This window comes from Rhineura floridana, chromosome 4, assembly GCF_030035675.1.
Source record: "Rhineura floridana isolate rRhiFlo1 chromosome 4, rRhiFlo1.hap2, whole genome shotgun sequence".
Lineage (NCBI taxonomy): Eukaryota > Metazoa > Chordata > Lepidosauria > Squamata > Rhineuridae > Rhineura > Rhineura floridana.
In genome coordinates, this window is record NC_084483.1 from 61,882,824 (window position 1) to 62,171,181 (window position 288,358).

The 288,358-nt window shown below is 41.8% G+C and overlaps 4 protein-coding genes across 9 annotated transcripts in view; 1 reads left to right on the forward strand and 3 right to left on the reverse strand.

The window, feature by feature from the left end:
• Positions 1–45,593: 45,593 nt before the first annotated feature.
• On the reverse strand, positions 45,594–57,340 carry LOC133383103 (cytochrome c oxidase subunit 7A2, mitochondrial). The gene is made up of 4 exons (XM_061623146.1): positions 57,217–57,340; positions 50,160–50,249; positions 47,513–47,597; positions 45,594–45,854 (listed from the first exon to the last, which is right to left on the reverse strand). Exons 1-4 carry the CDS (start codon positions 57,232–57,234, stop codon positions 45,796–45,798), a joined length of 252 nt encoding a protein of 83 aa, XP_061479130.1. The 5' UTR covers positions 57,235–57,340; the 3' UTR covers positions 45,594–45,795.
• Positions 57,341–67,412: 10,072 nt separating this feature from the next.
• On the reverse strand, positions 67,413–91,192 carry TMEM30A (transmembrane protein 30A). Its single transcript, XM_061623152.1, has 7 exons — positions 90,656–91,192; positions 78,934–79,047; positions 75,701–75,808; positions 73,615–73,702; positions 72,645–72,788; positions 70,456–70,662; positions 67,413–68,689 (listed from the first exon to the last, which is right to left on the reverse strand). Exons 1-7 carry the CDS (start codon positions 90,914–90,916, stop codon positions 68,496–68,498), a joined length of 1,116 nt encoding a protein of 371 aa, XP_061479136.1. The 5' UTR covers positions 90,917–91,192; the 3' UTR covers positions 67,413–68,495.
• A 3,266-nt stretch (positions 91,193–94,458) lies between these two features.
• FILIP1 (filamin A interacting protein 1) lies at positions 94,459–219,051 on the reverse strand. Of its 4 annotated transcripts, none has more exons than XM_061623147.1 (7): positions 218,632–219,051; positions 171,807–172,085; positions 150,820–150,993; positions 143,781–143,959; positions 113,892–116,697; positions 110,079–110,302; positions 94,459–97,073 (listed from the first exon to the last, which is right to left on the reverse strand). In XM_061623147.1, exons 2-6 carry the CDS (start codon positions 172,077–172,079, stop codon positions 110,096–110,098), a joined length of 3,639 nt encoding a protein of 1,212 aa, XP_061479131.1. In that variant the 5' UTR covers positions 172,080–172,085; positions 218,632–219,051; the 3' UTR covers positions 94,459–97,073; positions 110,079–110,095. The 4 variants fall into 4 exon arrangements, with proteins under 4 accessions (XP_061479131.1, XP_061479132.1, XP_061479133.1 ...); XM_061623148.1 differs by having other exon boundaries at positions 110,245–110,302; positions 218,632–219,049; XM_061623149.1 differs by lacking the exons at positions 143,781–143,959; positions 150,820–150,993; positions 171,807–172,085; positions 218,632–219,051 and adding an exon at positions 128,412–128,554.
• A 54,457-nt stretch (positions 219,052–273,508) lies between these two features.
• Positions 273,509–288,358, forward strand: part of SENP6 (SUMO specific peptidase 6) — a 106,216-nt gene continuing 91,366 nt past the window's right edge. For 2 of the 3 annotated variants that reach the window (XM_061623153.1, XM_061623155.1), the window contains exons 1-2: positions 273,509–274,469; positions 286,965–287,058. In XM_061623153.1, the coding sequence (XP_061479137.1) occupies positions 274,385–274,469; positions 286,965–287,058 (179 nt within the window). In that variant the 5' untranslated portion in view covers positions 273,509–274,384. The remainder of the gene's footprint in view (positions 274,470–286,964; positions 287,059–288,358) is intronic. The other variant, XM_061623154.1, reaches the window with a different exon arrangement.

Here is a 288,358-nt window from a genome sequence, read left to right on the forward strand (position 1 = left end):
GTTGCCAGATGGAAGCAGTGGACTCCTGGACGGAGATCAAGTGGGGGTCTCCAGTGTTTAGCTGGTACCCAGTTGGCATGTGCTGGGAATGCACCCTTGGAAAAGTGACGTTGGTTTCTGCTCTAATTTACCGAGTCATTGAGGAAAGCTTAAAATTTTGTTAATGTTGGAAGGGTCTGAGGAGGAAATATCCCTCCACTTATGGAAAACTGAAGTGATACTGAACTCTCCTGCGGGAATATTTTAGCGAAAAATCTATTTCAGGAAAACATTTTCTCTCACATTTAGGGGGCCCAGAGAGAGAGAGAACGAGAGAGAGAGAGAGAGAGAGAGAGAGAGAGAGAGACTTTCTGGACATTCCAAGGTTTTCTTGAGCATTCAGAAGTACTAAAAACTGGAAGGTGCGACATTTGGTGAAAATTCATTTTTAAAACGGTAATCCATAGTTGGTGACAATGCATTCCTGGCTGCTCCGGTGTACAAGTTCACATTCAACTAGTGCTGGAAAACCTCTCACTCGGGGGAAAATTGGTAGGAAAATTTTATTTATTTATTTATTTAATTACACTTTTAAACCACCCTATAGCAACGAGCTCTCAGGGTGGTGTACAGCAAGATAAAACCACATTTAAAAACGAACAAGTGTGGAATACAGCATACAATATAAAACATATTTAAAAACAAAATTAGAATACAAATTAAAATAAAAATACAATTACAGTTAAAATTTAAAATTAAATTAAATTTAAGCTTAAAATGCCTGGGCGAAGAGGTAGGTTTTTACCTGGCACCGAAAAGATAACAAAGAAGGCGCCAGGCGTATCTCATCTGGGAGGGCATTCCATAATGCTGTTCTCACGGGGAAAATTAAACATTTCAGGCTGCCTAAGGAGACCCTATAAACGCTCAACCTGCTCTTGTTTTAACACCTTCCTTCACGGTTTGCCCCCCTCGCATTTTAAACAATATACCCAGCTTCTTCCTCCGCAAGCCAGCTCCTTACACAGACAACCACTCTTGAACTCATAGTCAATATAAATAAATAAGAAGCAGGAAGCGGCTGCGCAGTGCGTTTCTTTGTGCTGGAACTACTTGGATCTCCCCCCCCCAACTTGCAAGTCCTACAGGGAAGTGAGCGGAACTCCAACCAGCTTAAATCCTTAACTAGTTTAGTTGGAGGAGAAGGAGAAGTCGTAGCAAGAATGCAGTGTCAAATTATTACCAATCATAATTTCCTCAGTCAGTCCCTGGAATGTGGCTGGTCGCTAGACGCCTCGCTCATGCGCCTTCCTTCTGAGCGAGCTGTTCTACTTGTCGGCACATGGGCCAATCCTGCCCAACAGGATTTTAAGCGGGAACGGCAGAACGGTGCCTGACAAGTGCTGGAAGGTTCTTTGACTACAGCTCACTGCAAGTCAGGCTGGAATTGCATTAATGGAAGGCTGCGAGGAAGCCTTCTGCAACAGCTACTATTAAATCACCAGCTCCCCACTTTTCAGGCCAGCCGTTGGTTTTTATCAGCCGCCCACACCCACAGGCACTAGTATAGTGGCAAATTCAGAAGTGCAGGGTCCCTTCATGATAGTCACAGCCACCTGCCCTTTTTTTGCTGTGGGATCCTTGTTAACGCCTTCTCCCGCAACAACAGACTTCCCAAGGAACCCATAAGTATGAAAGAGGAGACTGTTAGCTACTGAGAAGAGGCTTCTTCATGGCTGACTCACCTCCTTTCACTATGATTGGTTCCAATCAGCAGAAAAGGCCAAAGCAGCATGTTAGAAGATTTTTCTCAGTGGCTAACACACTCCTCTTTCATGCTGATTGGCTTGTGGGATGCTGGAGACATAGGGACCCTGCTGGGACCCAGCTCCCAAAAAAGTAAGGGGTCTAAGACACACACACCCCAGACTCTGGACCAGGCACCCCTGGCCACAGGGGAGCCATTCAGTCCATAGGAAACCATTGGAAGACCAAAAAGTCTCATCCAGTTAGGAACATAAAGAACTGCTTTATACCAAGTCAGATTATTTATTGGTCCATCTAGTTCCATGTTGTCTATGCTGACTGACAAGGTCTCTCCAGGGTTTCAGACAGGGGACATTCCCGGCCCTACCTGAAGATGCCGGGGATTGAACCTGAAACCTTCCGTATGCAACGCAGATACTCTGCCACTGAGCTATGGCCCTTCCCTATTGATTGTGAAGATGCATCCAGGAACTCGCTCAAAACAGTAACTAAAATGATGATAGGTTGCTCAACCAAACAGTCACGCTGCTAGAGGAGAATTCACTTGGAAGCAAAGAGATGGCTCAAGGAATGAAAATGCAAAACTAATGTAGGCTGTGGTCTCAAAGCTCTTCCATATCCAACCCGTGTGCAAAAGACAGGGGGGAGTCTTTCCCCCCAAATTATCTCCAAACCATATACAGTTTGTAATTAAAATGAAAGATTGAAGAGAAACTATTTCTGAGCGTGGGAGAGAAAGTAGAGGTTGCTGCTCTATCAGTTGGCCCGCCTAGGCAACTGAGCTGTCACTATCTGATGGGAGAACCGTGATGATAAAGAAGGACCCGGAGGAATTCAAGACTCAAACCAAAATCAGGATTTGGAAACTGCATTGGCTTTCACTCGGCACTGCCTCTGGGATTTTGCAGAGGCAGTGCTAAAGGGAGGAGGGGGCAAGAGGGCAAGCCCCCCACAACAAGGAACTTGCCACCCACCTAGTATATTTCTTCCATCTAGAAATATGCTTTGCCCCTTCTGTGCCCCTCCCCAGAATTATTTTCTAGTGTCTGTGTCCTCCCCTGAAATTTGTTTCTGGTGCCGTTGCTGGGTTTTTGTCTTCATAAAGGAAATCGGACAAGTGAACAGCATCAACCACCTACTACTTCCACCATGGACATCTAGGCAGGAGTCAGTTATCTACAGCTATCAGACTAGTAGTCCGTTTACGTAGCCATGGTTAGTTTTCGAGGCAGGAAGAACGAGATCATTACGACCATAATGGAAAGAGGGTACTGCAGTTGTTGAATTGTGGGCCCCTGAAAGAACGAAATGAAGAGCAGTGCTTTTAAAAACCTCAGCAAAATACACTCCACACAGAACAGACAGTAGGCTACAACACTCTGGCATAGACTGAGCCCAGTCTTCTCGAGGCTTAGGCCTAGTTATCACTGAGGTGGTAAAGCTGAGCCTGGCTTTTCAAACTGCAAGCTGAGGTCTCAGCCTGCTTGAATGATGCTTCAAGCTCACAAAAAAAGAGTGTGGCTGGGAGTTGGCAAGGCTAAAACCATTCTCCTTGCCATCTAGCTTTCTACGTGCAGGGATTCATTTAATTACTTTATGGAGCAGCATTCCATTGCCTTTGCCTCCCTCTGCAGTCTGGTTTACCACCGTAGCCCTGGAAATGTGGAAAACCACACGTCATCTCCCTCACACTTCTTTCTCCAAACACAGAAGGGCAAGAGTTCAGCAAAAGACAGGCGCGACTAAGTCCCAGTGAACGCAAAGGGATGGTATTTAATCCTGGCAAAATCCCAATCAATGGGTTTTAGGCTCAACTAATCTTTGTCAATCTTACGTCCAGATTCCATCTAAAGCGGGAAAGAAGGTAACCTGACAGGCTCCTATCTCGTGACGCAGCACACACCTCAGAATGAGTACCCCCACTTACATTTTATACACGCGCACACACGTAAAGTCCGCAAACACAATGTTCATCCAGCTACAGAAAAGGGTCAAAGGGAAATGTATTCTACAACAAAAGAATAGAGAGGAAACAAAAACTAACTGCCCTTCAAAGGCCTAAAAGATTCTGTCGCGGAGGTTTGCGCGCGCTCAATCGCGAGGTATAGAATCACCGGTAGCAGCTCACATGCCTCACCTCGTTGTGCTACGCATATAAAGGCCCTGCCATACGTACAGTCTGTCACGCAGCAGCGTCGATATATGCGTCTCCTTTCCCCCGCCGCAGCCGCCTTCCCTCCCTCCCTGCGCTTCGCGGGCTCCCAACGACGCGTAGCAAACGCTCCTCTTCCCCAGAAAGCGTTTTGTAAACGAAATGTGCCGAGGCAGGCTATTCTATTCAGTAAGCAGTCCAAAGACTGTGGGCTCCAACCTTACCTGCTTGGGAAGAAGATTGGAACTGGAGGGCGCGCGGTAAAAGTTGGCTTAAAAGCTCCACTGCGCTTCTCCCTTAACACCCAAGCAAGTGTATCTATCTATTATCAGACCGTCACCAAAATGCTCGGGCGAGGCTGTGTTTCATTCCAATAGGCAGCGCGACGGAAATGAGACGCTGTGTCGAAACGGCGCATTTCTTTTCACCCATACCAAGGTGATATTTACTATCTACTTGGAAACGTGTGTAGCGAGACTCAGAGATAGGGTGCAGAGCTGCAGACTTAGAGTGAGTCTTGGAACGGGGAATGAGAAAAAGAGAGTGGGAGAAGAAAAGGAAAGAAAGAGACCCTAGCCAAACAAGCCTAGTCTCTTCACCGACTCCCTGATTCTTCAGTCTCCCGCCTTGACATTCAAAAGCGATCACGTACACACTCCTGAATGGCGTATATCCTTTGCTCTGCGCTGATTATTTCTCACTGCTGTTGCACCTGAAGATTTGCATTGCCTGTGCGAATCGGTCTTTGTTGGTCGAAGGAGAGACAAACCGCCCTTAAAAAAGCCAGGTTCCCAGCGCTGCTACATCCAAAAAGGTCCCAGAAATCAGATGTGGGGTTTTTTCCTTGCAAGAGTTCGTTTAGAAGGTCTTCTTTTTAACCCTCCTCTGCACAGATGTACAGGAAGGGAACGCTAGGAAGGACCATTTATTGTCCAACAGCCCTACCTAGTGGTCATTGTTGTTACTACTACTAAATCGTTTCTATAGTATCACAACAGGAAATCTCTTTACCATCTTCATCACGTTTTCCTTCACAATAATGTGTCACTAATAGGTTTCTCAGTGAAAAATGAAATGGACTGCCTTCAAGTTGATCCCGACTTTTGGCGACCCTATGAATAGGGTTTTCATGGTAAGCGGTATTCAAAGGGGGTTTACCATTGCCTCCCTCTGAGGCTAGTCCTCCCCAGCTGGCTAGGGCCTGCTCAGTTTGCCACAGCTGCACAACCCAGCCCCGTCCTTGTCCACAACTGCCAACTGGGGGGCAACTGGGCTCCTTGGGACTATGCAGCTTGCCCACAGCTTGCATGTAACCCCTGAATCACTCACTGTGGGGGTGATCTTTAGCTGGTCCTTGACACCCAGGAGACATGAGCAGGGATTTGAACTCACAGACTCTGGACTCCCAGCCAGGCTCTCCTCCCCACTGTGCTATACCAGTGAAGGAGGTATAAAAATTGGAGGGAGAAATATCAATAATTTAAGATATGCAGACAATACCATACTACTAGCAGAAACCAGTAATCATTTGAAACTAATGTTGTTGACAGTTAAAGAGGAAAGCACAAAAGCAGGACTACAGCTGAATATCAAGAAGACTGAAGTAATGACAACAGATTTATGTAACTTTAAAGTTGACAATGAGGACATTGAACTTGTCAAGGATTATCAATACCTTGGCACAGTCATTAACCAAAATGGAGACAATAGTCAAGAAATCAGAAGAAGGCTAGGACTGGGGAAGGCAGCTATGGCAGAACTAGAAAAGGTTCTCAAATGCAAATCACTGAACACTAACATCAGGAGCATTCAGACTATGGTATTTCCAATCTCTATGTATGGATGTGAAAGGTCGACAGAACTTGCAAAACAGCAAGGAATACATGAGACCAAGCCTATTTATTTAATTTCAGCATCCTCCCCCAGTGCACTGGGATTAGAGCTAGTCATGGCTAACTTAAGTGTCTAGATTTGATTTAGAAACAACTGACTGATTCATTCTTATGTAGTTGAATTTTACTTAAGAAGCTACAGAGAAATGAAATAATACAACCTTTGAGCGACAGGCTTGCTAATCAGACACTTTCATTTAAAAAAAGTTTTTGGGGGGTCATATTCTTCAGTCTTTCAAAAGAGACTTGAGATAGGCCTAGAATGTTTTAGAAAAGAATAATAAAGCATTGTCCAGAGAATATGTGCTGTAAGATTTCCAGACACCTTGGGGAAATTGGTTGTACTGTCAGCCAGCCATCAGATCTCCAGGTGCTGCTCTTAAATGCAAGATCGGTTGCTAATAAAAAAACCCTTATCCACGATTTGATCGTGGAGAAAGGGGCCGATCTTGCGTGTATTACCGAAACCTGGGTGGGCGAGCAGGGAGGAGTTGCTCTCTCCCAGCTTTGCCCACCTGGGTACTCGGTGCAGCACTGTGGTAGATCTGAGGGCCGGGGAGGTGGGGTTGCTGTGGTCTATAGGAGTTCTTTCTCCCTCACCAAGCACCCTGTCCAGACGGCGACTGGTCTGGAATGTCTTCATCTTGTGCTGGGCCAAGGAGACAGACTGGGAATACTGTTGGTGTACCGCCCACCTTGCTGCCCAACAGCTTCCCTAGCTGAGCTGACAGAGATAGTCTCGGAGGTGTTGTTGGGGTCCCCCAGACTCGTGGTACTGGGGGATTTCAACATCCATGCCGAGGCTGTCTTGTTCGGGGCAGCTCAGGACTTCATGGCCTCCATGACAACCATGGGGCTGTCTCAAATTGTTACTGGCCCGACACATGTATCGGGACATACTCTTGATCTGATCTTCGCCACTGGTCATGGAGATGGTGATCTGAAGGTGGGGTATTTTTCATCTACTCCATTGTCATGGACAGATCATCGCTTGCTGAGTTTTAGACTCACGACAGCCCTTTTCCTCTGCAGAGGTGGGAGACCTATTAAGTTGGTCCGCTCCCGGAGGCTTATGGATCCTGAAGCTTTCCAGAGGGCTCTGGGAGTTTTTCCGGCTGATAGTACTGGTGCTCCTGTCGAGGCCATGGTTGATCTGTGGAATACGGAGATGACCCGGGCCATTGACATGATCGCTCCCGCGCGCCCCCTTCAGTGCCGAACTCATACAGCACCGTGGTATACCCCGGAGCTGAGAGTGATGAAGCAAGAGAGAAGGAGGCTAGAGTGCAGGTGGAGGTGAACTCCTGACGGATGTAATCATTCCTTGGTAAGTGCTTCCACTAAGTTGTACATAAAAGCAGTTAGGGCGGCAAAAAAGTCTTATTCTGCTACCACCATTAGATCATCCCTTTGCCGCCCAGCGGAGCTTTTTAGGGTGGTACGAGGGCTTCTACATTCTGGCTCTCATGATACTAAGGAAACATCGGAAGCCCGCTGCAACAAACTTGCGGAGCACTTCCAGAATAAGATTGCATGCATCCGTCGGGACTTAGACTCTGATGTTATGACAGATGAATCCATTGAAGTGTCCAGAGCGCGGTCTTGTCCTTTATTATTGGATGAATTTCAGTTGGTGCAGCTCAAGGAAGTGGACAAGGTGCTTGGAATGGTGCGGGCGACCACGTCTGCTCTGGACCCTTGCCCATCTTGGCTAGTGAAGACTAGCAGGGCTGTAACCGCCGGCTGGGCCAGGGAGGTAATAAATGCCTTCTTGAGAGAGGGAGTAGTCCCTGGTAGTCTCAAGGAGGCAATAATAAGACCTCTTTTAAAGAAACCTTCTCTGGACCCAGATGTTTTGAACAACTACAGACCGGTGGCGAATGTCCCTTTTTTGGGCAAGGTTCTGGAACGGGTGGTTGCCGGCCAGCTCCAGGCGCTCTTGGATGAAACCGATTATCTGGATCCGTTTCAATCCGGTTTTAGGTCCGGTTTTGGCACTGAAACAGCCTTGGTCGCCCTGTATGATGACCTTTGTCGGGAGAGGGACAGGGGGAGTGTGACTCTGTTGATTCTCCTTGATCTCTCAGTGGCGTTTGATACCATCGACCATGGTATCCTTCTGGGGAGGCTCGCGGAGTTGGGAGTTGGGGGCACTGCTTGGCAGTGGCTCTGCTCCTACTTAGCGGATCGTCGCCAGAAGGTAGTGCTTGGGGAACATTGCTCGACACCCTGGACTCTCCATTGTGGAGTCCCTCAGGGGTCGGTTTTGTCCCCCATGCTTTTCAACATCTACATGCAGCCTCTGGGTGCGGTCATCAGGAGTTTTGGAGTGCGTTGCCATCAGTACGCTGATGACACGCAGCTCTACTTCTCCTTTTCACCTTCAACAGGTGAGACTGTTGATGTGCTGAACCGTTGCCTGACCGCGATAATGGACTGGATGAGAGCTAATAAACTGAAACTCAATCCAGACAAGACTGAGACACTGTTGGTGAGCTCTTTCCCTGCTCAGATGGTGGATGCTTATCCTGTTCTAGATGGGGTTACACTCCCCTTGAAGGAACAGGTTTGTAGTTTGGGGGTCCTTTTTGACCCTTCCTTGTCGCTCGAGGCTCAAGTGGCCTCGGTGGCACGGAATGCGTTTTACCACCTGTGCTTAGTAGCCCAACTACCCCTATCTGGACAGTGATGATCTCGCCTCCGTTGTTCACGCTCTGGTAACTTCTAGACTGGATTACTGTAACGCGCTCTACGTAGGGCTGCCCTTGAAGACTGTTCGGAAACTTCAGCTAGTGCAAACTGCGGCAGCCAGGCTGTTGACGAGGACCAATCGGTCTGCACATATAACACCTGTCCTGGCTCGCTTGCACTGGCTACCTATTTGTTTCTGAGCTAGATTCAAGGTGCTGGTGTTGACCTATAAAGCCTTACACGGTGTGGGACCGCAATACCTTGTGGAACGCCTCTCCCGCTATGAACCTACCCGTTCACTTCGTTCAGTATCTAAGGCCCTCCTCCGGGTACCAACTCACCAGGATGCCCGGAGGACTGTTACTAGATCTAGGGCCTTTTCTGTGGTGGCCCCCAAATTATGGAACAGCTTACCGGAGGAAATACGCCTGGCGCCTACGGTTCTTTCTTTTAGGCGCCAGGTTAAGACCTGGCTATACTCCCAGGCATTTTAATGTTTAATGCTTTATGTTTATGTTTTTAGTTTAATGTGTTCCTTTGTTACTGATTTTATTCTATATTGTATTTTAATCTCATTTTGTACACCGCCCAGAGAGCTATTAGCTATGGGCGGTCTAGAAATGAAAATAAATAAATAAATAAATAAATAAAATGAGTCAGGCGTTTATAGGAACATACCACAAATTCAGCTGTCTGGTAGTATACACTTTCCAGAACCTGCATTTCCTTCAATAATAAATTACTAAATACTCTTGAACTGCTATAGCCCCACTAAGATTTTTCATCCTCTTTCTTTTTATCAGTGTAAATAGTACATTATTAAGCAGCAATAGATTCTATTTTTCCCACTGAGACGTGTACATGAGGTAAGTGCTACATCAAAGCAAAACAGAGAAAACAAATCTCTCACCTCTCTTGCTTTAAGACATTGAACCCTAAGTCATGAAGGTGGCCTTCTAGTAAATGTTTTATGTGACTTTTTCAAACCATCACACTAAATATATTCATAACTATTATACTGAGGGCACCGACTTAATAGAATGTTGTCTTCCTTTGGAACTTATCTACTGATTCAAGGTTCTGAGCTCCAGAAAAAACACCATTTATATCTTTTACCTCATTGTTCCAAACCACCTGGATGTCTATTTGCAAGGCAACCTGAATTAATTCATTGTCCTGGAATTTGGGATAATATGTCACTCATGAGGACTTAGATTGGCCCAACTCTGGAACCTTCTAAGCTTGCTCCAACACTTCTGAGCTTACCCCAAGACCTTATACAACAGGGGTGGGGAATCTTTGACCCACAGGCCTAAATAGGTCTGCCAAGGCTCCCCATTTGACCATCAATGGAATGGTAATACCTGCAAAGTCCTGTACAAAGGGCTTTACAATATCCAACTATCAGCTGATTGTCAGCTCTTGTGAAGCACTTTGCAATGGGCTTTGCAAGATCTGACAATCAGCTGATAATAGAGTCTTGTGCAGCCCCTTGCAAAGCACTCTGCAGGCTACCTTGATGCTCAGCAGACTTTCCTATACATGTGATTGTTATTGCTATGGTTTATCTACACCATGCCCTAGGGTGGCTTCATACAACTAATAATAATGATAATGATAAAAATTTATATCCTGCCCTTCCTCCCAGTAGGAGCCCAGGGTGGCAAACAGAAACACTAAAAGCACTAGAAAACATCATAAAAACAGACATTAAAATATATTAAAAGAAAACATCTTGTAAAAAATATTAAAACAAACCAACTTTAAAAACATCTTTAAAAAAAAAAAGCTTTAAAAAATCTTAAAAAGCAATTCCAACACAGATGCAGACTGGAATAAGGTCTCTACTTAAAAGGCTTATTGAAAGAGGAAGACCTTCAGTAGGCTCCGAAAAGATAATAGAGTTGGCTCCTGTCTAATATTTAAGGGGAGGGAATTCCAAAGGGTAGGTGCCACAACACTGAAAGGTCCACTTGCTGTGTTGGGCAGAATGGACCTCCTGATAAGATGGTACCTGCAGGAGGTCCTCACCTGCAGAGCATAGTGATCAACTGGGTATATAAGGGGTAATACAGTATTTCAGGTATCCTGGTCCCAAGCTGTACAGGGCTTTATACACCAAACCAGAACCTTGAACTTAGTGGTAGCTAATGGGCAGCCATTGTTAAAATACCTTGTTTAGATCACTGTACAACAATGTGTCACAATCTGAAGATGCATTGAACTATTCATAATTATGAATAGATCACGTAGATCTGCATCCCACAATGAATTCATAGGACTTTATCCTGAAATACACAGGTACTGTATATGAATCCACCTATACACAGTACTGATGAATGCTTTTGAGTTATCAGTTGGGAGAAGGAAGCAGTACTCTGCCTGAGGAAAACACTCTAGAAAGGAGGCAAAGTCTGGGAGCTTCTCCCCCTATTTCTGAAGTCTTAAAAGTGCAGGAATCTGGGTACCTTCTCAAGGCTGTTTTTATGATATGCAATGTGTGAGTAGATTTTCTTGGGATATTAACACAGCAAGCATGAATGAACTGGCTTGTCATGCTTTGCCTAAGAAAGCAGACCTACACCATTCTATTCCACAAGAGGCATATTCAGAGTTAGCTATTCAACATATGAAAGTGTCTTAGAGGTTAAGATACTGGATGATTTACAAATGACTCACAAGCAATGCAAACTTGTAATGCTACTCACTTTCATGATAAAGAAAAATCATTACTTTTTAGCTGCTTATATTCCTCACCTTACTATGGGCTCATCCAAACGGAGTGGGATAATCCACATTTTCCATATCCGGTTCGTCATCTGACAGTCCTCACTTTGCCTGTTTGTTCGCTCTTTCCCAATAAAAAAACCCGCTTTTTTTGCACCCACACATGCAGCGAGAGGACCCGTACTTCTTCTCGCTTTTTCCCAGCTCCGCCCATAACACTCCCCCCTATGAGCCAATTGGTCCGCAAAAATATGACGTATGCTCCTCTCCCCCTTTGCAACAAAGCACAACAAGGCGCATGCGCTTGAACGTACGAGTGTGAAAGTTTGAATTTCCTGATGGTTTGGTAGTAGTGGCTGTAATGGAGTTCCTTGTCGCTCACCACTCTGAAGCAGCGCCGGCCAGGGGGGGTGTCTCCAGGTGCTCCTGACCATCCAGGGGGATTGTGGGCAGTGCAAGGGATCAGCGCTTGTAATCGCTGGGCAAATCCCCCCGTAACCCTTGGGCTCATTCACTGCAGAGTTCAGCCCCGGACCGTTATGCGGCTCGGTGGCAGGAATGCTGCCCCTGAGGGAAGCAAACAGCCCCCCCCACAGGTGGCCACTCTTGGCTCAGGCAGGGAATGCGGGCAAACAGCCCCACGTGCTGCTGTGTCAATCTGCGCTGAAGCGACCAGCACAGGCTTTGCGGTGTTCCCTCTGATAAAAGAAACATGCAAACCATTTATATGCCTATTATTCCTGTATTTTTGTTTGTTTGTATTTGCGATATTTCACAAAACCAACTGTACGCGTTTCTACCTTTACGCATATTAATGTTTCTGGAGATACACATGATTGCAATTCCACTTATTTCTCCAGAACAGCAAGTAACGATGTGTCATGTCTAGGAAGGTAGACCACCAGTTTCTATGGTTGCGGGTGGATGAGACGCTCTAGCAAACCATTTATATGCCACTAATTCCTGTGGGTTTTTTGCTTGTATTTGCGATATTTCGCAAAAGTGACTGTATGCTTTTGAGCTCAGCTGGGCTGTGGAGAACCTGCAGGCTGTGGTTGAAATTGACAAGACTCAAAGAGAGTAGCCTTGCAGGCAGGAAAGCGAAATTGACTAAGGGTGCGTGAGTGTCTGTAATCCAAGAGGAAAGCCTCTATTTCTCTTCTCCCCGCCCCCTCTCCCTCAACTCTGGATGCATGGAAGCAAAGACCAATACGTTCAAGAAGGGCATTTGATGCGGGGTGGGGGATGAGGGGTGGGAGGGGGAGGTTAGGCAAAGATAAATATTTTCTCCCTTGAAAAAGTTTACAAGCAACCACAATTGCAGATCTCACTCTGAGCGGCTGCCCAGTTTGCAGGCTGGCTAAAAATTAACCACTGTTGCTGCTTCTGCGCAAATACGCTTTTTTGCATCTGCGCAGCAGAAGTTGCAGGGCCCCCCCAACACCACACCATTGCTCTGATAGGTTCCTTTTTCCCAGGCTTTCCCCAGACATTCGCGCACATGCACAACAGTGGAAATACATGATTGGCTGAGAATGAGGGAAGATATGGGGAACCGCCCAAGAACCGCCCATCAAACGCCCACAGCTGTAAAGTCCGCTGTATTGCATCCGAGCGCCTGAAGGTACAGCGGATGATTCCCAGTTTAAAAAAGCAAATCGCATGATTTGCAGTATTGCAGGAGCGGATTTAACCACGTGAAAGCGCAAAAGCGCGTGGCGTCATATGGACGACCGAAAAATAATGAAAACACAAAGCGATTATGTCACACATTTTACAGTCGTCTGGATGAGCCCTATGTCAAACTTGTTGCATGAATTAAAGTGGGGAATGGAATAAAGAATTTCAAATGTGTGATGTCTTTATACCAGGTTGTGATCCTCAGTTAGCAACCTCTGTTTCTGCAGATAAATCCCAGGCCATTTTAGCACCCCTCATTTTCACATCATTCTCAGGCTATTGTGTTTGTACTGTGAATCTCAAATTCAACCTTTCTGTCTCCGGCTAAAATAATCATACTATTTTTATAAAGCCATAGGAATAACAAGGACCCATGGCTTCATTTCCCATATGCTTTAGCCACTAAGAGCACCCAGGTGAAACAACTGGGATTATTTTAGCATAATCAATTGTGTAATCAAGGATTATTTGTAGCAAAACTTGGGGTTTTGCAGTGAATAGATTGAGACTGTAGCTTAACAAAACATATTTGACTTTACTGAAATCTATTATGTTCTGTTTACTGTGTGCCTACGTGTTGAGTACACAATGTGCTATTCAGAAGGCATTCCTGAAATGCACAAACATATACCAGCAAGCTCTAGTCTGCTTGAATCTTGGATAAGGATATTAGTTTGCAATATTCCACCACATGTGGAAGTAAATTGCTTAAACTCAATGGGTCTTATTTCCAAATAAATTTGTTTAAATAGTTCAGCTGACTGTAGGATGTTCTAGGAGGGAGCAAAGTAGTTCCAACCTTTTTTCTTACTATTCAGTAAACATAACTATCAGAGAAAATTTCTTCCTATATAATATTTCCATAAGCATCACGCTACCCACTTCTGTGTGATGCTGCAAGGTGGGGCAATGGTGGCGATGGCACCACCACTTGCTCAAGTGGCCCGGCGGCAGTGGTGGCAGTAGCAATGGTGGCACCCAAGTCACCCAGTGGTTGTGGCGGTACCCACTGCAAGCAGGTGAGTCATCAAGTGCTGTGGCAGCATAGGTGAGAGAGGCGTCCAGCGCTGGCTGGCCCTGGTCCTTGGTGGGTCAGTTGGTTAGCCAGTTGGTGGGGGCGGGGGGAGGGAAACCCATGTGGAGGGAGGACTGGCCAGTGACCCATGTGAGGGAGGGAGGGACAGCGCTGGTGGACTGTGTGAAGGGAGGGAGGGGAGAGCACTGGTGACCCATGGGGGGGAGAGCACTGGCAATCCATGAGGGAGTGCTGGCAATAGTAGATGAGGTTGGCGAGTGAAGTGAGCAGGGGCAGAGCCCCCAGTATTGAGATGTAAAATCTAATGTGCTTAATTTTGTATTTTGATAAATTTAAAATAATGTTTTTGTAGTGAGTAAACAAGTTTGGAATTGAAATCAGCGAAGGATAGTTACTCTCATATTTTCAATGTCTCTTAGATTCTGTTTTTTAAGATAATCATGTGCAACTTTTGGGTATGCAGTTACTTGGAACCATTGGTGTTTTCTCATACATCAGGCCTAAAACAATGTGTGATCTCCCCTACAAAGTTGAATGTAACCACAGGCAATGGGCAGTACCTGATTAGGGGCTTGATAAGCCTTCTGTTTGTGATTCCTGTCTGGAACTACAAAAATAGGGGTAGGAGGAGGTTGTTGCTGCCAGGCCACCAAAGACAACTAGTGGACTGTTTGGCTTGGCAGGTCGCAAGCTATACGGCATGCTGCATGGAAATATTCACAGTGACACAAATTCAGTACCCTATCATAGTGGAATATCTGGGGGCATTGGAGGCTGGTGTATTAGGGCAAATGGGCACTGCCCCACCAACTTCAGTGTTAAGGTTGCCAGGTGTCTGGTTTTTGTCTGGATTTTTGGGGTCATCTCTGGATGAGTCATCTCAATCTCTGGACTATCAGCTTTCATATTTTAAAAAATTAAGCTTCTAGGTGGTCTGGTTCAAGAGATATACACCAAAACATCAGCCGCCGCCACCCTACAGCTTCTGTTAAATGAGCTCATCGCTGGCTGCTCTAACCCCACCCTTTTAGATTTGCAGCCAGTAAATGAAGTTAGGGTCGTGATTGTCAAGGGATTTGTTGACCTTGAGGCAATGGCTAGAACCCATAGCAAGGCCAGAAAACTGTTGTTTTTTCCTGCTTGTCTGATATCTCTTAAACTGAGTGAGCTAAGTCTCTTTCTCTCTTGTGTGCAGGAGATCTAAGTGCCATTACAATGTGTTGTGCTTTTCTAATTATGAGGGCTCAAACAAGTTTACATTTTCCTGGGCTGTTGAAGAGGGCAGTGATGTTAAAAGCTTGCCAATGTGAAGCTTTCATCCTGTGCTCTGTTTTCTGAGAGTAAATGTGCAATGCTAATCCCACATACCAGGAGTAAACCCCATTGAATTCAATAGGACTTACTTTTGAGTAGACATGGTTAGGATTGTGCTGTAAATTAATGGGACTTTTGAGTGAACGTAGCAAAGAATTGTCTTTGTGTTGTAAATGTTTCTCTCCCCCTCCAATCCTATTTTTAAAGACGTTAGGCAGGGCTTACTTGGGTATCGCTGCTTTTATCATGTAGGAAAATAATACTAATTTTGTTTTTTTTTAAAAAAAATGCTATGCAATGTCCAACTAGTTTTGACAATAAACTATTATATGGGGTGTATGTATTCTACATCTCCAGTGTGTGTGTGTATGGAGTCTTTCTAACATCCTTGTGTGGTAAGCAGCTCACAAAAAGGAATAAATCTCTTTTTTAAAATCCAATAACCATAAAACAAGTATAAAACAGTTGCAAAACAGCTTAAAGTGGCATGATTATGAATTTTGGATTGGGAGAATGAAATTCTTTATCACTTGAGGTTGCAGTTCTGTACAAGCTTCCCTGTTTGAGTAAGCACCATTGAATACGTTGGGATTTGCTTTGAGTAAACATGCATAGGATTGCACTATAAATATCTTTACAGGTTGTGTAAATAATAATCATCTTTGACATTCATGCTTATATAAATATTTCTTCATGCTATGTCTTGATAAGTATCTACCTTCACACTATGGCTGTACATTATTTCCTCTACATTTTAAATGTGATCTTCTTCCTTGGGGTGATCATGGTTCTCTTCTGTTGTTTTCATCCTGAGGGGCAGACTAGGCTGAGAGATGGTGAGCAGCCCATGGTCCCCAGTAAACTCTATAGCTCATTTCCATTTTAAAAAATTAATTAAAACAATTTACATGCAGAGAATGTTTATGAGGTCCACACAATACATTTAAATGTGTTGTGTTTACATATGTAAATCCACATAATACATTTAAAGCACATCAAACTCACATTTAAAGTGCATGACATCCCCCAAAGAATCGTGGGATGTGTAGTTTCCCCCTCACAGTTATAGTTCCCACCACCCTTAACAAACTACAGTTGCCATGATTCTGTGGTGTGATTCATGTGCTTCAAATGTGTGTTGAATGTGCTTTAAATGAATGGTGTGGATCTGCCCTAGGTATGCTGTGCATTCATTAGTAAATTGAAAAGGACAATTTTAAAAGATACTTTTTTAAATAGGGGAAGGGTTGTAGCACAGTGGTAGGGCATATGCTTTGCATGCAAAGGTCCAAAATTCAATCTCTGGAAAAGGCTATTGCCTGGAATCTTGGAGAGCCAATGCTAGTCCATGTCATCGCTACTGAGTTAGATGGTACCAAATGGCCTGAGTTGGTATAAGGCAGATTCCTTTGTTCCTAAAAGTGGAAAGAAACCCAAGGGCCACAGTGACTCCAAAATGTATTTATGTATTTTATTTACAACATTTATATACCACTTTATTATAAAAAACCTCAAAGCAGTTTACAGAAGGAATTAAAACAATAAAATTATTGGCAAAGATAGTTAGACAGGTATTTAAATACATTCAAAATATTAAAACCATCAATGAATTAGAAACAGATACAAAACACGAAAGCTTCTACATGCCTGGGTAGGCTGCTGAAAAGAGTACAATGAAGGTGTCTGCCTAATGTCAATAGGCAGGGTGTTCCAAAGTGTAGGTACTGCCACACTAAATGACTGATTTCTTACAAGAGCAGAGCAAGTAATATGTGGCATCTGTAACATGGAAAGCACACCTTGAACTTGGCCTGGTAGCAAATGGGCAACCAGTGCAGATTTCAGAGCAGAGGTATTATGTGCTGACAGGGTCTCACTCATGTCAGCAATTGTGCCACAGCATTCTGCACTAACTGCAGCCAGCTGGTTAGGTTGTGCTGCATGGGGATTTGTGTGACCTTGGCTGACTGGCTGCCAGAAATTTCTTTTGTTCTGGTTTTTTGTTGGGAATTTTGACTGGTTGTGGAATGCTGAGTGTTCTGCCTTACTCATAGGAATTTTGTTGTGGTTGGTATGGTATTGCATTTAGGAAATCATCATTGTCTTTTGTTTTTCTATATGCATTTCATTTACCTTTAACCTCACTCGCTTATATCCTTAGAAGCAACAACAATGGTTTCATGCGCTCAGCTCTTAAACCCACTGGTGATGCACCTTGTTTGTTGCATGATGGTTTATTTCTTGCCCAATAGTGGTAAAAGAGAATTCATGTACTGAGAAGTGTGGCTGCAATTGTTGTTGTTCCCAAGCTACTGCCTGTGAAGGTAGACCAAACCATGTGTGTGTTTTCTCTGTCAATTATTACTCACTGGAATTGGGTTGGCTGTCAAAGTGAGTTTATAGCAGCCCACAGGGTAGGCAGAAAAGGGTAGACAATCTTGTTACTCTTACTCGTTTCTCAAACCTCTTGCTGAAATGAAAGCTCAAATCTGTAAAGAAGTTTGGAGCAGCCATATTAAAAGGTAGGGGCAGGGCATTCCAGCCAGGCGGTTGTCAATCCTGCTTGGATATGCATGTCTTTAGAGAGGATCCCTAGTCAAGCTTTACCAACAACACTATCCAAACCATATCTACTCAGAAGTAAGTCCTAGTGAGTTCTATGGGGCTTAGTAAGTGTGCTTAGAATTGCAGCCTTCAGGGGCAGCCATCTTTACTCCTGAGTGCTCCCATCTAACATCTCTACAACACTAGGCTCCTTTCTTCCTACAATGGCCTACTGGTGTCTGGCCTGGCCTGAGGGCACTTAAACCTTTCTTGCCAGAAACAAGTAGACTAGATTAAATGTTCCCTACCCAGATTCCTAAGCAAGTGAGAAGGAAGGATCCTGTCACTTCAGCTGGACTTGGGAACACCATCTTTTAGCTAAGATTTGTATCTTAATTTCCAATCAGAGAAATGTTTTTGTTTGAATTGTATGCTCCAAGCAATTATGGTGCTTAATGTATCATGGTTAATGACATCACTAGGGCCTGCCCCTGAAATCTCAGGGTTTGGGATGTTTCTGAACTGGCAACCCTACTCAGTTTTCCCATATCCAGCCCCCACTTGACTGTCTTACTTGCAGACTACCCAGGAGGTGGCACTAGCTGTCAGGAGGCAGGAGGCGACACCTCCTTAGACTCAGTGTTGTCTGTGTTAGGAATAATTTTAATTCCAGGCCCCAAGAGTTGTTCAGAGATGCTAAACTGAAGCCAGAACAGAAGCCTCTGAGCTTCGTTTCTCCTCTTGTGAGAAGGAACATTCAGAGGCGCCTTACAGACTACAGCATATTGAAAAAGAGATAAAATGTATCCCATTCTGGATTGTTGATATTTCCCTTATCTTGCCTCACTTTACCCATCCTGTGCATATTAACAAACTCAGCTCAAGAGAACAAGTGTTCCCAAATACTTTGCCAGAATGTATCCACAGTTTTACGTCATACAGCTGACACAAGCACACTAAAGCCTCATGTTTATCTTTCACCAAGTGTCAATCTAACTCAAAATACTCGCTTTCCTCAGTTCTTATTTCACATTACGCCTTTTTAGATGGGCAGGTGTACAAATTCTTTTATCAATCTCTTGTTTTTTATGAATTATGAGTAATATAACAAAAGATATGAAGATGCGCTTGCTTTATCTAAGTAATATTGTATTCCCTTCTTGTTATGATTTTTGCAATAATACCTTGTTTTGCTTATGAAACCCTATATAAGGATGCTTCAACTTAATAAACTTGTTCTCTTCCTGTCAGACTCCTGTCTGTGCAGTTAGAGATCCCGTCTTGATCAAGATGTTGTGTGTGTGTGTCTATTTTATGTTTATTTTATGTTTATTGGTATCTGGCTGAACCACTGAAACAGGTAAATTAAATTGCTAAAGCTCGCACTCCTATTTTAAGGCTGAGGGGTGCGCTAACTCTCCCTTTCTTGGGGAGGGGGCTTAAATTTGAACCCTACATCTGGATAGAACTCAACAGGGAGGAGGATGGGGACAAAAGTAGAATTAGTTGGTTCTGCCTGTCATTGGCTCTGCCTTCATGTCCTGTTTGCCTCCCTGCCGTCCACCCTATTAGTCCCAAAGTGCAACAGCCACCACTGCCAGGAGGGGGGGGGGATCCTGATCACGATTTTCCCCCCAGATCCAAGTTTACTATGATTTCATAGGTAATAATATGAAAAGATGCAGCATGTTACACAATTGCAATTATAAACTTTTTATTATTCTATGTATCCTCCTAGTACAAACGGGAGGAAAGAAACCACCGTTTCTATTGCTACCATGTTGTTGTATTTTTAATTCCCACTGATACATGTTCTTTCCAGTAACTTTTGTGTGATTAAAAATAAAAGGAATGAAACAAACTATGCTTTTTGGTGCCCTACCTTTTTTGGCAGCTTAAAAAGAATAGACAAGACAACCGTATCATAGAATGAACATTTGAACCATTTTACAGCATAATCAAATGATGGGGAGCCAGCAGGAGGAGGAGCCGGTGAAGGAAGAGTCAGCAGAAAGCTCCGCGGCATCCACTCCCCATTCAGAAGTCGCCACCCTGGCTGAGTGTCGGCTCTGTTGGGAGCTGCACATGTGAGCCAGCAGGGAAGAGCTGGCTCCCATGAACGGGTCTACCAGGAAGTAAGTGTACCCTGTAGACCACCATGGAAATATTTTTACTGTGCCGGTCTGTTAGCCAGCGGAATTCTTGTGGGGATTGGGACTTGTGGGAATGCTCCAAGGGGGACTTGGATGTTGTATAAGTCCTGCCCCACAGCTCCTCCCCCACCATGCCCCCAGAACACCCTGTGTTTGGGCAGAGCTTGGAAAAGTTACTTTTTTGAACTACAACTCCCATCAGCCCAATCTAGTGGCCATGCTGGCTGGGGCTGATGGGAGTTGTAGTTCAAAAAAGTAACTTTTCCAAGCTCTGTGTTTGGGGCTACCGCTGGCTCTCCATCTGCCTAGCTGGCTGTCCCTGGAGGACCCCCAATGGCAGCAGCAGGGTCCTAGCAGTGCTATGGCTCAACCAGGATGAGGAGCTTCTGCTGGTGGTGCCTGGAAGTGCCTGGCAGTGCCAGAAGTCTGTCAGCTCAGCCGGAGGGCCATCACATCCACCTCTCCCCAGCCTGGTGCAAATAGAACTTGGATTGCACTCTCAGATCCTTTCATTCTGTTCCTATAATTTAAAAGTGTCAACTCCCCTTACTCTATTTCCATAAAATAACAAATTCAAATAACTAAGCTCAAACTTTCAACACTAGCTTAATCTTTACATATTACCTAATTCATTAATAGGCAAAAAAATATTGTGGTTAAATGATATTTCTATCAAACTTTAAAAAGCAGAGAAATTGGACAGCTATAGTGAATGACCGCCTCTAGGATGCACACCTTAACATGGTGAGGGAGAGGGTTGAGAGTATTGAAGAAGCTAAGAGCAATGCTGTCAGGAGTCTAGACCAAGGGCTGATTCCCATGGAGGTTAGTGTGTGTGTGTGGTGCTACTCACAGCCCCTTTTAATTCTTACAGTTCACATGACGTTACTAGCAAACAGAAGCTAGAATGCAGTTTCCCCCCTGTAAATCTGGACTAGCCCAATCCTCTTAAACTTTAAAAAGGAAAGGAAAACACATCTCCACTTTGTATGTCTAGTGCTTGCAGACACTTTGCTCCAATGCTTTTAGGTGGGTGTGTCAATTGTTCCTCTCTCCACACCCACTCCCTCCTCCTCCTTTCTTTCATTTAATATGCTGTGGGCTCAAGAGAAACGATTGGCTGGCTGCTCTTTCCCATTCTGCAAGCCTGCTGCAAACAGTGCTTTATTTTTCTATTCCCCTTTACTTGTGCAAAAAAGCATAACACTGTTCAAACAAATATATGTATTTCAGCTAGATTGTGAAAATACAAATAATCACACTTCAGGGTTTTTTCTTTTTTTATGGAACTTATTCAGGAACAAACTGAGCATGCTCGGTTGTGAAGGTAACCAGAGAAAGTGAAATTTTGTCCTTAAGAGGGCATGGTCATTAGGAAGCTGTGTGATTGATCCTTTCCCTTCAGTGTGAACGGAAAACAGCAGATTGAAAGGTAAGAAGTGTGACCCTTGCAAATCTATTGTGATGGCAAAAGCTTCATCTTTAATCCAATGTTTAGCTCCCGTGTGAATGAGCCCCGAAAAGGCTAGACTCCTAGCAGGGTCACCCAAGGCAGAATGGTCAAACCTGAGACACCAGACTAAGATGCATCCATACTCAAAGGAAGGCAATGGTAAACCACCTTGGAATACCTCTTACCACAAAAGCCCTATGAATAAACTATGCAAAATGAAACATGAGATAGTGCTGGAAGATGAGACCCCCCAGGTCAGATGGCACTCAGCAAGCTACTGGGAAAGAACAATGGACAAGTACGAGTAGTGCTGTGACTAATGACGCCACTGCATCAAAGCCAAATGGAAGTCCAGAGGCTGATGTGCACAAATGTGAAAGGAGTGTCCAGAGTTGTACAACGTACTCAATAGGAACATGGAATATGAGAAGCATGAACCAGGGAAAGTTAGAAATAGTCAAGCAAAAAATGGAATGTATCAATATTACAATACTTGGTGTAAGTGAATTAAAGTGGATGGGAATGGGACATTTTCAATCAGGCAACTACAAAATATTTTATGCAGGAAATGAGAAAAAGAAGAAATGGAGTTGCTCTAATAGTGAGAAGAGATGTAGTAAAAGCAATTAGGAGCTATAATGCACATTCTGAGCAGGTGATATTAGTGAGACTTAATGGGAAACCTATCAACATAACCATCATCCAAGTCTATGCTCTAATGGCAAACACAGAAGAAGAGGAAATTGAGAGATTTTATGCAGAAGTACAGCAAGACATTGATCACACACCAAAACAGGATGCTCTGACAGTCATGGGGAACTAGAATGCAAAAGTAGGGAACAGAGGAGAACTAGAAATTGTGGGAAAGTGGGGTTCAGGAGATAGAAATGAAGCAGGAGAAAGACTGAATATTGTGGAGCCAATAATTTGTTTCTTGCAAACACATTTTTTGAGCAACCAAAAAGATGACTGTACACATGGACATCACCAAATGGTCAATATAGAAATCAAATCGATTATATAATTGGAAGCAGAAGATGGAGAAGTTCATACTTTCTGCAAAAACAAGACCAGGAGAGGTACAGATCATGAACTGGTAATATTGAAAATCAGAGAAAAGCTAAGGAAGAACAACAAAGCAATCATAATGCCAAAATACAATTTAAATAACATTCCAGAAGAATATAAAGATCAAATAAGGAACAGATTTGAGGTTTTAAACCTATCTAATAGAGAACCAGAAGAACTATGGAGTGAAGTCAGAAACATTATCAGGGAAGAATGCAAAAAGACAATAACTCCAATTAAAAAGAGAGAAAGACCTCAATGGATAACTGAAGAAACTCTTAAAATGGTTAAAGAGAGAAGGAAAGCAAAAGGAAACAGAAACACAGTTAGAACCCTAAATGCAACAATACAGCGACTAGTACATAGGGACCAAGAGAACTACTACAATAACTATTGTTCTAAAATAGAAGAGGATAATAAAAAAGGGAGAACAACAGCCCTATTCCAAAAGATTAGAGAAATCAAAGGGAAATTCAAACCGAGAGTAGGGATGTTGAATAATCAAAGGGGAACACACTGACTGACCGAGATGAAATTACATAAAAGAAATGCAAGGATGACAGATTTATTTATGAACCATATGATGAAGAACCGGAATTTTTAGAACGTGAGGTGAAAACTGCACTTAAAATGCTTGGGAGAAACAAATCACCAGGAACAGATGGCATACCAATACAGCTACTACAAGTTACTGAGACTAACCTGTCCAAATTTTGACAAAAAATTGTCAACAAATATGGAAAAGAAAACAATGGCCTACAGACTGGAAGCGTTCCATATACATCCCAATTCCAAAGAAAGGGGATCCCAGGGAATACAGTAATTACCAAACTATTGCCTTAATATCCTATGCAAGTAAAGTAAAGCTTTTCTACAACAAAGGGTCTTACCATATATGGAGCAAGAAATGCCAGATGTCCAAGCTGGATTTAGAAAGGGAAGAGGCACCAGAAATCATATTGCAAACATATATTGGATAATGGAATGGACCAAGGAATTTCAGAAGTAAATCGCCATGTGTTTTACAGATTACAGCAAAGACTTTGATTGCCTAGATCACGAAAAATTATGGAATGCTTTAAAAGAAATGGGGATGCCACAGCATCTGATTGTTCTGATGCACAACCTATACTCTGGACAAGAGGCTAGAACAGAACATAGGGCAGAATATGGAGAAACCGATTGGTTCCCCATTGGAAAGGAGGTGAGATGGGTGTATTTTATCACTTTACTTGGTTAATCTATATGTAGAACATATATCGAAAGTGGGATTGGACCAAGACAAAGGAAGTGTGAAAATTGGAGGGAGAGATATCAATAATTTAAGATATGCAGACGATACCATACTACTACCACAAACCAGTAATGATCTGAAACGAATGCTGATGAAAGTTAAAGAGGAAAGCATAAAAGCAGGACTACAGCTGAACGTCAAAAAGACTAAAGTAATGACAACAGAAGATTTATGTAACTTTAAAGTTGACAATGAGGACATTGAACTTGTCAAGGATTATCAATACCTTGGCACAGTCATTAACCAAAATGGAGACCATAGTCAAGAAATTAGAAGGCTTGGACTTGGGAGGGCAGCTATGACAGAACTAGAAAAGGTGCTCAGATGCAAAGATGTATCACTGAACACTAAAATCAGGATCATTCAGACATGGTATTCCCAATCTTTATGTATGGATGTGAAAGTTTGACAGTGAAAAAAAGTGGATAAGAGAAAAATCAACTCATTCGAAATGTGGTGTTGGAGGAGAGCTTTGCAGATACCATGGACCTCAAAAAAGACAAATTGGGTGTTGGAACAAATTAAACCAGAACTATCACTAGAAGCTAAAATGATGAAACTGAGGTTATCATACTTTGAACACATAATGAAAAGATATGATTCAATAGAAAAGACAATAATGCTGGGAAAAACAGAAGAGGAAGACCAAACAATAGATGGATTGATTCCATAAAGGAAGCCACAGACCTGAACTTACAAGATCTGAACAGGGTGGTTTACAACAGATGCTATTGCAGGTCGCTGATTCATAAGGTTGCCATAAGTCATAATCAACTTGAAGGCACATAACACACACATAGTGAATGTACCAGGGAAACAGGAGACGTGGCCTCCTCTCTGAGATATTGTACCACCATACAAATTTGTAAAAATGTAAACACCATTTGGGTGGTCTTTCACAGTCCAATCCACTTCCTGTGTAGCTTGGAAGAATTTGGTAACATGCTTCTGAGCATATGGTGAGTGGTGGCAACACCTGTAACCAGGACTACATCTCCAAAGATGGAGAATTACATTTTTATATGTTTGTTGGTGTTCTTTTTACTTTGCTTCTTTTCTGTGTTACTACTGTTGCTACAGAGAATCTAACCTAGAAAATTATATTTCTCTCATTTTTCATCCTAAAAATATATGTCAAATTTATTTTCATTAATTTCAAGGCTTTTTTATTGGTCAGTGTCATATGATGGTGAAGTCACCCTTTTCAGTTTCAAATTGGAGGTTATCTTCTATTTCTGTTTTGGTTGAATTAACAGTTGAATCTGAAAATACAGTTTGATGTAAAATCAGACTGATCATAAAATGTTGCTACTTCAGCAATGACTCTAGCTGTTTGAAAAAAGAGGATGCATGTGTTCAGCCTGCTATGCTTAAACCACTCCACTTAAAGAAAGGTGGGCATGGTCAATTAAAAACATAGAGCACACCTAGAAATTTGCTAAAATATATTTCACCTCCAACTGTTTTATCTTGTGTAAACTGAGACATTCCTCATGTCCATTGGAGACTATTCTATAGAATAGTCAGTGCCAACATTCCACAATTTCTTTGGGTTTTTTTAGTGTAAATTATGCAAAGTGCTGCTGTGCTACACATACTCACAGAAACAGAAGCAAAACAAAATGATTTACTATAGAAACTTCACTAAAATTGCAAAGTAAATCAAACATATTTAAAGTGACTATCTGAACTATGTCAGCAGTCTTAATATAATTGCTTCTTCCCTGCTAAAATAAGATGAGCACAGTGCATGTCTTGTTGCTGTTATTTGGGCTGATTGCAGGTGTTGCCACCACTCACCACATGCTCAGAAGCACATTACCAAAGTCTGCCGAGCTACACAGGAAGTGGATGGACTGTGAAGCACCAACAGAAATCGGTAGGGCAGTAAAATATCTCAGAGAGAAGGTCAGGTCTCCTGCTCCCCTGGTGTATTCACTATAACTGCCAAATTTTCCTGCTTTTTAATAGAATACCTGTTGGCTATAGATATCTTTTGAAACCACAAGGAGTTTTTTTTTGCTTATTAGTGAATTTCTCTGCTTTTTAGTGTGGGAGGTAAGAAACGGGATCCTGTGTAAGTTTGCTAAGAATGGATTGAGTTCAGTGGGATTTACTCCTCTGTAATCATGCTTAGGATAGGTGAAACTGACCACGAGGGAAGGAGGGCTGGAGTGAGCAGAGGAGGAGGAAGAAGGAATAGGAGAGGAGAAGGAGGGGAGGGGAAGGGGAGGAGAAGAGACGCGGAGGGTTAAGCAGGTGTTATTATTTGCATGCTTATTGAGTTCAGTGGAATTTACTCCTGTGCAGTCATGCTTAGGATAAGTAAAATTGACCATGGGAGAGGAGAAGGGGGGAGGGGGAGGAGAGGGAAAGAGAAAGGGAGAGGAGAGAGGAGGGGCAAGGAGGGGGAGGGGGAAGGGAGGGCAGGTTTGATAATTTGCATGTTTTTTTAGTTAAATGGGATTTACTCCTGTACAATCATACTTAGGATAGGTGAAACTGACCTTGGGGAGGGGCCGGGAGGGGGAGGGGGAGAGAAGGAGAGGAGAATGGGTAGGTGGGCACTGGGCAGAGGGAAAGCTGCTTTTCTTTCCAAAGGAAAACATTGTGAACAGGATCATTGTTTTTCAGGGTTTCCCCCACCTTTTTCCTCTACAGCAGGCACATGCAGTCTCTCATCCAAAGTTAAACAGAGCTGTCCCTGGCCACATTCACACCAGACTTTTATTTCACTTTAGACCATCATAGCTTCCCCCAAAGAATCCTGGGAAGTGCAGTTTGTGAAGGGTACTGAGAGTTGCTAGGATGCACCCTATTCCCCTCTCAGAGCTACAATCTCCAGAATAGGGGCTGACTGTTAAACCACTCTGGCCACTGGAGCTCTGTCAGTGGAAAAAGAGTTTCCTAACAACTCTCAGCACCCTTCACAAACTACAATGCCCAGGATGCTTTGGGGGAAGCCATGTTTAAAGTAAAATAAATGTCTGGCATACATGTGGCCCCCTGATTAGTCAAGCTAAACAACTGTGAGTCTGGCTCTTAGAATACTGACTATTGGTTCTTACTGAGCATGCCCACACTTATCATTGGCTCCAGTACTAAATCAATTAAAAATCAGCCAGGCATTTTTAAAAACTTTTAAACTGCAGAAGATGAAGGTCAGAGAATGGGGTAAGGTCAGTAATAGGATTACAGGTGCTCTATGAACATGGCTGATTTTTAATTAATTTCAATAAATTATGAGTACAAACAGGTGTCTGTTTTCTTCTCATTTTACACTTTCAACTCTAGGTTCTCTCTGACTGTTTTGTGTATCGCCATGAAAACTTAGAGGGTTGTTAAGCAAGCATTTATGAATTCAGGACTATATGTTTTCTAAGGTTTTGTTTTGAAATGTGCTTATGGGAAGCAACAGAATGGCATGGGGGGTATTTTCAATTTAACATTGCAGAATGTGAAAAATCCATGCTGGCTATACTATACAGCCACTCTTGTTGCTGTATAAACAGGATGCTGAAATACTAATGGGTTACAGTCATGTGAGTGATAGATTTTCTTTTAAGTGGAAAATTATTTCCCTTAGTGACAATTTATTACACCATTCTGGTTTTTTTATCTGATCTTTCCTTTACATAATGCTTTGAAAGCAATACATCAACCTACTAATAAATTAAAACTCTGGGAAACAAAATATGGTAAAACTGTTCCATTAATAGAAAAGGCAATGTGAACATTTGTCTGTAGCTGCATTCTTGTTTCATGTAATTGAATAACTTTTATGAGCTGTAAAGAGAGAGGTGGCAAATTTTGTCCACCTTCCTTATTTTTCTGAAATGATCACAACAGTTTCAGAAAATAAGTTCAAAACTGGATGAGTGAGTCAATGTAACATGCCCTTTACACTTAATTAGTCTTTCAGTATGCACAGAATGTAAAATGTGTGAAATCTATGTTCAACCATTTTATAAAATAAGTCTGCCGGGAAGTTTTGCCAATTACTTCATGTGTTTTTAAGTCTTTGCTGAAATCCTATGTTCACTTAGCTGGAGCAAGTCCAATTGAACTCAGTGAGACTTACTTCTGAGCAGACATGCATAGACATGCATAGGATTGCACTATTTTTTTTTTGCTTAGTACACTTCAGTAAAGCCTGAATGACATCTTTCAATAGTCAAAATAATATTTCAGATTATTCAGTACAGTCACATTAGGAAAGCATTATCTTTCATTTAACTACCTAGATCTATTTATATGTGGAAAGTCACTATGGATTAGTACATGGGGTTGTATCTGACAAAGTAATTGTGGGAGTACAACAACTTCTGCAAATGTAACAGAACCTCCCCTCCCACTTCTCCCCACATGTGTGGCCCACAGACTCCCCACCCCATATGCTTTGAGGATTCTCCCACTCCCAAGCCTCCAACACAGATTGGAGGGAGACACATGGGGGGAAAAGAAGGGAAAAATTCATTGTGCAAGTAGACATTCTACTGACAAAGTGACTTCATTGAATTCAACACATGCTGTTTTTCCACTGGGGTCAAACTAAACACAATGAATGTAGTATTTGGTTTACTGCCAGTTCAGGAAGATCAGCAATCTACTGTACATTAGTTATACAACCATGAGAGTGGCTGTATACTATAGTCAGCATGGATTTTTTGCATTCCGCTATGTTAAATTGAAAATACCCTCCATGCTATTCTGATGCTTCCCATAAGCCCATTTCAAAACAAAACCTTACAAAATGTATAGTCCTAAACTCAGAAATGCTTGCTTAACAACCCTTTAAATTTTCACAGGGATACACAAAACAGTCAGAGAGAAGTGAGAGTTCCAAAGAAAAACCAGACCCTTTTTGACTTTTTTCTGTCAGAGTTCTCATAATCTGTTGAAATTAATTAAAAATCAGCCATGTTCACAGAGTACCCATAATCCTATAACTGACCTTGCCCCATACTCTGACCTTCATCTTCTGCAGTTTGAAAGTTAAAAAATTAATTTATGAAATTTTGCATTGAACTCAATGATAATGTCAGGCATGCTCAGTGTCAGTGTTCTAAAAGCCAGACTCACCGCTGCTTGGCTTGACTAATCAGGGGGCCACACACATGCCAGACATTTATTTCACTTCAAATAGTCATGGCTTCTCCCAAAGCATCCTGGGCATTGTAGTTTGTGAAGGGTGCTGAGAGTTGTTAGGAGACTCCTTTACCCCTGACAGAGCTCCAGTTGCCAGCTGCTGGGCTTGCCTAATCAGGGGTCCACACCCACACCACACTTTGATTTCACTTAAGACAATCATGGCTTCCCACAAAGAATCCTGGGAAGTGTAATTTATGAAGGGTGCTGAGAGGAGACTCCTATTCCCCTGAGAGAGCTCCAGTGGCCAGAATGGTTTAATAGTCAGCTGCTCTGACTGAAGCTATGTGAGGGAAACAGGGCATCTCCTAGCAACTCAGCACCGTTCACTAACTACACTTCCCAGCATTCTTTGAGAGAAGCCATGACTGTCTAAAGTGAAATAAAGGTCTGGTGTGGATGTGGCCAGGGACAGTTTTGGTTTAAATTTGGGTGGGAGGCTACATGTGCCTGCTGTAGAATAAAAAAGTGAGGGAAACACTGAAAAGCAATTATACTGTTCACAATATTTTCCTTTTGGAAAGGAAAGGAGTTTCCCCTCTGCCCAGCGCCCATCCACCCAATCTCTTCCCCTCCCCCTCCCTGCCCCTCCCCCAGGATAGTTTCACCTATCCTGATTGCACAGGAATAAACCCCACTGAACTCAAAAAGCATACAAATGATCAAACCTGCCCTCCCTTCCTCCTCCCTCTTGCCCCTTCTCTCCCTTCCCTTTCCCCTCCACTCCATCCTCCTCTTCCTCCCCCCATGGTCAGTTTTACCTGTCCTAGGACCAGGGTTCAAATCCCCACACAGCCATGAAGCTCACAGGGTGACCTTGGGCCAGTCACTGCCTCTCAGCCTCAGAGGAAGGCAATGGTAAACCACCTCTGAATACTGGTTACCATGAAAACCCTATTCATAGGGTCTCAAAAAGTCAGAATCTACTTGAAGGCAGTCCATTATCAAGCATGATTGCACAGGAGTAAATCCCACTGAACTCAATAAGCATGCAAATGATCAAACCTGTCCTCCCCTCATCCTCCCTTCCATCACCTCCCTTTTGCCCCTTCCCTCCCCTTCCTTCACCCCTCCCCTCCCCTTCCAATCCCTTCCCCTCCCACTCCTTCTGCTCTCCTCTCCCCTTCTTTCTTCCCTCTACTCTCCCCTCCCCTTCTCCTCACTGATGGTCAGTTTTTCCTATCCTAGCCATGATTGCACAGGAGTAAATCCCATTGAACTCAATAAGCATGCAAATGATCAGACCTGCCTTTCCCCTCCTTCCCCTCTCCTCTCCCTTCCTCCTCCCTTCTTCCTCTCCTCCCATCTTCCTTCTTCCTCCTCCCCTGCCCACTCCAGGCTTCCCTAACCATGGTCACTTTTACTTATCCTAAGCATGATTGCATGGGATTAAATCCCACTGAACTCAATAAACATGCACATGATCAAACCTGCCCTCCTCCCCGTCCTGCCTGCTCCCCTCCCCCTCCTCCCCTCCCCATCCCTTGTGGTCTGTTTCACCTATCCTAAGCATGATTGCAGGGGAGTAAATCCCACTGAACTCAATAAGCATGCAAATGATCAATCCATTCTCAGCAAACTTGCACAGGATCCCATTTCTTACCTCCCAGATTAAAAAGTAGATAAATTCACTAATAGCCAAAAAAAACCCTTGTGGTTTAAGAATGTACAAATAGCCAACAGATATTTCTATCAAACTTTAAAAAGCAGGGAAATTGAGCAGCTATAGTGAATGCACCAGGGGAGCAGGAGACCTGACCTCCTCTCTGAGATATTGCACTGCCCTACAAATGTGTAAAAATGCAAACACTAGTAGGGTTGGTCTTTCACAATCCAATCCACTTCCTGTATAGCTTGGCAGACTTTTGTAATGTGCCTCTGAGCATATGGTGAGTGGTGACAACACCTGCAATCAGCCCAGACAACAGAACACATGTATTGTGCTGATCTTGTTCAGGGAGGAAGCAACAATATTAAAACAGTTGATATAGTTCAGATAGTCACTTTAAATATCTTTGATTTACTTTGCAACGTTAGTGTGGTTTCCTATAGTAAATCATTCTCTTGTGCTTCTGTGTCAGATATGTGAATTACAGGAACACTTTGCAAGACGGGGAAAAAAAGCTCCAAAAACAATTTTGGAATAATGGCATTGACTATTCTGCACAACAGTTTCCAATGGACATGAGGAGTGTCTCTGTTTGCACAAGATAAAACAGTTGGAGGTGAAATATATTCTAGAAAAATTCTAGGTGTGCTCTATGTTTTTAATTGACCATGCCCACCTTTCCTTAAGTGGAGTGGTTTAAGCATAGCAGGCTGAACACATGCATTTTGGGCAGGCCAAGTTTGTTTTCCCCCCACAGCTGGAGTCATTGCTTAAGTAGCAACATATTGTAATCAGTCTGATTTTACATCAAACTGCAGTTTCAGATTCAACTGTTAATGCACCCAAAATAGAAAGAGAACATAACCTCCAGTTTGAAACACGAAAGGCTGTCTTCACCATCATATGACATTGACCAATTAAAAGTGTTTGAAATTAATAAAAATAAATTTGACAGATTTCTAGGATGAATAATGAGAGAAATATAATTTTCTAAGTTAGATTATCTGTAGAAACAGTAGTAACACAGAAAAGAAGCAAAATAAGAACACCAACAAACATACAAAAATGTAATTCTCCATCTTTGAAGGTGTTGCCACCACTCACCATATGCTCAGAGGCACATGTTACCAAATTCTTCCAAGCTACACAGCAAGTGGATTGGACTGTGAAAGACTAACCCAAATGGTGTTTGCATTTTTACAAATTTGTAGGGCAGTACAATATCTCAGAGAGGAGGTCGGGTCTCCTGCTCCCATGGTGCATTTACTATAGGTGCCCAATTTCCCTGTTTTTTAAAGTTTGATAGAAATATTGGTTGGCTGTAGGTACGTTCTTAAACTGCAAGGTGTTTTTTTTTTTTGCCTATTAGTGAATTATATTTAGGTTTGTACCCCATTGGAGAATGAATTTATCAACATGATGCACTCCCTACAGAACATCCATTACAACGGTGTCACCATTCACAGACATTCTCTACCTAACATGACTTCAATTTTCCAAAATATTTCCAGTCAATATTGCAGGAGTGCTACTGCTCCCACCAACACTGTGGGGACATTAAGTGGGTGTCTCTGGGTGGATTGTGGCCTATAGCCACCAAGAAACATAGTGGAGAGATCTAGGCTAGGTAGAGGTCTTAAGCAGAGGTTTGGGGCCAAATAATGTCTCCCAAATATCTTCTAAAACTAGCTGGGGGGGTCATGTCACGAAAGGTAACAGGGTCAGAGACTGTGACTCCTGAAATTACAGGGGATTTTTAACTGCTACTTTTTTTCTCTCTCCCCCCCTTTTTTTGATGAGCACTTACTTGAAAAGGCTGGAGGACAAGACATATCATTGAAGGAGTTTTACAGCTTGTACCAAAACTTCAGACCAGGCAATCCTGTGGTTCTGTCCCGCTGACGGCCAGTTATGCCAGCACAATGCTGACATTTCTCTGACATTACACCAGCATGTTTTATTGGCAGGGATGTATCTCAAGATATGCTGGCATTGGTGGCTTCTGCCAAATCCCAAAGCTCTCTAGGCAGCATATCTGGACTGTAGGATTGCATTCTCAGGATGGCACTGTGAAAGCCTACTGACAGTGAATGATGCACATGAGGGGAACAGAGGTTCTATTTATTTATATACCCAAAAATGGAATTAGAGTCCAAATTTACACTCTGACTGCTGAAATCCTAGTTTCCAAACATGATTTCAGCACCACGTAAATTTATGTCGTCACATTTTGAAAGCCACAAGGGACCCATAGAATCAGCCAGTGGGATGAACTATGCAGCACGCTATGAAAAGTCATCCAGCAATTTCTTAATCAAAAGTATAACTTCTCATTGGGCGAGATTGTATCTTTTATAGAGATAAGTACATCCGCATTACAGAAGTCCCAATGAAATGAGTTCAAACAGTATTTTGCAGCATGTCCTATTCATGGTATTTAAGAGAGCACTGAGAAAATGATAGCAGTTGGTGTGGGTCCTGCAATACTCAATTTTTCCATTGAGCACAGATCAGTAAAATATTTTAGTCATGTATTTCCATTTATAAACAAACAGCTATAGATAAGATGAGATATGGGGTTAATATTTCCATTAAAAAATGTTTCCAATGCTTAAATTATCCATGACAGGAAGGGCAAAACTCACAGCATGAATCAATTTGACAAGGAAACAGGACATTTTAAGCATGGTTAATAATTTTGAAAAACCACTTAAATTGGGTGGGATCAAGAATGTCCCTTCCCTGAACGGGAGGGCTCCTTCCATTTGTAGAAGGGACAGAGACACATTGGGTGCTCCTGCTGCACAAAGGGGCTGATGGGGGAGGTGATTTTCTTGTATTCCTTTATACAACATCTTTCAACATTCATGACCAGCCTTTGGGGATGCACAGGGGACTGCAGGAGAAAGGGTGAACAGGCAAGAATCTGGTTCCCCCTTTTCCTTCACCTCCAGGTGGAGCATACCATAAGCAGAGTTCCACTACAGAACATCTGTTGTATCTTAGCCATCGTTCTAGACTTTAAAAGCACTTGACTTCTATGCGACTAGAATATAATTAACCTCCCAAGGCTATGTTTTGTAAACAGACATTGCTGTCATTTCTTCAGAAATAATCCTTTAACTATTCATTTTAGGAAATTATATTGTTATAGGACTGTGGGGTTGGGATGAATGATGTCTGTGGGTCTACTTTAACCCTGTATCTGGAAGTTGGGATCTGTAGTAGAAGAAAGCAGCTGTAATGACCAAGCCAGTGTCTTTGTTTGGCTAATGGATCTACTAAGTGCCCCCATTAACATGTATAAGGATTTCACCAAGAAAAGATGTGTTACTATAGGAATGAGGGTAGCCCTCACCCACCTCACATGGTTGGGACAGGATGTAGATTTTTAGTTAGTCTGCTGTGGAGCTGGAAGCTGAAAAGACACAGAGAGGCTTGCTCTGTGTGCAGAACCCCAAGCTATGGCTTTGGGGACTCCCCTATAAACCGAATGGGGAAGCAAGATCTGTCAAAATGTCAATGCTGTGAGCACCTCCATCTTATGCTCTGGTTGTATATGTATGTAATTAAGCCATATATCCTAAGACACTACTTTCTCTGCTGTACTTCATTCCAAGGAAACTAAACCCCTAGAAGTCTCTCACTGCTTGGAGATTGGGGTGCACACAACAATATTTATTGTGTAAGTGATGAGCCTGGCCTATATTTGTCTGCCTGCTAAGGCAGCGTGACACTGTACTTTTAAAAGAAAGCTGACAAGACTCCATTTGATTTATTTTATTTTATTTGCCCAAACGAGTTTGTCTCCACAAGCTGAGGGACTTGTTTGAAGTGAAACTGGAAGACACTAGTGGTTGCAGCAACTGTTGAAAAATAGCTTTTGTAAACAGCCCTACACCCACTTACCTGGATGTAAGTCCCAATGAACCCACTGGGACTTACCTCTGAGGAGGCATATAGGACTACAGTGTAAATTCCTGAATGGGGTTGAGATCTGAATGTTTTTCTCCGATACATATGCAACTAAGATTTTAAAGGCAGTAAAATAGAAGGGGGAAAGGAAATACTGTCAAGAGTATTTCTGAACATTCTATGCATGAATGAACTTTTGTAAACAGGAGAGGATTTAAAATTGTGCTTGTCATACCGTGCCTTTTGAGTCACTCATACCTGGAGTAGAGAATTAATATGTGCAGTAGTTTTTCCAAACAGCACTATAATCACTTGCACGATGAACGAATTATGAAAAACACACTTTACCCTCACATGGAGATTATGCATGACAAAAGCAACATAAAATTACCCTAAGAACTCATCTTTGACCTTTCCAAATGACAATTTGGTACTAAACACACAATATGGTTTTTAAAATATATGGAAATATAATCCATTTCCATTTGTAACTTGCATTGCTATACTCTTTATAGAGCATTGCTTTATTACTGAGCTGGCTTGGCTACTTCTGAGTTTATCTTCTCTTGAAAATCCATAATGATGTTATCTGCTGGACCATCGAGAAGGATTTTACATTTCCTGTAAAAGTGATTAATTTTGGACACAGGAGGAGAACTATTGTTGCCTACAAACCAAGTTATGGAGGTTATATATGCAAACTTTTGTGAGCTCACAAATCTCACCCATGGCAACTATAGCAAAGCTTAAGGCATTTTTGAGTTTTGAAGACTGCAGTAATGAGTGTTGCTGAAATCTTTCAACTCGATCTACATGAGTGAAAAAAGTGGTCCGCCTTTATGTAATTGTTGAGATAATTGTTGAGAACATGTAACTTACCTGGGGTTTGACACTCCAGTTTCTCCCCAAAATAACCAAGTCCTGTGGGTATTTTTTAGTATCATTTTTAGAAAAATAATGATTACATGTATATCTCACCTTTCCTCCAAAGAGCTCAAGTTTAAGGTGCTCCCCATTTTATCCTTACAACAACCCTGTGAGGGTGGCCTATCATGGCCATATAAGGATTTGAACCCTAGTCTCCCAAGTCCTAGTCCAACATGCTGATCACTACACCACACTGGGAAAAAAACCCAGGGCATGCCAAAAAATCACAAGCCTTAACTGTTCTTTCTCCATTTTATACCCTATACGAAGTTTGGACTATCTGAGGCAAGATATGGAAATAAATACTGCTGCAACGGGTCCAGTGTAAATTTTTTATACATAAAAAATCCAAATGAATCTATACTTTTCAGCTTTTAGATTGCAGATTTCAATTCCAAACTGGATTTATAGAGCTTTAGACTTGCTTTCCTCAAATATTACCCCCCTCCTCCTACCACATGGCAAACAAAGTTTTGACACTGAAGGGAGTTTCAAAAACAGACCATAATATGGCATTGGGGAAGGCCCTCAGTTGTTCAAAAAGGAAAACACTTTACTGGGCCTTTGTGTAACCCTAAACAGTTCTTTGGTTACCATCCACAAAATTCCGAAATTACATATAGCTTTCATTACATCTGCCTTTTGAGTCGCACCAATCTGGATTAGTTGTGGTTATGCAGCTCATGCTTTATTTTCTAATGTGCTCCTAATTCTTAGGCTTTTCTTTTTAAAAAAATGTTGTTCACTGTACCTACAGTGACAAGAGACTGATCAGCTGCTTTGAACATGCTAATCTATGGATTATGTCAGCAGGGATGGGGAACCTGTGGCCCTCCAGATGCTGTTGAATTCCAACTCCCATCAGCCCCAACCAGCATGACCAATGGCCAGTGATAGTAGCCCAACAGCACCTCTGGAGAGCCACAAGTCCCCATCCCTGATATAATGCTCACTAGATGAAAGCAATCCCTGAAGGAAAACACAGTACATAACAGGTATATAAGGAGCTAGGAATTGCTGTAAGCTTCAGCTTTACAGATCCTTCTAGCAAAAGCACTTTTCAGAAAAATTGTACATACCTGTTCAAGTTGGCCTTTGGGGGAAAGTCTTTGAATCAGATGAAGCTTGTTCTTTCACTGAATTTGGCCTTTGTTACCCACCCTGAGCTTTGGGATGGGACAGACTACACATCTAAATCAAATCAAATCCAGAAGAACTGTGCTAGTGATGCCAAGAATACTTTTATGCAGCCTACATTACACCTTGAGAATATTTTGTCAAGGTAGTGCTGGTGACATTTTCCACTTAATTTTTCTCTCTTTTTCCATCACACTTAAACTAATGCTAGATAATTATATCCTTCACAATAAAGAGTTCTTAAGTATTAGTGTAAGAGAATGGTCTATTTATACAAGTGAAACTGAAAGTACATACTGTACTTTATAACTACTTGACAACTACAGGCCCGTTCACATGGTGACTTAATGTGGGATTGGTGCTACTTGCATCCCTGTTTAATTCATATGGTTCACATGACATTGCAGGCAAGGCGAAGGTATGTCGCTGCTTTCCCTGTTAAACCCATCTTAAACCAATCCCCTGAAAATGAGAATAGTGAAGGAGAAACTGTCTCCACTTTGTTGTGTTCCTGCATGTAGGTGGTTTGTTCTGATGTTTTTGTTGGGTACTCCCCTTTCTCCACTCACTAAACTCTCCATGAATTCCATTTTGTTGCCGTTGGCTTGAACTTCCGGTCACTATAGCCTTCCTTTTCCCCTGATGTGACAGAAGGCACACGCACACACACACTGTCTCCTTAAAAATTGATTTCATATGTACTTGATAAAAAAGGGGTTACTATAAATATTGCTGCAAGTACTTGTCCTGCCTTTCCACCTCAGCCAGGTTCAGCCCCAGTTTCTCGCTGCGCTCCATCAGGCAGACCTAGCAGGGGCTTTCCTCCTCATCAACTTCCAGCTCAGCCTCTTGGCGGCAACTGTCAAGGAGCCAGCGGAAGGTGCCTGGCAGGCAGACTAAGGCTCAACGGTGATGCCGGGGTAAGTGCTGGCAGCAGCTGTCACCGCCATCCGCATGGCCTGGCAGTGCTCACTGAAGTGGAGGCCATGGTTGCTGGGCTCCTGCTGAAAGCTAGGCTAGGTAGTCACAGCAGCGGTGCCTCCATTGCTCTCCAGGAGTAACAGGGGGTTTACTATGAATATTGCAAGAGGAAATGAAACTGACAGAAAAAATTTCCATGTCTATTGCACTCCCCACCCTGTCCTGGCTTCAGCATGAAATTGACAAGAAACAATGAAACTGAGAAAAAAACCCTCTTCATTAGCAATGTGGATACTCTGGAGGGACTAAACATGCAAATTTAGGGGTGGGGGCACAAGGAAACAGCGATACTAAACCTTACCAGATGAACATGAACTAGTGTGAATGCAAAAGAGTGGACTGGAGGGTAGGAAGGTAACAAGTGTGTGAACCTTGCAAATCTATCACAAAGGAAAAAGCTGCATCTTTAATCCGAAGTTCAGTTTCCATGTGAACCAGCCCTAAGTACCTCAGTGGTATAATTTGGATGACCAAAACTTTTGTTTTTGTTTTGTTCCTATACCCATGGATGTCCCTCTCCATAATTCTTTATTCATATTTCCAACTTCAAACACCTGTGTTTTCCTGAAGATACTTTTTCTCTGATGACCTTAAGACATATATGCTGAAAAACATTGATCTAATTTCACACAAAGAACATGTTCTTACCTGATTGTTTCTTTTCAGCTGGTCCTTGTGTCTTCCAAACATGTTGAGGTTTAACACACACATGGAAATTTGATCTGACTTGACACACAATGTGCTGGCAGTTTTGCTCCATCAGCAAAAAAAAAGCCCTCCCAAAAAACCCCAGTGGAATTCCAAAGCTGTGAATATTCAAAACTATACTGCAAGGCAAATTTTTTTAAAACCAAAACCAAAATTCCATGCATCGTAGAGACAAGACAGCACAGTATCTTGTAATGAAACACTTAAGACATCTCTTTTCTGAAAAATCAAGCAGACTTTTGAACTTGAAGAAAGGGAAAACTCAGGTCAGTTCAAGCTTTTCCTTATATTTAGTTTCCTATTTAAGCAGATTATACCCTGATTAACAATAATAAATATTTGTGCCAGCAGATTGGCCTGCAATGTCTTTCTAGCATTGCTCCATCATCTAAATTTTACAAGGTGCAGATGTGTTGTTGTTTTTTAAGTTAGCTATGATGTTTGGTCCAATTGCATTGCTTTCAATGAAATGTGCAGTACAGTCCTATGAATATCTCCCCAGAAGGAAATCCCACTGTGTCCAATGGAGCTTATTCCCAGGTAAGTGCAGAAGAATGCAGCCTTAGTCATGATTGTTTTTGCAATTGTTTTTGAGATGTATTTTTGTTCCCCTTGCTGTAAGCTGCCTTGAGCACAATTTTATGTAGAAAGGCGGCATACAAATAAAATGATGAAATGATGATGAAATGACTAAGTTGTACCATGTTGTATCCTATGGGTGCAGCAATTTCTACTCTCCATATCAATTCATTAAATTTATATCCTGCCCTTCCTCTATAGATTTCAGAGCATCACACATGGAATATCCTGGTTAATCTCACAACATCCCTGTGGAATATTAATTTATTTATTTAAAATATTTTTGTTTTGCCTTTCCTCAGAATAACAAATGAAAACTGAAATACTATAAAAACTTCAAAAACGTGTCAGAGATTAAAATAATAAAATTAAACCAACACCTTCTAACTCTCTAACAGGTAGGCAATGTGTGAACCTTGGCCTCATTTGTGCAGCCCCCAAGGCCTTCTGAAACTGCCCTATTCTTCCATCCCATGCCACTATTGGAAGCTGGAGGACTAGATCATCTCCTGATCCAGTAGGGCTCTCTGTATATACTTAAAGCAAATAATGAATCTGGTTGGATCTGTACTTAATCATCCAAATCTAGAGTAGATCTACTGAAATTGATGGGACTTAAGTTTCAACATAATCCTAACCATGTCTATTTAGAAATAAGTACCACTGAAAGCAGGGGAGCTTGCTGTCAGGTAAGCGATGCAGCCTTAGTCCCAAATAAGTCCCATTTATTTCAGTGATTTGCTCTAAGCATGAACAAGGCTGCAATCTAATACACACTTACCTTGGAGTAAGTACTACTGGACCCAATAGAGATTATTTCTGAGTAGACATGTATTGGATTGCGTTGTAAGGCTACAGTCCTACCCCTATTTAGCTGGGCGTAAGCCACACTAAATTCCATAGGACTTACTTCTGAAAAGACATGATTAGGACTGTTGTTAGTCTGGATCTGACACAATATTCACCACGCCCCCAGCATGTACATTTTGAAGAGCTCACGTATTAGGCACTCTCCACCACTCCCACAAAAAAATAACTTACCAAAACAATTCTCTCAAGAGACTTTCTAGAAAACAGTACGACAGTACAAGCATACACATGAAAGGATGTGTAACACGGGGAGGGGGAGAAAGATATTTTGGACTGAGTCACAAAGGAGTCCTACCACAACAGTTATTTATGTACTGTCTGATTTCACTGCCAACGATGTGCCTGTGCCTAATTCCAAGTATCTGACTCAGTAGCAGTTATGCAGGTTGAAATCCATTGAAGGGAAATAATAACAACACTATTAAAAGAGCTGGAACATAATAGAATACAGAACACATTTTCTCAATTATTTTTCATAACAAATTATCCAGTTTTTAGAGTTTATTAGAAAACCTTATTTGGCACAGTCCCATTGCAGATGGCTAAATCCTTTAAACAGGACTGTGTCATTCTGCCAGGGCTGGCACCAGGCATGATTGGGTCCTTGGGCACCAGCCTGCCCTGGGCCCATGGTGCCTTAGCCCAACACCTTCCCATATAGGCAGCACGGAGCTAATAAGCCCACCTGCATGTGCCACCCACCTCTCGTGAATGATGTGCATACATAGTGCTCATTCCTGCCATCAACCAAGATGGTGGCGGGGATGTCAGCTCCTTAGAGAAGCCCCTGCCACCATCTTGGGTAATGGCAGGCACATGCACACAGCATTCAAACTGATGGGAGAGGTAGGTGGGGCGTGCATGCAACTTATTGAAGCCTACGCTGTCTGTATTGGGGGTGGTGCCTGGGAGCTCCCTCTCTGACCCTGCTGCAGATCATGGACAGGAACACCCCCTTCCACCTAAGGAGGGGCTCTTCAGGGGCACCCTGGGCCGCAGGGGCCCTCAGCCAGGGCCCAACCTGGCCGCCCTCTGGCTCCAGCCCTGCATTCTGCTTTCATAACCTTCCCTAAATGGTTTCAGTTCAAAATGAGTATTACTGAAACAAAAATTCAACAGTGACACCCAGTGGTGATATTTCAGTTGATTGTGACACAGGGAACATGGCTGATTAGCTCTCTAACTTCCATGCTCTCATAAAGTTTATAATCATAGCCTAGTTAGTACTGAGCCTGAGAGTAAGGCCTATTGAACATAGTAAGACTTACTTCTGAGTGCATACACATAGGATTGTGCTGTAACTTGTCTCAGAATTGGCTCACAGTATTTTCTTATTTAAAATAATGTATAGGCCATCTTTCATTATAAAATTAACCAGATGGTTTACAAAATAAAAACTAATACAATAAAATATCAATGTCTATCGCTATATACATCCAAAATTTAATAGAGCCAATACTAAGGATCTGTGCCTGCACATACTTGTATGAAGAACTCTTCACCCACTGAAGGAACACCTGCACCATAGGTACCCATCGTTATCTCTAAAAAGATATTCCACAATGTGGGGGCCACTGCAGAGAAGGCCCTCTTTTGGGATCACCATTAATATGTGCCTTCTCCAACATCAGTAAGCAGCCTGTTCTATACTAGAGCTGTGCCAAAACCTATCCCTCTATTCAAAATGTTTAATCCCCTGGGAAATGGCCTTCAATTTTTCTGCCTTTCTCAGAGCACTTAAGAATTTCTTTAGAATCTCATTTGTTTAGGTTTTTGAGCTTACTTTATTGTTGTGAGGTGACTGTGGGTGGCGCATGTGTTTTCCTTTCCAGCAAACATTTCTCCAGCATTGTTAAAGCTCCCTGGCTGCCTGAGGGAGGAGTTATCTCATGATGTCTTCTGCTGGACTTTAAATAAAGTATGAGCACCCAGAAAGGCTGCAGAGTGCAGAACATTGGTCAGATTAATTGTATAATGAGCAAATGGACACTCACAGCAATCCAGCCCCTGAAAAGGTTAGCACAATAGGCAGCCAGTGCAATACCTTCAGCACATATATAATCTGTGCAGGCAGGATGCTCTGTTACGCAGCTTGGCATTCTGTTTTACACCAGTTGTAGCTTCTGAACCACCCTAAAGGGAAGCATCACACAAAGCACTTTTCAATAATCCAATCTAGAGGTTACTAGTGCATGAGGCATTGTGGCCAAGCTATTTTCATCCAAGAATACGAGTAGGTGATGTCCCACTGAAAGCTGGTGGAAGGCACTCTTAGCCAAGGTCACCTAAGCAGCCATCTAAGCTATGTCAAGTTTTCAGTATAACCCTGAATAGCAAAACTGTAGGAAGACCCCTACAGAATCCTAGTGCTTAAAATTTGGGCATTATTTTATGCAAGTCACATCATGGTGTGAATTTTATTTATTTATTTGTTTCATTTGTATACCACCCCATAGCCGAAGCTCTCTGGGCAGTTTACAATTAAAAACATTAAAAACAAATATACAAATTTAAAAACACATTTTTAAAAAGCAATTTAAAAACACATGCTAAAATGCCAGGCAGAAGAGGGAAGTCTTGACCTGGAGCCAAAAAGATAACAGTGTTGGCGCCAGGCAAACCTCATCAGGGGGATCATTCCATAATTTGGGGGCCACCACTGAGAAGGGCCTCTACCTTGCTGCCAGACTCCGAGTAGGCACCCGGAGGAGGGCCTTCGATGTTGAGCACAGTGTACAGGTGGGTTTGTGTCGGGAGAGGCGTTCCATCAGGTATTGAGGTCCTAAGCCATGTAAGGCTTTATAGGTTAAAACCAGCACCTTGAATCAAGCTTGGAAACATACAGGCAGCCAATGCAAATGGGCCAGAATCGGTTTTATATGTTTGAACCGTCTGCTCCCTGTTACCAATCTGGCTGCTGCATTTTGCACAAGCTGCAGTTTCCAAACCATCTTCAAAGGCAGCCCCACGTAGAGCGCATTGCAGTAATCTAACATGACAACTGAAGCCAGGTTATCCCTGTCCAGATAAGGGCGTAGCTGGGCCACCAACTGAAGTTGGTAGAAGGCACTCCATGCCACCGAGGCTACCTGAGCCTCAAGTGACAGAGATGGTTCTAGGAAAAACCCCAAGCTATGAACCTGCTTCTTCAGGAGGAGTGCAACCCCATCCAGGACATGTTGGACATCCACCATCTGGTCAGAAGAACCACCCACTAGCAGCATCTCAGTCTTGTCTGGATTGAGCCTCAGTTTATTAGCCCTCATCCAGTCCATTGTCGCAGCCAGGCACTGGTTCAGCACATTGAGGGCCACTGAAGCACATCAATTTTGAGGGCCACCTTCAAGTTTATTCCATCCCTGCAAAAAAAAAAATTAGACAGCAAGCTCCATCTTAAAAGAAGCCCTCCACTTTTTCTCTCAAAAGGAGGAAGAGAGTATGCCTACTACAACTCATATATGCATCAAACTCACAAAGCTTGCTTAGCATCTATTTTTATTCACCTGCAAATTTAATCAATTGATTGACTGTATGCTTGATTAATCTCTGAATGGCCTATTTAGATGGCATCTTCAAGCCAGTCTAGTTCACCAGATAGCAAAGCAAAGGGCACCACTACCATTTATGGGTTGGGGGAAGAGAGACAACACAGCACATCCAAAATCAGTCCAGACATGTAAAGTTTAACACACAGGCCTCAGTAATGCAATCGATTTTATATACAATGGCTAACTTCAGGGATGTCATTCCTATCTGCATGTACAGCAGTGGTTCTCAAATGTTTTTGGTTCGTGGCACACTGTAAAGCATACAAAAATTTTCTAGTGCACTTAGTGTACAAAATTTAAAATAATGTATTTTAAACTATGAATAAAAATAACTTAAACTATAGAAAACTATTACTTACCCTATACAAATGGGCTTCTTCTCATTTTTAAAATATACTTTCAAAATATTTGAGGCACACCTAGCCACCTCTTAGGGCGCACCAGTGTGCCTGGGCGCACCATTTGAGAATCACTGATGTACAGGGATGGCATGCCAATTGACTTCAGTGTGTCTACTCTATATATGACTTAACTTAGATACAAGCAACCCACTCTATTTAGAACATCAAAACAGCCACTCATAGCTCCTGGCAATGTACCTGCGGAGTAATGATAACTGAATTAATTTACAAATGTTATTGTATATATGAAAAAAGTCCAATACCATCACCTTATGACATCCTGCATATGATACTTTAAGAATCCAAACATTGTGTCTTATATAGTTAAAGGGATAAGGAACCTATTTGGTCCACGTTACTAAGAATTGTTCCAAGCTGTATATTGTGCTGCTGTTTTCACTGTAGGGTACTTGTAGCTAGCTGCTTTGTTGGGTATTTGAAAGACAAATGATGTTTATCAATTTACCAATTAACCACTAGTTACAGAAATTAATATTACATAACATAAATTGAGCATAAATACATCCAATTAAACCTAATTATTTTCAGCTAGTGCTGTATTACTCTAGCATGGGGTAGCCAAAGTGGTACCCTCCAGCTGTTTTGGACTACAACTCCATTGGCTAGTATGGCCAACAGTTAAGGATGATGGGAGTTGGGAGTCCAGCAACACATGGAAGGCACTTCATCAGCTACGCATGATCTAGCAATTCAGAATTATGCACTATTACCAGCTGCCCCATGAGAACAAGAGTGTGCCAGATTCAAATCAACAGTAGCCGTGATGGCTGTGCTCTGCCACCCTAGTCAGAGGCAGCATGCTTCTGAAAACCAGTCGCCGGAAGCCTCAGGAGGGGAGAGTGTTCTTGCACTTGGGTCCTGCTTGCGGGCTTCCCCCAGGCACCTGGTTGGCCACTGTGAGAACAGGATGCTGGACTAGATGGGCCACTGGCCTGATCCAGCAGGCTCTTCTTATGTTCTTATAAAATGATAGTAAGATCTCCCATATTGGAGATCAGCTCTGAGGTCATGCTTGACTAAAAGCTACATGAGGACTTATAACACTTAATATAGAAACATCACTCTGAGCTTCCATGTCAGACATTAAGGCAGGGGTGGGGAACCTCCAGGGAGTCCCATTTAGCCCCCAAGGCCTTTTCTCCAAATCATGTCCACCCATCCACCAGATGACATCTTTAGCTATGACAGCTCATGAGCAGGAGGATAGGGTTTAATCCTGCATTGGCTGTACACTCCTGTCCCCAGCAGGGCAGGATTTAATCCCTGCTCGCTAGCTGAGAAGAGATTAAAGCCCTGTGCAAAGCACCGTCAAGCAGCTCACACATGTGAGCTACTTCAAAGGGTCTTTTGCAAAGGCTTTAAGACAGCTCCTTCACTGTTGTCTGCTCCAACGTAAGAGGGTTGTCTTAAAGCTTTCCCCAAGTTTCCCCATGCATTGCTTTTAAGTCCACCAAGAAAACTGACAGATAGGCAGCCCTATATAAGGATCTGGCCAGTGGAACCACAAAGTTTCCTGACCCCTGCATTAAGGGATGGATCCAGAACTCTGCTGGTGCAAGGGACTTCTGTATACATAATGGAAATTCCTCTTCCTCTCCTGTTGCCTCCAGCCCCTCCCTTTACAGCCTCAAAGTCAGTTCAAGAGGGTTAGAGTATCCGTTGGAGCAGATTTGGGGGCATGGGGGGGGGGGAGAAAACAGAAGTCCTGTTGCAGCAGCAGAACCCTGCTGGCGCAGTACTGGATACAACCCAATATCTACAAAGTTATTGTTGGAATAAATTTCTACTTGCTAAACTGTGAAGAACTAGAAGAGATGAAATAGATTAAGATAGTGTGCTTCTCTTTAGTGTTAGGACATTTACCTATTCCATTTTTAGCTGTTTTTGACTCTCAAGACAAACAGGATGGCAAATTAACAAGCGCTGCAAGTTCATACAGGAGTGTAGTGTACTAGTCACGTTTGGAATGAAACTACAGGCTTCACAATAAACAGTTACATTAAGTTCAGCAAATAATCTTTTAATAGATGCAAGCAGAATGTAAAACTACTTTATTGATTACAGTGTACAACGTTTCAACTCAATAAATATTGATCCCAAACACGTAAGCTATTTATGACAAGGACAAGAGTTGGTCCCTGAAGAGTGTATTGGAATGTAATGGACAGATGTTACTCCAAGATGGATCCTGTAAACTGGAGTCATTTGTTTTTCTTGGGCATAGCAGCGTCGTAGAATAAATAAAGGAGATAGCATGTTCCTGAAGACAAAACACACAATATTAGGTCAGATTCATAGAAAAAGAGTTTGAAGGGGCCTATAAGGCTATTGAGTCCAACCCTCTGCTCAATGGAAGAATCCAAATTAAAGCATACCCGAAAGGTGGCTGTCCTGCTGCCTCTTGAATGCCTCCAGATTAAGCACACATGCTTTGATTGTCTTCTATGAGAGGTTATGCTCATAAATTGCAAAGTATCTATGCAGCGCTTTTGCTCCAATCTTATGAGTATGTCAGAAGGTGTGTTAAGTCTCTTCAAGTTAAAAGGAGTCAGAGAGGAGCCCTTAACCCAACCATTTTCCCATCCTTTGATATCAGATCAACTAAACACAGCACAGGAAAATTCATAAAGGGAAGCTTGTGAATTCATATGGCAAAACTCTAAAAAATGCAGTTTTCTTGCAAAAATTGCCATCTTAAATCTTTCACCTTTCAAAACTGTGGGCAAGTTAAAATGCTTCAAGCACACTGGTCCTAATATAGTGACAGGGAACCTGTGGATCTTCAGGTGTTATTGGAGTCCAAGTCTCATCAGCCCTGGCCAGTATTCCCAATGGACGATGATTGGTGTTGTAGTCCAACACCACCTGGAGGGACACAGGCTCCCAATCCCTCTCCTAGCAGCTACATTTTAACTTCAGCTTCCATTCAGGAGTTTCTGCCTGATGTTTTAAAACTACATTCTCAAAGCTGTGAGGGATCCAGTCCAATAGCTAAATTAAGTAGATACTATGAAGAAATGGCAAAGGATAGCCAACAACTTTGAATGGAACGCTAAGAATGTAAACTCTTACTCAAATTGGCTGCTGAATAGAGTGAAGATTTGGGTTCCTTTGAGATAGAGCTCTTATAGACCCAAAGGATGTCCACAAGACAAACAGGAGAAAATTAGTATAAGGCATCTCCACAAACAGAAGCCCAGTCCACCTGGTTTTATATAGGTTTTCTAAGGGCAATTTTAAGAACAGATTGGGAAGATGATACAATGTAAGTATCCAAAGGATAGCATACAGCAGAAGGTATGGAAGGTTTCATAGATTGATAAAAGCTTCCATGCACAAGCACAATGTCAGTTGGGAGTTTTAAGGGACAAAAACAGTTGATCTGAAATATTAAGCCAAGTAAACCTTTATCTGCACAGCCAAACAAAAGATAGCAGAGAATTTTTCAAGTTCCTGTTTTAGAAATAGAGGAGGGGTACTGTAGAGCCTGGCTCGGAGTCCAGAGTCTGTGAGTTCAAATCCCCACTCGTGTCTCCTGGGTGTAAACGGCCAGCTAAAGATCACCCGCACAGTGAGTGGCTCAGGGGTTATGTGCCCTCCCACCTGTGCAGCCCTCGGCAAGCTGCATAGACCCAAGGAGCCCAGTTGCCCCCCAGCTGGCAGTTGTGGACAAGGAAGGGGCTGGCTTGTGCAGCTGTGGCAAGCTGCGCAGGCCCTAGCCAGCTGGGGAGGACTAGCCTCAGAGGGAGGCAATGGTAAACTCCCTCTGAATACCGCTTACCATGAAAACCCTATTCATAGGGTCACCATAAGTAGGGATCAACTTGAAGGCAGTCCCAACCAACTGTCTCTTAGAAAGATGAACATGTAATCAGAGAAAACTATGACAGCTCTGCTGCTTCTTTGTTAAAATCTTACCAGAAATAGCAAGGACCATGGACGTTCGATACAGCAGTGCATCCATCAATCCACCTTTTAGGTACACTGGAAGGCCATTATCTTCCTAACATCAGGGACACAGACATAGAATTCATGTGTTAAGACTAATATCCTTGTAAAGCCCCCCCTCACTAGATAAAGAATTGAAACCTATTCAACTATAGTTACAATACTAGAAAGCTGCATTCTAACCTGTTTGCTCAAGTCCAGGCCAAAAAGTATAGAAAAGTTATTTCCTGCTTTGCTGCCAGTTAATCAAGCTAAATATTGTCAATCAGAACATTTACCTGAAATGGAAAGTTTACCAATACTGAAATATTGTGGTAAGCATTTACCACATATTGTAAAACCAAACTCTCCAGTTCAACTATAGTGTCCTATAGGCAGGCTATTTGCAACCAAATCCTAGGCATGTTTACCTAAAAATCCCTCCAAGTTCAATGAAACTTACTCCCAAGCATTCATATCATACAAAGGATCATAGGCCAAATTTGGAGTGCATCACTAGGACTGGGACACCATTCAATAGTTAAAATATCCTCTATTGGCTCTTGTCAAATTTTCAATGGTCGAAAATGCCCTTGCATAAGTGACAATTTACCTTGACTGTAGGACTGTCTAATCCACCAGCAGCAGCAGAAATGGGAGACCCTTCCTCCTCAGCCCTGCCTGTGTTTGGGGTCACTCTCAGAAATTTCAGTTAGATAACATCAGGGCCTGTTTCAGCCAGTCTGTCCCTTCCCCACCTTATGGCCAATGGACACCATCTGTCCCACGGAAAGGAACATCTAATGCAGGCTCATGCTCAGTGGGGCTGGCTCTTTTGTGAGCATGTGGTGTTGGGTGTATTTGTTTTATAAATGCTGTTAACTATTTTGAAAACTAATGGAAAAGCAAGATATAAATCTACTAAATAAATAAAATTTAGGAGGAGGTATCACCTGCATTCTCTCTAGAAAACTTCTGTTTTCTTCCCTGTCAATCAAGTAACACATCTTAGCTCTCTGGCCACTTGCTTAACTGCTGGCATCTCTTAACAGGAACACAAAGAGGAAACACAGAGCATGTGCATAACAATTATGGTAGCATAGGAGTGGGGTAAGCAATCAGCTAGAATTTATGTGTGGCAGCAGTTACCCTTATAGCACAAGGCATGTGAACACAGTAGCATGAAGCAGCAGTGTTGTAGTGCATGTGAGCACTATGAATGAAGGTAAATATGCACATATTGTGATGCACCACACAGCTCCTTAGACAATCACAGAAGATATAATTTTGTAGGATAAGAGCAATGTTGTCTTTTTGGTTTCCCAGATGCCAAGCAGATCAGTCTGTAGGGCTAGAGTACAGACAAAGTTTCTCCATCTCAGTAACACTACCTGCCATCTTGCCCCAGGCCACTTCTCAGGCAGAACAATGTCTGTGGGGCCACTGCCACCCTCAGTGGGCAAATTAAGGCTCCAGCCACCAGATTCCACAATCTCCACACAGGAAAGGATGTATCTATTTTACCAAGAAAAAGAAATCTTCACCTAGCTACTTTTGTGAAAAGTTAGCATGCCAAGGAAGAAGACCCTCCATGTGATCTTGGCAAGTGTTTTGTAAAGAGAGAGAGTAGAATAGAATAATATACAAGATAACACACTTGCTTTTCTAATTAACATAGTGCCTTGTTAGGGTTTTCTATTACTGGAGAGGGGGAGATGCTCACATACCTTAACGCTTTAAAGTACCTGATCAATTTTTGATTAGTCAAATACCAACCCTATATATCAGGCCCACCACTTTTGAAAAGATGCAGCATTTTAAACTACTCAACTTAGATCCCCCTCATGGGCAATACTGCTTTAATTGATAGGCTCGGGGGGGGGTGAGAAGTGGCAAAAAACCCTATTTGATTAATCTAAAATCAGTCCTGTTAGTTAAAATTACAATTTTGGATTAACCAGGTCATGGGTCAGGCTAACTAGATGTTGAAACAAACTATTTTACTGTGCATCATCAGGGATGGAAAACTGTGGAGATAGCAGAGAATATCGTTGGACTACAAGTCCCATCATCCGTGACCACTGGCCATGCTGGCTGGAGCTGATGGGAGTTGGAAGTCCAACATCTGAAGGGTTGCAGGTTCCCCATCCCTACCCTGTACTGATGAGCACGACAACTGAGAATGATCAAAGACTGGTAGAACACCTAACACGAAAGCCCATTAAAAAGTTCAGGCTTGAATTCTACCTTGTGATAATCAGCAACACATAGCATATTTATTAATCAGTTAAAATATTACCTACTTTTCCAGATCCGTTAGAAGCTAAAACACTGATTTATCCTCAACATTTATTGCTATATTTTTCACTTGTTTGCATTCATAAGCATACGATCATTCATACAACTATGCGGTAAGATTTCAGATTATTTAGCGCTGCTGAGAAAATAAGCAGCTATCACATAGCAATCAGACTGTGTGGTCTTGAAAGATGGCGTGAATGCTAAATTATATTAGGAGCGCTAAACATCTTCAATCAGCTCATTCTTTTTAAAAAGGAAGCTTAAAGCACACAAACACAATAACAAGACATTCCATTACATTCTCATTTGCATTTAGAGTAGACATGTAATGAAATACCTGGAAAAGTTTCTGGTTCTCTGGAACCTTGTTTGCCAGCTGCCTACGGGGGGCAGTGCTTAGGGTCTTCTGGGAAATTTGCCGAAGAGCCTGCAACAGAAACACAGATCAGTGGGATGGCGAGGATGATTCTGCATTGGCTGTAGGTGCCTGTTCCCAGGAGGGAACAGGCACCCGCAGCCAACGCAGAAGGATTTAACATCTGCTCATCAGCTGTCAGGGGGGAATTCTGTTCAGGGAACGGGTGAAGGCAGCCAAAGAAAACCTGTATAATGCACATGTCTTTCTTGCACTTCCCACAGCAGTGGTAGTAGGGAGGGACGAAGGGAAGAAAGAAGCTTCTTTCTCCCCTTTGTTCCCACTGCCACTACCTGCAAAATGCACGTTTCTTTTTCCTCCAGGGAAGGGGAGAAAGAACCTCTTTGCCAGACCTGCGTTTGGTACTACCCAAAGCTGAGCACAGGGCTAGCAATGTCCCTTGTGCTGGGTTCCGAAGCACCTGCCAGCCACCTTTGCTGTTGGGCACTTGGGAATCCTGTACAAGGGGGTTTATCAGGTTGGCAAGGTCAACTCACCTGTAAATTTGGTCCACGAGACCAATCCTGATAAAGATCTGGCCCATGAAGCCAAGAAGTTTCCCCACTCCTGCCTGGTTCGGATATAACAAACTATGGTTAGTTAAGAATGGAAGCTGGTGCTTTTGATCTTGTGCCTATACTGAAGGAGGAGACCACATTATCTCAGGGCTTATATATATTCACTAATATGCAAAAAACGTTGCCGTTTAAGAACATACCTATAGCCCCCAGCCATTCTATCAAACTTTAAAAAGCAGGGAAATTGGGCAGCTATAGTGAATGCACCACGGGAGCAGGAGATCTGAACTCCTCTCTGATATATTGTACTGCCCTACAAATTGGTCAAAATGCAAACACCACTTGGGTTGGTCTTTCACAGTCCAATCCACTTCCTGTGTAGCTTGGAAGAATTTGGTAACGTGCCTCTGAGCATATGGTGAGTGGTGGCAACACTTGCCATCTCCAAAGATAGAGAATTATATTTTTGTATGTTTGCTGGTGTTCTTCTTACTTTGCTTCTTTCCTCTGTTATTAATGTTTCTACAGAGAATCTACACTAGAAAATTTTATTTCCCTCATTATTTATCAAAGAAATCTGTGTCAAATTTATTTTTATTAATTTCAAAGCCTTTTTATTGGTCAGTATCATATGATGGTGAAGACAGCCTTTTGTGTTTCAAATTGGAGGTTATGCTCTATTTCTATTTTGGGTGCATTAACAGTGGAATTTGGACCTGCAGTTTGATGAAAGATCAGACTGATTCCAATATGTTGCTACTTCAGCAATAACTCTAGCTGTTGGAAAAAAAGAGGATGCATATTTTCAGCCTGCTATGTTTAAACCACTTCATTTAAGGCAAGGTGGGCACAGTCAATTAAAAACATAGAGCACACCTAGCATTTTGCTAGAATATATTTCACCTCCCACTGTTTTATCTTGTGCAAGTTGAGACACTTCTGAGGTCCACTGGAGACTATTCTACAGAAGTCAGTGCCATTACTCCACAATTATGTTTGGAGCTTTTTTAGTATAAATTCTGCAAAGAGTTGCTGTACTTCACATATTCACAGAAATAGAAACGAAAGAAAATGATTTCCTATAGGAAATGTCACTAAAATTGCAAAGGAAATCAGACATATTTAAAGTGACTATCTGAACTATATCAACTGTCTTAATAATGTTACTTCCTCCCGGCTAAAAAAAGATCAGCACATCACATGTCTTCTTTCTATTATTTGGGCTGATTGCAGGTGTTGCCACCACTCACCATATGCTCAGAGGCACATGTTACCAAATTCTTCCTTCTTAGCTACACAGGAAGTGGATTGGACTGTAAAAGACCAACCCAAATGGTGTTTGCATTTTGACCAATTTGTAGGGCAGTATAATATCTCAGACGGGAGTTCAGGTCTCCTGCTCCCCTGGTGCATTCACTATAGCTGCCCAATTTCCCTGCTTTTTAAAGTTTGATAGAATAGCTGTGGGCTATAGGTATGTTCTTAAACCGCAAGGTTTTTTGCCTATTTGTGAATTTCCCTGCTTTTTAATCCAGGAGATAAGAAATGGGATCCTGTCCAAGTTTGCTGTGAATGGATGGACCATTTGCATGCTTATTGAGTTCAATGGGATTTACTCCCCTGCAATCATGTTTAGGATAGGTGAAACTGACCACAGAGGATGGGGAGGGGAGGAGGAGGAGGAAAGGAAATGCAGAGGAGAGGACTGGGAGGGGAGCAGGCAGGATGGGGAGGGGAGGAGAAGGACAGGTTTGATAATTTGCATGTTTATTAAATTCAGTGTGATTTACTCCCGTGCAATCATGCTTAGGATAGGTAAAACTGACCGGGAGGAGGGAGGGAGGGCTGGAGTGGGCAGGGGAGGAGGAAGGGAGAGGAGAGGAGAGGAGAGGGGAAAAGCAGGTCTGATCATTTGCATGCTTATTTTTAATGGGATTTACTCCTATGCAATCTTGGTTAGGACAGGAAACACTGACCATGGGGGAGAAGGAAGGGGAGTGGGAAGGAGCGTATAGGAGGGGGGCAAAGGAAGGTGGAGGGTTTGATCATTTGCATGCTTATAGAGTTCAATGGTATTTACTTCCATGCAATCATGTTTAAGATAGGTAAAACTGACCATGGGGAGGAGGAGGGGGAAGAGGGGATTGGAAGGGGATGGGGAGTAAGGGGCGAGGGAAGGGGCAAGAGGAGGTGACAGGAGGAAGGAGAAGGGAGGGTGGGTTTGATCATTTGCATATTTTTTGAGTTCAGTGGGATTTATTTCTATGCAATCATGTTTGAAAATGGAAATGGACTGCCTTCAAGTCAATCCCCACCTATTGCGACCCTTTGAATGACCCTTTGATCATTTGCATGCTTATTGAGTTCAATGGGATTTACTCCCCTGCAATCATGCTTAGGATAGGTGAAACTGACCACAGAGGATGGGGAGGGGGGAGGAGGGGAGGGGGGGAGGAGGAGGGGGGAGGGGAGGAAATGCAGAGGGGAGGACTGGGAGGGGAGGAGGCAGGATGGAGAGGAGAGGGGAAAAGCAGGTCTGATCATTTGCATGCTTATTTTTAATGGGATTTACTCCTATGCAATCTTGGTTAGGACAGGAAACACTGACCATGGGGGAGAAGGAAGGGGAGTAGGAAGGAGCGTATAGGAGGGGGGCAAAGGAAGGTGGAGGGTTTGATCATTTGCATGCTTATAGAGTTCAATGGTATTTACTTCCGTGCAATCATGTTTAAGATAGGTAAAACTGACCATGGGGAGGAGGAGGGGGAAGAGGGGATTGGAAGGGGATGGGGAGTAAGGGGCAAAGGAAGGGGAGGGAAGGGGCAAGAGGAGGGGATAGGACGAAGGAGAAGGGAGGGTGGGTTTGATCATTTGCATATTTTTTGAGTTCAGTGGGATTTATTTCTATGCAATCATGTTTGAAAATGGAAATGGACTGCCTTCAAGTCAATCCCCACCTATTGCGACCCTTTGAATGACCCTTTGATCATTTGCATGCTTATTGAGTTCAATGGGATTTACTCCCCTGCAATCATGCTTAGGATAGGTGAAACTGACCACAGAGGATGGGGAGGGGGGAGGGGGGAGGAGGGGAGGAGGATGGGGGAGGGGAGGAAATGCAGAGGGGAGGACTGGGAGGGGAGGAGGCAGGATGGAGAGGAGAGGAGAAGAACAGGTTTGATCATTTGCATGTTTATTAAATTCAGTGCGATTTACTCCCGTGCAATCATGCTTAGGATAGGTAAAACGGGCAGGGGAGGAGGAAGGGACAGGAGAGGGGAAAACCAGGTCTGATCATTTGCATGCTTATTTTCAATGGGATTTACTCCTATGCAATCTTGGTTAGGATAGGAAACACTGACCATGGGGGAGGAGGAGTGGGAATGGGAAGGAGCGTATTGGAGGGGGGCAAAGGAAGGTGGAGGGGAGAGCAGGTTTGATCATTTGCATGCTTATAGAGTTCAATGGTATTTACTTCCGTGCAATCATGTTTAAGATAGGTAAAACTGACCATGGGGAGGAGGAAGGGGAGGAGGGGGAAGTGGAAGGGGAAAGAGGGGATTGGAAGAGGATGGGGGGGGATGGGCAAAGGAAGGGGGACGGAAGGGGCAAGAGTTCTCCCTTCCTCCTGCACAACTTTTAAAGATACAACAGACCTCCTGGTTGCCAGGCCCAGCCTCCAAGAGGTCTTTTGTATCTTTAAAAGTTGTGCAGGGGGGAGGGAGAATTCCACCTTGTGGTTTTTCTCATTACAGCATTGCAAGAACACCTGCATTTGGGTGACTTTCTCTTCTCCTAAAGATACAGGATCAGTCGCAGGCCAAGAACCTGGCAACCCTAATCCCCACCTATTGCGACCCTTTGAATAGGGTTTCATGGTAAACGGTATTCAGAGGTGATTTCATCATTGCCTTCCTCTGAGGCTAAGAGGCGTGACTGGCCCAAGGTCACCCAGTCAGCTTCATGGCTGTGTGGGGATTCGAACCCTGGTCTCCCAGGTCGTAGTCCAACACTGACCCAGGAAAGGGGCAGGGAATGGGAGAGAGGAGATTGGGTGGGTGGGCACTGGGCAGAAGAGAAGCCCCTTTCCTTTCCAAAAGGAAAACATTGTAAACAGAATTATTCTTTTTCAGGCTTTCCCCCACCTTTTTATTATACAGCAGACACATGTAGGCTCCCACCCAAATTTAAGCCAAAGCTTTCCCTGGCCACATCCACACCAGGCCTTTATTTCACTTTGGACAGTCATGGCTTCTCTCAAAGAATCCTGGGAAGTGTAGTTAGTGAAGGGTGCTGAGAGTTGCTAGGAGACGCCCTGTTCCTCTCACAGACCTTCAATCAGAGTGGCTGACTGTTAACCATTCTCTCAGGGGAATAGGAGTCTCTTAGCACCCTTCACAAACTACACTTCCCAGGATTCTTTGAGGGAAGCCATGACTGTCCCACATGAAATCAAAGTCTGGTGTGAGTGTGGCCCCCTGATTAGGTAAGCCCAGCAGCTGTGAGGCTTTTAGAGCTCTGACGGTTGTTACTGAGCATGCTCCGCATTATCATTGGGTTCCAGCCAAAATTTATTAAATTAATTAAAAATCAGCCAGGCATTTTTTAAACTTTTAAACTGCAGCAGATGAAGGTCAGAGTATGGGGCAACGTCAGTATTAGGATTACAGGTACTCTGTGAACATGGCTGATTTTTAATGAATTTCAACAATTATACTCTCAGAGAAAAAAGTCCAAAAGGGCTCTGAGGTTTTTCTCTCTCTTTTTACACTTTGAACTCTCTATTCTCTGACTGTTTTGTGTATCGCCATGAAAATTGACAGTGTTGTTAAGCAAGCGTTTCTGAGTTCAGGACTATAAGTTATGTAAGGTTTTGTTTTGAAATGAGCTTATGGGAAGCATCAGAATGGCATGGGGGGTATTTTCAATTTAACATTGCGGAATGTGAAAAATCCCCGCAGGCTATACTATACAGCCACTTTCGTGGCTGTATAATAATGCTAAACCCTGTTTTGCTGTCATGTGTGGAAAAGGTCATTACGTTTCCTCTAAGTCTCAGCATGAAGTAGGTTCTACACTGATGCAGTCTGCAGCCACCATTTGTTGACCATGACATTTTTCAAACCACCCCTATCACATAGTATTGTTAGGCTACTGTGAGCTGCATCCATGGACAACCTAGTTTATGCAGAGGATTCTCCAAATCAGCACAAGACAGCTAAAATAAACCACACAATCAAGTGTGCTGTGAATGGTCATTCTTGTATACATGTGACCTCTGCCAGCCTACTGCTGCCTCTTACATTGCATAACCATTAGGTCCACAGTTTACATTTTTCTCCTGCATGTGCGTGGAGAAATTGTTGTTTTTGCCAAAGGCTAAGAACTATTGTTGAATTTTTGCTTTTTCAAACCTTTTCCCCTTCTTTACTTGCTCCAATAAAAAAAGTTTATGCACCAAATGAATAACAGTAGTAACACCAAACAGGGAAACCACAGGTGAATTGTAAAACTACCCTCATCTGTGAAGAGTAATGAACACTGATGCTGCAAACATTAGCGACTGACGAAGATTTAATGTAAAACACAGTGACTTAGATCCAAAAGTAAGTTAACTTAAGGAAGTCCTTGGAAGGAAAATGTCCCATCCCCTCCTTGCAGCCCCCCCCAACATCCCAAAACACCTCTCGAGATAGTCCTCCTAATCAATGTGCAATAAAGCACAGAAGGCTGTGATGGGAGAAATGAATTGACCCAAATTGGACAGACCATCAGGTCTTGGGAAATTTCCTTTTTCAACCCATTTCACATTGGTCAGGAAGCTCTTCCCCAACATCCTGAAGTGGTTTTCTCCACCCCCCACTCACACATAAAGGTCCAAACCAGACACCCTTAGGACCGCCACAATTTCCAAACCTTGCCTCCACTAAACTGTACCGTTCTTAAAGGCTTAGTTAGCTTTAAGTTGTATTTTTGGCTGTTTGTTTACGTAGATATTTTATTATGGCTGGTTTCATAGGAACTTTGGGGGGAGTACAGTATGCTTTTGTAGTACGCCTGTTATCTAATTGTTATATTTTTGTAATATTGCATGGAAATTACTACCTTTAAAAAGGCAGTTTATAAGTCCAGTAAGAGCCGGTGTAGTGGTTAGAATGTTGGGACTACGAGGGTTCAAATCCCCACAGAGCCATGAAGCTCACTGGGTGACCTTGGGCCAGTCACTGCCTCTCAGCCTCAGAGGAAGGTAACGGTAAACCACCTCTGAATACCGCTTACCATGAAAACCCTATTCGTCGCCATAAGTCGGGATCGAAGGCAGTCTTTTCCATTTCAAATACAACAAAACGGCTCCCATCACTAAATACTCCACAGCGTTCCCACCGTCTGCTGCTGCTAACCCAGCAATAAAAGGCCACACAAAAACAATTCAGACCTCCGTATCACCCCCCGTCCCGTACCAAAAGATTTCGAAGCATCTTGGCGGTTCTCCGTTCACCTCGTCGTCGTCTTCAACGTAAGAGCAAGGGCACCGGAAAAAGGAAGAGACACCCAGCTCGCTGCCACGTGACGTCACAATCCCGACCTATAGAGACATTTGGACAGAAAGGCACGAGAGGTCGCACTTCCGATTAAAAAATGAAAGCGGCAATGGTGGAAGGGGAGGAGGAGAGGCGCAGGTTGTCTCTCTGGACTTTGGCATCTCCATGGTAAAATCTCCACCATGTTCTGCGTGGGAAATTAAGAGTGGAAAGGCAGTTCAATCTGAGATCAGAAATATCAGATAGAACTGCTACGGGTGTTGCCCGATGTTTTTTAATATCTATGACCCCGTCTGTCATAGAGAACACTCCGTCTCTAAGCTATAGAGTTTCGGGCCTGAAGGCAATCTAGAGCAGCAAGATCGGCCGGCGGGTGAACTGCAATCTCCGGCCGCCTTTCAAGCCTAATAGGTGTTACCCCTTTCCTGGTCTCGCTCGCCGGACTGTGCAACCGCACAGCCAAAGTCCAAAGTGCAGAGCTGACTTGCATGGAGAAATCGCCTCGCCGACGGAGCTATTTTGAGATCTAAGGCTGCAGCCTGCAAGACCCCGCTAATATGGGGCCTTAGTCATGCATACTTTGTTATTAGAAATTAAGCCCCACTAACACAATCGGGACTTAATCTTGCAATTAATGCTGCAGTCCTAAAGCACATCCCTAGCTAGACGGCCTGCCCTCCTGGAGCCGGTGGTACCTACTGAAGAAACGTGCTTAGAGTTTGGAAGCTGTTTCGGGGGGGGCATCATGTTGAGGGGAAGAGGAAGCAGAGTATATAGATCGAGCGTAAGGCGGCTGTCTTGCATTGACTGGTTTTAACCGCCAAAAAGAAGCCGCCTCGCCTCCCCTCCCCTGCTAGAACTTCCAACTCAAGACTAGGAAGCAGAACGGCCATGTCGTATTCTTCTCTGGGTATAGTTTCTATTTGAGTAACTATTTTATTATGGCTGTTTTTATAGTCACTTTTATGTTGTTGTTGCTGTTATGTGGCTTCAAGTCGATTACGACTTATGGCGACCCTATGAATCAACGACCTCCAAGACCTCTGTCATGAACCACCCTGCTCAGATCTTGTAAATTCAGGTCTGTGGCTTCCTTTATGGAATCAATCCATCTCTTGTTTGTAGGGTAGTACAATATCTCAGAGAGGAGGCCACGTCTCCTGTTTCCCTGGTACATTCACTATGTGTGTGTTATGTGCCTTCAAGTTGATTACGACTTATGGCAACCTTATGAATCAGCGACCTGCAATAGTATCTGTTGTAAACCACCCTGTTCAGATCTGTGGCTTCCTTTATGGAATCAATCCATCTATTGTTTGGTCTTCCTCTTCTGTTTTTCCCAGCATTATTGTCTTTTCTAGTGAATCATGTCTTCTCATGATGTGTCCAAAGTATGATAACCTCAGTTTCATCATTTTAGCTTCTAGTGACAGTTCTGGTTTAATTTGTTCTAACATCCAATTATTTGTCTTTTTCGCAGTCCATGGTATGCGCAAAGCTCTCCTCTTAACCGCCTTTTTCACTGTCCAGCTTTCACATCCATACATAGATCGGGAATACCATGGTCTGAATGATCCTGACTTTGGTGTTCAGTGATCCATCTTTGCATTTGAGGACCTTTTCTAGTTCTCTCACAGCTGCCCTACACAGTCCTAGCCTTCTTCTGATTTCTTGGCTATTGTCTCCATTTTGGTTAATGACTGTGCCGAGGTATTGATAATCCTTGACAAGTTCAATGTCCTCATTGTCAACTGTAAAGTTACATAAATCTTCTGTTGTCATTACTTTAGTCTTCTTGACGTTCAGCTGTAGTCCTGCTTTTGTGCTTTCCTCTTTAACTTTCGTCAGCATTCGTTTCAAATCATTACTGGTTTCTGCTAAGAGTATGGTATCGTCTGCATATCTTAAATTATTGATGTTTCTCCCTCCAGTTTTCACACCCCCTTCATCTTGGTCCAATCCCGCTTTCCGTATGATATGTTCTGTGTACAGATTAAACAAACAGGGTGATAAAATACAGCCCTGTCTCACACCCTTTCCGATGGGGAACCAATCGGTTTCTCCATATTCTGTCCAGCCTCTTGTCCAGAGTATCGGTTGCGCATCAGGACAATCAGATGCTGTGGCACCCACATTTCTTTTAAAGCATTCCATAGTTTTTCATGATCTACACAGTCAAAGGCTTTGCTGTAGTCTATAAAGCACAGGGTGATTTTCTTCTGAAATTCTTTGCTCCGTTCCATTATCCAACGTATGTTTGCGATATGATCTCTGGTGCCTCTTCCCTTTCTATATCCAGCTTGGATGTCTGGCATTTCTCGCTCCATATATGGTAAGAGCCTTTGTTGTAGAATCTTGAGCATTACTTTACTTGCAAGTCACTTTTATAGGAGGGAACTATAGTAGACTTCCATAGCATGTTATATAGATGTATAGGTTGCAACCCTTGTATAGATTACAGCCTCTAAAAGGCAGTTTATAAATACAGTAAAACGGGCCCCCATCACCAAATATTCCGCAGCATTCCCAAGATCCACTGCGTGACCAGTAGAACTCGACTAAGTGAAGGTTTTAAGAACATAAGAAGAGCCTACTGGATCAGGCCAGTGGCCCATCTAGTCCACCATCCTGTTCTCACAGTGGCCAACCAGGTGCCTGGGGGAAGCACGCAAGCAGGACTTGAGTGCAAGAACACTCTCCCCTCCTGAGGCTTCCAGCAACTGGTTTTCAGAAACATACTGCCTCTGACTAGGGTGGCAGAGCACAGCCATCATGACTAGTATCCATTGATAGCCCTATCCTCAATGAATTTGTCTAATCTTTTAAAGCCATCCAAGCTGGTGGCCATTACTGTCTTGTGGGAGCAAATTCCATAGTTTAACTATGCGGTGAGTAAAGAAGTACTTCCTTTTGTCTGTCCTGAATCTTCTGACATTCAGCTTCTTTGAATGTCCATGAGTTCTAGTATTATTGTTTTGTTTTGGCACCATTCGCTGTTGCTTGACCTGCTGAATATTTCCCTGCCAAGCAACTTTTAAAGATGCAACAAACACTTTGCCAGAAAGGGATTGAAGGAAGGTGACAATCGTATTAAGGGATCTTAATACGATTTTGAACTAATGAATTCATTTAGCAATACTAGTCTTCCCCCCACTTCTGCAAGGAGGAGTCTTTGGTGGCAAGCCGCAACCTATAGTTCATTTTAGGTCAAGAGCTGGATGTTTCATGGGTAACAGATTATATAGAAACTTCCAGGGAGGCAGTCCTGTTAAACTATCGAAGCACAAAGACCCCAAATAGCACCTGAAATTCAAATACATTTGTTATGGCTTGCACAGACTATAGTCCACTTCATCAGATGCATGAAGCATTATTCTCAGGTGACCAGTATAGATGCACCCATGGTAGAGGGAAGGAGGAGTCAACAGTAGGGTCCACTGTCCTGAAACATAGAAAGTTGCAGTGTCAATTTAACTTAAGATTAGATGTTTGCACAATAAGCACAACGGTGTGATAATCAGCTTAGCAACGGTAACATGATGGTATTAAACACAGCTTGTAGGACAGGAAATCAATCCTAGCTCATCAGAAATTTATTCGTGCAAACATGTAATTTTAGTCTGGGCTTCATGATCACGAGAGCCCCACTTCTAGATAGTGCTCTGTGTGCACGTGTATCTATACAGTATCTGTATAATTTTTACCTTTGTATAGTAAGCTAATTTCTACACAGACTCGCACACCCCTTTCTATCCTCCAGTCAGGTAAGCATTATCAGAGGTCAAGGAAATGTTTCAGCGAAGCAAAATTGCTCAAGGAGGAGGTGTAGCCTGGGGAGAGTCCTGAGGGCCAGACTGAGAGGCCTAGAAGGCTGCATTTGGCTCCCAGACCTGAGATTCCCCAATCTCTGTGACAAGCAAACAGGTCCTCTAAGCACTTTGGTACAGCCTATAAAAGTATAGAGCAGGGACAGTGGTGAGTAGATTGCCATCTAATATTCACAAGATGCAGGACTTACAGCAGACAACTTTGGAGCCTCTCTGAAGTCCAGAGCTAATTTATACATTAGAAGTCAGATGTTCAGGGTACAATAAAGGAAGTTTTCAAGGTGATTGATACCACACTGTCAGCTGTTATTACAACAAATTTAGGAGGAGGATGTCAAGATAAATGAGTTGTAGGATAGTTTTCTTTATTCAGATACCTGTTGAATTTATTCATTTGGCAGCCAAAGCAGAAGTTGAGAGGAACCAGACTAGTTCTGTACTGCTAGTTGAGACATTCTGGTAAGTGAGGCAATGGCATGGCAAAATCGACATACACCCCAAAATGTCCAGATTAGGGTTGTCAGGTCAGAAGCATCCCCAAACCCTGAGATTTTGGGGGCGTGCCTGAGTGATGTCATGGGGCGGGTCCAAGTGACATCACAGGGTGGGTCTAAGTGATGTCATTAAGCATGACACATTAAGCATCACAGTTGCTTGACAAAAACATTTGTGTGATTGGAAATTAAGATAGAAATCTTAGCTAAAAGATGGGAGCCTGGGTAGGGAACATTTCAACTAGCCAAATCGTTTCTGGCAAAAAGGGTTCAAGTGCCCACAGGCCAGGCCAACCACCAGAAGGCCATTGTAGGAAGAAAGGAGCCTAGTGTTGTGGAGATGTTAGATGGGAGCACTCAGGAGTAAAGATGGATGCCCCCGAAGAGCTGCAATTATAAACACACTAGGGACTAAGCCACATAGAACTCAATAGGACTTACTTCTCAGTAGCTACAGTTTGGATAGTGTTGTTGGTAAAGCTTGACTAGGGATCCTCTGCAAAGATATCCATATCCAAGTAGGGTTGGTAACCCCCTACCTGGAATGCCCTGCCCCTACCTTTTAACATCTAAATTTCTTTACAGATTTATTATTTTTTTATTTATATCTTGCTCTTCCTCCCAGCAGGAGCCTAGGGTGGCAAATTTGACCCTTTACTTCAGAAAGAGGTCTGAGTAATGAGTAAGAAAATTCTCTACCCTTTTCTGTCTCTGCTGTGGGCTGCTATAAACTCACTTCATCAGCCAACCCAATTCCAGTGAATATAACTGATAGAGAGAAAGCACACATGATTTAGTTTACCTTCATAGGCAGCAGCTTGGGAACAACAACAATTGCAGCCACACTGCCCAGTATGTGAATTCTCTTTTACCACTATTGGACAAGAAACAAACAACGTTGCATCATCAGTGGGTTTAAGAAGGTTGAACGGAGCGCATGGAACCACTCTTGTTGCTTCTATGAATGAAAGGGAGTGAGGATAAAGGTAAATAAAATGCAAAAAGAAAAAGAAAGTGATGATTTCTTAAATGCAATACCATACCAACCACAAGATTCCTACGAGTAAGGTAGAAAACTAAGCATCCCACAACCAGTCAGGATTCCTAACCAAAAACCAAAAATATGAAAAATGAAGAAATATTTGTATAAGCATGACTATCAAATATGTTTATTATTTACATAACCTGTAAAGATATTTATAGTGCAATCCTACATTTATTTATTCAGAAGCAAGTCCCAGTGTATTCAGTGGGGCTTACTCAAACAGGGACAGAACCGCAACCTCAAGTGATAAGCAACTTCATTCATGCAACCCAAAATTCAGAATCATGCCAGTTTAAGCTGTTTTGCAACTGTTGGTACTTGTTTTCATGGTTATTGGATTTTAAAGGCATTTATTTCTCATTGTGAGCTACCTTGGTTTCCAGACTGCAGCCCTACCTCACAGGGTTGTTGGAAAGATTCCCATATACACACACACTGGAGAAGTAAAAATACATACACCCCATATAATAGTTTATTGTCAAAACCAGTTGATCATTGGAGAACACTAAAAAAAATCAGTATTAGTTTCCCACATAATAAAAACAATGATACCTCAGTAAGACCTGCCTAATTGCTTTAAAAATAGGATTGGAGCGGGAGAGAAAGATATACAACACAAACACAATTCTTTCCTATGTTCACTCAAAAGTCCCATCTATTTACAGCACAATCTTAACCATGTCTACACAAAAGGAAGTCCTATTGAATTCAATGGGGTTTATATGTTTACTGTGGAAAAGCAAGTACTGGATTAAAGCTTGCTTTTGGGAAGTTTGCAAAACACTGCCCTCTTCAAAATTTAAACTTGTCTGACTCCTACACACAAGAGAGAAAAAGACTGAAAGCTTACTTATTCAATCTGAGATGTTCAGAAAAGTAGGAAAAAGCACGTTTCTGAGCCTTGGGCCAGTCACTGCCTCTCAGAGAATACCGCTTACCATGAAAACCCTGTTCATAGGGTCGCCATAAGTCGGAATTGACTTGAAGGCAGACAATTCAATTTGGCTCTATAATTCCTTATTAATCACAACCCTGACTTCTTATTGGCTAAAAACCTGAAAGGGCAGGGATTGGGGGGCTGACATTTTGGTGTATATCTCTGGAACCAGACCACCTAGAAACTTAATTTTTTTGAAAAAATGAAAGCTGAAAGTCCAGAGATTAAAGTGAGTCACCCGGAGACCCAGAGGGGGCCTCCAAAAACCAGAGTCTCTGGCTGAAAAACAAATCTGGTAACCTTTGGTCAGATTGCATTAAAGTTTGACCATACTAAACCCAAAAGCCACTCATACATTCTTATGGGCCATCAGAAATCAAATCCTCCACCTGAGACACTTGTACTTAAGGAAAGGCTCACCAGGAATCTGATTCAGATATATGGAGATTGCTCCAAGGAAAAACCAACCAGGAAACTGACTGGCTCAGATGCAGGAAATTGCTCCCAAGAAAAAGCCCTTGAACACTCAGAGCCACACAATGCTTCAGATTACTGAGAATGAACCATCACTCGAAAATACCTAAATTTAGAGTGTTTCTCATCAGAGGGGGCATTTGTACTTTGAGGCACTTCACATTATCTCAGCAATCTTTTCAAGCCCTTCTTTCTTCTACTATTGCACTTACAACCTCTGCCCAGACTGGAGTCACATTAATTTCCATCCTTATTTAATTGCTGGAATCTTGGACTTTTCTACCACCTAGGGCAGGGGATTAGGGAATTTGTGACCCTCCAGATGCTGGAGGACTATTTTCTATTTGCATCATTTGAAACCACCCAAACAATATGCTCTGGGCTACTAACAATAAGTTAATCAGAACAGACAACAGCAAAATTAGAGGAAAATAACCACAGGACAAAACTAAAGCCAGCAACAGCAAAATGTAGATTTAACATAGCAGATCTTAATACAAAGAAGACTCCAACACCCACCATAAATGATCATTTGTGTGGATTTGATGGGGGCTGAAGTCCAACAACATCTGGAGGGTCACGTTCTCTTCTGGCCTGGGGGAATGCCCTTATATTGCAGGGTATAATTTCTTGTTTGGAACTTTAGATCAGAATGTTTCGTTATTCTACCCTCTTGCTACTGGTTATTACATTTTGAAATAGCCTTCCATAGAAGCCATTTCTGAACAACTCTCAATCTTTGGAAAATACTTCTTTTGCACCTGGCCTGGTGCAAGTAGTTGGCCTGGTAAGGCCCTGGTGACTTATCAAGCTTAGCTCCCATCTGCAGTGGCCACCTGCCATTTTAATTAATCCAAAGTGCAATACTCTAGCCCATATAGCTGAAATTAAAATAAATAAATTGAAATGGTAGATGGGAGCCAATTCAAAAGTGGCACTGCCACCTACCCATTATTAACACGCCTCTCTGCAAGAAGGGCAGTAAGTGGTGTTGTCACCACCACTATGGCAGAATGGAAGCATGGCCATGATGGGAGGGTGGTGTATGTTGGAGTGGGGCCCATCAGCAGCACCATGCCAAAGCACCCCTGGAATCTGGCACCCTCTGTTTTGCACTGAGGTCCTTCATTCATCCCATCCAGCAAGAATCTCAAATGGAAGTGTAAAGAAGTATGCATAGTTGGGTAACTTACCAATTTAAGCAGTTGCTTCTCTTTCAGATGAACAGAAATCATCCTACTTTATCCTCAGCTTCTATTAGAGAAGGCAACTATTCATCTTTTTTACAGAAAGTATAGCCAGTTAGAATTACAGAAGCGTTTATGTAATTTGCAACTCAAAGCCATATCACTTTCAGGCTGAAGGTTCATCCAAGCCAATAAGCTGCAACCGAGCTACTGAAAGTTGCTTTTTGGATTGTCTTCTGGGTTTTTCACCCCATATATGAAGCAAACACATGACTTGGGAAAAAGTCAACATGATTCTGCAGCTCCCTGTCATGAACAGCCAATGCTTTGCTTTCTAATACAGCAATTTCAAATAATGGATAGCTGGGCATTTGGGCCAGAAATCATTTTACTGTAACTAGACAAGCACGATACCCTGCCCATGCAACGTACAATAATTATAAACACGGTAAATGGGTAATCCAAGCTAAACCTGTTTTAACAATGGCATGTGGTTAAACAGGAAGCAGGTGACAAAGGATATTAGTCATGGAGAAACAGAAGTCAGCTCACTGTCCTTGTTTAGCCAAGCCCTGTTCTTGCTGGACAGGCAACAGATCAGAATCCATCCTTCCCAGCTTTTCCTAGGAATAGCTTGCAATTGGTGGCTGTAGCTAGTCAGGTAACAGCCATAAGAGGAAAGTCAGCTGATGGCAAATTTGTTCCAATGTGTTTCTTTGCCAAATTTAGAAATTTGTAGTTATAATAGCTCAGTCTTGTTCTAGAGTGAAAAAATTATTGATCAAGATAAGTTACAAAATTAAATGGAACAGAGTATATATTCCATGAGCCCATTATTCTGTGTCCTGCACTCTGGGACTATCAAGAAGAGGTCCTGGCCTTCCTCTTTGTGGCAACCTTTCAAGTACTTGAAGAGTGCTATCTTATCTCCCCTCAGTCTTCTCTTCTCCAAGCTAAACATGCCCAGTTCTTCCAGTCCCCTGATCATCCTTGTTGCCCTCCTCTGAACCTGTTCCAGTTTGTCTGCATCCTCCTTAAAGTGTGGTGTCCAGAACTGGACACAGTACTCAGGATGAAGCCTAACTAATGTTGAATAGAGGGAAGCCAATACTTCATGCAATTTGGAAACTACACTTCTGTTAATGCAACCTAAAATAGCATTTGCCTTTTTTGCAGTGACATCACACTGTCGGCTCATATTCAGCTTGTGATCAACAATGATCCCAAGATCCTTCTCACATGTAGTATTGCTGAGCCAAGTATCCCCCATTTTATAACTCTGCATTTGGTTTCTTTTTCCTAGGTGTAGAACTTTGCACTTATTCCTGTTAAATTTCATTCTGTTGTTTTCAGAGCAATGCTCCAGCCTATCAAGATCCCTTTGAATTTGGTTTCTGTCTTCCAAGGTATTAGCTATCCCTCCCAATTTTGCATCATCTGCCAAGGACATGGTTGATGGACAATTAACAAATATCTAAATAAATAAAATTATATCTAGTCAGGTGGTATTGATTCCAGAGGTTGGAACAGGGCTAACCAATCTAGTTAAAATATATATAGTTTCAGACAGATAGTATTTTATAAAGTGATTTAAATCAGCCGAACCAGGCTGTTTGAATTCAAGGGAGTTTTAGTTCCATTGTTTTGGATGGAACCAATTCATATTAAATTGGTATGCATGTCCTGGACAACTCATAAGCAGTCACTGCTAAATATTCACAGAGAACTCTTAACATGGGAGTATTGGCCTTCAATTTGCACATGATGGCACACATGCAAGTCAGCTGTATGTAAGATTTAATTTGGTAAAGGGAGAGAGTGTGTGCATGTGTTTGAGGAAAATAGTGCTTGTTACAGGCCACCACAACTCACTGTATACTCGTTCTTGAGTTAAAACACTTTCCTTAGAAAATCATGTCATTTTGTGCCTCCACTGTAAGCAATCTCAATGTTAAAAATCCTTCCATAGAATTGTTTCCATTCTAATTTTTGCAGTATTTTTCTGGTTCCCAGAAGGTTTTAAGTGGATTGTGTTGTAAAGACTCCCTAGGATCTGTGCCATTGGATCAGTTTTTGCATTATCACTTTTTCAGTCCTCTTGATTGCTAACAAAATTGAGCTGCTTTGTAAGAAACTTCTGCTAAATTATAGTTTCATAAAACAAACGACAGCATTTATTCAATACCCAATATTTAGACTGACAAACCAGTTTCACATAAAATAACATCCATATACATAGCAATTTAATAATTTAAAATCACTGAGCTGGGTTCTTACAATTTGGACAGCCTTGAATGAAAATCTACAAGAGGGGGTATTCCCCACATCCCACCACAGCACCCTGTAGCTGGCTTTCATGACACATTTTAAATTACATCTGGGGACCTCAAGTATTTGAATGCGTTAAGAACCTGGAAAACCTTCTGAAGTAAATTTAATGCTTCTTCTCAATTAGGAATGTTAAAAGGGTCATTAAAGCATTGCTTTCAATATGAGGAGATGGACATTTCTGTACCAATACAGACAGCTTAGGAACAGAACCTCTTCTTCATTTCTGTAGGAAAAATCTGTAGGAGATTTTGACATCTGGGCTGGGTATAAAACAGAAGTGCACACTGAAGAATTTAAAGCAAGAGTTGTATATGTAGCAGTTGTTTCCATATGGAAAGGTTTTTTAAATCACAAGAAAGCTTTTTGTTGCACACGGTCACATGCCAGGCACACCTGTTGGAACATACTGTGAACTTTGAGCACGTCGCTGGGCTCAACAGAGAGTAAGTTGCACAAGTTTAATATAGGCAAATATTTCAGCAGGGAACATAAAAGCCTGTGCGTACAATGCCTTATGTGGCAAAACAGGAGATAGGCCTCTTTTCCTTCCGACAGCACCAGCACACCTTACATCCTTGAAATATGAAGCCACTCTATCCTAAATACATTCTCGCCACACAGTCTATACACAGCATTGACATGTTACAAAGCACACAACCAGCAGATGCATTAGGTGAGGAAAGACTATATGCACATCATGGCACCTGTCCAGCAAGAGGCAAGCCTCAAAAATCCTCTAGGCAGCATTGTTTTACACAGGTAACTTTTATAGCCATTATCTTCAAGTTAATCCACTGAAAGGGAAACAAAAGGCTTCAGATATATTTATGCATTCTGTGTCAGACGCAACATTTTACCAAGGAGAGAGCTTTCATGCAGTACATGTGTTTTGAAGAGATGGGATTAATTGGGAATATCTGCACTGTTGTTCCGATTTCCGTACTTGTGATGAATGATTAGCAGCATTACTCCAAGAAAAAAGCAAATGGATCCAACAGTAATGTAGGCAATTCCCAGAAATGGATTTTTGCCTCCCATCCACGAAATGGTGCTCAAAATCATCCGTTTTCGCCCATGAAAGCTATGCACAGGATAATCTGATTCAGATATAGGAAAAACATTCACCAACAATTAGTTAGCAAAATAACGCTAATGATAACCCCCATGTCAGCCCAAAGGAAGGAGAATGCATTATAAAAAACAGCAAGTATGTTGAGGTACACACAACATTGCAGTCAAGGTTTCAGAGCCAAAGGCCATTTTGGTACTCAGAATATCATGGGCAAACAAAGAATTTGGGAAGAGGGGAAGAGAACTACTTGGAACTAAGTCTACTGGCTGCAGAAGTTACAAGGCAAGGAAAATGACAGAGGAGGCTACTAGAGATGTAACTATTATCTGAATCATGACTATTATCACAGATCTTAAAGTGATAATGAAGCTGTGTGTTTTTACTTGGGAGGCATTTTTTTTTTGGCAGATGTGGAGGGCCAAATTTCCTATCCAAAAGCCACATGCAGAATTTTAAAAAGAAAATACCCATGTGCTTTGACATGGGAGGGAGCTGATAAATACAAGCTCTTTGCCATACAATCCAGGTCTTTTACCTGGTTTATCTGTGCTTCATGGTTTTAAACTTTGTATGGTTTTTTAAATTGTATATTTGTTTTTAATGTTCAATGTTTTTAATTTTTGTAAACCACCCAGAGAGCTTTGGCTATGGGGCGGTATATAAATGTAATTAATTAATTAATACAATCCCTCCCAAAATCACTTCACCAGCATAACTGGCTGACCATACCCTTAAGGCCTCCCGCTCCTCACAATGCTACTGCATTCCCTCCAAAAACCCTCAAATGCAGAAAAAGCTGCCCCTCCCCATCCTGTAAGCCTAAACAATAGGTGTCCCTTTCCCACTAACCAATAAGGCCACCACCCTCCAATCCACGTCCTTCTCTGTTGGTTGCAAATGCTGGGGAAATGGCAAGTTTCACTAGTTTGGGACACCTGCATTGCAAATTTCAGCAAATGTGCGAGGAAGAGGCTGAAGCTGAGACAAAGAGTAGCAAGCTAAGTATGTTAACCCCTTTACCCTACGAAGGACATTATTTCCTAACCCAAGAAAGATTTGTGCAGAAGGTGTAGGCTGCCATGGGGATCAAAGAAAGGACATTATGTTTGATCCAAGATTGAGAATGAGGATATTATTATAATTATTACTAATTAATTTATATAGCACCAATGCGCATGACACTGTACAAAAATTAAAAAGCAATAAAAACACATGCCTAACACAAAGGCATACAATCTAAAAAGAATCAGGGAACATGGGGGGGAGACAAAAAGGGCTAGCACAGGTAAGGAACAAGACAGAAATTCTTGGAAAAGATTACAATATGTGAGAAATACACACAGGGACTGCATTCTCTTGGGGTTATATAGAAGGCTACATTCCTTTGGGGGGAATCCTCAGCAGCAGGAGAGGCCAGAACTAAGGAAGTGAGTGGGGGCATCCCTTCTCTCCCCTTCCCTAGTGGGATGCTGGAGGAACAGATGACTCTTGCCAGAGGTCTTAAACTGATCACTTGCAAAGGGCTTTTGAAATTAGGGCAACAGGCACAGATCTCCCACCCTTGCAATCAACACAACCTTTAAAAAGTAATATCTGGACTAAGACAATTTTGTGCATGCTGCTGTGGTGACATTGGTAGGCTTTTTGTTCAGCCCTAAGTGTTTGAAAGGCAGTAGACTGGATTTTATTAGCTTGCAGATCCTGCTATATTATGAACGGTTGCCTATTTAATGACTTAAAGGTTTACAAGACATTATGATTGCAATTTTAGAACTTTCAATAAAAGGATACTGTATGTTATTTCCAAGGAATAATTTCCAGCTGGTAGAGTAGGCCGTAAATTATCCTGCCTCTCTATAAGACGATATAGCTTACGAAATGTAGGCAGTGCTGCAGTACGCATCCACACAATAAAGTCCTCATTGATGAAACCATTGTTTTCCGGATCCGAATCTAGCATATACACTGGTTTGGGCCAGTTGACAGGTCTTGCTGTGCCTTAAACATACAAATACAAACACCAATATGAGATTATGATTTTTCTGATGAAGTAAGTATCTTAGGAAAAAGTTCTCAAACGCCAATAAAGATTATAACTACTCTTCCGTGATCCCACATTAACCCCTATGACATGTCTTATTTCCTCCACAATGCAGCATTATCAGAATAAAAATACAAAGAATTCAGTGGAAACACTAATATTTGCATAATTTATTCATCCAACAGTATTCAGAGGTTCTGACGGGTAGCAAAAGGCTATGGTCAGTCTTGCTTAGTGCTTGCTTCTATAATTTTAGACAGCAAAGATTTCTGCCCTAGTCCAATTTTAATTTCTTCCAATAGAAAATGTTGCAATAAATCTGTCAAAATAGATGAGCAAAGAAACACAATGCATAGTTGCCTTGAAATAACGGGGGGGGGAGAAGGAATGAATATGAATTCCCACCCCCGCTGTCTCCCGCAGCCTGCTCTTTCTGCTGGCTCAATCACCCTGCCACCCCCCCACCCCCACCCCCTGTCCTTAAATGGGTTTATAAATGACAAAAGCTCAAATACTTTTTGTTTGCAGTGTGTGTGGCTGTTTGACCTGTGCTCATAACATTGTTGTAGTTATTTTGAGATTTGATGCGATTCTTTGTTTTTAACACTTTAATCTTGAATTTAGCTCTTGGTTGTTTAATCTTAAATCTGACTCTCTGACTCTCTGACTCACTCACTCACTCACTCACTATCTGAAATTAGTCCTGTGTTGAAGCCCCCATCTGAAATTAGTACTGTGTTGGTCGCTGCCTCCCACTTTTGTGAAAGCCTTTGCTGTATAGGAAAGAAGCATTTTCCTCTTCATCTTTTGCAGATAACAGAAGGTCTTCATCAAACATTTGCAGGGGCATCAAACATTTCAGTTAGTGTAATACCATATTACACTAATGAGGTGGCCAAGTGGTTTTTCTTTTTGTGATCAGTAGTGCAGTAGCAAATTAAAAATCAGGTTTAAGAATCTCAGAACACACAGTTGCCTCTTAAGTGTATAATCTGTCACAGTGAGCCCTATGACTGGCATTCAGAGATTAAAGCAGAAGAGGTAGTAACTGCTGATACTTTGCAAAGCAATATAGATTGCAAGATGCACAATGTTTAAAGAAAGGGTCTCAAGCATATTTCTTTGTGTATCCCCTGTAGAGTATAGGAAACATAGGAAGCTGCTTTATACCAAGTCAGGCCATTAGTCCATCTAGCTCAGTACTGACTGACAAGGTTTCAGATAAGGATCTCTCCCAGCCCTAATTGGAGATGCTCGGTATTGAATGTGGGGACTTTTGCATGCAAAGCATGTTCTCTGCCACTAAGGCATGACCCTCTTGTAAAAGTAAAGGCATTCTTGATGGTAATATAACATTTAAAATACACTGCTGAACTATTTCTGTCACTGCTGGTGCTATCTTGCACAGGATCCCATCTCTTACCTCCCGGATTAAAAAGCAGGGAAATTCACTAATAGTCAAAAAACCTATAGGCACATGTTACCAAATTCTTCCAAGCTACACAGGAAGTGGATTGGACTGTGAAAGACCAACCCAAATAGTGTTTGCATTTTGACCAATTTGTAGGGCAGTACAATATCTCAGAAAGGAGTTCAGGTCTCTCCTGGTGCATTCACTATAGCTGCCCAATTTCCCTGCTTTTTAATGTTTGATAGAAATAGCTGTGGGCTATAGGTACATTCTTAAACCGCAAGGTTTTTTGCCTATTAGTGAATATACATCTAGTTTCAAACACAATTTCCCCACTAACTTGTACTGTTCAAGACGGTGCATTTCCCTTCAAAAATGTACTGAGATTATTCTTTTTTCTTCAAGTGCAAAAATGTTCAATACCTACTTCAGCTGCCACAATGATATCTTCCCATGAAGGTACTGATCAAAGATGGGCGGCTTTAAATTATCTTATACAAAGGCCAATGCATTATTTTATCATTTTACCTTGAAAAAGTATTGTCAAGTTATTTGTATCTCCAGCAGGATTCCTGAATTTCACATTTTTGTCTGTCCACCAAGCAATACCTTTTTTAGTCAAAGGAATAGGCTTAGTTTCATCACGTTCAATACGAAACAGTGATAACGTATCTAGAAGGAAAAACAAATGGAAGTGAGTCACTTTCAAGGTTCCTTTTCATGCTCTGTGAACTCAGTTGTATCCAAAAGCTTAATTACATCATACACAAAAGGTTTGTCCATTTTGATAAATCATCCTATTCTCAAATAGGGTGTAGATGCTGTTCCATGGTGCTTTAACACAAAGTGTCAACGTGCACAATGTACAACTTTCTCAAAAAACTTCACACTGCTATAAGTATGCTGTATACATGCACATTAACTCACAAGACAGAACTTGAAAGTCAATATAGATTGTTAGCCCGGTCCATACGTTCTCCCTAGCCATGGACTGGGCTGCTGAGATGCCACAGAAGCCTAGATGTGACAGATACCAAAGCTGACTGGCTGACTGAAATTCACCCAGCAGCCATTTTTAGGAAGCTGCCTTATACCAAGTCAGGCCACTGGCCTATCAAGCTCAGTATTGTCTGCACTGACTGGCAGTGGTTCTCCACTGTTTCAGGCAAGAGTCTTACCCGGCCCTACCTGGAGATGCCAGGGATTGGACCTGGGACCTTCTGCATGCAAAGCATGTGCTCTGCCACAGAGCTACGACCCTTCCCCGTTATGAAGTGCAAGGTGATAAAAGCTTAAATAATCCAGCTGCTCAGAAGAAAGAGTCAAGGCCTCTACCAGCATTAGCAGGTGAAAACTGAACAGAGATCTCTTTAAGGAAGTGCCTCGAACTATGTGCATGTGCTGCTGGTGAGGAAACATGCAAGTTAAATAGATTGCCACTTGTTTTTTGTTTAAAATCCAACACAATGTTTATATGATAACATTTACAAAGTCATACCATTGAACATGCTGTTGGCAATGGCGCCACAAGGAGCAATAGGTTTTTCCTCACTTGTGCGGTAAGGCTCACATTCCTTACTGGGGTTCTGATTGGGGGGAAAAGGAGACGTCAATTTTTATCTCATACTAGTCAGAAATCTAAACACATCAGACTGCCTAACTGATACTGCAACAACTCTTCCTTCTATCTAGACGATTATAAAAAAATTCAAGTTACAGGATGGAATTCTTTGGCAAACATGAACAACTCTGAAGCATTGTCCGCAATTAACTCTACATGTCCAAATTCTGTGATGTAACTCAAGTTACAAAATAGAAGCTTATGCGCTATACTATATGTCGTTTTGAATTAGGGGTCTATCTGGAAGAAACACTGGGGAGAATAGCACAATTGGGAAGGCAAGTTTTCATATTCCTGAATGTAACCACAAGTTACACAGCAAACATTTAAACACACTACTCATATGTCAGCTACTGGATATGCTGAGCATTGTTTAGATTCTCTCAACAAATTCACATCTTGTTGTTTAATAGCCAGACAAACTAATGATTACATAGGTAGATGACTGATTTTAATTCAAGCTATTTGCTTCTAGTAAATAAGGCAAGACAGAAGTTTGCCTAATCCAAAGGAGAGTCACTATACAGCCATAATTTAGATATGGCATCTTAGAAGAGGGTGTCCCACTTCTGAGCACACCCAAAACACATACACAGAATTCAGAAAGTATTCTGTTTGGCAGTTGAAGTCATGCAAGTGCATAGTTTCTCTCTATTGCTGTTACTAATCTTTTGATAGATAACTAATCCCACTTAATTCTTGCTCATTCTGAGGGACATATTGAGTAGCCTACAATCACATCCCAGTAAAACAAATAAAACAAAAAAGAGAGAATCTTCTCACCCCCTCTCTCAAGTTTCTACTGCTGTAGCAACTCACCACTATGAAAAAGAAATCATATCTGCACACCATCTCATCAGAAATCACACAATTTCCAGCCCACACCAAACCAGCATTTTTTATTTATTTATTTGGACATTTAGAACTTTTTTTTGTGATAAAAAAACTCAAGACATCGGACAATAAAAATATATAAATAAAAATGCTTTAAAAAACCTAACAATAAACAAACTACTCAGAGTATCTTTAAAATAGACATAAACCTCTTATATCGAAGTGCTTCTATAAATCTATCATCAGCTTATTAACATACAGTGTGGACATTCATCTAGGCTTAGAATGTTCCAATGTCTTTCCATCAGATGCCAAAGGAAACAACCACTTATAGTAGCAGCCAACCTCAGCGCACAGTGGTAAAAAGGACTTTTGAGCACTCAGAGAAAAGTGGAGAGAAATACTTTCAAATATTCATAAGGGAAAGCTTACCCAACAGGATATAGTTTAAAATAGAGGAAGACCTGATTGCTCTAATCAATGTGCAAGGAAGTTCTTTTGAAGCAGTTCCTCCCTATCAAGTATAGCACAATGGATAACCTGGTGGCAGGAAGATACTGTTCCTCACAGTAACCAAACTGGTTTCTTAAGACTGACTGAAGAGGCATTTTTTAACTTAAGTAGTTAAGTGAACACAGGGTTGAATTCCAGTGTCTGGATCCTCAGTGGAAAGGGACTTTCCATCACCTTCTCCCCACTGCAGTTCCCCTGCCACCGCTGTAAAGCATTGCCAAAGGACCGGGAAAGGCTGAAAAGGTGCCTCCACCCAACTTTGGACAATTCCCCCCTCCTCTGGAAGCCCCCAATGCTACTGTCCATGTGCTGTTCAAGAGGGTTCACCAATTCTCTGGAGAGAATAAGGGTGGACAACAGTAAAATCCCCTTCCATAAGCTTTTTTCCACTTGCAGTTCTCAAGTTTCCTCAGTGCTATATGCTGTACCCTATGTGAACTTATTCAAAACACATAGGGAGACAGAGTGGGCAGGAGACATACAGGGAAACCTATGCAATATCCAATTATGACAACATAACAAAGGTGCTATACTACAATCTACACCTTAATGTTTAAAAAGCTATCTTGTTTTATGTACTAGAAGCTATATCATAGACACAAAGAATTTCACTTACAAACAAAGAAATATTATCTCCATTTAGCTGGCTATCGTCCCGAGACTTCACATAGCGGCGGTGGTTTTGATAAAAGTTGGACAGTCCATAGTACATAAACACGTTGCTCTGCAATACACAAATTAAGATGTTTCACCAACGTACACAATTATTCATATACTGGGTGGCTTCAGATAAAAGAATAAGCCATGTTCATATGATACACTGAACCTCTAGTCAGCAAGCAGGGGACGAAGTGAATGGGTCAGGATTACACTTGTTATCTCCATAGCAGACAATCTGAATGTTCAATGTAATGTTTGACTAAGGCTACAGGCATGCAGAAACAGAAATCCAATGAGGAATAGGCTTCAACACATCCGCTTGTCATAGTTAGCATAACACCACCCTCTGGTGAGTGCAATGCGTGCCCAGCCTTCCTCCCAAAGTTGAATCTACAGAGGTAGGTGAAGATCTGCCAACAATCCTGCCACCTCCCCAGCTCCAAAGTTAAGGAGGAACCTTACATATCTGCATTCAGTAATACATGCATTAACATAACAAATATCACTTTCCTCTAAAACCCATACTGGCTTAAGCTTTAGGATTCTAGGATTTTTTGTGTGTGCATAATAAACAAGGTATCACTTGTATCTTCCTTTCCTGGGCTCCTGCTGGGAGGAAGGGTGGGATATAAATCAAATAATAAATGAATTAAATAAATTAATAAATAATATATTCAACTACATGCAGAAGAATAGGCCACTATATAGATGAGACATAAAATGATCCTGTTATTACTAAAATAATAAATAATAAAATAATAATAATTTAATTTTTAGGCTGCCTATCTGGCCGAAGCCACTCTAGGCAGCGTACATATTAAATTCAATAAAATACAAAATACAGTAAATACAATAAATACAATAAAATACAAATAATCATCAGTGACAGAATAGCAGCAATTGTAATTGTAGCAGCGGGGATTGAGTATATAATTAGCCCATCCCGATAGTCTCAAAGGCCTGACCAAACAGCCAAGTTTGCTATAGATGCTTTACTAGACCATCGTCAAGAATAGACTCACTGCATTATTTTTAACCAGTTAATTTAAAGAGTTCTCTTTTTCTTAAAACTGTAAGAATTTGTCCATCCTCTCTATTTGCCCCAAGTATTTAATTTCTACTTTCCCCCTAACCAATAAGAAATAACTACAACTTGGAAGGCACAAGGTTTTCTTGCAACTGAAATGCCTAAACTAGTGTTCATATATTTCATTCCTTTAAACAAACGCCCTAAACAGACTTTATTTTTTAACTCTTTGTTAGGAGAGCCAAATTTGTCAGGAGAGACGTTTCAATGTGCCTCTCATTTCTACCATGGTCCTTCAAACCACAAGAGGGTATCATCCTTTGCGGCTGAAAAGGCCCTAGGTGGTGGGGGAATTGAAGTTGGAGAACACGTATGTAAGGAAAATGGTCTCAGAGGCCAATTCTTCTCCATCACAAGAGGATGTCCCTTTGTAGTTAGTCTAAGGGATCCTTTGAGGTCCACCTGAAAGCATGCCTTACTAGTGTTTCCCTGTCAAGTCCCTTTGCAGAGTAATGGATCCTTTGGGAGGGATAGGATTGGGTTTGGACAACAAGCATGTTCTCAGAACCCAATTCCTCCCTACGCTCCACTAGGCACTTTAGGCTTGCAACTCATTTCCCTTCAGCCAAACTTAACATTGTGGCTTGCTGAGGGTTCATACCTACATGTTGATCTCTGCTGCCAACATTTGCTGGGAGCATGAGAGCAGGAAGCAGTAGCAGCCCTACCAGCTTGGGTGTGTGTGTGTGAAGAGGAGGATTCATAAATGCCGAAAGCAGGATTTTCTTGGAGGTTCTTCTGTCTAGAACTGCACCTTCCCCAATGTTGATACCCAGTATATTCATATACACTTTACAAATAAAAGGAGTGATAATCACAAAGATGTACTGTTACAAATGGGTGCAATGTCATCCCCGAGTCCTACTGACAGGAACATGACTGTATTTAGTATCCACCTTTCACCCTCTCTCCTCCCATGTGAGTCAGGCAGCAACACTCTAAATGGTTTAGTTGTACTATGTCCAAGTTGCTGTAATAATTCAGCAAGCATATAGTCTCTCTTACCTATAATTCTGGCTTGAACACAGACCATTATGAGGCTGCTCAGTATAACAGCAATTTGAGTTACAGATTCTAATTTTACACTTCAGTTTATCATCAACTCTTTGTCATGTAAAAATGAAAATCTTATTCACCATTTTCATTTAACCACCCCCGCTCCAACTCTCTGCCAATTCTTATTAAAATTTCCATTCTGGAGACATAAGAGCAATGCTTTCAGATACATACACAAGTAATTAAGTTTTAAAAAGCATTGTTTGTCAGTTATTTGATATCCTTAGTTACTATTTTATAAGCAGAATGTCAGATAATATAAGCAAAAGTAACACTGGGTTGGTCTTTTTCTTGAATTTTCAAGTTCCAATAACTAACAGAAGACTTCATTTTTCAATAAATTTGTTTGGTGAACATCCTTCAATATCATATATAATCCTTTCAATATTATCGTAAGTTTTGTTAATAATGCCCATATGTTCTTATACCACTGCAGCATGTCTAGTAGTTTGATTTCCAATTTCTTGTTATAATCTGGCTGCATGGATCACTGCTGTTGCAAATTTCCAAATTGTCCTCATTTATTATGCCTTTTGGATATCCTAGTGAAAACCATTTTGGTGTGAAGAATATATTGCTATCCAGAATTTCTGATTAACACCTCTTGCCAAAATTTTAGTCTAGGGCAAGTCCAAAATATATGTAAAATGTCTGCTGCTCTATTTTTGCATCGCCAATCATTATCCACATGCAGGATTATACATTTTCATTAAGCAGTTTGGTGTAAGATACCATCTGTATACAATTTCATATAAGCTTTCCTTCAGTCCTTTAACTTAATGACAGCAGTTACATTATGTAAATTGGGGCCTCCATTCAATAACAGAATTTGCTCCAAACCTCATTCTTTGTACCTGAAGACATATGTATAATAAATCAGTTCATATATTAGATGAATTAACTATGAGCCCCAAAATAAGCTCATTCAGAAAAACAGTTGAAGAGTGCAATGTGGAAAGAGGAGAGACACCAATAAGAAAGTTCCAATTAAGAGTTGTACATGAGCACAAATATTCTGCCATATACACACACGTAAGATAACATACCTCAAAAGGCTGATCCAGTGTAAAGTTAATGGTACAGTGACAAGGTGTACTGTTCCAGGACACATTTAAACAGTTATTGCAGGGACTACCTGGCTCTGCTCCTGTATAATCAATCTGCAAAAAAAGGGCAGATAAAAATAAGGATGGGGAGGAAGAGAACGATTATAAAATTCAACAGCATCAAACCACAAATACAAAGATTCACTGCTTAAGGGCTAGGTAAGTAAACATTTTATAGTTTGACCACATCTAGGCAATATTGCACTTCAAGGAGCTATCTTTAAGGTTCTACATGACCAAACTACAAAGAGATGCCTGCTTGAAGCCAACCCCACTCTATTAAGATTTTGAGAAAGCAAGATTTATACTTGTAAAATGCATAAGAAAACATAGCCCTAATTTTTTATTGGCCTCAAGTATACTACGAAATTATTAGTGAGCACTTTCATTTAGAATACATTTTAGACTAATTTACAACAGCCTTCCCCAATCAGGTGCCCTCAAGATGTTGCAAGACTACAGCTCCCATAGTTCCTGCCTATTAGCCATACTGGCTGGGTCTGATGGGAAGCGTTGCCAAAAACACCAGGAAGGCACCAGGCTGGAGAAGCTACCTTAAAGCTTGGTGGCCACATCACAGCTAGATGATCTTTTGCAAGTGGAAGAATCTCCAGTTCTCATGATTTTCTCATGACATCTGAACATGAGGGCAAAGATGCTGAACGGAATCCTGAATGCCACTCCCGGCTTAAAGTCACATTATCATGCTTATCCCAATATGGTTTTCTCTGGGAAGTTACTTTAGACCAACAACTACAACTGTTCTCACACACACAGTCTCAGAAATACTGGCAAAATCTCACTGCTTCATAATTTAGAATGAAATATTTACTTTTATTTTATTATGTGAACACCACCAGGATTAAAATATTATTGGAAACGAAGGAGCGACACAAGCAAGCTTTACCAAAAGAGGGCAACATAAAACAGCATGACAATTATACTTCCAGCTTTGTCCCTAATAGTTTGAACTCTTATAATGTTCACTGTAGGTTTTTAATATTTTCAGAAATATTGACTGCAGCCATAATACTTTGCTTAAGCACTGCATCTGTCACAAGATTGTGGTCTGTTACATTTTTGTCCGAAAGAAACAAGTTCTCCTTTTAGTAACAGCACTGGACCTAACATCTCAGCATTGACAGATTTTCTTTGTGTCCTTAAACAAGGAAACAAAGGTGCTTATTTTTAGAAAGCTATTAACAGTACATAGTGTATAAGAGAGGGCATAAAGTACATGTTAACCTTGTCTTTGGTTTTAAAGCAGTTCAGAATTTAAAAATGAGAATCAGAAACCAATATAAAGTATTTGTTCAGTATCACAGTTATTTTTACTTGTGTCTCCATTCTATACCCTATCAAAAAAGCAGCAGTGAACTTTTTCACCGGAATTGACATCATATTAGATCAGTCTACTTTTTTTTCCTATGTATGTATGAAGTTTGAGGCAAAGCTGCTGCATATTTAGTCCTTGATAATGATACATTATTTGCAGAAACTCTGGATAAAACCTTTGATATGGTAATTCCATAGCCTCTCTTAACTTGCAAAGTATTATTTGTGTGTTCACATGGATCATTAGTGTAAACCATAGCAATGCTCCCTGTTTAAAGGTATCCTTGTCATAGCAATAATGTACATTCACCTCAGCAACAGAAGATAGCTGAGATATTTAACAACTTATTCAGGTTTTGGTCCAAGCTATAAAGAATGGATTGATTAATTACAATACTTGACATCTGACCCCACTAAAAGGTGATTACTACTACATTTGTGTCCATTTTACTTCTGCCTTGCCATATTCATTATTAGTTGTATCCAACACTGCATGAACAATTTCCCCTTCCTCTCCGCACATCCCCCCCCCAACTGAGGGACAGTCTGGAGCAGATTTTGAGGGGGGCATATAGGAAAAAGTTCCACTGTGCATGCAGAACAGCAACAATGAATACAACCCTATAATTCAGAAGCATGGAGAGAAGCTGAATCTGGCAATAACTAATGCAGTACAGGAAGAAACCAATATTTTTATTATGCCCTTAAACCCAAACAATTCTCAAGTGCTTTAGTGAAAATATTTCCAAATCAACTTCATGCTTGTCTGAAAGTGTTGTGTATAGTTGTTTATAAAAAGACAACGGTCACACAAAACACACCTGCCCATATAAGTGTTCCATGGATCCAGAATCACACATAAAAGACTACTGCACTTGCCCAACATCTGCAAAGCAGCATCTAGGCTGTACAATGAATGCTGGCAAATGCTGAATGCACATGAGCCAATTCAACCATAAGCATGATACAAGCCATATGAAGTGTTACATGAGTAAGACCTGGGTGGAATCGCACCTAAACTGACAGCAGAGGAACTTGGTTTAAATCCAGATTCCTATCTTATAGCAAAGTATTACTTTTTTTTCAAGATCCACTTGAAAGCAAGCCTGCTACCTTATGCCAAAATCTAATGGAAAATAGAACCAAGAAGTACTTCTATCCCATCCTCCTCTGGTTCATGTACTTCTAGCTCATAGGGTAAAGAAGTCACTCCCCATCATCCATTTTTTCTAGTGATATGCCAATTTTGGTTTTAAGTGTCTTGCTTCCCTTTCTAGAACATTTCTTGCATTTCAAGTCACCTTCACAATTCTAAAAATAGAAGGCTTAGTGCCTGTTTTGCAGCAAAGCCACTTCCCCTATGCTTTGCAAATGCTCATGACTTGCTACAGGCAGGAGATAGTGGAGATGGTATGAAATGCATCAAAACCAGGAAGCAATGGAAAATACAAAGCAAGCCACCGGAGGGGAGGGTAGTACGCCCACAGGTTAATTTCTCAACATGCTGCTGTCCATTTGATGCCTACAAGACTCTCAGATCAGAGAAGTAATTAATATCATTGTATGCAGTCAGAAAAGCATGTACCTGGCAATGCCATTATGCAGTTGCAGCTACCTCAGTGTGGGTACATACTGGGTTCCTGCATAGCAGCTTACCTATTTAATAGTTGTACCCACCTACATAGGAACACACCCAGAAAATAAGGGGTGAGGGGAACTCTAAGCTCTTCATATGATCAAATAGAATGCTAAAGCTTTCATCTGAATACTATTATACAGTGATCAGATATATATCCAAGACAAAAGTTAGCCTCCTATACAACTTTGTGAGAACTTCTATGCATACTGTCCACCCTGCTGCACTACAACCTCCCTAACCTAGCTGGCAGAAGTACTCTTGGATGTGGTGTTGAAGAACCCTTTCAAGGTTGTGTTTGGGGGGGAGCTTCAATATTCATGTTGAGGCTGCCTCAAATGGGCTAGTTCAGAACCTCATGGTCCTCCATAGGACTGTCTCAGTATATCAGTGGCACAAAACATGTGGCCAGACATATTCTCAACCTAGTCTTCACCACAGAGCAGACTGGTAATACTCCATTGACTAGGGGACTTGCTGTGAGTCCATTGTCATGTACAGACCATTCCCTGGTAAAGTTTGGGTTGAATGTAGCTACTCTGCAAGGGTGAGGGGCGCGTTGAGATGGTCCATCCTTGGAGACTTATGGAATCTGATGGATTCCTGCATGCTCTGGGGAATTTTCCAGCTGACATGGCTGATACTCCTGTCAAGGCTCTTGTCTCACTGTGGAATGGTGAGGTGAATAGAGTCATCAACACAATTGTCTCCGAGTGCCCTCACCATTGCTATGAAGTATATATGTCACCTTGGTACTCCCATGATCTGCATGCTATGAAACAGGAGGGTCGGCACCTGGAGTTCAGGTGGTATAGATCTCAGTCCGAATGTGACCAAACACAGGTAAGGTTGCACCGTTGTGCACCACATGGCAATGGTGATGGTGAAAAAAGCATACTTCTCTGCCACCATTGCATCCATAAGCAGCCATCTGGTAGAGCTTTTCCAAGTGGTGAATGGGCTTTTGTTATATGGCCAAGATAGCATTGCTCTGATACTCTCAAAGGCCTACTGTAACAACTTTGCAGGACATATTAGGGACAAAAATCACTCAGATTCAGACAGAATTGGATGCCACAGTTAAAGCAACTCCAATGGAGGCATCCAGAGCATTGTCTGTTCCATCTGTACTGGATCAGTTTCACTTACTGTGACCTGAGGATGTGGACAAGCAACGTGAAGAACTTTGGCCAACCACCTGCCCCCTTGCCCATCTTGACTTCTTAAGAGTTAGCCAGAGGGGATTGACTGGGTGGGCCCAGGGAATGATTAATGCTTCAATGGAGGAGGGGGGAGGTACCACCTGCTTTAAAGGAGGTGGTGATGCCTCTTCTCCTTAAGAGGACCTCCCTGGACCCAAGAAGTGTTAAAAAAACTATCGCCCAGTGGCAAATATCCCCTTTTTGGGCAAGGTGCTCAAGAAGGTGGTGGCAGTACAGATTCAAACATGCTTGGAGGAAGCTGACTAGATCCATTCAAATCTGGCTTCAGGCCTGGCCATGGCACTGAAACTGCCTTGATCGCCCTAGTTGATGACATCTGTCAGGAAAGAGAGGGGGAGTGCAACCCTGCTCGTTGTCCTCAGCGGCTTTTGATACTGTTGACCACAATATCCTTCTGGAGTGTCTCAGGGAGATGCTTCAGTGGTTCCACTCATACCTCCAGAGCCACTTCCACAAAGTAGTTATGGGATGCTGTTGTTCAGCACCATGAGAATTATCCTGTGGTATTCTGCAGGGTTCCGTCATGTCCCTCATTTTATTTATATGAAGCCACTTGGAGCTGTCATCAAGAGATTTGGGATGAGGTGACATCAATATGCAGATGACTCCCAGCTCTACCTCTCTATTCCATCTGAATCAGGAGAGGTGGTTGAAATGTTAGACCAGTGAGGGGACTTCCGGGAAGGGTGACTTAGCCTGTGCCTGCTTTTGAGACGGGCTCCTGCCTCAAAAGAAGCTTATTCAGATATATCAGTCAGTTTTTTCTTTTTTTTTTGACTGATTAAACTTCTCCCGGGTAGGGAGAAACGAAGAGATTAACCTCAAAGCCTATTTTTGTTGGGACGACCAGATCTCATTAATTTATGGGACGAGGTCCAGCCGACGAAGGTGGGACGGATTTTCAACAGCAAGCTCTATCTGTTAAAGCGAACGTTCATCTTATCTTCTAAGAGAGAACGCACTAACAGGCAAGCACCCTTCTTTCTATATTTTTCTTTTACTTGACTTAAATTGTTGCTGTTTAAAAGAGATTTGCCAGATTGATCGGTTTTTGACATCTCACTGGGGAGCCGTAACTTCTCTCTGCTACGCACTAATTAATAGCTTATCTCTGTTTTTGTTGCAAAAAGCTGTCCTGGATTTGCATTCTAAAGATATACACAGAAGAGGGATTTCTATTCCAGATTTTTATTTTGAAAAATATTATACTGTTTTGAGACTACTCTCTTTTTGGTCTATTTTATTTTGACGAATCTGTTTCTTGACGATTGCCATTAATTGTTTCGATCCTGGGAACTGCATTTTGTTTACTTAACTATTGGAGAGATAAGGCTGTCTGCTCTGTTTATACTGTGATGTCACCAAGTTTGGAGTATTAACCCAATTGTTGCTGAAATAAGAAGTGGTTTTCCTATATTTTTCTTTTAAAATGGCAATTAAGAAAGTGGCTGAGAATCTGGAAATAACTATGTTTCGGAAAATAATGGATGAGATTGAGATAATGAAAATTGAATTGAGTAAAATGAAGCAGGAGATTAAAGATATAAGGGTCCCTGTGAGAGAGGTGACCCTGGAAGGGGTCCCTGTGAGAGAGGAGACCCCGGAGATTGGAACAGGGGTCCCTGTGAGAGAGGAGACCCTGGAGACTGGAATAGGGGTCCCTGTGAGAGAGGAGATCCCGGAGATTGGAACAAACGTGGAACAGGAACAAGATTTGGAGTCTATGGACTTTAGAAATAAAATCTATTGTTTGGAACTCAATGTTATCTCTGAAGAAATTAATGAAGATTCTAGAGATAAAGTTATCAATGGCATGGACTATCTTCTGGACTGGAATGATGTGATGGAGCCCAATATAGAGAAAATCTATGGACTTAACTGCAGCCATGTGACAATGGAAAAACTTTTAAGAGATGACCCAGTGTATTTTGAAAAAAAGAACAGAGATATGATTTTACAGCAGTATTTCAGCAACCTATTCAGAATGGATGGCAAGAAAATATTTGGGATAGAGGTAATTCCCATCAGACTCTTACTATATGACTATGGCTTTGACAGCAAGATTATTATGGAATACTGATAATGGAAGATTGGATATTGAAATTACTGGACTTAACAAGACTACTGAAGATGGAAGATGGAAAATGGAATTACTAGAGATAATAGAACAATGGCTACTGAAATTACTGAACCTAACAGATTCTGATGTGATGGATTAATTGAAATGTTTATTTTGACTATGGTTATGACAATAAGATTATCATAATTAGTAATGAGATGGATTAATCGATATGCTTATCTGGAAAAAAAAAATTGATAGATATATTTCTTAAAGAATTGAAACCTCTCTTTGACTTTTTGTGGAAAGAATAAAGTAATGTTTATGAGATTTGATGATTAAGTAAGATAACTACTGGAGGAAAGTGATTTTATAATATGACTTAAGAGACAGGATTGTTATATATTATAGACTTATAACTGATTTGATCTTTGACAAATGGGAAGTCAATATTTTACTCTTTATTTTTTATTTTTGTTTTTTTTTCTTTTTTTCTTTTTGTTTAACTATTTTTGATTATGTTTTTTGTCTTTGAATGTTTTATGATTTTGTCTTGTATGTTTTATGAAAATCTGAATAAAAATTATTGAAAAAAAAAAAAAAAGAAATGTTAGACCAGTGCTTGGAGACGGTGATGGTCTGGATGTGGGCCAGTAAACTGAAAATGAATCCTGAAAAGACGAGATGTTATGTGTCCAGAGTTCTCATTCCTGGAAGGTGGGGAATCAGCCTGTTCTGGATGACATTGCACTCTCCTGGAAGGAGCTGGTCCATTGCTTGGGGGTACTCCTGGATCCAGCATTGTCACTGGAGGTTCAGGTGGCCTCAATAGCTAGGAGTGCCTTTTTCCAGCTCTGGCTGGTTTGCCAGCTTCAGCCACATTTCAACAGAGATGACCTGGCCACAGTACTCCATGCTCTGGCAACTTCCAGATTGGATTATTGTAATGCAATCTACGTGGGGCTGCCCTTGAAGACAACTCAGAAACTTCAACTAGTCCAATATGGAGCTGCCAGATTACCAACTTTAGAATTCATATAACCCCTGTTTTAAATAGCTGCATTGGCTATCAATTCATTTCCAAGCCAAATTCAAGGTGCTCACGTTAATGTTGAAAACCCTAAAAGCATCTTCTTCTCACAGTGGCCAACCAGATGCTTATGATAAGCCCAAAAGCAGGATGGGAGCTCAACAGCACTCTCCCCACTTGTGATTCCCAACAACTGGTATTCAGAGGCATACTGCTTCTGGCAGTGGAAGTAGAAAATAACCATCATCACTAGTAAGCCATTGATAGCCTTAACCTTCATGAATTTTTAAAGCCAACCTAGTTGGTGGCCATCACCACATCTCATGGGATGACATTCCATAATTTAACTGGGCAATGTGTGTGTAACCTGGGGCGGGTAGGTGGTTGTCCTTCCTTCTCTCCTGGCATCGCTTCCTTTGCACTGTTGGTTTCATCTACTCTGTCTTCTCATATCCTAACTTTCTGGTTTTGTACTCATCCCTGACTGCTCCCCCTACTCATCCCTGAGCAACCCCACTTTTGACAACCCACTTCTGTTACTTCCCGTCTCTTTTTACTTCTTGTTTCTCTTCTTCCTCTGCTCACCCATACACATCTTCAGTATTTCCTCTGATTTGACCTGCATATCCTTTCTCCAATGTCATTCAACATTCATCTACAAGATAGTTTGCCCAATCAGCATTTCAAAACACCTGGAACATAGGAGCACAAGGCAAGGCCAGAAGTTTACCAAACTGCATTGACACAGAGTGCACAACAGAATGCATTTAAACATAAAAATCAGTAGAACTATTCAAATCAACTTTACACAAGATACAACATTCTCCACCAAAATAAAGCTTAAGACATGCACATGAACTCTGAAAGCAATGATTTCTCACAACTTTCATAGTAGCTGGTGAGTAACCTACTCTTGTAGAGGGGAAAAAAACTCTAGTACAATAATCCAGAAGTAGGAAACCAGTGGAGCTCCAGATGTTGTCAGACTCCAGCTCTCATCAGCCCCAGCCGGCTGGGTCAATGGTAAGGGATAATGGGAGCTGTAGTTCAGCAACATCTAGAGTGCCACAACTTCCTCACCCATCATAAACAGAAAATCAAGAACATTGCTTACTAGTCTTTCAGACAACTGTCAACAAAGAGTATTGCTTTATAGCATGCAAATCCAGTTCTATACACAATTATCTGAGAGTATGTCCCATTAAAAACAACAGGACTTACTTCCAAGTAAGCACGCATACAAATTTATTATTAATTATAATAGCTTCCATGTTGTATAAATCACATAAAAATGCCTTTGTAGCTACTTTCATCTTGAAGTTTTCCTCTGCAATTATAGAACACACACTGTCTCTCCTTCTGCCCCTTCCCCCATCAAGTAAATCTCCCTTACAGTTTGCAGCACTTCATCTTGCACTCCTTACTATCCTTCATTCCCTGGCTTTTTAGCCTAGTTTATTAACAGACATTAAGCCAGGGTTCCCTGCTACATTTTAATCAGATCAATGCTGGACCCTATGCGTGTACATATGACAGTCAGGTTAGAAGTGGATGCACAGAACAGAGCAGCCAGAGTGCAGCCATAACGAATTAAGATGGAGGACAGTTTCACACTGTGTGTGTCATTTTTGGCTGAAGGCTGATTGCAATTTTGTGAATGTTGCACTTTCTACTGCCAGGAAAGAGCTTCTGATAAGTTTGAATGAAGCTGCTGGATAGCCAAAACAATGTTGAAGTAAAAGAATACTACAAATGCGTGTTGAGCTGACATATGCTACAGGGCACTGCCTGGAAAATTGCTGATGCAAGGGTCTTAGGTCCTCATTTTAACCCCCCCCCCGACAATTCATGGTCTACATATTGTTGAGTGCCATCCACAATTACTGAGATTCATGTTCAATTATTGGACAATTTCAGCCTCCCAATCCAAGTTTGCTGGGGAACATAAAAGTGAGTGTACTTACACTTTACAAAAAAGCTTTTTCACGGAGGGGGAATTGCCTTTGGATTACTTATTCTTCTTTTCTTGCTACTATCTGTTCTGCTTTTGCATACACTGCCAAGCTGAAGGCTTCAGGCCTACCCACTCACAGGTAACTATGTCTTTCTTTAATCTAATATTCTAGGAAGCTTAGAGTAATAATATACTATTTGTGGACTGGAGGGAGTTAAGAGGAAAATATATTATTTATTCGGTTAGTTCATATTTTTATTGTTTTAATTAATTAGCTTATATATATCACATCACTTTAAGGTATTTTCCAAATTACTTGCTATAATATCAAAGTATTATCTTTGTTCTATCAATCCTATAACATCATTAAATTTATGCAAACATTATCAATGTAACTTTCAGTTATTGTTTCATTCTGTCCATGATGTATCATGGTTTTCCACTGCAAAATCTAATTCTTGTGAGCTTCACACCTTTAAAAAAATGGTGTATTTGTTTGTTATAATTTGGAGTTCATGGTTTTTGGTAATAGATTGTGTTTTTCCTCCTTGTTCCACCTGATTGCTGCTGAGCAAATAGAACTAGGGAGATGTATCCAATAAGGGTTGATGTATAGGCCAGAATTGGCATGTGATGCATGGGCCCTGACTAGATCCACTAATTTAGAACCTTATCATCAGTACACCGCAGGAAGAGGGGAAGAATGAGGGCAGAACACAGCTATAAACAATGATTGGACAAACATCCAAAACTCAGCTACTTTGATATTTATTTTAATTATTATTACTTATTGAAAATATTTCTATCCCGCCCATCTACCCTAAAATAGGGCACTTAGGGTGTTTAATATTAAAGGGATGGAGACTTTTTTAAAAAGCTATCTTGAAAAAGCTAAGACCAAAGTGCAGAAATGTAGTGAAAGCCAGTGTGGTGTTAAAGTGTTGGACTACAACCTGGGAGGCCAGGGTTCGAATCCCCACATAGCCATGAAGCTCACTGGGTGACCTTGGGCCAGTCACTGCCTCTCAGCCTCAGAGGGAGGGAATGGTAAACCTCCTCTGAATACCATTTAGCATGAAAACCCTATTCATAGGGTCGCCATAAGTCAGAATCGACTTAAAGGCAGTACATTACATAAAAGTGCAGAAGCAGTTTCCATATTCTTCTGTTTTGTATTATTTAATACACCAAGTATATACACTGTTATTAATTTTATTTAAAAGCATTTTGTCAATTTCCAATGAGCACTTTTTATGGAACTACTTGTGTTCATTGTGTTTTGAAAAATGTATCCCTGGTAATTCTACCAACATGTCGCAAAAATATATATCCCTGGCAACTCTACCAACATGTTACCTTAAACCAGACCCATAAACCAAAGATACCACTTAGCTAACATAACTCTCACATATCCATTTTCCTTTGAACCTCTTCTCCACAGTAACCTGGGAACAGAGTACAGCCACAGCAAATTTCATGGGATTTTATGTACATTTTGGAGATTCCCTGTTCAACAGGAAGCTGCTGTAATTGACAGTTCCTATACCCCTCACACGCTACTCATACCAATAAAACAACTGAGAGAAACAAGAAAAAAGCCAGAGTTGTACAAGATTTAAGGTGTTCATAAAGCCTCAGGCTGCTCCATACACACACACCCCTTCCTGTTTAAATTAGTGTACACATACACTGACCCACTCACATGTAATACTAAACACACCAGTGTCCCAAATGTGTGCATCACTGGTGTTCTGACACAACACCAATGTGGAACAGCACACGTGATAGGATTACACAGGTAAGGGCTTTACCTACACCCTGCATAAGCCAGGCCAAAATGACAGAACATAAGGTGTGAATCAGTCCCGAGTTCTGACAGACACTATACTCTCCCCTAACCCACTAGGCCAACCTTTCCTAACCTGGTGACCTCCTTGTAGTTTGTGGACTACAACTCCCATCATCCCCAAACAGTGGCCATGGTTGCTGGGGCTAATAGTAGCTGTAGCCCAAAATCATCTGGAGAGTATCAGGCTGGGGGAAGACGCACTAGCCTCTGCTCTAGTCATCCTCCTCACTAAGTTCTGCACCATCACCGTAAGCCTTGTGATGACAAGCAACAATCCTGTCAGGTTGGGCCACTTATTTCTTCCACGTTAAAGGAAGATTGGGCAAAACAAAAAAGAACTTCCTAAGAAATACAGTATTAAACTGTGGAAGCTTCCTTGTCATTATGCACTACCTCTACTGCTCTGACGACCCACTTGTTTCCCCCACAAGAAGCTTGTGCCCAAGAGATGGGGCTCCCTTCCTCCTGACCAGGACCCCCTTCATGGGAACCTCGTGTCCCCACCGCCAGCTTTACCACTCACTGACTGAATGGCCGTCAAGTCACCAATTCCGACACCCTCCACTTTTTGTTTACCTCGTACTCGCGGATGTTGTTCGAGGTGACGAAGATGCCGATGCCGATTGGGATGAAGATGAGGCCGATGACGAAGAAGGCGGGCAGGACGGTGCCGGCGGTGAGGATGGGCTGCCAGGCCGGTAGGCGCTGCTGCTTGAACGCCGTATTGTCGGGCTTGCGGCTCTTGACTCCGGCCCCGACGACCCCAGGCCCTCCGACTCCGCTACTCCCCGGCAATTGCCCATCCACCTCCTCCTTCGCGTTGAAGTTCATCGCCATGGAGCCTCCGTTCCTGGGGACTAACCACTAAAGAGAGGTGAGGAGCAGCAGAAGTGGCGGCAGCAGGGTCAGCGAGTGGCACCAGGAACCCACCCCTCGCTCGGTATAAGAGAGCGAGGACTGCGCTTGCGCAAGTACTCCGACGTCAAAAAAAACCCAACGCTGTCGACTCCCCTTCAGCGACTCCTTCCTAGCATGGCCACTTCCGCATCACCCACGCTACGGGGCCCTGCGCATGCGCCAAGCGACAACGCGGTCCTATTGCGTAACTATTGATCCTCGTACTAGGATTGATTCTCTCTCTCACTTCCCCCAGTCCCGGGGTTATAGAACCAATGGGAGGAGCTTAAAAAGTCGAACTCCAGAGTACGCTAGCAGAAACAGGACCTTTGCTTAATTATTATTGCTTGTCGTTTGCTTTAAATTAGTTTGGATTGGTTTAAATTATTTTACCCACTTAAGTGTTGTAAATGGAATACAATTACGAATGCCAGTGTGTTCTTAGTTAAGACTTGATCTATGTAGGAAGTACATGTTAATATTAAAAATACAAATAATATAATTAATAAAAATCAAAATGATGCTTCTTTGGCGATGGAAGGGGAGAATGAGAATAGAGACGCCATTGTGGTGTCAGTCATGTTGTGGTTATAACCAGTATCCATGACTTGTTAAATTTCACTAATGTTTGGTGAACAGGGACCAGTACAGCAGATTAAAATAAAACTGTTGGGTAAAAGGTTCTCTCTCTGATAAAACTAACAGTTGCCTAAACAGAAAGGTTTTTGTTATGGCAAAACATAAGAGACAGGACCAACAGAGTCAGACCCTCCTAGGGCAAAGAGTTCCATTATTTTAATGCAGCCACAGAAAAAGGCCTGATTGTAGAAACTGTGACTTTAAGACCTTGGAAACATGGGTTTGAGGATACAGGGATGATGTCAGAGTGTCTATATTTCACTGACCTACCAATGTAAATATGAGTAAGAACACAATGTTTTACATTATGTCAAAGCTTCTATTTGAGGTGAACTACATTCAGGCAAAGTTTGGCAGGACGGGTTTCTGACTCCTATGGAAGACTGAATTAATCTTGTCTGAAGGATGGATTGGTGAGGAACTGGAGATGTTTTTTCTGGACCTTCACATCTCTATGCAGAACACAATCCTGTCTTCTTCAAAAGCAATACAGTTCTTTTCTAGCCAATAATAGTCCCTAGATCTTCCATCTTTCTGGCAGATAAAGTCAAAGGTAAGGGCCCAGAGCAGGCCTGAGGATGGAGACCAGTGTTTGTTTTTTTAAAGTCTAGGTGAGGGGTTCAGCATTTTGCACGGTTGGGGACAGAACCCAGTGAGTTTTGGTAGGGCCAGAAGCAGAACCAGGAGGCAGAGCTCAATATTAAAGCAGGCTCTTCCTCCAGATGTTGTGGATTACAATTCCCATCAGTCCCAGGTACCATGGCTAGTGGGCAGGAATGATGGAAGTTGTAGTCCACAACATCTGGAGGGTACCATGTTGGTTACCCCTAAGGTGTGTACAGCTTTTTTTTTAAAAAAAACTGCTGGTGGGAAGTTTTCTTTTGTAGGCTGCTGAGGAGTCTATGTGTCTGGTTTTCCAGAAAGACAGAAATGAGAAGACGTGTAATGGGTTAACACTGTGCAGCAGCTCAAGGTCGGAGACTGCAGCTGGCATGAAACAGAACATCTATAAAGCCTTGAAAGAGAAATTGCAAGGTGTGGGGGGTGTTAGGAGTGTTAGGAAAGTATTCATGTCTGTATCTGTGAGAGAAATCCTGTCAGTAAAGACTCTTAACAAGTAACGGTCTGTTCTATTCCTACTGGGTACTGGGTTGGCACACGCAATCAATACACCGCTGCAACATCTTTTCCCACTGCTTTTCTGGCAGCTGGCCCAACACCAAACTAAAAAACAGACAAAAATCCCTGGTCAGGCCATTAGCTATTTGTTTCCCTGCTTGATAGCCCTCAAGTACAGCAGCAGCACATACATAAGCCCAGACACAGAAGGAGGTAATGGACCTCTAAAAGGAATTCTGCCCGTGTAGCTTCAGACAGCTTATATGTGAACTAACCCTAAACGGGCTGTGCACTTAACTGATCTAGAGAGCGTTAGAACTCTCCTGAAATATGCTTGACTGTGCCTCTAAAGGCAAAAATGTGCGGCAAGACATATTACCCTAGAATTCATCAAAACTAGAATACATCCAGTATTTAAAACAACTGTTTAGAAACAACTAGAAATAAATACGTTTAGAATCATACAGCCATTCAATAAAGAACAGGAAGTGTTTATACCCAAAATACTGACTCAGCATATCTAACTACCCCTTTTACAAGCTACCAGTCTTTTTCAAAAAAGAAAATCTATTTTTTAAGCTTTTTCCTCCAACTCCCCCTCAACTCCTTTCTCTACAATTCATGGGTGGGAAACCTGTGGGTCTCCATGTTTGTTGGACTACAAACCCCATTATCCCTGACCATTGGCTATACTGACTGGGGCTGATGGAGCTGGAAACAACATATGGAAGGCCACAGGTTCCCACCCTGCTCTCCTGATTGGATTCTCCCCATCTGCCAGTCATTCTAACTCCACCCACCATTCCATCTCACTCTCTTGCTGTCCTCTTCCTTCTAAGTCATTCTGTTACAATTAGTTTATTTTCTATTATGCTCAATTTTGTAGAGTGAAGAAGATCCCCCCCCAGTCTGGTTTCAGCCAATACAGGTGAAGTGTACACATTTCAACTGTTGTAGGACAAGAAATGTATACTTGTTCAATTTGTTTGTACATTCCATCCTATTTCTAAGGTAGACATTTGCAAATAATCCCGTACTTGGCTAAACCATTTAGACACTTTATTAGAAATCAGTATAGCCATAGCATTAGCTTTCTGAAAAGGCTGGAAAGTTACATTGGCAATCTAAATCTGATTACAGTCTTCAAGTATTTTGTTGACATACTGGATCCAGCTCATTATAAAAATGAGGGCTATTTCCAACCTAAGACCTCAAAGATTAGGTATCAGTCACTTGCTGTAAGATGCTGATAAACGTCACCAAACAGTAATTAGGCAGGTATCCATTTCACTGATGACACACACAGCCTGAAGACAAAACATTTATCTTGGTTGTGAAATAGGTATGCATGTGCCATTGTTAAAGTGACACTTACCTGCATCTTAGGGCACAGGGACCTTATGACACACATCATAAAAAAAGCAATGTAACACAGTATAGTTGCTGCCTATGAGCTAATTTGGGATACACAGCTCTGCTCTAGGTGCTCCACATCCTTCTACAATGTAGTTCATGAAATGAACTAGTTTGTTGGCTTCCCCTGGATACAGATTGCTGCTAAAATATTCTTGTTGCTTGCTCATTTGAGGAAAATTGTGGGACAAAAGAATATTGTACTTATAAAATCAGAAGCAAATGAAGCCCAGGGCAGAGGGAACTATGAATGTGTGAACAGAATAGTAGTAGTAATTGGTGCAGAATCAAAAGATTACTGGAAAACAAAGTATGGACACACATAATCAGATTTTTTTTAATGTTCATGATTTTCAAAGGAACAAAAAATTTACAAACAAATCATAACACTTCTGAAGTCTGCCTAGAACCTGAAGGATGCATTTCAAGGTAGACAGACTGGATCGCTATCTCACTAGGAAGTTGAATTCTGTGACAAACTTGTCTGTTGTGCTCCTCCCAGCTTCATCCTGTTCAAGCTTTGGGAAAATAAGTCTTTTTCGTTTCATTGGAACTTACTGTCATGTGTGTTAACCATGGGGCCACTTCACATATTATATCTAAGAACTTTTTAGGTGTACCAAAAAGCATAAAGTGTGAAATCACTATCACACAGCTACGGTCAAGCAGCAAATCATGTTTGGCTACAGCTTCTTGTCAAGTGTACACTTGGTGACAAACCTGGGTTTGCTGCTGCACAATGTGTGAAACGGTTATCAGCTATTTTCATTTGGTGCTTTGTAGAAACATCCTAGCAGTGTATTTCCACTCCAATTTAACTGAACCTCCTTAGATATTCTAATGTATTAGTTCTCTCCACCCCAATATCTAACTTCTTGCTATTTCACCTTGTCTGGAACTTTTTGTTCATCTTGGCAAGTCCCTTTCCTACTTTTATAAATGAACAAAAGTCTTTCTTTACAATAAACTTTCCTCCCAATACTTTTCTTCTGCTATCCTCAGCTTCTATTCCATGCTGTAAACAGGTAACCTTTCCCTATCCTCATTCACTACTTCTTTTCTCAAAATCTTCCCGTTCACTTCTTCTCTCTCTCCTTTACCAACCCTATGTCTAGCTCTCCACAGTGGCCAGGACCAAAAGCATGAGAGGGCTTGATGAGTCACTAAATATGGATTATATCAACAACACTTACCTTGCTAGTGCATTTGTAACAGCACTGATTAGCACACAGTGGATGCATGCTCCCCTTTCTTGTGAGCACCAGATGCACTGCTTTAGTGTGCCTTACACTAACAACCTTTTTTTTATCTAGAAGTCCCTCAATTATATGCCTTCCGTGTTCTGTACAGTGTGGATCCAAAATAATCCTTAAGAGTATTACTACCCATCACTTACATTATTTTTTTTCTATCAACACTTTCCCTATTGCATCTATATACAACCAACCAATCAATATATATATATATATATAAAGTGTGTGTGTGTGTGTGTAAAATGCACACACAGAGACACTATTCAGCATCCTAGAATGTGTACAAATATGGGAACAATTTGAAACACCTATTTTTTAGAAGTAGTTTAATAATGTATGGATTGTATTTCATTGAAAAGACATTTTTTAAAATGCATTTTTTATTTAAAATGCAGCTACCACAGGATTCTGATAGAATTCCCAGAGTGCTTCACCAGTGCTGGTGACTCAGACAAATAATACTATTTTTGCCTTCCATCTAGAATATAATATTGAAATAGGAGCAAGGCAGCCACTCCTAGTGTAAAGTGTAACCCACTAACATAGTCAAATAAGGCTAGGCTGGTATGCTCCCATACTGTGTGCAGCAGATTTGGAGTATATCATAGCAATTCAACTAGTGAAGCAGCTGGCAAATAATTTATGGGCTGATACAATGCAGAGCTAGGCATGCCTAAACACAGTGAAATTAAAAGGCTCAAGGGCACTAAACTCTGCATAGGATTAATCAATCAGTGTTTGACTCACAATGGAACAAACATAAATAAATGAAATAAATGTGAATGGTTGATAAGCTTCAGAATTAGCAGCCCCTTCCGACACTAGGGTTACAATTGGAACACCATGTTACTGTTGCACACTTGTGAAAATTTATTTGTTACAGTGTAATTAAGAAACCTTTTTGGTACAGACATATGTTAAAACACACATTATGTGAGCATGGCGTAATAGAAATCAGCATACAACATTTAAAAACGATTCTTCAGTCTAATACTGTTTCAAAGCTTTGGTTTGTTGGTGTTCCGTTTTATATTAAAACCACAGCACAGTGCAAAAAAAACCCCTATAATATTATCTCACAGAGCAGTCTTCAGGGCAGTTAATCTCTCAGTCACATTATGGCTAGGAAATGTTGTGGCAAAGTTTTCTTAAAAGGTGCCATTATTGAGGTCAAGTCAACATCTTTATAAACTCCACTACAAAATATATAAACCGGCATTCTGAAATCTTTTACAGTGTATTCTACTAATGAACGTGCCACAGACAAGCAAAGTCAGAAGATCTGGCCAAACAACAAGCTTCCATTACAAAGTATATTATAAAAATAAATTATGTAGGAAACACCAAAATGTAAAGCAAACATGATTCAAAGGCTTTGCAAAATTAGAGTAAAACTGGCACAAAATATGTAGTTCTCTTTCTATCTAATATCAAAAAGTCAAATATATGGTTTCTTTAATAAAAAAAAAAAAGATCTACACAGGAAAAAAACCAGATTCCAATGAAAGGAGTAAAATCCATAAGCAATCAGTAGCACGGAAGATCAGTGATGGAGGTGGAGCTTCAGCAGTGATCAAACCAAGTGGTGTGGAGAAGAAGTGCACATGTATAGTATGGAGCTTGCATGGCATATCATCTTGAGTTCATGCGTAACTGATGAATGATGATGCTCTCTAAATGGGAAAAAAAACATAGCAAGCAAAGGCTGTTACTGTGAGAATACATGAAAGGCTATGGGGGCCTATACTGTTAATTCTTTAATCCCATCAATGGTTTAGCTACATTACAGAAACTTCAAAGTGCCACTTCAAACAAAAAAGATAGAACAGAACTGCTCATAACAAGATTGCCAAAGGAGACATTAGAATTAGTAGTATAACTGAGGACATTCTATCTCCATGTTCAGATCACATCTACTATATGTTTTGGAAAGTTGTTTCTTTGCTATGTATTTCAATACCTCTTGAAATAGCATAATTAAAATTTGCATGAAGTTTTCTAAGATCAAGGAGCAGGTTTTCATCTATATTTGGATTCAATTGGGTGCCATGTTGAATCAAGATGGCAGACTGACTCTCAAAACTACACCGATGATTTTGTTTCTTCAGATTCCTAAGCGATGCTGGGTATGAGGCTACTAAATGTAAATGTACTGCCTTCAAGTTGATTCCAACTTACAGCAACCCTATGAATAGAGTTTTCATGGTAAGCGGTATTCAGAGCTGGTTTTACTATTGCTTTCCTCTGAGGCTGAGAGACAGTGACTGGCCCAAGGTCACACAGTGAGCTTCATGGCTGTGTGGGGATTCGAACCCCGGTCTCCTCATTCGTAATGGAGGGGATGTACTCTAGTTCACTCATGTACAGGGAATCTCAGTAGAATACAGTAGAGCCCCCATCAGCACCTTCTACCACTTCAGTACACAACCATCAGTGACAGAGCCAATTAGGCAAAATAGGAGGTTCATACACACCTCGTGTTTCCCCAGCCAGCTGTCCCATCTATTTAGTGCAAGTTATTCATGGCCACAAGTAATTTGCATTGAGGAAAGACAAACCTCCCATTTCCCCTACAGCCCCTTATTCCAGTTATAATCAAAATAGGCAAGAGGAGGGGGCAACAGCTCTATTGAGCCTTATTAGGACCCTCTGCATATAGGCACCCCACCCAGAGAACCAAATCATGTCTTTAGTTTTTAAAATAAATTTTAATTCAAGTATAATACATACAATTTCAAATACTTAGGGTATTCAATGCTAGTCCTTCAGTAGACCCACTGAAGTTAGCAGGCATGACTCACGGGTTCATTTCAGAGTGTCTACTCTGAGTAGGAATTAGTTCAAAGTAACCCATGCAAATTTCATTATAAATCCAACACCTCTTTTGTCATAGTAAAGTGAAAACGCTTTCTGTTACGGACATTTTAAAAGCAGATTCCAATAATATAAAACATCAATTTCTTTGAAATTATATATTCTCTGTTGATTTTAACTCAAAATGCCACTTACTGCCAGATCCACTCTTGAATTTTAGGAATCCTCTTTCGTCACCACTAACATGCTAACACTACTTGTAGTGGGAGCTATATAAAATGTCAATTCTTCCTTTTCCTTGGCAATTGCATGTAATGTGGTTAAAAAAAACTTTATTGCATCTAAAATTAGTTCTTTTAAAATTACATTTATTTTGCGTATTATGTTTTCCCAATATGCTTTAACTTTGAGAAAACCTCACCAATACTGTTAAAAAAAACCACCTCTCCAAATATTTCCAGAACTAATTCTGTATCTTTAGTTGGAATTATGCTATCTGTATTTCATAGGTTATACCCAGATGGACAGAGCAATCCACAATGGAAGGGGGGGGCGATGGAGGAACCGGTGGAAAGCCCTGCAGGATCTTCCTCTGTTCGGGAGCCACCAGCCTAGCTGAATGCCAGCTCTGCCAGGAGCTGCATGCACAAGCTGGCTGGGAAGTGCTGGCTTCCATGAACAGGCCTCCCACGGAGTAAGCTCCCCAAAGGGCACAATGGAAATGCTTCTACTGTGTCAACCTTTTGGCCGGCAGAGTTTCTGGGCGGATCAGGATCCGGGGGAGGACTCCGAATGCAAGGAGGATCTCATGCAAGTCTCCCTCCCACAGCTTTGCCCCTGCCACACCCCCAGAACACCCCTTTTGGGGGCTTCTGCCAGTCCTCCATCCACTGGGCTGTCTGTCTCTGGCAGACCCCCAGTAGCACCAACAGGCTCCTAGCAGCGCTGCAGTGGAGGGCTGCTACTGGCAGAGGGTGGCAGTGCCAGGAGCCTGCCAATGTAGCTGGGGGTCCGTGGCATCCAGTTCTCCCTAGCCCAGAGGAAAGATCTGTTGGATTGCGCCCTAAGTTAGTTACAGTTGAGTCCCATTGATATTAATGTGAAAGGTTAGTCATGACTAAGTCCCTTTGACATCAATGGGAACTAACTGCAACTAACATGGGGTGCAATCTTATAACTATTTAGCTGGGAGAGAGCCCCCTTAAACTCAATGGGATTGACTTCTGAGTAGACAAGGACTGCATTATTAGTCTGGCTCCAACTCATATGGTTTTCTTTTAAAAAGCTGAGCAGGGAATGAGAGTCTAATCCTTTCTTTACAGTTCCAAGTTGCAGTTGGAAATATCAAATGTAAGATTTTTGAACTCATGCCTATATAAGATATTGTAAGCTTCATAATGCTACTATACATTTTTGATGGGGTGGGGGTTTTCAAAATGATATTTTCAAGTTCATTTAGTTCTTGGTATGGTGAATTTTCTTCTATATACCTTTTTAAAAACTTCTAATTCAAACATATTTAGTCATATATGTATTTGTAGTGTAGGTCTCTGTGTATAAGAAGGTACACAGATATTATTTTACTGGATGCAAAGATTATTTTGAGATATATATGCATTCTACAGAAAAATATATAGTATCAAAAGTAGTCACAGATTAAAGATATTCAAACAGGCACAGTTCATTCTGATCCCAAAGTAAAGCTGCCTTAAACAGGGAAGACTTCTGAACAAACCTGCAGAGATTTGGGTTGTGACATCCAAGCTCTCCAGAAGGCAATGTAAAACATATCTAAGCTTCAAAAAACAAAACAAAACAAAAACCCCAGACACACCTATTTGAATATTTCTCCTTTTCAGGTAGCTACATTGGTACTAAATACTCCCCTGGACAAAGGCTCTGTAACAGGAAATACATTGCATATTAAATTCACTAATAGGCAAAAAATTTTGCGGTTTAAGAACATACCTATAGCCCACAGCTATTCTATCAAACTTTAAAAAGCAGGGAAATTGGGCAGCTATAGTGAATGCACCAGGGGAGCAGGAGACCTAAACCTCTCTCTCAGATATTGTACTGCCCTACAAATTGGTCAAAATGCAAACACCACTTGGGTTGGTCTTTCACAGTCCAATCCACTTCCTGTGTAGCTTGGAAGAATTTGGTAACGTGCCTCTGAGCATATGGTGAGTGGTGGCAACACTTGCCATCTCCAAAGATAGAGAATTATATTTTTGTATGTTTGCTGGTGTTCTTCTTACTTTGCTTCTTTCCTCTGTTATTAATGTTTCTACAGAGAATCTACACTAGAAAATTTTATTTCCCTCATTATTCATCCCAGAAATCTGTGTCAAATTTATTTTTATTAATTACAAAGCCTTTTTATTGGTCAGTATCATATGATGGTGAAGACAGCCTTTTGTGTTTCAAATTGGAGGTTATGCTCTATTTCTATTTTGGGTGCATTAACAGTGGAATTTGGACCTACAGTTTGATGAAAAATCAGACTGATTCCAATATGTTGCTACTTCAGCAATGACTCTAGCTGTTGGAAAAAAGAGGATGCATATTTTCAGCCTGCTATGTTTAAACCACTTCATTTAAGGCAAGGTGGGCACAGTCAATTAAAAACATAGAGCACACCTAGAATGTTGCTAGAATATATTTCATCTCCCACTGTTTTATCTTGTGCAAATTGAGACACTCCTGAGGTTCACTGGAGACTATTCTGCAGAAGTCAGTGCCATTATTCCACAATTATGTTTGGAGCTTTTTTAGTATAAATTTTGCAAAGAGTTGCTGTACTTCACATATTCACAGAAACAGAAACAAAAGAAAATGATTTCCTATAGGAAACGTCACTAAAATTGCAAAGGAAATCAGACATATTTAAAGTGACCATCTGAACTATATCAACTGTCTTAATGATGTTGCTTCCTCCCTGCTAAAATGAGATCAGCACAGCACATGTCTTCTTTCTATTATTTCGGCTGATTGCAGGTGTTGCCACCACTCACCATATGCTCAGAGGCACATGTTACCAAATTCTTCCAAGCTACACAGGAGGTGGATTGGACTGTGAAAGACCAACCCAAATGGTGTTTGCATTTTGACCAATTTGTAGGGCAGTACAATATCTCAGACGGGAGTTCAGGTCTCCTGCTCCCCTGGTGCATTCACTATAGCTGCCCAATTTCCCTGCTTTTTACAGTTTGATAGAATAGCTGTGAGCTATAGGTATGTTCTTAAACCGCAAGGTTTTTTGCCTATTAGTAAATTTCCCTGCTTTTTAATCCGGGAGGTAAGAAATGGGATCCTGTCCAAGTTTGCTGAGAATGGATGGATCATTTGCATGCTTATTGAGTTCAATGGGATTTACTCCCCTGCAATCATGCTTAGGATAGGTGAAACTGACCACAGAGGATGGGGAGGGGGGAGGAGGGGAGGGAGGGAGGAGGGGAGGGAGGGAGGAAATGCAGAGGGGAGGACTGGGAGGGGAGGAGGCAGGATGGAGAGGAGAGGAGAAGAACAGGTTTGATCATTTGCATGTTTATTAAATTCAGTGCGATTTACTCCCGTGCAATCATGCTTAGGATAGGTAAAACGGGCAAGGGAGGAGGAAGGGACAGGAGAGGGGAAAACCAGGTCTGATCATTTGCATGCTTATTTTCAATGGGATTTACTCCTATGCAATCTTGGTTAGGATAGGAAACACTGACCATGGGGGAGGAGGAGTGGGAAGGAGCATATTGGAGGGGGGCAAAGGAAGGTGGAGGGGAGAGCAGGTTTGATCATTTGCATGCTTATAGAGTTCAATGGTATTTACTTCTGTGCAATCATGTTTAAGATAGGTAAAACTGACCATGGGGAGGAGGAAGGGGAGGAGGGGGAAGTGGAAGGGGAAAGAGGGGATTGGAAGAGGATGGGGAGGGATGGGCAAAGGAAGGGGGACAGAAGGGGCAAGAGGAGGGGATAGGAGGAAAGAGAAGGGAGGGTGGGTTTGATCATTTGCATATTTTTTGAGTTCAGTGGGATTTATTTCTATGCAATCATGTTTGAAAATGAAAATGGACTCCCCACTAGGGTTGCCAGGTTCTTGGCCTGAGACTGATCCTGTATCTTTAGGAGAAGAGAAAGACAGCCAAATCCAGGTGTTCTTGCAACGCTGTAATGAGAAAAAACACAAGGTGGAATTCTCCCTTCCTCCTGCACAACTTTTAAAGATACAACAGACCTCTTGGTTGCCAGGCCCAGCCTCCAAGAGGTCTTTTGTATCTTTAAAAGTTGTGCAGGGGGGAGGGAGAATTCCACCTTGTGGTTTTTCTCATTACAGCATTGCAAGAACACCTGCACTTGGGTGACTTTCTCTTCTCCTAAAGATACAGGATCAGTCTCAGGCCAAGAACCTGGCAACCCTAATCCCCACCTATTGCGACCCTTTGAATAGGGTTTTCATGGTAAACGGTATTCAGAGGTGATTTCATCATTGCCTTCCTCTGAGGCTAAGAGGCGTGACTGGCCCAAGGTCACCCAGTCAGCTTCATGGCTGTGTGGGGATTCGAACCCTGGTCTCCCAGGTCGTAGTCCAACACTGACCCAGGGAAGGGGCAGGGAATGGGAGAGAGGAGATTGGGTGGGTGGGCACTGGGCAGAAGATAAGCCCCTTTCCTTTCCAAAAGGAAAACATTGTAAACAGAATCATTCTTTTTCAAGCTTTTCCCCACCTTTTTATTCTACAGCAGACACAGGCAGCCTCCCACCCAAATTTAAACCAAAGCTTTCCCTGGCCACATCCACACCAGGCCTTTATTTCACTTTGGACAGTCATGGCTTCTCTCAAAGAATCCTGGGAAGTGTAGTTAGTGAAGGGTGCTGAGAGTTGCTAGGAGACGCCCTGTTCCTCTCACAGACCTTCAATCAGAGTGGCTGACTGTTAAACCATTCTCTCAGGGGAATAGGAGTCTCTTAGCACCCTTCACAAACTACACTTCCCAGGATTCTTTGAGGGAAGCCATGACTGTCCCACATGAAATCAAAGTCTGGTGTGAGTGTGGCCCCCTGATTAGGTAAGCCCAGCAGCTGTGAGGCTTTTAGAACTCTGACGGTTGTTACTGAGCATGCTCCGCATTATCATTGGGTTCCAGCCAAAATTTATTAAATTAATTAAAAATCAGCCAGACATTTTTTAAACTTTTAAACTGCAGCAGATGAAGGTCAGAGTATGGGGCAACGTCAGTATTAGGATTACAGGTACTCTGTGAACATGGCTGATTTTTAATGAATTTCAACAGATTATACTCTCAGAGAAAAAAGTCCAAAAGGGCTCTGAGGTTTTTCTCTCTTTTTACACTTTGAACTGTCTATTCTCTCTGTTTTGTGTATCGCCATGAAAATTGACAGTGTTGTTAAGCAAGCGTTTCTGAGTTCAGGACTATAAGTTATGTAAGGTTTTGTTTTGAAATGAGCTTATGGGAAGCATCAGAATGGCATGGGGGGTATTTTCAATTTAACATTGCGGAATGTGAGAAATCCCCGCTGGCTATACTATACAGGCACTTTCGTGGCTGTATAATTATAGGGATACAATGATATCCCCCATTCCGTTTAGGTATTGTTCATAGTTGGCTGTATGATATTGTCTCCCTTAGTTTAATTTTGAGAATTTCTAAAATTAATTTGCAAATGTATAAATTTGCAGTTATTTTCAGTCCACTTATATCCACACCCCACCCAACTGCCCTTCTTCTTCTCTCTCTCTTTTTTAAACAGGCTATCTATGTGCACAAAACATGCATTGGTTAAAGCAGCGCAACAAAAAAAGGAAGAATAGAAATCCTGTTACTTAAAAACCTAGCTATTCCAGACGATTGTCACTAGATGGCAGTACTCTAACTTGACTCAAATAGCAATCCCCAGCACACTTACTTGGAATCATGAACCATCAAAATTCATGATAATTATGACCAGGTTGTCATTTCTTTTGAAAAAGAAAACCTGTGATTTATAGCCCTATTTGCTTTTTTATAACTAACAGAATAGCATGCATTTGGCACAGAACTATTTGATACCCAAGTATAAGTAATGGACCTCAAACCACAATAAGGCTCACAGCTGACCAGTTGGAATAAAGTTTGAAAAAATTTAAGTATCATCAAGTCATACTGATTGAATTGTTTTTTAAAATTAGTTTTCACTTTACAATTTAGATTATTTTGCGTGAAGGAGGTGTTCTCTTTGTAGGACTCTGCAAGGCTGGCCCCAGCCATAAGTGGGCACTTGGGCAGACCTGGCACCAAACTTCAGGGGGCCCTTGGTACAGGGTTGCTTACGCCCCCAACATCCCCCTGATGCAGCTGGCGTGGGCTTAAATACGCCTAGATGCCTCACCTCCTGCATCGCCACATCAACATGTTAGCGCACTGCTTGCACATGCCTGCCATCACCCACAATGTGGGCGGGGGTGTCAACCCCAGGCCACAAATCATGCCCTGCGACCCGGCATTGGTGTGGGTTGTGGAGCAGGAGATCCAACCTCCCAGCCACACTTTTTCTTTTGTCACTGGTGCCCCGGTAGGGGCTGCCAACACCACTTACCATCCTCCTTGCTGGGCTGTGTTTTGGCAGTGGGCAGACAGCAATGCCCCTGGTCTTCTGCCATCTTAATTTACCCCCAATGCCCCAGCCGATAGATTTAGGAGTAGCCCTTCTGAGCCACAGGGGCCCATGCCTGACCTGGCCACCCACTGGTGCCAGGCCTGGGACCCTGTGTAGAGTGTTGTTGTTTTTCTTCCAGAAAGCATTTAAGTCTAAAAGAACTTCTATTTGGCTTTGTACATATTGTTGACAACTACTCATTTGGAAACTATTATATATATCTCCAAAGTTGAACATAGATCACATAGTAAGATAGTTTTAAAATGAAGTCAGCTTTTATAAATTGCAAAATTTTAGGTCAAACTCTTGTGAAAGCTCAGTCAAGATTAAGAAAATTACACTAACTTAAGAAAAAAATGATTCTCGGTGAAAATAAGCCCCAAAAGATGGTCCAACTGCCAGCAAATGACAGTGTCAATCAAGCCTAGAAACGTCAGCAGCAAATATGCAGTAAAAGCATGTAAGAGGTCTTTTAAAACCACCCTTACTGTAGTAGCCTGTGCCATAAGCCAGTTAAAACATAGGAAGGCGTTAGCTTACAATGTTTTACAATGGAAGTGTGATCTCCTTACATTGTAACCATAATGACTCCAAAACCTGTTAATCTTGAAAAGGTACCTCAGCAGATGAACACTTTTTAGTCTATCACTGACACTCATCTGCAGAGTCCCAAGTTACTTCAGTACTCTTGGTGCATTACGTTAACAGTAATAGCTGCAATAATTATCTAGGTTACTGCAGCAATAACAGAAAGTTCTTAGGATCCATAGGTCATTAGATGAAGTTTTAATAGCACCAATGGATAGTGCCCAGAGACTAAATTTCCAATTAAAGCAGTTTGGCTTTGCTCAGGTGACACTTGAACATAAGGGGCAATGTTTGGAAACCCTGAATGCAGGCAGAAAGAATATGTACTGTTTTGGCACCCAGTGAAATGGTCAGTGATCATGTGGTCACATGCTCAGTTGATCTCTTATGTGGGCAGACCTTTCTGTGTATGAAATCATGCAATCTTTCCCCCTCAAAGCAAGAAAATAGCTGTCTCTTATCTGGACAACACTACCATAGGCTATGCAAATAGAAGTGGTTAACAAGCAATGTTACAGGAAAATAGCGGCCAATCTTCTCAGCATTAAATTGCCCATATACAAACAAAGCATGATCTAGTACTCTATAATCATCTTTCCACTTCTTCTAACAGACATTGTTGGACCACAACTCCCATCATCACTGACCACGCTAGCTGGGGCTGATGGGAGCTGGAGTCCAACATCAACTGGTGGGGCACAGGTTCCCCATTCCTGCTGTATGAAGTCAGCTCCTATGACATAACATGTGTCAGAGCCAGAAATAGAGCCTAGGATGGGGCTACACAAATACAAGATTCTCAAACAGCTGGATATAGGGAACAGAGTTAGTTAACTACCACCTCAATAGAGTCCTGCATGCACTTATTTCCTTTTTCCCAAAGAAGTGAATGGCTTCCATTCATTCTTATGGATAAAGAAAAGGATTGCACTTGGAGACACTGCTGAAGGAAGGTGAAATCCACCTCCTAGCTTGGCACTTGACTGGCCCTCAGTGAGCTGTTCTGCCTGGGATGTAATGGGGCAAGATGAGTCACTGCAATGTACAAGCCTCACATACTTCACTCATTACTCATTCACTTCACTCATTACTTCACTGTCTCTGCTATCTTTTCGGCGCCTTTTGAAGACTTTCCTCTTTCAACAAGCCTTTTAAGTTGAGACCTATCCCAGTCTGCATCTGTATTAGAATTGCTTTTAATATGTTTTCTTTAATAATATGTTTTTAACCTTTTTTTAAAAAAAATGTTTTCAAAGCTTTTTTTAAAAAAAATGTTTTTAACGTTGTTTTGTTTTAATGTATTTTAAGGTCTTTTTATGATGTTTTAAAGTGTTTTTAGCGTTTCTGTTTGCTGCCCTGGACTCCTGCTGGGAGGAAGGGCGGGATATAAATCAAATAATAAATAAATAAATTATAATAATGGGCATTTTGCCATTGATGAGATAAAAGGCAGGCCCTGAATTCTGCATCTTACTGTCACACTCTTTCTGAGCCAGAAACAAAATTTGACTGTGTGTGAGAGCGAATTAAGTTCTGCCCCACCAATTTTTTTTTAAGAGGGGAAAGGATTACATGAATCGTTTGCACGCCCATTGTCATTTCTCCCATTCACAGAATTAAGAGAACCCTAGTGGTATGAAGCAACATCCTCTCAGCTCCTTTCCATTTTTCCATACAGACGCATTAGCCTATGCGACTAAAGGGAGAGAGAGAAGCAACTATTGCACTGGCTAGTTCTGTCACAGAAGGAGCAAGAGGAAAGCACTGTCAAGGTAGGTGTTGTATGCATGTGCCAAGATATGTGAGAGAAAAGGGGTAAACACAGTGGAGCAGCTGCAGGTGCTCCTATGAAAGAGGTAAAAGGAACAGGGGAGATGAGTGAGAGAAAATCAGTTACTGTGCATAAAGTAACGTTTCTGTGGAGAAAACCAAGACTCAGAAAAATTAATACAGTAGGGCCCCGCATATATGGCGGGTTCCGTTCCGGACCCCCGCCATAAAGCGGAAATCGCCGTAAGGCGGGACCCCATTGATCTTAATGGGGTGCGTCACGCAAAAATGCCGCAGAAGTGGCAAAAGCGGCTTTTAAAGAGGGGAGGAAAGCCGCCGCATTAGCGGAATGCCGGGAAGCGGAGCGCTGGGAAGCAGGGCCCTACTGTATGACACATGAACTACCTGGTGCTGGCATAGTGCTGTGTTAAATTGTTGCTCTTAACCAGGAGCCCTCCAGTTGTTGCTGAACTACAGTTCACAATGTCCTTGACCATAGGCCACGCTGTCTGGGGATGATGGGAGGTGCAGTCCAACCATATCTGGAGGGGCCCAGGTTGGAGAAGGTTGCTCTAAACATTCTCTATGACTGTGTACTGGTGATTATTTCTGTGCAGCAACAGGAGCAACTTCCCCCTTACTGCTACTGTGGCATGAACTTAATTGTTTCATTAGAAACAATGCGCTTGAAGTTCCACAAATTTAGCTACTGTATCAATCCATGTTAAACTTCTGCTTTTACCTTGATGTGAATAAATAAATAAATGTGCAATTATTCATAACTAGAAAACATCAGACATTCAGTGTGACGTAACCTTTAAGTCACTGAAGGCTCTCCCGGGAACATCTGCTAAAACAGCTAAGAAAATACTTAACAAGTAGGAACAATTCAGTTGTCATTCAATGCCAAAATGAATCGGGGAACATGTATTGGAATCTTAATGATTCCACAGAAGAATATGTGCTTTAGCTACTGTTGACTGCAAATCCCCTACAGAAATCTCCATGTGTGGTTATTAACTGGGAAGCCAATATGAGACAGCCTTTTGGTGGAAATCTCTGTCTACCAATTTCTGCTATAGACCTGATGTGATAACGTGTTTTCATTTATTTTCTTCTAGTTTACATATAGCTAGCCCAGTAAGGTAAATAGAAATGTCAACAGAGTTCTGTGGCATTTTAAAGACCAACACATTTATTGTGGCATAAGCTTTTGTAGGCTGGAGAACAATCTATTCAAGGAGTGTCTGACGAAAGCTTACACTATGAATAAAGGTGTCTCAGGACTTCTTGTTGTTTTTGCTGCAACAAACTAAAATGGCCACACACCTGGCATTTGATACACTTCAGTCTATAAAACATGCTAGTGAAGAAAAAAACATTTTTATCTTCCACTGGAGCAGGGATGGGGAACCTGTGACCTTCCAGATGTTACCAGATGACAACCCCCCTAACTCCCGACTATTGGTCATGCTGATGGGGAGCTGGAGTGGGCTATAGGTTCCCCATCCTTGCCCTAGAGTCTTTCTACTTGTGGGTTTCAACAGAATGGCAGACCAATGACACTACTGACCTACAACTCATTCCTTCCTTCATTTTACTTACAACCACTGATTGTCAGCTAAACTGTGCCCTCAAACTACTTCTAAATTACACCATCTCTTTGTTGTGTAGGTTTCCAGTACAGTCTCCTAATGGACAAATCAATTCATTCTGTTTAGCCACTTCATTTTTTATTGTCATTGTTTATTGTATAGAGGTTCTTTTTGGTACTGTGCTTATTTTCCCTTTCCTCCAGAATGGAGTCATTTAGGAATTTGTTGCTGTTCATTCAACTAGATCATTGCAAAACAAGAAGGAAGAAAGGAAAGGAAAACACAGTTTGGAAAAAAAACTGCATGTCAAGTCACCTCTGCCACAGGTTAAGAGTTTTGGTTCTAGTCATTTACTTCTGTGGAAGCTTTCTTCAATGGAAATATTCATTAACAGTTGTGGTTCTATTAGACAAACACAGTTATAATGGCAGCCAGTCATATTCACACAAATTTCCACATCTAAGACATGCTTTCAAAATAAAAGCAAAGCTCACCAATACAGGCAGAACACAATCTAGCCCATGTCCACAAATCCAGGTGTTGAAAAGATAAATACGTGTATGATCTTGAGGAACACATATACTGGGAATAAATTGTTTTTAATATCATGTCTCTAAGTAAAGTCTGCCAGCAGGAATTCTCTCCCACTACTACCCACCCACCACAGTTTACAATAAGATCATCCAAGACCAAAAAGTAGCACAATATAAATTTGGTTGCTTCTAGCAGATTTTAACCATTGCTCACTGACGTGAATGAGAAGGTTTCAGATTATTTGAGCAATCAAATGCAACTAGAGTTGGAAAGAAAAAGATCTGCTAGAGCAAAAATCCTAATTATCCACACCTGATGTTTTTAAAAGAGGTATTTCAATATTTCTATCTCAGAGCTATTAAAACTAGATAAATGTGGCTTCTAAAAGGAACTCCAATATAATGTTCACCCCCATTACATTTCTGGCAAACGACTGACTAAAATGATCATCTGCAGAAAAAAAAATGGGGGAAGGAAGACTGCTACTTGAAAGAGTTCAATCTAAACAGCAGCCACATATTAGAAATTGCTGAACTGGATCTATTCTGAAAGTGAGGTTTTTAATTCAACACAGAGGAGACGGGATTAGTGCATTCAATAAGTAAGGCATGCCTGTATCAGTAGAAGTGACGGCTTCAGCAGACTTAATTAGTATGTGAAAATGCAAACAACTAAACAAACAGGGCTTATTTCCATGATAGCAGTAAAACCTGCAGAACATACCCCCTTAGCCACTGCCCTCAGCCCTTCCCCCCACCAAGGGAGGTAGAGCTACTGGCTGAAGACTTCTTCAGTTCTATTTTCATAGACTGAGTCTCTGCTCGAGGTTCGAATTTGTTCTGATTTCCCGGTCCTGAGGCTGTCACTACTGGTTTCCCTGCTTTCATACCTTTAGATACAGGGATTCGGGTGGGTGTAGGTCTCTGGGATGACCCATCCTGTCCTGTCTGCAAGACAAGAAAAAACATCACTGTAATAAAGACAGATTTCTGGTCAAGTTTCCTGTGATGCCCCGGGATTCCATCTGTGATGCCTTCCTCAATGTAAGGTTATTGCTCTCTCCTTTTCAACATATCACAGTGCTCAAGGGACAGGAGGGAATTCATGGACCTGCCACCCCTTACCTTTTGTGATGTTGCCTACCCCTCTGCCCCAGTCTTTGGAAGGCTGCTTGGGGAGGCATGAATTGGTGAGTTGAGTGGGGTTTGTCGGTTTCATTAAGGACCCATCTACCATTCCCCTCATAGTTTAAGCAGTCATGCTGCATATCCAACTAGCACATATTTAAAATAAGTCAACATCAGGGTCAGCTAGGATTTCTTTTTAAAAAAAAAAAGTTTTTCCAACACTGAACATATTAGTATAGACCAGGGATAGAGAACTGGAGCAGATCAGTGGGCCAGATACATTTCTAGCCCATTTGATGGGTGAAGTCATATGACATCAGGTGATTTAAACTTCAAAGAAAGTGCCCTCTAAGTGTGCTCTTGATTCTTCCCTTCTTCCTCTGCATCCCCAGCTTTAATTCAAGCAGGGGATACAAATATTGCAGCAGGGGCCCATCCCAGCAGGGCTTGAAGTCTGTGCTGAAAGCCCCACTTTCAGCGGGGATCAGCTCCACTCCCATGCATTTATTATTTATTTATTACATTTATATCCTGCCCTTCCTCCTAGAAGGAGCCCAGGGTGGCAAACAAAAACACTAAAAACACTCTAAAACATCTGAAAAACAAAAGTTTTTAAAACACATTGAAACAAAACATCTTTAAAAACGTATTAAAACAAAGATCTTTTAAAACATTAAAAAAAAAATATTCCTGCAGACACAGACTGTGATCTACTTAAAAGGCTTGTTGAAAGAGAAAAGTGTAGAGATGTGGGTTCACAGCCATTGACTCTGCCCCAGTCTCTGACATAGGAATATAGGAAGTGCCTTATACAGAGTCATACCAATGGTCAATCTAGCTCAGTATTGTCTACACTGACTAGCAGCGGGTCTCCAGGATTTCAGGCAGGATTCCCTCCCAACCCTACCTGCAGATGCCAGGGATTGAACCTGGGACCTTCTGCATGCAAAGCAGATGCTCTACCATTGTGCTATGGCCCTCCTCCATGCATTGGGCAGATCATGAGAATCTGTGAATGTACAACTATATTTATGTAGAGTGTATTCATGATTAAGAACCCTGGCAGTATCAAGGTTCCTAACTGCTCATAAGGAGAGCCTGTTCTTGTATTCTGCCCAATGTGCAGTTGCTGGGGACAGGACCAGCCACTGTGATTCCACTCCCTCCCACACATTGACTGAATGCATGCACCAAGCAGGAGGAGCCTTTAGAGACTAATTCCAGGACACGGTTTGAGAAATCTAACCACCATCTCTCACTTACTGTTCCAAAAATCCAGCAAGGACCTATTACTGTACTTCAGTTCATTCACGTTAGGTCTTATAAACACTGCATAACTGGCAGTTATATACCATCTTTAACTGATAAATGCTTGCCATGGGAATAGCAGCCTGATGTGATGTTGAGAATTTTCTGTTAGAGAACACTGGCAGCCACCCCATATGACAATTCCCAGGATTCTCCAGGAAAAGGGAATGACTGATAAACCAATTGAAGTCGGTGGCCTGGATATGCCCTCAATGCAGAACACTTACACTCATTACACTCCACAGCACACCAGTTCAACATTACAGATGGTTTGCAACACTTTACAAATGTGTTTGCACGTTTTAAGAGGAACAAACATAAGAACCAACCCTACATCATTTAAATTCAGTTTCTGTAGTTCACTGTAGAGCATGTGGATATGATTATGAGGACAACAGATAAGACTTTGCAAAGAGGCTAGCTGGTTGCTTTAGAAACACATATCTTACTTGCATGTCTAGGTCTATAATACTATTTATGCAAAGATGGTTTTATTCCAGCTTAAAAGATCAGACATCTGGTTTCATCTGTTCCAAACTGGAGAAGGAATTATAAGGAAGAACTGAAACCACATCTACAAATTTGTGGTTATTACAGTAAAAGACACACTCAGAATGAATTCTGAATCATGAACAATTCTAGGAGACAATTCCAAAAGCAACAAAGCATCTTATGGCCCCTGCAAAATGTCTGTGAACTTGAGCCCACTTCACCGGAAGCTTGAAAAGTTATCTTCAGTTGGCAGAAGACACCCTTCATGAGTCCAGAGACTCATTTGGACTCTGCACAGAGATGTCACAGGTGTACATCTACCTCTTGCATTTCATGGCCACTGGGACCCATGCTTACATTCCTTGCCCCCTGACCTCATGAGTGTGTATGGCTAGGGTCCCCAACATGGAGGCAGAAAACCTACAGTCACTAGCAATGTGGTCAGGGGAAGGGCACACCTTTCTAACTCCAAAAAATGTGATCAGTCAGGCCAGAAGTGCAACTAAAAGCCACCCACCAAATCATTCCAAGATTTTATTTTTTAAGAGGAGAATCCCAACATAATGTCCCACGTTGCAGTATATATGATGCATTGGAGGAAGCAAAGGGCAGATGCCCTTCCTAACTTCAAGAAACCACAGTGAGACTTTTTGTCTTTATTCATCCTTATTTTGAACTCAGTGAAGTGTTTTGTTCCCTCAACTATTCCTGGAACAGTATGTGTGGATTCCATTCAATGTAGCTGTAAGGAAATTGTTCCATCAGGGCAAGCATTTCTGCTTGCCTGATGGAACAATCTCCCTTCTCCTCCCCCTGTGCACTCTAGAGTAGAATTGAGGAAGATGTATGATGCGCAGGGTTGGGAAGTCCCATTGTGCTAGTAGGATCTTTGTGCTGGCTTTTGCTAGTTCAACAAGTTAGTTGAATATGGCTCTGTCTTTCTCTATATATTAAAATCACCTCTAATAATTGAAGAGTGCTTTCTGATTGGTAATGTAAGTTTGCCCATGTCGGTTTATAGCCATGGATTCTTGCACCCATATCATTCTTTAAGTTAAATAACTCAACTCCTTTTCCTGTTTGTGCACCTAACGTGTTTCAGCCTCACCCTCTTTGGGCATGCAGTCCCAAATAACTTTCCCCCAAGGGAATTTGGCCCTTGGGGAGGGAATATCTTCCCCACCCCTGTCTTCAAGTCTCAACAATAGGTACCTATGCCACAGTTTCAGATCCTCATTTGTTTTCACCAACCTTGGTTTACACTTTAAACAAACCACAGTTCTCCAAGTTTGGATGTCATGTGGCACTGTGGTTTGTCTAAAACTAGAAGTAGATGCTTCTGATCTCCTCCTCTGGAATGCAAAAGAGAAGGTGAAGGAAGAGGGTGAACTCAAGGCTTGCTGCAGCTCATTCACATAGAAGGAAACCATGATTTTCCATTACATCTGAGCCAGGCAAGTAAATCCCTAAGCAGAGTTTAGGACTGACTTAAGATCTCTCAGATTCAAATCCTACTCTCTGCCCACCGGGTAACACCAGTTCTCAAAAACCATCTTTCTCTCTATCCTATTGCATACACACATATTCCATTATATTCTATATTGCTTACCATGGATTGTGTTCCTCGTGTGGAAGATGTAGTAACTGGAGTTATAGTGATGGTACTTGTAACTTTGCTTGCTCCAAGCCTTGAGGATACATTATTCCTGGGAGAACGAAGAACAGTTCCAGTCATGACTTCCTTCTCTGCTGCTACATTCATAGGCCTGACAGTTATCACAGGGCTTGCTCCTTCTTGAGCAGTGCCAGGTGAGCGCTTAAACTGAGACCCTAAGTGGATATGAATTTTGTTGTCCTCTGTTGTTATAATGTTTGTGTTGGCATTGTACTTTCGGACTGGAGTTGGGACAGTTTGTTTTTCTGGAGTCACTCTAAACACAGCCCTCCCCATGGTCATGTCCTGTGATTCTGGAGACACAGTAATTTCTGCAGGTGCTGCCGAGGTAGACACTGTCATTATTTGAATTGGTGATACAGGTCTTTCCATGAAAGGAGACTTCGTGCTCTCTGAGGATTTCTCTCTGGAGAAAGTAGTTATAGTCACCGGTGACATGGCTCGCTCTGGGCCCAATGGGCTCTCACCACCTTTCCCTTTTTGGGACATGACATTAGGAGAGGGAATGATGGTAATCCGTGGTTTCTGATTCCCCAGTGTGGGGATAACAGTAGTACTGGAGAAGAAATCTTCAGCTGTTGGACTAGTAATCTCCAAAGTAGCTGTACTGTTCTCATGATCTGGAGTTACCCGAATGTGAAGAGGCTGCCCCTGCTTTGGAGAAAGGACAACCTCCCTAGGATGTTCTGGACTGGTTTGTATTCTGGCTCCTTTATCTGGAGTTGTCTGAGAACCAGTTTCTCTTTTTTTCATCCATGGAATCCAGGACTTCCTCATTGTAAGGTCATTCGCTGCAGGAGGATATCTGTCAAGCACGGATGACCTCTCAGTGGGCTTTTTAAGGCCAACCTGCCGAAGATTGCTCATAATGTGGTTCTCTTCCTGGAATGATTTCCTTATGAACACAGCTGGTGTCTCCTCTTCCGCTGTTTCACTATTTACTGCATCAGTTTGTACTCCAGTGGATGTAACAGGCACATCTACCATTCTTCTGCCATTCATGCTGGGTCTAAGAGCACGACTGTAGCGTTTAGACAGCTCAAGCTCTTTCATTAAATTCAGCACCTCTTGCCCCATGACTTTGTTTTTATTTTCTTCTTCCAGAAACCTTTGCTGAAGGACTGAGTAATCCACTTGGAGCTGAGAAAGCTGATCTTCTTTGTTCATCAGCTCATGAATTTTCTCTTTGAGAGCCTGCACTTCTGCTTTCAAGTCTCTGCTTTTAGCCTCTTCCAGCCGAAACCTTTGCCTCAGCTCTGCCTCCTGAGTCACTGCCTCCCCCTTCTCTATTGCTTTGTTTTTTGCAATCTGGAGCTTCATTTCTTCCAGCTGCTGAGAAAGAAGGTTAGCTTTGTCCTGCTCCGTCCTAAATTTTTGCTCCAGTTGATCATATTCATCCTCAGTCTTCATCAAGTCTCCTTCAACCACTTCCAATTGCTTGAGACGCTTCTTCAGTCTTTCAATTTCAACCGTTAGTTCTTTAATCTTGTTGTCCTCTTGTCCAGAAAGCCCAGACCCTTTTCTAACGCGACCTCTGGCTATTTCTCTTTCTACCTCCTCTATGCCATCAATCCTTTTCTTCAGTAGAACCACTGTACAGTTCAGCTCAGCAGATCTTTCCTCCTCACTCTTCAACTTGCCAATTAACTCATCTCTTTCCTTTGTCAAACTGGACACTTTTTCCTCCATTTCCGATTTCAACTTCAAAAGCTTTTTGCTTTCATCTATTAGCTTCTCAGTCACTTCCATAACTTTACCTTGCTCCACCTTAAAGTTCTTACTCAAGCTTTCAACTTTTCTCTCTTCCTGCTTTATCTTATCCACCATGTTTTTTCTTTCGTCAACCAGCATGACAGTAAAGGACTTCAGCTTTGTAAGGTCATCTTTTAAGATTAATTCAGCCTTTTCCAATTTACTTTCTGAAGACTCAAGATCCTTTACTCGTGTTTTCAACACTTCTAACTCATTGATCAAGTCTTTGGTTAAGTTCTTTTCTTTCTCCAGATTCAAACGCAGCTGGGTGCATTCAGATTTGCTTTTACTGAAAGCCTCCTCCAGCTTCTCCAGTTCAGACATTCTCTTCTGCAGTTTCTCCACCTCAAGCTTCAGTTCCTTGCTATGGTGCTCCTCCTCTTGCAGTTTCTTTTTAAGCTCTTTACACTGGGATTCGGTTTTTGTGATCTCCTCGTCTTTGCCTTCCATTTCAAGCACACGTTTGCGGAGGTTTTCCACCTCAGCCATCAAGCTGGAGTTCCCACATTCCCCTTTGGCTATTTTGTCTCTCAGTTCTTGAAGCTCTTCTTCAGTCTTTTGAAGATTTTTGTTGGTTTCTTCCAGCTCCTCAATTCTGCGGGTTAAGCCAACCAACTTAAGCCTGAGCTGTTTATTGTGCGACTCTTGGCTAACCAATTTGGCAGTCATCTCCTCATGCTCTTGGGAAAATGAGGAAGTCTTGTGTTCAAGTTCTGCCTCTAACTTCATTAGTTTCTGTCCATCCTCTTTTGCTTTGATACCCAAAATTTTAAGTTTTTCTTCTTCTTCCCTTAATCTTTGAGTCAGATCTTGTATTTTCTGGGTTTGCTGATCAAGTTGTTCAATATGCATCTGTCTCTCATCCACAAGCATGAGTGCAAATGATTTGAGTTTGACCAATTCTTCTCTTAGTTTGTTGAGCCTTTTTGCATGTTCTTTTTCCTTGCGGGCTTGATAGAGCTTTTCCTGTTCAAGAAGCTTCTTTAATCTGGGGTGGGGGGGAAGGGAGAAACACACATAGTGTCATAAGCTTCCTTTTTTTAAAAAAAATTAATCCTGCTACCTAACCTATGCATGTCTCTAGGGCAGGGGTGGGGAACCTGTGGCACTTCAGATGTTGCTGGACTCCAACTCCAATCAGCCCCAGGCAGCATGGCCAATGGCAAAGGATAATGGCAGTTGTTGTCAAGCAATATCTGGATGGCCACAGGTTCCCCATCCCTACTCTAGCTGCTTGTACATATGGGTAAGCCCAAACCTTCACAGTTGCCAAAGTGTACAGTATGCTATTCCTGGGGGCGGGGACAGGGAGTGCATTAAGGGATCTTTCAAAAGTACATTTCTTAGGAGCTGTTCCGCATGCTGGTACACAACCCTTAAACAGAAAAGGCAGAAAGCAAGTCTTCCTTTTCATCCTCTCCTATCCCAGTCACTTTTCTGGCCAGACTGGAGCAAATAGGGATGAATTCCCCACCCCAACCGTCTTTTGGGTGAAACACAAGGAGTTGCCTTATACCAAGCCAGACTATTGGTCCATCTAGCTCAATCCTGTCTACACTGACTGGCAGCAGCTTTCGGACAGGAAATCCTCTCCAGTCCTACCTGGAGAAGCCAAGGATTGACCCCAAGACCTTTTGAATGCAAAGCGTTGGTCTACTACTAAGCCACAGTCCTTTCCCCAAAGAGTCTGTGTTGTTATGTTCCCTACCCCATACCTCCCTTTGATACACAGATGTTACAATGCAGAAAAAAATGTCACAATGCTTCTGCCAGCCCCCAGCCTCTTCTATTGTGCTGCACTGAGGGCTCCGGGTCCTGAAAATGGAAAAGCAGCTTGCTGTCATTAATCAGAGCCCTCAGTGACATCCCAATAGAAAGATGAAGGCTCATTATGGTATTGCCAGGAGTTCTTATCTATGTACAGGTCTCTCAACAGTAGGAGTAACTACCTAAGCCATCATGAAACTTCTACATGGGTCTTTTCATTTCTTCAAACAGTTATGGTCTGGACCTCACCTAGTATACTGAATGCAATAGCACTTTCTGTACTCAAAAAACAACAACAACAAACCCTGTTTGTACCAAGAAGTATTAAGCAGAAACTTCAGCAATCTCTCAGAGCAAGATGTTTTCACAGTGATACAAGGGCAATACTCATCTCTGGGCTGACCACTGTTCTGCCATAAAATCCCAGTGCATCTCTTGATGGTCAATTTCCAAAGAAAAATAGCCAGAATTGCACTGAAGACCCCTCCTTCTAATAGCAAACTCAGGTGAGCACCAGCAAGATCACAGCCAAAATGAGGCCACTCAGAAACAAGACAGAGGTATCAACACCATTTGGGGAAGCCCAAGGTTCACATAAATATAAACAACTTTTAAAAAGAAGATCTAAGGGAGACAAAAACTTTTTAAAACAGCCCCATGAGGATTGGCATGCTCAGTAGCCACGGAATATAGAGTGACAGTTCAAAAGAAAAATGGAACATGGATGGGGACAAGAGTGGAATTCCCTGCTTGATGTGAAAGGCTGGATGGAATCCTGAACAGGAGGATATACAGCAACATTTTGTTTCAGGTCCCACTTGTTCTTTACTTTTCCTCTGGCTCAAAGAAATTTTAAACTTCCATGAGCTTTAAAAGAACAGCTGAGAAAATTTCTTTGCACCTTGCGAAATAACATCCACAAATAACAATTTATTGTATGCCTCTGAATACCAGCTGCTAGGGAACAACAATGGAAGAGAGCTGTTGCCCTCAGGGCCTGCTTGTAGGCTTCTACAGGCATCTGGTTGGCCACTGTGGGAAACAGGATGCCGAACTATCTAATTTTTTTAGTTAATAAAATGTATATGCTGTCATTCAAAAATATGCTATCTAAGCCTTTGGTCTGATCCAGCAGGGATCAGTCTAATGTTCCCCAGGCCTCGAATAAGCTTAGATTTACACTTTTCCAATGATACTCAAGAGAAGGTTGAAATGATTTTATACTCTGTCAGCTTTTACTAACTTTAGTATTAACTGTACTAAACACCTAGTGCTTGCTCTTCTATGTGCTAAAACCCAAAAGCTAAGCCATTAAAAAGTTGGATTTGATTTAAGTTCAGGTTCATTAGCTGAGACTCTCTCTCTCTCTCACACACACACACACACACACACACACACGGCTTTGTTCCTACTCAGACACTAACTTGAATCAATAACTTCAAACACACTTTGTAGATATCAAAATCTAACTCTTACTATTGCAGTGTATCAACTCAAAGATATCCGCTTACAAATAAATTGATGTTTTTAAAATATATTTTCCATCTTTAATATGCTATTTCACAAACTAATACTATGTCCTTCAGCACTCTCAGTCATAACAGCTCATTACAGCAAAATGATTTTCGGTCCCCAAACTGATGAACATGTTTGTATTAGTGTGCTGCCAAAGCTTTCTGTGGCTGCGTGGGGGTTATGGTTGTTTCATGGTATGATATATTTAATTTGGTTTTAAACAATGATGGAAGTTGCTTGGAGACCTTTGGGTAACAAGCACTAACAAATCAAATAATAATACTAAGAACAGAAGTTTAGCTCATTTAACCTAGCAGTAAGAAACAGAGAAAGTATAATCCCATTATACAAATCTGTGCTCGGAGTTAGAACTGTACTGTGTACAATTCTAGTTACCCCAAAAAGAATACTGTAGAGCTGGAAAAGGCACAGAAAGATAACTACAATCATCAAGGTCTTGTAACACCGTCCTATGAAAGGCTCAAGAACATGGAGCTTTTTAGTTTTAAAAAAGAGAGAGTGCTAAGAGGGAACACCAGTAATTTACAAAATTATGAATGATTAAAACAAGAACAGGGAACCTGTGGCCTCCAAATGTTGCTTAACAACAACTCCCATTATCTGTGACTACTGCCATGCTAGCTGGGGCTAATGGAATTTTGAGTCCAACATCACCTGGCGGGCCATAGGTTCCCCATCCCTGAATCAGACAAAACACATATAGAGAAGCTTGTTCCTCTATCCCACAATACAAGGTCTCAGAGAAACACTATGAAGTTGACTGGCAGGAGGTCCAGGAAGCAAAGAGTTCTCTTAAAGAACCAGATGTGCTAATAGCAACCATTTTAGATGGGGTTTAAGTGGATTAACCAAATTCATGGAAGATATCTTCAATTGCTCATGCACCACTAGCGCATCAGGAATCTCTAGCCCAGTTGGATGCTACACTAGTGTGCTAATGCTGCTTGCATAATGGCTGAAAGCATAACTTACAATGGAAGTGTATGAAAGACCCACATGTGTCAGTTTTTTGTGTATGTTCGTTGGTATCCAGACTGTGCTTGTTTGACAGTGGCATAGACTGTCTTGGGAGGTAGCATGCTCTCCACTGGAGGTATAAAGCTGATACTAAAATGCTTGTAGATCTGGCTTCTCTTGCTTTGGAATTCTTACACTCTGAAGTTATCTCAAGATGAAAATCTCAACTAGCCAGACATTTTCCATCATCATCAAACCAAAATAATCACACTCAGTTTGGAATATTCAGAAATTTCCAAATTAGCCCACAGCTGACTGCTTCTCTCAAATGAAATATAGATCAATATTTCTCTAGAGATTTGAGTTTCATTTAGCTTGATTTGAGATAGTCAAGCACATTATACTAGTAGTCATCGTTGTTTTCAACTAGGATCTGAAAAGGGGAACCCAAAAGTAGTGCAGTTTTTTTCACTAGTGTAAACAGATGATTGTTGGAACAGAACAATATCAGTGTTATTACTGTTCAGAGTGTTTTAATTGCCATCAGTGGGTATCTCACTGCTGACTTTAGAACATTCCAGCGACAACGAAGTTCTCCTTAAACAGCCAGCTTTATTACTCTTTAGAGTAGCAGCAATATTTCTCTATAAAGCTATTTAAAGTTCAAGTTCACATAATATTTTCATGCTTCCTCTTACCAGAAATATTTTAAGAGATTTCCAGAAGGTAATAAGATTTTTTTCTAACTCTGCTTTTATAATTTACAAGCCAAGCAGCCATGGATTTTTTTTTAATTTAAGAATGTGTCAAATTATTGCATAAATAATCACAGAGGAAACTCTTCAGCTTGTGTGCTATTAAGGACTAGACAAAACTATTATGACTTTTCCTACACGGAAAGCACTTTTATGGAGGATAAGTGTGCAAAACCGAGAATAATAATCTAGTCCTAGATTATATGCATTTTCCTACACGGAGATAGAGCACTCCTAGCTGCACAGGCATCAGCCCTCTCCATCTCCTACTGAGCAACAGCTGCTCCCCAATGAACAGCTGAGAGAGGAAAGGACTTTGATGTTGTGCACGGTGTACAATTGCAGCTCCTTCCTCTGCACAAACTGCTGTAAGAAGATGAAAGCAGAAGGGAAGAGTCTAAGCAAAGAGATGGATCTTTGTACAAGTGTGAATAAAGTCATCCATGCATTTTTGCAATTGAATGCCTACAGTTTTTGGGGTGCAATTGCATCTTGAAGTTTGAGGCTTGGAATAGCTGCAAGGCATGGCTTGAAGTTCAGCTGCACACTGACATTATTTGCATTCTTCTGCTGGGATTGCAGAGGGTTGTTGTTTTGTTTTGTGTTTTTGGTTTTTGCCCGGACAGGACAGCTCTGTTGGAGTGCTTCTTCTTCTTCTTCTTCACAAAGTCAATGCAGAAAGTGGAAGGTTAACCCTGAGTGGAGTTACTGTGATTTAAATATATGTCTCTTTGCTTAGAATATCTTTTGGGGGGGGGCTGTTGTGGGTCTGACCCATACACTATTGGAATGCAGCCCCAGACAGCTTTCCAGTGTGATAATGCAGCCCCACTGGAATAAGGTGCTCCAACCTTGTCCTATATGGAAGAGCTTTCCATTTAAGAAAAATGTGATGGCTCCCACACCAGCCAGCCTTAAAGTTAGTAAACTTCCTCAGGGAGCTATCCAGCATTTGCTTTTAAGAGCTGGCTTGCTGTTTGTAAATGTAATTCAAGACCTTACTCAGTTACACTCCTGACTGACTCAAAGGTATAAGCCCTGGTTTATGTCCAAGAAATTTCTTGTTTCTGTACGAAAGCTTGTCACATATACGTGTAGTAATTGTCCATCAGCATGATCTTGCATGATCTTCCCACATGACAGCTTACACAGGCTTATTTCCTACACCAAGTATATGTATTTGTAAGAGAAAACACTGGTGCCCAATCCAGCTATAGTCATGCTTTAAGGAGGACAATATTTGCATGCAGGCTTGTAGCCAGTCAGAAAGTTTGGGGGGTGAGGACCAAAAAGTAGAGGGGCAGAAAAACTCTGTAATAAATTTAATTATTTTTTGTAAAAAAACTTAGGGGGCAGAAAAACTTAGGGGGCCACCCCATGGCTTTGGGCCTGTTTGCATGACCAGCTGTACCATAATGTGGACAGGGTTGAATATCCAAATGTAGATCCAGCTGAAAACAGCTTTGTATGGATAGACTGCAAGGATAGATGTTCGTTCTAATATGCATGGGACTTTTGAATAGATATGTTTGAGACTGCATTCTAATTAAATAAAATACACATAACTACAGTATATGACAAAGGTGAGAAACCTATGGCCCTCCAGGTTAGAAATGTTAAGATTTACAGAAAATTTTGAAGCCAGGAAAAATACAATTTTTCCAGGTTTTTGTGTGTGTGAAAAATGGGATATTTTGGGGGAAACTGAATCTGCAACACTTATTTTTTAGCATCCTTTACACATCAGAAGCCACTTTGTTACCTAAAGAACATAAAATGTATTATGCATAATTTAGTTTGCCATAAATTTATAGTGTTTTGTATATTAAAACATACAATTTATTCAGACAATAATTGCATATTGAACTTACTTTTTAAAAGAATGTTTAAAATGGAGCTAGAAGCCGCTGAACTGTAAGGAACCTATTGTGTCTTTGGCTTTGCCGGTTTATGAGAAGCAGGCAAAAAACAATGAAAACTGAAGAAAACATCAGCATTATAGTAAAACAAAGACAATTGTTTTTATATTATGAAAATTGTTATGTCCTCCACAGCATCAAGCCGACATAAAACACTAATTTCTATGGAAAGAGCTGAGGAAAAGCGGGGGGGGGGCTCAGTGAATACTACAGGAAATGAATACTACATAAAATCAATCTCATTTTCTGAACTATCAGTACCAGTAATTGCTTCTTTGTGTTGCTTGGCACTGTCTCCCACTTTGAGGCCCTGTCAGGAGCACAGAAGCAGATCCACCAACTATGCCAACAAGGAAAGGCACTGAATCCTTCCTTCTCCTGTCAATGACAGTGCCTCCTAGAGGCAGAAATGCATCTGTGCCTAACAAGATGACTACTGTAATGGTTTATTTTCATGCTGTATGATTTCAGCTCTCTTTGCCGATTCTTAAATGACAGTGCCTCCTAGAGCCAGAAATGCATCTTGCTCTTGCATTTGAGAGCTGGGACTTGCTTCTCCTCACGTGTACAGGAACTGCAGTGATACTGATACTGCATACTGTATAGTCTTCCTGTTACATAGTTTTTAGAAATTACTTGGCAGGACCAAACATACAAACACCTTGTTTTAAATATTTTATTCATCATTCTAAAATAAAATATGTTATAATCCAAAACTTTTCATTTTTTTTGGAAAAAAACAAAAACAAAAACAAAGCTTCAGGAAAAATGTGTCCCCCTCATTTTTTCTCTTCCCCCCCACCCGGCCTTCACATCTCTACTCCAGATGCTGCTAAACTACAGCTCCCATTGTCTCTGACCATTGGTCATGCTGGTTGGGGCTGATGGGAGTTGTAGCTGAAAACAAAGTTAGGGAAGGCTGCTTTAGGTTATTCTGAAACCTGAGACTCCAATAATCTATAACATGGGAATAATCATGCTGGTATCACTTTTATATAGTTGTAAAGATTAAGTATGTGAAATCCTATGAACTGGAACATACTACTTCAGTCGCTTGTGTATAAGTACATTGGGTAAGCAGCCAAGATCTGCCCAATTTACTGCTCAGTTTTCGAGACTGATACAATTATTTTCAACGCTACCTGCTTTATTAAAGTGCATTTATATCCCACCTTTCTTCCATTGGGGGACTCAAGGAATACATGAGGCTTCTAAGTGGGCTCCCAAACAAGTACAGACCAGACCATCAGTGGGTGCCATCATGTCTTCTCAGAACAGGTCCTGGGACTGGCTTATTACCCTGCTATTAAAAATTGTGCCACAGAAATAAACAAGTCTAACAATATTTGAGCTCACCCAAACTAGAAGCCATTTTAGAACATCATTAAACATTAATCCAGCTCAAACACCACCTGCTTTTCTTGTATGCAGTGCAGGCAAATTTCCCTGTTTTAGAGCAATGGGTTATCTCACTTGTTCCCAGCATACTATTTTTTACATCAGCCACATTAACACAATCCTATGCATGTCTACTCAGATGTAAGACCCACTGAGTTCAATGGGTCTTACTCCCAGGTGAGTAAACATAGGATTACATCTTAAGAAGTGTTCACAAAACAAAGCTTGTAGGACCAAACAATTCAATTTCTCAGTTGCGTAAGAAGAAATTAACAGTTATATGCAAGAGGTCACTAAGCAGGAAGCCTGTCAATGTGAAACAGAAGATTTAAAGTTCAGGCAAGTCTCTTTCTGGCCGAGGTTATCCTTCCTTGAAGAAGTTTTTATGAACTGTCTTCTGCACAGTGAAATAAAAACCAAGCCACAGAACTCCAAGGAAAGATTCAGTTTCATAGCATCACTCTATTCACAAAAAAGCTCAGAACATTCCATACAAGTAACCTTGAAAACCTTGAAAGCTATCTGTGCTGTGATAGCTTCCTTTCCCCAGTCAGTCAACAGAAAGATCTGAGCTGTTCTCATTTTAAAAGCTGCAGATTTGCCCCTATAACTAAGCACATGTCTGTACTTCACACTGTTACATTCTACAGCTCCTAGTTGAGCCTGCCAAGCAAAACCATTAACACAAGCACAGAAAAATGTGCATATACAAGAAACATTTCATAAACAAGCAAAGCAGCAAAACGTGGTTTGCTTACCTTCTTCTAATGTGTAGCACTTTCTATCCTCCTCCCTGCCCCTCTTTGCATGAGTTTGTTAGTCTGCAGGCCCTGCTTAGCCCCTGCTCAACAGGGAATTAGCCATCACATTCCAGCCATGTCATCAGAACAATGAAAGGTGAATGTTGTGCAAAACAGCTTGGGACCACTCACTGATGATGTCATCCCTCCCTTATATGGTTCATTATTGTGCAGATTTAACTTTGGGCAGTGAGAGGGGGAGAGGGTGGAGCCTCACTATTTCAGAAAGCAAAGGAAAATGTTGGCTAGAGAAAGGCTTCGCTGGGGTGGGGGGAGAGGTAGGTACAATAGACGTGTATTCTTTCTCTTCCCTCCATTCCCCCCCTCCAAACTAACTGAACTCCAGCCAGTTCTATTCAACATGTGTTCAAGCTGCAATTGCAGCCCTTTCAGAATTAGCATAAGGAGCTGAAATCACACGGCATGAAAGTAAACCATTATTCATCTATTAGGGATTTCCATCCTAAATGCAGCACAAACAAAAATGGAAGCTGAAATGACCCCATACACATAAAAACAAAAACAAAAAAGGGGGAAAAATATTATAGTTCCTTCTACAAACCATTTATTACATTGCTACACAGCAGCTATGTTTCTCCTGAAAAGAGATCAGGTTAAGCATCTTGGGCATGTGCATGCCCAAAGTCTGCTTATAACTCATTAAAAACGGGGTGTATTCTTTAGAGCCTGCCAAATTTTGAGTTAATTTTGCAATTAAAAATAACACCAGAAATCAGTATTTAAGGAACAGCTTTGAGATAAGGTCTGATGCTGTGAGATAACTGTTGGGCCAACAACAGCACTCTACAACAAGTCCTGGCTGATTTGTATAGGATCAACCAATTTATGCATCTCCTTTTAGATCATTCTACATGGCAGCTAAATCTGGACTAGACTATCATTGAATTAAATGTGATTTGAGGTACCTTAACACAACTAGTGAATACACGCCCATATGCATTTTCCCCAATAAAGAATACAGGTAGGTGTGGTGTCACACCACACCCTTCTAGATATTTGGTACTATCATCTGAAATTAAAGTTCTCCCACCCTTATTCTTTAGCATCCTGAGTCTTTTACCACTGCAAGATAAGAGGAAATTCATTAGGTCAATGATTCGCCCATCACTGCATTTCCATGCTAGCAAAAGCTTCATCTGCTTAATTTCTATTAGAGGAATTTTCCCTGACATATTTATTATTTTTACCATTCTTTCTGTCTGTGAACACACTAAGCAGATTACAATATTAAAAACAATAACATAGTAAAATATAAACAGCAATAATTTAAAACCAGTTCAGAAGCTGATGAAAACCAACCAACTACTAAGCACATAAGCTATCTTTCATGATAGTCAAGCTCATCCTTGGTTTACACAACCCATGGACTTACTACAATGACACTGATTTCCTGATAGGAATTGAGATGAGTGACTTGATAAACTCTCCCCTACTGTATTTGACTGACACCAGATGTTTTAAATCCACTCTATCCATCCAACTATCTTGGCATAATCTATGGCCCCATCTGCACTATACATTTAAAGCAGTATCATACCAATTTAAACAGGCATGGCTTCCCCAAAGAATCCTGGGAACTGTAGTTTGTTAGGGGTGCTGAGAATTGTTAGGAGACCTCTACTCCCCTCACAGAGCCACAGTTGTCATAGCGGTTTATCAATCAATCCCTCTTCCCAGATAACTCTCAGAATTGCACCTCTGTGGGGGAAATGTTATGTGCCTTCAAATCGACTACAACTTGTGGCGACCCTATGAATCAGCGACCTCCAATAGCATCTGTCATGAACCAGCCTGTTCAGATCTTGTAAGTTCAGGTCTGTGGCTTCCTTTATGGAATCAATCCATCTCTTTTTTGGCCTTCCTCTTTTTCTACTCCTTTCTGTTTTTCCCAGCATTATTGTCTTTTCTAGTGAATCATGTCTTCTAATGATGTGTCCAAAGAATGATAACCTCAGTTTCATCATTTTAGCTTCTAGTTATAGTTCTAGTTTCATTTGTTCTAACACCCAATTACTTCTCTTTTTTGCAGTCCATGGTATGCACAAAGCTCTCCTCCAACACCACATTTCAAATGAGTTGATTTTTCTCATCCACTTTTTTCACTCTCCAACTTTCACATCCATATAGAGAGATAGGGAATACCATGGTCTGAATGATCCTGACCTTAGTGTGCAGTGATACATCTTTGCATTTGAGGGCCTTTTCTAGTTCTCTCATAGCTACCCTTCCCAGCCTTCTTCTGATTTCTTGACCATTGTCTCCATTTTGGTTAATGACTGGGCCAGGGTATTGATAATCCTTGACAAGTTCAATGTCCTCGTTGTCAACCTTAAAGTTACATAAATCTTCTGTTGTCATTTAGTCTTTAGTCTTCTTGACATTCAGCTGTAGTCCTGCTTTTGTGCTTTCCTCTTTAACTTTCATCAGCATTTGTTTCAAATCATGGCTTCTGCCAGTAGTATGGTATCATCTGCATATCTTAAATTATTGATATTTCTCCCTCCAATTTTCACACCTCCTTCATCTTGGTCCAATCCTGCTTTCCATATGATATGTATAAAATGCACCCGTCTCACACCCTTTCCAATTGGGAACCAATTGGTTTCTGCATATTCTGTCCTTACAGTAGCCTCTTGTGCAGAGTATAGGTTGCGCATCAGGACCATCAGATGCTGTGGCACCCCCATTTCTTTTAAAGCATTCCATAGTTTTTCATGATCTACACAATCAAAGGCTTTCCTGTAATCTGTAAACCGCCCAGAGAGCTTCGGCTATGGGGCGGTATATAAATACAATAAAATAAATAATTAAATAAATCTATAAAGCACAGGTTGATTTTCTTCTGGAATTCCTTGGTCCATTCCATTATCCAACGTATGTTTGCGATATGATCTCTGGTGCCTCTTCCCTTTCTAAATCCAGCTTGGACCTCTGGCATTTCTCGCTCCATATATGGTAAGACCCTTTGTTGTAGAATCTTGAGCATTACTTTAGATGCATGTGATATTAAGGCAATAGATCAATAATTACTGCATTCTCTGGGATCTCAGGGTGGATCCCAGGGTAGGGGAAATAGGCATCTTCTAACAACTCTCAGCACCCTTCCCAAACTACCATTCCCAGGATTCTTTGAGGGGAGCCATAACTGTTTAAAGAAGCATGATATTGCTTTAAATGTATAGTGCAGATAGGGTAGTTTTATGTTGCATTGTATTTTTTGATCTGTGTTCTTTAAATCTGGAAATAACTATTACTCATTTTTGGTTCCACACTTATCAAACACTAAAGCTTTCCAACCATACCACTTAAGTTCTGGGGTTCAACCCCATTTTAAAAACAGATTCTAGGGCTGAGTCCTGGCATCAATTAAGCCCTGCTTTGACCTCTCTTCATGTTTCTTATCTCAAAGCAGAACTCCTGTAGCAAAGGTAACATCCACAGACCTCCCTAGATTCCATTACAGCATTGCTTAAAACCTCTACAAACAAAGCCAGTTGCTTCTGTTACAGAAGAACAAACAACTGTTCCCCAGGAGTTGTATTTACTTACTGCCATGAAAGTGCACTCCATGCATACTGCAAATCACCATCCATAAAGAAGCCATGAAAGTAGTTTCTTAATTAACCTCCAGGTTTCTGTATGATCAGAGGTGAGGCTTCTAGATAATTAGCATCTTTCAATGGGAACCTGCAGACTTAATGTGTGTCAATGAATTCCAAGAACCCGTTTGCTGGGGGGGGCAGGGGAGCTTTGGGTGTTTTTTATTCATAGAAAAAAGGAAAGTGGGCAGTCTTTAATATAAATCTATTGAATTAGTCATGTTGTGCCTCTTGGGAAAAGATTCAATAAAGAGAAATACAACATATCTTTGAAAAAAGAATACTGGAGGGGGAAAGAGGATTGCAAGCTGTGCTGATTCTGAGCTATACATTTTATATTACTTACATCATATTCCACCAAAACCTCTCACTTAGTTCACTTAAAGTGAACTGGCGTTATCACCAGCCATACTCTTGTTTAAAACAGATCATTCCAGGCACATGTTATGAAACATATTATCCTCAAAGGTTTTTTTCCTCCCTCTGAATTGATGGGCTGAGGCATTACTTTTTTCTTCTTTAAATCACACCATGTTAATTGTTCTGTATATCTCTATTATGCCTTTTTTGCCTTTTATGGAGTATGATTCATGAACTAAACATAATAACTTTAGACGCATTTTTAAAAGCATTTATTTTTGACTGAAGAGAAAATTCAGGCTTTTCAGAAAGCATATGATCAGATGGTGTTGTGGGAAATTATTTGAGGTTTGATTCTATCTCTTTTCTCTTCCTCCTTCAAAGTAAGGTTCTCATTCAGTTGAATGATACAGTGCTATTCTGTTAGACGTATGACAGAACCATACCAAACACGTATTTTTCATGTATGTTGTATCAACTGTCTGGTTCTACATATTGTGGTAGTGCAGAAATCAGTACCACCTCAAGAATAAAATTAATAGTACTTAAGCTATTTTACCTTTGCAAATACCAGCCACATTACATGTGCCTTTACCTAGTACTAGGTAATCAATCATTATGCTAAACACAGAGAGAAATAATCTTGGTGTTCTGAAACTGCCTATATCCATTTTCTTTTATACTTATTTTGCCAAATCATGTATTACATTCTTACATGGCAATCTTAAGCATGCTTACTCAGAAGTAAGTCATACTAAGGTCAATTTAACTTACTGACAAGGTTGCAGTGGATTACAGAGCAATATCCTTTAGTCTTCTCTTGGCTCCTATTAAAGCCACCAACTCACTCCTCACTAGAGGAATGTTCAAACATTCCCTACATAAAATAAATCTGTTATGATTTATAACCCAAGGAAGCCTAAAAGACTTTATTAATTTTCAACATAATCTGACTGCTGTCTCCATAGAACCTTCCTCTACCCATAATTTTAAAAGGCTGATTAAAAATACGCTTTTGATACCGAGTCTAGTATCAGCACCTTTGGCTTAGGTGTGGAGAATAACACACCTGTCTATTTCATCAAACTCTCAACCACAGGTTTTCTAACCCTTTCTGTTCCTCAGTATGTGAAATGTGTTGCAAGATCCTTTGTGACACAGGCAGGTAAGCTGCATGGGGCACAACTTTCAGACTACACTGTGCAGCCAACTTGGGGCAGCAAAATATTTTGGGCTAACCAATTGTAAGGACCCAGACACCTGTTTCTTCAGAACATCACATCATAATGTTAGGCAACCAGGCAGGTTTACAATGTTGATGGGTGGTTATAGCATTTTCCATCTGTCTATGTTCCATGACCTCCCTAAAAGTCAGAGGTTGAAGAGTCTCTTGAGAGTATCTTTCTGACTATAATGAGAACCTCTTATTCCTCTTCAAACATGGTGTGCTGATGTGCCACTCTTGGTTTTGACAGATTATGACCAGTAATCTTGTTCTGAATTGCCTAATGCAGAGGTGGACAGAAAGCAGATTAGCTGATTACTGAATGATTTGCAGTAGAACTTAACTCCCAACTATTTAATAATAGCGTCATCCCAGTGTATATCTCATGGCTTCACCAACAGAAATTTGGCTGCACCCTCTGGCTCTACCCCACCTTTCTACCATTTTGCATTAATTGGTGGACCCCAGGCTCTGGTACAAAAGTAGTTCAGTCCACAAGAGATTGGAAGATTCCTACGTCTAGCCTAAAGTATACGTGAATTGTTTTACAAGTGGTATTCAGCCTCAGAGGCAAAAAGTATGTTTATTTATTCGTTCATTTAGAAAATTTATATACTGTGTAACATTTTGAAAAATCCCTAAGTGGTTACTATATATCTATATAGTTTTATAATTATAAAATCAAAATATAATAAATGCAATAAAACAATATTTTTACATATTATGAGGATCCTGAGGCCTTTTTTCTTTTTAAATAAACTTTACTGAATGACAAATTTAAAACAGAAAAACAAACAACTCTGTGTGGCTTTATGCACAGAAAAAAATCTATCCCACAGTATGGTAAGAAAGAATACGTCAGATGGTTCACAAGTGCCAGAATGACACAGTAGTTCTCTGTCTCTCCATTTCCTTTCAGGCTATGTCTTCTGGGCTCAACAAAGAGGAGGTTCTCCAACCTGCCCTTAAGCTGTCCTCTCAGAGCATCAATTTAAGCAGTTAACCAGACTCCTCATTGTATTGAAGAAGGGCAGGGGTGATTTTGATCCAAGAAGTGAAAAGATTCGCTAAACCTGTTCCATACAGAGTTCCTCCTTTCCCCTCATGTCTCTTAAATGGTGAGTCAACCTTTCAGCCACTGCTATAGCCCAAACATTGAGATACCATAAGTCCAAATCAAATCCTTCAAGTGTCTTCCATTTTTGAACACTAGACAAACATACTGCTGCCATCAAGAACACGAACAGTTCCTTAACAGTTCCAAACTAGGAAATGTGGTAGTAATGGGTGACTTCAACTACCCGGACATAGACTGGCAGCATATGTGTTCCAGTCATGACAAAGAAGCAAAGTTTCTAGATATTCTAAATGACTATTCCCTAGACCAGTTGGTCATGGAACCGACCAGAGAGACGGCAACCCTGGACTTAATCCTCAGTGGGGACCGGGACCTGGTGCGAGATGTAAGTGTTGTTGAACCGATTGGGAGCAGTGACCACAGTGCTATTAAATTAAACATACATGTAACTGGCCAATTGCCAAGAAAATCCAACACGGTCACATTTGACTTCAAAAGAGGAAACTTCACAAAAATGAGGGGATTGGTAAAAAGAAAGCTGAAAAACAAAGTCCAGAGGGTCACATCACTCGAAAATGCTTGGAAGTTGTTTAAAAACACTATATTAGAAGCTCAACTGGAGTGCATACCGCAGATCAGAAAAGGTACCACCAGGGCCAAGAAGATGCCAGCATGGTTAACGAGCAAAGTCAAGGAAGCTCTTAGAGGCAAAAAGTCTTCCTTCAAAAAATGGAAGTCTTGTCCAAATGAAGAAAATAAAAAAGAACACAAACTCTGGCAAAAGAAATGCAAGAAGACAATAAGGGATGCTAAAAAAGAATTTGAGGAGCACATTGCTAAGAACATAAAAACCAACAACAAAAAATTCTATAAATACATTCAAAGCAGGAGACCACCTAGGGAGACAATTGGACCCTTGGATGATAAGGGAGTCAAAGGTGTACTAAAGAACGATAAGGAGATTGCAGAGAAGCTAAATGAATTTTTTGCATCTGTCTTCACAGTGGAAGATATAGGGCAGATCCCTGAACCTGAACTAACATTTGCAGGAAGGGATTCTGAGGAACTGAGACAAATAGTGGTAATGAGAGAGGAAGTTCTAAGCTTAATGGACAATATAAAAACTGACAAATCACCAGGCCCGGATGGCATCCACCCGAGAGTTCTCAAAGAACTCAAATGTGAAATTGCTGATCTGCTAATTAAAATATGTAACTTGTCCCTTGGGTCCTCCTCCGTGCCTGAGGACTGGAAAGTGGCAAATGTAACGCCAATCTTCAAAAAGGGATCCAGAGGGGATCCCGGAAATTACAGGCCAGTTAGCTTAACTTCTGTCCCTGGAAAACTGGTAGAAAGTATTATTAAAGCTAGATTAACTAAGCACATAGAAAAACAAGCCTTGCTGAAGCAGAGCCAGCATGGCTTCTGCAAGGGAAAGTCCTGTCTCAGTAACCTATTAGAATTCTTTGAGAGTGTCAACAAGCATATAGATAGAGGTGATCCAGTGGACATAGTGTACTTAGACTTTCAAAAAGCGTTTGACAAGGTTGTGATGCTCCTATATATTACTGTATATATGGTAAGTGCTGGTTGTTTAGAGTATACATGGTAAGTAGTGAAAGAGGAGGGGGAGTGAATGGGCAATAGAATGCTTGATGATTGGCTGAATGTTTAAAATGGCTGACAGTATAAATGAAAGGATGACAGGTAAATCTGGGTGAATGTGAGGTGGTAAATTGTGGAATCTGGGGGGAGAAGAGAAAAAGTGGATTGCTTGGTGAGGTTTAAGAGAGTTGTTTGCCAGGAGAGAGTGAAGAAGGAGGGAGGTGGAGTTCGGATTAGTATTGAGTAAAACCATATGCTTATGTGCCTGAAGAAGAAATCTTGTTAATCTTGTTAGCTTTGTTATCTGTAATAAATACTTAATTTGGTTTACCAAAGGCCTGATCCTTGGCTGGGGTTTCACAGACCAGAAGGGAGGGTAAGGTAATGACCAAGGCTGAAGGGGAACTGTAACAAATGGTGGCAGCGGTGAAGAGAATAACAATACCAGTATTCAGAGTCTCTGGGAATACTAGTATTGGGACGTTACTGGTGGTTGCCTAGCAGGGGGATCTGTTGAGATCTGTGCTAGAGCGGGGAGAGAAATCATAAGAGAGAGCGGTCCGGACTGGTGGAGTCCCTGGTGGTGCCTAGAGACAGGCAGTAACCACGAGCAGGTAGGAACCTGACAGGGAAAGTCCTGTCTCAGTAACCTATTAGAATTCTTTGAGAGTGTCAACAAGCATATAGATAGAGGTGATCCAGTGGACATAGTGTACTTAGACTTTCAAAAAGCGTTTGACAAGGTACCTCACCAAAGGCTTCTGAGGAAGCTTAGCAGTCATGGAATAAGTGGAGAGGTCCTCTTGTGGATAAGAAATTGGTTAAGAAGCAGAAAGCAGAGAGTAGGAATAAACGGACAGTTCTCCCAATGGAGGGCTGTAGAAAGTGGAGTCCCTCAAGGATCGGTATTGGGACCTGTACTTTTCAACTTGTTCATTAATGACCTAGAATTAGGAGTGAGCAGTGAAGTGGCCAAGTTTGCTGATGACACTAAATTGTTCAGGGTTGTTAAAACAAAAAGGGATTGCGAAGAGCTCCAAAAAGACCTCTCCAAACTGAGTGAATGGGCAGAAAAATGGCAAATGCAATTCAATATAAACAAGTGTAAAATTATGCATATTGGAGCAAAAAATCTTAATTTCACATATACGCTCATGGGGTCTGAACTGGCGGTGACCGACCAGGAGAGAGACCTCGGGGTTGTAGTGGACAGCACGATGAAAATGTCGACCCAGGGTGCGGCAGCTGTGAAAAAGGCAAATTCCATGCTAGCGATAATTAGGAAAGGTATTGAAAATAAAACAGCCGATATCATAATGCCGTTGTATAAATCTATGGTGCGGCCGCATTTGGAATACTGTGTACAGTTCTGGTCGCCTCATCTCAAAAAGGATATTATAGAGTTGGAAAAGGTTCAGAAGAGGGCAACCAGAATGATCAAGGGGATGGAGCGACTCCCTTACGAGGAAAGGTTGCAGCATTTGGGGCTTTTTAGTTTAGAGAAAAGGCGGGTCAGAGGAGACATGATAGAAGTGTATAAAATTATGCATGGCATTGAGAAAGTGGATAGAGAAAAGTTCTTCTCCCTCTCTCATAATACTAGAACTCGTGGACATTCAAAGAAGCTGAATGTTGGAAGATTCAGGACAGACAAAAGGAAGTACTTCTTTACTCAGCGCATAGTTAAACTATGGAATTTGCTCCCACAAGATGCAGTAATGGCCACCAGCTTGGACGGCTTTAAAAGAAGATTAGACAAATTCATGGAGGACAGGGCTATCAATGGCTACTAGCCATGATGGCTGTGCTCTGCCACCCTAGTCAGAGGCAGCATGCTTCTGAAAACCAGTTGCCGGAAGCCTCAGGAGGGGAGAGTGTTCTTGCACTCGGGTCCTGCTTGCGGGCTTCCCCCAGGCACCTGGTTGGCCACTGTGAGAACAGGATGCTGGACTAGATGGGCCACTGGCCTGATCCAGCAGGCTCTTCTTATGTTCTTAGATTGAACAACCAAATCTTGGTCTTGAACATATTTAAAAGAAACAGTTGAGGGGTACATTTCTTGAGTGACCACTGACCAAAACTGGGCCACCCATGGGCACTCCCACCAAAGATGCATATGCGTTCCCTTACTCTCACATGCTCTCCAACAATCCTGAGATAAACCACTTGCTATATGGGAAAGTTGTACTGGGGTTCTAAACTACCAGTCTAACACTTTGAGGGCTGAGGCCTATTTTATAATATTCACAACATGGAAAAAGAATGTTGAGATGGGGTAAAGGGCAGGTGACCATGCTTCCTCAACCCTTCTCACCCTAACAGTTGTCTTTCCCATGTTTCTAGCTTGTGTGTGTCACTTTAGTGGTCCTAGAAGTCCCTGTGCAATTCTGCACACAAGTTTTCCTTTTTTTCCCCCTTCAAAATGAGCTAGTATAGTGTAGTGGTTAGAGTATTAGACTAGGTCCTGAGAGACCAGAGTTCAAATCTCCGCTCAGTCATGAAGCTCACTGGGTGACCATGGGCCAGTCACTGCCTTTCAATCTAACCTACTTCAAGGGCTGTTGTGAATATCAAATGGGGAGAGGGAGAACCATGTATACCACCTCCAGCTTCTTGGAGGAAATGTGGGATGTTTTTTATTTTTTTATTATTATTAATTACCTGCCCTTCCCCCAAGGTTTAAATACATGATTAAAAACATCATTAAAAACTTAAAAACAACATAAACATCAGAACATCCCAAAAAATAGAATGGGTCCTAAAAATATACATCTCAGGTGTCAAAAAGCCAGGGTAAAGAAGTGTGTCTTCAGCATTTGCTCAAAACTGTACAGTGAAGATGCCTCCCTGCCCTCTCCTGCCCCCCAACCTTCTGAGGGTGACAGAACTACCAAGAGGGTCCCTTTAGCTGACCTAAGTATAATTAATACATTAATTCATTAATAAAGAGCAACCCACTTCAAAGTAACCTGTTCATCTTGTAGCAAAGTGCCCACCTTTTTTCCTTCTCTGCCAGAGGTTCTGTGTTTTCTAAAGCTGCACTGCAAACAGAAATTCAACTGGTAGAATTTTATATCTATGCTGGGGGCAGGAGGCACCAGTATGTCTGTCACGTCTCTACTAAAAGATACAGGTTCTTGGTTAGGAAAGACTGTTTTAGACTACAGATGGATTCTAAACCATGCTAAACACTTGCACAGCACTAGGCTGTCATCAGAAAGATCCTTGACACGTTTTTGGAAACCTACATCACATCACAAAGATCACCATAGCCTGATATAGTACTTCCACTGGCCGTGCAATTGATACATATTTAAAAATAAGGGAAACAGCTTTATTGTGCTAGTTAATATTAACAAGGAACTGTTCTGTATAACATCTTTTAGGGGCAGGCCATAACCTTTGCTAGACAAGAAGCTGACTTACAGCAAGTCAGGACTATTTGTCCTGTCCATTCAGGCCAATATTGTCTGCTCTGACTGGCAGCATCTCTTTAGGGTCTCCAGCAGGGGTGGGATAGAACCTGGGAGTTCTGAATACAAAGAATGTGCTCTAGGACTGAGCTAAGGTCCCTCTTGCTAAAATATTTTGAGGCTGTGGCCTGACATCTTAATTTTTTCCTGTCTAGTTATCATGTGGCTGCATTTATCAAGTTACCCCTCCTTAATCTTGACAGATGTTTAACCCATACAGAAGCTTGAAACCATTTCCATCCACTCTTAGTAGCTTCTATAAATTGCTGTCTTAAAGGACAGCTGGAAATAAGAGTAGCTGGATTAGGATCTATTGTTTTTATCTTATTTACCAGTTTCTAAATGTTCATCAGGGCAATTAGAAAACCTTTAAATGAAATTAGTGGGTGTCTTCCAAGTTCAGTCCTTTTACTGTAATGCTGTCTCTATGGGGCTACCCTTGAGGTTGGTCCAGAGGCTGCAGCTGGTGCAAAATGCAGCATTATGACTGTTTACTGGGACAGGATATTGCCAACATGTAACTCCATTGCAGAAAGAATTGCACTTGCTGCCCATTAGCTACAGGGGTAAGTTCAAGGCACTGGTTTTGATTAATAAGCCCTATACAGCTTGGGACCAGGATACCTGAAATATTGTCTTGTCCTTTACCCCTTCGATCACTATGCTCTGCAGGTGACAGCCTCCTGCAAATATCATCTCATCTGGAGATCTACCCTCTGCACAACATAGGAAATGGACCTTTAGTGTTGTGGCACCTACTCCTTGGAATTCACTCCCTTTAAACATTAGACAGGTGCCATCTCTGTTGTCTTTTCAGCACCTATTGAAATAGAGACCTTATCCTATTCTGCATCTGTGTTGGAATTGTTTTGAGGATTTTTTTAAAGGATGTTTAAAAGATTTAGTTTTAAAAATGTTTAAGATTTTTTAAAAGATGTTTTGTTTTAAGATGTTTTAAAGATGTTTTTAGTGTTTTTGTTTGCCATCCTGGGCTCCTGCTTATCAATTAACAATAACAATAACAACAACAACAAGAACAATTCAGACTCTGTTTGAGTGTAAGGAAACTTAGCTAAAAAGTTTACAAGAAATTCAGCGTATTGGTAATCCTGAGAAAAGTAGACAAAATCTGTCTGTGTTATAGAAGTGCTAGAGGTATACAGCAGTAATGAAAGAAGATTTGTGCGTTTTGTAAAAACTCTCACAATGTTATACTGATTCTCATACTTGTCCATTCTTGCAAATTTCATCAATGAAGTACAGTAAGAGAAGTAATAACTATAGTGCTATGTAGTCCCACTGTGCTGTCCTCCCACCCCCCAGCTTCTGGATCATAGCTTTGGGACCAAGGCAAAGAAACAATGAACAAATGAGAATGCTTGAAACCTTCAGAAGATATAGTCAGAAAGACTTGTTTGAACATCAAAAGAAAACACTTTGCACAACTGAAATGGCAGATTTTATATTTATGTACAGCCCTTTATGGCCTTGTACATGGTGATAATTCTAGGGTTGTATCCAACTTATTATGGTTCCATCTGCACTATGAATTTAAAGCTGTATCATACCACTTTAAACAGTCGTGGCTTACCCCAAAGTATCCTGGGCAGAGTAGTTTTTTACGGGTTGTTAATATTCTCCTCACAGACCTACAGATCTCAGAGTGGTTTAACAATCACTCCTTCTTTCCAGGGAACTCTAGGAATTGTCACTCTGTGAGAGGACTGTCTCCTAACAATTCTCAGTTCCCAGGATTCTTTGGGAGAAGCCATGACTGTTTAAAGTGGCATGATACTGCTTTAAATGTACAGTGTACTAGGGCCTGCTGCCCCTGCTTGCTTCACTTGCCAACCCTTCCTACCATCACCAAACTCCCCCCACCCCTCACCAACAACAAATACCCCCTTGGTGGTAACCACTTAGACCTTTCCCTTTCACCTACTGCAACTGCTAAGCCCCCTCCCTTTCCTCTGTGGACCTTGCTAAGCTTCCTTCCTTTAATCCCTGAAAGCTCCCCCTTCCCCCTTACGAGTCACAAAAGCTCCCCCTTCCCCGCCGTAGGTTGTCAAAACTCCCCCACCCCCGCAGGTTGTCAAAGTTGCCACCTGGTCTCCCACCTGGTTTCCAAGGTGCTGCTGCTGCCACTGCTGCCACCAGCAGCCTTTCACCTGGTCTCCTGCAGCTGCCACCATTGGCCTCCTGCCCAGCCTCTCACCCAGGCTGTGGCCACAAAGCCGTCTTTGCTGCTGTGCCCCTCCTTGATGTCATACTGTGATGTCAGATGGTGTGACAACATGAGGGCTTACATTTTTATATAGAGAAGCAAAATTGTACTCAAAGTAGACCCACTGAATTTAATGGAGCTAAGTTTGTCATGTCTATTAATTTCAATGGGTAGAACTAATATAGGAAAAGACCTTCTGACTTTTGTCGTCAAGGTCTGTTAAAGACATATTGGTATTAAAAATTATCAAATCATTATCGTTAAAAGAAAACACCCTACAAAACTAGTTTCTTGTGCCCACACACTGCAATAGTAAATTGCTTTTGAAACTGCAGGGATGCACCAGAAAAAAATAGGGGGCCACAGAAAGGGGCAAATACATTTTGTGGGAGTGAACTTCGTCCCACTTTACAAAATGCCTTTCTGTCAAGCAGCTACAGGAGCTCAGCTATGGGGGGGGGGAACTGTTCGTCTGAGGAGTTGCTTCCCACCACTTCACCTCATTCTATCTGGCACTTCCTATGTGGAATTGAGCTTTCAAAAGCAGTTTGTGACACAACATGGGGGTCAGCTGGTCCAAGAAAACTTTTTTTTTAATCAACTGGACGAAGGCATGGATGGGAAACCTGGTGCCCTCCATATGTTGTTGGACTAGAGTTCCCATCATTCCTGCCCATTACCACATCCTAAGCTGGCTGGGGCTGATGGGAGTTGGAATTTATCAATATCTAGAGGGTCACCGATTCCCTATTCCTTCATTAGCACAAGCAATCTTGTGTGAGCCTAAGCAGCAGTTTAAGTCTTGGTCTACATACTTTAAGCCTCAACTAGTCAACAGCAAAATGACAGCATAGTCTTGTCTCTCTCTCTTTTGCTCTAATTTTTAATAACAGTCCTGTTTAACAGACACAGAAGTCTGCAGATTTGAATAACATCAGAGGGGAGGGTCTTTCTCAAAATGTAGGCCTCCACAGTCTCTGTCTGCATCTCATGTATATGAAATAAATTGGAACAAAATGAAATCATTTCAGGAAGAAAGACTTGGGGCTGGCTTCTCATGGGAAAGGGGAGAGAAGGAAACCTGAATAACAAAAGCACAAAGGGGAGGGGGGAGGGGGAGAGATAGAGAGATGTCTGAAATCGCTAACATCAGCATTCCCGTTTCTGTTTCAAGAAGGCTGCTCTTTATTAGTTGCAGATCGGTTTCCTTTGCAGGTGATGCAGTCCCAGCATTACATCACCAGAAGAACAGCCAAGGAGCATCTCAGTGCCAGGATGACTGAAGCAGAGAGGAATGCATTATCACAAGCTACTGAGAAACTAGCCAATTCTTTCTTTGCTGGGGATGCTGGGACTGAGAGCAGAAAATGTCATTGAATGAGTGAAGGTTATTGTAGGAGGAAGATCTGGGGGGTCTGAGAATCCCCTGTGTAATCTACAATTACAACCATGTATTTTCAGAGGGGGTGAAATCAAAAGTGTTAACAAAGCCCAGATTTGTGAGGCTTAAGCAGGATAACTTTAAAAAAAACTCTGTATTGGAATAAGTTAAGAAATGTTTCTCTGTACAGTAGGGGCCTTCTTTTTGGCAGCCCGCTTTTCAGTGTTCTGCTAATACGCCGGCTTTCAATTAGTGTAAGGCCCCACTAATACAGCACTTGTTCCGCTTTTACGGTGTTTTTCAGGCATCAGGCGCCATTTTATTGACAGAGTTCCGCTTTTCGGTCGGTTTCACTTTTAGGCAGGGGTCTGGAACGTAACCCGCTGTATGAGTGGGGCCCTACTGTACTTGGGACTCTGGTGTTTCAGCTGATGAAGAGAACTTCAGGGGCACTAAGCTAAGAAAACGAGAACATTTCGTCATTATCTGTGGTTTAACCTATAAATGGAAGCATCATTCCAGGCTCCTGCTGGGAGGAAGGGCGGGATATAAATCAAATAATCAATTAATCAATAAGTATCATGTAAAGGCTAAATGTTGATTCTAGGCTAAAAGCTTCTAGAAGTTTTACACAGGGAAATATAAGGAAGGCAAAGTAAGGGAATCTATCACCTTTTGGGGCATCACACATCATTACAATTACATGACGAGGGAGAACAAGTCATGCTCATTGGCCATCACATCCTTGTTGGCCTTGCTCTACATGCCAGCTCAAGATGCATAGGCTCTCTCTGCAATTTAGAGCCCTGTGAAATCATAGTTCTGAGTCCCATGGGGAACCTAAACATGTACAGCATGTCTCCCTTTTCAGTCTTTCTCACCAACACATGAATGACAGGGGTGGGGTTAACAGGGGGTAGGGCCAGGGAGTGTGGCCCCCCTCTCCACCTTCACATGATTGCAATTACATGAGGGAGAATGCCCAAACTGGGCTACAATCTGCCCTTGGATTGCCCACCAAAGCATGTGGCAAACGCAGGCATTTGCTGATAGTGCAGCCCACACATACAAAGGTATTAGAATGAGAAGCCACATGCCACATCATAACTTATTTTCTACTACTGGTTCTGCACTTAAAATGTCAAACAATGCAGGAAACTCTTATGTGCACATATCATAATATGATTGGGGCCGGTGGGTGTGATTATTCCCTTACATAGCCACTAAAGTCCCTATTGGGGGACCCTGAAAAACCGATCCCCCACATTCCATTAGTTGTCTGTATTGCCCTTTCATTGGTTTCCCTTAGCCAATCAGGGTAGTCCTTATACAAGTGACTATACAAAAATAAAACCCAGGATTGAATATGTGAACATATGGAAGCACTTGTTACCAAGAAGTTGAGCTCAGTTGGAACTCTGCAAGTGCTCCAGACATTTTTTGTTCTGAGCAATGAGCTCAGTGCCACTGCAATGGAATTAGAGAAAGCTCTGGTAGTTCTAGCTGAGTATATCCCCATCACAGGAAGCTCTAATGGAAATGTATATAAAAGCAATGCTATCTGGAAACTGAAGGGTAGAGCTGATTCCTGAAGAGGAGAGACAAATCACAGAGGAGGAATAGCCAACAGGAGGCCTGTATAAATGTGCACAGCTGTGTGATTGGTCACCTATACCTGGGGAAATTGCATAGCTGTCCCATTGTTTTGAAAAAACATTAAGATGGGGGGAATGGAAGCTGAGCCGAGCAAACAGAGGAAAATGTTGTGTGCATAATGTCATAAAAAGTAAGTGAAGAAAGTATGGTTATTTCACACTAAATGCCCAATGTGGAAACAGCCTTAGCCGAGAGATCACCTGAAACATGTACAGTGGAAACATCTGACAATTGTGATAGGTGTTACTGGATGATCAAATAGCTAAGAACACACAGTTTCACTCAGGCTTTCCCTGGCCATTAACACATTCTGATCATCCTATATTTTATTAGATCTATGATATTTGCTTTTAGTATGATCTGATTTTAATATTCATGCTGTAAACTACTGGTAGTCAGTATAGAAATGTCTTTAAATGAGATTCTAAAACAAAACAAATAGTGGCAATTAGTATCTTATGGCATTTGATAACATGCATTGTTAGCTAGTATTTGAAGTCTGCCAAAATAAAAAGATGGGAACAATCAAGAGGATTTGAACTTTTAGGTAAGTTCACACTTAGACGTTGTATTTGAATTTTTAAAATTAAAAACTTGGCAAAACTGGAAAATTCAACAACTTCAGATATTTATGGATGCTTGCTTCAACTCTGGGCACTGTAGTTCTGAGGGGAGCTAGGAATCTCTGACAGAGTTGTTGGTAATTCACCATATTACAGGCCCTAGGATTCTTTGGGTGAAACCATGATAGTTAGTAATCTAATACTGATATACATCAGTTCTGCCCCTAAACACTTTGTGCACCAACCTAGGTTGCCAAGGCCACTTTCCCCCTCCCCCAGGCTGTCAAGGCCCCCTCCCCTGCCTCTCCCCCTCCCCAGATTGCCAAGGCACCTCTTCCCACCAGGTGAGCTGCACAGGAACACCGCCCCAGCATATCACCTCCCCCTCCCCCAGGTCTCCAAGGCACCCCCTCCACACTTCTCTGCCCCCCTCCCAGGTGAGCTGCACAGGAAGGCTGTCCTGGCCTGTCCCTTTGTGGCTTGCCCAGGCCGCCACCCACCACTCATTCTTCTGCTCTCCGCCCAGTGTCGCCTCTCCACCTACCCTCTGTGCCTTGATTATTGCCCTTGGGGACAGCAGCAAACCACCACTCATTCTCCCACTTTCTGCCCAGTTTCACCTCCCCACTTGCCTGCCCCCTTGGCTTCCACTCTCCCTCCTCACTCAGTTGCCAGCCTTGGCAGCAGCAGCAAAGAGCTATTCATTCTGCTGCCCTCTGCCTGGTCTCAGCTCCCTACCCACTCACTGCCGCTGCCCATTTGCTTTCCTGCACTCTACCCCATCTTGCCTCCCTGCCCTCCCTCTCTCCCTCTCTCTTTATTTGGTCATCAGCCTTTTCTGCCACTGCCATGTTCCTCCAGTTAGAAGGTTATCACAGTACTACAGCGTGACACCTTACAAAAATATTATACAGACAAACAGACATATTTCCTCGGAGTACCACTACCAAAACAGCAGTTAAACCATGATGACAGTTTTTTTCATTGGATAGCATAAGGTATTATTCAAATTACTGCTTCGTAAGTATTGAAATCAACAAAGATGGATGTTTCTAATGTGCACTTGAACTATTGTTTTTAATTACCAAATGTATGTCCAAATCTCAATTTAGTACATCCCAATCCAAATCACTTTTCAAAGAGATTCTTTGCTGAGTTATAATCTGGACATATGTTAAAACTTTCACAAGATTGCTTTGTCACAGAAATCCACTGAGAAAATCAATGAGGGTTGAATTCATTATATAAAGATGCTTGTAGCCTTGCAGGGCTGGACCTATGATTAGGCAAAGTGAGGCAACTGCCTCAGACATCTGATTTCTGGTGTCATGAAATGGAAGTAAATTGTTAGTTTTTAATTTATCTTTATAGTCAGACAGGGGGAGAGGCATTTGTGAGATTTTTTGTCTCACATGCCAATTTGGCTGGCCATGGGAACTATTCACTTGAAGGGGTGTGGGTGTGCCATTTGCTGCTCTGCCGTAGATAGCAAAATGTCTTAGGCCAGCCCTGTAGCCACGAACCGCAGGAGGGATTCAATTGTACATGGAGAGGTGATAATAGATTTGGGTTGGGCAGGTGATGAGTGATGGGGAAATAATATATGGAGGAAAACATTAAAAATTTTAATCACCTTCTACGATATCTGGAATTCTGAAGTTCTGCTGAAGAATGCCTTTTTAAACCCATTGTTTCACATCAAAATAACTTTTGAAATGCAGAGTTTATTCAACACGCTGTCTCTTAATGCGCACCTTTCACGCTCCTGCTCCAAGAGGTTGGTAAAGTCATCACTCTTATTCATGTAATCTGTATGTTTATGCTTCTCATTTTCCAGCTCATAAACTGTGCGCCGATGGCATTTCTCTGCCAAAAGAAGCTGCTCAAGCATGCGCCGGTATGTTTCCTTCTGCTTCTCTTCAAGTCTGTCCAGCTGGTTTATTGAAATATAAAATGAACTGTGAAATACACTGTTGGCTGAGTATGGTACATTGACTAAATAAGGATGTTGCGTTAACATAAATATGACATGGCCTCTTTCATTGTCCATAAGCAGTCACTAGTAATAAAAACCACTGTTTCCCATTAGCTTTCAATATTCACTTTTGCCTACCGCAGAACAAATGCAGAGGAGAAAGGCAGTTAAAATTTTGACCATGCCAAGCTACTTCAGCAACAAGGATGGAGGTTTTGATGTTGATGGGACAGCTGGTTGGAGGAAGGGACTGATTTTTTGGCATGCCATTTCAGATTTCAGTAGTGGGAGGAAAGAGATTTCAGTTTGAGGGAAGGATAGATTCTCAGTGAGGCTTACAGGCCCAATCCTAAATCTGTTCAAGACTAAATTGTGCAGAGCAAAGAAACAGCATTTATTGTAACCTTGTAGTATCCAATTATTACTACAGGTGGGCCCCGCTTATATGGCAGGTTCTATTCCGAACCCCCGCCGTAAAGCGGAAATTGCCATAAAGCAGAACCCCACTGAGAATAATGGGGCACGCTGCGCAAAAATGATGCGGAAATGCCGCAAAATCGGCTTTAAAACGGGAAATGAAAGCCGCCGCATTAGCGGAACGCCGGGAAGCGAAGCGCCGGAAAGCGGAGCCCTACTGTATAGCAACACTCTCAATGACAGCAACCCCCTCTCTTTTTAAAGGAAAAAACATCTGCCTTTGGCATCTGCACTTAATACATAGCTGCATGGACCCATCTCATTGTTCTATGAATTATTATTATATAGTAATTCATTCTATAGAATTAGTAAAGTAGTTGGAAGTATAGGAATTCCTGTGGAATAGCTAGATGCAATGTGAAATGGAGGGTAAGTCTCCTCTGCTTCCCCCCCCCAAAAAAATCTCTGGACCTTATGCTTTCTGGGTCATTGTTTGAACTTGATTAACCTGATAAGGACACGGCTTGTATTGGGGGGTGGCAGGGCGCTTTGCCTGGTGGACGCCTTACAATACTCAGTGGCTGGTAGATTCAACTATTTGATTGGGGGAGTGACTGGCCTCCAGTCTATAGGCGCCTAGATCCTGTGTCGATGTGAGTGAATGTGAGTGTGTGTGTACATGTGTTTTTATTATGTGCCTGGGAGAGAGGACCTTGCACCGAGCGGGGAGACTTGTGGGGGCCCCAATTAGTGTAGTGACGGGTAGTGGGAGGTATGGTGGTGGGAGAAGGACATGCCAGGTGAGGGGAACTCGGCCCAGACAATTAGTGGCTGTGCCTTGTTCCGGCCCTTCTCACATCCACAGGATTGCGGGTTGTCCTCTCAGCCAGCTCTCGGATCTCCAAGTGCTGCTTTTAAATGCCAGATCGGTACACAATAAAACCTCCCTCGTCAATGACTTAATTGTGGAGGAGGGGGCCGGTCTGGCATGCATAACCGAGACTTGGGTGGGTGAGCAGGGAGGAGTTACTCTTTCCCAGCTCTGCCCACCTGGGTATATGGTTCAGCACTATGGTAGATCCGAGGGTCGGGGAGGTGGGGTTGCTGTGGTCTATAAGAGCTCTTTCTCTCTCGTCAAGCACCCTGTCCATGTGACTACTGGTCTGGAATGCCTGTACCTTGTCTTGGGCCAGAGGGACAGACTGGGAATCTTGTTGGTGTACCGCCCACCCTGCTGCCCAACGGCTTCCCTAACTGAGCTGACAGAACTGGTCTCGGAGGTATTGTTGAAATCCCCCAGACTATTGGTACTGGGGATGTCAATATCCATGCCGAGGCTGCTTTATCAGGGGCGGCTCAGGACTTCATGGCCTCCATGGCAACCATGGAGCTGTCCCAATTTGCTATTGGCCCAACACATGTGTTGGGACATACTCTTGATCTGATTTTTGCCACTGGACATGGGGATGGTGATCTGGAGGTGGGGAATTTTTCATCTATTCCTTTGTCATGGACAGATCACCGCTTGCTGAAGTTTAGACTCACAGCGGCCTTTCCCCTCTGCAAGGGTGGGGGACCCATTAAGTTGGTCCGCCCCCGGAGACTGATGAATCCTGAGGGTTTTCAAAGGGCTCTGGGGGGTTTTCTGGCTGATAAGACTGGCGCTCCTGTCGAAGATCTGATCGACCTGTGGAACACAGAAATGACCCGGGCCGCTGACACGATCGCCCCTGCGCGCCCCCTCCTATGTAGAGCTCATACAGCTCCGTGGTATACCCCAGAGCTAAGAGTGATGAAACAAGAGAGGAGGCGGCTTGAGTGCAGATGGAGGCGAACTCCTGACGGATGCAATCATGCACTGGTAAGTGCCTTTACTAAGCGGTACTCAGAAGCGGTGAGAACAGCTAAGAAGCAGTATTTTGCTGCTACTATCAAGTCATCCCTCTGCCATCCGGCAGAGCTTTTTAAAGTTGTCCGAGGGCTATTACATCTTGGTCCTCGGGACATTATAGAGCCATCGAAAATCCGCTGTAATGAGTTTGCTAGGCACTTCCAGGACAAGATTTTATGCATCCGCCGGGACTTGGACTCCAATATTGTAGCAGATGAACCTAATGAGGCATCCAGAGCACAGTCCTGTCCTCATTTATTGGATGAGTTTCAGCTGGTGCAGCTTGAGGAAGTTGACAAGGTGCTTGGACTGGTGCGTGCGACCATTTCTGTACTGGATCCTTGCCCCTCTTGGCTGGTAAAAGCTAGCAGGAATGGAACAGCCGGCTGGGCCAGGGAAGTGATAAATGCCTCTTTACGAGAGGGAGTGGTCCCCAGCTGCCTGAAAGAGGTGGTGGTGAGACCACTTCTGAAGAAGTCTTCCTTGGACCCGGACATAACTATAGGCCGGACATAACTATAGGCCGGTAGCGAATATTCCATTCCTGGGCAAGGTCTTAGAGCGGGTGGTTGCTAGCCAGCTCCAAACACTCTTGGATGAAACCAATTATCTAGATCCATTTCAATCCGGTTTCAGGCCCGGTTTTGGTACAGAGACAGCCTTGGTCGCCCTGTATGATGACCTATGTCGGGAGAGGGACGGGGGGAGTGTAACTCTGTTGATTCTCCTTGATCTCTCCGCGGCTTTTGATACCATCGACCATGGTATCCTTCTGGAGAGACTTATGGAGTTGGGAGTTGGAGGTACCGCTTGGCAGTGGCTTCGCTCCTACTTGGTGGGTCGGCTCCAGAAGGTAGTGCTTGGGGAGCATTGGTCGATTCCATGGGTTCTCCAGTATGGGGTCCCGCAGGGGTCAGTTCTGTCCCCCGTGCTTTTTAACATCTACATGAAGCCACTGGGGGCGGTCATCAGGAGTTTTGGAGTGCGTAGTCATCAGTATGCTGATGACACGCAGCTCTACTTCTCCTTTTCATCTTCTTCAGGTGAGGCTATCAATGTACTAAACCGTTGCCTGGCCGCGATAATGGACTGGATGAGAGCTAATAAACTGAGACTCAATCCTGACAAGACTGAGATGCTGTTAGTGAGTGGCTTCTCTGATCAGATGGTGGATACTCAACCTGTTCTGGACGGGGTTACACCCCCTGAAGGAGCAGGTTCGTAGTCTGGGAGTTCTTTTAGATCCTTTGTTGTCACTTGAGGCCCAGGTAGCCTCGGTGGCACGAAGTGCATTCTACCAACTTCGGTTGATAGCCCAGCTACGTCCCTATCTGGGCAGTGACGACCTCGCCTCAGTTATCCATGCTCTGGTAACCTCAAGATTGGACTACTGCAATGCGCTTTACGTGGGGCTGCCTTTGAAGACAGTTCGGAAACTGCAACTAGTGCAAAATGCAGCGGCTCGACTGTTGACAAGGACCAAACGATCAGAACATATAACACCTGTTCTGGCCTGTTTGCACTGGTTGCCTATACGTTTTCTGGGCAAGATTCAAAGTGTTGGTTTTGACCTATAAAGCCTTACACAGCGCGGGTCCGCAATACCTGGTGGAACGCCTCTCCCGATATGAACCTACCCGTACACTACGTGCAACATCGAAGGCCCTCCTCCGGGTACCGACTCATAAAGAGGCCCGGAGGATGACAACAAGAACTAGGGCCTTCTCAGTGGTGGCCCCCAAACTATGGAATAGTGTTCACGATGAGGTGCGCCTGGCGCCAACTTTGTTATCCTTTCGGCGCCAGGTTAAAACCTTCCTCTTTTCCCAGGCATTTTAACATATTTTAGCATATTTAGCACATTCTGGTATTCTAAATTTAAATTGTGTAATATGTTTTTAGCTCTGGGGAATTTTTGTGGTATGTTTGTATTTACTATGTGATTTTATTATATTACTGTATTTTTATATTTATGTTGTACACCGCCCAGAGAGCCGTTGGCTGTGGGCGGTATAGAAATTGAATTAATTAATTAAATAAATAAATAATAAGTTATGAACTGAAGAGTCCCCTTAATTGCTGTATCAATGGGCACTGAGAAGGACAAAATGCAGATATAATAATGTCAGTAGCAGGATATGCAAACAGCTACCTTGTGATGAATGTAGGGCAACTGTGAAACCAAGTATAGTCAACTTGTCATTTTCTTGAATGGTTGGGTAATTTGCAGCCCTTCAGTTAAATACAGTCCTCTCTATCCAGCCCTTGGGACTCCCCTCATGTCCTTTACAGGCCCTCATGGAATGCTTTTGACTGGCTGGAATGTATTCTTGAACTGTGATAATGCCTCTTGCTTGCATGGATGGAGAGAGGTGTGTGTAGAAATCTCTGGTGTTTGCATGGCTGGATGTACAAAGATAAGGATTGCATCTGTTGCTCCACCCACGTTTGCTCCTCACCCCATCCATGGAGCCACAGGAAGGTTGCCCTGAGGCTGAAAAAAGTTCCCCACCCTTAGTCTAGAACAGGAGTGGGGACTTTTTGCAGCCTCAGGGCCATCAGTCCCTCATTGGCAACCTTCAGGGGCATGAGCAGAGCCAGAGGCAAAAGTGGGCAGAGTAATGGGTGTGCCCTCGGGTCAGGTTGTGCTGCATGGGGATTTCTGTCACCTTAGCTGACAGGCTGCCAAGATTTTTGTTAGTTTTAGTTAGGAACCCTGACGTTGTGGGATGCTGAGTTCTCTGCCTTACTCATATGAATCTTATGGTGGTTGGTATCATATTGCATTTAGGAAATCATCACTGTCTTTTGTTTTTGTTTTTCTGTCTGCATTTCATTTACCCCTGACCGTATGCCCTTACATCCTCTGAAGCAACAACAGTGGTTCCGTGTGTTCTGCTCAACCCCCTTAAACCCACTGATGATGCATCTTGTTATTTGCATGATGGTTTGTTTCTTGCCCAATAGTGGTAAAAGAGAATTCACATACTGGGAAGTGTGGCTTCAACTGCTGTTGTTCCCAATCTACTGCCTGTGAAGGTAGACCAAACCATGTGTATTTTCTCTCTGCCAATTATTACTCACTGGAATTGGGCTGGCTGACAAAGTGAGTTTATAGCAGCCCACATAGTAGGCAGGAAAGAGTAGAGTATCTTCTTAACTCTTACCCATTTCTCCAACCTCTCTCTGCAATGAAGGGTCAAGTCTGTAAAGAAGTTTGCAGCAGCCACATTAAAAGGCAGGCAGGGCATTTCAGGCAGGGAGTTGCCAACCCTGCTTTGATATGGATATTTGTTGCAGAGGATCCCTAGTCAAGCCTTACCAATAGCACAGTCCTAACAATATCTACTCAAAAGTAAGTCCTGCTGAGTTCTATGAAGCTTAGTCCTTTAGTAAGTGTGTTTAGAACTGCAGCTTTCAGGGGCAGCCATCTTTACTCCTGGGTGCTCCCATCTAACATCTCCAAAACACTGGGCTCTCTTCTTCCTACAATGGTCTTCTGGTGACTGGCCTGGCCTGAGGGCACTTAAACTCTTCTTGGCAGATGCAAGTAGGCTAAATTAAATGTTCTCTACCCAGGCTCGCTAAGCAGGTGAGAAGGAATGATCCCATCACTTCAGCTGTACCTGGCTAGGGTTTCTATCTTAATTTCCAACCAGAGATTTCTTTTTGTTTAAGTGGTATGTTCCAAGCAACTGTGGTTGATACTTAATGTATCATGCTTAATGACATCACTGGGGCCTGCCCCTATGACATTATCAGGACTCATCCCCATGACATCACTAGGACCCGCCCCTGAAATCTCAGGGTTTGGGATGCTTCTGATATGGCAACCCTAGTGCATACAGTCATCCCTGTCCAATCAGGCAAGCAAGAGTCATTGCCACACTTAAGCATTTGGGGTAGGCTAGAGTAGGGCTGGTGAAGGGTATGGCCTAGGGAGACTTCTGAGGGCCAGATAGATAGGACCAAGGGGTTGGGCCTGAAGTTCTCTACCCATGATCTAGAGCAAATTTAAGCAACTTTCCATAACTGCACAGAGGTATACTAGTGGTTTGGTCACTGGTGTGCTGTGCTGCTGAGGAATTTGCAAAGTGTAGTGTCCTTAGTTTCAAAGTACTAGCATCCCCAGTTTTAAATTCAGAACATGCATATTTCTTCAGAAGTAAGTCTCATTGTGTTCTCTTATTCCCAGGTATGTGAGTTTCAAATCACAGCTTCAAAGTATGTTTTGTAGACTTTGAGTTCTTAGGATTTGTTTGCAGACATAAAATGTATTCAGTGCTAACACACTATCACTATAGTGAATCAACTGTAGGTATCCACAAATGCAGGTGTTGCCACTGTCATGCATGACAGAAGTATGCAAAGGGATGTGTGTGCATCCCTGCCTTCTGTTATGGTATTGTATATTGATGTTTAAAGCAAACAAGAAATGCAAGTTAAAATGAAAATGAGCTGAAAGCACATCCTGACTCACTGTTCCTAAAATAATTTGAAAGGCACTTACCTCTGAAACTGGCTTCTCATATACATCTTCTCCTATTGATTTCTCATGGGCAAGGACAGCATCCCTGTGCAATATTCTTAGGACATTCTCTGGAGCTGAAGATCCATAGTGTGCTTCCAGAACTTCAGGCTTGATTTTCTCTGTCTTCAGCATGTGGATCACATCTTCTCTAGCCTGCAAATTTACATTTCAGTATGATTAATATTACTACTAGTATTATTCAAACAATGAAATAGCGGCATTCTCAGCTGTTGATATACTATGGATTGTATCCCCTGGTGTTGATAGGACACTTTGGCACATTCATGCTTTCTAAAATAATACATGAACTTAACTGAAACACAGCCATCTTTTGAAAATCGCACTTCTCTGAACTTTTCAGTGCAGTTCTCCAGCCAAGTAATGTGTACATAAATGTGTGTCTAGCCAAGTAAAGTGTGCCTAAAAATACATATATTTGTAAAAATAATGCACAAAAATGCATTATATTAGGCAAAAGTGCATATAAAATTGTATATTAGGAGAAATTCATACTAAAATGCTGCTGAACTTTCACATGGACTTTTTAAAAAAAAAATCACAAACTGATGTGGCAATGTGGACAACTGAAGACTGGAAAAATGAGAAATCTAAATGGACAGATTCACTCATCTCTAATTAGAGCCTCTTAGGAGCCCAGGCAGCTAGAGGGGAGACCTCCAGTGCTGGATACAGGGCCATTAATGGGAGGAGGGTCATGCTTTCCTTCTCATCTGAGAAGACCCCAGGTCCAAGGGCTGAGCAGGGCTGAACCTAACACCAGCTTAGAAGCCTTTAAAAAGGATTAGTCGAATTCATAGTGGGTATATCTACTGAATGCCATTATCGCTGAATGAAGCCTCCATGTTTGGAGGCAGTTTGCCTCAGAATAGCAGGTACTTGGGACAAAAACAAGGAATGGCTATCACCTTAGGGTTGGCCAGGTGTCCGTTTTTCACCCGGAGACTCTGGATTTTGGGGTCTTCTCCTGGACTCCAGGTGAGTCACTTTAATCTACAGACTCTTACCTTTCATTTTTAAAAAAAGTTTCTAGACAGTCTGGTTCAAAAAATATAAACCAAAATGTCAGCCGCCACCCACCCCCCACAACTTCTGTTAGTATCGGCTGCTTTGATCCCTGCCCTTTCAGGTTTTTAGCCAATAAGTGAAGTCAGGGTTGTGACTGACAACAGCAATAGTTAAACCTCAGTTCAAGTTTTGAGAACAGTTTCCTTTTCCTACTTGTCTTCCGTAAATATATAACTTTCAGCAGCACGAGGAATACTTTCTCTGTACAGGATTGGGACTTGCTTCTGAGTAAACATGCATAGGATTGTACTACAAGAGAAGATCACAGCAGAATCTTGGTAGGCATAAAAGTGTACATGCAGGTTTTTTTAATTACTTGCAAAAAATAGCATATTATACTTTTTCTCTTTCAAATAATTTTTGAACAGACGTTTAAAAAAGTGTACATGCAGTGTTATACTTTTCTAATTAAGGACTCAAACAAGTTTAATTTTACTGGACTGTTGAAGAAAGCAGCTTATTTGTCTTATTCATAACCTGTTATGAAAACCGTCTCAATATGAAGCATTTCTGGGAGTAAAGCTGCAATGCTAATCCTACATACCTGGGAATTAACCCCATTGAATTCAGTAGAACTTACTTTTGAGTAGACATGGTTAGGATTGGGCTGAAAATCAATGGGACCTTTGAGTGAATATAGAAAAGGATGGAGTTGTAAATCTTTCTCTCCCCCTCCGATTCTTTTCTTTCTTTTTTTAAGCAGTTAGGCAGGGCTTAGTTAAGTGCCACTGCTTTTATTTGGCAGGAAACTAATACTTATTTCTTTTAAAAAATGTTCTGCAATGGCCAACTGGTTTTGACCATGAACTATTATATGGGGTGTATGCATTTTTTACATCTCCAGTGTATGTGTATGTAGAATATTTCCAACAACCCTGTGAGGTAGGGTTGGAAACCAAGGCAGTTCACAACAAAAAATAAAGTCATTTAAAATCCAATAACCATAAAACAAATATAAAACAGTTGCAAAAGAGCTTAAAGTGGCATGATTCTGAATTTTGGATTGGGTGAGTGAAGTTCCTTATCATTGAATTGCCGCCCTGTGCATGCTTCCCTGTCTGAGTAAGCCCCACTGAATACATTGAGACTTGCTTCTGAATAAATAAATGTAGGATTGCACTATAAATATCTTTACAGGTTGTGTAAATAATAAACTTCTTTGACATTTATGCATAGATAAATATTTATTTATTTATTTATTTAATATCCCACCCTTTCTCCCAGCAGGAGCATTTCTTCATGCTATGTTTTGATATGTATCTGATTTCACTCTATGGTTGTAAATTATTATTTACAAATTATTATTTCTTCTACATTTTAAGTGTGCCCTTCTTCCTTTGGGTGGTCATGGTCCCCTTCTGTTGTTTTCACCCTGAGGGGCAGATTAGGCTGAGAGATGGTGCGTAGCCCATGGTCACCCAGCAAATTTTGTAGCTTATTTGCATTTTAAAATGTAATTAAAATGATTTATATGCAGGCAAAGTTTATGAAGTAATGCAGATCCACATAATACATTTAAAGCACATCCAACTCACATTTAAAGCACATGACTTCCCCAAAGAATCCTGGGAAGTGTAGTTTCCCCCTCACAGTTGTAGTTCTCACCACCCTTAAACTACAGTTCCCAGGATTCTGCAGTGGGATTCACGTGCTTCAAATGTATGTTGAATGTGCTTTAAATGCATGGTGTGGATCTGCCCTAGTATGCTGTGCATTCATTAGTGAATTGAAAAGAACAATTTTAAAAGATACTTTTTAAAACAGGGCTGTAGCTCAGTGGTAGGGCACATGATTTGCAAGCAAAGGTCCAAAATTCAATCTCTGGAACAGATTATTGCCTGGAACCCTGGAGAGCCAATACTAGTCCATGCCATCAGTACTGGCTAGATGGTACCAAATGGTGTGACTCATTATAAGGCAGACCCAAGGACCACAGTGAGTCTGAAATGTATTTATGTATTTTATTTACAATATTTATATACCACTTTATTGTAAAAAACCTCAAAGCAGTTTATAGAAGGAATTAAAACAATAAAATTATTGGCAGAAACAGTTAAAGACAGGTATTTAAAAACATTCAAAAAAATAAAACCAACAATGAGTTAAAAGCAGACAAAAAACATAATAGCTTCTACATGCCTGGGAAGGCTTGCCTAAACAAAAATGTTTTTAGCAGGTGCCAAAAAGAGTACAATGAAGGCACCTGCCTAATGTAAATAGGCAGGGAGTTCCAAAGCATAGGTCCTAAGTATGTTTAGAACTGCAACCTTCAGAGGCATCCATCTTTAGTCCTGTGTGCTCCCATCTAGCATCTCTACAACATTAAGCTCCCTTCTTCCTACAATGGCTTTCTGGTGAATGGCCTGGCCTGAGAGCACTTAAACCTCCTTGCCAGAAGCAACTAGGCTAGATTAAATGTTCCTTACCTAAGCTCTGTATGCAGGTGAGAAGGAATGATCCCGTGACTTCAGCTGGACCTAGAAACACCCTCATTTAGCTAAGATTAATTTCTGAATTTTCAATCAGATAATTTTTTTTTGTCCGAATGGTATGCTCCGAGCAACTGTGGTTGATACTTAATGTATCATGCTTAACGACATCACTAGGGCCCACCCCTGAAATCTCACCATTCTGCCATGCTGTGAGAAAGAATTGGTTAAACTGGTGGCTTAGTAGCCCTGAGAGGAATTAGCCAGGATAGGCTGCAGGTGAGTAAGTAGGGGAGGGGCTGGAAAGATGTTGCAAACTTCCTGTCATGGGGGATGTTGGCATATAAGTGTCAGAAGAACTAGGGAAAGTGAGAGAGAGAAGCTTGAGGCTTCTTTTAGGAAGAGGTAGCAAAAGTGCTGTAGAATTTGAGATGGATTTATATACTCTTGTTTCTTTCTTGATAAGCGATGCTTCTCAGGTCTTACAAGAAGACTGAGGCCCCATCTGTACTATACATTTAAAGCAGTATTATACCCCTTTAAATTGTCATGGCTTCCCTGAAGCTACACAGCTACAATTTCCAGAGTGGTTTAACAATCAGTTCCTCTTCACAGGGTACTTGGAGAATTGTAGCTCTGTGAGGAGTCTCCAAACAATTCTCAGCAACCTTAACATACTACGGTTCCCAGGATTTTTGGAGAGGAAGCTATGGCTCTTTAAAGTGCTTTAATAGTGTTTTAAATGTATAGTGCAGATGGGGGCCTGGGAAGGAAGGAAAGAAGCAAGGAAAGCTGTCCAAGCTCTGGGGGTGGGACCTTGGGATTATGACACATATTTATTGTATATAATGTATTTATTTAGGGGACTTTAAACCTGCTTTTCAGTCAACTTGATCTTCCAAAACTATGTCATTTAAAAACTAACAGTACAAACAAAATGGCAGAGGGACTGAATACAGCCAGAGCCAGTATTAAAAAGATGGATTATGAAAAGTCTGCTCTAACTGCTTTCTGAAAAGGGACAAGCCCTACAATGCTAGAAAGTTGCTTTCAAAAGGTTTACTGGGATGTGGTGGTCACCAGCTTCTTGGAGGGTAGAGCCACCACAAGATTTTTGTCCCTGTATCTTAAGAAGTGGGGAACCACATATAAAAGAAGGCACTGCTTCACGTATCGTAGACCATAAAATTCTTTACAGGTAAACAGTAACATCTTGAATGTAACCCAAACACAGATCAGCAACCAGTAGAGCTCATAAAGAACAGAAATTATATACTTGCTGTAGCTATTTATCCAGCTGCTGCATTCTGAACTAGTTGCAGTTTCCAAACAGCCTTCAAGAGAAGCCCCATGTGGACCACATTACAGAAGTCTAGTTGGAAGGCCCAGGGCATGCTGAACTCTCAGTGAAAACTGTCTATTTGCTGTTAGAAACAGAATACTGGATTTGAGGGACCTTTGGTCTGGTCCAGCAAGGCAGAGTCTTTTGGTGGCACATGTAGTCTCCAAAGCTCCGTCACGCCTGATCTGCACAGGATACTGCTGTAGCAGTTATTTGGATTAAAAGTACTGGTTTACCAACACATCTAACTATGAGCAACCTGGATATCCCTTAACTGAAGCAACACCTCATTGGTTAATTTATCTTAGGCTCACTCTAACAAGCTCACAAAGCCAATCTATGTCCTTTTTTAAAAGCATTATTGACTTTACTCACCAACAGCTTTGTTTCCTAGCTAATTGATGTGCCATGTAAGATGATAATTTAGGCCTTGCTATTAAGAGAGATGTTACTTTAATAATATAATGACCAGAGCACATGGAAGGAGCCTAGTAACAGTAAAGACCAATAGCACAATTCATAAAATTCTTCACAAAATCTTTGGAAGTTTATTGGATAATAACTTCCCAGGATGGCTCTTCTAGCCTTTCTGTTGCACAGCTAGGGGTACATAAGTAGAGGCACCATAAAACAGAGGATCAAAATTTAGTAAGTCCACATTTTTCTTCTGATTATGCTACAACAGTAACTGTCAAACCCTGGATATACACACACTATTACTTATTCAGTTTATTAATAGTGCAACAGCTGCTATGTACTAAGATCAGAAATAAGATAAGGTCACAGGTCTTCCATGCAGTGTTGTGATCATACCAGTGGTACATTTTCTAAATTCCAAAGGATTTTGCATACTGTCCCAACAAAGAGTGTGAATAGAACTTCACAATGTGAACCTCTAGTCTAAAGGCTTTTAGGTATCTGTTCTCAGACAACCACAAATGCTAGATGCTCTCACAGACAAAAGACAAGTACTATTCGGTTTCTGGAAATTTAGGCTAGCACAGTATGGTCTTTTGGATATCCATCATCCATATTTATAACACATCAATATACAGCACATGCCCAGTGTCAGCACCTGGCTTCCAAGCGCAGCTGCCAGGGTCTCAGTACTCTCAACAGGCCCCACCACTTACATCTGTCCTAGGAGTTTCACAATGGGAAACTGGGACTGTGAGCCTTCAGTTTTATTTCTCACAGTACCCTGGAGTGACACTCCTTTGGGTGTTCCAGGGCATTGTGGTAAATCGAAGCGGCAGCTTCCACCCTTGGAGTGCTGCTGCAGTGAAATATATGTGAGGAGGACCGTCAACATAAGAGAAGACCTACCAGAAGATGCTTTACCCAGGCCCCCTCAAGTTTGACCCTGATGCAATACCTGGATTAGAACAAGAGTGGAGAACTCTTTTTCAGCCTAAGGGCTGCATTTGTTTCTGGAGCAACATACCAGTAGTGGATGGGGCCGGAAGCAAAATTGGTGGAGCAAGAAATACAGATTTTACCTTTCTGCAGTACATTAGTTTCTGCACACACTCACACACCCCTGTCTATACTCCATCCAGTCAAGAGGTGTTATCAGATCACAAGGACACATTCCAACCAGGCAATACCACACTGGCTATGAAGGAGGGCCAGTGAGGGATAGTGGTGGCTTGGGGAGAGTTCCGAGAGCCCAATGAGGGGGCCTTGAAGGTCGCATTCAGCCTCTGGGGCTGAGGTTCCCTGCCCCTGCACTAGCTATATAAAATGTGCAGTTATAGCCTTTCCCCATGAATCAGGAAGAGAAAAACAACAACCAACCCTGTTGCTTACTCAGGCCAGACAAATGAATGGCCCAGTGAAGAACTGGTTGAGCCAATTCAATGAATGGATTAACTCGGTTACATAATAACTCTGTGCTGATGTGCACACACACACACACACACACCCAGCAGCTAATACAGTCTGAAGTCAAAGGCAGGATACTGGTCTAGGCAGACCACCGATCTAAACCAGTGAGCCGATTATATTATTTTCTCTCTGTGTGAGTCTAGGTATAAAATGCATCTCCAGTGGGGCTGAGCACTTTGCCCCCAAATGTTCAGAAGACAAAACCAGGAGGTGACAATTGTAGCGATGCAGAGCAGCCACACTTTGTTACTTCTTACACCAGCCTTTGAAACAGATCAAATGAACAGTGGAAGACATCTGTCTGTTATTTCCTGCCACACAGCTTTTGGTTCGGCTTTGTTGCCAGAGAGCTGCACAGATGATGTCACTTTTCTCTGAAGAGAACCGGCCACTGGAGCCTTTTCACTGACATAATTCATTATCTGTAGACTAGCCTAGGGACAGCAAATTCCCATGACCAGGAATTAACTATATATGCTGCTTGCTCTTGTCAGACTTTTAAAGGGTTGAAAGATATCACTTCTTGTTTTGTTGACACTGAAAGGGAGCCTTGTTCTGTATTATCACACTAAAGGGAAGGTTACTGCAAGCCTATGGTTCCATGCTCCTTGGCAGTACAAGAAACAAACTTGAAAGGTCACTGTAGATTATGTATACAAATCAAAGCGTGTTGAGATATGTCTTACATGCTTCAGGAATGAAGACATCACAATGGGCAAACAGGCTGACTTGCAGTTTGCCGTAACCAGTTGTTATAAATGCTCTCACGGCCAAATTTAGCCATCTGTAGATACTGTGTACATAAGGTTTATCAGCGGATGGAGTTACTGAAGGGAACCAGAACAGTCCTATTTTCTTCTTCTGCAACTGCCGGAGGTTCACAGGAAGATTGACTAGAGACTGCCATGGGGCCCATGAGCATCCACTGGTTGTGCTAAGGTCAAGTAATTGTGTAAGATTCTAATTAAAAACTACAGCCATTCAACCAAGTGCAAAGAGAGAAGAATAAGGCTCCATGACAAATCTCTAATCCGGATTCTCCAGTCCCAAAGAAACTAGTTTTTTTTAAAGGAAAAACACCAGACATGTTAGATGCAATCTCACTTTTGACATTTTGTCTGTTTTGTCCTTCTAGGGCCTTGCAGCAGTGTAGATTCTTCACTAACCCAACAACAGAAAAGGACACTTCCCACAATGAACACAGAAAATGGGGGGGGGTCTTCAGCTGCAAGGAGGTATCACAGGATAAGGAGGGAGAAGGTTTTTTCACATTCTCTTCTGGGGGCAAGATGAAAAAGTGGGTGGAGCAATGAATATAAATTTTACCTTTGTAGAGTAGGCTAGTTTCTACACACACACTTACACCCATCTTTATCTTCCATCAGGGAAGCAACAGGCATTATTACAGTCCAGTGACATAAGAACATAAGAAGAGCCTGATGGATCAGGCCAGTGGCCCATCTAGTCCAGCATCCTGTTCTCACAGTGGCCAACCAGGTGCCTGGGGGAAGCCCGCAAGCAGGACCTGAGTGCAAGAACACTCTCCCCTCCTGAGGCTTCCGGCAACTGGTTTTCAGAAGCATGCTGCCTCTGACTAGGGTGGCACAGCACAGCCATCACGGCTAGTAGCCATTGATAGCCCTGTCCTCCATGAATTTGTCTAATCTTCTTTTAAAGCCATCCAAGCTGGTGGCCATTACTGCATCTTGTGGGAGCAAATTCCATAGTTTAACTATGCGCTGAGTAAAGAAGTACTTCCTTTTGTCTGTCCTGAATCTTCCAACATTCAGCTTCTTTGAATGTCCACGAGTTCTAGTATTATGAGAGAGGGAGAAGAACTTTTCTCTATCCACTTTCTCAATGCCATGCATAATTTTATACACTTCTATCATGTCTCCTCTGACCCACCTTTTCTCTAAACTAAAAAGCCCCAAATGCTGCAACCTTTCCACATAAGGGAGTCGCTCCATCCCCTGGATCATTCTGGTTGCCCTCTTCTGAACCTTTTCCAACTCTATAATATCCTTCTTGAGATGAGGCGACCAGAACTGTACACAGTATTCCAAATGCGGCCGCACCATGGATTTATACAACGGCATTATGATATCGGCTGTTTTATTTTCAATACCTTTCCTAATTATTGCTAGCATGGAATTTGCCTTTTTCACAGCTGCCGCACCCTGGGTCGACATTTTCATCATGCTGTCCACTACAACCCCGAGGTCTCTCTCCTGGTCGGTCACCGCCAGTTCAGACCCCATGAGCGTATATGTGAAATTAAGATTTTTTGCTCCAATATGCATAATTTTACACTTGTTTATATTGAATTGCATTTGCCATTTTTCCGCCCATTCACTCAGTTTGGAGAGGTCTTTTTGGAGCTCTTCGCAATCCCTTTTTGTTTTAACAACCCTGAACAATTTAGTGTCGTCAGCAAACTTGGCCACTTCACTGCTCACTCCTAATTCTAGGTCATTAATGAACAAGTTGAAAAGTACAAGTCCCAATACCGATCCTTGAGGGACTCCACTTTCTACAGCCCTCCATTGGGAGAACTGTCCGTTTATTCCTACTCTCTGCTTTCTGCTTCTTAACCAATTCCTTATCCACAAGAGGACCTCTCCTCTTATTCCATGACTGCTAAGCTTCCTCAGAAGCCTTTGGTGAGGTACATTGTCAAACGCTTTTTGAAAGTCTAAGTACACTATGTCCACTGGATCACCTCTATCTATATGCTTGTTGACACTCTCAAAGAATTCTAATAGGTTACTGAGACAGGACTTTCCCTTGCAGAAGCCATGCTTTCTCTGCTTCAGCAAGGCTTGTTCTTCTATGTGCTTAGTTAATCTAGCTTTAATCATACTTTCTACCAGTTTTCCAGGGACAGAAGTTAAGCTAACTGGCCTGTAATTTCCGGGATCCCCTCTGGATCCGTTTCTGAATATTGGTGTTATATTTGCCACTTTCCAGTCCTCAGGCACGGAGGAGGACCCGAGGGACAAGTTACATATTTTAGTTAGCAGATCAGCAATTTCACCTTTGAGTTCTTTGAGAACTCTCGGGTGGATGCCATCCGGGCCTGGTGATTTGTCAGTTTTTATATTGTCCATTAAGCCTAGAACTTCCTCTCTCGTTACCACTATTTGTCTCAGTTCCTCAGAATCCCTTCCTGCAAATGTTAGTTCAGATTCAGGGATCTGCCCTATATCTTCCCCTGTGAAGACAGATGCAAAGAATTCATTTAGCTTCTCTGCAGTCTCCTTATCGTTCTTTAGTACACCTTTGACTCCCTTATCACCCAAGGGTCCAATCGCCTCCCTAGATGGTCTCCTGCTTTGAATGTATTTATAGAATTTTTTGTTGTTGGTTTTTATGTTCTTAGCAATGTGCTCCTCAGATTCTTTTTTAGCATCCCTTATTGTCTTCTTGCATTTCTTTTGCCAGAGTTTGTGTTCTTTTTTATTTTCTTCATTCAGACAAGACTTCCATTTTCTGAAGGAAGACTTTTTGCCTCTAAGAGCTTCCTTGACTTTGCTCGTTAACTATGCTGGCATCTTCTTGGCCCTGGCAGTACCTTTTCTGATCTACGGTATGCACTCCAGTTGAGCTTCTAATATAGTGTTTTTAAACAACTTCCAAGCATTTTCGAGTGATGTGACCCTCTGGACTTTTTCAGCTTTCTTTTTACCAATCCCCTCATTTTTGTGAAGTTTCCTCTTTTGAAGTCAAATGTGACCGTGTTGGATTTTCTTGGCAATTGGCCATTTACATGTATGTTTAATTTAATAGCACTATGGTCACTGCTCCCAATCGGTTCAACAACACTTACATCTCGCACCAGGTCCTGGTCCCCACTGAGGATTAAGTCCAGGGTTGCCGTCCCTCTGGTCGATTCCATGACCAACTGGTCTAGGGCATAGTCATTTAGAATATCTAGAAATTTTGCTTCTTTGTCATGACTGGAACACATATGCAGCCAGTCTATGTCTGGGTAGTTGAAGTCACCCATTACTACCACATTTCCTAGTTTGGATGCTTCCTCAATTTCATATCTCATCTCAAGGTCTCCCTGAGCATTTTGATCAGGGGGACGATAGAGCGTTCCCAGAATTAAATCCCTCCTGGGGCATGGTATCATCACCCACAATGATTCTGTGGAGGAGTGCGCCTCTTTTGGGGTTTCGAGCTGGCTGGATTCAATGTCTTCTTTCACATATAGAGCGACTCCGCCACCAATACGTCCTGCCCTGTCCTTCCAATATATTTTATATCCAGGGATAACCGTATCCCACTGGTTTTCTCCATTCCACCAGGTCTCCATTATGCTCACTACATCAATGCTCTCCTCTAAGACCAAGCACTCCAGTTCTCCCATCTTGGTTCGGAGGCTCCTAGCATTAGCGTACAGGCACTTGTAAGCAGTGTCTCTCTTCAAGTGTCTTTGGCACTTGTGGTTTGGTCTGTGGCAATTTTGCCCTTCTGAATTTATATCCTGTGCCCCACTCTCACAATGCCTACTTCTAGGCCTACCCCTTTTAAAATTTCATCATTTCTTTGGTCTTTATCCCAGGGGGGAGGTTTATTCCAAACCGGACCTTCCTCAGCTCCTGTCGAGTTTCCCCCCTCAGTCAGTTTAAAAGCTGCTCTGCCACCTTTTTAATTTTAAGTGCCAGCAGTCTGGTTCCATTCTGGTTCAAGTGGAGCCCGTCCCTTTTGTACAGGCCTGGCTTGTCCCAAAATGTTCCCCAGTGCCTAACAAATCCAAACCCTTCCACCCGACACCATCGTCTGATCCAAACATTGAGACTGCAAAGCTGTGCCTGTCTGGCTGGTCCTGCGCGTGGAACCGGTAGCATTTCAGAGAAAGCCACCTTGGAGGTCCTGGCTTTCAGCATCCTACCTAGCAACCTAAATTTTGCTTCCAGGACCTCACGGCTGCATTTCCCCATGTCGTTGGTGCCAACGTGCACCACGACCACTGATTCCTCCCCAGCGCTGTCTACCAAACTATCTAAACGACAGGCGATATCTGCAACCTTCGCACCAGGCAGACAAAACACCTTGCGGTCTACACGCCCATCACACACCCCACTGTCTATGTTCCTAATGATCAAATCACCCACTACAAGGATCCCTCCACCCCCTGGAGATATATCCTTGGCACGCGAGGATAGCTGCTCATCCCCCAAGGAATGGGTCCCTTCTAAGGAATCGTTTCCCTTTTCCTCAGCTGGATGCTCTCCTTCCCCGAGACCGTCGTTCTCCATGATAGCAGAAGAGCTATCATCGTTGGAGTGGGACACAGCTATAACGTTCCTGAAGGCCTCCTCCACACACCTCTCAGCTTTTCCAGGTCCGCCACCTTGGCCTCAAGGAAATGAAGTCGTTCCCGGAGAGCCAGGAGCTCATTGCACCGAGAGCACACCCACAACTTCTGTCCAACAGGCAGATAGTCGTACATGCTGCAGGCGGTGCAAAACACTGGAAAGCCCCCACACCCCTGCTGGCTTCTTACCTGCATAGTTTTGTTTAAGGTTTATTATGTCAATGGGTTGGGGACTGCGGTTTAGTTGAGGTCAGGGAACAGACGGGCAGAGTGGGGGGGGGCTGGCCTCCTCGCCCTGCTGCCAAAGTCACTCTGCTGCTTAACTCGCCTTGACGCTTTGTCAGCTGGGGCCTTGACGAGTTTCCTTTTCCCCCTTCTCTCCGACTGGAATTTAGCAACTTATCCAGCCCCCTTCCTTGGTTCTCTTGAGGGAGCTGGGGCTCGACACCTAGCCCTTCTAAATTAGCCTGCTGCCTCGCAGGCAGTGGAAGTTGTGATCCCATCACCACTGTAGAAGGAAGATTCAATTGCCACTCCGGTCGGCTTTTGTACATGGAATGGGGAAGAGGTGCAATCTTAGGCAGAACAATGTCTCAGGCCAGCTCTATGGATAAAGGTCATTATTTTACCATGCTTCTACCAAACATTTAATCATATACTTGTCCCTGATATTTGGTTACAAAGTGTTTTACCATTTGGCAAGAAGATTGTACCTGACCAGGCTACTCCATCTATACAAGGCTACAGGCTCAGACAATGGGCTTATTAAGCAGTTAAATGTACCACTTGATAAGTTGTCAATTGGTAAATAGTTACCCACTTTGCACTTCCCTTGAACTAAAGCAACATGCATTATGTGGTAGCTTCATAGCATCCACAGTAGAATAGTCAGTGATGAGTTGTGCCCATATAAATGCTAGCAGACTGGCTTAATGCTCTGGCTGATCTATAGTGCAGTGCCAGCTGTATTTCAGGTCCCTGCTTTTAGTTACATCACACTCTCCAGGCCTAGATTCAGCTATAACAGAGATGCCAAACCTATAGCCTCCCAGCTATAGAATGCATTATTCCTAGCCATTGAGCATACTTCCTGAGGCTGATGGGAAATGGAGTTCAGCAACATATGGAGAGGTACAGATTTTCTATCCTTGAGCTACAGTGAGATCCTGAGTCAGTATCATTTATGAAGAGCAGTTCAAGTATTTATTTTGCTGTTAACAGACTGGTTGATAAAATGGGTTTTGGACTTGACTTAGTTCCAATATAATCTTGGTGATGGTCTCATAATGAACTATGAAAATTGTCCCTCACCATGTATTGCCACATTTAATTTGCAAAGTTATTTAAAAGATGTCAATGTCTGAAGGGAATTTGTCCAACGACACAATTATTTGATATATTGGCAAAATGCTAATTGTGTTTTTTAGATGTCAATTGTTCAGACATCTGGTATGATTTTTAATGCAGATTCAGTTAAACCATGAGGAAAAGGCAGGAGCATCAATAATCCATTGTGCAGTACTTGTTCCATTTGAATTGACCAACAGGTGGAGCCTTTAACCCAGATACATACAAAACTAGAAAGACTAACGTTTTTGAAAATCTCATGAGATGATTGGCTGTTTTGTATTTATTTTCATTAATTTTGCTCAAACAGTGTGGCGTGTCCCTAAACAGAAGACCAGGAGATCTAAATCTATTTACTGTTCACAGTGTGAATAATCTTAAAATATCTGACTTGATTAGCATCCAGAAACTGACTAGGCAGGGGTCGAGTCTGACAACTTCAAGAGGTTACATACGTACATATTTTTGGAGTAGGGGAAAAAAGGTATTCTGTGCATTCTCATGGCCTGGACATATTCTACCCACATAAAGCCACTGTGAACCTGTTTCCCATGTCTGAAGACCCCAAGAGCTAAATAATCTAAGTCAACCTTTTAAAAAAATCAGAAAATAATTATTCCTTGTAAAATACTGTTCTTGAAAATTAAGATTTTTACTGCAATTTTAAAAGCGAGGGGAGGAGGCATAAAATCGATAGGTGTATAGGCTCATGTTTCCTTTCAATATCCTGATGGGGAAGCATTTAAAATTGGTATGGCTTGTGGCTGCAGTTCAGAAATGAAAATGGACTGCCTTCAAGTTGATTCTGACTTATGAAGAGGGTTTTCATGGTAAGCGGTATTCAGAGGGGGTTTACCATTGCTTTCCTCTGAGGCTGAGAGGCAGTGACTGGCCCAAGGTCACCCAGTGAGCTTCATGGCTGTGTGGGGATTTGAACCCTGGTCTCCCAGGTTGTAGTCCAACACCTTAGCCACTACACCACACTGGCTCTCTGCAGTTTGGAAACCAGTGTCGAAATATTTTTCTGCCATTACATACATACATATGGTTAGCTTTTAGCCTGTGCCCCAGTAATAAGATACTTCTCTTCATTTAGTACCAGCAGGCCATGGATAATATTCCTGTGACTGATACTGATAATAACACATCACAGTGTATTTGTCTCCACCCCCTTAGTTATTGCATTTTTAATACATTATATGTTACCAGTTTTTCAGTTTTAGGGTACATCTGCATGATTATTAAAAAGCATCCACAAAGCATTCCCTTCACCAAAACAAACAAACAAAACAATAACATCTGACACAGCAAGGTTGTAATCCATGGATTACCCAGGCATTGCAAAGTGCTGCCGTTCTTGGCAGGCTCTATTTCAGAAGACTAAATACACAATTACAAATGTGGGCAATTCAGCAGACAGCCTTTCCAGACTGTGTCCTCCCAGGAGGACTTAGGTGATGGTGACTGAAGCAGTCACAGGGAGTGTATAGCCCCAACAAGGGCTCCTCTTGTGAGATCATTGCTATTTAATGAAAATCGAACTTCTATTGTAGTTTCTAGTAATAGAAATCCCTGCCACCAATTAGCATTTTTTTGTATGGGGAATGTTGTTGTGCTAGCACAAGGGGGAGAAAGCTGTGAACCTCCAGATGTTGCTGGTCTACAACTCCCATTATCGCTGACCATCGGCCATGCTGGCTGAAGCAAATGGGAGTTGAGTCCAACAACATCTGAAAAGCCCAGGATATTGAAAGTTGCCCAGCCCTGTGCTAGTGTTACAGGAAACACTTAACTAGGTGGTACTTGTGCTATTAACAGGAGGTTCCAATAGTTCAAGAGGTCCTTTCCCTATCTATTTTAGCCAGGTGGCTCTTCCTACCCCTAACCCCCTCCCTCAGCTCATCTGTTTCAAACACATTTTTAAAACCCAGCTACTTTTTTCCACAATAGGATAAACTCTGATAGCAAAGTTAGCCCCTCCCTGTTTTGTTACAAAAAATAAGATATATTTTTGCAGATGGTAGGCATTACTGCAGCACCAGCAAAGTGTATAGGGGGTAGTCAGCCATTGACCCCTCATACAGACAGATTCAGAGACACAAGAATGTGGTTTAAGTTCTGTGCTTCAAAACACTCGGCAAGCCACTGACTATGTACAGAAAACAAAAAGAAAAACATATTATATGCTATAGTATATTCACTGATAGGCAAAACGACCTTGCGGTTTAAGAATGTATTTTATTTTAAAGTGAACATGAGATCATGGCATGTTGTGTAGATATTATATAGATAGTGAGCAAAGAGTTTTGGTTTATTTGCTTTTACCATTTGACAAGACATAACTATCTGTAATCAAATAATTGATTCACTAACAGGCAAAAAACCTTGCAATTTAAGAATGTACCTATACCCAACAGATATTTTGATCAAACTTTAAAAAGCAGGGAAATTGGGCAGCTATAGTGAATGCACCAGGGGAGCAGGAGACTTGACCTCCTCTCTGAGATATTGTACTGCCCTACAAAGTTGTCAAAATATAAACACAATTTAGGTTGGTCTTTCACAGTCCAATCCACTTCCTCTGTAGCTTGGAAGAATTTGGTAACATGCGCCTCTGAGCATATGGTGAGCGGTGGCAACATCTGCCATCTCCAAAGATGGAGAATTACATTTTTGTATGTATGTTGGTGTTCTTCTTACATTGCTTTTTTCTTGTGTTACTATTGTTTCTACAGAGAATCTAACCTAGAAAATTGTATTTCTCTCATTATTCATCCTTGAAATCTGTGTCAAATTTATTTTTATTAATTTCAAAGCTTTTTTATTGGACAATGTCATATGATGGTAGAGATAGCCTTTTGTGTTTCAAACTGGAGATTATATTCTATTTCTATTTTGGGTGCATTAACAGTTGAATCTGAAACTGCAGTTTGATGTAAAATCAGATGGATTACAATATGTTGCTACTGAAGCAATGACTCTAGCTCTTGGAAAAAACAAACATGGCCCGCCCAAGATGCATGTTTTCAGCCTGCTATGCTTAAACCACTCCACTTAAGGAAAGGTGGGCATGGTCAATTAGAAACATAGAGCACACCTAGAGTTTTGCTAGAATATATTTCACCTCCCGCTGTTTTATCTTGTGCAAACTGTCCATTGGAAGCTTCTGCAGAACAGTCAGTGCCATTATTCCAAAATTATTTTTGGAATTTTTTTACTACTGCAAAGTGTTGTTTGAAGTGGTCAGGGGAGGAGGAAGAAGGAAGAGGGGAGCAGAGAAGGAAGGGGGAGGAGAGGGGAAGGAAGGAAGGGGAGAGCAGGAAGGAGAGGTGAGAGGGGAAGGGGGAGGGGAAAGGCAGGTCTGATCATTTGCATGCTTATTGAGTTCAATGGGATTTTGTTGTTGTTATGTGCTTTCAAGTCGATCGCGACTTATGGTGACCCTATGAATCAACGACCTCCAGTAGCATCGTGAACCACCCTGTTCAGATCTTGTAAGTTCAGGTCTGTGGCTTCCTTTATGGAATCAATCCATCTCTTATTTGGCCTTCCTCTTTTTCTACTCCCTTCTGTTTTCCCCAGCATTATTGTCTTTTCTAGTGAATCATGTCTTCTCATGATGTGTCCAAAGTACGATAACCTCAGTTTCATCATTTTAGCTTCTAGTTATAGCTCTGGTTTAATTTGTTCTGACACCCAATTATTTGTCTTTTTCGCAGTCCATGGTATGTACAAAGCTCTCCTCCAACACCACGTTTCAAATGAGTTGATTTTTCTCATCCACTTTTTTTCACTCTCCAACTTTCACATCCATACATAGAGATTGGGAATATCATGGTCTGAATGATCCTGACTTTAGTGTTCAGTGATACATCTTTGCATTTGAGGACATTTTCTAGTTCTCTCATAACTGCCCTCCCCAGTCCTAGCCTTCTTCAGATTTCTTGACTATTGTCTCCCTTTTGGTTAAAGACTGTGCCAAGGTATTGATAATCCTTGACAAGTTCAATGTCCTCGTTGTCAGCTTTAAAATTACATAAATCTTCTGTTGTCATTACTTTAGTCTTCTTGGTGTTCAGCTGTAGTCCTGCTTTTTTGCTTTCCTCTTTAACTTTCATTAGCATTTGTTTCAAATCATTACTGTTTCTGCTAGTAGTATCGTATCATCTGCACATTTTAAATTATTGATATTTCTCCCTCCAATTTACACACCTCCTTCATCTTGGTCCAATCCCGCTTTCCGTATGATATGTTCTGCATATAGATTAAACAAATAGGGTGATAAAATACAGCCCTGTCTCACACCCTTTCCAATTGGGAATCAATCAGTTTCTCCATATTCTGTCCTTACAGGAGCCTCTTGTCCAAAGTATAGTTTGTGCATCAGGACAATCAGATGCTGGTGCACCCCCTATTTCTTTTAAAGCAGTCCATAGTTTTTCATGATCTACACAATCAAAGTCTTTGCTGTAATCTATAAAGCACAGGGTGATTTTCTTCTGCAATTCCTTGGTCCATTACATTATCCAATGGATGTTTGCAATATGATCTCTGGTGCCTCTTCCCTTTCTGAATCCAGCTTGGACATCTGGTATTTCTCGCTCCTTATATGGTAAGAGCCTTTGTTGTAGAATCTTGAGCATTACTTTTCTTGCATGGGGTATTAAGGAAATCATGCTTAGAACAGATAAAATTGACCATGGAGGAGGAGAAGGAAGAGGGGGAAGGGGATTGGAAGGGGAGGGGGAGGGAGGGGCAAAGGAAGGGGGAGGAGTGGGTCAAAAGGGAGGGGATGGGAAGGAGGAGGGGAGGGTAGATTTGATCATTTGCATTCTTTTTTAATTCAATGGGATTTACTCCTGTACAATCATGCTTAGGAAAGGAAGGGTAGGGATAGGAAGGGAGGTACAGGGGAGAGGGACAGGAGGAGATTGGGCGGGCACTGGGTAGAGGGAAAGTCCCTTTCATTTCCAGAAGGAAAAAGTTGTGAATAGTATAATTGTTTTTCAGGGTTTTCCCCACCTTTTTATTTTACAGCAAGCACATGTAGTCTCCCACTGAAATGCAAACCAAAGCTGTCACTGGCCACATCCACACCAGATCTTTATTTCACTTTAGACAGTCATGGCTTCTCCTAAAGAATCCTTGGAAGTATAGTTTGTGTAGAGTGCTGAGAGTTGCTAGGAGAGGCCCTTTTCCTCTCACAGACCTACAATCCCCAGAAGAGGGGCTTACTGTTAAACCACTCTGGCCACTAGAGCTCTGTCAGGGGAATAGGAGTCTCCTAACAACTTTCAGCACCCTTCACAAACTACACTTCCCAGAATTCTTTGGGGAAAGCCATGACTGTCTAAGGTAAAATAAATGTTTGGTGTGAGTGTGGCCACCTGATTAGCCAAGCCAAACAGCGGTGAGTCTGACTTTTAGAACACTGACGGTTCTTACTCAGCATGCCAGATGCTATAATAGAATTCAGTGTTAATTTTCTTAAATTAATTAAAAATCAGCCACAATTTTTTAACTTTTAAACTGCAGAAGATGAAGGTCAGAGTATAGGGCAAGTTCAGTAATAGGATTACAGGTACTCTGTGAACATGGCTGATGTTTAATTAATTTCAACAAATGACTATTTTGTGTATCACCATGAAAACTTAGAGGTTGTTAAGCACACGTTTCTGAGTTCAAGATTATACGTTTTGTAAGGTTTTGTTTTGAAATGAACTTATGGGAAGCATCAGAATGGCATGGGGGTATTTTCAATTTAACACTGTGGAATGTGAAAAATCCATGCTGGCTATAGTATGAGAGTGGCTGTATCATTAGGTAACATTAGGTCTGCCAGACTCTTCACTCTGGCTCATTTTGCCCTAAGCTTATCATCATCCTATCTCAGCCCAGACATCCTGGCAACTCCACTAGTGGATTCAACATCATGGAGTCATCAATTTTAAAACTCACTTGGGGAGTGACTGTTTTCTTTAAAAGAGACACATAATAACCCCGTACATCAGTTAATTAATTATATATGAGTCATATAGATGGAGTCATATAGGCTTATATGCTGACTAACTGAGCTCTCATTTCATTTACAGATATCACATGGATGCAGTCTTTCTTGACCTTTCTTGACCAGCTTTTTCCTTTCCTCCAGATCATGTGGGAATTTATTCCCTTGAGTAAGGGAGAGCATATTGCAAGTACTCTCCCTAAGATCATGCAGAGCGATGTCTTCAAAGACTGTAAAGGAACTATGTATTTGTGACAGTATAGGTCAAGGATGGAGAACCTCTGGCCCTCTAGTGCCAGGAAAAAACATACCTTTTTCCCACGTGTTTGATGGACGAGGAAGATAGATGATGTTTTTGCTGTCAGTGTGCTGCCACAGCTTCCTATAGTTGTTGTTGGGGTGTGTGTATATATTTTTATTAATTCTATTTGTTTTTGTATGAATTAGCCAGAAATATCTTACAACACTACTGTATCCCCACATAGCTTGACACAGTGCTTTGGCTATTGCTGATGCACAAATAAGAGCTGATCTGAACACTGGTCAGTATGAGGTAGTAGAATTGTAACGCTTCAGACTGCTGTTAGAAGGTCATAGTTTGAAATTGTCTACATGTAAAAAGCTTTCTGAATCTTGCATGTTAGGACATCAGGGAGATGACTATGCCAAGTCTTTCACATTGATTTCAAGGGAGTAGTTAAGTCTCCCCATTGAAATCAATGGGACATGTGCTCAGATGTGGCACGATCATGCTCTAGAAGTGCGTAACTGTTTCTAGGTGGTTTTTAATTGTTTTTAAGTACGTCTTTTATTGTATTGTATTATTTTACCATTTTGATGTTTGTTGCCTGTGGGAGGAAGGATGGGATGGAAATATAATAAATAAAATAAATCTGTAATGTAATCTAATGTATTTTCAGTTCTCAGTTGCAATTGTTGGGAAGGCAGGTTTTAAAGTAAAAATAACTCCTAATAGCTCCTAATAACAATTAGGATTGTGAGACCCTAAGGAAATTCCTACCTCCACTGTTGGAAGGCAGGATGCCTCTGAAGGCCACTTTCTGGAAACTGCAGGAGGGGAGACTGCTGTTGTACTCAGGCCCTGCTTGCAGGCTTCACACAAGTCATCTGGCTGACTACTGTACTGTGAGAACCGGATGCTGGACTAGATGGGCCACTGGCCTGATCCAGGAGGCTCTTCTCATGTTCTTGTACCTCGCTCTAAACATTGCAGGGCAGGCAGAATTGCACTAAGTATTTTTTTAAAATGTTACAGCGGCACAATGACAAACGAAGCTGCCCTGGATGAGCTTTTTTGCTTCTACACAACTCTTCTACCCTCAGCCCTCTGTGCTTAATTGGAAGAATTATGACTCTCAAGCAAATGTGCATATGATTGTGGTTTTAAACTGAACAATCATTTGCAAGGAGGTAACTTCTGTAATAAATTCAAGGTTATATATATAAAGGCATGAATTTCTTTTAAAGTATGTAAGCAAAAATATTTTCAAAAAATAAGGAGGGAGAGAATTTCTGATATACCTGTAGTTCTCCTTCCATTATGCTAAGGAGCCGGACCAGATCCTCTTTAGAAAGCTCTATTGACTTCTTGTTTTTCCGCTCACTAGGACCTGGCAGTCTGCTCTGCTGCTTAACATTTCCTGAGCCTGGGTCTTCATCCTCTTTTCGATTGTGTTTGTTCTTTTTCTTTGCATCTTCCTGAATTTTTTGATTTTCTGTGTTGCTGATAATGGGCTTTGACTTGGAGAAATGCCCATTGGATGAGCTTTCTCCACCTTGATTTCGGGATCTCATCCTGACCTAAATAACAAAAACAAAAATTGAATGCTAGGATGGATAGTTTTATTTTTAAAGTCGGGCAGCAATTGATTTTAAGTCAGATAACAATGAAGCAATCATTTGAAATAGTAAAATACTTTCATCATAATCACAAATAAAACATCAGTTGATAAAATTCTACACAAAATACTTGGTATCTCATCTAAGTATCTAAGCAAGTTCACTGCATTTGTCAATCAGCTACACACAATGAAATAGAACTTTAGCAAACGTTATGAGAGGCAACCTGTTAAAAGTGAAGGAGGAACATAGCAAGTTATCATTGCAATCCTATACATGTCTAAGCAGAAGTAAGACCCATCAAATTCAATGTGACTTTCTCCCAGGTAAGTGTGTATGGGATTGCTGCCTAAGCCAATTATTGGATCGGCTCCAGCATACAGTGGCACATTCAATTTTGGCAACAACAGTTAAATGCTTAGCCTCTTCAACAGATTCCTTAGTCACTAGAATGATTTGGTGTGTGACCATACAGAACTGTAGTTTCCCCTCAACTTTCTGACTGCAAAATAGTTAACATATCCATAAATACTTGCAAGTTTAGACTTTAGTTCTCACATGCAAGGTTTGTCACATTTCCTCCCCATTCCTCCCTGCATATATATATATATGCACCTCCCAGAGTTTCCCAAATGATCTCTCGATGTAGAATCTGCTCCTCTCTGAGCTAACAAGTAAATACCATGATCCTCTGTAGCTTAAAGTCTCTTCTTCACTCTCTGTTCTTACAAGGTTTTCAGCTAAGGGTAAAATGGCTTTGTCTGCAAGATTAATTAGGCACTTTATCTAACTACAGTGCTGAAATTCAAAAACATGCACATGCACATTGAAATTTATTTAATGTCCAATCTGATGCTTGCAGTCACACCTAACATATCAGTAAACCTTCCCCAGTAAAAGGAGCTGTGAGCTTCAGAAAACTACTGTTTCTCCACCCTTAACCCCACATCTGCAATACAAGGATAATGCTGCTGCGTTTCTTAACACAACTATCATAAAGATGACTGAGATAATGCATATGCAGTAGTTTGAACATTCAGAACTTGCAAAACATTCTTGTTGGAAGGGCCTTAGCTCACCATTAGAGCACACGTTGGTCCCTGGTTCAGTCCCTGGCATCTCCAGATAGGGTTGGAAAAGACTTCATCTGAAATCCATCTGTTGCCACTGCCAGTCATTATAGGCAATACTGAGTCAAATGGACCAAGGTCTAACTTGCTACAAGGCAGCTTCCAATGGACTACTGTAGGTTCCAGTACCACAGCTCCCTTTCCATTGCCACCTCTAAATTGTATCTCTTTCACTATTTTATTTTGCCCATATAAAGGAGAAAAACTCAGGCCAGAGTTCTTCTGTGTGGCCTTATTTCTATTAGAACAATGATCAAACACAGGCTTATAGTGGGCTAGATCCAGACTAAGTTAGTCTCATTGAAATCAGTGGGTTAAGTTAGTCATGACTGGTGCTAACTCAATGACTCCTAGGTTCTCAACTGCCTAAACAGAATGTTCCCACCCAGCCAGCAGTAATTTTCCCTCTTAGAAAATCTAGCCCCCTACTCTAAAAATAAATATCCATTATGAGCATGAACAATACCTGAGGAATTCAGGAAACACTTGGTGTCTCTGTTGTCCAACATTGTCCAATATTTCCTTTGAGGCCAATTCAATTTGCTTCTGAATTGTCATACGTTATGAGCATTTCAATTTACTTCCTTGTCAGTACTTGGGTCTGAACATGACTGTTTTTCGGTTGTCGCACTCCCCTTCCCCTGCTAAATGACATGACCTTCTCGGAAGAGCCCATTTGGTGATTTGACACAGTTCAAGGGGGGGATTACTTAATGATGATGGCAAATTCCTTTTATTGATGAGTAGCACAGCTCTTCCTTGTGTGTGTTTATATGTGTGTGTGTAATTCAAATTTCTACTTAATTAAAGCCATGTCCACACAAAGATTATTTCAGGGATCAGCAGAAACAAAAGCAAAGGGGATGCTTTGGGGACCATAATGGCCCCTGCACCGTGTCGGTTTGGAGATATTCTGGGAGGAAATGTCATCTTAGGAACATAGGAAGCTGACTTATACAGAGTCAGACCATTGGTCCATGTAGTTCAGTATTGTCTACATACTGATGGCAGAGGCTCTCCAACGTTTCAAATGGGAGCCCCTCCCATCCCTATCTGGAGATGCCAGGGATTGAAACGGAGACCTTCTGCATGCAAAGCCTTTTCCTTAAAGTCACTTTCATTAATCGCTATGACAGCACCCAACAAAGAAACTAGGTAGCTTCCCAACTCATGTGTTTATATATATATTTAAAATAAAATGCAATATAAAATATAAAATAATATTTGTTAAAATAAAAACAAAAGCAGGGAGCAGGAAAAATTGAAAAGCAACACCCCATTAACCAAACCTTAACTGCATGAATAGTAATAATGTTTAAAAGACCCCTTTAAAGATGAAGCTCCTGAATCTGGCACACTGCAAAAGAAAGCTGGGTCCAAACCTTTGGGAATCACTATACTGACTGCTCATTCAGCAGGCATGATTGCCACCCCTTTAATATGGTGGGACCACCAAAATGCACCACTATATTCATCTTACTCCCATTTGCCATGCAGAATGTGCTATTAGAATTATGTAGCAGGCTGGGATGACATTACGAGTGGGGCCACTGGAGAACAGTAAAGGATGGAAGGCCTGAAGATTAAACTGTAAATTCGTGAATGTCATTACTGTTGGTTTTTCTTCTCTGCTGCATATTATGGGTCAGGAAGAGACACTTTTCAGGGGCTACAGGGACACAATTCATGCATGTCCTGCACATACAGGTACAAATTGATATCTGAATTACTACATTGATGGGATTCTCACAGAACACAGATTCTACTAATATGTAGGGTTGCCATATTCCAGTTCCACAAATCTGGGAAGGCTAATTTGCATATTATGTAAATTATTTGCATATTAGGCAAATTATTTGCATATTATTTGCATATTATGCATATTATTTGCATATTAATGTTTGGATTGTCCAGTTGTTTTGTTTTTGTGCCTAGGAATTACCAGCAAAAGCTGGGGAAAGATGTGAGAAATCTTTTTTTTAAAAGCAACATTTTCAGCCTTAAATGCCTAGACTCTAGTTTCCAACACTATGGAGTATTTATTGATTGATTAAGAGGATTTATATCCTGCCCTTCTGCTGTTAAAAACAGAGCTCACCACAGCTTACAAATATAATAAAAACAATAAAAATACACAATCAATATAAAAACAATAAAAACACAAAATAGCAACAAACATAAAGTAAGTCAGGGCAGCAGTACGGTTAACCATATACGATATATTTCAAAGATGTGGTGGGTGGAGAAAAACAAGAAGCCAAAATGTTAGGAAAAGGAGTCTTTCACACCACATACTCAGTTCTAAATACTGTTGCAGCAAGTTTTACAAGTTCCTCCAGTATTCCACTGGTGCAGGCACTCAGACATTCAAAGTATCTGTATGTTTCTTAGGTTTTATAAAAGCAGAGCTTTGCTTAACTCAAAATTTCTTCTCCCTTTGATCAACCACATCTACACAGGTTCCACCTCCATACTCAAAATGAAACTGGGCCTGGAAGTGTGCAACAACCCCACGCATACCTTGCTAATTAGATTACCAATGCCAGGATGTCTGTCTTATCGACTGCTCTCCTGCTCCCCCCCCCCCCACCAGGCATCATGAAAGACCCAGTCCTGGGTTCTGAAAGAAAATAAATATCTGGTCCTCTTCAAAGTATTGATAAGCCTCTTGTTTTAATTGAAATAATAATTATAAATTCTTGCTCTTATCACTAATGGAAGTTAATTATCTTGCATGTGCTGCTGTTGCTTCTATGGCTGTAACGGAGTGAGGTTAAAGATAAGTGAAATGCAAATAGGAAAAAAACAACACAAAAGGCAGTATCACTTTCCTAAATGTAATACCATACCAACCACAAGATTCCTATGAGTAAGGCAGAAAACTAAGCATCTCACAACCAGTCAGGATTCCTAACCAAAAACCAAAAATATGATAAATGAAGAAATATTTATATAAGCATGACTATCAAATATATTTATTATTTACACAAACTGTAAAGATATTTATAGTGCAATCCTAGGTTTATTTATTCAGAAGCAAGTCCCAGTGTATTCAGTGGGGCCTACTCAAACAGGGACAGAAATGCAACCTCAAGTGATAAGCAACATATGGGATTAGCATTGCTTTTACAAAAAGCAAGTATTGGGAAGGTTTTCAAAACACTGCCCAAGATCTGACTCCTGCGCACAAGAGGAAAAGAAACTGAAATGCATATACTTACCCAATTTATGAGATTTTCAGATAAACGGAGGGGGGGGAGGAACCACCATTTTGTTTTCTAGACACTGCCTCAGGTCAATGAAACTGAAACCATCCTGGCTTCTCTGATTGGCTGCAATGCTGAGCGGCAGGGTTAAAGCTATGAAGTGCTATAGTACTGTATACAGTACTGTTTAAAGAAAGATTTAACAGTCGGGGGGGGCGGCTGACGTTTTTCTGCATATCTCCAGAACCGGACCACCTAGAAACTTAATTTTTTTTTAAATTAAAGGTGAGAATCCGGGCCACCTAAGGGGCTAGCCGGGCACTGGGTGGCATGCAAAGAATCTGGGTAAAACCCGGCTAACCGGGCAATATGGCAACCCTACTAATATGGGATTCTAGATTGCACGTGTGTGGAAGCCTTCTTGTTGGGGTGGCACAAACCAAGCAAAAAAAGCCTCCCACTGTGCTGGTGTAACATTTGAAGCAGGGGTAGCCAATGTGATGCCCTCCAGCTGTTGTGGACTACAACTCCCATCATCCATGCCCATTGACCATGCTGGCTGGGACTGATGGAATTGTAGTCTACAACATCTGAAGGGAAACATGTTGGTTACCCCTGATTTAAGGAATAACTGTTTGGAGGGTCAGTGTGGTATATCTGCTCCTCCTCCTTGGAATCTGCTGTTGATGGTTTCTCTGACATGACAAATGCTTGGTCGTGCAAATCAAGTTGCAAGGAACACTGTGGCTTCTTCTACTCTGGGCTGCTATTCCGTATGTTTGCTGCACTCCCATAAGCATCCTCCATTCTCTGCACTCCTGTAAGCATCCTCCACCACGGTCTACATCTACCAGGTCTGTTCGCTCCACCTGCAGACGTCGCCGGGGAGTCATTTGGCCAGCCTGAGGAGAACTTACGGTGGCACCCACGGCCCCGGAAGAGCTGTAAGACTATGAGGCCTGGGAGCTACCACTGCAACGTCAGAGGGCCCATGTATTGCCTTATTGATGTATTGCTTTTTTGATGTATTGCCTTTTTGATGTATTTTTATATTTGTGTTTACTTTTTCTGTAAGCCGCCTTGAGGGCCTTGCGGCCGAAAGGCAAAGTATAAATAAACATTAACATAACATAACATCTACGATGAGTTTCTTGCAAGTGTCATGTGCAGTCTAATAAACGTCCCATGAGCCCTTTAGTTGATCATATCAGGAATGGCATGAGAAAAGTCAGTAGCAAAGTTGGCCTTAAGAAGGGAAGCCCAAAGGCATGTGTTCACAGGGGCAGGCAGAAAGTAGATCTGGATCTACTAGTACATGGATTGCCAATGTTTTTTTGAGCCCATTGCACATATACAAACAGGATAAACTGTCATGGGCTCCACACACACAGCACAGCCAACCACACACCACAACACACCTAGTCTGTTAGCTACAACAGAGTGCTTCTTTCAAGCCAAATTTCATCTGTGAGGGGGATCCTGTGGGTGCCAGAAAAGGCTTGTGTGGGTGCATGTGTGCCCGTGGGTGGCACACTGATACCCCCTGTATAACTCTATAGGCGATTTGCAGTAAATCAACAGTGTTGTTTAATAATAAATTTAATAATAAATATATAAATAATAATAGCAACAGAAAGGCTGCTCAAACATAGCAAGCTTGGGGGAAAACCAGTAGATTTATATATGGAATGCATGTGAGCCTTATTCTGTCACTGAAAACAAATCCCTGGGCTGGGCATTTGCTCAGAGGCATCCTGTCTCTTAATTCTAAGAGTAAGTCCATCCTTCTGAGCCACTATTGCGCACCTGACTCTGACTGGTGGGATTTTGGGGTTGCAATAAAAAACAAAGTAGATCCTACAAGCCTAAAGTTTTCCACCTCTACAGTATCAAGTTAATGGCTCAAAAATTGTGGTAGATTGTGCTAACTGGGTAACAAAAGGTGAGAGGGAAATCAACACAGCAATTTTAGATATTTGTATACAAATGAAATGCAAGAATTATGAGGAAGGAATAAACAAATTGAATTTGCTGGTTTGGCACACGGAAAGGATTATGACTTGCACTACCTCAAATTCTTCCTCCCCCTCCCAAGGAAATCTGTTCAGAATTCCAGTAAAGTGGAACCAGGAAGGGATTTGATGTAAAAAGGGGAGAAAGATTGCAAGAATATAGATTTCATGATAATTACGGCTTGTTCTAAGCATGAAACAGAACAAACAAAATTCTGGTTTCTTGATCAATGTGGATAATAAAAATTTTCTCCAAAACAAAACATATACTCTATTATTGTTGTTGTTGTTGTTATCAATAATAATAATAATAATAATAATAATAATAATAATAAAACATTCAAAACTGCTCACATATGCATTTATATGCAAACTTGGATATATATATCCAACATCCCGGATGATAAAAGCAAATAAGAAAGAAGCAAGGTAAAAGCTGATATCTATATTTTCATCAGCATGAAAATTTGTTTGCAGAACTCTTCAAGGCAGCGGCTTTTTGCAAGAACATTAATGTTCTGGTTATTTACTTAAACCGTTGTTGAATGGGCAATAGTTCTTTAATTTGCAATAATTAGCAACATATGTACTTTTCATTACATAACTTTTACATTATTTTTATGGAGATCAGAAATAATTCTTTCCATGGAATTTGCTGACAAAGAGGATGTCAGAGAAGGATAAACCTAATCTTGTTTTCTTTCATGTAAGATACATACTCACTAGAGCTCCTGAGAAAACAGGCCAAATCAGATAATGTTGTGACATCAGCAATACTTGTAGAATCAGATAAAAAGGCGGAATTACATATAGATAGGAAACCAGCATAAAGAGACACATGCCAGTTAGACAAGCTGACTTTGGCTAGCACCTTGTTTCTATGACTTGGCTTAAGCTACGGTGGTGTAAGTAATAACCCATTATCCGCCCCATTTTCATTTATATGGAAATAGCTGCCAATTCAACTGCTTTAACAGAGGGAAGTTCAAGTCTTCATACATGAATCTGACTTCTTAATGCATCAAATGATAGAATCCAGACTAATTTACCAGTGGCACCATTTTCTTCCTACAGATCATAAGCCCAAGTGTATTATTATTAGTAGTAGTAGTAGTAATAGTAGTAGTAGTAGTAGTAGCAGTACTGCTACTACTACTACTACTAATTTATTTATTTAATTTGTATCCTGCCCTTCCTCCCAGCAGGAGCCCAGGATGTCAAACAAAGCACTAAAAACACTTTAAAACATCATAAAAACAGATCTTAAAATACATTAAAACAAAACAGCATTAAAAACATTTTTAAAAAAACAACTTTAAAAAAGGGTTAAAAGCTTTTTAAAAAACTTATTAAGCAGTTCTAACGCAGACTGGGATAGGTCTCAACCTAAAAGGCTTGTTGAAAGAGGAAAGTCTTCAAAAGGTGCTGAAAAGGTAGCAGAGATGGTGCCTGCCTAATATTCAAAGGGAGGGAATTCCACAGGGTAGGTGCTGCCACACTAAAGGTCTGTTTCCTCTATTGTGCAGAATGAACCTCCTGATAAGATGGTATCTGCAGGAGGCCCTCACCTGCAGAGCACAGTGATCGACTGGGTATATAAGGGGTAAGACGGTCTTTCGGATATCCTGGTCCCAAGGTGTATAGGGCTTTGTACACCAAAACTAGAACCTACTACTACGTTCATTTCCTCCAAGGAGCTCAATGTGGCATAGATAGTTCTCCTCCTCCCCATTTTATACTCACAACAACCCTGTGACATAGGTTAGGCTGAAAGACTGTGACTGAACATCATGGCTGAGATTTATTTTGAATCCTGGACCCTCAAACACTCTAACCATGACACCACACTGGTTCTCATGTTACGGCAGCATGATGTCCATCAGAAAGGACAACCCTCATGGACCGGCCCTAGTATTGACTGGTAGGGAATGTTCAGACCACATGAAATTGCTAATTAACACACTACCCATTTGGTCATTGATGCCAATAATAATGACAAACATGATTAAGACTATCCTGAATATTAAAGTTTCCATACTCTATCAAAGCGACAAGGAGCAGGGCAACAGGAAAGCCACCTTAACATTGCTCCATAAGTATCATTTCCTTGCTTCCTCCTTCCTGTGTCATCCCATTGGCTGGTGAGCATAGCTCCTGACGTTAAACATGAAAGGAACAAACTGTATTTTGCTCCAAATTAGCTTCATCATCTGTCAGCAGCAGGAACATACCTGGCAAGTTACCAGATAGATTAGCTTGCCTGCAAAAGGCTTTCTTTGCTCTTGAAATGGCTAATCCTTCACGTTAGGAATGTTGCCATTTTGCTATTGTCAGTATAAAACTGACTCTGTGTACTGTAATTTAAGTACATCGTGCATTTGTTAATTGTACTCTTGATCTTGAACAGTTTTAATGGTCGTTACTCTTCCCACAGTAACGTCTTTTCTTGTTCCAATATGGGAAGAACTTGCTGATTTCATCTTATATGGTAAACATAGCATGTTGGTAATATACACAGCTGTTGACTAGCGTTTCTGGCTCAAGCGCCTGCCCTTCAACTTGCCTGTCGAAGTTTCATATTGTTGCTGCACTGCACCCTGTAAAGAAACTTTTGGTTGTGGGCAACTAAGTCCTACTAAGAGTAGACCCATTGAAATTAATGCACCTAAGTTAGTCAGTTTATTAACTTCAATGAGTTTACTCTGAGCAGGACTAGCATTGAATATCATCCCTAATTCTAATCCTCTACCCAAGCAAGGTAATATTTAAGACTTCTGTAGAGGCCCATCTTGTCCCCAAAGTAATATTGTATTCCTTTGCGAGTGCTGATACGCAGGGCACTGTCTCAGAACCAACTCTTTTTTAAAAAAAAATTATTCAAGATAAAGTAAAAGTACAAAATGTTCCAATTCGATTACATAGAAGCATTACAAAATAAAGCAACAACAACAGCAAAAACAAAATATGAAATGAACAAAAGTAATAATAGGTAATCATTAAGGTTAACTTCTTACCCCTTCATATTTAAGCGTAATAATATAATACTACAGTTTCCTATATTGAGGTAAATAAATTAATGGAGCTATTTCATCTATCACTTTATTATCACTCCAGAATTGTATAAATAAAGCCCATTTCTCTACACATTTATTTTGATGGTTATAATTCATCGCATTTCTATTATAAGTCATTTTTATCATTAATACTGTCTCCCAAGTTTTTTTCAACCAATCCATCAATGTTGGGGGTTTGTTATTCTTCCATTTTTGCGCGATACACATTTTTGCCACTGTGATCAAAGCAGCTACTAATTGAAAATCTACATTAATAATTTCTTCACGAAATAAGAACAAAAGAATTGTTTTAGGATTTCTGGATAACGTTTGACCTGTAATATTCTGTATTATATCTAAAATTTTGTTCCAAAAAGGTTTTATTTTAACACAGTTCCAAAAAAGACGTATAAAATCCGCGTTGCTTCTTCTACATCTCCAACAGTACATATTTTGATTAAATATTTTGCTTAATCTATGTGGTGTTAAGTACCATTGATAAACTGCTTTAAAGAATTCTCTTTCAAATTACTATTTGATAATGTGGTTGGGATATTCTTAAACAACCAAATCCACTCTTCTTCCGATATTGATAAATTAAATTTCTCTAAATCTCTGCTCCGTTTCTTTTTATATGTTGAATGTAATTGTTGCATACTTAATGAGGAGAGGATTTGATATATTTTAGCAATAGCATTCTTTTTCTCTGATTGTAGTAAAAAAAGTCTCAAAAGCCGTAGGACGACGTGGGTTTCCGTGTTTTGTTTTTATTTGTTCTACTATATGCCTTAATTGAAAGAAGAGAAATAATGGAGGCATCTTATTATTCAAAATTTAACCCATAGTAGTTCCTGTAATCTTCTCCTATACATTTCTTGCTCTGCTTTTAATATCAGAACCAACTCTTGATTAAGGTAAAATGGAAATGGACTGCCTTCAAGTCGATCCCGACTTATGGCTACCCTATGAATAGGGATTTCACAGTAAGTGGTATTCAGAGGAGGTTTACCATTGCCTTCCTCTGAGGCTAGTCCTCCCCAGCTGGCTAGGGCGTGCTCAGCTTGCCACAGCTGCACAAACCAGCCCCTTCCTTATCCGCAACTGGCAGCTGGGGGGCAACTGGGCTCCTTGGGACTATGCAGCTTGCCCACAGCTGCACAGGTGGGAGGGCACGTAACCCCTGAGCCACTCACTGTGGGGGTGATCTTTAGCTGGCCGTTTACACCCAGGAGACATGAGCGGAGATTTGAACTCACAGACTCTGGACTCCCAGCCAGGCTCTCCTCCCCACTGTGCTATACCAGCTGTGTATTGATTAAGTTAAAGCAGAGGCAAAGACATTCTCGAATAGAGAATACAACAGCAGGATCCCTTTGAGCCAGCTTGACCTGGAATTATTTTACAGGAGTTAAGCCAGGGTTGAGGAACTTGTGGCCCTCCAGATGTAGTCCAACATTTGGAGGGCCACAGATTCTCCAACCCCGAGGTTCGCAGGACCATATGTTACCCTTCAAACTGCTGTTAAAGACTGGAGGATACTTTGCTGCTCTCTCTCATTCCCCTTTAGTTCCTTCCTTAGGCCAGAGCCTGGTAATAGCAAAATGACTAAATCCCTTCCAGCAGTCTGCTAGATTCTGGATTCAGAACCTGCAGTGGATTTGAGTCCTGAGACACTGCCAAACAGATGCCAATAATACTTATCACAACCTCCTGCCTTATAGAGAAAAAAACTGAGATAGTCCCAATGTACAGGACACACATTTATATTTCCTAGCAACTGTAGTCATTGTTCTGGTTGCTGGGAAGGAATGGGGCACTTTCAAACAAACAATTCCCCATGTGAAAAGCTATAGTAGTACAAACTACTATATTCCAACACAGAATTACGCCAATCATACTTAAGCGTACATTGCTAGACTTCATGATAAATCTGTACTCATATAGCAATGGTGCCACAACCAAGCAGGCCCTTGAAATGGTATCCAGACCCAGAACAGGACTTTGAAGTTTATTGGACCATGTGAAGTGGAGTTCATATAGGAGAAGACAGTTCATCAAGTATCCTCATCTAGACATTCAAGGCTTTAAAACTAACACTTTGAACTGCACTCAGAATTGAATAATCAATCACTACACAGATGAAACAAAATTGGCTGCAAGTCATTAAAATAAATAGCATATTTATATCAAGATGCAAGGAGAAAGAATACTCAATATGATCAGCCAGACACCATGTAAATATGTTAGTTTGTTTTTAATGTTATAGACAAGTGTTTTTTTTTTCACTCCCTAGCATATGGTTTTGGTAAAAAGAGGGAGGAAAGTATGTTTTATCAGAAGTAATTATAATCCTAAATTATGAAAAGCATTAGTAGAAGCTACTTCAAAGGGGATGGAGTTGTTACAAAACCATACGCCCTATTAGTACACCCAAGCAAACCACAAAAGTATCGGCATTCTGTATGACAGATAAAAAGCAGGAAGTGAGAATAACCCTTTTAGAGCCAAATTCTCAATAGCATGCAGCTTTTACTGGGATGGCTAAACAAGAGCCAGATTTCCAATAGCATAACTACCTTTAAATTCTCATTTATATAGCAGAGTTCAAAGCACGTCACATACAGCATCTCAATAAACCGGGTAGCAACAATATTGTAAGATTTGTTGTTGTTGTTATGTGCCTTCAAGTCGATTACAACTTATGGCAATCCTATGAATCAGCAACCTCCAACAACATCTATCATGAACGACCCTATTCAGAACTTGTAAGTTCAGGTCTGTGGCTTCTTTTATGGAATCAATCCATCTCTTGTTTAGCCTTCCTCTTTTTCTGCTCCCTTCTGTTTTTCCCAGCATTATTGTCTTTTCTTGTGAATCATGTCTTCTCATTATGTGTCCAAAGTATGATAACCTCAGTTTCATCATTTTAGCTTCTAGTGACAGTTCTGGTTTAATTTGATCTAACACCCAATTATTTGCCTTTTTCGCAGTCTATGATACGCACAAAGCTCTCCTCCAACACCACATTTCAAATGAGTTGATTTTTCTCTTATCCGCTTTTTTCACTGTCCAACTTTCACATCCATACACATAAATCGGGAATACCATGGTATGAATGATCCTGACTTTAGTGTTCAGTGATACATCTTTGCATTTGAGGACCTTTTCTAGTTCTGCTAGTAGTATGGTATTGTCTGCATATCTTAAATTATTGATATTTCTCCTTCCTATTTTCACACCTCCTTCATCTTGGTCCAAACCTAATTTTGGTATGATATGTTCTGTGTATAGATTAAACAAATAGGGTGATAAAATATACCCCTGTCTCACACCCTTTCCAACTGGGAACCAATCGGTTTCTCCATATTCTGTCCTTACAGTAGCCTCTTGTCCAGAGTATAGGTTGCACATCAGGACAATCAGATGCTGTGGCACCCCCATTTCTTTTAAAGTATTCCATAGTTTTTCATGATCTACACAGTCAAAGGCTTTGCTGTAATCTATAAAGCACGGGGTGATTTTCTTCTGAAATTCCTTGGTCCCTTCCAGTATCCAACGTATGTTTGCAATATGATCTCTGGTGCCTCTTCCCTTTCTAAATCCAGCTTGGACGTCTGGCATTTCTCGCTCCGTATATGGTAAGAGCCTTTGTTGTAGAATCTTGAGCATTACTTTACTTGCATGGGATATTAAGGCAACAGTTTGATAATTTCTGCATTTCCTGGGATCCCCTTTCTTTGGAATTGGAATTATATTGAATGCTCCAGTCTGTGGGCCATTCTTTAGCTTTCCATATTTCTTGACAGATTTTTGTCAAAATTTGGACAGATTCGGTCTCAGTAGCTTGTAGCAACTCTATTGGTATGCCATATGTTCCTGGTGATTTTGTTTCTTCCAAGTATTTTAAGAGCAGCTGTCACCACACATTCTAAAATTTCTGTTTTTTCATCATACCGTTCCTCCATGAATGAATCTGTCATCCTGGCATCTCTTTTATAGGGTTCTTCAGTGTATTGCTTCCATCTTCCTTTTATTTCATCTCGGTCGGTCAGTGTGTTCCCCTGTTGATTATTCAACATCCCTACTCTTGGTTTAAATTTCCCTTTCATTTCTCTAATCTTTTGGAATAGGGCTCTTGTTCTTCCCTTTTTGTTGTCCTCTTCTATTTCTATACAATAACTATTGTAATAGTTTTCTTTGTCCCTACGTACTAGTCATTGTATAGTTGCATTTAGGGTTCTGACCATGTTTCTATCTCCTTTTGCTTTTGCTTTCTTTCTCTCTTGAACCATTTTAAGAGTTTCTTCAGTCATCCATTGAGGTCTTTCTGTCTTTTTAACAAGAGCTATTGTCTTTTTGCATTCTTTTCTGATAATGTATCTGACTTCACTCCATAGTTCTTCTGGTTCTCTGTCAACTAAGTTTAATGCCTCAAATCTGTTCCTTATTTGATCTTGATATTCTTCTGGGATGTTATTGAAATTGTATTTTGGCATTATGATTGCTTTGTTGTTCTTCTTTAGCTTTACTCTGATTTTTGAAACAACCAGTTCATGATCTGTACCTTAGTCTGCTCCTGGTCTTGTTTTCGCAGAAGGTATGCAAATTCTCTATCTTCTGTTACCAATTATATAATCAATTTGATTCCTATATTGACTGTTTGGTGATGTCCATGTGTACAGTCATCTTTTCGGTTGCTCAAAAAATGTGTTCGCGAGTAACAAATGATTAGCTTCACAGAATTCAGTAAGTCTTTCTCCTGCTTCATTTCTGTCTCTTAAGACCCATTTCCCTACAATTCCTAGTTCTTCTCTGTTCCCTACTTTTGCATTCCAGTCCCCCATGATAATCAGCACATCTTGTTGACATACTGTAAGATATGTGAGTATTATCCCCATCCTGCTGATGTGAGGCTAAGCCTAAGAAAGAGTCCTTTTTTATATACAGACCCAAGGTTTAACCATGGTTTGATTGCCTTAAACATTACATCTGAATCCCTAAGTCATAGTGCAGGATTGTCTGCAAATATTAGCCCCCTTCAAACATTTGAATAAACCCAAGAACATAAGAAGAGCCCTGCTGGTTCAAGCCAATGGCCCATCTAATCCAGCATCCTGTTCTCTCAGTGGTCAGCTAGATGCCTGTGGGAAGCAGGACCTGAGCACAAGAGCACTCTCCCCACCTGCAATTTCCAGCAACTGGAATTCAGAAGTATCAGGGCCAGCACCAGGCATGACTAGGCCCTTGAGCACCAACCTGCCCCTGGGTCCCCACTCCCAGCCCTCTCCCACAGACTATGCAGGACAGCTCGACCTACTTCTTCTCTCTTTCTGTGAATACCCTGTGCGCTGGGCATGCAGGTTGCTACCATCAACCAAGATGGCAGCGGAGGCTTCTCTAAGGCACTGATACTCCCATCGCAATCTTCAGTAATGGCATGCATGCGTGCTACGCTGCAGGCGTGTACATGCTTGCCATCAATCAAGATGGCATAGGGGCATCAGCCCCTTCGAGAAGCCTCTGCTGCCATCTTAGTTGATGGCAGCTGGCATTCATAGAAAGGGAGGAGAGGTAGGTGGAGTAGGCGGGTGCCGCAGGCCCACATGTTCTGTGGGGAGGCTGGGAGCTCCATCTCTGCGATCTGTGGCAGGGTCAGGAGTTGACCCTGCCAAGGATCACAGAAGGGGAGCGCTACCCCCACACCCTAAGGAGAACCCCTTCAGGGGCCCCTCTGGGTCACAGGGACCCTTGGCTCAGGTCCGACCTGGCCATCCTTTGGTGCCGGCCCTGAGAAGTATGCTGCCTCTGACAGTGGAGGCAGAACTTAGCCATCATCCTCCATGAACAGTTAATACACATATGGAGAGAACGCATCATGGCAGTAGGCTCTGCTCCTGATTTAAACACATTGGGTTGTATCTGACTAAGTCATACTAAGAGTAGACCCATTGAAATCAATGCACTTAATTTAGTCGTGAAGGGGCTCTCACTATTAAAGACCTTCATTACAATGTCTGTAGACTTTGAGGCTCCTGATCACATGGTGGCACCTCCACAAGTACAACTGATTCCCCCTTCAGGCCATCTCTCAATGCATAGAGCTTGAGGGTGGAGCCAGGAAAGTGAGCGCAAAGTCAGGGTGGAGCCAGTGATGTGGAGCCCCTTCATGTGGAATAAAGTGTAAAGTGGGCTTGCCAGACATATTACTCAGTGATTAAACACTGTCTTCAGCAGGCTCTCTACTTTTTCCTTTTTAAACATGAAGCATGTACAGTACGTGCATATAATCTGTGGTTTTCAATAAAAAAGTAACAAGCTTTTAAAAAACATCTTCATTACAGATGTACTCATGCTATATATATTTAATACGAATGCCAACTTCTACCTCTTTGGCTATGAAACAACATTGAAAGCACTCTCCATTTCATCTTGCAATACTTGCTGCTCTCATTTCAATCTCAGCTTCCACATTTAAATTACTACAGACAAATGTTGCCTTTGCTTCTAAACAATAAAATTCAAAATGAGTGGTTGTAGGGGATATCAATGAAATGTACCCCAAAGACTCCCAAACTGGAAAACTCAGACAAAGTAACATAAGACAGCCTTTCCTAACCTGGTGTTCTTCAAATGTATTGGACTACAACTCCAATAATCCTCTGCCAAGCATGGCCAATTGTCACGGATCGTGGGGACTGTAATCTGAAACATCTGGAGGGTACCAGATTGGGAAAGGCTGACATAAGGTAACTATGGTTGCATCTACAAGTTCTGACAGCAACATTGTGATGATTTGCATGTGTTAAACAGGGATCCCACAGCAAACACCATAAACAGAGTTTTCCTATCACCTAACATCATTCAAGCACAATACTTTTTCAGTTCACACATGCAGCTTAAAATCAAATGACAACATCAAGGGATGAGACACAGAGTGATAAATATGCAGATCTTTATTTATTTATTTATTAGATTTGGTCATTGCTTTACTACACACATATGCACACTTACAGCAACCTACAGTTAAGAAATATTAAAATAAAAATAAAGTAAAAGATTAAAAATATATAAATGAGTTAAAAACAAAAACAGTGCATAAGGCAATCGAGCAACTCTTCTTAGGAAGGCTACACAACAGAAGCCCTCCAAAAACCTTCCAAAGTTAAGAACCAAATGCTTGGGATAAATGTTTTTGCCTGGCCCTTAAAGATGGATCATGTAGTGTACCTCCCTGAGGAGAGCATGCACAACTGGGCGGTGGGACCACTGAGAAGGCCCGTTCGCATGTTGCCACTGATGTTGAGTGCAGGGTGTGGGTTGGTACATATAGGGAGAGGTGGTCCTTGAGGTATTGGGATCCTGAGCCTTTAAGGCTTTATAGGTTAAAAACAGCACTTTGAATTGAGTCCGGGAACAAATTGGTAGCCAGTGCAGTTGCACCAGAATTGGTGTTATGAGCTCAAACCATCTTATTCCAGTGAGCAGTCCAGCTGCTGAATTCTCCACCAGTGACAGTTTCTAAACTGTCTTCAAAAGCAGCCCAATGTATAACGTATTGCAGTAATCTAAGTTAGAGGTTACCAGAGCATAGACAGCAGAAGTCAGGCTATTCCCTGTCCAGATAGATCTTCAGAGACAAGCCTCCTTGCTGCCAGCATGAAAAAACCTTGGTAGGCTAGTAGGCAAATGAAGTCTTATTTTATTATTATTCTTTAAAGTAGTATACTTTAAAAAAAAAAAAAGCTTAATTGTTCCGGTGGGTTTATTTATTTATTAGTTTAGTTTCTAAAATGCCCTTCATCAGTTATGATCGCAGGCATTTTACAGTCGAAACATCAATACTATAAAACAATAAAATTCTGATAAACTATTTCACACCAATATTAAAATACATCAATTCACAGTTGATCTCATCAAGTTTAACCTCCTCCAAAGGCCTAGGTGAAGAGGTACATTTTTAACTGGCACCAAAAAACAAATAATGAAGGTAGCAGTTGTGCTTCCAAGGGAAGGGAGTTCCATAGATAGGGTGCCATCACAGAGAAGGCCCTACCTCACATCACCACACAATGGGCTTCACCCAACAGTGGGATGACAAGAATAGATTCCCTTGCAGATCTCAATATATGGGTAGACTGGGAGAGCTGCTCCTTCATGTCTTTGGGTCCTAAGTCACTTAGGACCTTATAAATGAACATTAACATTTTGAATTGGGCTTGGAAGCATATAGGAAACCAGTTCAGATCCTACAAAGTCAGTGCAATATGATTCAGGTAAGCAGTGCCATTTAAGACTCTAGCAACTGTGTTCTGTTGAAGTTGGAGTTTCCAGTCCTATCTTCAAAGGCAGCCCCTTGTACAGCGCATTACAGTGGTTTCAGAACTTACATAAGGAAATGAGAAGCAGTGGTGATGATATCATTGCTGAGCTGACACTTAACTTCCAAAATGACTAGTCTAAGAATCACACATTCACATCTCAGTATGACATATAACAGATAGCATTTCTGTCAGGATGGGTGAAGTTTAACCCTTTTCTTTAGAAAAGCATATTTTTAAAATAAAGAAATAAATAACTCTTTTGGAGGTGAAATTTCACTTTGATACTCTTGGCCAATTGGGTCTGGGGCCAAGGTGAAATGTCATGAATTTGGGACCAGCCAAGGAGGAAGTCAGCTCAAAGCAAACCCTTCCAGGGTTATGGTTAATTACTAACTGCAAAACCCAACATTTTGGTTGGGCTGGTATCGGTATTGCCCTCATATAGATTTAGGAATGTGCCAACACAGCTACTGTTACTTTTTGTGTAATTGGCAAAAGTTGTCAATGAAAGAATATCCTTTAAAGATCCACAATTAGCTAGATATTTAGCAGTTGGTTGCTTTGTCATGCTGGTAGGAAGTGCTTTTGGTTTGAAGGGACGACTGGACATGAAACAGGCTTCCTGGGATACAGGTGCTGTTTCTTGGAATGCGACTAATCCACCATGTTTTCCTCAATCTTGGGGCCATTTTAATTCATAGAGGAGGATTTCTCCATCATGCCATTTCGGGCATCAAATGAGTCTTCTGCCTCTTTTGTATGAATATCCAAGCTATGCAGTTTTGCTCCCAGTGAACATATGAGATTGCAAGACAATTCAGGGCTGCTTAGAAAAGCAGACAAATCCCTGTGCACCAGTACTGTTAAATTCGGCATTACTTATTCTATATAACATTGTGATAAAGTGAAATAAATTAAAATGTAATGAGTGCTGAGGGTTAATATGGTAAAAGCATGTGTTTTCCACAAGAAGCTTCTCTGTTCTGTTGCATGAAGCAGCAGCTTCTCTCTCTCTCTCTTTTTTTAAGGAGGTGCTCTCCTTCCCTGCAGGGCTGTGCATACCTCTAAAGGGCTGAACAGACATTTCCTTGAGAACAAAACTAGCCCCTTTGGAAGCCTTCTTTCTCACCCCATTTTGTTTGAACAGTTGTCACACTAATGCTACTAGACCAGGGCTACTATAATAGTAGCAGAACTAAAACATGAATGTGTACAAGCCCTTAAGATTAACTTTCTTGGAAGGTGACTGGCTCCAGACATTCTGCCTGGAAGCAGGGCAGGATTAAGCTGAGGAGGGCCCCTAGGCTGATTCTGAGCCGCCCGCCGTCCCATTCCATCCCATCCCCCCGCTTCACCAACCTTTCCGCTTTCTTTGCGGCTGCACACACTGCATGCACAGGTTTGCCATCAACCAAAATGGCGACAGAGGCTTCAGCCCCTTAGGGAAACCTCGGCCGCCATCTTGATTGATGGCAAACAGCAAAAAACAGCGGAGAAAAAGGTAAGTGAAGCAGGGGGATGGCGGGCGGTTCGGAAGCTCTTGTCCTGCGATCCGCGGCTCCTGTTCTGCTTCCACGGATCACGGGCCCCCAAGAGCTCGGGGCCCCTAGGCTTCAGCCTACTAAGCCTAATGGATAATCCAGCCCTGCCTGGAAGCATAACAAGTCAAGTCCATTGACTCAAATCACAACTCGGTGCCAGCTGTCTCTACAAGATCTGCACTGTTTGTTCACCTCTACCGAATGTTATTTTGCTTAACAGTGGTAAGGTCATATCAAATGAAGTCAACATTTAAGTAACAGCCCTGGGGATAACTGATAGCCAGCCAGGATAGTAGCAATTATAATAGCGCAAGGCACATTTTCCCATGTCCTTTCTAAATGAATTGTTTGTGCATCCTTGCAAAAGAAAAAGAAAAAAGAAGAGGGGGAGAGGGGAGGGGAGCTGTACAGTACCGGAAAAGGGCTGAAAAACAACTTGACATTTACAGTCAACGCAATCAACATGTAATCTAAGAGCATGCTCAAAAAGTCTGAGTTGAAAGGGTAATTGAAAAGGGGGAAAATATGGTAAAATCCAAGCTAAATTCAGGCTTACTGAAACCAGAGGGTTTGCAACACTGGAACAGAGAGAAAAAACTGGCCGTAGATTAAAGCACAGTGTTTCATGGATAATGAAATCTACATTTTCATTTTGGAACGTTTGAACAGGAAACTTAAATCTTGAATGACCTGTTCCGGAATACAACTATGCAGTCTTTTAAAATGATCATTCTTAACAGATACCATTTCACCCCAAGTCCATATATTACATTGAAAGTATAATTCAAAATCTACCTTCAGTTGAATGTGATGGTTCAAAGGGGACAGTACAGAAGACAAGGTGAATATCTATGAACTATTGGGCAGATTGTGATGTGTTTTGCTTTTCAGAATCTGCTTGAAATCCATCTGAACAAAATAAATGAGTAATTTATTTAAAACCCAGCTACTCTACTTCCATGTTCCTCCATTTCTAAGGGGAAAAAATAACATAGTTGATTGTGGTGTAAACATTCAATGGCAAGATTCTACTTCAGGAGATACCTGCAAAAGGTCATGCCACAGTCCTTTCACTGATCTTAAAGGTGCCACAGAATTCTTTGTGATTTTTTACCACTACAAGCTAACAGTTGTTTTTCTGGAATTTAAGACAAGCATTAGAGGTGAGCCAATCAAGCCTTTGCCTTGGACCCACAGCAGCAACAGGAGTCAGGCCCAGCACAGCCACACTGTCTTGTAAGAGGTCTTATTACAGGGTAGAGACACACTTGTGGTTTTGCTGGCTTCAGCACACCTCTACATCCTTTTTCTGAATGCTGGAACACACAAACTCTGCCCCCTTTTACTCCAAAACCTTAGAAGTTGCAGCTTTACCTTGAAGTCCATTTCACACAGACTTCAAAACCGATTGGCCATCAACCCCATTGCCACTCCAGGTGTGTCAAATGAAAATGCTTTGTTGTAAGGCAGACACAGTGATTGGCTCAATGCTTTGCTGTGGGCAGTCCTAACCAGGAGTGGAAAAGGTAGATGTGTCCAGCCATAGGCAGAATTGTTTGAAAACGCAGCCAGAGAAAATGGTCTGGTAGCCTTTGAAGTAACTAGTGTGTCTGCAGCCTTAGAGATATGGAGCCTTCTGGGTACAACTGTTTCTCTTAATTTCCCTTTCTCATTGCAACTCTGAGCTGTCGAGTGCCTATGCAAGATATGGAAGGAACAGACAACTGAAGAAAAAAATTGGAGTGGCACTGACGGTCTTTCATCTGGGGCCCCAGGAAAACCTGCTAGAATCATCAGTTTTAGGGCCAACTGGCTACAATCCTAAGGTGGTGATGGTGGTGGGATCCAAAAGTGGCTCTGATACCTTATCCAACACCCTGTTGGGCCCTGTCACTTGCCTTCTGCTGTCCCTTTTGGCGGTACTAAAATTTCCTCTTTTTGATGGGACAACCAGAACTGTATGCACAATTCCAAATGTGGTTTCATCATATAAGGACACAGACAGTTTTACCCTAATAACTCCTAACATCAGTTTGCCTTTCCCCCCATTACTGCTTCAGTACTAACAGAGCAATCCAAATCCCCTTTATGCTGGGCTGGGGGGAAGGGTTGGATTAGGTGGAAATGTCCCTCTGTTTAGCAATCCTGGCTCAGCTGGTTGCCAGAGTGATGTAAACTGGGCTGAGCCAGCCCCAGATCCACTAGATGCCAGTGCCCAAGTTAATTTCACTGCCATCATGAGATGGCATCAGGACCACTCATCCCGGCCCCCTTCCATTGCAGCCACCATGAGCAGCAGGCCTGCATATGACGTGATAGCTCTGTAGCTCCACAAAACCCGGCTTGTGGGGGAGGGGAGTTTGGATGGCTCCCTATGTTGGTTACAGTATTTTCAGGAAGTTATCCACTACAGTCTAAAAATCTCTTTCCTAGATATTCATCTGTCAATGCATTCCTATTCTGCTTTCTGATCCCTAACCAGCTGCCAGTTCATTAGAGGACCTGTCATTTATCCTGTGACTGCCTTTGACGAGTGACGTAGTAAAACAAATTAATTTAAAAAATTGGAAAGGGAATCTAATAAGTATGGCCAATGGCCAGGGATGATGAGAGCTGGAGTCCAATAACATATGGAGAGCCCCACATTGGCTACCCCATTCTCGATGTTTAATTCCATGCACAGAGCATGCGGGGAATTGTTGCAGGGAATTCTTTTCCAAGAGCTCATCCAGACGACTGCAAAATGTGTGACACGCCCGCTATGTGTGTTCATTATTTTTCGGTCGTCCAAATGATGTCTCATGCTGTTACACATTTTCGCGGGTTAAATCCGCTCCTTGCAATACCAGCAAAAATGTGATTTGCTGTTTAAAATCGGGAATCATCCGCTGTGCCTTCAGGAGTTAGGATGCAATACCACGGACTTTACAGCTGATGGGCGGTTTTTGGGTGTTTCCCCTTGCCCCTTCTCCTCATTCCAGCCAATCACGTATCTGCACTTTTGCGCATGTGCGAGAATAAAAGCCCGGGAAAATTGAACCAATCATCGCAATGGTGGGGTGTTGGGAGGGGGATCTGCAACTACTGCACAGATGCATTTTATTTTTTGCCAGCCTGCAAACTGGGCGGCCACTCTGGGTGAGATCTGCAATGCACAGCAAGCCAGAAAGGGGGGTAGTGGTCGGTTTCAGCCTGCCTCCGAAAGCTTTGTCAATTTCATTGTACTTGCTGGGGTTTTTGCTTCAAATCAGAAAAGCATACATTCGTTTAAGTGTAATATCGCAAATGCAAACAAGAAAAGGGCTTCTGGTCGGTTTCAAGCCTGTTCCAGAAAGCTTTGTCAATTTCATTCTCCTGGGAAGGAAAGGGAGAAGGAGGGGGGGGGGTGACACCTTTCCTGCTTTTTTGGAGAAATAAGTGCAATTGCTAGTGTGTGTATCTCCTTAAATATCAATAAAGGCAGAAAAGCATACATTCCTTTAAGTGTAATATCGCAAATGCAAACAAGAAAAGGGCTTCTGGCTGGTTTCAAGCCTGCTCCGGAAAGCTTTGTCAATTTCATTCTCTGTGGGAAGGAAAGGGAGAATACAAACAAGGTAGGCGTGAAACCGACCAGCAGCCTTTCCTTCCAAGGCGAGAACTCCTTTACAGCCATATTGTGCTTCGTTGCAAAGGGGGAGAGGAGCATACATAATTTTTTTGCTGACCAATTGGTTTATAGGGAGAGGTTTTAGAGGCGGAGCTTGGAAAAAGCGAAAAGAATGTAGGGGTCTTACCGCTGCGGGTGCGGGTGCAAAAAAGCATGGTTTTTAATTGGGAAAGAGCGAACTAAAAGGCAAAGTGAGGACTATCAGATCACAAACCGAATATGGAAACCGTGGATTATCCCGCTCCGTTTGGATAAGCCCCAAGTCTGGCCATTGCATATTCATGAGAGAATAGGGCCTGGTCTGCATGTTATGTTAAAACCAGGGCTGTGGAGTCAGAGTTGGAGTCGTGGAGTCGGAGTCGGGAGCAATTTTGGGTGGAGTCGGAAGAAATGTACCGACTCCGATTCCGATTTCAACTCCGACTCCAACTCCTTCATAAATGGCAAATGTATATTAACTAGTAATAACAAATTTACTGTAGTAAAATGGTAGCACAAGGCATTTCATCACCACCACGTGAATCCAGAGCTTGGAAAAGTTACATTTTTGAACTACAACTCCCATCAGCCCCAGGGATTGTGCATGTTACTGATGTTCTTAATAATGGTAGAACTATGAAGGAAAGTACATCATACTTTTAAATGCACCTTTTAAATGCATTCCAAAAGTATGCCACCATGTAAGCACTCCAGAGAACACACAGATAGTTTGGTTGAACAGCAATGGCAGTAGTGCAAAATCTGATCTCAGAGCAATTTCAACTTGGCGTAACACTCAACACTTTACGACTTCTTTGGATTTGAGATTACAAGCATCTGTGTTAAAAGTATTTGTTACTACCATGTCCAAGGATCAACAGTAAGGAAATATGACTACAACTCCCATCATCCTTGACCATTGGTTATACTGGCTGGGGCTGACAGGAGCTGGAGTTCAACACACTTGGTGGGCCAGTTGATGTTGCTGCAAGGACCAGCTATGTCAGAAGTGTTGGTCTGTCTGCATCCAGGGGAGGGGCCATAGCGCAATGGTAGAGCACATGCTTCACCTGCAGAAAGGCATTGGTTCAACACCTCCATCCTTCCCCCCCCTTCATGCAATCTTATACCCATTTTTCCACAGCCTCTAGTGAAGAGAAGAAGCAACCCACAGTCTACAAAGGTAAGTTCCCATAAAAGAACAGGAGTGCTAGGGAAATCCTAAAACCCATTTCTTCACAGTGTACAGGATGCAGTACATGCAGTGAATCCACACTGAAAATAACAGTCAGGATCTTGCAAAAAAAAATGCATTAATTAAAACCTGTCACAGACATTTATGTAAAGACCCCCAATATAAACAAGCAGGCTCCATGGGGATGTGAGCTGGCCAAAAATACCATGATAAAGTAATGATATTTTACTCACTCTCTGGCACTCCATAGTCTTGTTCAACAGATCTATGGGCCCTGCTTTTCATTATGTTTACCCCTGTGCAGACTGAATTGGAAGACAGACTAACCTAACTTTTTTATTCTGTGCATTTTGGTGACAACTCAAGCCTGAACAGAATCAGGCATTACTCAAAGCACTTTCAGAACTGCTATGATATAATGTTTTGTTTTCTGAAATACCATTTGTCTTTATTCCAAAATGTATCTTATGATATAATCTGGCAAAAAGGTCAATGTTGGGTTGGGTTGCCATCAGGGGAGGATGGTCCCTGGGGCAAGGTGGGGCACAGCCCTACCATTATTTTTTGCTGTACCCCAGAATCCAGAACTATAGCCTCAGTCGCATGCCCCCTCCCTGAGTCATATTCATAAACTTCTTATCATTCAGAGACAGCTTGAGGTCTTTTCTCCCTACCTCTCTTGGTATAAGCAGAACTGAAAAATTACAGGCATATTTGATACACCTTTGTGAGGGAGGCATATCCTTAGGCTAATCTGAAGGTCTAACAACAACAACATTATAGTGAAACTCATGTTCTGTAGATTTGACCGAGTGGATCCAGGGTGTGGTCAATGCATCATTGCGGGAGGGAGTGGTTCCAGCCTCCCTGAAAGAGGCTGTAATCTGACCACTCCTGAAAAAGCCCACCCTGGACCCATTGGTTTGTGACAATTACCGACTGTTCGCAAATACCGCCTTCTTATGGAAGGTGATTGAGAGGGTTGTGGCACAGCAATTGCAAGTACTTTTGGATGAAACAGATTATCTTGACCTGTTCCAGTCTGGGTTCAGGCCTGGTTATGGGACTGAATTGGCCTTGGTCACCCTGATGGATGACCTTTATCGGGAGAAGGACAGGGGGAGTGTGACCCTGTTACTCTTACTTGATCTCTCAGCACCTGTGATACCATTGACCATGGTATCCTTCTGGGCCAACTTGGTGAGATGGGTATTGGAGGAACTGTTTTACAGTGGTTCTGATCCTATCTCCAAGGTCGTTTTCAGAGAATAGCATTGGGTGATTGTCTTTCGGCCCCCTGGCAGTTGTGCTGTGCGGTGCTTCAGGGTACCATCTTGTCCACCATGCTATTTAACATCTATATGAAGCTCTTGGGAGCGGTCATCAGGAGATTTGGGGCAAGGTGTCAGCAGCACGCTGATGATACCCAGCTCTATCTCTCTATAACATCTGAATTGGAACAGGCCATGCAAGCCCTGGACCGCTGTCTGGACTCGGTGGTGGGCCAGATGAGGGCCAATAAACTGAGTCTGAATCCTAGCAAGACGGAGAAGCTGTGGGTTGGTGGTTCCTGAGTTCAGTTAATTGGTCAGCTGCCTGCTTTGGATGGGGTCATACTCCCACTGAAAGAGCAGGTCTGTAGTCTGAGGGTGCTCCAGGACCCATCTTTGTCACTAGAGGCCCAGGTGACTTCAGTGGCTAGGAGTGCCTTTTACCAGCTTCAGCTGGTAAGACATCTGTGGCCATTTCTGGACCAGGATAGCCTGACCACTGTTGTCCACGCACTGGTAACCTCCTGGCTGGATTACTGTAATGCACTCTATGTGGGGCTGCCCTTGAGGTTGGTTCGGAAGCTGCAGCTGGTGCAAAATGTTTCGGCAAGACTGCTCACTGGGGCAGGCTATCGCCAACATGTCACCCCACTGCTGAAAGAACTGCACTGGCTGCCCATTTGCTACTGGGCCAAGTTCAAGGTTCTATACAGCTTGACACCAGGATACCTGAAAGACTGTCTTATTCCTTATATACCCAGTTGATCACTGCACTCTGCAGGTGAGGACCTCCTGCAGATACCATCTTATCATGAGGTCTGTTCTACACAACATAGGAAATGGACCTTTAGTGTGGCGGCACCAACCCTGTGGAATTCCCTACCCTTAAATATTAGACAGGTGCCACCTCTGTTATCTTTTTGGCACCTATTAAAGACCTTTCTCTTTCAAGAAGTCTTTTAAGTTGAGACCTTATCCCAGTCTGTGTCTGTGTTGGAATTGCTTTTTAATATGTTTTTTAAACCTTTTTTAAAAAACAATGTTTTTAACTTTTTTCTTTTTTAAGATGTTTCCAAAGCTTTTTAAAAAAATGTTTAGATGTTTTAATGTATTTTAAAGTCTGTTTTTATGATGTTTTAAAGTGTTTTTAGTGCTTTTGTTTGCCGCCCTGGGCTCCTGCTGGGAGGAAGGGCAGGATATAAATCAAATAATAAATAGATTAACATATGTCTATGATACATTTGTAGGTCTTGATAAAGCTATCTTACCTCAAACTCTTCAGTTTGTTCTTTTCTCCCCACATTATCCCCAAAACTCTTTCCCATAATTCATAAAGTTTCCTTGATTTGTGTTGGTGTTGTTTTATATATAAAGAGCATTTTATTCCTTGCTGCTGTTTATCACTGCATGTCTCTGTAACCACTTCAGCCTGTGTTGTTATGGTTCCTTGCCCTCAAGTATGAAGTACCAGGCTCTCTCTGGGTTATCAGCCATAGAGGCCAAACATGGCAGAATGAGACTGACAAGAAAGAAAAGGAATCAAACCAACATCTCACACACCCTTGCAGAGCCAAAAGAGACTCTCCAGAAGCCTATGCTGTCGAGGGCATGAACAAGAGTTATTCATGTTGCTTCTGCCGTGTTCTAAAGCAAACTCATTAAAGCTGTCAGTGTCACTGGTAGTGGAGGGGGGAGAGATGGTCATGTGGTTTAGAGGTCCCGAAAACCCAATGCTTCAAAAGCAATCCTGATGCCACCACAGATCAACAAATCTTGGAGTTTCTTTCCTGGCACATGAAGTAGCAGCTGCACTGCTTCTGCTGGGTCTCTAACATGGACAAGACTCTCAGCATTGTCTGACTACAGCAGTGTACGCTACATTGAAAGCTGGATAAAAGAAACAGCAAGAACAAGAAACCAAGAGGAACCACTTCAGGCCTTTGATGTGAAAGTGACATGGTGGTATCTAGCCAAACAGTCCCACTAGTGCAAGGAATTTTAACTGCACAATTAATCTTCCCTACCCTGTCCTTGTCCCACATGCCCCCCCAAAGCTGTTATGGGTTTCCCCCCAACACTCCAGAGCACTTTTATGGGGCTGGGGCAGGAAAAGGTGTGGAAGTTCCATTGAGCAGCTAAAACTCCTTGCACTAGTGGAACTGTTTCATTAGATATTGTCCACAGCCTGGAAATAGACAGATTCACCCATCTTTAGTTGTATCTTACTGCTGTGTGTGTATGTTTATTTATATCCCTATCTTTTCCTGCAAGGGGTTCAAGTGGTGTACTCCTTATCCACCCACCATTTTATCCTCACCACCACAATCCTAGGAGGCAGTGGGTGCCTAAGAGAGCCTGAGAGAGTGCAACTGGCCCAAAGTTACCCAGGAAGCTTCATGGCCAAGATGAAATGTGAACCTCCGTCTTTTCACTCCTAGTCTGTGGGCACACTAGTCGCCCTAGAGCAAAGCGTTTCCATTGGCGACACCTGGAGGGGGAACAGATTGATCTACCAATCTGTTGCAAAATCTTTTTTAAATTATTTATTTTACAAGAATCACTCCACCAAATCCCACCAGGTTTTACAGTAAAAAGGGATAGGGTTTTACAAGCAACATGTGCCCCTGTTTTCAAAAAAGAGAGGTGGAGATGCACTGGAATGGGCAGAACACTCTAGCTTTATTCTGATTTACTGACACAGTCCAGCTATTGACTGCTGTGAAGCTGTCTATTACCTTCTCTTCTTGCCAGTTACAGTTATTAATTTATAAAAAGAAAGGTTTAGAAGATCAAGTCCTGTCAAGAGATACATTCCCACTAAAGCAAAAACATAACCAGACATTATTTGAATTTGGCCCCTTTCTTAACCTACAAAAGAATTCATTTTGGCAGCATGCTGGAAATGTATAAAAACAATATAACAGCTACAGTTTGTTTTCCTTCCTGTAATGTTTTATGACAGCATTTTAAAATATGTGTTTATTTGACACTTAGCCATGGTTATCTTCTATATCTTTTGGAATTTTAGCCCAGTTTCAGCCACACACAAAGATCAAGAAAAGATATTTTCCCGCTCATATATAGCAAATGTTGTTTTAACTCAAAGAACTACATAGGGGAGAAAATGTAAATCTGCTCTGCACATTTGTAGTTCACACAATTCACCAACAAAGACAAAGGTTTAAACAATGTGAACTTTTCTGAGGCATAACCTTGTTCTTGCCTTATGCTCAGCTCCAGGGTTGCTTGATTGATTTAACAAAATTTATATGTAGCTTGAATGTAAAAACCCTCTAAATGGTTTACAAAAAAATCAATAAAACAGTTAAAAACATATATAAAATAATTAAATCAGTTATTTTATTTATTTAACAAAATTTATATACCACTGGTTTAATGAACTATCTTCTAGATCAGAGGTCACCCAGCCTTTTTTGGCCTGAAGACACATTTGGAAATCTTACTAATTGTCATGGGCACCACAAAATACACAGAAGAAAGAGTAGCAATGTTTAGAACTCCACCCAAACAGGCAAAAAGAAAAGGTGCTTGATGGCACAGCCACAAACCTCATCTCACCAGGAGCAGGAATGGAGATATAGTCATGCACAAAATATTATTTATTATGATTTATTATGATTGAATCACCACACACATCTCATTTATTATAAATGAATTACCACACACATCTCAAGATGACACACAAAATGCAATAAAAACAGCTAAAAAACAGTTTAAAAAATACAGAAAATGACACCAAATACATCTGAAAAAATACAAAGTAGACACTCACAGCAGAGACCTATTCATCCGGCTGTGAAAGTTTTTCAGAACAAAAATATATTCAGTTGTTTCCAGTTGTCTTCAAATGACACACATGAGTGGCCACATCTATAGCTATCCTGAATTGTATGCATCCATATGTGCTCATGGCTACTATATCACTTTGGGATGGTGTCAGCTGATCTCTTTGCCCAGCTTTTGCTTCTCCTTGACATCCGAGGAGGTGGTGGGTGGATAAATTGACTGTATGGGGAGGATCAGTTGCCCGCTTGACTACTCTTTTTCTCTCTCTCTTGTTTTTTTTTAATGGCAAAATGAAGGTTGGGGAAACCCAAGGAAGTGGATCTCCTGTTTTTCATCTTCACCTTCTCAATAATTTCAAGGGCTCCATCCGATTGCTGATGACAGACCTGAATTCACGAGACAGTTGCTCATCTTCCTGTCATTGGTCCTATGGTCCATGGGCCTGGCACACTGTTAATGAGAGGAATGTGTGGTGGCAGGATGTTCCCTATCTCTCCCCTGAATACAGTCTGTTAGAACTGCCTTTGCATAGTTATGTGTCCAAAGAGCCCCAGTGACATTTTAGGTAGATCTCAGTGGGAGTAAACATTCATAGGATTGTGCTGTATATCCTGTACATGAAGCCTTGATGTGAAGTCTAGTTGGAGAGTTTGTACTGCTCTTATGAAGATTCACCCACCACACTAATGGATGCTATAGTCTTTACAGTGTAAAGTTTATGGGGATGTAGGATGCCAGTTTTTTCAGAATAAAAGGTAAAGGTGTCCCCACACTTGTAGTGCGAGTCGTTTCCGACTCTTAGGGTGACATCTTGCGACGTTTACTAGGCAGACCGTATATATGGGGTGGGATTGCCAGTTCCTTCCCCAGCCTTTCTTTACCCCCCAGCATATGCCGGGTACTCATTTTACCGACCACGGATGGATGGAAGGCTGAGTGGACCTCGACCCCTTTTACGGGAGATTCGACTTCCTCCTTCCGTCGGAATTGAACTCCGGCCATGAGCAGAGCTTTCGGCTGCGTTACCACCGCTTACCACTCTGCGCCACAGAGGATCTTTTTCAGAATAGCTGCATATAAAACATGTTTCCTGCTGCAAAAGTCAACATGGCATAGTGATGGCTCTTAGGTAATCTTTCACCAAATGGCTTTCCTTGGAATGCTTTCAGTTCATATAATTTTCAAACAGCATCATTCTCTTTTGATTCCCACATGAGAAACTATTTCAGTGAATACACTGCCCATATTGTGCTGTTATTTTATCAAGGCTACACTCCTGTTCTTGCTTAAGTGAAAGCCAGTATCATTGGAATCAGCTAAATCACTTCCAAAGACAGGAGGTTAGGACTGGGATGCTAGTGCTCTATCGGCACTAGAGACAGTGCCATTATCTTTGTAAGGAAGGCGATTTGTGCATAGTTTTCAGAAATATGTCATGAGAGGAATCAAACACTCAAAGCAACAACTCAGAGGCAGAGTTTATATTGCGGTTCACCAAGATGTAGCTGTCAGCTGTAGCTGTCAGCAGAAACACCGAAGAAACAGCAGCTGCTTCATACTGCCAGCAGGGGAGTGGAACAAGCCAATCTCCAAAATAGATTTGAAAGTCAGACAGTGTTTACTTCTAATGAACCCCATTAAGAACCAAGGCCTGTTCACTCTGCTTTTCTTTCACCTGAGTGATATCACAGCTGTTAAAGAAATGTTGAACCAAGTGACACAAGTCAGATCTATTCTTAAGATGAAAGTTACTTACCTGGAGTTACTACCAGGCAGTGTGGTGTAGCATTGTTTTTCAACCTTGGGTCCCTAGATGTTGCCAAACTTCAACTCCCATCAGCCCCAGCCTGGTTAGGCAATGGGCAAGGATGATGGGAGGTTTAGTTCAACCTTGAGTCCCCAGATGGTACTGAAGAACAGTGGTGTAGTGAATAGAGAGTTGGACTAGGACGTGGGAGACCAGAGTTCAAATCCCTACTCCCTCAGCCATGAAGCTCACTGGATGACCTTAGCCAGTACCAGTGTAAGCTACCTCACAGGATTGTTGTGAGGATAAAATGAGGGTGGAAACCATGTATACCACCTTGAGGTCCTTGGAGGAAATAAATAAATAAATCTATCTATGAATTATGTAACTTGTAGTGTGTGTGCATGTGTGTGAGAGAGCGCAAGAGAGATCCTGTACCACTAAGCAGGGCTACTGACAGTGGTAGAAAGGGTCCATTTCTAATGGGCCAGTTGGGAACCCAGACTCTTAGCTTTTTTTTAAGTAAGTTTGTATGTGATCTAGAAATAAAGATATACCAAAATGTATGCAGCCCCCCAGCCGCAATTTCTGTGACATCAGCTAGTCTGTTGCTCCAAGTCCCTACCCTTCCAGGTTTTTAGCTAATGAGTCCAGAGAGAGACAGAGAGAAGGAGGACCAGGCTGGATCTTGGGAGGGGTCCACGCTGCTAAACAGCTGCTGCCCCATTTATTCATGAGTTGCATGAGGCAAGCAAGCTGATCCAGCAGGTATCCCTTGCCTTGCACCCAGCAGCTGCAAGAACAAGCAGAGGAATGAAGAGGGCCCCTAGTCTCAACCCACCCCAACCCTGCCATCTCAGCTGCCAGTCTGCTACTTCAGAGAGAGAGGACTGGGTCTCAATCTCAGAGTCAAGGGGACCCTTCTGAGCTCTTCCTGCAAGTGACTGATCTGCCTTGCAGCTTGCTTGCCTCGCACAACTCTCAAGTAAGTGGGGTGGCAGCAGCAAGAATTGGTTGAACCTGCCTTTGCCCTCACTCTGCTGCAGGGCCTGGTGGTTGCCAGGCCGTCCAAAGAATTCCTGCTGCTGCTGTACTGGTGGATCAGCTTGCTTGCCTCGCACAAGTCTTGAGTAAGCGAGGTAGCAGCAGCAGCATGAATCTCTTGGAGTGCCCAGACTTCCAGGAGTGGCAGAGTGAGGAAGAAGGTGCAAGGCAGCAGGTCAGTCTCTTGCAGGAGGCACTCAGAAGGGGCCCTCTCACCCTGAGCCTGACCTTGCCATCTCAGCTGGTAGCCCACCACTTCAGAAAGAGTGAGAGTGGTCCCACCAGAGCTGCTCGAGTATGTGCAGTCCAGAAACTGCATATGGGGTAATGGTGTGCATGTGGACATCACATGAGTTGAGTCAGTTTATGCAGCATGCTTACCTGCCCACCATCCTCTCCCTGTGTACATCCAGCACAAGGTCTAGAAAGTCAAGAAAGCGCACACAGCACTGCTGCAGTAGGCTCTTAGTAGGCATGCACATTAAACAGGTCCCAGGCTATGGTCTGAAGGCACATAAGGCCAACTCCCTGGTGAAGCTAAGCAGGGTCAGGTCTGGTCAGTGCCTGGATGGGAGATTGCCTGGGAACCATGTGTAAGTCGCCTTGGGTTTCATGAAAAAAGAAAGGTGGAGTATAAATGTAATAAATAATAAATTATACCCCCTTTTTTCTTTGCAACAATCCTGTGAGGTAGGTTAGGCTGAGAGTTAGTTCAATCAAGAGTGTGGGGGAGGGAGTTTGGGTTTTGGTCACTTGCTATAAAGTATCTGGACTGTGGAATGTTGGAGATAAAACAATGAAGGTGCTTTTGTGCATGTTTTTCCCCCTCCCTGTATGGTTTTCACCTTGCTTTTCTTCCTGGGTTCTCCCTCCCCCTTTCATCTTTGCAACAACCCTGTGAGGTAGGTTAGGTTAAGAGTTGGTTCAGTCAAGCTGCACAAGTTTTTTTTAGCTGCTCTTATCTTTTAAATGTAATTTTAATGTTTAAATGTTATTTAATAATTTTATGATTATAGTTTTCAAATTATTTATAACTGCTGTAAAATGTCTTGTGAGGGCAGGAACTCTGACAGACAGGTTAAAAATCTGTTAAATTAATACATTTTAAATCAAGTCTGTAGATTTAAAATAACTGTTCATTTTGGTAGTATATGTACATAAGCAGAAGTTCTTGCCAATAAATGCCAGGAGGTGGGGTGGGTGGGAATGGAGGAGGGCCAATCTACGTACAACAACAACGTTTGTAGGCTTAGCGCTCATGGGTAAGCACACAGCCAACTGCTTCCCTTCCAAATGACTTACCTAAACAACCTAAATCAACACTTACAAAGGAGGTAAAACCAGGTGAGCTGTATGGCCAGGTATGCAAAAGGGCTTAAGAGAGTATCTTGCCTGCTCCAAAGCTTTGAACTGAGGCAGGAATGACGGCTGTGGTTCTTTTGGGCGGGGTGGTATATGTTTGTTGTCACAGTAACTGCAGATCTAATAAACAGGCATTGCTTCATTTCCTTAAGCACTCAGGTTGCTGCACTGCAATAGTCCATCATAAACTCTACACCAAGGCTTTCCTTGTATCAGCCTGTATCTCACTCAGTTACCGGAACTCAGCCTATTACAAAGTTACTTTTAGCCTAAGTGCATTAGAAAGCAGAGAGGGAAATGGGAATGAATAAAAACAAAGAAAGGCTGCTGAGCCCCATTGCTTCTCATCTGTGTGTAGGAAAGACCTTATTTTCACAAAGATCTCATCAATAAACAAGGCAAGTTGGCAGCAGTTTGTAAGGGTGACGTCAGCAGTCGACTGCTTTCAATCACATACTTGTTTATTTTACATGTTTCTCTTGTTTTTTAAAAAAGCACTAATATGTCTGATAAACTATAATGGCAACTATTGTAGGGGGTAAGGCGAGAACACATACAATAAGACTTCACAAAAATGTAGCAGTGATAACTGTTTAATGAAAAGCTACTAATATTGAAACTGTTGCAATTCTTTTAAGGCTGCAATTCTTTGCTTTAAAAAGCAAAGATAATTTTCTTCCCATGTACCACAGTGGATTTAGGCTTAGAAACCCTGAAACATTTAATCCCCATGAGCCTGAAAGAATTCACATATCATTCTGTTAAAAAAAAACAACCTGACTGTACTTTTAGATTACTTATCTGTCTCTTTCAGACAAAGTTTCAGAACAGCATAAACTACTTACACAAGAATTTACCCAAAAAGGAAAAGCAACCAGGGAGCCCTTTCCAGTGGTTTCTCTCAGCTTTGATGACATTAAATCATACTCAGGACGGTTCACACAAAGGCTGGCTTCTCAAGCAACGCTTAAATTGTGTTTTTGCATTTCTTGTATCTGTATCATTAAAACTGACATTAGGTAACATAATTATTTCATAATTCCACTTTCTGTCCCACACTAAATCACAAGGATTCCAGCCTAAAAGGCTCCTCCCAAAAAACCTGGCCACACGGTGAGTGAGTTCAGGCTGCTTCCACTAGACCATGAAATTGTCTAATTGCTGTGTCATATAGTGGAATTATACAGCCACAAGAGTGGAGACTCCTATTCCACTGACAGAGCTCCAGTGGCCAGACTGGTTTAACAGTCAGCCGCTCTGATTGAAGGTCTGTGAGGGGAACAAGGCGTCTCCTAGCAACTCTCAGCACCCTTCACTAACTACACTTCCCAGGATTTTTTGGGAGAAGCCATGACTGTCTAAAGCAGCCTTTCCCAACTAGTGGGCAACCAGATGTTGTTGGACCACAACTCCCATCAGCCTCAGCCAGCATTGCCAATGATCAGGAAAGATGGGAATTGTGGTCCAACAACATCTGGTGGCCCACTAGTTGGGAAAGGCTGGTCTAAAGTGAAATGGTCTGGTGTGGATGTGGCCACGGCACCTTTGGTTTAAATTTGGGTGGGAAAATACATGTGCCTGCTGTAGAATAAAAAGGTGGGGGAAACCCTGAAAAAGAATGATACTATTCATGTTTTCCTTTTGGAAAGGAAAAGGGCTTCCTCTCTGCCCAGTGCCCACCTATCCAATCTCCTACCTCCCCTTCCCTTCCCCATCCTTCCTCCGCCACCCCTTCCTGCCCTCCTCCTCCCCTCCCTGCCTCTCCCCCAGGTCAGTTTCACCTATCCTAAGCATGATTACACAGGAATAAATCCCACTGAACTCAATAAGCATGCAAATGATCAATCCATTCTCAGCAAATTTGCACAGGATCCCATTTCTTAACTCTTGGATTAAAAAGCAGAGAAATTCACTAATAGGCAAAAAACCTTGCATTTAAGAACATACATATAGCCGTTGCCATCACTCCCCATATGCTCAGAGGCACGTTACCAAATTCTTCCAAGCTACACAGGAAGTGGATTGGACTGTGAAAGACCAACCCAAATGGTGTTTGCATTTTGACCAATTTGTAGGGCAGTACAATATCTCAGAGAGGAGGTCAGGTCTCCTGCTCCAGTGATGCATTCACTATAGGTGCCCAATTTCCCTGCTTTTTAAAGTTTGATAGAAATATCTGTTGGCTATAGGTATATTCTTAAACAGCAAGTTTTTTTGCCTATTAGTGAATCAATTATTTGATTACAGATAGCTATGTCTTGTCAAATGGTAAAAGCAAATAAACCAAAACTCTCTGCTCACTATCTATATAATATCTACACAACATGCCATGATCTCATGTTCACTTTAAAATAAAGTGCTTGGTGAAAATTGCTCTTCCCATGGCACATAAAATAGTTAACGAAGTGCACAGATATTATATAATTGTGCTTGTAAATTATGTATCTTTAGGAAAGGGACTACTCTGTATGGAGTAAAATACCAAATTATACTGATAAATACAGCCTCACAGATCACTTTCAGTATACAGTAAGCAGCGTTGGTGGACTTCAGTTCAACTCATTTCAAGATACACACTGGATCTGTGACTGCATTTCCTAATGTATTTTATTTCCTCTTAAAAGCAGCCACATGGGGAGGGGGATTTGGATTAAAGCAATGACACATGGAACATAAAAGCGTAACCTAGGCTGCAAAGCTTAACTGATGACTTGTTTAACTGATGGTTGTACATGAAACAGGTCAGAGGTTCAATCCCTGGCATCTCCTGGAAAGGCTGCAAAATAATCCTGTCTGAAACCCTGCAGAGCCACTGTCAGTCAGTGTAGACAGTGCGTAGATGGACTCAGTGTAAGGCAGCTTCCTATGAACTTGAAGTCTAGTGATCTATGTGTGCCTGATCAGTGGGGTGAGCCACTAAACTGTAGGCCACGCCATCTAATTAGGCAGTGAAGCATCTTCAGGATTAAATCTGCCCAACAAGGCTGGCCGCTAGATCCTCCTGGACAGGAAGGAGTATAAAAACAGGCTTCCTGTTCCACTTGAAACCTTGCCTGAACAGCATAGTTTTCTTGACCTTTGCTGTGTTCCTGTATCCCAGGTGTGTGGAACCTTGGCCCTCCAGATGTTGCTGAACTACAGCTCTCATAATCTCTGTCCATTGGCCATGCTGGCTGGGGCTGATGGGAGTTGTTATTCAGCAACATCCGGAGGGTCCGATGTCCCCCACCAGAGCTTGGAAAAGTTACTTTTTTGAACTACAACTCCCATCAGCCCAATCCAGTGGCCATGCTGGCTGGGGCTGATGGGAGTTGTAGTTCAAAAAAGTAACTTTTCCAAGCTCTGCCCACACCTGCTGTATCCTTTGGTTGCTCTTTGATCCTGTCTCCTGGTTTATAGTTTGATTCTCACTTGCTCTCCAGCCCTGTATTATCTATGGCCCTATCTTCATCCCTTAGCTCTGTCAAACAATTCCTGGCTCCCATCTCATCTCGAACTGCTGTCTACTGCACAGCTCTGATGGGGGCATGTGTTTAACTTCTTCACACCTGCAAAAGACTCATTGCCTTTAGCAGTCATAAAACTCGTATTATTCTCCATTTCTTCATATCATTGTGGAAAGAGCACAGTTAGGCTTTGTCAATCCCACCAAAGTCGAAACAACTTAAGGATGCTAGTTTGCAGACTTCCTCCAGCCAAACTTAAAACACTTTCAAGTCCTATCAGTTTTAATGGGAGAGTTAAGTACATGTGAAAGTGCATAGGAAGCTGTGTCTTATACCAAAAAAGACCACTGGTCTATCTGGCTAAGTACCATCTACACTGATTGGCAGTGGTTCTCCATGGGTTTCAGACAGTCCTACTTGGAGATGCTGGCAATTTAACCTGGGACTTTCTGCTTACCAGGCAGATGCTCTGCCACTGAGCTACAGCCCCTCAGAATTCTAAAGTGCTTGACTTTGACTTGTCCAAGTTTGTAGAGCAAAAGAATTATTTGCTTTCTAGAACCCCTGGGGTTCCTTCTCTAGAGTGGTTTTTGGAGGGGAATTGATGCCCCTGTGTGCTACATGCGCCTAGGATAAGTATATGCTGGTCTTCCAGCCACCTGCACAGAACAGGTAGACCACAGCTGTGCTGGTGCAGGATACTCTGTCTAAACAAGCAAGGTATGAGTTTGACTTAGAGTTCTCTTGTACCATCCTTGGGCTTACCTTGCCAAGGAAGTTCTTCCCATAGTTTTCTGTTTGTCTCTAAAGCGTTTAGTAAGAAACAAAAGAGAGCATCACGCAGACACGTCCTAACACTACCCAGTGCTGCTTCTGTCCATTTGCAGCGTGAGTATCAGGTAGCAGCACCACAGATTCCAAACAAGGTTCTGAGTGTCTGTGTGTACATTCCATCCTCTGCCAGTTTTATGTCATGGAGCATGTAACAAAAATATGTAAACAAAGGAAAATAGTTTCCTCTTCTTTTGAAGAAGAAACAAATACAGGGAGGCACTCTTGTTAACACGTTTAGATGGGATTGTAGAAATGACATCAATTTGAACATTTTTGTTATTCATTTATTTAGATGTGTATCCCAACATGTCATTTTTTAAAAGTTATTTATTTATTAAATTTATCTCTCACTCTTCCTCCCATACTGTTAAGGCGACTTACATAAATATTTATATGGTAGTTTTTTAACCTTTAAAAGAGAGAGAAGGGGAGGGGTGGGGACAGAAAAATATAATTTCTCTAAATAGCCTATGGATGCCCCCAAATTAGTTAGTGAGACTAAGAGCAGCTAGTTGTTTTCTTGGAGTATTATTGTGGCGAGGGAGAAGGTGCATCCTGCCAGCAGCTCTTGGGAGAAGGACTGCAGCTCAGTGGTAAAGCTGTCTGAAATCCCAAACAGCTGCTGCCAATCTGTTTTGACAATACTGATCTAGATGGACCAAAGATCTGACTCAGTATAAGGCCGCTTCCTATGTTCCTATGTTGTCTGCTGGTGGATGAGTGGGACCAAGATGCCAGTCCTCTCACTTCCATAGCCACGGGGCAAACAACAGTTTGGCAGAGCTTTCACTGGGACAGCAGCCACATGGCAGCTGTCAGTGCTTTGGCAGGGGTTAACTCAATCAGAATCAGGGTCTGGGCACTTCAGTTACTTCAGTGTGTTTAGTCTTACTGCATATACAATAGTTGATGGCAATCTACTCTCTGTTGCATAATTTCCTTCAAAACCTTTCCATAGCTTTCCTCCAGTGTATACGGAACCTGACCTTTACCATAAGAAGAAATGGCTGTTTATAACAGCCTTTCCCAACCAGTGTGCCCCCAGATGTTATTGGACCACAACTCCCATCAGCCTCAGCCAGCATTGCCAATGGTCAGGAAAGATGGGAGTTGTGGTCCAACAACATCTGGGGGCACACTGGTTGGGAAAGGCTGGTTTATAACATGTTGTGAAACAGCAATATGGAAGAAGTAGAGGCAAAAGCCTGTAATAGTTGTGTACAAGCGGGAATTTCAGCAGGTATAGTTTGCATGACAGGTTACACCTGCTAAAATTCTCTCTTCTTTAAAACTGTTAATGGGGCATGAGTTCTGTCATCTTTTTCACCTGGAACCCCAGTTATCACTTATAAATACCAATCTAGAGAATAATTACAGTGCAATTCTCCATGTTTAGATAGAAGTCCCATTTTGTCCAGTGGGGCTTACTCGTTTGAATCCAATTGAAATCAGTGGGACAAATTAGTCATCATGATTAAAATTCAGCCCCATCAATTTCAGCGGAATATAGGCATGAATACACTTCTCTGGACTGGGACCACAATCATCAATCTGGATACACTGGTTGACAAATGTGCTGTTTAGGAAGCAAAGTCACATAAACTTTGACTTTGCACATACCATGGACTGCAAAAAAGACAAATAACTGGGTGTTAGAACAAATTAAACCAGAACTATCACTAGAAGCTAAAATGATGGAACTGAGGTTATCATACTTTAGACACATAGTGAGAAGACATGATTCAATAGAAAAACAATAATGCTGGGAAAAATAGAAGAGGAAGACCAAATAAGAGATGGATTGATTCCATAAAGGAAGCCACAGACCTGAATTTACAAGATCTGAAAAGGGTGGTTCATGACAGATGCAACTGGTGGTCACTGATTCATAGGGTCGCTATAAGTTGTAATAGACTTGAAGGCACATAACAACACGACTAGCTAGATGGATTGCTTTTTCTGTTTTGTTTTTAGAACTGTTAGAAAAAAATACATCAAAGCATATTTGAAAATTACTGAGAGTTGTATTCAACTAAGCCCTACTCAAAACAGACCTATTGAAATTAAAGAACCTAAATTAGTCATGTTTATTAACTTCAGTGGCTCTACTCTGAATAGGACTAGCATTGAATAACACCCTAAGAGTGGTATTCATTTAACTCATCCCATCAGTGCAAGGATTATTCCTGGTGCAACAGGATTTCCACCCCTCCCCCCCGCACCCTACCCAAATCTTCTCTGGAGGGTTGTGGGAACCCTAGAACAGACTTAGGGGTGTGGGGGGGGAGGAGCAGAAGTCCATTGCGCTGGTGGTAATCCTTGCACTGATGGGACCCTGCCTTAGTGCAATGTGGGATACAACCCTTTTATTTTATGTAGCAGAAGAAAATGTTTGTTTCAGAAGAGGCCATCCGTTAGCATATGCAAATAAGGTAGCAGCAAGGAAATGAATGAGAGAGATGTAGGCTGCCTCCCCCATGGAAAGGGAGAGGAGCTGGAAATGGCAACTGGAACTAGATGTAGGACAGATGCTAAGCTTTGAAGGTGAGATCAAAGTCTTGGAAATTTGATGGGCTAAGAAGAAGAGGGCTTAGTGAACTGAATGGAAAATAGAGAGCCACACAACAGAGGAGGTCAGCAATATGGATCACAGATGACAAAGAGCACTATATTTGTTCTTTGGGAAGGATGATAAGGAGAGGTACTCAGTGGAGGATACAGCTCCCTATTGGTTTAGAAGATAGCCTTGACAGAGGGGATTCCACACAGTTAGCAGATTATTGGCAGCATTAATCTTCCCAACACAGGGTGTTTTTCATCCTAAAATGGTGATGCAGGCATTTGTAAGCAGGAGCAGGCAGTTGCCAAGGAACTGTGGGTACAAGTTACTCCCTGAGCGTTAGGAATGTGTCTTGATTAGGCTAGGAAGACTGCAACATGGGTAGCTGTGTGAGTTTGGAGATAAAAGCCTTCCCTTATGTTAACCGATAATGCAGGAGGCCAAAGTAGCACCTCCCGTATATTTTGTACGCTTCCCCTTGTGGCCTTATCACTGACTGCCTTTAAATTCCCAAGTCCAAGTGAAAGTGTTGGTTTTATTTATTTATTTATTTATTATTTAATTTATATCCTGCCCTTCCTCCCAGGTTTTAACCTTTAAAGCATGAAACAGTTTGGGACCAGGCTACCTGATATTCTCCCATATGTTCCTACCCAAACCTTTGGAGGCCCTGCTCCAGGTGCCCCCACCAAATGAAGAGAGGTGGGCATCCATAAGGGAGAAGACCTTTTCAGTAGTGGCACTCCAATTATGGAACAGCCTTCCCAGGGACGCTTGCCTGGGTGCTATCCTTGTGGTCTTTTTGGTACCAGGTGAACACCTTTCTGTTCACCCAGGCCTTTTAAACAACTTGAATGATTTGGAGAAAGTGGATAGAGGACAGTTTTTCTCCTCTCTCATAAGACTAGAACTCAGGCCTATCTAATGAAGCTGAACCTTGGAAGATTCAGGACAGACAAAATAAAGTATTTCACAGTGCATAGTTAAACTATGGAATTTGTTCTCACAGGAGGCAGTGTCGGCCAACAACTTGGATGGCTTTAAAAGATTAGACAAATTCATGGAGGATAAAGTTATCCATGGCTACTAGCTATGATGGCTGTGTTTTCCCTCCACAATTGGAGGCAGTGAACCTCTGAATACCAGTGGCTGGGAAGCACAAGTAGGGCGAATGGTACTGAACTTGGGTCTTGCTTGCAGGCTTCTCGGAGGCATCTGGCTGTTTTTCCTGTTTTTTTGGTATTTTATTTAGTTCTTCCCCTTCCCTTTTAATGGTTTATGTTTAACTTTCTATTTTAATGTTTTTAATTTATTCTAAGCCTTATTTATGTTGTGCAGCAACATGCAAATGCCATAAATGAAAAAAATTAAAATGCTATGGTCTGGCTGGGTCTCTTCCTTTGATTTGCATGGGAGAAGACTGAGTATCAGGCCATGGGCAAAGCAGGCAAGTTAAGGTAATCCAAATAGGGGCTGCAGAGGCTGAGGAGAGGAAAGCTGCCTTAAATGTTATTTTGAAAAGGGAGATATTCAAACAATATAATAAACTCCCCCTGCAAGTAGAAAGCACATATGGAGTGGGCTGAGCTACACCCCTTCTCCTTTAAGTAATCATGCTTTTACTTGTAGGAACATTTGTATGTTATTAAGTTTTTTTGGGGGGGGGAATGTATAGGTGATATTGATCACTGACCTTCCATGTCAGATCAAATTGTGACCTTAGATAGTGGGTGAACAGAAGGAACAGAGACATAAGGTTAATAAAGGTTGAACGTGCATGAGCAACTGCTATTGCACTTATTTTGGGGCTCTGTGTCATCCATGATGATCCTGTGCTCCTAATTGGACTGTCTGTAATGAGCACGGGAGCAGTGCAGTCTCTCTGTGTGTTGCATTTGCAGGTATCAAGCAGTGCAAAATAAGTAAGATCTGACACTTGCAGTAAACTCTTTCTCTGGAAGCATCCAAAGAAATGTCACATTAAAGATTACTATGACAACAATAACTCATAATCACAATAACAGCGGTTCATCATCTTACTGTCTGCCCATTTAACTGTTCCGGCAAAACAGAGCAAAGGCAGCAGTTGTCTACTGCCAGGAAAGCCTCTGCTTGCAGGGTCATGCTATTGGTTTCTCTTGGGAAGAACTATTCTAGAGACTTCCATAAAGTCATCAGATTTTGGAGCAAAGGAGGGAAGAAAGAACGGGAACATATGTTTAGGTCTGTATCTTTTCCTGGATTGAAAATCTACACCAAATCTAGTTAACACCAAACAACTTTTTCAGCCCAGAAGACAAAGATTATTTATTTTCCAGCTACAAAAGCAGCAACTGCTGAAGGGGCCAGAGACCATCTACCTGTGTGAGTTTCTGCAAGACCTGCTCCCTGCATTTCTGGCTGATTTCCACCTGGCCTGGAAGGGTGGGGCCCTGTCTCTCTCCAGCTACAAAAGCAGCAACTGCTGAAGGGGCTGGAGACCATGTGTGTGTGTGTGTGTGTGAACCTGCTGCTCGGGATGTCTATAGACTACTGGGGTTAGTTGTTTTTTAGTTGTTTTGGGGGTCAAGATTTAATTTTGGAGATTCATTTTTGCTGTTATTTGGACTACAGCATATTTTTGTTAAACACTGTTGTGAAGTGTGTGGGGATTGTTTAATTGTATATTTATTGAGATGTTCTCATTAGTTTGTTGTTTATTATTATTGTTTGGCTACTTATATACTGTGTATATTTATATGTTAAAAATAAAAATGCTACTTATTTGCTGGGAAATTGAAGATTTTTATCTAGGCCTTTTTATAAAGTGTTTGGTTCTTTTATTGTGACACATTTAAATGTTTTTTCTTTTCTTTTAATAATGTTGTTATTTAATTTTGAGAATTGCATTATTGTATTTATGCATTATGATGTGTTATATTCATGTTTTTGTAAGCCGCCTTGAGGGCCTTTTGGCCATAAGGCGGGGTATAAATTTAATAAATAATAATAATAATAATAATAATATTTTATATATGTATTTATAGCACATCCCAAGGGCTTAGTTAACTTGCTTCAGCTACTAAAAAGCCATCAAGCTATTAACAATCCCTCTGAACCCAGCTGTTGAAAAGCCTATGTTACATATTTCACAGATTTGATAGGAAACTCCCAAAGTCTCTTTGTGGATACCTGTTTAGAAGGGTAATTTTAGCTTGCTTGCCTAGTTTAGGGGGAGGGACACAGAGATGACTGATATTTTGCTGTTACACATATTGACTGATGAATTTCATTCAGGCAGACAGTACCTGAAAAAATATTAAGGTGAAGCCATCAAGAATGCCAGCACTAAGCTATTAGCTGTGCCAAAGTGAAACAAAATAACCTTTCCTACAATGTGAGATGGTTAACTCCACAAAGCGGTTTTTATGTTGCTTCCCCTAACATCCTCATCAAGAGGAGCTAATTAGTTTCTATCACCCGTTGTTCAAGAACAATTTAAAGTTTTCTCTTGTTTAAATTATAACTTTTTATGCTACAGGATAATAATAATAATTATTTATTTATTAAATTTGTTAGTTGCGCTTCTGGCTGGTTGTCCAGCCACTCTGGGCGACGTACAAAATAAAAACATACAAATACATTAAAACATTAAAAATCTCAACAACAATAATAAAACCTAGCCCACCGCAAAAGCCTGCCTGAAGAGCCAGGTTTTCAAGGCCCGGCAGAAGCTCATCATAGAGGGGGCATGGCGGAGATCATTTGGGAGGGAATTCCACAAAGTGGGGGCCACAATTGAAAAAGCCCTCTCCCTAGTCCTCACCAGTCCAGCTGTTTTAACTGGTGGGATAGAGAGAAGGCCTTTTGAGGCTGATTTTGTTGGGCGGCATCGCTGCTGATGCTGGAGGCGCTCTTTCAGATAGACTGGGCCGAAACCGTATACGGTTTTAAAGGTCAGAACCAACACCTTGAACTGGACCCGGAAAACAACCGGTAACCAGTGCAACTCCTTTAGCACTGGAGTGATGTGATCTCGCAGGCAGCTGCCTTTAATCAGGCGAGCCGCCGCATTCTGTACCAGTTGCAGCTTCCGGACCGTTATCAAGGGTAACTCCACACAGAGCGCATTACAGTAGTCTAGGCGAGAGGAGACCAGGGCATGTACCACCGATGGGAGCAGATGATTGGGAAGGTAGGGGCACAGCCTCCGTATCGGATGGAGTTGATACAGCGCTGCCCGGCTCTCAGCCGAGACCTGAGCCTCCATGGACAGCTGGGAGTCAAGAATGACCCCCAGGCTGCGGACCTGGTCTTTCAGGGGCAATTGTACCCCATTGAGCACCAGGTCAGCATCCCCCAACCTTCCCTTGTCTCCCACAAACAGTACCTCGGTTTTGTCAAGGTTCAGCTTCAGCTTATTCCTTCCCATCCAGGATAAGACCTTGCTGCTTTCTTTACATGAGACATTATGGGTTTTGCATTCAATTATCTACAGTAGCTATAAGAGACTGCTATCATGACAGAATTCACTGTTGATCTTGCGGTTTATACAATATGTATATCTCAACAAGGTTGACTGTTTCATATGGTGGATGGAAGTTTATTATCTCTTGGGATGAAAGAACAGGGAGTGGGCATATCATTGTTCCTAATAAGGGCAGGTCAAACCAGCACGCACTACTGCTAGAAGGAGATTGGAGAGCAGTGTGTGCTCCTCAACAGACTGAGGAAGACTCAGGACCCTGAATAGGTGCTATAGCTGATATTGGATCAAAACATTCAATTGATATATCTCTGGAAAATCAATAATGTATTTTTCTCTGCCTCTTTGGGACACTGTTTCATTCTTAGTATTTCAACTCTCCCATTGTTTTGTTAGCAGTGATATTATCAGCATAACATCTAAAAGCAAAAAGAACCACTATTGTATAGTAGTTTAGTGGCATCACCCTAAGTCCACTTACTGCCACTAAGCTGTCATTTAATCACTCGGATGTAATTCCTTTCAGACTAGATGTATTAATGATCAAAAGACCAGATTGTCATTTTATTTCTTTGTATAATTAACTAAAGCAAAACATTATCATCTTCCTAAGACTGCCACTGAATAAATGTTCTGATCTGGACACACAACAGGACGCTGCGTTTCTGCATTCTTATAATACTGGAAAATCATCTTTTAACAGAAAGTATCTCAGGTAAATGTCAAAACTACAATCTTGCATGCTTCTTTTAAAAAGAACACATTTCAACCAAGTGTGGATTATCCTTGCATTTATTTCTTGATTTGATTTTTCTGTTGCTATCTAGTTTTAGATAGTTAAGATTTAGATAGTTGTAGTCATGGGGCCACACATTTGTATCAATTTTAAGCTGCAGTTGTAAACACCATTGCTTTATTGTTGAATTATAAAAGGTATACACCCTTCATTAAAGCTTCCAGGGTAGTTTACAAAAACAAGATAAAATACAAAAACTAAAACTAAAATATAATAGACATATTTTTTATGAAGAACTGTCAGTTGCTTGGGAATAAGTTCCACACACTCTGGAAAGTAAATGTTTTTATTTTTTGTCACAGTAGAATGTGGGTTCTAGTAAGGTGGTGACATTTTGAACTCTCAGTTCTCAGTAAAGATATATTTATACTTAAAGAAATAAATTCAGTTATTGTTAAGTCCAAACATATCCTGTTTATAAGTGCTCGTGGAGTTATTCACAAGAAGTAAACATTCAAACTGTAATTTAATAAGATAGATATTTTTGATAGCAGTGGCAGAACTCGGAGCTATGTCAGAAGGGCAGAACAAAATGTACCAGGTGTACAAAAGCACTTATAGACTTCCAAAAAATAGACCGGTGACATAGAAAGCACCAGACAAAACTCTCACAGTTGATTCAGAATATTTAAGCATGCCTATTTCATCTTGCTTCCCAGCAGTCTTCGCTACTAGGTTTTACAGCTGTTGTGATACTAGTCCCTGCCAGTCTTTTTTACAAATAAAAGTCAAACCTTAATAAGTTTTCTGACAGCCATGTGTTTAGACAAGCACGTATGGCTGACGCCTTTGTTATAATTCATGCCTTCATATACCATCTCCCATCATGAGTCCAATTATGTTTTAGAATGTTACTATTAGCCTTGCTAGTTTGACAGATAGCTTGAAGAATGTGATAATTTTCCTGTCCTGATAAAAGTAAAGGAGAGCATTGTTTGGTCTTTTTTTTAAGAGTCTCTCTCTTCTCAACTTTATAAATTAAACAGAACATTAAGCACAGAAGGCAAAGGCAACAAAAGCACTTAAGAAAACATTCACAAACAAGATGCAAAAAAAAAAACTGTACTGGAAAAGTCAATTCAGTCTTACCTGACAGCTGGCAGAAAGGAGCTAGATGCCTTCCTTTTACAAAGACACTGTGTTCAGAAATCTAGCTTGCATGACCAAGACTGAAGGTATTCAGGCCCAGAAGAACACACATACAGAAGCTCCCCCCCTCCGCCCCTCTTTCTTTCTAGATCTATCAGTGACTGAAGTAATGCAGGAAATAGGGAAGAGAGTAAAAGAGGAACGCAGTTCCTGTTCAGAGAAATACCAGTCAGAAGAAATAGGAGGTACAAACTCTTCTTTCCCCAGGCTTTTGTCTGAAAACCTCTTTTTCTGTTGTTTCCACACACACACAGAGAACTGCTGCTCTGTGGTGCTAAGCTTTGGCAGTGAAGTTCTGAGATTGCATTTCCCCTCTCCTGGTCTCCTCTCACACTGTTAAGAGCGATGACTTGGTTGAGCTGAGCTCGCTGGTGCTATATTTAACCAGTGTTCTCAGCAAGTCAAGCCTGTCAACAGCTGAGAAGTTTGGAGCAGGCTTTGCTGAGTTCCTCAGCTGCTGAGTTATCAGTGGATATAGAACTGCACTCTGTGGCTACTTCAGTACATGTGAAGGAACCTCACGTTTTGTGAAAAGGAAAAAGAAAATATCTTCCTGTGACTATAAACATCAACACAAATTAAGTATGTAATTAAAAAAAAAGAACATGGAGAAGGGACCATAGCAGGGTAAGCAAGTCAATGTCTTTTTAAAAATTATTTTAGTCTTTAAAAAAAAATTACAGGAAAACCATCATTTGAAAGGCCAATAGCATTCATTAGAAAGATATCACACATGCAATAAGCACCTGAAAACTCTTTTCCTACTTTGAAGCAATTTAAACAATTTTGCCGATGGAATGTTAACAAGGATCTCTCAACAGGCGCTTTGGCATTCTAGCATCCTGTTTACATAATCAACTATCCTGGGATACAGATCAGTGAATCATCTTCGATCTTTGGTTTGTTTGCACATTCAAAGCGTGAAATGGGGGTCAGGGAAAGATGGCAACCTTGACAGGAGGGCTCTTGACTTCCCTTACTTCTACCCTGGGATAAGTGATCGTATAAATAATGCGCAGAGCATTTTAGTTCTGGTGGGTGGCGTTCACATTTGCACAGAGACACACACTGAGCAGTGAATGACCCAAAATAATCAGCACAGGCCTTTTACTGTCTTGGAGTTACTTATCCATTTGACTAGAAGGAGGTTACTAGGATAACCTTGAGACAACAAGTCCTGAATTTTGATTGGGTGAACAACATAGGAAGCTTCCTTATACCAAGTCAGATCGTTGGTCCTACAGCTCATTACTGTCTACTGACTAGCAGTGGCTCTCCAGGTTTTCAGTCAGGGGTCTCTCCCAGCCCTACCTAGAGATGCTAGGAATTGAATCTGGGCGCTTCTGTATGCAAAGCAGATGTTCTATCACTTAGCTATGGCCCTTCCCGAAAGGGTAGGAAAACTGTGGCCCTCCAGATATTGGATTACAACTCCCATAATCCCTGATCATTGTCCACTGTAGCTGGGGCTGATGGCAGTTGGAATCCAACATCATCTGAAGGGCCACAGCTTTCCAAACTCTATCCTAACTAAAGCAATACTAAAGTGTTGTTTGTTTGTTCTCCTGAGGTACTTTCTTTTATCAAAAGTCTTGTGTAGCTGACTGAAATCTTTATGAAATAGCACACATATCCACCAGACTCCTAATTATTATTTCCCAAGTAGAAGCTTCCCTTGGAAGGTATACTGAAGAGGGCATCCTGGAAAAATACTTGAGAATAAAACGTCTGCCACTTTAAAAGTACAGTATACCTGCCAAAGTGACCTAACGTCTCCATTTTAGAATAGCTGTCCTGTCATGTCTCAAGCATCTCTCAGATACACAGGCTAGAATTTTCCCTTTGATGGGTCCTGTCTACCTGAAGTAAAAAAGAAATCTCTCCTTGTTCACACCTTTCTTTTTATATTCCAGAGTTGTTGGAAAGTGTTAATGGCCCATCTCTCTCTTCATACATGCTCCAAGTATGCCAGAAAAGCCCAACCAGCCAGCAACAATGGCCCAGCCTGCTTGGAGATTCTTCTCCCTGCCAATCTCCCCCCTGATTCTAAGAGGATAAAATGAAGCTTATTCTGTATGAAATTTGTCACTAATTTATCATCTCAGAATGGTTTTCCTTCCTCCTTGCAAGAAGTTTACGATTTAAAAAAAAGACTGTCTAGTGTGGTCTATTTAAAGCATACATATGTTTTGTTTCTTTTTATGCTGCCTACCTGATTTCTCCCTCATCTCTTAGCCCTGATCTTAATAAAGTTACTTAAATTGGAACCGGTGTATTTGACAGCCCAAGCATTCCAGGCCACTGTTTCATGTGCCAGGCCACTTTTTCATATTACACACTTAAAAAGGAAAACAGACTGAACTCGCTCACCAGTGACTAGGAAGTAAGGGGGTGGTTGTCCCCTCCAAGTAAATACCCACAGATCTTTGCCTTGCTCAAGTTCTAGGACTGAACAGCAATAAGTAAATTTGAATGTTGCAGGCTGGACTTGCCTTTGACGCAACCAGGTATTTCTTTAGGAGGGGTTGTAGCTCAGTGGTAGGCATCTGCTTTGCATGTAGATGGTTCCAGGTTCAATCTCTGACAGCTCCAGGTCTGGGACTGTCCCTTGTCTGAACCCCAGAGAATCACGGCCAGTCAGTGTAGACAATACAAGCTAGATGCACCGAGGTCTGGCTCTGTATAAGTCAGTTTCCTATGTCCTTGACAGACATTTTCTGTGTGCAAGATCTAGCTTCTCCCCTCTGCCTTTGATCACATTTACATTGAGATATTAAACTTGCAGGGAGGGGGGCTGTACCACTCCAGACTAAAGGTGGGGGCTTATATATGAATGCCTCACCATACCTGCTGCTCCAAATTCTCTCCACACAGAAAAATTGTCAGGGGAAAAGGTTCTTACCAAACTTTCTCAACAAAGCATGCACTGGGAATTGTTTTTCATGCATTCAACCATACAAATAACACACCTCCAATATGAAGCAGTAGAGCCACCAGACACAAGTTTACTGCTTCAGAAAAGACCAGACTGCACATTATGGAAGAAACCTGTGATCGAATTTCTCACTATTTTGGTTTTGCTTTAATGCAGCCATTGGTAGTGGTCATGGGGATGCCAAATATGTTCAAAGCACTGGTGCTGGTTGAAGGGATGTTTAAGCTTTCTCCCTGAATTGGTTTTCAATCTAAATCATGCCTCCAATCCTCCTGTTAGTACCAAAGGAGAAAAATATAGGTGTGTTTTTTTTACATTGAGAAAACAGTGGAAGAGGAAAAATTACCTATTCTGTCTCCCAGAACCACTGCTGTGATCAAATTTGGAGCCAGGGATGGACAAATCTGTTCATTTCATTTCTCTTGGTTTCTCATTTTTCCAGGCTCAAATTCGGTTTGCCCCATTTCCACATGCTTAAAAAAAAAAATCTGCATGAAAATTCATACACATTGTCATGGATATTTCTTCTAATATACACATTTTTGTATGTAGCTTTGCCTAATATATGCATTTTTGCAAGCTGTTTCTCCCTAAAACACATTTTTGTCTGTTATTCTCACTAATATACACATTATTGTGAGCAGTTTGTATTAATATGTGCAATTTGCTTGCGTGCTTGGGTTGGAATACTGTACTGCAAAATTCCGAGAAGGGCAAATTTCAAGGGGGAGCTGTGCTTCAGTTCATATATTTATTTTTATTTTTATTTATTTTCATTTCTAGACCACCCATAGCTAATAGTTCTCTGGGCAGTGTACAAAACGAGATTAAAATACAATATAGAATAAAATCAGTAACAAAGAGGAACACATTAAACTCAAACATTAAACATAAAACATTAAACATTAAAATGCCTGGGAGTATAGCCAGGTCTTAACCTGGCGTCTAAAAGAAAGAACCGTAGGCGCCAGGCGTATTTCCTCCGGTAAGCTGTTCCACAATTCGGGGGCCACCACAGAAAAGGCCCTAGATCTAGTAACAGTCCTCCGGGCATCCCGGTGAGTTGGTACCCGGAGGAGGGCCTTAGATACTGAACGAAGTGAATAGGTAGGTTCATAGCGGGAGAGGTGTTCCACAAGGTATTGCGGTCCCACACCGTGTAAGGCTTTATAGGTCAACACCAGCACCTTGAATCTGGCTCGGAAACAAATAGGTAGCCAGTGCAAACGAGCCAGGACAGGTGTTATATGCGCGGACCGATTGGTCCTCGTCAACAGCCTGGCTGCCGCATTTTGCACTAGCTGAAGTTTCCAAACAGTCTTCAAGGGCAGCCCTACGTAGAGTGCATTACAGTAATCCAATCTAGAAGTTACCAGAGCGTGGACAACAGAGGCGAGATCATCACTGTCCAGATAGGGGCGTAGTTGGGCTACTGAGCGAAGGTGGTAAAACGCATTCCGTGCCACCGAGGCCACTTGAGCCTCGAGCGACAAGGAAGGGTCAAAAAGGATGCATGCAATCTTGTCCTGGAAGTGCTCCGCAAATTCGTTGCAGCGGGCTTCCGATGTTTCCTTAGTATCATGAGGGCCAGAATGTAGGAGCCCTCGTACCACCCTAAAAAGCTCCGCTGGGCGGCAAAGGGATGATCTAATGGTGGTAGCAAAATAAGACTTTTTCGCTGCCCTAACCGCTTTTATGTACAACTTAGTGGAAGCACTTACCAAGGAATGATTACATCCGTCAGGAGTTCGCCTCCACCTGCACTCTAGCCTCCTTCTCTCTTGCTTCATCACTCTCAGCTCCGGGGTATACCACGGTGCTGTATGAGTTCGGCACCGAAGGGGGCGCGCGGGAGCGATCATGTCGATGGCCCGGGTCATCTCCATATTCCACAGGTCAACCATGGCCTCGACAGGAGCACCAGTGTTATCAGCCGGAAAAGCTCCCAGAGCCCTCTGGAAAGCTACAGGATCCATAAGCCTCCAGGAGCGGACCAACTTAATAGGTCCCCCACCTCTGCAGAGGGAAAGGGCTGTCGTGAGTCTAAAACTCAGCAAGCGATGATCTGTCCATGACAATGGAGTAGATGAAAAATACCCCACCCTCAGATCACCATCTCCATGACCAGTGGCGAAGATCAAATCAAGAGTATATACTGGTTTATGAAGTGCGAATTTGATAAGTTTGCATCACAGTGTGAACTGAACAAATTTCTCCCCTGTCCTTATTTGGATGCCCCTAAACTAAATACAAAAATTGGCAAAACAGCTAGTCTTTCAGTGATAAAACACCAACAGGAAAATATATCAATAAATGCTGACAATTTAGCAAGGAAAACAAAAGCAGAATTTAGTCTTTACTTCTTTACTCTGGCTCAGCATGGATGGCAGTTTGCTGATCTAGCCCTAAAGACTTTAGAAAGCTACTTGGGAATTTAAGCAATACGTGTGGTTGGGCAAGCACCTGGGAAGTGTGGGTGTGCGTGCACTAGTCCCACCTTGATATCCCCATCCTGTGTGTACTGTGCCAACCTTCCCCCATTGAGCAAAAGGTCTAAAAGGAGATTCTGAGCATGTTTGGATTGACAAAGCTTCTCTGCATTTAGAAACCCTGATAATGAAGGGTTCCCACAAGTGAAGATCTCTTGGGGTGGCAGGGCTTGCCCATTTCAGATATTCACATGAAGAGGACTGGATTCACAACTGGACTGGAGCCATGACTGGTTTTCCAGAAATGGTCAAGTTCTGACCTCTTCCTGGTGGGGAATTTTTCAAATGGATGTTTTTTCAGAGCAGAATTTCCATTTGAATTTCCATTTGAGAAATTTAGCAAATCATGTTGGACTTAGAGAAGGGGTGGGGAACTTTTTCCAGCCTTAGAATCGCATGCAGATGTAGGACCAGTCAATAGGCAAGTCACCTTTGAAGCTGGCTCTTTTAAATGGTGCAATACTACCAAAAGCACATGGGCAGGAAAGGAATAGTTAATTATCTTCCAGGAAAGAGATGTTTCATAAGGATCACTACTTAACAGAGCATTTATTGGAAAGAATGGGCATTGTATCAGAAGAGAGAGTGTTTCTCAGACAACTCTCTGAGGCACACTGGCTGTTTCCTGAAAGGTAACTCATCATGCTACTCTCATGGATATCACAGGGCCTGTTTTAATTTATAGACATAATTTACAGAATCTAAAAAGGGTGGTATCTATCACAGGGTGAGGCAATAATACGTGTGTACCTTATTTGTATAATCATTTTCTTCTTGTCTTGTCTTTAAAAATAGCCATCATGACCATGAGAATCTGGGTTTGTCAAATAATCATCCTCATAGACTAAGTAGTGATCCTTTCTTTATGGAATGAATATATTATGTTCTGGTACATATTGTATATAGTTCTCCTTTAGTGATTTCCTGCTGGACATCAGAATCCATGCCCACAGAAACATTTTTAAAATGTTGTTCTAACATGGCCATTATGTTCCCCCAACTCAGTATCACTGAACAGTTGTTGATTCTGAGTGCAAATATTTCTAGATATAGCCCTTGACCGTAGCCCTTGACCAATGTGGTTTGCTACATCACTCCGTGTCAAAGAATCACAGGTTGCTATCAGAAGGTCCTAGGACCAAATTGATTCCCTTTGGATCTGTGTGCAGCTGCCCCTTGTGGTGAGCCATTGAGTTGTAGGTTGCAACATCTACTTACCTAAGCAAGGAAGTATTCTTAGGCCCTGGACTGATTCTGCTAGCTAGCTGTTAGATCTTTCTGGACAGGAAAGAGTATAAGAAGGCTTCCTGTTCCAGTTAAGCCTTGTCCCAACAACACAGTCTTCCTGAATTTTGGTGTGTTTCCAAGCCCTTTGGCTTATCCTGTATTCCTTCTTCTTTGGGCCTAACTTCTGGCATTGTGCCTTGATTCTGATTCCTGGATGCACCTCCTGGCTACTGGTCCTGCCTACAGCTGAGCCCTCACAGTTGCCTTCACCTTGGTTACATACTGCAACTGAGAGACTTTGTTTTTTTAGAAAGGAATACAGAACCATAGAGTTGGAAGGGAACTTGGAGATCACCTCTAGTATTCCAGCCCACTGCTCAGTGCAGGATCTTCAGTGGAGGATGCAATTACAGCATCCCTGATATATGTCTGCCCGGACTCTGCTTAAATACCTCTAGGGAAGGATAGTCCACTACCTCCCAGATCTACCCCATTGTTGAACAGCTCTTATTGTTAGAAAGTTTCTCTTAACGCTTAGCTGAAATCCTCTTTCCGATAATTCCCATCCATTGATTCTAGTCCAGCCCTCTGGAGCAACAGAGAACACAAGTCTTTTCCATCTTCTGTGTGACAGCCCTTCAGATATTTGAGGATCTCCACCATGTCCCCCCACCCCTTCATTTTATCTTCTCTGGACTAAATATACCTTACATTTCTTTCTGAAATAACGATTATGGCCCTTCTTCAAATCCATATACAATCTGATATTCCATTTACCTTTCACATCTTGTTTCCAAGAAAAGAATCTCCCTTCCATCTGCCAATGAAACAAAACAGCTGCCTCTTATAACACGTTCCCTCACAATTAGCCTCCTTACTTTGCCCAGCGATAAGGCTGGACTTGAATAAATCACTAGCAGGGAGACTGTCTAAATGCTGCAAACCACAATTGACTCATTCTGGCACAGGTGCCCCGCAGTGCACAGGCTATTCAGATTAAATATTTTGTTCCTAGGCTTTTCTAGGAAGATTTCAATGGAAGATGAGAAATAAATAGCTTGATGTCAATGTCCTTTACCTCAGGAGGCATGTTGTTATGATCACAGTCACATTACCTCAGACTGTAGTTCCATAGCACATGGCAGGGCTAAAAATGAAGGAAGTTCTAAAACGTTTGACCAAAACATACAGTTCAGCATTTGTAGACAAATGGGACTAAGGTAACATACATGATGCACTGTCTCCACATTTGTTTCTGTAATTCATTGAATATCCTCATTCCTAATCTATAATTACTTAAGACTCGTCTGTGACATGAGTATCTTTATGCCCACTGCCAAAACTGAATTGTTCAAAGGCAGTGCAGTCAGCAGACACGAATGTGAGTTTCTGAAGAGGAATGGGAGAGAACAGCCTTCTACTTACTTTTGGAGCAAAACCTATGCTGCACAGGCTTTTATTTAATTATTTTAGAAACAAGGATGAAAGAAGAGCCCAGCTAGATCAGGGAAACAGCAAAGAGTTCACTATCTTATTTTCCAAAAAGGGCCAGAACGGTGTATCTGGGAGACATACAAGCATGACATGAAGGTAACAGCCCTCCCCCATAATTTATCTATTCTAGCTGATACTTTGCTTCATGGTTTAGCTGTCATTAAATGTCATCACCTTCCTCAGAACTGATCTGAGGCAACACAGAAATGTGAGAAGAGCCCTGCTGGATCAGACCAAAGACCCATCATGTCCAGCATCCTCTTATCACAGTGGCCAACTAGATGTCTATAGGAAGCACATAAGGAGCACCCAAGAGCATCAGTGCTCTACCCACTTTTGATTCCCAGCAACTGGTATTCAGAGGCTTCCTGACTCCAACAGTGTAGGGAAAACAAAGCCATAATGGCTAGTAGCCATTGATAGCCTTGTCCTCCATGAATCTGTCTAATTTTTTAAAGTGATCCAACTTGGTGGCCATCATTGGATCTTATGGGAGCAGATTCCATTGTTTATCTATGTGCCTGTCCTAAATATTCTAACATTCAGCTTCATTGAATGGGCCCATGTTCTAATATTATGAGAGAGGGAGAAAAACTTATCCATATCCACTTTCTCCACTCCATGCCTGTATAGCATGTATCTACTCTGATGTAAACCTCACCGAGCTCATTGGGTCTTGTTCCCAAATAGGACTGCAGTTACAGTATTTTTTTAAAAAAATTAATATATGTGAAACATGATTTGAATGAAAATAACCAAGCAATACCATCCCTACAACGGGCATTTAAAAGTCTTCTTGAAAAGAACAGTCTTGCATTGCCTTCTGAAGATGTGGTACAGTGCAGTGATGATACCTGGATCAGGTCTTGTCTGAGCACTGGTAAGTGGGCTCATTAGGCAATCCCTAAGATGTGCAGACCCAGGTTAATGAGAGAGGTTTATAGGTAAAAAGAAATGCATTTGAATTGGACCTGGTCCCAGGCTATGGTCTGAAGGCACATGAGGCTACCACTTTGCTGAAGCTAAGCAGGTCTGGGTCTGGTCAGTGCCTGGATGGGAGCAATAATAATAAAAACAATAATATATGTACTTTGTGTGCACTTCCCCCTAATAGTTTTGTAATACATTTTTTTGGGGGTGGCGGAGAACTGCATTGCAAAATTTAGAGAAGTGTGAATTTCAAAAGACAGTTCCATTTGGATTTGTGTAGAAGTGCAAAAACAGGTAGGTTTACATTAAAAGTGCATTAAGTTAATTTCTCTTATTCTTTACCCTCTCCCAGGTGCAGATGATAAACTACACTCCTGAACAACAGGCAGTATCCAATAGAAAACCCACTGAAATATCTGAAACAGGTTGTGTGAATCAGTTTCTGGGAACTCCCAAATTATATGGTTCCAAGTTCTGAATGACAGGTACACTGATACAGAGCATTTGACACAAACAAGCCATATGGGAACTACAAGTTTCTCTTCCCCTGTTTATCCTTGCTTGTCCAAATGGCACACTGGGATTATACAAGACCTTTGCTTAAACCTCTTTCCTGTGCTATCCAGTCTCCAATTTTGGTTTAGCACTACGGAGCCAAATCAATTATGAGGCAAGCAACCTGTCCAAACAAACCCTTAGATTTGTCATGGGTCTTATGGAGAACATGTGGCAGGATTGGGAGAATGAACAGGGAGTTGCAGACATTGGGGAAGGGTCTGGTGAGACCCTGAAGGAAATGATTCCTGAGACCCCTGTCAACCTTGTGCCAAGTAGTCCAGTTAGTGTTTCTGCTCAGAAAGCCTTAGCAGTCCCCCCTTGCCTGTAAGGAATGTAAGCAAGGAATGTAGTCTACGCTTATTGCTGATGCCTAGTCCATTCTATAGGGATGGGGGAGAATATCCGCTAAATCAGACTTAGTACCAGATTTTGACTAAGTCTGACAGTCCACTGTCTTTTCAGACCAGCACTGATTTCTTGCGGCAGGCCGCAGCTGTAATTGGCATGGCTTTTTTCCAGAATTTTTCTCACCAATTGTACGTAATTATCTTCATAATTACCATCACTATTATCCATTAACTTCCATGGATTTATGTAAGCATTCATGTTAAAAATTGCATAATGTTTTTCACCACCAAAACAACAATAGTGGATTAAATCGGCAATTGCAAAAGCAAGTGGGAACAAAAAAATGGTGGATCGGGATTGAACAACGGACTATTGGAATACAAGCGGATCGGAACTAGGCAGTGAACCCCATCCCTAAGCCCAGACACATTCATTCAGTAACCAGATCTTAATGAATCTGCTGAACAATTCCAGAGAGATAAGGAGGGGGAATCTCTCACAGAGTCAGAACTGACAGTTTCCCCAAGGTCATGCAGATGGGAGAAGAGATGATTACAGCTTGAGAAATTAGCCTCTCTTTCTAGGAGAAGCCTCCACCTTGCTTCAAAGACCAGAAAGTGCTAGATTTAGCTCATGTAATTTGCCTGCCCCCCTCTTTTATTTGGAGTGTCTGGGGGGTGAGAGCTTTGTTGCAACAACTTTACTTTGCTTCCACAGCCTAGTTACACCTGCTGGTGTTCTGTATCCTGATCCATGCCGAGTAAGTTTTGATGCTATGTTTCTGTGCTAACCTCAGTAATAAAACTCTGTGCAAAACCTAGTCTTCGAGTCTTGAGTCTGCTTCTAAGGTCGGGAGCCAGGACAAGATCATGGGGTAGCCAACATGGTGCCCACCAGCCCTAGCCAGGTTGGTCAATTCTTGAGGATGATAGGTGTTCTAGTCCAAAACAGGCCTTAATAACATCTGTTTTGGTACATTTTCTAGCATACTTTTGGTCTTTAATAAATATTAAATAGCTATAGTAGTGGTGGTGGTAGTAGCTGGAGCAGTCCAGTGCTGAATATAGTTGAAGTATGGCATGCATACTGAGCCCCAGTCCAAACAAAGTCAACCTTAAGTCCTAGTAAAATCATTAATAGGACAAAAACTCAACTCTATATCAGTTGTCTTAAACCTTTTCTGACCTGGGACCCACCTGTAATCCAAACATGCATTTGGGGACCCATTTCTTAATCCTCCCACATTTATTCATATGTAATCATGAAACTCATGACCCACCTTAGATCAGGCCGTGACCCAGTAGTGGGACCTGACCCACGAATTGAAGACCAATGCTCTTGATGCAGGCCATTTATATAGAATGCTTATATTAACGCAATAATGGTAAAAAGTATCATAACATGTAGGGCAGTGACTTGTATGGCCCATATCCAGCAATTCTGTCCAAAACATTGTTGGCAAGATCTAGTTAAAGTTCATTAGTTAAGCCCCATTGATTTCAGTGGGGAGAGTTGAGCTTATGCTTAAGTCTCTTTCACTGAATCTTTGTTCAGACACAGTTCCTCTAACTGCATTAACAATTTGAAACGGACAATTGGTTAATGTCTAATTCCTGCAATGCTTCCTGTGTAGCAACACAGGAAACTGGTGCCCCAATAAACAAAAGATAATGTGGAAAGTGTGTAGGAAGATTGGTAGCTATAAATTACTCACAATGTGATCTCATGAAGTTGAGCTGCAGACCTCAATCAACTCACTTATGCAACAGATCCACCAACATCGGTAGTATTGCTCCTTCACAAATAGTTTTAAGGATAGTAGCGTAGTCTAGATTTAGGACAGTGGCCATTATTCAATGGCTGATCTATGGTTCTTAGTTTATACTTTCAAAAAACATTTTGAGTCATTTTTAAAGTCAGAATTAACCAGTTAATGCTGATTTCATTTTTGACTGATGTCCATAAATTATATTAAAATAAATAAATCCTATTTTATATATGTATATGTTATATAACTTAAACATTTGAATAATATATTCTTATAGATGTTATGAGGACCATTTAATTCCAGTATTTCCCATCTCTAATTTCCAACATTCAAATCTACCTTTATAATATTCCATGTATCTATCCATCTGCCTTCTGTGTCTTTTCCTGAACCACTTTTCTGGTACATTCGGAAAGGGTACCATCACAGCACTGAGGGTCAGGAAGGTAATAGGTGTGGGTTTGGAAATCTTTTTTCCTGGGAAAATCCCCTTATCCTTTCCCCCTAGAAACTGTTGTGGGGAAAAGCACAAAAAAGCTCAACAACACTGGCAGATGAGCAGACCTGTGTCCTTTTTTACAACAGCAGTCAGTAGACTGAGCTCCAACATCTAATAACACATATCTGCAATCCATTGGACAGAGGATGGACAGCCAAACAATACATCACCTTATATGCAGATACCATGAGCTCTGAACAACAACCACACCAAGAAAAGATTGATGCCCACTGATGATTCCATTGACCCCTGTGCCATAAAGGAGGGGGCAGAGGAGAAGGATGCTGGCATAGGAACGTGTTGGTGGTGCACCCCCCACCTACTTAGCCCCAGAGCTGCAGCATTTGGAGCCAAAGAGCAGGCAGGAGGGGATGCTGTTGGGATAGTGGCAATCTCTTCTCCTGCTTGAACTTCAGGCACTTGACAAAGACTTTTCTATTCTTCTATTCTTAAGAAGTTATCTGTTTTTACGATTAATTTTAATTGATTTTATCTTTTGTATGCTTTTTGTAATTTTATGCATTCCGCTTAAAAATTCCAGTACTTTAGCCATATATAAATAGAACAAACAAACAAACATTAAAACCAGTATTTGAAAACAGCAATAGAGAGTGCTAAACAAACTGAAGATAGCATACAATATTTTACGAAGGAAGAGAATAAGAAGAGCGAACGTACTTTAAGAGATTTGCTAATATTTAATATCAATCAATTAACCAGTTATTATACCTTTATGAAATTTTCTATTAAGAGTGGGAAATTTTTTTGGACTTTTATCTGAATTGCTAGTACCACCAGTTGAGATAAATTTATTTATTTTATTTATTTATATTTTATTTATTTATTATTTCAATTTATATAACGCCCTTAGCGAAATAGCTCTCAGGGCGGTGAACAAACAAAATAAAATACAATATATCATAATAAAAATACAAAAACATATACAAACAAACTACGAAAAGCACAGCAAAAACAAAATAAATACTACAAAAATTAAAATACAGATTAAAAGATTAAAAAAGTTAAGAAGATTAAAATGCCTGGGAGCATAAAAAGGTCTTTACCTGGCGCCGAAAAGATGGAAGTGTAGGCGCCAGGCGTACCTCTTCGTGGAGGCTGTTCCACAACTCAGGGGCCACCACAGAAAAGGCCCTAGATCTCGTAACCACCCTCCGGGCTTCCCGATGGGTTGGTACCCGGAGGAGGGCCTTAGATTCTGAACGAAGTGAACGGGTAGGTTCATAGCGAGAGAGGCGTTCCACAAGGTATTGAGGTCCCACGCCATGTAAGGCTTTATAGGTCAAAACCAGCACCTTGAATCTCGCCCGGAAGCAAATAGGAAGCCAGTGCAGACGCGCCAGGACAGGTGTTATATGCGAAGACCAACTGGTCCTCGTCAATAATCTGGCAGCTGCGTTCTGCACCAGCTGAAGCTTCCGAACTGTCTTCAAGGGCAGCCCTACGTAGAGCGCATTACAGTAATCCAATCTTGAAGTTACCAGAGCGTGGACAACGGAGGCGAGGTCGTCCCTGTCCAGATAGGGGCGTAGTTGGGCTACCAGACGAAGGTGGTAAAACGCATTCCGTGCCACCGAGGCCACTTGGGCCTCGAGAGACAAGGAAGAGTCGAGAAGAACCCCCAAACTACATACCTGTTCCTTCAAGGGGAGTGTAACCCCATCTAGAACAGGATAAACATCCACCATCTGGGCAGGGAAAGAGCTCACCAACAGTGTCTTAGTCTTGTCTGGATTGAGTTTCAGTTTATTAGCTCTCATCCAGTCCATTATCGCGGTCAGGCAACGGTTCAGCACATCAACAGACTCACCTGAGGAAGATGAAAAGGAGAAATAGAGCTGCGTGTCATCAGCATACTGATGGCAACGCACTCCAAAACTCCTGATGACCGCACCCAGAGGCTGCATGTGGATGTTAAAGAGCATGGGGGACAAGACCGACCCCTGAGGGACTCCACAATGGAGAGTCCAGGGTGTCGAGCAATGTTCCCTAAGCACTACCTTCTGGTGACGATCCGCGAAGTAGGAGCGGAACCACTGCCAAGCAGTGCCCCCGACACCCAACTCCGCGAGTCTCCCCAGAAGGATACCATGGTCAATGGTATCAAACGCCGCTGAGAGATCAAGGAGAATCAACAGAGTCACACTCCCCCTGTCCCTCTCCCGACAAAGGTCATCATACAGGGCGACCAAGGCTGTTTCGGTGCCAAAACCGGGCCTGAAAACGGATTGAAACGGATCTAGATAATCGGTTTCATCCAAGAGCGCCTGGAGTTGGCTGGCAACCATAAATAAAACCCCAGGATCCCATTCATTCATTCTTTTCTTCTTCTTTTTGATAAAGTATGGTATATCATTCTTTGTGGGATTATGCTCATGTAGCAATGTGGGTTGATACTGGAAATCGGTATTTTCAGAGTTCTTACCTATTGGATATATGGATATATAAGTGTGGTTGCATCCCTATAACAACCCAAAATGTTTTGATAAAAAACATGGATAGTCATAGTGGTCCATATGAAAGAAAGAACTCCAAAACCCATAGTTGGGTAATACCTTTACAAGGACCAAAGTTGCAAAAATGTAGCAAGGTTTGAAGTTCAGCAGAACTCTTCATTACACAAGATAATGTTGTGTAATGTCTTGTCTGATAAAGAGTTCTGGAGAACTCTTGCAACTTTTTGCTTGGTAAAAGTCTGGTAAAGGTTTTACCAGTTGTTTACGTTATTGTTGTCTCTGGGATGAGACAGCATTTTAGAAGTTTCTGGATGATACTTGTCCCAAGTAGTAAATAATCTTTTTGAGAAGAACTTAGTATTATCAGTAGTATATTTATTTTATTGCTTATATCTAATCTCTCTCACAGATATAGGAGGTCACAGAGATGGAACTCTGTGAGAGGGCAGAAGAGTAGTATCAGCTAGCTGCCTTTCAACCAACAGCCCCAAGACAGCAGGTTGACATGTTAATCAGTTTCATTCTTTCACAGATATGAGCAGGACATTTGAATTATTATACTGCATGAGATATGATTAAAGAAAGCTTTAGTCAGCTCTTTTATTCCTGAACTAACATTATACATAAGATTTTTATCTACAGCTTCAAAGGATTTGTATCCAGACAAAATTAAGTAAATAATAACAATAATACAGCAACCAATTGCACAGGCTCAATAAAACAGGAGAATATAAATCACGTTCTTTGTGCACCATGCATAAAATAAAACAGAATGAGGAAAAGACAGACAGACTACCAAATGAGCTCTGAGAAAATCTTTCAAGAACTCTTAATACTGCCATCACTTTATTACTATGGATAAATAACAGAAAGCAACTATTTTGATATTCATACAAAAGAGCAACAAAGATGTCAGGCTCAAGCCAGGTGGTGTCAAACAACCAATGGGTTTCTGAGTAGGCTATAACCATCCACACTTGAGGGAGGACAGGAGGTCACAGAGATGGAACTCTGTGAGAGGGCAGATGAGTTTATGAGACTTAAGAATGTTACTTGTAAACATGCCCTAAAGCTCAAGGAAAGCATTCAAGTCTGAATTAACTTCTCCAGCTGGGCTGGAAATGTGATCCCATCAATAGGAAATATGATGGTGTTTAATTTTTGCTAGTTGACTACATATAGTTTCTACAGCTAGAATTTTTCAACACATCACCTTGATTGTGCTTCAAGTATGGACTCTAAACTTTCTCTTTCTTTTCTAACTTGTTTACTATCAGACCAAAACAGGTTTATTTTCATTTTCAGTGCCTTCAGCTCCTCTTACTAGCTGGCACATACCACAGAGAAATGAGATGTTGAAGCTTTGGTTCTGTTTCAGCACTTGTTGGGTTCATTGCCAAGCTCTAGTGCGAAGCAGTCTACTCCTGAGACTGTCCAAAATTCTCTTGCCAAGCTATCTAATATATGTAGTCAAAGAAGAGCTTGCTTTTGTTTCTAGACTAGCCTTTTCTATAAATTACTCATGAAAAGTGAGCTTTATTTATGTACTGAAAGCTACAATATGTTATAGCTTTCCATCAATAGATACTAAAATGCACAGCGGTAATGTACTGCACATTCTGACAAAAAAAAGTGATGGTGACAGGCAGCAAACCTGATGTCTCAGGTGTACAAGGTGAGGAGAGGATTCCAAGGTGTTGGTATGTGTGGGATACTGGGTACTTTTTTAAAGTAGTGCTCTTCTTATGGGGAAATATGATACACGTATACTAACTATGTGGCTTTATGGAACTTGGGGCCTTTTTTGTATGCAGATTCAAGGAAACTACAGTTGCTTCCTGACTGGATATAAATTAGGCCACACATTTTATTCACACATTGCAGTCAGTCAGTGTAGGCAGTACTGAGCTAAATGGACCAATGGTCTGACCTGGCAGCTTCCTATGCTCCTACAATAGGGTTGCCAGGTGTCCAGTCTTTGCCTGAAGACTCCGTTTTTGGGGGGTCCTCTCCAGATCTCCAGGTGACTCACCTTATTCTCTCTGGACTCTTAGCTTTCATTAAAAAAATAGTTTCTAAGTAGTCTGGTTCAAAAGATAAAAACCAAAATATCAGGGGGGGCCCAAGTCTGTTAGTACATACTGCTCTAATCGCCACCCTTTCACGTTTTTAGCCAATAAATGAAGTCAGGGTTGTGATTGACAAGATTTGTTGGCCCAGGCAATACCTAAACATTTCAAGTTCTGAGAACAGTTTCCTTTTCCTGCTTCTCTCATGTCAGGAACTCAGCAAATATATAGCTTTCAGCAGCATAAAGAGTATTTCTCTGTACAGGATTGGGACTTGCTTCTCAGTAAACATGCATAGGATTGCACTACAACAGAAGATCACAGCAGGATCTTGGTAGGCATAAAGTGTACAGGCAGGGTTTTTTTAATTACTTGCAAAAATGGCATATTATGCATTTTATCTTTTAAATAATTTTTGAACATAAGCTTTTAAAAGTGTACATGCTGCATTGTTATACTTTTCAAATTAAAGAGTCAAACAAGTTTAAATTTACTAGACTGTTGAAGAGGGCAGTTTATTTGTCTTATTCATAAACTGTTTTGAAAACCTTCCCAGTATGAAGCTTTTCTGGGAGTAAAGCTACAATGCTAATTCCACATACCCGGGATCTAACCCCATTGAATTCAGTAGGACTTAGAGTAGATGTGGTTAGGATTGCGCTGACTTTTGAGTGAACATAGGAAAGGATTATGTTGTAAATCTTTCTCTCCCCCTCCAATCCTTTTTTCTTTTAAGCAGTTAGGCAGGGCTTACTTAGGTGTCACTGCTTGTTATTTGGCAGGAGACTAATACTCATTTTTAAAAAAAAATTGTTCTGCAATGGCCAACTGGTTTTGACAATAAACTATTATAAGGGGTGTATGTATTTTTACATCTCCAGTGTGTGTGTATATGGAATATTTCCAACAACCCTATGAGGTAAGGTTGGAAACCAAGGCAGTTCACAACAAGAAATAAAGCCTTTTAAAATCCAATAACCATAAAACAAGTTTAAAACAGTTGCAAAACAGCTTAAAGTGGCATGATTCTGAATTTTGGATTGGGTGAGTGAAGTTCCTTATCACTGAATTGCTGTCCTGTGCATGCTTCCCTGTCTGAGTAAGCCCCATTGAATATATTGGGATTTGCTTCTGAGTAAACATGCATAGGATTGCACTATAAATATCTGTATAGGTTGTGTAATTAATAAATATATTTGGCATTCATGCTTATATAAATATTTCTTCATGCTATGTTTTGATATGTATCTGATTTCACACGATGGTTGTAAATTATTATCTACAAATTGTTTAAGTCTTCTACATTTTAAGTGTGCCCTTCTTCCTTGGGGTGATCATGGTCCCTTTATATTGTTTTCACCCTGAGGGGCAGATTAAGCTAAGAGATGGTGCAAAGCCCAAGGTCACCAAGCAAACTTTGCAGCTTCCTTCCATATTAAAATTTAATTAAAATGATTTATATGCAAGCATTGTTTAGGAAGTAATGCAAATCCACATAATACATTTAAAGCACATTGAACTTGCATGTAAAGCACATGACTTCCCCTAAAGAATCCTGGGAAGTGTAGTTTCCCCCTCACAGTTACAGTTCCCACCACCTTTAACAAACTAGTTTCCATGATTTTGTGGTGGGATTCATGTGCTTCGTGGGTTGAATGTGCTTTAAATGCATGGTGTGGATCTGCCCTAGTATGCTGTGCATTCATTAGTGAATTGAAAAGAACAATTTTAAAAGATACTTTTTAAAACAGGGCTGTAGCTTAGTGGTAGGGCACATGCTTTGCATGCAAAGGTCCAAAATTCAATCTCTGGAACAGACTATTGCCTGGAATCTTGGAGAGCCAATGCTAGTCCATGTCATCAGTACTGAGCTAGATGGTGCCAAATGGCCTGACTCTGTATGAAATCGGAAAGAGACCAAAGGGCCACAGTGACTCCAAAATTTATTTATATATTTTATTTACAATATTTATATACTGCTTTATTGTAAAAAAAAAACCTCAAAGAGGTTTATAGAAGGAATTAAAACAAAACATTATTGGCAAAAAAAAAGTTAAAGACAGGTATTTAAAAACATTCAAAATAATAAAATCAACAGTGAGTTAAAAACAGATAAAAACACAATAGCTTCTACATGCCTGGGTAGGCTTGCCTAAACAAAAATGTTTTTAGCAGGTGCTGAAATGAGTACAATGAAGGCAACTGCCTAATCTAAATAGGCAGGGAGTTCCAAAGCGTAGGTACTGCCACACTAAAGGATCGATTTCTTACAAGAGCAGAAAAAGTACTATGTGGCACCCATAAGATGGAAAGAATACCTTGACCTTGACCTGATAGCAAATCATCAACCAGTGCAGATTTCAGAACAGAAGTATTACGTGCTGATAGGGTCACATTCATGTCAGCAATCATGCTACAGCATTCTGCACTAACTGCAGCCCCTGGGTCAGGTTGTGCTGCATGGGGATTTCTGTGACCTTGGCTGAATGAATGCCAGTATTTTGGGGGGTTTTGGTTAGGAATCCTGACTGGTTGTGGGATGCTGAGTTTTCTGCCTTACTCCTTGGAATCTTGTTGTGGTTAGTATGGTATTGCATTTAGGAAACCACTGTCTTTTGTTTTTGTTTTTCTGTTTGCATTTCATTTACCTCTGACATTACTGCCTTATTACATCCATAGAAGCAACAACAGTGGTCAGCTCAACCCCCTTAAACCCACTGATGATGCACCTTGGCATTTGCATGATGGTTTGTTTCTTGCCCAATAGTGGTAAAAGAGAATTAATATACTGGGAAGTGTGGCTTCAATTGCTACTGTTCCCAGTCTAATGCCTGTGAAGGTAGACCAAACCATGCATATTTTCTCTCTGCCAATTATTACTCACTGGAATTGGGCTGGCTGTCAAAGTGAGTTTATAGCAGCCCACAGAGTAGGCAGGAAAGGGTAGAGAATCTTCTTAACTCTTATTCATTTTTCCAACCTCTCTCTGCAGTGAAGGATCAAGTCAGTAAAGAAGTTTGGAGCAGCCATGTTAAAAGGCAGGCAGGGCATTCCAGGCAGGAGGTTGTCAACCCTGGTTTGATATGGATATTGTTGCAGAGGATCCCTAGTCAAACCTTACCAACAGCACAATTCTAACAATATGTACTCAGAAGTAAGTCCTCTTGAGTTCTATGGGGCTTAGCTCCTTCAGAGTCATCCATCTTTACTCCTGAGTGCTCCCATCTAACATCTCCACAACACTAGGCTTTCTTCCTACGATGGCCTTCTGGTGACTGGGCTGACCTGAGGGCACTTAAACCCTTCTTGCCACAGCAAGTAGGCTAGATTAAATGTTCCTTACCCAGGCTCTCTACGCAGATGAGAAGGAATGATCCTGTCACTTCAGCTGGACCTGGAAACACCCTCATTTAGCTAAGATTTCTATCTTAATTTCCAATCAAAGAATTTTTTTGTTTGAATGGTCTGCTCCAAGCAACTGTGGTTGATGCTTAATGTATCATTTTTAATGACATCACTAGGGCCCGCCCCTGAAACCTCAAAGTCTGAGATGCTTCTGATCTGGCAACCCTATCCTAAAATATGTGTGCTAAGGTATTATGTCTGGGAGAATAAAGCATGTGGGGGGGGGACTTGAATGAGTGACTCGGGCAGCAGGACTCAGGTAACTTGCTCCCTGCACCACAAAGAAGTTACTGGCCTGATCTTTTCTGGGTTGCAGCACCACTCATATAATGGCCAGAGAAGGTATTGGGTCTCACTAGCTCAGCCTGACCGTGTGGTCTTAGGAGCCAATAGCTGACTCTATTTAAGTCTTGCTCCTGGTTGACTCTGTATAACTGTTGTTTTAGGGTTGTCTCCTCTGTCTGAGCAACTCATCTCACTACCTTGTCCTGCTAGACTGCTTGCTTCAGAATCTGACACACATACAGCACGCTGTTATCTGACTCTAGTCTCTTTTTAATTTTCAGTTTGCTTGATGTCCCAGAACTGGACTCCCAGTTGCGGCCTGTCTTGGAGCCCAGCCAAGGCCCAGCAGGGAGTCAGATTCCCACTTAGTTCTATGACAGTGAAACTCCCATCTGGGCATCTGGGTCCTTTCAGTCACTGGGAGGTTAAGGCCAACAAAATTGCTGTCAGTATTTCACACATGGGAAATATCTTGTTTAACATGAAAAAGCTAACTGACAATAACTTTTGTGCTTTCCCAAAAGCAGTCTAGAGTAAATACTTAATCCATGGGAGATCATGGAATAAGGCCAGCGACCTTTAGAAATCTAAATAAGATAACTCATCCCCAGTTAAAATTTGGCTGTGGTCTCCTATACCGAATAATACATGGTTAGTGGGTTGTTAAAATAACCTAAAGTTATATCTGGTATTTCATAGTTTATACATGATGTCACTTGCAAATTACATTCCTTTCCAACTTTTCTGATTAAGTCTGTGGCATGATCTTAAACTTGGGTCAGCTGACATAAATTAACACTGCTGTCTTTCTTGTATCAATCAAAGCCAATGTAAATAAGGAGTGGCATTGGGGTACAGAATACTTGAAGGCCATAAAACACACTGATTATCTTTCAAATGTTTACTGAGTCACCACCTAGTCCTGTTCATGTCAGGTTTTATACCATTACTTCACATGTTGTGCTTTGAAAAGCTAAAATAAGCAACTGTGCATCAGAAGGATTTGTGTTCAGCTGCAAACATAGGGTCATATTCAATGGAGTGCTAAGTAAGTCGCTCCATCAGCGCAAGGATTTCTTTTTGCACAAGGGAATTTTTCCTTCCTTCCCTGTACCCGGGCACCCCTTAAATGTGTTCTAGGGTTCCGCAACTCTCGGAAGCAGATTTGGGGAGGCTGTGGGGTAGGCACAACAGGAGGAGGAGGAGAAGGAGGAGGAGGAGGGAAAGTCCCACTGTGCTAGTGGTAATCTTTGCATTGATGGAATGTTAGTAGAATACTGCCCATGGTCTGTGTCTTAGACCAGGGGTATCCAATGTGATGCCCTCCAGATTTTGTTGGACTACAACTCCCATTATCCCTGGCCATTGGCCATGTTGGCTGGGGTCGATCAAAATTAGGGTAAAGCAACATCTGGAGGGCACCGCATTGGCTACGCCTGTCATACACTCTGTGACCTCCTTTTCACTAAGCCTTCATCATTTGTAATAGCAATAAGCAACATTTGGATACAAACAAAATAACTTTTATGTGTCTTATCACTTGAGTGCAGTGGAAAGTAGACACTGCCCCTCCCCATTAATCGTGTACCATTCCAGTAAATTCTACTTACTACTGTTACTTAAATGTACTTCCTTTTGTTCAATCTCTACTGCTGCCGCCACTGCAATCCTAAGTATGAATAGCTGAAGCTAGCGGGGCTTCTGCCATTCATTTCTTCTTCTTAGCCCATTAATTTCAATTAATTGTGCCGATTCCATATGGATTAGATGCAGTACAATGATACATTTGGGGCTTTCACAGAGTTTCCTTTACTAACAACCTAAGGTTGCAAAGAAATAAAATAATGCCACCTTGTGGTTCTCTGTTGAAATGTGTTTACGTATCACGCAGTCTTTTGCAGGTTCACCTGGAAACAAGTCCTGCTGTGTTCAGTTATCCTTATCCCCAGACCCATGTATAGGACTGCAGCCTAAGAAAGATCATATTTATGTAACAGCAATGATTTGTCACTCATACTAAACTATGCATAAGTTAACATTTTAACTTGTTTGCAATGTTAGCCAATAACAGGATATTGGACTCTCCCACTGTAAAATGGGTTGATCTTCTGAATCCCAACTGCTGATATATGTTTTTCTGAAAAAAATTGATCTCTCTCTCTCTCTCTCTCTCTCTCTCTGTGTGTGTGTGTGTGTGTGTGTGTGTAATTCTCAATCAAATGTTCTTAACTAAACTTTTACATACAATCTTTTTGTCAGTATTCACAATTATAGATACTTTTATATCCATTTTTTGGGGGGGAGGGGACAAAACAGTAATATATGGAGCAGGAGTTGCCAGGGGGTACATTCTGAAATTTGAGAGAGTGCTGTGGGTAACAGTAACAAAATGGCTGCCATGGAGGGGAGGCATAATGCAAAATAAGTGGCAATACAGTCATTGCTACTTCCCTCCACAATCTCCCTCCCCTCATGACAACTTCATATTTCCAGTGGGAAGTCAGCTATATTCTGCTGGTCCTGCTAGTGGAGTTAAAGGGACAACAATCCTGTTTTTCCTGATACCAACCCTAAACCAAAGCCTAGGCTGTCATCCTGCACCCACTTATCTAGGAGTTAGCGCCATTAAACACAAACAGATTTACTTCTGAAGTAGACATGTATACCATTGTACAGTGGGTTAACTATACAGTCAATTCTTAATGAGTGCCTAGACATCAGCTTCTGCACAGAGTGGCTTTTGTGCAACTGTCAGTAGTGTGGCTTCCCCACCACTCTGCCCTAGTGGCCTAAATTGAAGATTCTTGCCAAGATACTTAAGGCCCATCCATACATTTGTATAATCTGTAATGTAAACCCCTGTAATTCCATTAATTCACCCTCATCTATATGACTTTCTCCTCTGATCGCTGCCTTCACACATTTTCTCCTTCCTTGATATGGAGTTCCCAATACCAACTATGTATACACTGAAAAGGAGAGAAACAGTTATTACAAAGGGTTGCTAGAGAGGGATACCAGTTGCTTTCAGACACATTTTAACTTTCTCCTGCTTCTGTTGGGTTCCCATTGGTGCCCTCTTCTAATCTGAGCCAATCAGAAACACAAAAAGAGGAGAAGGAGGGAGGGGGAGTTTGTAAACAAAAAAGGACATGCCTAGGAGTATGGATGAAGGAAACACATGATTCCAGCGCAAAGAAAATACAAAGCACTCAATTCCAATACAATTCCAATGAGGAAAATGTGGGGTTTGGGTATGGCATAGATGATCCCTTAGTTTTGTCTTATAAAATTCCTGACTTGGAAAAGTGGGTACTGGTAAGTTATGTAGTTAACAAAAATAATTGGATTTGGTCTCATGAATGGCATTTAAAAATACCTTTTCACCCTGGTATTGTACTAAGGGCAAGTGAAAAAAAACAACAGAGAGTGATGACAGTGTAAAGGGTGATTCTTTTTCTCTCAGAAACCTCAAACGTAGGTGTGTTCTGTTCCATATGACTCTTTCCCAAATGGAGATAATCCAGTCAATAGGAAGACATGTCTACTTATGAAGTTAGGCCAATATACACAGTGGCTTGCTGATGTGTGCATGTGGTGCCATACACTGTCTTTCTCAAATGTTAGTGTACATTTTCTTTCTTATATTGAGATTATTCCTTGAAGAAAATGTCATGTGTGATGCAGTCGTGAAGTCCTTCTGTGATATTCCACATTTGCTATTCTTTTGGGGCATTTCAGTTCCAGAACAGTATTTTTCTGTCCGTATTTGTGCACTGTGCTGCTAATTTTGTGTCTTTTGTTTTGAGTAACTTTCCCTCAGGTTGAGTTTGCTCTTGCCCTTGTTTTAGGGTAGAGACACACTCACTGTTCTGCCAGTTCCACCGCGCCTCCACCTCTGTCTTCTGAAAATGGGGGCACACGATGCTAGTCAAACCCCACCCCTTTTTACTGTAGACCTGGTGGGATCAGCTTGAGTGCATTTTTTTTTAAATCAGCTTCAGAGAGATTTCACAACTGATTGGCAGATCAACCCATTCTCCCTCCAGGTGCGGCTAATGGAAATGCTTTGCTGTGGTGACTAGTGGGTTCACAGCGATCACCTCCCAGTGAGTGGCTCAGGGGTTACGTGCCCTGCCACCTGTGCAGCCGTGGGCAAGCTGCATAGTCCCAAGGAGCCCAGTTGCCCCCCAGCTGGCAGTTGCAGACAAGGAAGGGGCTGGCTTGTGCAGCTGTGGCAAGCTGAGCAGGCCCTAGCCAGCTGGGGAGGACTAGCCTCAGAGGGAGGCAATGGTAAACCCACAAACACCCTATTCATAGGGTCTCCATAAGTCGGGATCGACTTAAAGGCAGTCCATTTGTTTCATTTTTCTTCATCCCTTTATTACTGTAATTCTATATATAAGAAGTGGATCTGAATCATAGCACAGAAGCAAAGTAGTCATGGTGAAGCTTTTCTTCATAATTGTATTTCCATACTAGAAAAGGCTTGACCTGTTGAATTTCTGCCTGCCATAAACTGTTAAAGGCCCATTAAACACAAAGAGACTTACTTCTGAGTAGACATGCATACCATTGTTCTGTAAATTAACTATATAGGAAATTCTTAATGAGTCCATGGTCTTTAGCTTTGCAGGAGACATGCCTAAGCCTCTTTGCAAAGTTTTTATATTTGCAATTTGGGAGGGAGGGGGGATTTTTTAATATTCAACCACCCTTACTGTGTAGTAGAATTTGCAGAAATTAATTTCTAGGTGTTACCTGATCTCAAGCAAGCCCAGAACAGGTAAGATGCATCCTGGTTGTTAGGGAAAAGGAAAGGCAAACTATGGTGATCCCAATGACTAGAAAAAAAGACAGAAGCAGAAAAAGTGCACTGAAAGGAAGGACAAAACAGCAGCTCTTTAGAATCCCAGGGATTTCTATTGCCTGGTGTGCAAACAACTCACTTATCAATCACAGCCCTGACTTCACTCATTCACTGGCAAATAGCAGCAGTCAGGCTGGATTATTTCACAGAAATCATTTAGAAGAGTACCGGCACATTTTAGTTCATGACTCTTTCTAGGAGGACTAGAGACTTTTTTTTTTAATGAAAGCTCAGAGTCTGAGGCTGCCGCCTGAGGACAACAATGAAGGCCTTTGTGGGCACTAAGTTATAAGAACTGAATGTGGCACTATTCTAACAGAGATGCAGCTGCACAACTTATAACCTATAAGCTGAACATATTATTACTGTTGTTATTAACAACAACAACAACAACCTACCCTTCACCCAAAGGTCCCAACGCAGGTTTCAACAGTTTAAAAATGCATAATTAAAAACAGTTAAAACAGCCTAAACAACATCACAGAAAATAGGCTGGGTCCTTAAAATATAAAATAATCACTGAAAGTTGTACAATAAAGTTGCCAGACGCACCTCAGTGGGGAAGGAGAATGCCCTCTTCCGTGCTACCACCCTGCAAGCTTCTGAGGATGATGGAACTACCAAAAGGGCCTCCTCTGCTGATCTCAACACCCAAGAAGATCTGCAGGGAAGGAGGTGGTCTTTCAGATATTTGGGACCTAAGTCTTTTAGGGCTTTAAACACTAATGTGAGCACCTTGAACTGGGCCTGGAAACAAACTGGCAACCAATGTAGCTGTTTTAAAACAGGGGTTATATGAGTTCTAAAAGGAATCCCAACCAGTAATCTGGCTGCTGTATTTTGGACCAGTTGAAGCTTCTGAGTCATCTTCAAGGGCAGCCCCATGTAGAGCACATTGATATAACCCATTCTGGAAGTTACCAGAGCATGGAGCACTGTGGCCAAGTCTTCTCTGTCCAAAAGAGACCGAAGCTGGCAAACCAGATGGAGCTGGAAAAAGGCACTCCTAGCCACTGAGGCCACCTCAACCTCCAGTGACAGTTGGATCAAGGAATACCCCCAGGCTGTGGACCTGCTCTTTCAAGGAAAGAGCAACCCCATCCAGAACGGGCCATCTTCCCATCTCCTGGACATGAGAACTCTGCACACATAACACCTCTGTCTTTTCAGGATTCAGCCTCAATTTATTGGCCCACATCCAGTCCATCACTGCCTCCAGTCACCGGTTCAGCACCTCAGCTGCCTCTCCTGATTCAGATGGAATACAGAAGTAGAGCTGGGTGTCATCTGCATATTAATAGCACCTCACACCAGATCTCCTGATGACAGCTCCCAGGGGCTTCATATAGATCAGTGGTTCCCACCCTGGGGGCTGTGACCTCCGGGTGTGTGTGAAGTAATCTGGGGGGGCTCAAATAGTAAATAAATTATTTATTTTAAAAAAGTCATCCCTCCCTGGATGCTGTCTGTTCCCCACTGCCGCTGTAGACAACACCTCCCCCTTGCTCCAAACAAGAGGGGAGGACTTTTGCTGAAGCAGCAGAGCATCTTTCAAGTGTGCCGAGGGCAGCCATCTGCCTATAAAACACATGGCAGATGCCAAAAGAGACTGAGGATGGAGCTACCAGGAAGAAGAAGGGATTACTATCGGTGACTCCCGTCTCCTTGCACTGCCACTGCTGATAATACTCTTGCTCAGAATGAGGGGAGAGGGCTTTATGTGAAGCAAAATGAAACAAGGCTGCAAGGAAAGGATGCTTTCCCCTTTCCTTCCCAGCAGCCAGCCTGCCTGCATTTCTTAGCTCCTGCTTCGCTGCCACTTCCGTTTAAAAATTATTCTTTTTTGCAAGGCCACCCAGATCTTGCCTTTGGCCCAGACAGAGCCAAGAAACAGCAAGGAAGCTCAGGACTTCCTTATCCCCGATTTCTGAGGCTAAGTGTGTGCGCCAGTGTCTCTCCTTTCTTCCATCTACACTCCGCCCCCCAATCTCTCTCTCCAAGATGCTGCAGTAGTTGAGGGCTTCCTCCCTCCCATGTGCCTGAATGCATGCAGGCCTGCAGATGTTTGCAGGAGGGGCAGGTGTGTTTGTGTGTGTGCGCATGCACTTATGCCTTCTGCTCTGCTTTCATTCTCCAAGTGCGCACTAACCAAGTAATCAGTTCTGATGATCATCCCAAGGCCTAAAAGCACTAAACCCCCTCCTCAATCTGACCACATTATTGTCTGAAGTGCACAATTTAGTATTCCCACCACCACCACCATATTGCTGCTTCTTGATTATTATTATTATTAAAAAAATAAAAGCTCAACAGGTTGGCTGAGGCTGGGATCCTGATATTAAAGCAGAAATTTATTTATTTATTTAATTATTGCATTTATATTCCACCTTTCCTCCAAGTTGTGCAAAGTGGTGCACATGGTTCCTTTCCATTTTATCCTTACACTAATCCTGTGAGATAGGTCAGGCTGAGAGACTGTGTTTGTGTTTGGTCCAAAGTCACCCAGTGTGCTTCATGGCTGGTTGGGGATTTGAACCTGGTCTTAAGAACATAAGAACATAAGAACATAAGAACATAAGAACATAAGAAGAGCCTGCTGGATCAGGCCAGTGGCCCATCTAGTCCAGCATCCTGTTCTCACAGTGGCCAACCAGGTGCCTGGGGGAAGCCCGCAAGCAGGACCCGAGTGCAAGAACACTCTCCCCTCCTGAGGCTTCCGGCAACTGGTTTTCAGAAGCATGCTGCCTCTGACTACGGTGGCAGAGCACAGCCATCATGGCTAGTAGCCACTGATAGCCCTGTCCTCCATGAATTTGTCTAATCTTCTTTTAAAGCCATCCAAGCTGGTGGCCATTACTGCATCTTGTGGAAGCAAATTCCATAGTTTAACTATGCGCTGAGTAAAGAAGTACTTCCTTTTGTCTGTCCTGAATCTTCCAACATTCAGCTTCTTTGAATGTCCACGAGTTCTAGTATTATGAGAGAGGGAGAAGAACTTTTCTCTATCCACTTTCTCAATGCCATGCATAATTTTATACACTTCTATCATGTCTCCTCTGACCCACCTTTTCTCTAAACTAAAAAGCCCCAAATGCTGCAACCTTTCCTCGTAAGGGAGTCACTCCATCCCCTTGATCATTCTGGTTGCCCTCTTCTGAACCTTTTCCAACTCTATAATATCCTTTTTGAGATGAGGCGACCAGAACTGTACATAGTATTCCAAATGCGGCCGCACCATAGATTTATACAACGGCATTATGATATCGGCTGTTTTATTTTCAATACCTTTCCTAATTATTGCTAGCATGGAATTTGCCTTTTTCACAGCTGCCGCACCCTGGGTCGACATTTTCATCATGCTGTCCACTACAACCCCGAGGTCTCTCTCCTGGTCGGTCACCGCCAGTTCAGACCCCATGAGCGTATATGTGAAATTAAGATTTTTTGCTCCAATATGCATAATTTTACACTTGTTTATATTGCATTTGCCATTTTTCCACCCATTCACTCAGTTTGGAGAGGTCTTTTTGGAGCTCTTCGCAATCCCTTTTTGTTTTAACAACCCGGAACAATTTAGTGTCATCAGCAAACTTGGCCACTTCACTGCTCACTCCTAATTCTAGGTCATTAATGAACAAGTTGAAAAGTACAGGTCCCAATACCGATCCTTGAGGGACTCCACTTTCTACAGCCCTCCATTGGGAGAACTGTCCGTTTATTCCTACTCTCTGCTTTCTGCTTCTTAACCAATTCCTTATCCACAAGAGGACCTCTCCTCTTATTCCATGACTGCTAAGCTTCCTCAGAAGCCTTTGGTGAGGTACCTTGTCAAACGCTTTTTGAAAGTCTAAGTACACTATGTCCACTGGATCACCTCTATCTATATGCTTGTTGACACTCTCAAAGAATTCTAATAGGTTACTGAGACAGGACTTTCCCTTGCAGAAGCCATGCTGGCTCTGCTTCAGCAAGGCTTGTTCTTCTATGTGCTTGGTTAATCTAGCTTTAATAATACTTTCTACCAGTTTTCCAGGGACAGAAGTTAAGCTAACTGGCCTGTAATTTCCGGGATCCCCTCTGGATCCCTTTTTGAAGATTGGTGTTACATTTGCCACTTTCCAGTCCTCAGGCACGGAGGAGGACCCGAGGGACATATTTTAGTTAGCAGATCAGCAATTTCACCTTTGAGTTCTTTGAGAACTCTCGGGTGGATGCCATCCGGGCCCGGTGATTTGTCAGTTTTTATATTGTCCATTAAGCTTAGAACTTCCTCTCTCGTTACCACTATTTGTCTTAGTTCCTCAGAATCCCTTCCTGCAAATGTTAGTTCAGGTTCAGGGATCTGCCCTATATCTTCCACTGTGAAGACAGATGCAAAGAATTCATTTAGCTTCTCTGCAATCTCCTTATCATTCTTTAGTACACCTTTGACTCCCTTATCATCCAAGGGTCCAATTGTCTCCCTAGATGGTCTCCTGCTTTGAATGTATTTATAGAATTTTTTGTTGTTGGTTTTTATGTTCTTAGCAATGTGCTCCTCAAATTCTTTTTTAGCATCCCTTATTGTCTTCTTGCATTTCTTTTGCCAGAGTTTGTGTTCTTTTTTATTTTCTTCATTCGGACAACACTTCCATTTTCTGAAGGAAGACTTTTTGCCTCTAAGAGCTTCCTTGACTTTGCTTGTTAACCATGCTGGCATCTTCTTGGCCAAGACTATAGTCCAACACTATAACCCACGGGTGTTGGGAGACAGGACTGTACATCTTCAGACTGTGGGGGTGGTGGAGGGGGATACCAATTTGATTGGATCTTTGCATTAAGAAAAGAAAGCAACAACTCCCTGTCTGCAGGGAGCTTTTAATGGAAATGGATATTTGGATATAAGATTTTGCCATGCAACATTTTTTCAATTAACAGAGACTAAAATTACAGTTAGCATGGGGGGGTGTCATTAAAATGTTTGAGCTTATAAAGGGGATTCCATACTCATAAAGGTTGGGAATAGCATGGGAGACAAGATGGAACCCTGCGAAACACCACAGGACTGCTTCCATGGTGCTGAACATAGCCTCCCATAACTACTTTTTGGAAGCAGCTCTGGAGGTATGAGCAAAACCACTGAAGCACAGTGCTCCCAATCCCCAGCTCCTCAAGAGATTCCAGAAGGATACCGTGGTCAACAGTATCAAAAGCCATTGAGAGATCAAGGAGAATGAGTAGGGTCACATTCCCCCTATCTCTCTCCCGACAAATGTCATCAACCAGGGTGACCAAGACAGTTTCAGTGCCATAGCCAGGCCTGAAGCCAGACTTGAATGGATCCACTTAATCAGTTTCCTCTAAGTATGCTTGAAGCTGGACCGCCACCACCTTCTTAATCACCTTGCCTAAAAAGGGGATATTTGCCACTGGGTGATAGTTGTTTAACACTTCTGGGTCCAGGGAGGTCTTCTTAAGGTGGGGACGCACCACTGCCTCCTTCAAGGCAGATGGTACCTCCCCCTCCCCAATGAAGCCTTAATCACTCCCTGGACCCACCCAGTCAGTACCCTACCGCTAGTTTTCAGCAGCCAGGATGGGCAAGGAACTCATTTATTACATTTATATCCCACATTTCCTCCAAGGTGCTCAAAGTGGTGTATATATTTTATCCTTACAACAACCCTGTGAGGTAGATTAAACTATGCTGATGCATCTTGATAAAGACTGGTTTTGCTGCCTGCTTGGGACTGCCAAAAGAAAGAAGGGGGGTGCCTAGCACCAGGCATATATATATTTACTTTGCAATTCAAAATAGATTCAGCTTCTCAGGCTAGTACCTCATGAGCCCTGGCTCAAATTAAGAGTAGATGATGACTTCTGAAGCAGGCTACAGTACTAACTTTATATTACACACACATACAGCTGCTCTGGCACGGTATAAATATGGTGCCCATGTGTTGCAAAGTCCTAGCCAATTGTGACTTTTCAAATTATATGAATGAGACAAAACAGACATCTATACCTTCATCACATATGATATGGCACAGCATGTGTACTATGTCTGTACATATGGCTTAAAGTGACTTTTTATGAGATACTTATTGACTTTAAAAATGATTTTATTCTACTATTTTTGTACTGTTGTTTACTGCTTTGAATGCTGTATGCAGAGAGACAGATATCAATGGAAATAATGCCAATGTGTCTACATGGATGTCATACCTGTGCAGCAATCAGTGTTGGCTCCAGGCACGGGGCAGAGCCTTTGGGCCAGACACCCTCCTTGGGTCCCTCTCTCTCAGTGAGTCTAGTTCCTCACTATCATTATCACCAGCTGCTCCTCTTCTTCCTCATTGTTGCCACCACCTACTTGCTTGCCAGGTAGAGAGCCAGTGAGGAAGCAGGCAGTGATATCTACTGCCCCATCTTCTTCCCACCACCAATGTTTGGACCAGAGTGAGAGGCAGGTAAGCAAATAGGTTGCAACAGGGAAGAAGGGGGGCTCTTATTGAGGATGGTGGTTCTGTGCTGGGGTGTGAGCGCTTGCCAGATGCCCAGACATGCTGACTTTTAACTGCAGTCCAGAGCATGGCCCCAGGAATATTAATAAGTGCCTGATCTGGGGCTGTTTGGGATTAGACCACGTATAACATCATCTGGCAGACTCAGAATGGAAGCTTGTGCATAGGTTTCATAGAAATAAATACAGTAACATCGCTCAGAATTCTGCGTAAGCTGCTTTTTGGAGAGTGCTGCAGTGTTGGTTAGTTTCATGTGGGCCAAATGCCAGATTTCAGAGACACACATAAGATTTTCCAGGGTTGGGAGTGGTTTGATAGTACCATCACCACCACCCACAATTCAAATGTATGCATTTTTTCCTATCCCAGGCTCTAGTTAAAATATTTTTACAGATTTTCAGCATAATTCTCACTACATCAGAGAGAGAAAAATCCTGATTCCCCATTTAATAAAGTGTTTCTTTTAAAAAAACATAACTGTACATTTCTACATCTATCAACACTCCAGCCATTTAAAGCAATGTTATTATTTTTAAATGTGTTTTCCCCGTCTAGCACTAATATTGCCTGACATTTAAAATCTTTTAAAACTGGACAGATGAGATTTAAGTCCCCCACATGAAGGCTAGCCCCATTCCCTGCCTGATGCCCTGGTTCTCCTTTTATTACAATTTGTGGGTGAATTGATCAAGCTGTCAAAGTTTGATTGGGGCTTGAGCCACCAAAGTGGTAAGGATGGAGGCAATCACACAGAAAATTCTATATGGGACGATGGTCTGCACGTTATTTTCATGAACAAGCAGGTGGTCAGACTAGGGCACAAGCAATGCTGCTCCAGGAAGCTATTACTACATGAGGGCATGTTGCACTGGCATAGCACAATTACACTGGCAATAGCCAGCATCACCAGGTGCAGCAGCCCAGTAATATTATACAAAATTATGGTGTCACACAGGATTAGCCAGGAAGAGGGCATGGGATCTTAGTGTGGGCTAGAGTGCTGGACTCAGACAGTCACTAGGGAAACCTGGGTTCAAATATCCACTCAGCTACAAAGCTTGCTGGATGATCTTGGGTTAGTTACCATCTCAGCCTAACCTATTTCACAAGGGTAGTGTGACTGTTAAACTTACATGGTTCAGAGCTTTGATGAAGGTGAGGATGAAAATGGACCAAAATAACTATAAAAATCTAGCTAGCATCCTTAATGTGATTTCAGTCACCGCGGAGCCAGCTATTTTGGCATTACCTAATAGTTCAGCACCAAGCTTTTGCAACAGGATTGCAACTGACAGGAGGTATAGCTGGATGAACTGATTCAGACATTACAGGTTAACATATGTGTTGCACTTACACATAGCTAGTGAAGTGCGACACATACACTCGCCTCCCCAAGTTAGATTTGGAATTGAAATTAAAAACTTAAAAATAGCTCAGGTAATTCTGAGTGTAATTTAGAACATGCAATGCTCTCAGTAACAGCTGGCATAGCACAGTGGGGAGAAGAACCTGGCTGGGAGTCCCGAGTCTGTGAGTTCAAATCCCCGCTCGTGTCTCCTGGGTGTCAAGGGCCAGCTAAAGATCACCCCCACAGGGAGTGGCTCAGGGGTGACGTGCCCTGCCACCTCTGCAGCCGTGGGCAAGCTGCATAGTCCCAATGAGCCCAGTTGCCCCCCAGCTGGCAGTCGCGGACAAGGAAGGGGCAGGCTTGTATAGCTGGGGCAAGCTGAGCAGGCCCTAGCCAGCTGGGGAGGACTAGCCTCAGAGGAAGGCAATGGTAAACCCCCTCTGAATACCACTTACCATGAAATCCCTATTCATAGGGTCACCATAAGTTGGGATCGACTTGAAGGCAATCCATTTCTATTTTCAATGCTTGTGATAGTGTCACTGGCAGTGTATCAGGGGTTAAAACTCCCAGAGTGGTTTGGCAGTGAATCCCATCTTCCCAGGGAACTCTGGGAATTTTAACTCTGTGAGGCGAATAAGGGGTCTCAGAACCCCTAACAAACTACAATTCCCATGATTATTTTGCGGTACCTATGACTGTTTAAAACAGTATAATACTGGTTTAAATGTATAATACAGATAGGGCCTTTGATCCACCATCTCTAGTAAATTCTGTCTTCCCCCACTCACACAGATACCTGAGAGGTGCTCTTGTACATTGATAGCATGTGGAGCAATCCTTACAACACAGAAACCAGACTTTAGAATTTAAAGTGAATTTTTAACTTGCACATTTGGTAATTTTTTATCAGGAAAACTATAGTCAGATGGAATTGTAGTCCTTATACCAACTGCTCTCTCTGTCATTCCATTGGTTCCTTTTTAATGTTATAAGAAATGTGACAGCAGAAAGATCTGTTTACTCTAGTACAGTGGTTCCCAACCTTTATGAGTATGGGACCCCCTTTATAAGCTTAAAATGTTTTGTGACCCCCCTCCCCCCAGGGAGGGAGGCTGGCTGCCAGGAAGGAAGGGGGAAAGCAGCCTTTCTTTGCAGCCTTGCTTCTTTTTGCTTCACAAAAAAACCTCTCCTCTCATTCTAAGTAAGGGTGTTGTCAGTAGCGGCAATGCAAGGAGATGGGAATCAGTGATAGTAATCCCCTCTTCTTCCTGGTAGCCCCACCCTCAGCCTCCTTTGGTATCTGCCATGTATTTTATAGGCAGATGCCTGCCCTTAGTGCGCCTGAAAGACACTCTGGCGCCTCAGCAAAAGGCCTCCCCTCTTGTTTGGAGCAAGGTGGAGGTGTCATCTGCAGCGCCAGTGGAAAGCAGACAGTGTAGAAGGAGTGAAGACTTTTTTTAAAAAAAATTAATAAATAATTCATTTCTTTACTGTTCACGGCCCCCTCTGGATTACTTCGTGGGGCCCCTGGGGGTCCTGGCCCCCAGGTTGGGAACCACTGCTCTAGTAACTAAACTGAACCAGGGTTTAAATCCCTACTCAGCCATGAAATTCATTGGGTGACCTTGGGCCAGTCAGCCTACTCTACCTTACCAGGTTGTTGTTGGGATAAATTAAGAAGGGGAGAAAAGGTGAGGTAGAAACACAACAAATAAATAAATGTAAGCCCAGCATTTTAACTCTCATATTCCTGCATTTTGCTAAAGCATTTTCTAAAGCACAGAAAATACAGTAACATGCATTTTTAGGTACTCACAAACTGGGCATTTGTACAACATGAGTAACTATAGCAAGGCATTAAAATGTTCTGATATATAACTATGTGCAAACCAAATATTAATGCCATTACATAAAACCTGAAGCATTAAAAACATTTACTTGATAGCAGTTGCTTAAAGCCTAAATACAGCTCCCTTAAGATAATATTGTCACACTGAATAATAACTTAACTCAGAAATGATAGATTGAAAAAAAACTGTCTTACCAGAGCTATTGTGATATACTTCCAAAAATGTCCTGACATTATTACTGAATGCAGAGTCAAATGAAAGAAAATTTATATATATAATCCATTAAAAAATGTAAGTGCATATCTGAAGCATATGTCAAATATACACTGTAGGAAAAACCAAAAGTATCAGCATTTAGAATGTTTATCAACTGGGCTGTGAGTCTGAAAGAATTCTTTTATTCTCTTTAAGAGTGGGTTGTTCTAACTGCATTTGAAACTATGCATAACTTTATCATACTGAATTTTGAAAATAGTAAATAAACCACTACTCTTAACAGAAGGCACACAATGTGCATTGAATAAATGTTCCACATAATTAAAGCATTCTTGATATGTATGTTAAACATTTTATCATGAAAACCTTGGAAACAGACAGACTGATATGTACATTATATGTTATAGTATTAAGAAATGTTCAGTGCACAAGAGAAAACAGAACTGGTATGAGAATAACCATCTAATGATAGCTGATACTGAAGATGACTAAAATGTTTTGTTAGATTTGTTCTTTTAATATTACATTTATAATGCTGTCAGTTAGCTACTGGACCATGTTCAAGGTCTTGTTATTAACATATAAAGCCTTGAACAACTTGGGACCAGGTTACCTGAAAGACTCATTTATTTATTTATTTATTGTACTTATATACCACCGCATAGCCGAAGCTCTCTGGGCGGTTTACAGTAGCTCATGGCACCGCACCCTACAGAATATCACAGGGCAGTGACGCAAAAATTGGCATTTTCTGCTGTTGCCCCTGTTCTGAGGAATGCCCTTTCCTCTGCCATGTGTGGAGCAGCAACCATCAGTTGCTTCAGATGTCTTGTAAAAATATATTTTTGCCCAGGCTTTCCCTGATGTATAAGACTGGCCCAAGGTCACCCAGTGAACTTCATGGTTGAAGAGGGATTTCAACTCTGATCTCCCAGATTGACACTCTGATCACTACACTACACTGGTGTTACTGATGTGCAAAATAAGATTTTAAAAAACAAATGCAACAGGAAAAGGTCCAACTGATTTAAGTGAGAACATTTTCAAAGACATAGCCAGTTTCTGTGCCATTGTGATAGCTGAGTGATGCAAGCTGTGATCATTTGCATCCAATTGCTGGCAAGTTAGCAAAGCAATCTGGCTGTATTCTGCATTGGACTAAAATCCCACCAAAGTCCTTACAATGCAGGGAAAAAATCAATCTTGCATGGTTGTGCTTATCCCAGTCCCTAGTTCTCCAACTTGGCAGTGTTATGCTAGGCTCTTTACTCTGTGAGTTATAATAGGAGAATGAGGGCTCTGGATGGCATAGGAATACTGATTGGGGGCTTCTTGTGCTTATTTATTCATTTAGGTTATTTATATCCCAACAGGTCACAGTGTAGTTTACAATACAACAAGTAAATGAAAATCCATTAAAAAAAACAGTTGCTAATAGCAGCAGCAATTAGGTCTCTCCTACTGCAAACACCCTCCAAAAAGATGCATCTTGGCCAACCACCTGAAGCTCTCATCAGTCCTTGTAGGGAGCCACTTTTCTGTCGACAATAGATGGCTTCAGTCACCTTCTTGATACTGGCCTCTCATCCCAGATTCCCATTAAAGCCATCAAATAAAATAAAACTTAGACTGCATATATGAAACCTGTTCACCTCTCACATGGGGAGGTCCCACCCAACACCTCACCTCTCCCTGGTGCTCATCCAGAGAGCAGGATCTAGAACTAATAAAACAGAGAGTTCCCCCAGCTCTCCCCAGCTAACAACCCAACAGGACAATTCCCTTAAGTGTCTTCCCTTTGAGGTCAGCTCCTTCTGGGCTCATTCCACCTCTGGGCTTGTACCAAAGCATTTTGCTAGGTAATGTCTATAAACCTCATTTAAAATTAGTAGTTTATAACTCTAGCCCAGCCTTCCCCAACCTGGTGCCATTTGGATGTCTACCACTCCCATCAGCCCCAGCCAGCATGGCCAATTGTCAGGCATGATGGGATGGAAACTGTACTCCAACAACATCTGGAGGACTCCAGGTTGGCCTAACATCAAAGAATCTGTGTGATGAGAAACACAACCACCACTCTCATGGATGATTTGCACAACCTGTGAAATGGAAATGGACTGCCTTCGAGTCCATCCCAACCTATGGCGACCCTATGAATAGGGTTTTCATGGTAAGCGGTATTCAGAGTAGGTTTAACACTGCCTCCCTCTGAGGCTGAGAGGCAGTGACTGGCCCAAGGTCAAGGCCCAAGTGAGCTTCATGGCTGTCTGTGTGGGGATTTGAACCCTGGTCTCCCAGGTCGTAGGCCAGCACTTTAACCAGTACACCACACTGGCTCTCACGCACAACCTGTAAGGATTAAAGATTTATGTAACTTAAAGTTGAGAACGAGGACATTGAACTTGTCAAGGATTATTAATACCTTGGCACAGTCATTAACCAAAATGGAGACAATAGTCAAGAAATCAGAAGAGGGCTAGGACTGGGGAGAGCAGCTGTGAGAGAACTAGAAAAGGTCCTCAAATGCAAAGATGTATCAGGGAACACTAAAGTCAGGATCATTCAGACCATGGTATTCCCAATCTCTGTGTATGGATGTGAAAGTTGCCACTTGCCACGGGAACGTTATTTTGGATGCGTTGCACTCGGAGTCATCTTGGGGTTGTCTTGGAGAAAGAAGACAACAGAAGAAATGTAAATAATGATACTGTTTACAGAAGATGGTGGTCAGGTGGGGAGAAGCACAATGGAAAATTAGAGAACACTTGACATCCATGACATCCTTATGATGAAGACAAAATAGGTGATGCCAAGAATAAGATATTGCATATATGCTTTTAGTGTAATATTCATGGAAATTCTTAGATATATTTTATAATTGTTATATTCTTTCTTTTTGTTTTGTATATGATTCATTTTGTTCTCATGTATATTGTTTAGAGATTTATTGTTTAGTTATGCTTACTTAAAATGTGAACGATTGTTTTTTATTATGTAGAATTTATATTGATTTTTTATGTTGTAAACCGCCCAGAGAGCTTCGGCTATGGGACAGTATACAAATGTAGTAAATAATAAATAAATAAATAAATATGTCACTACCAGGCTGTTGATTTAATTCCTCCAGGATATCTGAATGAAGTAGAGGTGGTGGGCAGACCTTTGTGGAGCCCTAGGACTGTCCAGCCCTTTCTCACTACCTGCTAAACTCTCCCCTTTGTTAACTGAGCATGAACCTCCTTCTTGATAAACATTAAAACCTTACAGGCCCTCTCTTTATGAAGCCATGAATACAATCAATTTAGTAACCAAGGACAAAAATACTCTAATTTAGTACCACATATTTATTAAAAAGAAAGCACAAGAATTACAGCATGATAAAACCAATAATTTCTGTTTCTAGTTAGCTCACTGATCTCTCCATCTTAGAGGTGAAAAATGCTCAGCAGAGCTCCTAGACATTCATTGTTCAAGTAAGTAAAAGGTTTCAGCTTTTGTAAGTATTCCATGTTCCTCAGCCCAGTGCCAAGAAATAAGGAAAGTGAAAAAAATTGTTCAATCTTATAAATAATATTGTAATTTTTAATTTGTTGTAAACTGCTCTCTGGTTTTACACTGGAAGAGTGGGGGTATAAGATTTCTCAGATAAATAATCAAGCTCCTCTTAAACAGACAAGTTACATTCCAACAGTTTCAGCCAGTTCAAGCAGGCACAGAAAAATTATGATTTAAAAAAGTTAAGACACCCATGATGCGTGAGTCTGCAAACAATCCCTGAATATTGCCCATGTGTCCTAAAAAGTATAAAATAAATTAAAACAAAAAAGAAAACTTCTTCATTCTCGAGGCTAAAAAGATTTTATCACATAATTGGTAATGTATTATTTATTTAATTTGTCAGGGTGCAATCCAACTCAAATTTAAGCCAGGCTGAGGGGAGTTGCATATGGCAGGCCCCCAGCTGAGCCAGCAGGATCCTGATTCTGCCAGGCTCTGCCGGGCTCCACTGGCAGAAGCTCCTCACCCTGGCTCTGCCTGCAGGTCCTGATCTGGGCCAAAGTTACCCTGAGGAAAAGGTAGGTCTAAGAAAATAATTATAATGGAAGTCAGTGGTGAGCTCTTACTCACCGGCAGGGGTATTTGTGAGAGCTGGGTTTTTCTTTTTCATCCCTGCATGCAGCTCCCAGCTGAGCTGACGTTCATCTGCCCAGCGGCTCCCCAACAGCAAATGGATGCTACGGAGCTTCCCTCCGGCTCCTCCATGGGCACCCCTTCCGCCTGCTTCCCAAGTTGGATTGCTGTGCCCGTTGCCTAATACCCTAAATAACTTACAATCAAGTTTAAAAACATGCAACATGGATTGTATACAGAACCCCCCCACACCAAATTTAACTAATCAATACATTAAAAACAAATCAGTATATAAAATGGTTACCTCTACAGGACACCTGGAAGTTCTAGCTCTTTTGTCTTCTCCCGAAATGTCTTTTATTTGAAAACTGACCTTTCACAAAAAGAGGACTACTTATAATTAAGCTGTGAGCCAATTATTTTGAGAAGTGGTGGTAGCATCACTGGATGATGTCAGCACACTTGATTAAGTCAGAGGCAGTATAATTTGTCTGTTCTTTAATAGATTCTCTCTCTCCCCCTCCCCCAGTTATAGGATTATTGGATTACAGGAAACATTTATATGTTGCCAATAAACCAGTGATGTAACTGAACAGGGATGCACAGTGAGTGACAAAACTCTGCCACTTATATCATGGCAGGGACAATGATGTCATCTCTTGCGACTCTGTTTGCCAATTGTCTGCATGCCAAATAAATAAGCTTTTCCCAGAGAGAAGCTCACCAAAAAAGCTAAGCAGGGGATGAAGGTTACATTAGCATGCATGGCTATTGATAAAACTGCCAGTTTTATTTTGAAACAAATGTACAAATCACTTTATTATGACCAACCAAATGTCACAAGATAGTGAACAAGCTTTTGAGTCCAACAGAAATTCTCCCTCAGGCTGGATGTTAAGGAAAGCAGGAGAGAAGAGTAAGAGAAAACAAGCTGGCTTGGTATTAAACATATAATGTTTGCATTGGTCCAAAAATTATTTTTGTTGTACAGTCTTAGAAGGGGGTGTGGGTATGGAGTTGTCATGAAATGCATCTGCAGAATTTACTAAATATATTATAATATAAGGCAGCTTCCTATGCTCCTATATTACCATTCATTGGGGATAGTGGGATGATAATACTGCTCCCCATTATACTTCAACAGATGCAGCCAGGAATGACTTTGTTGCGATGATTATACTATAGACACTTCATACTCAACTGGATGCTGTTATATTTTGGAGCCTGCATAGCTAAGATGTTAGATGTAGGGACCTTTCATTAAACATCTATTTGGACCTCTTTTTAGCATCAACAGCAGAAACTACATACTTATTACTCTTTCTGAAGGACAAATCAGCTTGTAAGCCGCCCTGAGTTCCAGCTTTGGAAAAAGGGCGAGGTAAAAATAAAGATAATAATAATAATAAATCAGCACAGTCTAGTCTAGCTAATAACTTTGGGCTATCACCTGGATGTAACATTTCCAGCAGTAGCTGTGCCAGACTGAAGATGCTTGGAAGTATGGCTCGAATGCATATTCTGGCTGTTCATAGACCAGAAGGCACCACTGAGTAGAACAGATTCACAGTCTCCAACAGCAGCTTTGCCCTCCATATCAGAGATGGCCAGCTTCAATGTTCTTAAGGATCATTCTGCCCCCCAATGTCGAGCCCCAGCTCTCTCTGGAAGGGCAGGGAGGGGGAAGTCATGAGTTGCAGATGCCTCAACTGCCAGAAGGCGTGGAAGATCCAGCTGTTGTTGTGTCTATTCCAGACATTCGGGAAAGGAGTGTGTTAGATGCTCCGCCAATTCCCACGGGTGACCCAGCCCCCCTTGGGGACAGCGCTCAGCCTTCAACCATCCCAACAGATCAGTTAGGGGAGGATTCCGAAAGAGCAGTAACTCCTCCTTCACCAAGCCGTGAACTAGCAGTAACCCCCCTTCGTCCCTCAGTAATTTAGAGACGCCTGACGCTTCTTAGCCCTCTACTTCCTGGACTGTTAATAAGGACCCTGTTTTGTCTGATGAGCCTGTGGAGGCTCGCCCCCCCCTCACCTTGCTCTCGGCGGCGGGAAAAGCGTACTGGGCAGAGGGCGGGTGTGTGAAGGAGTGAGAGATTGCGCTCAAAAACTTTCCCTATATAAGTCTGCTGAGTATTGAGGGGGGTGTTGAGTCAACTTTCTTATTACGTCGCAGAGCATGTCAAGAGTGTAGTTAGGGATTCCTAGTGAGTTAATGTAGGGTTTTCTATGAAGCACACTGCTTTGGATGTATCCATTACTCTAATAAAATGAGATTTACTTGCACCAGTGTCTCAGTCTCCTGGTATCGACTCTGGACGGGACACCCAAATAATGGTCAGGGTGTCAGAAGTGTATTTTGCTGCACAAACCAGTCCCCTACTAAAGCTATTGTGACAAGTATTTAATAATTATGTGTTCAAGCATAACATTACATACTTTGTTACAACTTGGAAAGCAAATTTTCCTTGTGAAATGGTATAAACTCTTTTTACTATACCTTGACAAGTTGGTAGGGCCACTGTGGGCCATTGCCTTGGAGGCCAGATCCAGCCCATGGCCTATCCATTACTCATCCTTCACCTGTATAAAACAGAATCCCTAAAAGCTTGTTCAAAACAGTGCTTGAGATAGGGTGGGCCTATAACAATCCTATAATCTCACTCATTTTCAGATGGAGATAATTGAATCTGGTCTAACTATCCAGTTCCTTTTTTTCCTCGCTCACCTCGGGCACTGGTTCAAAACAGTTGCTATTATTCTATGGCATTTAATCAGGGTAAAAACATAGTATTATAATGATTTTACAAACTACTGAGATTATTTGTAGAGAACAAAGTCCATTTCCTTTGTCTCGTCTCACAAAGGTGCAGTGTTGGCACAAAGCTGGTCCCTTAAACAGGCGAATCCAGTGATGACCTTGAGGCAGAAAGCCCTCCTTCCTCATCAAAGGAAGAGGCCCTTTGATGTAGAATGATGCCAGTGTCTACACTGGTAAAGGATATTTCTCTAGTATCTTTTGAAGCCTCAGTCTTACTAGTATAAGGATGGCTATGCTGCCCAAACACTGAGAAAACAGGAACAGCAGGATGAAGTGACTGGCATAAGGGGTGAGGGTAAACGAACAGGTGTCTGAACACTGCAGCTAATATTGACCCTAGTTGCTTGGGTTTGGGCTCCACAGGCAGCAAAATGTCTTGGACTGGCACTGTTGACAGATCAATCTTATTTACATTGTTAGGTGAGTGATAAGGATAGCGACATGTATGTTCTTTAAAAAAAAGCACAGATTGAGTTCAAAGGGAAATGTAACAAATATGTTAATATATTTTATACATTCAGGAACAAATTACAATGGATTTTTTGAGACTACAGGCTCATCTACATGGGAGCATTTATTTGTAGCAAATACACTGCTTTTACCTTTGCTATTGATTTGCAGCGTCTGCAGTTCCTGCTCAATGGTACATGCCAATTGGTTTTTCCTATTCACACAAGTAGGCATTCCTATGGGAAGGATTAGCCTTGCTGTTTTCTTGTGGCCCTGCCCTCTAATTATACATTTCTACTCCCTCTGGTTGCTACGTGATCAAGCATGCTCAGTCTGTTCTACCAGCTGCAGCAGGTTCCTTAAAAAAAAACCAGAAATGTGAATATCTGAATTTTCTCTGCCTGTGGTTGGTAGGATACAGCTGAAATACAAATATTTGTTTGAGCAGTGTTATGCTTTTGTACACAAGTTAGGTGAAAAATAAAATAAAATAAAATAAAGGCACCATTTGCAGCAACATAAAAAAGGCCAGCAGAATGGAGAGTAGCTGGAAGTTGCTTGTCAGCCCTCAGGAAACAAAATGAAAGAAGGGAGGAGGAGATAGTGGGCGTGGCGAGGGGAATGATTGACATATCCACCTAAAAGCAGTGGAGCAAAGCATTGTAACCACTAGAGAAATGGAGTGGAGACTTTTTTCTCTCCACTTTTTGTACTATTAGCGGTTGGGTTAGTACGGATCTACAGGGGGTAAATTGCATGATAGCTTCTGTTTGCCAATAACATCATGTGAACCATGCAAATTTAAAGTAAATGTGGGTAGCACCAAACACACAGTAAACCACCCGTGTAGATGAGCTCTCGAATGGTATTTACAGAATTTACAGCTCCATTGTTCTATCATCTATTTCTCCGTCTCTTTTAATTTTTTTGTGTCAATCTATGTGCAGGAATGATATATTTGCTGTCCAACTAACCATTGGCCTTGCAAATATTTGCAGTTGAGTCATTGCACTGTATACAATGGGGTGTATACAATACACACATATATATATACTTTGCAGAATTTTGTAGGCCCTGGTTTAACCCAGCAGGGAGAGAGAAAGGGATGATGGTAATCTTTCTTTCTTTCTTTCTTTCTTTCTTTCTTTCTTTCTTTCTTTCTTTCTTTCTTTCTTATAATGAACAGAGTAACAGAGCAATTCTGTACTCTAGTTATGCTTGGGAGGGGGTGGGAGAGATATGCTACCACTACATTGGTAGAACAGCCACCACATCCTATAAATGTTAAGCCTGGGATGGGAGAGGAAGATTACACAACCAGAAAATACCAAAATAGTGTAAAAACAACATACATACCCACAGTGTCCCTGGAAACACCACCAATCAAGGACTGTGCTGGAACAATGCTCAAACTCCACACACAGACATACTCACACCCAGAGGAAGCCAATGAACTCTGATATGACAGGAGCACACCACTTTCATCATCACCACATATACTCCATGTAAGATGGTGCCACAACACCCTTACTCCATCAGCCCCCAGTATAACAGGCAACAATACCTTTGCTATTTGCAAGTCCCCATGCATTTTCCCACTGATGTTCCTCACAAGCACAGTTTTTAAGTACATTACATAGTGAGGGAGAAGAACTGGCCACACAGCACACCAGCCACTTATCTTCCTGGGCAGGATGCCTACAGAGAACATCAGGCTCTCCTGGAACAATGAGTTCAAGACCTCAAAATCTCAAGTTTAGGACTGCACTCTAATATAAATATGTATATATGGCATGATTTAGAGGAGCTTCCTCTACAAAACAGGAGGGGAAATAGTACCTTGTACTTCTAGAAGAAATCCTTACATTTTACATGGATTTTAAAAGATAATGCTGAATATGTCAAAATCTTACAAAAATATCTTTCTTTCTCATAGATCCTTTATCAAGGACAGCAGGAAAAGTACCTGCAGTCCCCTACCACTTTCATTTTATGCATTGGGGAAATACTTGGTAAATAGGTAAATGGAAAGCTGGATTTTCTAGATAAGTTCTCAAGGGGAAAGATTCTTGCAGCTGTATGATGGAATGGTGCCAAAAATGCTATTACTGAATAAACCTTGGAGGGCTAATCTTATTCATTCACAAATATTTACTCATTTTGCATTGTTGATGTTCATAAATATGTATAAATGTGTGCATATCTTTGTTTCAGAATTTTACTTTTAGCAGGTAAATGGAAAGCTGCATATACTCAGAGAGGTCTGTCTGCACTGACTGACTGTGTTTCTCCAGGGTTTCAGGCACGGTTCTTTCCCAGCCCTACCTCAAGATAGCAAGCATTGAACCTGGGACCTTCTGCACACAATGATGGTGCTCTACCACTGAGCTATGGCATATGTAAGCATGCTACTATCTGAGTATGTTGGCTTGTATAAGAGTTGTGAATTAGCCTATTTACAAGGCTTAGAATTTCAGGGGTTACGTAGAAATATGTCCCATTCAAACGCATGGGATTTACATCCATGTAAGGTCGATAGGATCACAGCTTAACATTTGTTTTTCTGGAGAGGATTTAACCATGTGACTGTCACCTGAGAACAATCTAGTAGAATCCTGTCCTGTTCGGAAAAGAAACTTGGAGCTGGATGGCCTTCTTTCCAAGCCACTCACATTCTTCACAATAGTCTCCCTTTCCACCTATTGGCGCATTCTCTCCCCCACCCCTGACATTGGCTCTCCCCTCCTCCCTTTTGGGGAGCAGGAGTCTTTCACCAGGTCCCATGCCTCTCCTCTGCAGCAGCCACTCTCTCCCCACCCTGTAAACATCTGCAGGAGATGGAGGAATTTGGGGGAAAGAAGATGGAGTGGTTGAGACATGAAGGGGAAGGGGATGGAGGAGTGGAGCATCTTTTGATAGATTAATTAAATTCAGTCTGGCTTGAAGATGATGTTGATGTTGACAAGGAGCAGCAGCAAGCAATGATCTGTTATATGCGGAAATGTCCATTTTTATTTTAAAAAATTGTTAACTGCCTTGAGCAATTTTTGAAAGATGGTATAGAAGTAGATACAGAGAGGTGCGTGCTATGGGAAGAACTTGTTAGGAAGAATATGGAATTTGTGGCATTGGGGTGCCTCTGGTAATGTTCTGGGTGCTGAATGCCTGTTGAGTTGCAATAGGGAGTGGAGGATGCAGGAAAACACTTCTGCCAGCACCCAGGAAGTGTATAGCTGAACCATAAACTGAAAAATAAGAATGAGGCTGCAATACTCACTTGAAAGTTAAGTCCATTAAAATAAGTAAACTTACTTCAGAGAAAATGAGAATGTGAGCATTAGTGTGAAATTTACCATAATTTACCTTTCAAAAATCCAGTGCTTACCCTTTGCCCTTTCTGTGCCCCCACCCATATTTTGTTTCCGCTGATGCATTATTGCAGTGCTGATGTCATGTTTTAAAAAGGAACTTAAAGAAAAGATGAAAATTGTCTCAGAACCCACAGTTTGCACATTGCTTCTGCGCAACTTCCTTTTATGCAGTTGCAATGGAGGCATAGTAAAGGGGCTTGCACAAACTCATCCACCACTTCGGAAGCATCTCACAGTAATTTCTAAAGCTTCTATTTGATAACTGACATAAGAAGTGTGTGTGTGTGTGTGGTGGGAGGGAAATAAAAGAATAAGAAACAGCAAAGATGGAACTCTCACTTTGCCAATCTAGTCCACTATTACTTGTGCAAAACATCTCTTCAAATTTCATTTTGTCCAGCTTCTCATTTCTTATACTTTCAAGTTCTTACTTGTTGAAATTTACTGTTGATCCTACCCATAACCTGCTAACTGTGTTCCACTGAAATCAATGGGACTCTGATGAAAATGTGTGTATACATGACTGAAGTAGACGTTCATGTAATGACACGGGCTGCGGCTTGCACTTTGAGAAGGAGGCAAGGAAGCCATCTAAGCCACCTCCCCTCCGTGGGTCTCAATACTGCCCCCAATTGAAAATCCTTATTTACTGTCTGCTTCCAGTGTGGTGTAATAGTTAAGGTGTTGGACTACAACCTGGAAGAACAGGATTCGAATCCCCACACAGCCATGAAGCTCACTGGGTGGCCTTGGGCCAGTCACTGCCTCTCAGCCTCACAGGAAGGCAATGATAAACCCCCCTCTGAATACCGCTTACCATGAAAACCCTATTTATAGGGTCGCCATATGTTGGAATCGACTTGAAGGCAGTCTATTTCCATTTCCACTAAAATGATCCTTGAAGGGGCAATCCCATACTAACTGGGAGGTCAGGTGCAGGGCCTTAGGGAGCGGCATAAGTGCTGCTTTGCTGCCAGAGAGGGAGGTCTGATGGAGGGACAGCATGTTAATTGCTGGAGGTCCCCTGCATGCAGGCAACAAGCTCTACCAGCACAAATGTCATCTGGGTAGCGTGTGGAAGAAACTAATTATGTCCAATCCACCAGATGGAAGCCCCCTTATTCCCCTGATATGCCCATAGAGATAGTCTAACACTACACCTGTCCAGGGCTGACATAGTTCACAATGGGAAGGTAGAAGAGAAAGCTGCTCCCTGCCTCCCACCCTGGCTGCAGCAAAATGGCAGGGCAATGGAAGTTGCATTTTCCAGCAGATCACCTCTGGAACCAGAGGATCTTCCCCCTACTTACGTGACCCTTAGGATTGCTCTGTCCACCTCTGTAACTTCCTTAATGGTCCAGACAACTCACTGTACTGCATAGTGTGGTTAGGCAATTCGGCATGAGGTGAAAATCAAGGCATGAGATCAAACCATTTGAGGACCAAAAATTAATATAAATATTTGCTATAAGGTAGGGTATATTTGATGGGTTTATGCACACTCCCTCCCATTTTTGGTACATTTAACCATAAAGTTAATTCAATTTATATCCCACCTTTCCTCCCAGTAGGAGTGTAAGGCTTGTGCAGTCTCATTCTGTCCACATTAGGAGTTCTCAGGAGGAACAGCTGGGGATACCAGAAATGTCAGGCTCACTGTGCCTATTTGTAGGGCCTGCCCTGGGCAGAACATAAGAACAGCCTGCTGGATCAGGCCAATGGCCCATCTAGTCCAGCATCCTGTTCTCATAGCAGCAAACCAGATGCCTATGGGAAACCCACAAGCATGACTGAGTACAAGAATACTCTCCCCTCCTACAGTTTCCAGCAAGTGGTATTCAGAAGCATAGTGCCTCTGACTATGGAGGCAAAACATGGCCATCATGGATAATAGCTACTGACAACCTCTGTGGCAGATGTGCCACAGACATAACTACAATAGATTAGATTCCCCCCATCCCTACTCACTGAAATGTGGCTATAGGATTACTCTGTCCAGCTACAATCTAATGTACTCTTACCTAGAAGGAGATCCCATTAAACTTAGTGGGACTTACTTCCAAGTAAACACACATAGGACTGGGTGCATACTACTTTAAGAGCAAATAAACATGTTTTAACTGCTGTTCTTAAAAAGACCAAGGAGGTTAATTTGATAGGTTTCTTTTCAAATGATATTCCACAAAATGAGAACATATACAATTATCTTGTGAAATCTACAACAGACCTTTAATTCTTGGCTGAGAATGAGGCAATATTGAAAACAAAATCCCACAAAAATCCCACAGCCACCCTTCCTTAAGTGGAGTGGGTTAAGCATAACAGGCTGAAAATGTGCATCTTGGGCAGGCCAAGTCCGTTTTTCCCAACATCTAGAGTCATTGCTTAAGTAGCAACATAGTGAAATCAATCTGATTTTATATCAAACTGCAGTTTGATTCAACTATTAATGCACCCAAAATAGAAGTAGAACATAACCTGGTTTGAAACACAAAAGGCTGTCTTCACCATCATGACATTGACTAATAAAAATGCTTTGAAATTAATAAATATAAATTTGACACAGATTTCTAGAATGAATAAAATAATGAGTGAAATATAATTTTCTAGGTTAGATTCTCTGTAGAAACAGTAGTAACATGAAAAAAGCAAAGTAAGAACACCAACAAACATACAAAAATGTAATTCTCCATCTTTGGTATTGCCACCACTCACAATATACTCAGAGGCACATCTTACCAAATTCTTCCAAGCTACACAGGAAGTGGATTGGACTGTGAAACACCAACCCAAATTGTGTTTGCATTTTGACAAATTTGTAGGGCGGTACAGTATCTCAGAGAGGAGGACAGGTCTTCTGCTCCCCTGGTGCATTCACTATAGCCGCCCAATTTCCCTGCTTTTTAAAGTTTGATAGAAATATCTATTGGCTATAGGTATGTTCTTAAACCGTAATGCTTTCTTTTGCCTATTAGTAAATGATTCTAGAAAAAGAGAGGTAATAGTTGATTCCACATCAGCACTTTTTAGCACTGCTGAGCCATTGCCTTTTTGCAATAAGATTGAAGTCAAATTATAACTGGATTTGCCACAAGGTTGAGGCTATTTTGTGTGTTTGTGCCCTACAACATTCCATCTCTACTAATGAGTGGTCCATTATCCAAGTTGCTCCCCTATTCCCCTTTTTAACTTTTTTAAGACTCCTGCATACATGACACATTTCTCTCTGAATACTTTTTTCTTTACTTTCAATGCTTTTATTATCACACTATAGCATGATATCAAATTGTCCCTCCATGCACTGTTTCAGCATTTTAGCAACAGGAATCAGCCAACTTACCAACTATGTTTTGTCAGGTTTTTTTTATGAGTCTTCATCCATGTGTACTCTACTCATTCCTCCATCAGCCTCATTGCTCTTAACTCCCTGGTAAACCAGAGAACACTCCAGCTGTAGCTCAGTGGTAGAGCATCTGCTTTGCATGCAGAAGGTACCAGGTTCAGTCTCTGGCATCTCCAGGTAGTGCTGGGAATATCCTCAGTTTGAAACACCACAGAGCCACTGCTGGTCAGTGTAGACCAAAGTTCTTCAACCTTTGGTCCCCACATATAGTTGATTGCAGTTGGAGTACAATCCCCACAATCCCCAGCCAATGGTCAGGAATGATGAAAGTTGTAGTCTAAAAGTATATGGGGACCCATGGTTGAATAAGGCTGGTGTAGACAATGCTGAGCTATATGCACGAGTGGTCTGATTTGGTATAAGGCAGCTTCTTATGTTCCTGTGCTCCTATCCTCCAGCAACTGGAAGAGGCTCAACTGCCAGAGTTAATTACCCATTCCAAGAAGTCTTTAGGACTTTGATAAAACAGCTGCCCATGTCAGCTAAAATATTCTCTAAGTCAGATCAGAAATAAAACAGAACCTTCAGCCCAGGTGGGGTGGGGCTGTGGAGATGACAAAGGAGAACTCATTGGCTCCCCTGCCTGTCCTGAACTGAAAATTAAATGGGACAGAGATTTGATAGAGTGTTAATGTAATTAAAATATTTTTATTCTGCGACTGTCTTGAGATAGTTGTTTACATGAGAGGTTTGAGGTATATAAAGCAGTAACTTAGGATCTGACAACTCTACAGCATTATATTGATTTGGCTAAAGTTTTGAGTGTCTGTGTCTCAAATTTGTCTGTTACCACATTTTGTCTGATATCTGTCAGGAACAGTAATGCTCTATGGAAGATATATAGATATATCTATTTGGAATGATGAGAACCAGTGTGGCGTAGTGGTTAGACTGTTGGACTACGACCTGGGAGACCAGGGTTCGAATCCCCACACAGCCATGAAGCTCACTGGGTGACCTTGGGCCAGTCACTGCCTCTCAGCCTCAGAGGAAGGCAATGGTTAACCCCCTCTGAATACCGCTTACCATGAAAACCCTATTTGTAGGGTCACCATAAGTCGGGATTGACTTGAAGGCAGTACAGTCATTTGGAATGAATTACTCAGTCCGAAGATTTGCTGTGCTTGTACATAAGTATTCAGGATGGAACATACAAATTATGTCACAAATCTTGATATTTTCGTAGCTTTGTAGACATATGGAGTGCAGCAAACTAATATGCCAGCACAACTGCTTAGGATCAGAGCAAAACAGATATTATATTAAGCGTCAATACCATTTGTAGAATCTAGGTTTTTAAAAGTGCATCTCAATGCTTAATGTGAACATCTAACACTGTGACCCAAAATATATTTACAAGAAAGTTGTTTGGATCTCAGTATAATTTAGTGTCATATAAGTATGCTTAGCAATGCTAAAACAGGTTAAAGTTATACTGCTACCTTAGGCAAAAAATTATTTTGCTGCCTGCATCTTGTTCTTTGCAGTGCTGATTATTATTATTGTCTATGCGGGGCAGATTAATAGAGGGAGAAACGGGACTGCAAGACCTGTCTGTCAGCTCTGCCGAAAGACCAGCTTTCTCAGGTTCCTCCCTTGTCATTTAGAAGCAAACATTATATTAGGCTGTGGGGACAGCAGTTGCTTCAAAAGCAGCAAGAATGGTTTTTCTGGCTGCATTTTGAAGCAACTCTGCCCTTTGCTAGCCACACCTCCCTTTCCCACTGTTCACTTCAAATCTTTCAGGACTGCCCAGAGCAAAGCGTTGAGCCAGTCATTATCTCTGCCTGAACCTACAGCAACCATTGGCCACACCTGGAAGGCAGCAGGTTAACCTACCAATCAGTTACAAAATCTGTCCGAAACTGAATTTTTTAAAAAATCACACTGGAGCTGATCTGCCCAGGTTTTAGTATAAAAAGGGGTGGAGTTTGTCTAGTGTCATGTGCCCCCATTTTCAGAAAAAAGATGTTAAGACACACTGGAATTGGTACAACAGTAAGCGTGTTTCTGCCCTCAGGCTATAGCAGAGGGAAATGTTAGGCTGCAGGGCCTCTCCATCAGCCCAGCATCTTTTGGATCCTCCTCCCCTCAAACTCTTTCCATTCCAACTGGTTGTTACAAGAGCTCTGTAACTAAGGAATTAGTGCCCGAGTTTACTTTTTTTCCTTTTCCCTCCCAATCTTTTCTCCTTTTGTGTTGCCTTTTAAATGGTAAGCCTATCTTTACTGATATTTGCAGGGCACTGTGGGAGCTCTTTTTCAACTGAAGAGTGGGGTAAAAATGCTTTAAACAAAATAAATATTTCCTCCTTATGAGTTTTTCTGATTACAATAGCTAAGAGTATTTGGAAAATCATGGGGACTCTGGGGACACATTTCTTACAATGGTAACTGAGAGCCCTACCCCCATCCCCCCCCCAAGGTTTTATAGAGCAGCCTGATGGTACCAATCATTGGTTCTGTAACTTCTAGATCTATTATTGCAGTGTGCTCTATGCAGTGCTGCTTTTGAAGACATATTGAAAACTCTCATCAAGTGTTGAGAGAGACACACATACTCAATCTGTGCTGCACTAGTCACATTGGTTACCAATTTGCTTTCAGGCTGTTGCATTTGACCTTTAAAGGCCTGCATGGATCTTTGTATCTTAAAGCAGCATACCCAGTATTTTTGACAATGCTCAGAACCCCACCCAGACAACAGGCAAAACAGTTACACCCCCAAAACAAATAAATCAGATAAAATAACAAGCATGCAAAGCAATGACCACCCTCATTTAAAAAAATAATAATGGGTGTCACATTGAGGACTCCTCAGTAACTGAGATCTAGTCCAGTGGCTCCCAACCTTTATGAGTACAAGACCCCCTTTGTAACTTTTTACAACCCCCACATGCTAATTGTAGTCTCTGTTAATTGAAAAATACATAACTACACATTAAATAATGTCACTTTTTATTCATCACAAAAACAAAAAAGATGATGATTATATTTCTTACCTGCCCTTCACCAGAAGGTCCCCAGGCAGGTTACAGCAAAATAAGTAACTTTTAACATATTTCAAAGGAAATTTTATTTATTTACTTATTTATAAGATTTATATCCCGCCTTTCCTCCCAGTAGGAGCCCAGGGCGGCAAACAAAAGCACTAAAACACTCTAACGCATCATAAAAACAAACTTTAAAATATATTACAACCAAACATCCTTAAAAACATATTAAAACAAAACATCGTTAAAAACATTTATTTTTATTTTTTTAGAAAAAAAGCTTTAAAAATGAAAGGAGATAAAAGTAAACCACCCAGAGTGGTGGACAGAGGCTGGTTGATGCCAGGGTATTTGGACTCTGGTTTTAAGTGTTCCACCTGTATAAAATGATGCCTCCTCTTCAGCACTTGGTTTAGGAAGCTTCATATGCCAATAATAATGGTATGTCTAACAGACAGAATGTCAACAGGTGAAGCTTTTCCCATAACTGAAATACCATCTTATCTCTTGTATACCCAGTTGATCACTGAGCTCTGCAGGTGAGGGCCTCCTACAGTCACTATCTTATCAGGAGGACCGTTCTGCACAACATGGACCTTTCGTGTGGCAGCACCTACCCTGTGGAATTCCCTCCCCTTAAATATTAGACAGGCACCATCTCTGTTATCTTTTCAGCGCCTATTGAAGACCTTTCTTTTCCAACAAGCCTTTTAAGTTGAGATCTATCCTAGTCTGTGACTGTGTTGGAATTGCTTTTTAATATGTTCTTAAACCTTTTAAAAATGTTTTTAATCTTAGAAGATTTTTTGAAAGCTTTTTTAAAGAAACATTTTAAAGATGTGTTGTTTTAATGTATTTTAAAGTTTGCTTTTATGGTGTTTTAAAGTTTTTAGTGCTTTTGTTTGCTGCTGGGAGGAAGGGTGGGATATAAATCAAATAATAAATAAATAAATTGTATTTCCATACTTGAAAAGGCTTAATTTGTTGAATTTGTGCCTGACATACAGCTGTTAAAGACACAAGAGCCCTGCTCTCCTTCAATGCCAACCCTAAACCATGGAAAGAACTCAAGAGTAAAAACAACAAAATTTGGGCAATTTAATCTATTTTAAAATATTTAAAATGAACATGCACAACTGTATAAGAACACACTCAAAGCCTTGATAAATAGCAACAAAAAACCACTGAGAATGTGCAATTTCACATTTTAAAAAATTACTTTACCCATCATGTTTTGCTTACTTACTGCCTTTTACAGTATAATCCTAGATATGTCTACTCAGGAGTTCAATGCGGCATATTCCTTTGTTTAGGATTGCAGCCTAATAGGCAAAAACAGGAATATGCTCCAGAAGTATAAACACATGTGGCTTTAAAAACATGAGACTGGGGAGTACGGTAACCATATGTCCTAGTTTACATAGGACACTTCTCTATTGAAGGGCTGCTGTAGAAAGTCTTATATTTGAAGGGCTGTCCAGTCCAAGTAAGGATTAAAGATGAAGCCAGAGCAGAGGCACTCAAGTTCTGATCTTCCTCACTATGGTGAGATGTTGCATTATATTTCAATGCATTTAAATTATAGTTTTTAAATTAGCATATACAAAGTTACACACATCAGTGTCTTTTTTGATGATGTATAAGTGCCCCTTACCAGCAGGAAGATAATAGTGGAGGACCTAGTAGTAGTAGACCTCCTCAAAAAAGCAGAACTGGCAGATCAGACCTTGATGTTGGTGTGAATCTCACTGGAGTACTTAGAGCTACTCTAAATGTGGGAGACTGTTTTACACTTCCAACTACATGACAGTTGAATAATACAATTATTATATCTAGTACAGTGAAACTAGGAAAGGACTGTGAATTCGATACTATGTATTTATATGGATCCATGCTATACTAGAAGGTGTGTGAGGGCAGGTTTCTGCATCTGAAACTAAGACTGCAATCCAATACACACTTACCTGGGAGACCCACTAAATCCAATGGAGTTTACTTCTGAGGAGACACATATTGGATTGCAGCCTAACAGTATTATCTAAATATATAAAATTATTACATGTATGGCACTGGAAACATCCCATCTCATATTTTGTCACGTTTATCTGAAGTCTTCTTTAACCTGTCCCGAGCCTATGTAATTGGGAGAGGAGGAGAGGACGGGTATGCTATTAAATAAATATGTCCATATTTTTAATACATAATGTTCTATTCATATAATGCTTAAAATAAATCTCCAATCTTAAGGACCTGAGAAGTTACGAAACCTTGCCCACCCAGACCCTCATTATATACACCTTGAACAATTTCAAAGTTAATTCCCCGTCTTTCCTCCTTGTGTGTTTGTCGCTTTCCTCCCTCCAACCTCCAGAACTGGTGGTGGGGCGAGACCAGCAGAAAAGCCGGCAGTAGTAGTGTACAGTAGCAGCCCAGCTCTGCTGCGGCCATTTTAAACTTCGGGGAGCGGCGGGAGGAATAGAGGTGTTGCTTTTTGTTGGCAAATTAGCTACACCTTCTTTCTGTATGTGCGTTTAAGGGCTGGCCTCCGTCGCAAAGGAGGGAGGAAAAAAGAAGAGGGAATGGTGTGTTGAACCGCGGGTCTCGTCTTCAGTAAGCTAGGCTGGCTTGTATTGCTGAATGCTAAGAGAGGCGAGAAGAGGAAGCACTGACCGCTGCAACACGAGCTTACAACGACGGGGGGGTAGTGGCGGCGGCGGCGGCGGCACCCGCAGACAGAATAGCCTCGCTCGGTTGGGTCGCTCCCGTTCATTCTTTCCCACCGCCCCCGCCTTCGGGTGCCAGGCAGCGAAGCAGTTAGGGAAAGCCAGTCAGCCTGCGTGACTTTGGCCTCCTCTTGCGTCTTCCGAACGCTATTGGTGACGCTGGACACAATAAGGGAAGACGGGTGAGGAGCGGAGCCGACGCGACTGCCGCTTCTGCTTCTTTTCTACCCCCTCTCTTCGTCCCTTTCTCCTCTGTTATAGGCCTAATTGGGCGACTGGACTCTTGGTTTGTGAGGGGCGCTTGAGTAGGTCCTCTTTGCTTTCCAGACCTCTTATTTCCCTCCCCCGTCATTGAGTGCTAACTCAGCCTCAGTCACGGTAGGCGAGGAAAGGCAAGGCTGCAGGGTTGGCGGCGGAAGAGGCAGGCCGAGGGGAAAGGCCTAGTGCCGCGGCTGCGCCTCTGAGGCGCCGGCGTCTGGGCAAAAAGCGACTCCTCAGCGCAATGGTGTGAGAACGGAGCAGCGGCTGAATGAAGATGGCCGGTGGCGGCGGCGGCGGCGGCGGCGGAGTCGGCAGAAGTGTTGGGGGCTCCAGACAGAGCAGCTTTCTCGAAGGTAAGTGTGTTTATAATGGGGAGGGGGGTTCTGTGGGTGCAGTCCTAAGCATGCTTCTCAGTGGAACTTATATCCGAGTACATGTGTTATAGGATTGTGGTTTTCATGGGTTGGTAGATTCATCCCCTCCACGTTGGCGGCGGCGGCGGCGGCAGATATAGTCAATACAGTTTTGGGAAGTACTGTGGGGTGCGGGGGAAAGGGGCAGTCTGTAAACTGTGGGTTTTACTTTAAGTTGAGGGTAGGAGGAGGAGAAAGAAAAATATATGCCTGTTGGAGTTACATGGCTTTCAAAGGAGAGGGGATGCGTGTAATGGGTGACTAGCAAAGGTCTAGGTTTAGGGAAAAGGTGAAGGTAATTGAACAAGACACTTTTGTGTGTTGCTCTTTGCTGTGATCAGTTGCTATGAGTAGTGGCCTGTCTTCCATCCTTCCCTGCTACCTCATCTCCTCTTCTCCCTTTTCCCTATAAACAAGATTCTCATTTTCTACCTTAAAAGAAATGAGAAATGCCATCTTGAGGATCTTGGGAAGGACGAACAGGAGGGTGGTGGGAAACCCTAACGTAAGAATATTGCCATCTACGTTTTTACACTCTTTTCTTTCATACCTGCTTAACTTGGAAAGGTAAGAGACCTACTTGTTCGTTGGGAACGGTGTTCAGTAGGGCTTACTCCCTGGAAAGTGAGCGTAGGATTTCAGCTTTCATTAATAATAATTGTAAAAGGGAATGTGTAAAGCACAAAAAGGCATTGTATGAAAAAGAAAAGTTTACTAAGTGCTCATAATTAATTCATTTTAAGATCATTTAGTTTCTTTTTAGGATATGAACCCTTTAATGAACAGTGTAAGGATTTCCATGATACCTTTGCATCCTGTTTCCCTACAATATAATGAAACACATTTCTTTAAAAAAAAATACTTAATCTGGAAGGTAGATTTCAAAGAATAGTGTTCTCTCGCCTGCAGCTTTAGATCTGCCTATTTTTAATAGTAGCAGGCACTTATACATCAGATTTTTTTTGTAAACCGCTTAGAGGTTTTTATATTCAAGCACTATATAAATTTTGTTAAATATGTTATCTCTGTGAAATCAAATAGTGAGATTCCATGCTGATGCTACAAATTGTAAGATGTAGAATTATCATATAACCTCTGCACAGAGATCTGTATAGGAAGATATTTGATTTATTATAGTGTACAAAGAGCAAGATGAATGGCTAAAAAAACATGTGAAGAACCTATCATATATAGTGCTTTGGATGGGCAATGTATCAGTGTATTGCCAGAAAATGATACTGCACAATTGATGCAAGCTGAAAGAAAAGGTTTACGCTTGACTGACAAATAACAACTACAGTCCGTGCTAGTGGCATAGGAGTCTTTGTTTCAAGTGGCCACTCACAAGTATAGTTGCATGTATGAAATGAGTCTATACCTGCTTGCTAGGAGTTCTGTGTTCAAAGGGTTGAAAATGAATGAAAGCTGCTTATGTCTGATGTTAGCAATATAATCTGTGCTAGCTGATTTTTTTTGAGGACCAAGAAACTGACTTTTCCAGTTTCTCCCTCCCTGCCACAGTAAATTCCAGTACTACTGTTCACACATTACATTCCATACAAGTAAGCACCCCACTTAACATGTCAGGCTTGAGCTCTTGCATTTCTGAGAGCCAGTGTGGTGTAGTAGTTGAAGTGGCAGACTAGGAACTGGGAGACAAGGGTTCAAATCCCCACTCAGCCATGAAGCTTGCTGGGTGATATTGGGCCAGTCATTGTTTCTTAGCCTAATCTACTCACAGGATTGTTGTGAGGATAAAATGAGGAGGGGGGAAGAGCCATGTACGCCACCTTGAACTCTTTGGAGGAAAGATATGTTAGAAACATAGTAAATGAATCAATCTTAAACCTCTTTCAGCCTGCATCCATAGTCCTCACAAATAGATTTACTTGGATATAGGCACACCAACCTGTTGCTTAAATTGGGAGGATGACAAGCCTGTTTGTAATCCAGTTTGCCATTTCAAGCAGCGTGCTTATGGGGGTATTGTTTCTTGCAGGATCTTGATAGGTGTTCTGAGGAACGTTATGGGGGCCATTGATTGCTTCTTCTACTTTCCAGATTAAAATCTAGAAGTGAACACATGCTGTCCTTGTTCAGACATAATGATCTCTGTCTGATTCCAACAGTTTATGAGACCAAGACTCAGTGTTGTGGCAGGGTGCTCTTTCTTTCTTTTTGTCACGTGCCTTAATCCAAGACTTTTGGGAGTTAGTTAGATCACATTGTCCCATTCCATCTAAAGCAGGAAACTGAGCCGGAAGTGATGACTATGATCCTTGTTTGCAAACCAGGATAAAACCATGGCTTATAGTTGAAAGAGAAGGGTGTATTGGACTAAGATTGTTAAGTTTTGACTAGGTCAGTAAGGGGGACACTGAGGTGCAAGAACCGTTCAGAGTGCACCAGCTGTGCTTGGGATGTATGTAGAGAGAAATAGCTGTTGCAGGCCTGCCCTTATAAATGATTAGCTAAGAATGACACAAAAAATATCAATTAAGTTTGTATTTATAGAATAGTAGAGCTGGAAGGGGCCTTTAAGGCCTTTGAGCCCAACCCCCTGCTCCATGCAGGAATCCAAGTTAAAGCATACCCAACAGATGGCTGTCAGGTGCTTCTTGAATGCCTCCAGTGTTGGAGAACCCACCACCTCCATAGGCAATTAGTTCCATTGTTGTACTGCTCTAACAGTTAGGAAGGTTTTCCTGATGTTCAACTGAAATGTGACTTCCTGCAAGTTGAGCCCATTATTCCGTGTCCTGTACTCTGGGATGATCGAAAAGGGATCCTGGCCCTCCCTTGCATGACAACCTTTCAAGTACTTGAAGAGAGCTATCATATCTCTCCTCAGCCTTATTCTAAATGATTACCTCACCAAATGTATATATTGGAGTATGACAGACTTCCAGATGATGTATTTATAACATTGCATTTATACATTGTCTTTGATTTCAGTGAAATGAAATACTGATTTTACATAGTATGCTAAAAATGGTTAACAAAATCAAAACATAAAATAATTACTCTAAATCAACACAAAATTGAAAAGCAAGGCCTGTTCTACCCCTTGCTGCTACAATTTGATTATGTTAAGTGGCCATGGCAGGAGTTATAAATGGAGGTAGTCCTTGGTCCCTCCCTTTGTTCCTGGAAGTTGGTATTTTCTCTACAACAAAAAAGGGGCATGTTATTATTATTATTATTATTTATTGTATTTATATACCGCCCCATAGCCAAAGCTCTCTGGGCGGTTTACAGCATGTTGATATTAATAATCCTGATTAACAGTATTTTGAACTCCAGATTCTATGTAGCTTCTAGGAGATGGCATACATCTGTTTCTGAGTCCCTTGTTCACTACAGGACAGCAATAACTGTTCAGTTTGCACAGTTTTCAGGCTATGAATAATTTTTAGGCTAATTGAATAGATTATAGCAATCACATTGTGGGAATACAGTTGTATGAACAAATATTGATTGCGGCTACGATTGATTGACATACAATAGTCCCTGTCAAGGTGGTTGGGCCATCCAATGTCAAGAATGTTAGGCATGTTTTGCCTCCACTCAGTATTGTTTCCCATGAATGTTGTTCATTTCCAATACGAATGAACAAAAACGAGGATTTGGAGCATCAGCTGGGTTGTTGTCATAATTTATTTTGTTTAGATTTTTAACCTGCTTTGCATCAAATGTAATTCCCAGAATGGGGATAGGAAAGAAAGTGGTACCTTCTAATGGGATGGAAACCATTTCTGTAGTTAATGCCTCTTTTACTTTATCATGGAACTGCTACTGTTGCTTTAATAATACTTGCATTCTTTAATGACTTCTGATGATTTCTAAAATTCAGTAGCTTTAAATCACCACTGCACTTTTGAGTCTGTAAGGACTTTGTGATCATGGGACACAGAATTCTGGGAAACTCTGTATGTAATAGTGTATAATACCTAATTCCAAATGTTCTTTTGTGCTTTAGTATGACCAAGAAACAAAACCTAGGATGGGGTTGTGTATACTAGAGCAGGCTGACCTATAGTTAGGATCACCAGGGGCAGGGAGCTGGTTGAGGAACCTGAGTGAATTTTATTAGTAAAAGAGAATAGAGTATATTTCACATTTTTCTACCTTTATTTGCTGTGCCTTCTAACATCTTCCCTAGCAACCATTTCATGGTTTGGAAACCTGACTTCCACTTTGAAAACCATGGCTTTATTAGCATTTTCTTCAGTTCTGTTATACAGCAATATTATTAATACATTTTGGGCTAAAAACTGTTTGTAGACAGATTGCCAAGAAGCAGTACAGTGTCTGATATTGTCCCCTTTGATATATTTATTTCAGACTGGTATGAAATAAAAATTGCATTAGCAACTTGCTGTGGTTTCAGTTTTGCCACTCCTGCGGGTTTTTGAGCCAGCTGAGACACTGAAGGGAGAAGAAATGAACTGGGCCCACTGAAGGGCAAGGTAGCTAGAGGAAAGGGCACACCTAACAACTTTTTCTCCACTGTCTGGGCTGGTTAGTGTTAAGGACCCCACCAGACATGAGAAGGAGCAGCTGGAGAACAAGAGCCAGTTCATAAAGTACATAGGATGATCATGTAGAAGCATGACCAGGAATTAAAGATGGTGTGACACCTCCCCTCTCCCCCCAATTATTAGCAGTTCTCTGGAAAGTATCTCTTGTCAGTAGTGGTGTCTTCTGTTCTTGCATAGACTGTGTTCTAGCATATTGAGGGCTAGGTTACCTGACAGAGCACCTCCTCCACACCTGTTAAATCTTTGAGATCAGACTGTGATCTTTGGAGGTTGCCTTGTTGGCCATGCCATGATCTGTGGAACTCCACATTATAGTAACATGAAGGTGTGTGTTCTCCATGGTGGCACCTATTGTGTGGAACAAAGTTCTGCATGTGATACGGGAGGCACAAACGGTGATGTGTTTCTGGTTTTACTACAAATGTACCTTTTTGCCCCAGGGTTACTTAACTGTTGCTACCAATTTTAGAAATGTCTCATGTACTGTAATGATGTGTTGTTAGGATTATTTTATTGTATTGTTAGGTTTCAATTCACAGTTGCATACTGCTTTGGGAATTTTTAGAAATGAAAATGTCTAGAAACAATTTAAAATAAATAAACTTTATGAATAGTCAATATTGATAATCACTGTTAATCAAGAGGAAAAGGTTTAAATTCTTGAAGCATCACTCTTTACATCTACATGCGAGGAAAAGGAGGAAGTAGAAGTTTTTATTAATTGATTATTTTATATCCTCCCAGTAGTGGCAAACAAAAACACTAAAACCACTCTAAAATATAATAAAAACAGACATTAAAATATATTAAAACAAAACATCTTCAAAAACATCTCTTTAAAAAGCTTTAAAAACATCTTTAAAAGCAATTCCAACACAGACTGGGATAAGATCTTTAATGACTTCTGATGATTTCTAAAATTCAGTAGCTTTAAATCACCACTGCACTTTTGAGTCTGTAAGGACTTTGTGATCATGGGACACAGAATTCTGGGAAACTCTGTATGTAATAGTGTATAATACCTAATTATACACTCTGTGTGAGTTTCTGCAAGACCTGCTCCCTGCATTTCTGGCTGATTTCCACCTGGCCTGGAAGGGTGGGGCTGTCTCTCTCCAGCTACAAAAGCAGCAGCTGCTGAAGGGGCCAGAGACCATCTACCTGTGTGAGTTTCTGCAAGACCTGCTCCCTGCATTTCTGGCTGATTTCCACCTGGCCTGGAAGGGTGGGGCCCTGTCTCTCTCCAGCTACAAAAGCAGCAACTGCTGAAGGGGCCGGAGACCGTGTGTGTGTATGTGTGCGTGAACCTGCTGCTCGGGATGTCTATAGACTACTGGGGTTTTGTTTAGTATTATATGTTATATTTTACTCTGTTATATTTTAGTCTATGTACGCCGCCTAGAGTGGCCGTTAATTCGGCCAGATAGGCGGCCTAGAAATAAAATTTTATTATTATTATTATTATTAAAAGGCTTGTTGAAAGAGGAAGGTCTTCAATAGGCGCTGAAAAGATAAGAGAGTTTGTGCCTGTCTAGTAATTAAGGGGAGGGAATTCCTAAGTGTAGGTGCTACTACAAGAAAGGTCCACTTCCTATGTTGTGTGGAATTGACCTCCTGATAAAATGGTATCTGCAGGAGGCCCTTACCTGCAGTTCTGAATCTGTGGTGGTATGGCTTTAAAACTTAGGTGGCTTTAAAAGAGGATTAGACAGATTTGTGGAGGATAAGACTATCAATGGCTACTATATTATATATTATATTAAATTTATTTCTACCCTGCCTTTTGACCAAAGGCCCTCAAGGTGGCTTACAAAAAATAGGCACAAACATAAAAATACATCAATGAAGGCAATACAATTTACAAAAATTAAATAACAAATATCATTATTAAAAAAACCAGCAATTACAACATTATTAAAAAACAGCAGTTACAATTTATACCCCTGCAGATGTTGCTGGACTGGATTGGATGTATGCATTGTCACCTATTCCCACAAATGGGACCTGAGAAACAGTGAACAGTCACCTATGCCATGAATAACATCAGAAGTAGATAGACAAAGTCACTGAAGTTGTTAGGAGTTGCTGGCACATTTAGTTGGAATCAGCATGAATTACCGGGAGTCTTCTGATAGTGCTGTTGAAATCTTAGTGCCACTTGCAGCAGCTTCATGGCATGGGTGGAGGAAAGGTCCAGACTGTCCTTCTCAGCCATGAGTTTGGGCAAGTACTTGCTCTTGGGCTCGGCCTTGGCTGCGGACTTGGCGCCGGGCAGCAGTGGAGTAGGGGCGGCGCTGGAAGCCTGCGGGGGTAAGCTGGTGGCTGAGCGCAGCAGGAGGGGCGGTGGCTGAACCCCACGAGGCCTCCACGAGGAAGACACGGCCTGAGGTGACTGGAGGTGGTGTGAGGGAGCCACCAGGCCCAGAGCACTGGAAACCCACTGTTGCAAGCTGGCAGGGCCGAGCTGGTGGCCAAGGGCGGCAGGAGGGGTGGTGGCTGAAGCCCGTGGCAGCCTCCGTGGAGAAGTCATGGCCTGAGGTGACTGGGGGTGGTCTGAGGGAGCCGCCAGGTCCGGAGCCCTGCCCAGGCGGGTGGCAGCGAGGTCATGGGCCACAGCTGGGCCCAAGGCAAGTGGTGGAAATTCTGCAGCTGCCCCAGCATGAGCAAAGGGCGGCTACTAGCCATGATTATTTATTTATTTATTTCATTAAGCTTATAGACCGCCCCATAGCCGAAGTTCTCTGGGCGGTTCACAAGACTCTGCCTCCATGTTCAGAGACAGTGTGCTTCTGAATACCAGTTGCTGGAAACCACAGGAGGGGAGAGAACTCTTGCACTCGAATACTGCTTGCAGGCTTCCCATGGGCAACTGATTGGCTACTGTGAGAACAGGATGTTGGACTAGATGGGCCATTGCCTGATCCAGCAAGCTCTTATGTTCTTAATGTATCCATTGCAGAGCCTCCATTGAAACATAACTCTTGCCTTTCATTTATTATTACTTTATTGTATTTATAGATATATCCCATTCCTTAATCCTGAAGAGATCCTAGAGTGGAACAATAACTTAAAATAACCTATTATTAATAAGAAAATATTAAAACTGTGGAAAATATTAAACAGAGATAGAAGTTAAGCTGAATGGAGGACCCTTTTGGTTCCACAGGCCAGGTCCCAGGATTGGCCTTGTGGGTCAGATGAGACAGGTGGACAGGGCCCTTTGCATGTCATTCAAATGATACAATTACGACATCATGTGATTGACAAGTAGGTTGTCCCATCCATCTGGCAAAATTCCTTGTGGGGGTTTCTTTAAAAGGCAGGTTTTCTTTTCCCATGGTAACAGGAGTGTGGGGGGAGAAGTTATTATTTCTCTCCTTTGTCCCACCCCCCTTGGGCCACTGTTGCTGCTGGGGTAGGCGTGCTGGGAGGAAGGAGTGGTTCCCTTTGAATGGAAACTTGAGCAAGGCATACTCCTATTCTCCATCATCCATCTAACCAAGGAGCAGTCAGAAGCCCACTTTACGCTCCCAGTTCTTTCTTTGAAGCCCTGGCCTTACCCACCCTACACCTGATGTCATGCATGATGTCAGGTGTAGGGTGGGTGGGTGTGGCTCCCCCAAAATGGCCTCATGGGCCAAATGGGGAGGCATGGGGGATGCATTTGGTCCACAGGTTGGAGGTTTCCCACCCCTATGTCATATTGCAACTAATAAGATGAAAAACACATAGCGGCAGCTGAAAGGCCTAGCCAAATAAAAAGGTAAGAAAATTGCCTCTAGGCTAGGCTCTTTGTGGAGAGCATTCAAGAGATGACGTGCCACCACTAAGAAACCCCGTCTTGGGTCACCAGTTGCTTCACCTCAGATGGGGAAGAGATCCTGGAGGCCCCAAAGAACATCTGGATCAGTTCATGTGAGAGCAAATGGTCCTTGACATACTCTTGTTCAGAGGTTTAAAGGCTTTAAATATAAAAACCCCAGCACTTTGAATTGTGCTTGGAAGCAGATTGGAAACCAGTGCAAGTCATTTCAAATTTTGCACAAGATTATCATAACACCCATTTTAGCTTAGTGAAGAAACTGGCTAGTATTAAAATGTAAAACTCAGGAGACCCACCCCCTGTATTTTGGTTTTCTTTACCACCTGAGGGTTGCAGAGACTGATGACAGTGATTTTAGAATACATAACTTATCAGGATCTCAACTCTAGATGTTGCAATCTTATTTCCTCCTCATTCTTGCTCTTGCCTGATTGTATCTTTCCTGCCAATAGTGCACAATCCATCCTGTCTCTAGGTTTTATGTATCGTATTGTACTTCTGCTTTCACGTTTGACTCCGCCTTCAGCCACATGCCTCCACTTCCATTTTTACTAGGTTCTTTTGGTTTAACCCACTGGCTACTTTGTCTAATCTCCTCTCTCTATTACTCTTCTCTTTGTCCTTTCGTGACATACAATTCTTGCTATTTTTAGGCACTGTGAAGTTTCTTCAGAGCTTCCTTTTTGCCTCTTCTCTCTTCTTCCGATGATCCTCTGACCCAGTGGTGGCCCTGGGGGTTTGCATCAAATTTTGTGTGCCCATTGGGATACTGTGCGAGCAGTCTTTCTCACTGAACCACCCCTCTGGGTATTGCTTCCTCTTCTGTATAATGTGTAAGTTTGGGGTCCTACTGGGAGGAAGTGTGGAATATGAATGAATGAATGCTTGTGGGTGTGTATGTCTAGGAATGGGTGAGAAATTCAATTCTTAGCATTTAAAGGCAAATCTACCAAACACCAAACACAGCCATCCTTTGAACTTCACACTTCTCCAAACTTTGAGTTGAGTTCTCCAGCCAAGTAATGTGTACAAAGATTCATATTCTAGGGTAAAGTGTGCATCGGCCAGATAGGCGACACATAAATTAAATTTTATTATTATTATTATTATTATTATATTAGTGAAAATAACATACAAAAATATGTTATGCTAGGGGAAATTGCTTTTCAAAAATGTGCACATTAATTAAAATTCTATACAAAAATATGCATATTAGGAGAAATTTGCAGTGAAACGATGGTAAATTTTCATGAGGGCCTTTTTGTTTTTTAAAAAAATTGTAATCTGATGTGAAAATATGAAGAGCTGGACTTAAGATTGGAAAAATGAGAAACTGAGAGAAACCAAAATTGACGTATTTACCCATCCCTAGTGGTGTCACAGAGAGCAAGAACAGTGCAATCCTGCAGTGCTACAAACTTCTCGCTTTTGGATCTGGCCACACCCGCCACAGTACACTCAACAGATTATCCCTGAGGGAATGTGGCTGCTTTCCATCATGTTTCTCTCTCTCTTTTTCTGCCTATCACCTACTATGTATCCATATTTCAGCCTCCTTTCCTCTGGCCTTTCTGTCTTTTTGCTTCTCCTTTATCCCAGACCTCATCATTAACTTCTGCCTGCTCCTGTTTGCAGTGTACATTGCAGCCAACTTGACAAAATTCTCTTGCTTTACAGAAACTGAGCAGCCAGGCATTCTGAACCCTCAAATCAGTTCAGCCATTCAATACCAGAGGTTTCACCTGCATAGGCACAATGCAGATTACATGTTGCGGTATTTGATGAATGTTATGTTAAGTTATTTTAAAACAGTGGTAGTTTCTCTCTGTGCAATACTCAGGTGGTGTATATTCAGTAATTTCTGTAGAACAGTGAGAGCTACCTCTTCCTTACTATTGCCATGGTTCTAGTCCTCATCCAGCAGTAGGGTTGCCAGGCTCAGGGCCTGAGAATGATTCTGTATCTTTAAGAGAAGAGAAAATTCAGCCAAGTGCAGGTTTTCTTGCAACACTGTAATGGGAAAAACCACAAGGTGAATGGTTTTTCCCATTATAGTGTTGCAAAAAAAAAAAACAGCACTTGGCTGAATTTTCTCTTCTCTTAAAGATACAGAATCATTCTCAGGCCCTGAGCTTGGCAACCCTTTCCAGCAGTAGCTGTTTTCATATATGTATGTATTTAATCTGGATTGAAAAATCTTTCATGTCAATTGAGTGGTGAAATTGACTAGACAGATGGAAGCCAATTACTATTCTAGTAATTGTCCCTCCCAAAAATAAAATAAAAAGTATTGAAGGACTACTATTCAAATAAAAATTGATATTTAAAACTAAGAAAATGTTATTGAAACAATTGGATATAACTATGTGGAAGCAGGTATCCTTGCATTATTTTTCTCTAATTGGCTACATAAGTGGATATTCACATTGTTCTGTTGTCTCTCCTTTTGGAGAGGCGTACTAACTCTAGAATAATCTAGTGTAGTTCTATATAGAAGCTGTTGGCCCTTTGAAAGATTGCTTGCATGGAGAACCTCACTCGGACATTCTGTGGGCATCTTGGTCTGTGTAAATGGTATCATGTGCACAGTGCTGTAACCAGCATTTTACAACATCCCCAGGCCACACCCCTCACTAGGCTTGTTCTGTGCTCTCCTTGAGTGGGCTTATCTGGCTGGAATGTGTTCTTGAACTGTAATAATGGTTCTTGCTTGCTTGGATGGAAAGTGTTGGGTAGGGTAGGGGATTAAAAACCTGTGAATTTTGCATAGCTGAAATATATTTATTATTTATTTATTTATTTTACTTAAAACATTTCTGTCCCACCCTTCTACCCTACAGGGTGGCTACAATAAAATAGCACACATGTATAGTAAAATACACAATAAAAACACAAACATTACAGTAAATTAAAATACAATTAAAATACATAAAATGCATTATGCATACACACACGTATGTGCATACACATATAAAATAGTGAGAATAAAAGAACTTAAAAGATAAAAATAAAAGATAAACTTTAAACAGTGTCAGGCTGACCCGTCAGTCCCAACCAAAGGCTCTCCGGAACAAAATAGTTTTTACAAGTTTCTGGAAGACCATTAGGGAGAGAGCAAAGCGGGCTTCTTGGGGCAGGGAATTCCAAAGTCTGGGAGCCACAATTGAAAAGGCTGTCTCCCGTGTGCCTGTCAAACTAACTTCTTTCATTCCAGGCACGCAGAGGAGACCAGAGGCAGATCATCTTATATCCAGGGTAGGAACATATGGACGTAAGCAGTCCTTTAAGTACACTGGTCCAAGGCTGTTTAGGGCTTTAAAGGTCAAAACCAGCACAAATATAGGGTACTGTACAAAGGTAAGAGTCACATCCGTTGCTCCATCCAGTTCTGTCTCTGGCCTTGCCTACTTATTGGCCAGTTGTTCACGAGAGAATGCAATCCTCGGTTGAGAGAGGTCCTCCATCTCTGCTTTACATGAGTGCATACACTGATGGGGGATTTAGAGGCCATGAAACAATACATACAGTTGATAACTAGTCTTGTTGATATCATGATTTGTGTTCTTTGTAGTCTTCTATTGCTCCATGTATAATCCAAATACATGTATGCCTTCCCAATGCAGCACAGAATCTTCATTCATAACTTCATGGATTTTGTTGTGCTATTGAATTTGGGGTAATAACGCTTGGTCAAGATGTTCTTTCCAAGTGATTACAGGAGGAAACAACCTGTTTTTTTTCCATGAGTGTCTTTTTGAAACTAACTTCAGAAAGCAGGCAAGTATAGGGTGGATTTTGCTGACTAAAACGCTTTGAAATCAGAATATAATTTCTGGAATGTTGGATTTGGATGTAAGTGTTTAAGATCTAAATGACATGGCCTTTTCTCCCTCAGAAGATTGTGCTGAGGACAATTCCTAAGCTAGAATGTTACAAAACTGATAATAATACTGTCTTGAGATCTGTCAGCTAAACAGTGGAATTGTTACATATATAGTTTGCTTTCTTATTATGTATTCATTGGTGTTGTGGCTTGGAACCAAAACTGATTCTAGTTTATTTTTGTTTCAGCTTTGGATAGCTCACAGTCCCAGCCACATGGAGGTTTTAAAATTACCTGGAGCTGTGATCATTCAGAAGAAAGTGAAGGAGATACAGAAAAAGAGTAAGGATACTTTAATCTAGGCTGCTGAAAGTAAAATGTGGAATATTACAGTACTTAGAAAACTGAGGTCCTCCCCCTGAATTCTAATTCTCTAATGTGATAGTGTTATAGTGTGTCACTAATTCACACCCACAAGAGAGAGTCACATTCACTTTACATGAAAGGTTTTTCTCAGGCTAATTATTGCCTAAAGATGCTGTAGATTATTCCAGAAAAAAATATTAGGTTTGTTATTTTTTTAATATCTAGAATCTAAGAAAATAAGTGAAATTATGGAGCCCACTTAGTTTAGATATAAAATAACCAAGTCAGGCATTTTTTAAATGTCAGAAATAGCAGAAGGGTTTTTTGTTTTGCCTGCACTTTTAGAGCAGGTTTGTGGACCACCAGTCAGGGCTGTGGAGTCGGAGTCATGGAGTCGGAAGTGGAAGCAATTTTGGGTGGAGTCTGAGACGGTAGAAATGTACTGACTCCGACTTCTAAATAAAATTAATATTTTAATAAATTTAATATTAATTTGTTAATACTAATATTAATTTATTAATATTAATACATTAATATACATTTGCTTATGAAGGGGTCAGAGTCGGAGTCAGACAGTAGAAAAATTAATATATATCTGCCATTTATGAAGGAGTTGGAGTTGGACAGTAGAAAAATAGAGGAGTTGGAGTTGAAGGTTTGACATACCGACTCCACAGCCCGGCCACCAGTGATTCCCGAGCACCATGCAGTAATCCACAGTGTGTCTGTGGATTTGTGGTGAGAGATGGGAGATGGCACATCCATTGTATTAAATACTCATATTGATTTTTATTGTATTTTTGTTTTATTTCTTACATGGTATTTTGTTGTATTACTATTTGAATTCTATGAAATTCACACTGTAACACAATAAAATACAATATATAAGAAATAAAAGAAGCAATAGAAATACAATTAAAAATCATACAGCATCTAGCACTGTGCATTATAATTGCTACAACAGGCAGAAAAATATTTCAAGTGGTCTGCCACACCTATGCATGTACACACACTCGCCGTGACTGCAATATCCTATGCCATATTAGATGCTGCATCAGAGGGTGAATTTACCTTAATGAGTGGTTTGCGCTTCTTTGAATTTTAGCCAGTGTCACTTCCTCTAACAGTCAACTCTGACAGTGAGTACCGATGCCTATGTGGTGAAAATGAGCTTATTGAGAAATCATAGGATAAGATCAGCATGTTTGAAGGAACTCTGAGCGATGTAGGACTGAAAAAAATATTTTTAAAAACAAAATCTAAAGGGGCAGATCCC

Coding starts and splice junctions, on each gene's coding strand:
- FILIP1 (XM_061623147.1), bottom strand. CDS start 172,079: ATGAGATCCCGAAATCAAGGTGGAGAAAGCTCATCCAATGGGCATTTC. Junction 150,994..171,806: donor TAATGGAAGGAGAACTACAG/GTATATCAGAAA, acceptor GTAAATTTGCAG/GCTAGAGAAGATGTGATCCA. Junction 116,698..143,780: donor TTGGAGCAGGAGCGTGAAAG/GTGCGCATTAAG, acceptor CCCCCACCCCAG/ATTAAAGAAGCTTCTTGAAC.
- LOC133383103 (XM_061623146.1), bottom strand. Junction 47,598..50,159: donor AGAACCAGAAACTTTTCCAG/GTATTTCATTAC, acceptor CCCTGATGTTAG/GAAGATAATGGCCTTCCAGT. Junction 45,855..47,512: donor CATGGTCCTTGCTATTTCTG/GTAAGATTTTAA, acceptor TTTTGTCTTCAG/GAACATGCTATCTCCTTTAT.
- TMEM30A (XM_061623152.1), bottom strand. CDS start 90,916: ATGGCGATGAACTTCAACGCGAAGGAGGAGGTGGATGGGCAATTGCCG. Junction 72,789..73,614: donor TGCCAACAGCATGTTCAATG/GTATGACTTTGT, acceptor TTTTCCTTCTAG/ATACGTTATCACTGTTTCGT. Junction 68,690..70,455: donor TTCCTTGGAAATAACATACA/GTATCCTTTTAT, acceptor TATCTGAATCAG/ATTATCCTGTGCATAGCTTT.